Here is a 264,984-nt window from a genome sequence, read left to right as displayed (position 1 = left end):
CAGTCTCAACAGCTGTGCCAGGTTGGGCCTGGGCAGCTCCCCATAGAGGCTGGCGCCCATAGCCAGGGGCAGGGTTACCAGCAGGAAGTGCACCCCTGAGCCCCTCACCGCGGCTCCCAGCCTGCCTGCCTCGGCGGCCCCCACATCCCCGCCTCCCCCATCAAGGCACCTGCTCCCACTGTGCCCCATCCTGTTGGCGGCAGTCCTCCCTCTCCTTTGGGTCACTGGCAGCAGCATCCAGACTCACCATTACTGTCCTCTCCTTCATGGAAAATTAAGCAAACCCTCTTGATTCCACTCCCCGCCAGCTGCCCCAGCCGCCCTCCCATTTCTCTGCTCCACTTTCTGTCCCTAGTTCCTCTCCTCCATTTGCTGTTGAACCTACTCCAGGCAGGCTCTTCCCCCAACACTCGCTCCCTCCACAGTTGGTCATGTTTGCTTCTCTGCGGCCCCTCATTTCCCTCTGAGTGAGAGCCAGCCTCACCCTGCCCTGCACGCCGTCACCCTCCCATCACCTCTCTGCTTCCCCTTGCTCGCTCCCCTATAGCCCATGGGCTTCTGGCTGCTCCTTCCACCCTCAGGGCACATGCCTGCCCTGCCCCTGTGGCTGGGTCTCTCTCCCAGGCATCAGCAGGGCTCCCTCGCTCCCTGTCCCTACGTTGAGAAAGAGAAAAGCAGGCCCTGACCTCCTGGAGCCCAGCGGGGCTTCGGTATTCTCCAGCTGAACCTAAATGACTTCACAGGACATCAGCAACAGACAAACCACCTGGGACCACGATGGATCACGACACAAACAGGGCCACTCCACAGTCATGTCTGAGCACAAATAAAACATGAACATTGTCCAAGCCACAAAAAGGACCAATCATCCCTGCAGTGGGTGTTGACTTGTAGGCCCTAAAACATTCATCCAGGACCTCAGAATGTCACAGTTGAAGTAGGATCTTTGCAAGTGTAATTAAGGTAAGGATCTTCAGATGAGATCGTCCTGCATTAGGATGGGCCCTAATCCAGGAATGACCTAATAGGAGACAGAAAAGGAGGCCGGGAGTGGTGGCTCACGCCTGTAATCCCAGCACTTTCGGAGGCCAAGGTGGGTGGATCACGAGGTCAGGAGTTTGAGACCAGCCTGGCCAACATGGTGAAACCCTGTCTCTACTAAAGATACAAAACAATTAGCCGGGCATGGTGGTGGGCGCCTGTAATCCCAACTACTTGGGACGCTGACGCAAGAGAATTGCTTGAACCCAGGAGGCAGAGGTTGTAGTGAGCCAAGATCACACCACTGCATTCCAGCCTGGGCGACAGGGAAGACTCCATCTCAAAAAAAAAAACAAAACAAAACAAAAAACAAACAAAAACTGGAAAAGGAGAAGACGGGGACACAGAAGGAAAGGCCATGGGAAGATGTGGAGGTTAGAATGATCTGTCTACAAGCCAAGGAGCACGAGGATTGCCTCAGAGCTTTCAGAAGGAACCAACCCTACAACACTTTGATTTCTGGCCTCCAGAACTGTGAGAGGATACATTTATGTTGCTTTAACCTGCCAAGTTTGTAGTCATTTGTTACAGCGGACCCAGAAACGAATACAATCCCCCTGTCCTGGCTCATAGGAGACGCTGTTGCTTCTTACAGATCACAGCTCTAGCTTTGGTCTAGTCTTGCCTCCCTCTAGATAAAATATATTAATGTCCTCAGCCATAGAAATACCCTTGCTTCTGCACAGCATCCAATCCAGAGTGAAGCCCTGCTTTCTTTTTTCTTTCTTTGAGATGGAGTCTCACTGTCACCCAGGCTGAAGTACAGTGGCATGATCTCAGCCCACTGCAACCTCCACCTCTCAGGTTCCAGTAGTTCTCTTGCCTCAGCCTCTAGAGTAGCTGGGATTACAGGCACGCACCCCCATGCCTAGCTACTTTTTGTATTTTTATTAGAGATGGTGTTTTACCATGTTGGTCAGGCTGGTCTTGAACTTCTGACCTCAAGTGATCCACCCTCCTCAACCTCCCAAAGTGCTGGGATTACAGGCGTGAGCCACCATGCCCGGCCCGAAGCCCTGCTTTCTTAAGCACTCAAAAGTCATCTAACCCAAATCCTGTAAATCCTTTCTAACACAGCTTACTGAGTTGCCCCACAGTTTCCCATGGCATGTGCTATCCCTATGATAGCACATAGTCACGAACCCAACTTACTCAGATGCCCCTGTGTTCCTAGGAGTCTGTGGCTGGAGGGCATTGACAACGTCTTGGCCCCAAGGCTAACATCTCAGTGAGGCCAACCCTCCTCACTCCCAACCCCTTATCCCCGACCTCCCACTTGCTCCACTGTTCCCACAGCACCATCCCCTCTACCACACACCACCCTACGGTGGTATCGTTTACTTATTGACTGCATATTGTTTATGGTCTGCCTTTCCCCTCCCCTCACTTGAGTGTAAGCTCCACTAGGGGCAGGGGCTGTTGTCTGTTTTGATTCCCAGTGTATTCAAAATGGCTGGAACAGCCTAGCACATCGCTGGCACGCCATAAAAATTTGTTGAATGAATGAATCAATGTTGGGACAGGAGCAAACCAAGGAAGTGCCTAACCAGCCTGGCCACCAGAAGGCTTCGCTGGAAAAGGGCTGTCAGGGCTGGGATCTGAGGGATAAATAAAGGTTATCCAGGCACAAGAGTGCGGAGGAGAGGCCGGGCGCGGTGGCTCACACCTGTATCCCAGCACTTTGGGAGGCCGAGGTGGGTGGATCACTTGAGGTCAGAAATTCAAGACCACCCTGGCCAACATGGTGAAACCCCGCCTCTACTAAAAATACAAAAAATAAATAAGAAAGAGTGGGAGGAGTATTCCAGCCATGTGCAAAAGGCTGGGGAAGCGAGGAGGTGTTTCAGGATTGAGGAAATGCAAGTGCTTTGATGTGGCCGGAGAGAATGTTCTGGAAAAGGAAGGCAAGCGATGAGGCTGGAATGTTGTCAGAGGCCAGGACACGAAGGACCACGTCATCAGGAGCTCAGACTTCACCTGAGGGCCATGGGGAGTCCTGGAAGTGTTGAAGCAGGAGGTGACATGTCAGCACTGCATTTAGGAAGAGCAGAGGGGCTGGACATCGTGGCTCACACCTGTATCCCAGCACTTTGGGAGGTCGAGGCAGGAGGATCGCTTGAATCCAGGAGTTTGAGACCAGCCTGGGCAACCTGGCAAAACCCATCTCTACCAAAAATACAAAAATTAACCAGTCTAATAACCCAGTCTCTAAATAAATAAATATACAAATAAATAAATATATATGTATTTTTTGTTTTAATAATAATTGTAATTTCCAATATGTTGGGCAAGGAGATCAGAGAGGAAAATCATATTAATTTGATATTTGTGGAAGAATTTGTGCAAATCGTATTTAGTGCCACCACAATGTGAGGATGAAATTTTTTTTTTAAGGAAGAGCAGATGGGAGGGAGGGGACAGTCCCGGGGAGGTGAGGCTGGAGGTGGGAAGACTAGCAGTGAGATGGTCTCAGGGCAAGACAATGTGGCCTGGACCACGCTGGAGAGTCTAGGGAGAAGGAAGAAGACCCAGGGTGCCTCTGGGGACTCTGGCTGGGCATCCAGGGTTTAGAGGTGTCATTCACTGTGGAGGGGAACACAGGAGAGGGGCAGGTTATGGGGAAGGTGCTGAGATTGAGGCCCTTTATGCCGTAGAAATCAGGGCAGATGTGTGCACACCTGGAGCTCAAGGCTGGCCTGGACACAGGCTTGGAAGCGGGACAGGGTGAGGCCACATCCCCCACATCGGGGAGGATGATTCTGAGGACTTCTACTTACAAAACTGTAAGAAGAGGGGCTCAGGTGGCAGGGTTTCAGGGAAGGGCAGAGGGTGGCCCACTCCCCACCTCCCCTCCTCTCTCTGTCCTCTGGGCAGTCTCTAGGTCTCCACTGGCCCCTGCAGCCCCCAGTGGCTGGAATCACTCCCTTGGAGAGAGACCTCTAAGCTCACTGCTCCAGGCTTCCTTAGAAAGCAGGGAGGAGGCCCCCCGCACAGATGGCTGCAGCAGTAGCCTCTCTGGAAGCCAGCACCCACCTGGAGGGGATGACAGCCTGGACCTGGGACTCAGGCCCTAGTTATTCTGGTAAGGCTCAGGACTGGGCCTGAGGCATGTCGCAGTTCACATGGTCCCAGCAGGGCTGCAAGCAAGTCCAGCACAGCCTGGTGGGCTCCTTTCCCCACACATGGCCCCTCAACAACCCCCACCTTGGACCCTGAGCAGAGCGAGAAGCACCTTGCCCAGACAGGAGAGATGAGCCCCTTCACCTAGACCCCACGGGCTTCGCCCCTCACTCCATTCTGCGTCCTACCTGCCTCTCTTCTCAGCCTTCCAGGCTGGGTTTCCATCTTCTCCTCTGAGCAACCTCACCAGCCTCCTAACTGCCCCTCCCTGCCCTGCCAAGCCATCTTCACACCTCGGTAGAGTCTTGCTAAAATGCAGTTCACACCACGTCACTTATTTGAATCAATCAAGAACCCTTCCCCAAAGAGCAGACTCCTTACTGAGGCCTCTGGGGTCCTGCATGCCTGGCTGCTCTCTGCCTCCTACTCGAAATCTCTTTCAGTTCCCCAGTATGCTCTCCTCTGTTCTTCCCTCTCGCTCTGTGTCCCACTCACCCTTGACACCCATGACTTCCTCTGGGCATGCTTCCCTAGTCCTCAAGCTGTGGAAAGAAGATCTGCTTGAGCAATCCTCACACCCTGTGTCCTCCCTGTGTGAGTGCTGGGAGGACACTCACCACTGTTTCCTGGCAACCCCACAATGTGCCCTAAACAGGCAGGCCAGCAGCATGGACAGAGTTGAATTGAAATGCATTAAGAAGCTCCTTCTTCCTTTCCTCTCCAGGTCCTTGGATCCTGCCCCATTAGGTGGGCAGGTATTATTACCCTCTGCTGTGGCTTGAATGTGTCCTCCAAATTTCAGGTGTTGGAAACTTAATCCCCAAATTCTTATGTTGATGGCATTTGGAAGTGGAGACTTCGGGAGGTATTTAGGATTAGATCAGGTCATCAGGGTGGGGCCCCCATGGTCACCCTGGTGGCTTTACGAGAAGAGGAAGAGACACCTGAGTTGACATGCTCTTCCCTCTCACCATGTGATGCCCTCTGCCATGTTATGATGCAGTGAGAAGGTCCTCACAAGCTGCAGCCCCTCAGCCTTGGACTTCCCAGCCTCCAAAACTGTAAGAAATAATTTTTTTTTTTTTTTGGAGACAGAGTTTCACTCTTGTTGCCCAGGCTGGAGTGCAATGGCACAATCTCAGCTCACTACAACCTCTGCCTCCTGGGTTCAAGCGATTTTCCTGCCTCAGCCTTCCGAGTAGCTGGGATTACAGGCATAAGCCATCACACACAGCTAATTTGTGTATTTTTGGTAGCGACGGGGTTTCACCATGTTGGCCAGGCTGGTCTCGAACTCCTGACCTCAGGTGATCCACCCGCCTTGGCCTCTTAAAGTGCTGGGATTACAGGCATGAGCCACCGTGCCTGGCCAGAAATAAATTTATTTTCTTTGTAAATTATCCAGTCAGCAGCATTCTATTACAGTAACAGGAAACAGACTAAGACACCCTCCTCTTCCTCCTAGCTAGAAGGAGCAACCAAAATCCAGAGGCTGTCCCTTCATCTGTGCTACCCACATGGTCTCAACCTTGAACCCAGTGACACAGTGGGGCCACCAAACTGAAGCCAGTCATGTTTCAACAAAATTCTCAAACCCTTAGGGCAAGTAAGAGCAGCAAGGAGATACAAGCAGGGAGTTCATATGGGGAGGGCTCCAGAGGCCCCATGAGAAAGGGAACTTCCCCAGGCCTTCCTGTTCTGAGGAGCACTGTGGGTGTGGGGTTCCACCCTGACTAAACCCTGGTTCAGTATTTTCCTGGCTGGGGGACTTCGGGCACACAGTTTAACCTCTCTAGGTGCAGTTTTTTCCTATATATAAAATGGAAAGAACCAGATAAACCTGCATTTCAGGGTTGCTGTGAACTTAATGAGCCAGCCAGTTACAGCTCCCCTTCCCAGAGTCCCAGGCCTTCCCATTGCCTCTGCATGTGTGAAGATTCAACTCTGGGCCGGGCGTGGTGGCTCATACCTGTAATCTCAGCATTTTCGGAGACTGAGGCAAGCGGATCACCTGAGGTCAGGAGTTCAAGACCAGCCTGACCAACATGGAGAAACCCCGTCTCTACTAGAGATACAAAATTAGCCAGGTGTGGTGGCGCATGCCTGTAATCGCAGCTACTCGGGAGGTTGAGGCAGTAGAATTGCTTGAATCTGGGAGGCAGAGGTGGTGGTGAGCCGAGATAGTACCACTGCACTCCAGCCTGGGCAACAACACTAAAACTCCGTCTCCAAAAAAAAAAAAAGGACTGCAAAACCATGGAACCAATGCTTCCAAATTTGCGGGGAACATTGTTTCAACCGGGAACTCAATACCAGCCAGACCACTGCTGAAGAATAAACAATGCTACACTTTGGGTTTAGGGTTAGAAGCAGTCTTTAAAAAAAAAATGTGGTAAAATACGCATAACATAAAATTTACCATCTTGGCCGGGTGTGGTGGTTCACCCCTGTAATCCCAGCACTTTGGGAGGCCGAGGCAGGCAGATCACCTGAGGTTAGGAATTCAAGACCAGCCTGGCCAACATGGCAAGACCCCGTCTCTACTAGAAATACACAAAGTAGCTGGGCATAGTGGCGGGTACCTGTAATCCCAGCTACTCGGGTGGCTGAGGCAGGAGGATTGCTTGAACACGGGAGGCAGAGGTAGCAGTGAGCCGAGATCGCATCACTGCACTCCAGCCTGGGTGACAGAGCAAGACTGTCTCAAAAAAAAAAAAAATTGCCATCTTAACAGTTAAAAAAAAATTCATGACACAGTCCTCAGGAGACCTTGAGAAATGTGCCCTTAATCTTTTTTTTTGTTTTTTTTTGAAACGGAGTCTCGCTCTGTTGCCCAGACTGGAGTGCAGTGGCGCGATCTCGGCTCACTGCAAGCTCCCCACCCCGGGTTCACGCCGTCCTCCTGCCTCAGCCTCCCGAGTAGCTGGGACTACAGGCGCCCGCCACCATGCCTGGCTAATTTTTTTGTATTTTTAGTAGAGATGGGGTTTCATGTGTTAGCCAGGATGGTCTCGATCTCCTGACCTCGTGATCTGCCCACCTCGGCCTCCCAAAGTGCTGGGATTACAGGCGTGAGCCACCGCGCCTGGCCCTTAATCATTTTTAAGTGTATAATTCAGTCGTGCTAAGTATGTTCACATTGTGCAAACAACCAATCTCTAGGACATTTGCATCTTGCAAAACTGAAACTCTTCACCCATTAAACAACAACTCCCAATTTCCCCGTTCCCCCAGTGGCTGGGGAAAAGCCACCCTTTGACTTTCTTCTTTTTTTTTTTTTGCTGAGACGGAGTTTTGCTCTGTCGCCTGGACTGGAGTGAAGTGGCTTGATCTCAGCCCACTGCGACCTCTGCCTCCCAGGTTCAAGAGATTCTCCTGCCTCAGCCTCCCAAGTAGCTGAGATTACAGGCACCCGCTACCATGCCCAGCTAATTTTTGTATTTTTAGTAGAGACCGAGTTTCACCATGTTGACCAGGCTGGTCTTGAACCCCTGACCTCAGGTGATCCACCCGCCTCAGCCTCCCAAAGTGTTGAGATTACAGGCGTGAGCCACTGCACCAGGCCTCCCTTTGACTTTCTATGAATTTCACGACTCTAGGTTCCTCATCTGAGTGGAATCATACAGTGTTTGTCATTTCGTGGTGGGCCTATTTCACTGAGCATAATGTCCAGAAGTTTCCTCCATATTGTGGCATGTGTCATAATTTTATACCTTTTTAAGGCTGAATAATATTCATTGTATGGGCCGGGCATGGTGGTTCATGCCTGTAATCCCAGCACTTTGGGAGGTTGAGGCTGGAGGATTGTTGGAGCCCAGGAGTTCAAGACCAGTCTGGGCAACATAGCAAAATTCCTTCTCTATAAAAAAAGGTTTAAAAATTACTGGGCATGGGCCGGGCATGGTGGCTCATGCCTGTAATCCCAGCACTTTGGGAGGCCGCAGCGGGTGGATCACGAGGTCAGGAGATCGAGACCATCCTGGCTAACACGGTGAAACCCCATCTCTACTAAAAAATACAAAAAATTAGCCGGGCATGGTGGCAGGCACCTGTAGTCCCAGCTACTCAGGAGGCTGAGGCAGGAGAATGGCATGAACCCAGGAGGCAGAGCTTGCAGTGAGCCGAGATCGCGCCACTGCACTCCAGCCTGGGCGACAGAGTGAGACTCTGTCTCAAAAAACAACAACAACAACAAAAAGAATTAGCTGGGCATGGTGGCATGCACCAGGCTTAGGTGGGAGGATCGCTTAAGCCTGGGAGGTTGAGGCTGCAGTGAGCTGTGATTGCACTACTGCACTCCAGCCTGGGTGACAGTGTTGCTGGATTTATAAGGAATCAGAGAGATCTATGGGGTTCAGGAGGATATTTGTTAATTATTTAGGTGCACCGGCCCAGTCAGATTAACATCCAAAGGACTGAGCCTTGAACAAAGAGTTAAGTTACCTTTTAAGCATTTCGTGGGGCGGGGGGAGATCTGTGCAGGCGGAAGCATACTACAGAAGTGAGAAACAAAGGCAGTTATTTAATCAATTGAGACATGTATTACATCATTTCTTATTTTTCAAGGAAAAACACGTTTTGTAACTTGAGTTTATCTGCCTAGTGACCTTGCAGCTGCACAGCTAGAGAAACAGGGTTGTCACAATGCCTGGGAAAGGGAGAGATAAGACTCACTAGCCACAGAAACACAGGCAGTTAATTTTTAAAGGACTCCAGCTCTTTCTCTTCCTCAGGGGGAACTGGGTTTTCTTACATACAACTGAGTTTCTGCTTACACACTCCTTAATTTCTTTTAATTAAGGGTTCTGCGTTGGTGTGGTGGCTCATGCCTGTAATCCAAGCACTTTGGGAAGCTGAGGCGGGTGGATCACCTGAGGTTGGAAGTTCAAGACCAGCCTGACCAACACAGAGAAACCCCGTCTCTACTAAAAATACAGAATTAGCCAGGCATGGTGGCTCATGCCTGTAATCCCAGCTACTCGGGAGGCTGAGGCAGGAAAATTGCTTGAACCTGGGAGGCGGAGGTTGCGGTGAGCCAAGATCGCACCATTGTACTCCAGCCTGGGCAACAAGAGTGAAACTCCATCTCAAAAAAAAAGAAAACAAAAGAAAAAAGCCAAGAGGGGAGTCGAACTAATTTTCCACCACACAGGAGCATGAGCCAGCCCTCTGAGGCTTTACAAGCAGACACGCCTGCCTCCTTAAAGATATACTGAGCATTGGCCGGGTGCAGTGGCTTACGCCTGTAATCCCAGCAATCCCAGCATTTTGGGAGGCCGAGGCAGGTGGATCACCTGAGGTCAGGAGTTCGAGACCAGCCTTCCCAACATGGCGAAACCCTGTCTCTAGTAAAAATACAAAAAAATTAGCTGGGCGTGGTGGGCACGTCTGTAATCCCAGCTACTGGAGAGGCTGAGGCAGGAGAATCACTTGAACCCAGGAGGCGGAGGTTGCAGTGAGCCAAGATCACACCAGTGCACTCCAGCCTGGGTGAAAAGAGCGAGACTCCATCTCAAAAAAAAAAAAAAAAAAAAGATATGCTGAGCATCTTTTCCCGAAAGTGACCTATTTTACTCCTGTGAAAACCTGCACTGGGGGGAGAACCCCTCCCCCATGATCTCCACAGTTGTCTCAGAGGGGCCATGCAGGGTCCGTTCATGTTGTTTTTGTTAATATGAAAGTCATTCAAGGGCAGAGGGGGCAAAATAGCCAGACCCTGTCTCTAAAAAACATTTAAAAATTAAAAATAAGACAAGGCTCCAGACTGGAAGAAAAAAATTTCTTTTAAGTACTCAAACTGTGTTCTGGAAAATCCAGAAAACAGTTACAAGACAAGACATGCCCTTTTGCCACCGTCGCGCCTGGGAACTGTGAGCATTTCTGCAGGAGACCTGTGGGCTGCTGTGGTGCCGTCTTTGTATTGTGGTCATTGCGGAAGGGCGCCATGAAGCCACTGGGCCAGCGGGTGGATCTCGCTGTCCCAGGGAGGGAGCAACTCGAGGACAACTTCGGGACCCACAGGCCAGGCGTGTATCTGCTCTGGTGGGCAGCCTGGGTGCCTGGAGTATCACTGAGTGGCAAACTGCTTGGCAGCATCACACGGTAGGGACACTGGTAACTTCCAGCCAGCATGCGGAGGGCTTCCAGCCCTTCTGCAGGCTCAGGGATGTGCTGGGCCTCCATCCCTCACCCTCAGAGCACAGGCATTCTCCCTGTCCCTGCCACACTGCCCTTGACCCTGCTGGCTGCTGGGATGTTTCCCACCGCTTTGGGCGAGTGGGCCACGCCGGTGGGTGTTGAAGTGGATGGCAGGACACCTTAACAACCGCTGCCCAGCGCTGTGTCAGTGTTAGGCCCTTACCTTCCTCTACAGTGGGAGGAAACACGGGAGGAGAGGGAGGACCCCACATCCTGCCTTGCAAGTTGCTGAAAAACACCAAGTCACGTGACACATCATATACCGGAGTGTGTGGTGCCACACAGCAGACACAGACCCCATCCTGTCACCCTGCCGCTGTGGCCAGCTGCCTCCTGCACTGTCCAAAGGAGGTCCTGAGCCATCCACCTTCAGAGTCCAAAAGCTGACAGAGATGGGTTGATGAAATGAGGAACTTCTGTTCCCGGTGGCTGGAGGCATCCTCCTCACAGCTGGTGGGGGCGGGGGGACTTCCTTTCTGCCCCTGTCCTACTGTGGGAATCTGAGCTTCTTTCTCTGCCCCATTCAGCTCTTGAGGAGCCAAGGACAGATCCCCAGGCTGGTGCTCCCAACCTAGGGAAGTGAAAAGGGCTTGTGCCGTGACCACCTGCAGGCTCGGTTCAGATTGTAGTTCCTCCATTACACGGGCAACCGCAAGGAAGTCAGGTTCCCATTGAGTGTCTTATTTCCTCAAATAGAAAGCAGAGTGTTGGGAGAAATAAAGAAGATGAGAACTCTTGTCAGACGCACAGGAGGTCTTGGGAAAGAACAATATCATGTAATGATTGTAGATATGGGGTACTGGGCATGTCCCCATGTGCCTGGGTTACACTAACATTTTTACCAACACCTGTCTCCTGCCAGCCTTGGTTGTAAAGAGGGAGGGGAGACTGAGACTCAGAGAGGGTATGGAACTTGCCCAAGGTCACACAGCTAAGAAGTAGTGGAGCCAGGGTTTGAGCCCAGCTTTGTCTATCTCCAAAGCCCATCCTCTACTGAAATTCTAGACATAACTGGGCTGAGCAGAAATCCATCAAACTTCCACAATCTGCTTAAACACCTGGGAAAGAAATGAAGAACCGTCATTTTCTCTGGCCTGCAGGAGGAGCCTAGCAGAGCCGGGTTAAAATCCCAGTGTCTCCACTTGGCATAACCTTAGGCAAGACCCTTCACTTTTGTGAAGCCTGACCCAGGAGGTTGGGGGCTACAGTGAGCTGTGTGTGCAGCACTGCACTCCAGCCTGGGTGACAGAATGAGACCGCCCACCCCTCTCAAAAAAAAAAAAAAAAAACTAGAAAGAAACACAACAAAATATTAGTAGTTAGTGTAAGTATTTTGGGTGGTGGGTAAAGAATGCCCGCTTTTTATTAATCAAATGTTCTTTAGTTAGAATTTATTCATTGTATTTTAAACTTTTGTTATTATCTCTGATTAAAAGTCTTTTGTTACTTTTATAGTGACAAAAAAACTAAATAAGGCATTTTGCACAATACCTATATCATCTTATTCAATCCTCACAATCTGCTGAGATATAATTCTTTCTCCTATTTTACTATTTTTTATTTTTTTAGAGACAGGGTCTCACTCTGTTGCCTAGGATGGGGCTGGAGTGCAGTGGCATGATCATAGCTCACTGCAGTCTCGACCTCCCAGGCTCAAGCCACCCTCCTGCCTCAGTCTCCTGAGTAGCTGAGAGTGCAGGTGCATGCCACCATGCCTGGATATTTTATTTATTTATTTATTTATTTATTTGTTTATTTTTGAGATGGAGTCTTGCTCTGTTACCCAGGCTGGAGTAAAGTGGCGTGATCTCGGCTCACTGCAACCTCTGCCCCCCGGGTTCAAGCGATTCTCCTGCCTCCGCCTCCCGAGTAGCTGGGATTACAGGCACGCACCACTACACCCAGCTAATTTTTTTTTTTTTTTTGAGACAGAGTTTTGCTCTTGTTGCCCAAGCTGGAGTGCAATGATGCAATTTCGGCCCACTGTAAACTCCACATCCCGGGTTCAAGCGATTCTCCTGCCTCAGCCTCCTGAGTAGATAGGATTACAAGCATGTGCCACCACGCCCAGCTACTTTTGTATTTTTAGTACAGCCGGAGTTTCTCCCTGTTGGTCAGGCTGGTCTCGAACTCCTGACCTCAGGTGATCTGTCCAACTTGGCCTCCCAAAGTGCTGGGATTACAGGCATGAGCCATTGTGCCCAGTAATTTTTTTGTATTTTTAATAGAGACAGGGTTTTGCCATATTGGCCAGGCTGGTCTTGAACTCCTGACTTCAGGAGATCTGCCCGCCTCACCCTCCCAAAGTGCTAGGATTATAGGCGTGAGCCACCGCGCCTGGCCTTATTTTATTTTATTCTTTTTTTTAAGAGACAGGGTCTTGCTAGTTTGCCCAGGGTGGTCTAGGACTCCTGGTCTCAAGTGATCCTCCTGCCTCAGTCTCCCAAAGTGCTGGGATTACAGGCCACACCCAGCCTCTTCTCCCTGTTTTTTTGTTTTTGTTTTTGTTTTTTGAGACGGAGTTTTGCTCTTGTTGCCCAAACTGGAGTGCAATGGTACAATCTCGGCTCACTGCAACCTCTGCCTCCCAGGTTCAAGCGATTCTCCTGCCTCAGCCTCCCGAGTAGCTGGGATTAGAGGTGTGTGCCACCACGTCTGGCTAGGGTTTTTTTGTATTTTTAGTAGAAACGGGTTTTCACCATGTTAGTCTGGTCTCAAACTCCTGACCTCAGGTGATCCACCCGCCTCGGCCTCCCAAAGTGCTGGGATTATAGGCGTGAGCCATTGCGCCCGGCCCTCTTCTCCCTGTTTTAGAGAGTAAGAAACTGAGGTTCACACAATCAAAGTGATTTGCCTAACGTCATACAACGAGCAAGAGGAGACCTGGGATTTGAACCTATGTTGGTCTGACTCCTGAGGGACAGGGAAATGGAAAAGGCTTATCCCGAGCCTGTGGGGTCAGGATAAGTGGTTGGTCCGGCTCCTAAGCAGATTTCTCTTTAGCCTTAGGAAGAATTTTTAACTAGAATTGGTGAGGCCCGGCGTGGTGGCTCCCAGGTGGATCACACCTGTGATCCCAGCACTTTGGCAGACCGAGGTGGTAGGATCACTTGAGTCCAGGAGTTCGAGGCCAACGTAGGCAATAATTATCGAAAGAGTATGGGAGTTCTGGAGAGGTAATGAGATCCCCTTCACCAGGAGGTTTCTGCTAGAGGACCATGGAGTGTCCTGGAGGGACATTCGGGAGCCCTGACACTACATCTCCCTCCTCAAACCCAAAGGGCAGAGGCATGTCCCTCCTATGAGACGCAGAACAAGTCGGGCCGCGTCCCCTTTTTCTAACTGAGGGGGCGTCTGGGACTTCCTCATCTTCATCATCGCCCCTTCCCCATAGGGTACTGCAGGGGGCGGGGGGGCGGGGCTTCGGCGGGGCGGGGCTGCAGGGCTCCCGCGGGCTGGCGGGGCGGCTTCGGCGTGCGGGGCGGGGCATCGGCGGGGCGGGGCTGCAGGGCTCCCGGGGACCGCCCGCCCGCCCCTCAGTCTGAGCCCAGAGAGCCGCGGGGACCATGGAGCCGGTGTCGCTGCAGGACTTCGTGCGCGCCTTGGACCCCGCCTCCCTCCCGCGCGTGCTGCGGGTCTGCTCGGGGGTCTACTTCGAGGGTGAGCGGGGGCTGGAACCCCTCCGAGCACTCCCTTGGTGTGGGGCGGGGGCAGAGAACCGGAGAAGACGTTAGCAATCCGGGGAAACTGCCCCCGGGTTCAAATCCCGACGCTGCCACTGGCCAAGCTGTGTGATTTGGGGCCACACTCAACCTCTTTGGACCTCGGCTTTTGCTTTCGTGGAACGGGGACCGCTGACCTGCCCCGCAGGGTAGTGATGAAAAGTCAGTGGGTTGAGGCGCGGGAGGTGGATGCAGCCGGGCCACTCCTAGGTGGCCCCGCGGTGCGCATGGGACAGAGCTCCGACCGCGCCGGGACGCAGCATTAGGCCGCTGGTGGTCGTGGCTGCGTCTTGATTCTGAAGTGCAGGGTCAGTCTTCCCGTCTGTGTCCTCCCACTCCTCCCCCTGGCCCTCCTCTACACTGCCTTCCTTCAGTCCCTGCGTCCACCTTGGCCTTCTGTTTGACCATGGGCAGTACTTGATTTGATCAGCTCTTCAGTTCTCAGCTTAAATGGCGCTTCCTCCCGGAAGCCTTCCTGGCTCTCTGCTCCTTGCACGCCCCCGTACATCAGCCGCCTGCCCGCAGCGGCCTGGTTCACAGGGATGGGCACACAGCAGGCGCACAGTCACTAGTCATTGCCTGAAGGAGCAAGCGGTGAGGGAATAACAGACAGTGGAGGGCAGGGGAGGACAGCACAGTGGATGGGTGGCCAGGGCTGCTCTGTGGGCAGGGAGGACCCGTGGGCCACCGAGTAGGGGAGATGGAGGTGGAGGAGAGAGATGCTGTGTGGGGGTGCGGGTTCCTTCCTTAGAGAGCGAACTGAGGCTTGAGGGCCCTGCCCCATCCTGTTCCCTGGCTGCAGAAAAACGCTCTGTCGCAGCAGCTTCCAGCAGAGTGTTTGGGGTCCCAAGTGGGGTCCTAGACCAAGGAAGTCCCGCATGAAGGGTCCCGCAGGGTGCCACCACCTCGCAGTGGGTCTCTCCAGGTCTGCTTGGGAATCTGGCAGATCTGGGTTCAAATTCTGACTCTACCTCCAGGGGCTTTCTGCAGGCAGGTGCCTGGGATCTGTTTGCTCTTCCCCCAGCCCAGGACCAAGCGTCTCCGTCCTCCCAGCACCCTTTGCCTGCTGGTGTTACAACACCTGTTTCCTCATCCTGCCTGACGCGGGATGGTGGAAATGGTGGAAGTCAGAGTGATGGTGACTAGAGAAGGCCCTGACAGGGTGTGGGTGTGCGGTTGGGGTGAGTGTGGAGGACAGATGGCCATGCCAATAGGGGCAGGCGTCTACAGGGCACTCAGAAGGGGCTGGCTGCGTGGTTGGTTAGGAGCACTGGCTCTGGAGGCAAACACCCTGGGTTCAACCTAGGTTTTTTTTTTTTTTTTTTTTTTTTGAGACAGAGTCTGGCTCTGTTGCCCAGGCTGGAGTGCAGTGGCACGATACAGCTCACTGCAGCCTCGACCTCCTGGGCTCAAGTGATCCTCCCACCTCAGCTTCCTGAGAGGCTGGGACCACAGGCACGCACCAGGACAACGTCCAGCTAATTTTTGTATTTTTTGTAAAGATGGGGTTTTGTCATGTTGCCCAGGCCGGTCTCAAACCCCTGGACTCAAGTGATCTGCCTGCCTCGGCCTCCCAAAGTGTTGGGATTACAGGCATGAGCCACCACACCAGGCCCTGTTTTTTGTTTAATAGAACATAGGTTGCGTGTGATAGCTCATGCTTATAATCTCAACACTTCGGGAGGCTGAGGTGGGAAGATTGCTTGAGCCTAGGAGTTCGAGATCAGCCCTGGCAACATGGTGAGACATCATGTCTACAAAAAATTTTAAAATAAAAAATTGCAGGGTGTGGTGGCTCATGCTTGTAATCCCAGCACTTTGGGAGGCTGAGGCAGGAGGATCACTTGAGCTCAGGGGTTCAAGACCAACCTGGGTAACATACTGAGACCGTGTCTCTACACAAAATAAAAAAATTAGTCAGGTGTGATGGTGCATGCCTGTAGTCTCAGCTACTCAGGAGGCTGAGGTGGGAGGATTGCTTGAGCCTGAGAGGTTGAGGTTGCAGTGAGCTATGATTGCACCACTGCACTCCAGTCTGGGCGACAGTGAGACTCTGTCTCAAAAAAAAGGACGAGGTCTGTGTTGCCCAGGCTGGTCTTGAATTCCTGTCCTCAAGCAGTCCTCCCACTTTAGCCTCCCAAAGTGTTGGGATTACAAGCGTGAGCCACCGCACCCAGCCATAACTTCCAGTTCTGCCTCCTATTACCTGATCATCATGTACAACCTACTCAGCCCCTGAGAGGCTGTTTCTTTTTCTTCTTCTTCTTTTTTTTTTTTTGAGATGGAGTCTCCCTCTGTCACCCAGGCTGGAGTGCAGTAGCCTGATTTCAGCTCACTGCAACCTCCACCTCCTGGGTTCAAGCAATTCTCCTGCCTCAGCCTCCTGAATAGCTGGGATTACAGGCGCCAACCTCCACACTGGGCTAATTTTTGTATTTTTAGTAGAGACGGGGTTTCACCATGTTGGGCAGGCTGATCTCGAACTCCTGATCTCAGGTGATCCCCCTGCCTTGGCCTCCCAAAGTGCTGGGATTACAGGCATGAGCCACCATTCCTGGCCAGCTGTTTCATTATTTAGGAAATTGAAACTGCCTGTCTCCGCAAGAGCAGTCATGGGTCTTAAACACAATGACGCATCAGTAGCCCTTGGCACAGTGCCGGGTATCTGTAGTACCACAGCTGCTGTTCTCACCAGTCTGGAAGGCCCATGCTCTGACATTGTAAACAGACTGTGGTTTATGACTGGTGGGCATTTTCCTGGCAGTACGTGGGGAGGTTTTCATCAGTTTCTCAGGGCTGATGTTGGAGCTGCCCTGTGGGTGGGGCTGGGTTCAGGTGGCCTCAAGGTCCTGCCACGTAGTCTGTTGTCCTCCATTAGCTGGATGGAGAGACTGTGCACTCATGTGTGCGTGAGAGATCTTTATTGAGCACCTTCTGTGTTCTCGACACCACTTACACACTTTATTTAATTTAATTAATTAATTTATTTTTATTTATTATTATTTTTTTGAGACGGAGTCTCACTCTGTCACCCAGGCTGGAGTGAAGTGGCGTGATCTCGGCTCACTGCAAACTCCGCCTCCCGGGTTCACGCCATTCTCCTGCCTCAGCCACCCGAGTAGCTGGAACTACAGGTGCCTGCCACCATGCCTGGCTAATTTTTTTTGTATTTTTAGTAGAGTCGGGGTTTCACTGTGTTAGCCAGGATGGTCTCGATCTCCTGATCTCGTGATCCACCCACCTTGGCCCCCCAAAGTGCTGGGATTACAGGCGTGAGCCACCGCGCCCAACCCTCACTTACACACTTTAAACCAGGAAAGCAGAACTTTGCCCACTGGGCCTCCCTCTGTCAGTGCCCCTCTATTTTCCAGGGTGCTAGGAGGGCTGGGTACCGGCCCTGGCTCCGGGTGATCTCCAGGGAGCCACTGACCCCTCTGTGAGCCTGATTTTGTAGCTGTACACTAAGGGAATCCCAACTCCCTTAGTGTACAGCTACAAAATCAGGCTCAGAGAGGGGGATTCACTGGGTTATTTACTGATTTGTGGACTTACCACATACTCAGAGGCCAAGCCCTGTGCTGGCTGCAGTGATGTTGAGATGGATCAGCCCTGCCTGTGAACTCAGTGGAGGAAGCACGGGGATGTGAAAAAGGCCAGAGAAGTGTGCCACAGTGGGGTGCACCGATGCCAGGAGGGGCAAGGACAGCTGAGGACGACTGAACCTGTGGGCATGAGGCAGGAATGACAGAGCAGGGCATGCCAGGCAGCAGGTACCATGTGCAAAGGCATGGCAGAGCAGAGCTTGTTGGGCACCAGGGCACAGGCTGCCCAGCACTTGGCCCTTGTCCAGTGGGGAAATGGAGTCCTTGTCTCCGCAGGCTCCATCTATGAGATCTCTGGGAATGAGTGCTGCCTCTCCACGGGGGACCTGATCAAGGTCACCCAGGTCCGCCTCCAGAAGGTGGTCTGTGAGAACCCGAAGACCAGCCAGACCATGGAGCTCGCCCCCAACTTCCAGGGTAAGGTGGGCACCTCTGCCTCCCCATGTGCCCTGGCACTCTCCTGGCACACCCGCAGGCTGCTCGTGGGCTTGCCACGTCCAGCAGTCACTCCCTCCCCTCGGGGTTTGCTCCCGAGGCCCTCACATTCACCACAACCCAGCCTCAAGGGTGGGGATGTCCTCAGAGGGTCGGCAATGCCCTGGACTCAGAGAGGTTGCACCCTCTCCCTCTCAGTCTCTGGTCACACCTGCCTCTGTTCCAAGCCCTGTCCAGGTGCCTGTCTCTGAGTTCACTCACACATTCACTCCCCAAACATCTGCAGACACCCATGTGTGCCAGGCTCCGTGTGGGGGGCTGTGGGTATGGGGGTCAGGATGAATCAGGTGCCACCCTCTCCAGTGGGGAGCTTCTGGGATGACAGTGAGAGGAGGGCAACAGTAAAAGGAGTCATAAGCTTTAGAGAGGGGTCTGAGCAACAGTAACCTGCCTCAGGATCTGTGAGGGCTTCTTGGGGGAGGTGGCATCTGAACCAGAAGAAAGATCCCAGCCACAGGGAGTAGCATGTGCACATTTGGTGCTCAGGAAACCCCAAGGAGCTCAATTCTTCTTATTATTTTTTTATTTTTACTTTTTGGAGATGGAGTCTCGCTCTGTCACCCAAGCTGGAGTGCAGTGGCGTGATCTGGACTCACTGCAAGCTCTGCCTCCTGGGTTCCCACCATTCTCCTGCCTTAGCCTCCCGAGTAGCTGGGACTACAGGCGCCCGCCACCACACCCAGCTAATTTTTTTTGTATTTTTAGTAGAGACAAAGTTTCACCGTGTTAACCAGGATGATCTCGATCTCCTGACCTCGTGATCTGCCCGCCTTGGCCTCCCAAAGTGCTGGGATTACAGGCATGAGCCACCGTGCCCGGCCAGAGCTCAATTATTTTAAGAGGCATGTAGTGTGGTGGGCCATGGCCTGGACCCTGAAGCCAGTGGCCTGGAATTGAATCCCAGTGGCCTTAGGCAAGCTAGGCAGGTTCCTCTCTGGGCCTCTCTGGGACCTCCCTGGGCCTCAGTTTCCTCTTCTGTAATGAGGGCGATTAGGCTTGATATGAGGATGAAATGAGCTGATATGTATACAGCACTTAGAAGGGGGCCTGGGACAGGCTGGGTGCAGTGGCTGGTGGCTCGTGCCTGTGATCCCAGCTCTTTGGGAGGCTGAGGCGGGTGGATCACCTGAGGTCAGGAGTTCAAGACCAGCCCGGCCAACATGGTGAAACCCCATCTCTGCTAAAAATACAAAAATTAGCTAGGGGTGGTGGGGGGCACCTGTAATCCCAGCTATTCAGGAGGCTGAGGCATGAGAATCACTTCAACCTGGGAGATGGAGGTTGCAGCCTGGGCAATAGAGAGAGACTCTGTCTCTCAAAAAAAAAAAAAAAAAAAAAAGTGGGGAGGGGGCACCTGGTACAAAGCAGGCACACTCTGAGGACTGGCTGTTATGTGACTGCCTGCCAGATGCGAGAAAGTGTGGCTTCCAGGTTAGGGGCAAGTTGTGTGGGGAGCCGCAGGAGCCACACCACCTGGGGGCTATGTGGTGTGCTGACACTGTTTGTTCTTTATTTCGAAGGCAATGAGGAGCCAATGAGGGTTTTTTGTTTCGTTTTTAGTAGAGACAGGGTCTTGCTATGTTCTCCAGCCTGGTCTCACTCAAACTCTTGGGTTCATGTGATCCTCCTGCCTCGGCCTCCCAAAGTGTTGGCATTACAGGCGTGAGCCACCATGTCCGGCCCCAATGATGGTTTTTAATATGGAAGTGATGTATTTTATATTTCGAGTTTTTTTTCTTTTGAAATAATTTGAAACTTACAGAACTAGAATTTGCTAAAACTCCTGTACATCCTTTATCCAGATTCATTAAATTTTTTTTTTTTTTTGAGACAGTCTTGCTGTGTCACCTAGGCTGGAGTGCAGTGGTACAATCACGGCTCACTGAAACCTGTGCCTCCCTGGCTCAAGTGATCCTCCCACCTCAGCTTCCTGAGTAGCTGGGATTTCAGGTGTGGGCCACCACACTCAGCCAATTTTTTATTTTTATTTTTTTTGAGACAGAGTCTTGCTCTGTTGCCCAGGCTGGATTGCAGTGGCATGATCTCAGTTCACTGCAACCTCCATCTCCTGGGCTCAAGCAATCCTCCTGCCTCAGCCTCCCAAGTAGCTGGGACTACAGGCCTGTGCCACCATGCCCAGCTAATGTTGTTGTTGTTGTTTGTGTTTTTTTGTTTTTGTTTTTGTTTTTGAGACAGAGTCTCGCTCTGTCACCCAGGCTAGAGTGCAGTGGAGCGATCTTGGCCCACTGCAACCTCCACCTTCTGGGTTCAAGCAATTCTCCTGCCTCAGCCTCCCAAGTAGCTGGGATTACAGGCATGCACCACCACATCCGGCTAATTTTTTTGTATTTTTAGAGACGGCGTTTCACCATATTGGCCAGGATGGTCTCGATCTCCTGACCTTGTGATCCACCCGCCTCGGCCTCCCAAAGTGCTGGGATTACAGACATGAGCCACCACGCCTGGCCTGTAATCCCAGCACTTTAGGAGGCCGAGGCGGGTGGATCACAAGGTCAGGAGTTCGAGACCAGCCTGGCTAACATGGTGAAACCTTGTCTCTACTAAAAATGCAAAAAAATGGCCGGGTGTGGTGGCAGGCACCTGTAGTCCCAGCTGCTCAGGAGGCTGAGGCAGGAGAATGGCGTGAACCCGGGAGGTGGAGCTTGCAGTGAGCCAAGATTGCGCCACCGCACTCTAGCCTGGGCAACAGACACATCGTCCCAAAAAAAAAAAAAAAAAAAAGTGTTGGGATTACAGGCGTGAGCCACCATGCCTGGCATTTTTTTTGTATTTTTGGTAGAGACAGAGTTTCACCATATTGCCTAGTGTGGTCTCCAACTCCTGAGCTCAAGCGATCCGCCCGCCTCAGCCTCCCAAGTGCTGGGATTACTGGTGTGAGCCAACGTGTCTGGCCATTTTTTACATTTTTTGTAGAGATGAGGTCTCATTATATTGCCCAAGCTGGTCTGGAACTCCTGGGTTCAAGCAATTCTCCTGCCTCAGCCTCCCATCCCAAAGTGTTGGGATTATAGGCATGAGCCAGTGTGCCCAGCCAAAAACGGCCTCAGGTTTCCTTTTTTCTTTCCCCCGTCAAGTGTTAAACATTTGTTACATGTGTTTCTCTCCCTCTCCATACATACACACACACGAATGTATTACTATATGTGTATATATGGATGTGTTTTTCCTGAACCACTTGAGAGTAAATTGCAGACATGTTCCCTTTTACATCTATATATTACCCCTAAATATTATAGTATCTCCCCAAAACAAGGACATTCATTCACATGGTTCAATGATCAAATTCAGGAAACTTAATTTTGGTACAGTACTACTGCCTAATCCATGGGCTGTATTTGAATTCCAGCAACTATCCTCATAATATGCTTTATAGCAGTTTTTCCCCTCAATCCAGAGTCCAGTCCTAGATCACACATCATATTCAGTTGTCCTGTTTCTTCATTCTCCTTCAGACTGGAACAGTTCCTCTGCCTTTGTCTTGACATTGACATTTTGAAGCATCTGGACCAGTACTTATGTAGAATATCCCTCAGTCCCAGCTTGTGCAGTGTTTCCTCGATTAGCTTCAGGTTGTGGGTTTGGGGCAGGAAAAGCCTGCTTCCCAAAAGCGGTATCACGTCTGGAAGCGAGGTATTTAGGCCAGCTGCTGGCGGAATGGGTGGGGGCTGGAGGGAGGGGGTGCAGGGACAGTCGGGCAGTCACTATTGGCAGCCAGGATGCAGGGGTAAAGTGGGTGGTCTGAGGTGGCTCTGGCCAGCAGCTCCTGGGATGTTCGTTTGGGAGAGAGGGACGGCAGGTTTTGGATGAGTGGGATCGGACCTGTGGAGAGGCATCTGGAGGAAAGGCTAAGATGGCAGTTAGAGGCAGGTAGGGTCAGGAGCTTGGAGAGTGTGGAAGTCTAGTGTGTCTGTCAGGGAATGTGTCCCTCTTCCATTCTCTGTGTCTCTGGTGACAAGTCTCTCTCGGTTCCTACTTCCTGTCTCTCCCTGTCCCTTCATGCACTGCCACTTTCTGCCCTGTGTCCCTCAGCCCTGCAGCCCAGATGTCCAGATGCAAATCTGTCATTGACACCTGTCCCTGGGGGATTCTGGCTGGGTCATCTGCAGGGCCAGACTGGGGTCTGGACCTGGCAAAGGCCTGCCCCACCCTGACACCCCACAGTGACCTGCCTGCTCTCTACTGTCCCCCACAGGCTACTTCACCCCCCTCAACACCCCACAGAGCTATGAAACCCTGGAGGAGCTGGTCTCTGCCACAACTCAGAGCTCCAAGCAGCTGCCCACTTGCTTCATGTCGACCCACAGGATTGTCACAGAGGGCAGGGTGGTGACTGAGGACCAGCTCCTCATGCTTGAGGCTGTGGTGATGCACCTCGGGATCCGCTCTGCCCGCTGTGTCCTGGGCATGGAGGGTCAGCAGGTCATTCTGCACCTGCCCCTATCCCAGAAGGGGCCCTTCTGGACATGGGAGCCTAGTGCCCCTCGAACTCTGCTCCAGGTCCTACAGGATCCAGCCCTGAAAGACCTCGTCCTCACCTGCCCCACCCTGCCCTGGCATTCCCTGATCCTGCGGCCCCAGTATGAGATCCAAGCCATCATGCACAGTGAGTTGCCTGGGCAGATGGATGAGCACTGCTGGGGGAGAGAAAGAGGGTTGCCCCTGGGAGCTGCTCTGATGGAAGACACCCCCACCCCATCCCTGAGGATCAGCTGGAACTTCAGGTTGCTCCCTCTGTATTACACTGAAGTTATTCTTTTTTTTTGAGATGGAGTTTCACTCTTGTTGCCCAAGCTGGAGTGCAATGGTGTGATCTTGGCTCACCCTCCAGATTCAAGCGATTCTCCTGCCTCAGCCTCCCGAGTAGCTGGGATTACAGGCGTGCACCACCATGTCCGGCTAATTTTTTGTATTTTTAGTAGAAACGGAGTGTCACCATGTTAGTGAGGCAGGTCTTGAACTCCTGACCTCAGGTGGTCCACCCGCCTTGGCCTCCCAAGGTGCTGGGATTACAGGCGTGAGCCACCGTTCCTGGCCAGTTATTCTTATTGATGCTCAAATTATCTCGGCTACACCAGGTGCAGTGGCTCACGCATGTAATACCAGCACTTTGGAGGATCACTTGATCTCAGGTGTTCCAGACCAGACTAGGCAACATAGCAAGACCCCCATCTCTACAAAAATTTTTTTTAAAAATCAGCTAGGTTTAGTGCTTGTAGTAGCAGCTACTCTGGAGGCTGAGGCAGGAGGATCGCTTGAGCCCAGGAGTTCAAGGTTGTAGTGAGCTATGATCACACCCTTGCACTCCAGCCTGGGCAACAGGGCGAGACCTCATCTCTCTCTTTTTTTTTTGAAGCAGAGTCTTGCTCTGTCACCCAGGCTGGAGTACAATGGTTGATCTCAGCTCACTGCAACCTCCATCTCCCAGGTTCAAGCGATTCTCTTGCCTCAGCCTCCCTAGTAGTTGGGATTATAGGCGCCCGCCACCATGCCCAGATAATTTTTTTGTATATTTAGTAGAGACGGGGTTTCACCATATTGGCCAGGCTGGTCTGGAACTCCTGACCTCAGGTGATCTGCCCACCTCGGCCTCCCAAAGTGCTGGGATTACAGGCATGAGCCACCGAGCACAGCCTAAAAATAATAATTTTAAAATTTATTTTTCTTTTTTCTTAATACTTGGAGGAAAAAAAATAAAAATAGTAATTTTTTTAAGAAGGTTGGGGCCAGGCACAGTGGCTCACGCCTGTAATCCTAGAACTTTGGGAGGCCGAGGCAGGTGGATCACGAGGTCAGGAGATCAAGACCATCCTGGGTAACATGGTGAAACCCCGTCTCTACTAAAAATACAAAAAAATTAGCCGGGCGTGGTGGCGGGCACCTGTAGTCCCAGCTACTTGGGAGGCTGAGGCAGGAGAATGGTGTGAACCTGGGGGCTAGAGCTTGCAGTGAGCCAAGATCGCACCACTGCACTCCAGCCTGAGCGACAAGAGCGAGACTCCATCTCAAAAAAAAAAAGAAGGTTGAAGGGAAAGCATGTGTGGGAATGTGGCGTAGTGTAAATTGGAAGATTCTGATTGGAAAGAAAAGATGGCAGCGGGGGCCGGGCGTGGTGGCTCATGCCTGTAATCCCAGCACTTTGGGAGGCCAAGGTGGGAGGATCACCTGAGGACAGGAGTTCGAGACCAGCCTGGCCAACATGGTGAAACCCCATCTCTACTAAAACTACAAAAATTAGCTGGGCATGGTGGCGGGCGCCTGTAATCCCAGCTACTCGGGAGGCTGAGGTGGAAGAACTGCTTGAATCTGGGAGGTGGAGGTTGCAGTGAGCCGAGACTGTGCCATTGCATTCCAGCCTGTGCGACAAGGGCACTCCATCTCGAGTGAAACTCCATCTCAAAAAAAAAAAGAAAGAAAAGACAGCAGCGGGAGGGAGGCCAGCCGGCCCAGCCAATGCTCTATGCCTGGGGTGGGGGCCACTCCTGGGGTGGCATGCAGTGCCACTGAGCTGCCCCTCTCCACAGTGCGCAGGACCATTGTCAAGATCCCTTCTACCCTGGAGGTCGACGTGGAGGACGTCACCGCCTCCTCCCGGCACGTCCACTTTATCAAACCGCTGCTGCTGAGCGAGGTCCTGGCCTGGGAAGGCCCTTTCCCCCTGTCCATGGAGATCCTGGAGGTTCCTGAGGGCCGCCCCATCTTCCTCAGCCCGTGGGTGGGCTCCTTGCAAAAAGGCCAGAGGCTTTGCGTCTATGGCCTAGCCTCACCACCCTGGCGGGTCCTGGCCTCAAGCAAGGGCCGCAAGGTGCCCAGGCACTTCCTGGTGTCAGGGGGCTACCAAGGCAAGCTGCGGCGGCGGCCAAGGGAGTTCCCCACGGCCTATGACCTCCTAGGTGCTTTCCAGCCAGGCCGGCCACTCCGGGTGGTGGCCACAAAGGACTGTGAGGGCGAGAGGGAGGAGAATCCCGAGTTCACGTCCCTGGCTGTGGGTGACCGGCTGGAGGTGCTGGGGCCTGGCCAGGCCCATGGGGCCCAGGGCAGTGACGTGGATGTCTTGGTTTGTCAGCGGCTGAGTGACCAGGCTGGGGAGGATGAGGAGGAAGAGTGCAAAGAGGAGGCAGAGAGCCCAGAGCGGGTCCTGCTGCCCTTCCACTTCCCTGGCAGTTTCGTGGAGGAGATGAGTGACAGCCGGCGCTACAGCCTGGCAGATCTGACTGCCCAGTTTTCACTGCCTTGTGAGGTCAAGGTGGTGGCCAAGGACACCAGCCACCCCACTGACCCTCTGACCTCCTTCCTGGGCCTGCGGCTGGAGGAGAAGATCACAGAGCCATTCTTGGTGGTGAGCCTGGACTCTGAGCCTGGGATGTGCTTTGAGATCCCTCCCCGGTGGCTGGACCTGACTGTCGTGGAGGCCAAGGGGCAGCCAGACTTGCCAGAGGGGTCTCTCCCCATAGCCACAGTGGAGGAGCTGACAGACACCTTCTATTATCGTCTTCGGAAGTTACCAGCCTGTGAGATCCAAGCCCCCCCACCCAGGCCCCCTAAAAGTCAGGGCCTCAGCAAGCAGAGGAGACACAGCAGTGAGGGAGGCGTCAAGGTACTAGTATAATCCCAGAGGGCACGGAGGGGTCACCTATTGGGATCACTGCTTCTTTGTCACGTCTGCCTGTCATGTTTCTCTTGCAACTGTGTAAACTTGTAGTTTATAAACTTGCACACTTTGCACCCATTATTCTCATTCCACCTCGCAATTAATCCTGAGGTTGGCATGATTATCAGTATCTTATGATTGAGAAAACGAGGACTTGGAGACCCTAAGACTCGCCCAGGGTCCCTGTTAATAAGTGGGAGGACTGAACTTGGCCATGGACAGTCTAACTCCAAGTTCATGGTGCTTTCCTCTCTCCACTACTGCTGCCTTCACTCCCTAGTTCGAGCCTCATCATTTTGCTCCTAAACTGCTTCAGCAGGCTCTTACAAAAGCTGGCAGAAAGGCCTCCTAACTCCTTTCTTAGTCATCGATGGGCCTCAGCTCCATCTTCTGGAACCTTCTGTGGCTGCCCATCATCATGGGATGATGCAAACCCCTTAACATGGCATCCAGGGTCCTTTATAAGCTGACTTGTCGCACCTCCCCGACCCATCTTCCTCCACTCACTCTGCTGTCCACGCTCCAGCGAGAGAAATGCCCGCAGCTCCCTCCTGGCGCCGGGACTCCTGCTTCAGAGCCCCACACCCAGGCCTTCTGCCAGCAGTGTTCTTCCTCCTTCAGGCTTACAGGCAAGGTGGGACTCGGATTTCTCACTCAGCAGCGGTGGTCCTGCCTCCTCTTCTGTGCTCCCACTGCACGCTCTATGTAGCTCAGGACACGTTGTTTTTAGTGAGTCCTACCTGAGTCTCTGGCTGAAAAGAGTTCTGTCGGGGCAGGGACCTTACCTGCTCCAAGGCCAGAGAGGACCTGCTAAACGGGGCCAAACAGAATCACAGATGAGCGGGAAAGAGCCAGGCATGGGGTCAGAAAGACTAAGTTTACGTTTCGGTTCACTTACTCTGCCTGTGCTGGGTACTCCTCCGAGCGTCCTTTTTCTCACCAGTAGACCCGTGATATCCTCTGCAGCTGCTTTCTGTGACCTGCTTACTCTGTGGCAGGCCCCTGATATGCTTTGTCCCAACCAATTCTCACAGTGCTTCTGAGTTACACACCGGTGTCCTGCTTCACAGTTGAGAAGGTGAGAGGCACAGAGAGGTCAAATAGTTTACCTGAGATCACACAGCCAACAAGTGGCAGGGCCAGAGCTTGCAGTTGGGTCTGACCACACAGCCTGAGTTTCTAACTACCGCGGTCTGCTGAGAACGGGAGGGGATGAGACAGATCAAAAGTCCTTTACTATCCTCAGCTCTTGTTTTGGGATCTTGGGTGACTCGTATTTAATCATGTGTGGTAGGCAGCAGGTGGCAGTGGAAATTACAAGATGACTCCTGAGTGGTCTCAGCCCCAGCAGGGGCTTTTATCTGTGGCGTGAGCGTGGGAAGTCATTTTCTGACAATGGCTGGACTGAAACATCCGAAACACAGGCCTTGTGCCAGTGCTGAAAAGGGTACTTTCCAGAACCGACAGACCTTAGCCCGTGTCTTGGCTCCCGATGGAGGAACTCTGGGCCCGGTCACTGCTGTCGCCCTGGAACCACAACTTTTCCCCTCTGTGCGTTGGAATCTTGGTGCTGATCAGGGAGCTGTGCCACACACTCTGTAAAGCGTGGTGGGGCGCCAAGACCGCTGCCTCTACAGGTCACAGGCGTGGCTCTGGGTCCAAACCTTGGCCCTGCTGTGGATCCCCGTGTGACCTTTGACAAGGCACACTTTCTCTCCTACATAAACTGGGAATTGAAACCACTCAGAGGGTAACTTGAGGATTAAAGAGCAGACGTCATGTAGCATCTGGCACATGGGGGAGCACAGTGGAAGTCCTCTTTCTTCTGGGCCACCTCAGCTCAGGCGTCGTCACGAGGCTTTGTGGCTCCTTTCTTATGGTATCCCCACTTTGCTTTTTTCCCCTTCAGCAAGAGAATTAAAGGACATTGACCAAATTCCTTTGTGGAGAATCCCAGGAACACCCTGTCTCCAACCCCCAACCCCATCCTCATTTTCTACCCTGATCCCTTTCTCCCTTGCCAGAGAATATTTCACATGCATGTAGCGAAAACACCAGGGGTCTTGAGAGGTCATAGCCTGAAAAGGAAGTAGAGAGAGAAGCAGAGGAAGTGACACTTAACGTGAATGACCGTTTTTCATGGACTCTGCTTCCCCATTTCTTGAGACCCTGATGATTTCTGCTTTTTCTCCCAAAGTCTTCTCAAGTCTTAGGATTGCAGCAACACGCTCGGCTGCCCAAACCCAAGGCGAAGACCTTGCCAGAGTTCATCAAGGATGGCTCCAGTATGTACAGCAAGGTTCCTGCCCACAGGAAGGGCCACAGGCCCGCTAAGCCCCAAAGGCAGGATCTAGGTGAGTCCCTGTGGGCGCTGCTCACCCTTGTCCTTGTGTCTCCCCTCCCTACCTTGCTGCTTCCTTTGCCTCTGGTGCCCCTGTCCAGGGACAGACCCTTCTATGGTCCCAGTTTGATGGACAGGCCTCTATGGGGTGGGCTCAGGTAGAAAGGTTCCTACTGTCTTTCTCATGGGCTCTAGGGCTTTGGCAAGAAAAATGAGTTCAGTCCCCAACATACTACCCTCCCTGCAGCATACAGGAAAATGAAAGGATTGCAAAGTGTTGAGAGAACAAATCGTGGTTTCTAGGCTAGCAAAGACCGTAGAGCATCCAGGCCAATTCTTTCCCTGTACAGATGAGGAAACTGCCCTACAGAAGGGAAGGAACTTGCCTAATGCTAAAGATCCTCATTGACTCGGACTCTTTTGCAGATGATGATGAACATGATTATGAAGAAATACTTGAGCAATTTCAGAAAACCATCTAAGTGCTGGAGGAACCACGCTTCCTAACTGCTGCTTCTCAGGGAATCCGATGCCAGCCAACCATTTTAAGCCTCTAAAAGACCTCGGGAAAGTCTCACAGAAACTGAGCTGCAGACAGGGAGTAGCTTTGTGGAAACTGATTTGATGGACACTGCACCAGCTTTCTTCAGGTTCTAGATTCTTGCTACTTAGGGCGGGCTGGTTTGGACCTAACATCTCGCACGTGACTCCCTCAGCCTCAGAGCCTTGGGATGCAGAGCAGCTGGCAGGGTTCCTCTCAATCCTGCAACCCCAGCTGTCCCACCGGTGGATGCAGAGGGGAATCCGAGGCCATCAACCTTGGTGATAGCAGCGCAGTGCCAATGCCTCTCAGTAAAAGGGATTCCATCCTGATCACACTGCATGGGAGATTTTGTTAACGTCTGCCACCCCTACTCTCACCCCCAAGCTCTAAGCCCCCGGGAGGCCTGGACTGTCTTCCTTATCTCTGTAGCACCTAGCCTGATAGATCTGTATATGGTAAACAGGGGTTTAACCACATGTGGTTAACATGGATTAATGTGGGAACTTGGCTTCAAGAACACAACCTTAGGACCTTGGGCCCCAAAAGCTGGTGGTGAAATGGGAGGAGCCAATTTAAGAAGACCCTTATGGAGACCTGAGGCTGCAGAAAACTGGTAGGTTTCATCAGGTGGTTAAAGTCGTCAAAGTTGTAAGTGACTAACCAAGATTATTTCATTTTAAAACCATAGAATAAAAATGACACCTGAGCTTCTCTATGAATGAGAACGGTATCATTTATTAAGTTCTGACTGCGTGCCAGGCACTTACAAACCATATCCAAATCCTCAACTTTCCAGAATGCCTGATTTTAAAGATTAGGGAACAGGCTGCATGGTCAAGTACCTTAGGATGCTGACAAGTTGCAGTTAAGGGTGAGGACCTGGAAAGTATGAGACTGGGTTAGGATCCCAGCTTGCTACCTACCAGCCAGGGCTATGAGCAAGTTATTTTAACCTAAGTTTCAGTTTTTTGACATGTCAAATGAAATTATAGTTACTACCCCAGAAGACTGACTGTTTTAAGGATCAAATGAGATAATCTTTGTAAACCATTTAGTACAGTGCCTAGCACATAGTAAACATTCAACAAACATGTATCATTATTGAGCAAGATCGTGTAGCTGTTCTGTCTCCAAAGCCTATACTCTTTCCACCCCTCCACAATGTTTCCTAGTCACGGAATACATCCCAGTGTTAAAAATATACCATATCCCTAGACTGTGGAGATAGAGTATACTGACTGGTTGGCGGGCCTCCCTGTCTTTAGTGGAGATAACACAAGCCTTTGTCCGTGCAGAGACTAACCCAGTTTTCAGAGGCAGTCAAGGCCTGTTCAGTGAGACAAGACCACAGGCCACATTTCCTCTAAGTAGTGGGACTTTGGTTTATGGACTGATGCAGTCACGGACAGCAAAGACAGGAAACAAAGAGATGATCTCAGACTCCAGCTGAGATGGGAGCCTAAAGAGGGTGAGATGCCCACTTCCTGGTTTCTAGGCATCGCCCCTGGGTATGTCCTTCCTTTGCTTAACATCTCCCTGGGCTGCCTGGACTCGCTGCACTTTTTAGCCTCCAGGCCTCCATACTCCAGCATGGAGTTCTCCAGGTGACTACTGAGTAGCTCCTACAGGCTGCTGGGCCAGTCACCAGGATCTGACATCCCATCCTCATCTGCCCACCAGCTCCCATGCCCTTCTCCAGAGAAGTCAACCTGCGCTGCAAAGGAGGACCCTGAGGAAGAGAGTACCATAGGGAGAAGCAACAGGCAAGAAAGTCAGACAGAAAGTTCCTCCTTGGCACAGAATCCCGAGGGGCTAGGGTGATGCACAAAATGCCAATAGTTTTCATTTCCACATTTGCATTTACTCTTGGCACAAAATTGAGCAAGATGAGTAACAAAGCCACAAAAGCAGGGGTAAAAGAGGGCTACCGGTTCCTATAAAATGGGCTGAGTAGGCCAGGTGCAGTGGCTCACGCCTATAATCCCAGCACTTTGGGAGGCCGAGGCAGGTGGATCATGAGGTCAAGAGATCAAGATCATCCTGGCCAACATGGAGAAACACCATCTCTACTAAAAATACAAAAAAATTAGCTGGGCGTGGTGGCACGTGCCTGTACTCCCAGCTACTCAGGGGGCTGAGGCAGAAGAATCGCTTGAACCCGGGAGGTGGAAGTTGCAGTGAGCCGGGATCGCGCCACTGCACTCCAGCCTGGCGAAAGAGTGAGACTCCGTCTCAAAAAAAAAAAAAAAAAAAGGGCTGAGTAGCCAAATGCTGCAGTGAGAAAAATTTCACAGCAGCGAACACTGGGCTTGAAAGCCACACCTGTGACTGTTTTCTCTTGTTTGTTGAGATGAAGTCTCTCTCTGTGGCCCAGGCTGCAGTGCAGTGGCACCATCTCGGCTCACTGCAACCTCCACCTCCCAGGTTCAAGTGATTCTCAGACTTCCAAGTAGCTGGGACTACAGGTGTGTACCATACCTAGTTAATTTTTGTATTTTAGTAGAGACGGGGTTTCACCATGTTGGCCAGGCTGGTTTCTTTTTTTTTTTTTTTTTGAGATGGAGTTTTGAGCCCAGGCTGGAGTGCAATGGCACGATCTCGGCTCAGTGCAACCTCCGCCTCCCAGGTTCAAGCGATTCTCCTGCCTCATCCTCCCGAGTAGCTGGGATTACAGGCATGAGCCACCATGCCGGGCTGATTTTGTATTTTTAGTAGACATGGGGTTTCTCTATGTTGGTCAGGCTGGTCTTGAACTCCTGACCTCAGGTGATCCTCCCGCCTCAGCCTCCCAAAGTGCTGGGATTACAGGAGCCACCACGCCCGGTCAGCCAGGCTGGTTTCTAACTCCTGACATCAGGTGATCCACCCGCCTTGGCCTTCCAAAGTGCTGAGATTACAGGCGTGAGCCACTGGGTCTGGCCGTTTTGTCAGAACAATGAGGATTAGCAGGGATCCAACTAGAGGTAGATACCAGCCTCAGGGTGCATTTATTTTCTTTACCCCTGGAATAAGCCACGGGGTGGTGGGGTGTTATAATGGGACTAGGGATTCCCCCTAGGCAGTGGTCTCCAAAGTGGGGAGCACACAGCCCTAGGGAAACACAAGATGATCACTGGGAGACAGAAAGTAATTTTTAGCACATCCCTTCACATTTTTTAATTTATTTAGAGATGGCACGTCTTGTTATGTTGCCCAGGCTGGTCTCAAACTCCTGGCCTCAAGTGATCCTCCTACTTTGGCCTCTCAAAGTACTGGGATTATAGGTGTGAGCCACTGTGCCTGGCCGCATATTGATTTTTAATATTCTTTCTCATTTCTACCTTTGAATGATTATATTTAACATACCAATACAGTAATAGACATAAATAATTGCTAAACAAATGACTATAACCTGGAGATGGATGCTCAAAAACTTATCAATGGGTTGGACTTCCCTTCCGCCAACTGCATTTTTAAAAACAAATCTATTAATCCACACCAGATACTAATTCTTAGTGGCCTTCCTCTAGTTAGAAACCCGATAAAGTAGTACTATTCTCCAAGGAGCCTCATTTCCCACCTGTATATGTAAGGATTCTCCCATGAGCAGGCTGGACCCATTGCTAGGCCGTGACACTGGTGGTTTCTAAGAACCTGGGTCACACGGCTATCTCAACAATGGGCCAAGAGAACACTGTACATGTGACCTGTCAGGTGGACCACAAATGCCCAAGATGCAAGTTTGTCCTGCCTGAGCAGAGCAGAAGCTCTACAAAGCCTGGAGTTCCGTTCTGAGAAGTGGCCTGGCTGGCTCATCCCACAGGCCCCAGCAGCGGTCAGCAATCACACAAGCCCCATGAGACTGTGGAAATGGCAAGATGGCAGGGAATCCCGCACCACTGAGCAACTATTCTGTGCTGCTGGGAACGCTGAACCAGCCTGTCCCGTGACGCCAATCTCTTATTGTGCTTTATATTCCTAGTACCTGACCTACGGGTTGATACAGCAGGTATCCAATAAGCACTAAATTAACAAGCAGTTGTTAATTGCTAAGTCATCATCTGATTTTTATCAAAAGAAAAAAAAACCGGTCAGGCTCACGCCTATAATCCCAGCACCTTGGGAGGCCAAGGTGGGCGGATCATGAGGTCAGGAGATCGAGACCATCCTGGCTAACACGGTGAAACCCTGTCTCTACTAAAAATACAAAAATTAGCTGGGTATGGTGGCATGCGCCTATAGTCCCAGCTACTCGGGAGACTGAGGCAGGAGAATCACTTGAACATGGGAGGCGGAGCTTGCAGTGAGCTGAGATTGCACCACTGCACTCCAGCCTGGGCAACACAGCAAGGCTCTGTCTAAAATAAAAATAAAAATAAAAATAAAGAAAAAAGAAAACCACTTCCACCTAGAAGTACTGCTACCGCTTTGCCCATTTGAGGGCACCCAGCTTCATAACTAGAAAGAGAAGTTTACCAACCATAAAAGTATCCCGTCATATATTCCAAATTCAAATACACAATTTTACTTGTTTTTAGTCATTGTTCTTTGAGAAAATAACCAAGAACGGACACACTTGCAAATGAACATGCTGGCTGAGTTTTACACATTTGCATAGTTCCGCAGATGTTAACAACTCTGCATGTATAGAAAACAACCATACATTCATCCACTGTTAGAAACCAAGTAGGTGGAGCCTTCTCTACACAGCTGCTAGATCTCATTTAGAAACAGAGTTAAAGCAGAGAATTCTTTTTTTTTGAGACGGAGTCTCGCTCTGTTGCCCAGGCTAGAATGTAGTTGTGCAATCTCGGCTCACTGCAAGCTCTGCCTCCCGGGTTCACACCATTCTCCTGCCTCAGCCTCCCGAGTAGCTGGGACTACAGGCGCCCGCCACCTTGCCTGGCTAATTTTTTGTATTTTTAGCAGAGATGGAGTTTCACCGAATTAGCCAGGATGATCTCGATCTCCTGACCTTGTGATCTGCCTGCCTCGGCCTCCCAAAGAGCTGGGATTACAGGCGTGAGCCACCGCGCCCGGCCAGAGAATTCTTATTTGGATGTTACGTCTCACTAACTTTATCTCAAAATTGGTTCTTTTATTCAAGATGTAGATTACTTTCAGGAGTTGTCAAAAACATCACTGAACTAGTTTCTTTTTCTGTAAGAAACAGCCAATCAAGTTGGCCAAAAAATGACCATAGGCTTTTGGAAAGTCTCATCTTGAGGCCAAATGGGTAGCTATTTGATTCAGTTACATGATCACACACTGCCAAGGAGTCAACATTAAAGTCCATTCTATAATCCCTTTAAATGGCAATACTAGATTTAGACGCTTTACAGACTATGTTTTTTTCAATCTTCACAACAAACCCAGGGGAAATAACGTTTTCTTTTTGTAAATGAGGAAATGGAGGTTCTCAGAGCTGACATAGCCTGCTCAAGATTCTAACTAAAAAGTGGGAAAGCCAGAATTCAAATCCAAGTTTCACTATGTTACACTGCCTCAGATGATAAAGTAGTCATTACACTGCTCAGAAAGAAAAACGAGAATTTTTACAAGTTACTACAATAGAACTGTTTTATTAAACATATGAATGTATTTATTTTGTACAAAACGCAGTAACACTTCTTCTTTTCCTCTGCCCCTGGAGGCACTACCGCAGAACTTCATGTTCACAGAAACACACGTCATGGCAAGTGTGTCAAAAAGTCATGACAAGCAGGAAAGTGCAATTCTGAAAGTAATGCCACACAACCAAAGTGGGAAATGAAAACAGGCAGAGGCCAGCAGGTTTCTCGGCTAGGGTTCTGCCTACAACACCCTGGTCCTGCTCATCTTTCAGCAGGAAACATTTTAAGAAGAGAAACTCCTGAGCACTATGTAAGTACTCTCCTGGTAGCATCCTTCCAATTCCATCTATCTTGATGTTGTAACAAGCTTATTTGTAACTTCCTCAAGAAATCCCACCCTGGATTGCATCCCTGTCAATTGCCCATCTCCCTCTGAGCTTCAAACAAAACAAAATAAAACAGAAGAGCAGTAAGTTTCAAAAGGAAGTCAGAGGAGACCTTTGATAGATGAAACCTACTTCCTAGAAGCCCCCTGGCCAGACATATGCAGAGCTGGAGACAACAGATTGTGAAACTAGGTCCAGCTGTAAAATATCTCAGGTACCCAGTTAGATCCAGTTATTCTGCATCTGTGGATTTAAAATGGTCATCATCCACAGTAGAATAGATGTGCCCCTCATTGCTCAGAAAATCCACAGCTTGCCTAGAAAGAAAGAAGAAAAAAAAAAGGTCATTTTCAGGCCAATTCAGAAGGAAACTGCCTTTTGGATATGGCCAAATATGCAAACTTCGCTTATCTCCCAACTTTCTACCTTAGCTAAGAATTCACAAGTATTCTGCACATAGAAAGCTCTCACAGGGAGAAATGCCAGTAAAATAGCAAAACAGAGCTTATTCATGGAGACAATGGCTATTAGGGCTGTCTTGGATCCCTCTCCCAAATTGTGCAAAGGAAAGACAACAGGGCCTCACTTAAATACAGTCTAAGCAGGAAAACAAGGATCTAAAGCTGTAGTCACACTTGCACACAAAATCTCCTAGTAGAAACCACTGTCTTTAAAAGTCCCCCTTTTCCAGCCACACACTGAAACCCCGTTGGTCCCTCTCAGGGAAGTAAAGTTGTGGGAAGCAAAGGAAACACTCTGAAACCTTCAAACCCTTCAAGGTCCTCAGGGTTAGTGTCAGTAACGTATTTAATAGCCACAATCTACAGAGCACCTAAGTAACAGCAGTTCTCTACCTCATCAGCACGCAACTCTGAGATAGGAATTACTATCCTAATTTTACAGGACAGGAAATGGAATCAGCCCTGAGCATTTCTTATCTATCTAGGCCTGGCAGGTCAATTGATTTATAGTAACAAATAACTATCACAAGCACCATAAGTCAGTTTGTTTGACTGGTTTACTACACTGGAATCAGGAGGCTGCTTGTCTAAGATGGAATCAGGACAAGGGTGTTGGAAGGACTGATTGTTTAATAAGGTACAGATAGCCTAATACACTCATGTCCACAATGGGGACAGTAACAGCAACAGGACTGTACACCTGACGACCAGGAGCTAAGGACTTCCTTCCTCCAGTCTAAATCCCATAATGAAATCAGGTCAACTTTTTGCTCAGAATTATTATATATCCCTCACATATAATGGTCCTTAGTGTTTGCTGAATGAGTGATGTGATGGGTAGCACCATTTTGGCCCATAGTCTTTTTCCTATTTTTCCATAGCTGAACGATTTCCATTCTGCCAACAGGGTTGCAGTTAAGTTTTTTGTGTGTGTGTGACAGTCTCACTCTGTCATCCAGGATGGAGTGCAGTGGCACAATGATGGCTCACTGCAGCCTTGACTTTCTGGGCTCAAGCGATCCTCCCACCTCAGCCTCCTGGGTAGCTGGGACTACAGACATGCGCCACTGTGCCCGGCTAATTCGTTTTTATTGTTTTTGTAGAGACAAGCGTTTTGCCACGTTGCCCAGGCTGGTCTTGAACTCCTGAGTTCAAGCAATCTGCCCACCTCAGCCTCCCAAAGTGCTAGGACTACAGGCATGAGCTAGTGCCTGGCGAACTTTTTGAGATGGAATCTCGCTCTGTCACCCAGGCTGGAGTGCAGTGGTGTGATGGTGGCTCACTGCATCCATGCCTCCTGGATTCATGCGATTCTCTTGCCTTAGCCTCCGGAGTGGCCAGGATTACAGTTGCGTGCCACCATGCCCGGCTAATTTTTGTATTTTTAGTAGAAACGGGGTTTTCACCATGTTTGCCAGGCTGGTCTCGAACTCCTGACCTCAGGTGATCCACCTGCCTCGGCCTCCCAAAGTGCTGAGATTACAGGCGTGAACCACCATGCCCGGCTGCCAAGTTTTACTTTTTAAACCCACTTCTCACTATCAGGAAACCCTTGTGAGGTGAAATAGGTACAATGCCAGAGCCTGAGCTCATGAAAATCAAATACTTACTTGATTGAGGATACAGACATGTGTTTCAGCTGGTTCTTGAGATCCTGAAAGTTCAACCCTTCAGGTCTTGGACAAGCCTTAATCAAATTCAACACCTGAAGATTCAAATCAGAAAGATTTTAGCAATTATTTTGGATCAGCCTCCCCTTTGCAAACCTGAGTCCCTTTATAGAAAAGAAATGAACCAGGTACTTAAACAGTCGTAGCTCATTAAGGAAGTAACAAAATTTAAGACTATCTGTGTTTTGTATTTCTGAAGCCACTCTGGTGGAGGTTACCTGGTTTTGGGCCACAGTGAGGCCATTTGCTGGCATGAAGCTATTCCCACCAAAGTTCCCTGCTTCGCTCATTCCTGGATTGCTGATAGGTGCTCTCCCTGCTGAGGGCTGAATTAAGAAATAAGTTAGCAATATTAGAAAATCCATCAAGTTAAACAGTCTTTACTACTTAAAATAGCTCGTTAAGCAGCTTACAAAAAACAATTTATAAACAGTTTCCCAGTTTATAACACTGCTTACATTGGAGTGGACAGCTATTATCTAATGAGTATTTCACAGGAAGATAAAGTAACTCCCCGAAGCACATAAATATCAAAAAGAGAAAGATACTCTTGGCTCCTTTTGTTTGTGATGTCAGACGAACCAGAGAAGAGTAGCAGCAAGAAGAAAATTACCCAGAGTCTGCTATTTTGGTATCCATGGAGCCCAATCACTCAAGCATTCACTGAGTGTCAATAGGCATGAAGCACCACAGGCAGAGAAAAGGAGACACAGTCCCTATCGTCCTCTCTTTCTTTCTTTTTTTTAACCACCAAATTCTTAAAATGCTCTGCAATCACTATTTTCATTTCCTTTCTCCCCAGTCACTCCTCAGCCCACCATATTTGGGTTGTCCCCCAGTACACCTCTGAAACTGTTTTCACCAAAGTCACCAAAGACTTTTCAACCAATTATCCAAAAGTCTCTTTCAGTCCTCCTAATACTTGACCTCTCGGAAGCAAACACTGCTGACCACACTCCTCTTGAAATGTGTTCCTCCCTGGGCTTCTTGACACCACATTCTTCTGGTTCTCCATCTGCCTCTCAAACTGAAACTTCTCAGTATCCCTCATTAGCCTCTTCTGTCTGTCTCCCAAAAAGCTGACAGTGTCCCCAGGATTTCATCCCAGACCGCCTCCTAGGCCACAAATCCTCATTGCCAGCCGGACTGCTAACCGGATGCCAACATGGTGAAACCCCGCCTGTATTAAAAATACAAAAATTAGCTGGGTGTGGTGGTGCGTACCTGTAATCCCAGATACTGGGGAGGCTGAGGCAGGAGAATTGCTTGAACCCGAGAGGCGGAGGCTGCAGTGAGCCGAGATCACGCCATTGCACTCCAGCCTGAGTGACAAGAGTGAGACACTGTCTCGAAAAAAAGGGCCAAGCGTGGTGGCTCATGCCTGTAATCCCAGCACTTTGAAAGGAGGCTGAGACGGGCAGATCACGAGGTCAGGAGATCGAGATCATCCTAACACGGTGAAACCCCTTCTCTACTAAAAATACAAAAAATTAGCCGGGTGTGGTGGTAGCCGGGTGTGGTGGTGGGCGCCTGTGGTCCCAGCTACTCGGGAGGCTGAGGCAGGAGAATGGCGTGAACCCGGGAGGCGGAGCTTGCAGTGAGCCGAGATCGCACCACTGCACTCCAGCCTGGGCGAAAGAGCGAGACTCTGTCTCAAAAAAAACAAAAACAAAAACAAAAAACCCAAATAAACAAAATTTTAAAAATTTGAGTAAAGGTAATCCTTACCATGGCCTCCAAAGCCCCATATAATCTGGGCCCTGCCTCCTTGCCTATGACCCTCTCCCTCTCCCCTGTCATTCGCTTCACTCCAGACACTGGCCTTGCTGGTTTCAGAGATGTCATGCTTACTCCACACTCCTGGCTCTTGCACATCCTAGTCCCTCTGGTTTAGAATGTTCCTCATCTAAAATTGTACCATTCTTGTTCCCTCCATCAGCCTCTTCTCCTGTTTTATTTACTTCAGAGCACCTATATAACTACCTAAAATGATACATATATTTTTGTTTATTACTTGTTTCTCCCAAGAATGTAAGTATATAGTGTTCACTGCTATACTCGAATGCCGACTAGAATGATTGGGACTATCAAATCAAAGTAGGCGCAATAAATATTTTTCTTTTTCTTTATTTTTTTTTGAGACAAGGTTGCTCTGTTGCCCAGGCTGCAGTGAGTGGCACGATCACAGCTCAATGCAGCCTTGACCTCCTGGGCTTAAGTGATCTCCCAACCTCAGCCTTCCAAGTAGCCCATCTAATTCTTTAATTTTTTTTGTAAAGACAGGGTCTCCCTATGTTGCCCAGCATGGTGTCTTGAACTGGGCTCAAGTGATGCCCCCACACCAGCCTCCCAAAGTGCTGAGATTTCAGGCCATGAACCACCACACCTTGCCCTGAGGGCTTTCTAATACTACAGTCAACTCTAGTTTTGCATGGTCCTAGATGGACTTGTCAAAGTGAATTCACACAATGGAAAATACTAGGGAGAAATTTCAATATGAACCAAGAAATATAATTTCAGGGAAAAAATAATAATACATAATTTTTCCTACTTAGCCAGTAAGTTGGAAGGAAGACAGCAAAATGCTGTCCTGAAGGGGACTACTCTCTGAGTATGCACTGACAATCCTGGAGCTAAGAGCTATATAAGAGCTAAGAGCCTACAATTACATGTCTACACCTGAGGGTTGTCACAGGCCTCAGCTGTCCAGGCCAGTGGAGTCAGAGGAACTCCTAATTCTGAGAGAAACATGAGTGTTTCACCTGGAATAAAATACAATGACAAAGCTAATGGAGAAAGTGTTCTGAGGACTTAGTGATGTCTTTCTCTGGCTCGGCCTTCAAAATATCAAGGAAATCAAAGCTGGAACACAAAAGTAGCCTGTGTTCTTCCAGGGAAGAGAAAAAGCTAGGAAAGCGAGGCTACTCACCTGGCTGTTGGCTTTGCTTAGTACCATGTGTGCATTGATCACTTCCAGAATATGTGTGGTGAACTCATTCATATCCTCCAGGGGCATGATCTTAAAGGCTACCAGGCTCTTTTTGTTCTATTAAAATGAAGGAAAAAAATGTGAATAAAATATGAACATACATTAATTTCAGGTCAACACTGTGGCTCTTTCCTTGGTTATAATATTAATATTTCACCAATATGAGAAAAATGTTATACACTCTCAGAGGTATTCCAAATATGGTCAAACATGAGGAGAAAAAAAACTAAAACTAATAGCTAAGGGACATTAATAATTTTCCCAAGGTTGCATAACCAAGCAAAATCTAGACTCCTGACTCCAAATCTAGTGTTCTCCTTTCTCCAACTAATGAACGCCACAGACAGCAATTGTAGAAGGAGATTCTGTTCTTTCTTTACCATTCTGTTAATTTCATGTTAAGGTTAAAAAAAAAAAAAAGAAAAGTTATTTCCTTTTGAAGAGAGTAAGAAATAACTTCCCATTAAACAGGGAGACTTAAGTATTTTAACTATCCAAAAGCCATGACATGAATCTAGAAACTGCTTCATGCAAAAACACTTTAACTGTTATTTTACTCTGACTTTACCTGAAAAGATCTCAGGTGGCCTGCCACTTTCACATATGTTTCTGGAGGAACCACAGTGTTTTCACTGCTGGTGTCCTAACATAAAATACAAACATGTCATTAAAGTTTTAGTGATGCTGGTAAAAGCCTCTTTAACATTTCTATATTATGTATAGAAAGAGAAAGTTATGAAGTAGAAGAGTTAAAGGATCCTAAAATGGCATTAAGTAGTTTGCCTTGCCTTTTACAACTTATTTTGTAAAATCAGGAATTACAATAAAAATATCTCTAAAGGTAATTATCAGTTCCAAAGTTCTGTAGCACATCATAAAAAAGCAAACAATTGTGACACTCTCGTTCAAGCTCTTAGGCACACAATTTTCTTTTCTTTTCTTTTTTTTTTGAGAGGGAGTCTCGCTCTGTCGCCCAGGCTGGAGTGCAGTGGCACGATCTTGGCTCGCTGCAACCTCCGCCTCCCAAGGGAGGGTTTGAGTAATTCTCCTGCCTCAACTTCCCCAGTAGCTGGGATTACAGGCGCCCGCCACCACGCCCGGCAGGCACACAATTTTCTGGTGGATATACTTATTGGCAAAGCAATTCTACTTTTAGGAATTTAAGGAAGTAATTAAGAACATGCATTAAGATTTAGATTTATCATAGTATAGAATATTAAAAATTTTAAAACAACCTAAATATCCAACATAAAGTACACATTTCTATATAATAGGATACTCCACACTGTTGCAAATGATAACATAGAATTCTATTTACTGCCTGGAAAAACAAGTCATGATACATGGAAAAAAGCTGATTTCCCATTTGGGACAATACACACTAAACTGTTTATAATGGTTGACTAGGATAATTAAAAACGATTTTAATATTTATCAGTTTCCTAGAATATGCGCACATTATTTATAAGAAAAATACATTAGCTGATTTTTTTTTTTTTTTTTTGAGACGAAGTGTCTTGCTCTGTCACCCAGACTGGAGTGGAGTGGCACGATCTCGGCTCATTGCAACCTCTGCCTCACAAGTTTAAGTGATTCTCCTGCCTCAGCCTCCCAAATAGCTGGGACTATAGGCGCCTGCCACCACACCCGGTTAATTTTTTTGTATTTTTTTTGTATCTTTAGTAGAGACGGGGTTTCCCCATGTTGGCCAGGATGGTCTCCATCTCCTGACCTCATGATCCACCCGTCTCGGCCTCCCAAAGTGCTGGGATTACAGGCTTGAGCCACTGTGTCCGGCCCATTAGCTGATTTTTAAAGTTCTTTTCTGACTACATAAAATGTATTACTTTAAAAAAAATTGAAAATATATCGGGGTATATGGACTCACACCTGTTATCCTAGCACTTTAGGAGGACAAGGCAGGAGGATCCTTCGAGCTCAGGAGTTTGAAACCAGCCTGGGCAACATAGTGAGACCTTGTCTCTAAAAACAAACAAAAAACTAGAAAATATATGCTTAAAAATAAAAACTCTGGCCAGGTGCAGTGACTCATGCCTGTAATCCTAGCATTTTGGGAGGCCAAGGCGAGCAAGTCACTTGAGGTTAGGAATTCGAGACCAGCCTGGCCAACGTGGTGAAACCCTGCCTCTATTAATAATACAAAAAAAAGGGTGGGCACAGTGGCTCACGCCTGTAATCCCAGCACTTTGGGAGGCTGAGGCGGGCGGATCACGAGGTCAGGAGTTCGAGACCAGCCTGGCTAACAGGGAAACCCTGTCTCTACTAAAAATGCAAAGATTAGCCAGGTGTGGTGGTGGGTGCCTGTAGTCCCAGCTACTCGGGAGGCTGAGGCAGGAGAATCACTTGAACCCAGGAGGCAGAGGTTGCAGTGAGAGACTGTGCCACTGCACTCCAGGCTGGGCAACACAGCAGGACTCTATCTCAAAAAAAAAGAAAAAAAAAAAAACCACACAAACAAAACAATTGTATTCCCATATACAACATTTTGAATCCACTTGAGAAAAGATCTCTACCTCAACTCCTTTTATCAAAATATATTCCATGTAGATCATAGGTTTAATGATAATAAAAGAAACCATAGAAATAATATGAACAATTTTTTTCTTTTTTTTTGAGACAGAGTCTTGCTCTGTCGCCCAGGCTGGAGTGCAGTGGTGGGATCTCAGCTCACTGCAAGCTCCACCTTCTGGGTTCACACCATTCTCCTGCCTCAGCCTCCCTAGTAGCTGGGACTACAGGCGCCCGCCACCACGCCCGGCTAATTTTTTGTATTTTTAGTAGAGACAAGGTTTCACCCTGTTAGCCAGGATGGTCTCGATCTCCTGACCTCGTGATCCGCCCGCCTCGGCCTCCCAAAGTGCTGGGATTACTGGCGTGAGCCACGGTGCCCGGCTTTTGTATTTTTAATAGACAGGGTTTTGCCACATTGACCAGGCTAGTCTTACTCCTGACTTCAGGTGATCCACCCGCCTCGGCCTCCCAAAGTGTTGGGATTACAGGCGTCAGCCACCGAACCCAGCTGAGATTTATTTATTTGGTTTTTTGATAAGGTCTCGTTTTATCATCCAGGACGGATTACAATGGTGGGATCTCGGCTCACTGCAGCCTGTGCCTCCCGGGTTCAAGTGATTCTCCTGCCTCAGCCTCCTGAGTAGCTGGGATTACAGGCATGCACCACTGTGCCTGGCTAGTTTTTGCATTTTTAGTAGAGATGGGGTTTTACCTTATTGGCCAGGCTGGTGTCAAACTCCTGGCCTCAAGTGATCCACCTGCCTCAGTCTCCCAAAATGCTGAGATTACACGCATGAGCCACCGCACCTGGCCAACAGCTCTTTTTTAATCTGAAGTATATATTGGGTGGCTGCTTAAGATTTTTTTTTTTTTTTTTTTGAGATAAGGTCTCGCTCTGTCACCCAGGCTGGAGTGCAATGGCACAATCTGGGCTCACTGCTACCTCCACCTTCAGTGGGGCAAGTAATAGCAGATGTGGTGGAAATAGCAGGAGAACTAGAATTAGAAATGGAGCGTAAAGATATAACTGAATTGCTGTAACTTTATGGTAAAACTTGAGTGGATGAGAAGTTGCTTCCTTTTTTTTTGAGACTGAGCCTCACTCTGTTACCCAGGCTGGAGGGCAGTGGCACAATTTTGGCTCACTGCAACCTCCATCTCTCAGGTTCAAGTGATTCTCCTGCCTCACCCTCCTGAGTAGCCAGGATTACAGGCACGTACCACCATGCCCAGCTAAATTATTTATTTTTAGTAGAGACGAGGTTTCACCATGCTGGCCAGGGTGGTCTCAAACTCCTGACCTCAAATGATCTATCTGGCCGCCTGGGCCTCTCAAAGGAGTTGCTTCTCATGGATGAGCAAATAAACTGGTTTCTTGAGATGGAATCTCCTCCTAGTGAAGATGCTGTGAACATTGTTAAAACGACAATAAAGGATTTAGACTACTCCATAAGTTTAGTTGAGAAAGCAGTAGCAGGGTTTGAGATTGAATCCAATTTTGAAAGAAGTTATACTGTAAGTAAAATGCTATCAAACAGCATGATATAATATCGAGAAATCTTATGTGAAAAGGAGACTCAGTTACTCAGGCAAACTTTGTTGTCTTATTTCAAGAAATTGCCACAGCCAGCTCAACCTTCAGCCAACTACCACCCTCCTCAGTCAGCAGCCATCAACAGTGAGGCAAGAATGTCCACTAGCAAAAACATTATGAATTGCTGAGGGTTCGGATAACTGATTATTACAATTTGTTAGCCATAAAGTTTTTTTTTTTCTTCTTTTTTTGAGAGACAGTTTCGCTCCTGTTGCCCAGGCTGGAGTGCAATGGCGCGATCTCAGCTCACTGCAACCTCCACCTCCTGGGTTCAAGCGATTCTCCTGCCTCAGCCTCCCAAGTAGCTGGCATTACAGGTGCCCACAACCACACCCGGCTAATTTTTGTATTTTTAGTAGACAGGGCTTCACCACATTGGCCAGGCTGGTCTTGAACTCCTGACCTCAGGTGACCCTCCCGCCTCGGCCTCCCAAAGTGCTGGGATTATAGACGTGAGCCACCGCGCCCAGCCACCATAAAGTATTTTTTAACTAAAACAAACAAACAAAAAAAAACAAACTTTGGGACTAGTAGAAGCTTCCGAAAGGTAAACTAGAAAAAACTGCACAATTTATTTTTCAAAATTATTTCTTTTTGAGATAGGGTCTTCCCATGCTGCCCAGGCTGGTCTTGAAATTCTGGCCTCAAGTGATCTTCCTGCCTAAGCCTCCTTAAGTGCTAAAGTTACAGGTGTGAGCCACTGTGCCTGGCCTCATTATAAGAGGTCACTATAATCATTTTCAAGTTCTTGCAAACAAAAACACTCTTAGGGGAAGGGGAATCAAAGAGAAAATTTACAAAAACCCCACAAATTGACATTAAACATAGTAAAAAAAAAAAAAACATATATATGGCTAAAACCAAAGAAATACACATAAAAAAATGACAAAATTTTCACTGAAAAGACTATTTTTTTCTGAGATGGAATATTGCTCTGATGCCCAGGCTAGAGGGCAGTGACGCAATCTTGACTCACTGCAACCTCCATCTCCCAGGCTCAAGCAATTCTCCTGCCTCAGCCTCCCAAATAGCTGGGACTACAGGCAAGTGCTACCATGCCCTGCTAATTTTTAAATTTTTTTTATTATTTTTACGTATACTTTTTTTTTTTTGAGACAGTCTTGCTCTGTTACCCAGGCTGGAGTGCACTGGTGTGAAGATCTCCGCTTACTGTAACCTCTGCCTCCTGGGTTCAAGCTCTGCCTCCTGGGTTCAAGCGAGTCTTGTGCCTCAGCCTCCCGAGTAGCTGGGACTACAGGCGTGCACCACCATGCCAGACTAATTTTTTTATTTTTAGTAGAGACGGGGTTATACCATGTTGGCCAGGCTGGTCTCAAACTCCTGACCTCAGGTGATCCACTCATCTTGGCCTCCCCAAAGTCCTGGGATTACAGGCATGAGCCACCGCACCTAGTCAAAAAGACTATTTTTTAAAACAACTATCATACTGGCAAAAATTTAAGACAAAAACCCATTGTTATAAAGGGTATGGAGGATGGGCACAGAGGCCCACACCTGTAATCTCAGCACTTTGGGAGGCTGAGGTGGGAGGATTGCTTAAACCCAGGAGTTTGAGACCAGCCTGGGCAACAGAGTGAGATCCTATTTCTTAAAAAAAAAAAAATGTTAAGGGTATGGAAACTAACTGGGCACTCTCATGCATCACTGAAGCGTAAACTGGTACCTTTAGAGAAGACAGTACAAAAATGCAAAAACTAAGATGTTAAAAAAATGTCAAGTGTGTATTTCCCCCCAGAAAACCTACTTTTAGGAATACATCTTATGATTATTTTATTTTTTTGAGATGGAGTTTTGCTCTTGTTGCCCAGGCTAAATGCAATGGCACGATCTTGGCTCACTGCAGTCTCTGCTTCCCAGCTTCAACTGATTCTCCTGACTCAGCCTCCCGAGTAGCTGGTATTATAGGTGTGTGCCACCACGCCCAGCTAATTTTGTATTTTTAGTAGAGATGGGGTTTCACCATGTTGGCGGTGCTGGTCTTGAACTCCTGATATCAGGTGATCCGCCTGCCTTGGCCTCCCAAAGTGCTGGAATTACAGGCGTGAGCCACGACGCCTGGCCTTACGATTATTTTATAATCATGAAGAAATGTATGCAAAGATACTCACTGGAGCATTGTATATAATAGCAAACGACTGAAAAGAAGTTAAATGTTGTTCCCTGACTGGGTCCACTGTTAAGTAAGGGATGATGTATTCTTATAATGGAATCGGTGGTCATTTAAAATGATAGATGTAAATCTTTACAGATAACATTAAAAATCAGTTCTTGGCTGGGCCATGGTGGCTCAAGCCTGTAATCCCAGCACTTTGGGAGGCTGAGGCAGGATCACCTGAGGTCAAAAGTTTGAGACCAGCCTGGCCAACATGTTGAAACCCCGTCTCTACTAAAAATACAAAAATCAGTTGGGTGTGGTGGTGCACGCCTATAGTCCCAGCTACTCGAGAGGCTGAGGCAGGAGAATCGCTTGAACCCGAGAAGCAGAGGTTGCAGCGAGCCAAGATTGCGCCAATGCACTCCAGCCCGGATAACACGAGTGAGGCTCAGTCTCAAAAAAAAAAAAAAAATCAGCTCCTCACCAGGCACGGTGGCATCAGCCTATAGTTCCAGCTACTTGGGAGGTTAAGGCCAAAGGATCACTTGAGCCCAGGTTTGAGGCCAGCCTAGGCAGCAAGCCAAGACCCTGTCTCTATTAAAAAAAAAAAAAAAAAAAGGCCGATGGCTCATGCCTATAATCCCAGCACTTTGGGAGGCCAAGGCAGGTGGATCACCTGAGGTTGGGAGTTCAAGACCACCCTGACCAACACGGAGAAACCCTGTCTCTAATAAAAATACAAAATTAACCAGGTGTGGTGGCACATGCCTGTAATCCCAGCTACTCTGGAGGCTGAGGCAGGAGAATTGCTTGAACCTGGGAGGCGGAGGTTGCGGTGAGCTGGAGATCGCGCCATTGCACTACAGCCTGGGCAACAAGAGCACAACTCCATCTCAAAAAAAAAAAAAATCAGTTCCACAACATAATTTTGAGTGAAAAGAGCAAATTACTTAGCAGTTGCATAGCATATTATCCCTTCTACAGTAAAAGAGGTATGTGGACACCTGTATGTACATATATGCAGAGACAGATGTCTGAAAGGATATTTTCCAAAATGTGTCGTAATAGTAGTTCTTTGAGAGACATGAGATGTCAGGTGACTTTTTAAATGGTTTATAAGCAAGTATAGTGCATTTTGTATGAACAAGTAGTATTAGGTATCCATAGTATCTACCTCCCTGCTTGATGGCAGGGACTGTGTCTACCTCATTCTTTTTATACCTGGAACCAAGCACAGTCTAGTTCAGAATTGGTACTCCAACAATAACTGCTGAATGAATTATCCTTTATTTTTCTGAGAAGGAAAAAATTTAAAAATTACATAACTACCAAGTTATTTCTCTATAGATAACTTGTGGTTTTTGAAGGAAAACTGTATTTTTTTTTTTTTGAGTCAGTCTTGCTCTGTTGCCCAGAGCAACAGAGCAGTGGGCAATCTGCTGAAGTGCAGTGGCGCAATCTTGGCTCACTGCAACCTCTGTCTCCTAGGTTCAAGCAATTTTTCTGTCTCAGCTTCTGGGTAGCTGGGATTACAGGCACCCGGCTCATTTTTGTATCATTAGTAGAGATGGAGTTTCACCACGTTGGCCAGGCTGGTTTCAAACTTCTGACTTCAGGTGACCCGCCAGCATTGGCCTCCCAAAGTGCTGGGATTACGGGCGTGAGTCACCATGCCCAGCCTAAAACAGTCTTTATTATCCAAATTTTCTGTAATGAATGTATTTCAAAAACAAAATACAAAACACCAAGAGGCCTTCTGCACAATTGAAAAATAAAAGGATAAAAAGTATATACTGTATTTCAGTCTATTTTATCCATGTTTATAAAGACACTTATATATATGCTGCTTTGTAAAAATTGGGTCAAATCCTGCATACCACATTGTAATATGCTTTTCTCAACAATTTATGGCAAACACTTCTTTGTGGCAATACACGCTTTTCTGTATCATTTGTAGTATGTTATAAATGTGTCATGGTTTACTTAATAATCCTTTATTGCTAGTATTTTGAGATTGCTTTATTTTTATTTATTCATTTTGAGACAGAGTCTTGCTCTGTCGCCCAGGCTGGAGTGCAGTGGCATGATCTCGGCTCACTGCAACCTCTGCCTCCCAGGTTCAAGCAATTCTCCTGCCTCAGCCTCCTGAGTAGCTGGGATTATAGGTGCGCACAACCACGCCGGGCTAATTTTTGTATTTTTAGGAGACGGAGTTTCACCTGTTGGTCAGGCTGGATTCGAACTCCTGACCTCAGGTGATCTGCCTGCCTTGGCTTCCTAAAGTGCTGCGATTACAGGCGTGAGCCACTTCACTGGCCTAAATCTTTGTACCTGTCTTTAATTCTTTCCTTGATGTAAACTCCTAAGCTGTGGAGTTCTGCTAGGTCACCATTGTTTGTCTTTTTTTGTTTTGAGGCGCAATCTTGGCTCACTGCAAGCTCCACCTCCCAGCTTCATGCCATTCTCCTGCCTCAGCCTCCCGAGGAGCTGGGACTACAGGCGCCTGCCACCACACCCGGCTAATGTTTTGTATTTTTAGTAGAGACAGGGTTTTACTGTGTTAGCCAGGATGGTCTTGATCTCCTGACCTCGTGATCCGCCCACCTCGGCCTCCCAAAGTGCTGGGATTACAGGCGTGAGCCACTGCGCCCGGCGTTAGGTCACCATTTTTATGATGACCGTGTTAGCCAGGATGGTCTTCAACTCCTGACTTCTAGTGATCCGCCCGCCTTCGCCTCCCAAAGTGCTGGGATTACAGGCGTGAGCCACCATGCCAAGCCAAAAAGGAGCTTTATATTAATTAAAAACTTAAATGTTTGTAATATGTTGCAAATATTTTCCACATTCATTTAAACAATACTTATTCCAGGACCACTATGTGACTAGCACTGCTCTAGGTGCTAAGGCTACAGCGGTGACCAAGATAAAAATCTTTGTTCTAGGCCAGGCGTGAGGGCTCATGCCTGTAATCCGATCACTTTGAGAGGCTGAGGAGGGTGGATCACCTGAGGTCAGGAGTTTGAGACTAGCCTGGCCAACATGGCAAAACCCCATCTCTACTAAAAATACAAAAAATTAGGTGTGGTGGTGGGTGCCTGTAATCCCAGCTACTTGGGAGGCTGAGGCAGGAGAACTGCTTGAACCTGGGGCCCAGAGGCTGCAATGAGCTGAGATTGCGCCATTGCACTCCAGCCTGGGTGACAGCACAAGATTCTGTCTCAAAAAAAAAAAAACCAAACAAACAAACAAAAAAGCAGGGGCCGGGTGTGGTGGCTCAAGCCTGTAATAATCCCAGCACTTTGGGAGGCCAAGGTAGGTGGATCACAAGGTCAGGAGTTCAAGACCAGCCTGACCAAGATGGTGAAACCCCATCTCTAGTAAAAATACAAAAATTAGCCGGGCGTGGTGGCAGGTGCCTGTAATCCCAGCTACTTGGGAGGCTGAGGCACAGGATCACTTGAGCCCGGGATGCGGACGTTGTAGTGAGCCGAGATTCCACCACTGCACTGCCTGGGCGACAGAGTGAGACTCTGTCTCAAAAAAACTTTGTTCTAATGGAACTTAACATTCTACTGTCTCCTGTCATTTGACTTTTAATTCTGTTTTTGGTATATTGGGAAGGTATATAATCAAATCTACTAACCTTTCACTTTAGAGTATCTGTCTTTGATGTCTTTTTGTATTATTTTTATAAGAAAAAACTTTAAAAAGACTAAAAAAGTTCAACATCTCCACAGTTCCAAAGTAACCCCATCATGATTCAAAAACAGCCACTTACATCTGTGTCAACCCACTGGCGAACGTCCATGGGTGCAGCTGTCATGTCATCTATTTTGTAAACAATGTTGGTTGGAGCCTTCTCTGCATGTCTGATGATCCCCACAATAGTGACCTAGGTTAGAAGAAACAAAGAAAAAAAAAAAGGTCTGGTTCTCCCTGAAACCAAGGCTACATTTTTGTATTTTTTAATGAAGTCTTATTTCATTCTTTATTATGAGTAAGTGATTCTTTCACAAATTATTTGACATACCTGTGAAATCTCAACATTCCCAATTCTGAACACTTCATCAACCAAAGTGGCAGAAAGCAGCTGAGATATAGTACAGGGCACAATGTGCTGGGCTCGGGCTCTCTGAAAAGAAAAACATGCAAAATTCAATTCAGTAAGTAATAACTACCACTCATTCAACACCTGCCATGTGCCAAGTACTTTAAATATATTAGAACATTGAATTTCAAAACAAATCTCATTATCCTTGCTTCAGAGAGATGGAAACCAAGGTCATATAGCAAACCAATACCACACTTTTAGAATCCAAACCCAGGTTTGTCTAACTCCAGAGCTCCTGCTGAATAGATACACATGTTGCTCTGAGAATTCACCAAAATGAGTAGGTCAGAGTGGGGGACAGGATAAGGAAGAATGACCTGCTGCTGCCAGAACAGACCTTCAAGAGGAAACCCCAGCTTTAGGGTGTAGACAGGCTGGTGCTGCTGTTCAGGTCACTGACAAAATGAGATGGTATTGGGAAAAGGTTTGAGAAATGACTAATGGAGACAGGACTTTGGAACTGCTTGTAGGTCTTGTGATGAACTGTAAAAGGTAGAAGAATAGCTTCTTGTAGGACAGATTTTTTGACAATCAAATGGAGCTCCTGGGGAAATGGAGTAAGAGCTTGGCCATGTTGGACATCTTTTTAAATTTTTTTTCTTTGAGACAGAGTTTCGCTCCTGTTGTCCAGGCTGGCATGCAATGGCGTGATCTCAGCTCACTGCAACCTCTGTCTCCCGGGCTCAAGCGATTCTCCTGGCTCAGCCTCCTGAGTAGCTGGGACTATATGTGCCAGCATTTTGCATTTTTAGTAGAGATGGGGTTTCACCATGTTGGCCAGGCTGGTCTGGAACTCTTGACCTCAGGTGATCTGCCCACCTCAGCCTCCCAAAGTGCTGGGATTATAGGTGTGAACCACTGCCCTTGGCCAAATTTTGTTTTGAGATGGGGTCTTGTTCTGTCACTCAGGCTGGAGTGCAGTGGCATTACAGCTCACTGCAGCCTCAAACTCATGGGCTCAAGCAATCTTCCTGCTATAGTCTCCTGAGTAGCTGGGACTACAGGCACACCACCACATCCAGTCAATTAAAAAAACATTTTTTTTTTTGTAGAGATGGGGTTTTGCTATGTTGCCCAGGCTGGTCTTAAACTCTTGGTCTCAAGTGATCCTCCCACCTTAGCCTCCCAGTGTTAGGATTACACACATAAACCACTGTGCTGGACTCATGTTGGACGTCTTAGGGGGAAGAGGCAGGATAGGGTAGGCAGAACAGTATCTAGTGAGTACACTCAAATCATATCTTTTTTTTTGAGATGGAGTCTCACTCTGTTGCCTAGGCTGGAGTGTGGTGGCGCGATCTCAGCTCACTACAACCTCAATCTCCTGGGTTCAAGCAATTCTCCTGTCTCAGCCCTGCCGAGTAGCTGGGATTATAGGTGCACGCCACCATGCCCAGCTAATTTTTCTATTTTTTCTAGAGATGGGGTTTTGCCATGTTAGCCAAGCTGGTCTCGAACACCTGACCTCAGGCAATCTGCCCACCTCGGCCTCTCAAAGTGTTGGGATTATAGGCGTGAGCCACCGCGCCAGGCCCAAATCATATCTTAAAGCAGCCAGACAACAGTGTAAACTTATTTTTGCCTACCAGTGGCAAGAGGTAGTCTGGGTAACATGAAGATGAATACGATGGGACAGGATTTACCCTCAACATATTCCTAATCTAGGGGAGGTACAAAGGTAAACAATAAACCTGATCTTGATACACTGTAAAATGAAACATGCCATGTGGGACCTCAGAAAAGCTTACTGGCAAAAGAGGGAGGCTTTAGGCTGAACTCTGAAGCACGAGAATTTCAACAGCGAAAAAGTAGCAGGTAACAGGCTGAGGGCAAGTATGTACTCCCAGTCTCCTAGAGGGAATATGTACAAGGCACAAAAACGAGGAGAGCTCTTCCTGTCAGAAGCCAAGAGGAAGTGGACCAATACCTGTACTACATGGAAGACTTAGAACACAGTAGACTCTTGGCCTTCATGGATTTAGCAGTTGCAACTCTGACCTGAACATCCACGACACTGCCAATATTTCATTTTGCTGAAGCATGATTGTGAATGGTGAGTATTGCCACAACAGGATAAAGTAAGCTCAGTCAACCGCTGGCACATATGCCACAAAAGGCAGCAGCCAAGCTTGAGGGTTAAGATTGTGGCTCTATTCTCAAGAGCAGCTGCTTGGCCAGGCGTGGTGGCTAACGCCTGTAATCCCAAGGCCGAGGCGGGCAGATCATTTGAGGTCAGGAGTTTGAGATCAAGCCTGGCCAACATGGCGAAACCCCATTTCTACTAAAAATTAAAAAAAAAAATTAGCCAGGTGTGGTGGCGCATGCCTGTAATCCCAGCTACTGGGGAGGCTGAGGCAGGAGAATCACTTGAACTCGGGAGGCGGAAGTTGCAGTGAGCCGAGATCATACCATTGCACTCCAGCCTGGGCAACAGAGACTCTCCTCAAAAAGAGAAAAAAAAAAAAAAGAGTGGTCGCTCTTGGTCACATGTATTAACTCATTTGTACCTCAGTTTCCTCATCTGCAAAACTAGGAATGATATTATAAAAATTACATGGTAAAGGACTCAGAATACTACCCAGCACAAAGCACACAATAACAAATTTTAGCTATTATTATATTAGCTATTGTTCCTCATTCTTTACATTTGCAATAGCTTTTAATAACAACGTTGACAGGATCAACTTTTTCAATTTTACTTTATGGTATTTTATAGGTAAAGTTACATGCTATGTTAATATTTATAGTCTTAAAATTTGCAGGGGTCCCAGGATTTACCTCTCACAAACTACTATATTTCTGTTTTTACCTATCACAGCTGAGATTTTCATTGTATCTTCAGCATAAGAAAACTTAAGAACCAGTAAGGTAAAGTGGCAAGAACATGAGGTTTGGAGCCAGAGAGTCCTGTAGACCCATGCTCAAATCCCAGCTCCAAAGTCCTGGACACATGACCACCTTTTCTGAAAACTGGGGATATATACCTCTTAAGTTGTAAATGAGACACATAACATATATGAAGTGCTAATACCAATCTCTGCATGTAATAGATGTTTGACAAATATTATTACCTCTCAGGTAAAAATGTTACATATAGGTAACAGTTGAGATGTTAACAATGCCTTCAAATTCATCTCAAATCAAGTATTTATTTTTTATTGAGCATATATTTTATGTAGGAATTGATCACAAGGAATTCCTAGTCTGCTCCAAAGAGGTTCACAAAGTGTCAATAAAAATATGCTTAATTTTGGAAAAACAAAAACAAAAACACTTTCAAACTAAAAAAATTTTCATAGCTGACTATGAACCACAGACTACTCTGACAGTACTTCAGGAAAGTACCATTATTACAGATTAAAATTGGGTCACTAATTGAAACTTCACATGGTTCAATCATATTGAACAAATATATAATCAACAGGAAACATTTTGGATAGAGTTTTTTATCACCCAGGGATGGTGCGGCACACCTGTAATCCTAGCTACTCGGGAGGCTGAGGTGGGAGGATCCCTTGACCCCTGGAGTTAAGAGTCTGTGGTAAGCTATGACTGCACCACTGCACTCCAGCGGGGGTGAAAGTGAGACGGTCTCAATTTTAAAAGAAAAAAAGAATAGGGCGTTTACCTAACTTTTAACTGTGGAAAATACTAGATTTAAAAACAAAACAAGGCCAGGCGCAGTGGCTCATGCCTGTAATCCCAACACTTTGGGAGGCCAAGAAGAGCAGATCGCCTGACGTCAGGAGTTTGAGACCAGCCTGACCAACGTGGCAAAACCCCGTCTCCACTGAAAATACAAAAATTGGCCAGGAATGGTGGCATGCGCCTGTAGTCACAGCTACTCGGGAGGCTGAGGCAGGAGAATCGCTTGAACCCAGGAGGTGGAGGTTGCAGTGAGCTGAGATTGTTCCACTGCACTCTGGCCTGGGCAACAGAGAGACTGTCTCAAAAAAAAAAATAAAAATAAAAACAAAAAGACTGTCCGGGTGTGGTGGCTCATGCCTGTAATACCAGCACCACGGGAGGCAAGGGTGGGAGGACTGCTTTAGCCCAAGAGTTTGAGACCAGCCTGGGCAACATAGTGACACCCTGTCTCCACAAAAAGAAAAAAAAAATTCAGAGACTGGGATTGAGTCTCCAACTTACAAGCATTATTCTCTGAAAAGCTATCTTAATACCCAGCTTTTAGGAATTCTGAGATAAAAATTATAACAACCAGAATGGAGAAAAATAGTTAAGCTTGGGAAGAAAAGATGAGAACCAATCATCTACCTTGTTTTCTCCTTCACAACCTCAAGAAAATCAGAATAGAGAATTAAAGTCCCTTGAGATCTTCTAGGAAAGAGAAAACTACAACAGGGAGAAGTTGCTGCTCATCAGATGTTGGATTTGTTCAGCATCATGTGTGTACTGTCTGATTCTAGTTCCTTACTAGCTATGTAAGCTTAGGCAATCCCTTAATATACCTGAGTCCCTGTTAGTATGCTGGAATAAACAATAAATTCCTTACAGAATTACATAAAATAATTTATATGAAAGTTATAAAGCGGCCGGGCACGGTGGCTCACACCTGTAATCCCAGCACTTTGGGAGGCCGAGGCGGGCAGATCACGAGGTCAGGAGATCAAGACCATCTTGGCCAACATGGTACAACCCTGTCTCTACTAAAAAAATACAAAAAACTAGCCGGGTGTGGTGGCGGGCGCCTGTAGTCCCAGTTACTCAGGAGGCTGAGGCAGGAGAATGGCGTGAAGCCAGGAGGCAGAGGTTGCAGTGAGCCCAGATTGTGTCACTACACTCCAGCCTGGGCGACAGAGTGAGACTCTGTCTCAAAAAAAAAAGAAAGAAAGTTATAAAGCAATGTCCAAATATACCAGAATATCATTGAGTTTTTTAACTTGCTTACACTGAATCTTAACACATCTGAGTGACTCCTAAAGAGAAATCAAATTAACCTCACATTTATAAAATGAAATTGCAGTTGTTAAATGCAAACTCAGCTGGGAATGGTGGCTCACACCTGTAATCTCAGCACTTTGGGAGGCTGAGGTGGGTGGATTGCTTGAGGCTAGGAGTCTGAGACCAGCCTGGCCAACATGGCCAAACGCCGCCTCTTAAAAAAAAAACACAAAAATAAGCCTGACACCACAGTGAACATAGGTAGTACCAGCTGCTAGAGAGGCTGAGGTGGGAATGTTCACTTGAGGCATGGAGGTCCAAGCTGCAGTGAGCTGTGATCACGCACCACTGCTCTCCAGCCTGGCAGAGACCCTGTCTCAAAAAAAAAGGCAAACTCATTTCAGAGTGACTAATCAACATTTAGACAGCTTTCTATAGATTGTTTTCCTACACATTGCCTTACTCATCAATTCTCAGAACCACCCCGTGACATGAGTACTACCAGTATCATCAGATGAGAAAAACCAAGGGCCACAGCCTTCAAGATGCTTTCCTGAAGTCACAATGCCAGTTAAAAGGCAAGATGGATTCTGGAGCCCCCATGTTCTGGCTCCATAGCCTGTATTCTTTGTATATAATATTAAGTCTCACAATGACATTTTAAGGTATGTTAGCCCCTCTTCACAGGGGCAAAACTGACTCCCAAGCCAGTTAAGAAATGTGTCCAGTGACACCCTACAAGTAAAGCAGCACGGCAATGGCAGAACACACGTCTATGACTTCAAAGACCACATTTCTTTTTTTGAGACAGTCTGCTCTTGCTCTATCACCCAGGCTGGAGTGCAGTGGCACCATCTTGGCTCACTGCAATCTCTGTCTCCAGAGTTCAAGCGATTCCCCTGCTTCAGCCTCCCTAGTAGCTGGGATTACAGGTGCCTGCCACCACGCCTGGCTAATTTTTGTATTTTTAGTAGAGACGAGGTTTCACCATGTTGGCCAGGCTGGTCAGGAACTCCTGATCTCAGGTGATCCACCCGCCTCAGCCTCCCAAAGTGCTGGGATTACAGGCGTGAGCCACCGCGGCCGGCCCAAAAACCACACTCCTGATGTCGCCTCATCCCATTTAATTTAAAAACGACTTTGGGCCGGGCTCCGTGGCTCACGCCTGTAATCCCAACACTTTGGGAGGCTGAGGCGGGTGGATCACCTGAGGTCGGGAGTTGGAGACCAGCCTGACCAACATGGAGAAACCCTGTCTCTACTAAAAACACAAAATTAGCCGGGCGTGGTGGCGCATGCCTGTAACCCCAGCTACTCGGGACGCTGAAGCAGGAGACTCGCTTGAACCCGGGAGGCGGAGGTTGCGGGGAGCCGAGATCGCGCCATTGCACTCCAGCCTGGGCAACAGAGTGAGATTCCATCTAAAAAAAAAAAAAAAAGAATGTAAAAGAGACTATTAATACAAGTTCAGGCCAGGAGCAGTGGCTCACACCTGTTACCCCAGCACTTTGAGAGGCCGAGGTGGGAGGATCGCTTGAGCTCAGGAGTTCGAGACCAGCCTGGGCAACATAGTGAGACTCCATCTCTATTTTAAAAAATAAAAATAAATTTAAAAACCAAGTTGAGGGCGTTCACACAAGACTGACTCATTAGCTACACTGATCAATTTCAAAATAAGGCCAACGACGGGAAAAGCCAGGGAAACAGGAGGTGCAAAATTTGGCAAGATTTCATTTCTGAAACTTACAGCACTTAATTATAAGAGATGCAGATAATAATAGATCATTATCGCATCAGTTCATGTTGAAATCTTCCTTCAAAGCATAAAGTTTCTGTCATAGATGACTCAGGGACTTCAGAACAGGATAAAACAAAACTAAATACTCCTTTCAACCTACTGATTTCTTTTCGGCTTGAGAAGGTGCAGGCGATCCAAAGCCCCCCGGGGACTGCGTGTAGCCGCCGGCTCCCCCGTATGAGGAGCTGCCATAGTTTTCGAATCCACCTGTTTTGAACAACAGGATTAGTGCCTGTGCCACGTCCCACGCCTCCGAGAAACCCGCAGGCTCCCGGAGGCTTCGCCCCTTCAAACACTGCCCGAGTCTCCCTAACCTTCCTCGCCGCCTTCCTGCGACCCCCAAACGCCCCAGCTCCGCTCCCGCCCTTCCTCTCCCGCTACCACACGCCTCTCGGACCCTAGGCTCGCCCTCTTGCTAAAACCTCCTGCGATTCTCTTCCTCCTCCACCCCGCACCCCCATCATTACTGTTCCACATCTTGGTCACGATTCTCCGCAAAGAGGCCGAGAAGGTGCGGGTCTGGGGGAATAGCGGAAAACCACAGAACGCGGCCGCCACTGCGCCGCTCTGGCTACTTTTCTCTGGCGCCACTAACTCCTTCCAGCGAATGGCGGAGCCAGTCAGCTCCCGGGGTGCTCGCTTCAGCCAATCGGTGCTCACGAATGCTACGCTTGTTCCTGTCTTCTCTGCCCATGCTCCAGAAATCGCGTACTGCGCTCCCAGTTGGCTCCAAAAGCCTCCGCGGCCATCTTTACGAAGGGCAAAACCCTCCGCACTAGCGGAAGCAAGGAGCTGGCAGAGCGGTGTCGCAAGAAATCAACCAATCAGAACAATACTACCGCGGCGCAGCGCCGTGTGATCCCACCCTCGTCAAGTGCGCGACTTCTGACGTCACTTCCTTTGTTCGGCGTGCTCAGGTTCGTGCCAAACTATCACCAATCAGACGACGCCTTCATCTAAAGGGCTGTAGTGGAGTTTTGGCCTCGGTGTTTCCCACCCACGGTCGTGCGGGAATTGCGCACCTCAGGGACTCGCACCACTAGCCTCACAGCACCGCGTGGAGTTGCTTATTCTTTTACATAGGAGGTCACATTCTCTTCGTGTAATGCCACCAATGGTGCTGATTCTCCCCAGTGGGGCTGTGAGAAACCTACGCCCTCTTGCCCATGACAGACTTGTGAAAGATCTGAGGGTGGTGCCCCTCGTCCCGCACCTGTCCCCATCCCAGTCTCATCCAGGCTTGGCCTCTCCAGTCATTTCGACCATTTTTCATAATTCTTCATATAACGTGCTGGTCTGTTCCTCCCATAGGGAGTGGAACATTTTGTCAGTTCCTTCCTCAAAATACTCATGCATTGTTAGAATTTTATGTTCATTTATGTATTTAAGAAAAATTAGCAGGTGCTGTGGCTCATGCCTGTAAACCCAGCAAATGGGGTCTGAGGCGGGAGGACCGCTTGAGGCTGGAAGTTTGAGACCAGCCTGGACAACATAGTGAGACCCTCTCTCAAAAAATATTTTTAAAAATTAGTCTGGTGTGGTGGCAAGTGCCTGGGGTCCCAGCTACTGGGGTGGCTAAGGTGGGAGGATCACCTGGGCCTGGGGTGTCCAGGCTGCAGTGAGCTGTGATGCTGCCACTGCACTCCAGCCTAGGTGGCAGAGAGAGACTGCGACTCAAAAAAAAAAAAAAAAAAAAAAATAGAATTGTTTATGCCTTCTTTGTTCCTGGCCCTGTGCTGGCCACTGGGATTCAATGGTTAAGTAAGATAGACATGGCCTTTGGGCTCCAGGACTGTGTGTTTTTTTCTTCTCTCCTTCTTTTTCCTTTTTTTTTTTTTTTTTTTTCCGGAAACTGAGTTTTGCTCTTTTTGCCCAGGCTGGAGTGCAATGGTGCGATCTCACCTCACTGCAACCTCCGCCTCCCGGGTTCAAGCGATTCTCCTGCCTCAGCCTCCGGAGTAGCTGGGATTACAGGCGCGTGCAACCACGCCCGGCTAATTTTTGTATTTTTAGTAGAGATGGGGGTTTCGCCATGCTGGTCAGGCTGGTCTCGAACTCCTGACCTCAAGTGATCCACCCGCCTTGGCCTCCCAAAGTGTTGGGATTACAGGCGTCAGCCACTGCACCCTGCTTTCTTCTTTCTTCTTCCTCCTCCTCTTCACTTTGACATTCAGAGCACTGGGCAGAAATCGCATCGCGTGTTTTAATTAAACAGATTTCCCTGGTCGCCTCCTCTCCACCTCCCTCCTGCCCCGTCCCCTTTCCTCCCACCCATCCCCCTTCCTCCCCCAACTCCTTCCCCCTTCCTTTTTTTTCTTTTTCTCTTCTTTTCTTTTTTTTTTTTTTTTTTGAGACAGAGTTTCGCTCTTGTTGCCCAGGCTGGAGTGCAATTGCCCGATCTCAGCTCACTGCAACCTCTGCCTCCCGGGTTCAAGCGATTCTCCTGCCTCAGCCTCCCAAGTAGCTGAGATTACAGGGATACGCCACCATGCCTGGCTAATTTCTTTTTTTGTATTTTTAGTAGAGACGGGGTTTCTCCACGTTGGTCAGGCTGGTCTTGAACTCCCGACCTTAGGTGATCTGCCATCTCGGCCTCCCAAAGTGCTGGGATTACAGGCGTGAGCCACAGGCCTGGCTGTGTGTGTGTGTGTGTGTGTGTGTAAAACAGGGTTTCACTCTGTCGCCCAGGCTGGAGTGCAATGGCGCGATCTCTGGGATTACAGGCCCAGCTCCCTCCCCCTTCCTTCTTTTTTTCTCCACCTCTCTCCTCCTCCTCCTCTCTCCCCCTTCCTCCTCCTCTTTCCTCCTCCACCCTCCTCCTCCTCTCTCCTCTTCCTCCTTTCTCCTGCCTCAGCCTCGTTCGTAATCCTTCTGGGATTACAAGCCCAACTCACTCCCTCCCTCCCTCCCTTCCTTCCTTCCTTCCTCCTTCCTTCCTCCCTCCCTCCCTCCCTCCTTCCTTCCTCCTTCCCTCCCTCCTTCCTTCCTTCCTTCCTTCCTTCCTTCCTTCCTTCTTCTCCCCCCTCCCCCTCCTTCCTCCTTCCTCCCTCCTCCTCCTCCTGCTTCTTCTTCTTCTTCTCCTCCTTGTCCTCCTTCTCCTTCCTCCTTCCTCTTTAAAAGTAAATCAGATGGTGGCGGGTGCCTGTAGTCCCGGCTACTCGGGAGGCTGAGGCAGGAGAATGGCGTAAACCCGGGAGATGGAGCTTGCAGTGAGCCGAGATTGCGCCACTGCACTCCAGCCTGGGCGACAGAGCGAGACTCCGTCTCAAAAAATAAATAAATAAATCAGAAACAGCCAAGTGCAGTGGCACACCATACAGTCCCAACTGCTTGGGAGGCTGAGGCTGGAGGATTGCTTGAGCCCAGGAGTCCGAGGCTACAGTGCGTGATGATCTTGCCTGTGAATGGCCAGTACACTCCAGCCTGGACAAGGGAGCAAGAGCCTATCTCTTAACAAAATAAAAAAGAGAAAGAAATTAAAATGTCTTAAAATATAACACAATGCCAAATATCAAAATCAGATTTTCGCCCAGGATTTCAAGACCTGGGTGATCTGATAAGTCAAATAGAGGAGTCAGTTCTCAATCAGTGCTAAAGTAATTGGTATGTACTCTGTGTGTGGATGTGGTAGTAAACTCATCTCTTAATTTAGTTTTGTCAAGTTGAAGTCTTCCTGTCACATAAAAGTAATTTCTGGGAGGTCTTCCACTTCCCTCTCCAGGCAGGTTGTACACTTTATTCCCAGACTGGGGGCTGTCAGGGAAATCTAAAGTAAGACTGAGAAGAAGAGAAATCGTCGTCTTTTTTTTTTTTTTTTTTGAGTCAGGGTCTTGCTGTATTGTCCAGGCTAGAGTGTAGTGGCATGATCACAGCTCACCACAACCTTGACTCAACCTCCCTGGTCTCAGGTGAACCTCCCGCCTCAGCCTCTTACATAGCTGGGACTACAGGTGTGCACCACCACACTTGACTAATTTTTGTAGAAACAGGGTTTCGCCATGTTGCCCAGGCTGATCTCGACCCCCTGGGCTCAAGTGATCCGCCCAGCTCAGCCTCCCAAACTGCTAGGATTACAGGTGTGGTCCAGCTGAGATCATCCTTTAAGACCAATCTGGTGACACACCCATTAGGATTGCCACTATTAAACAAAATAGAAAACAACAAATGTTGGTGAGGATGTGGAAAATCGAAACTTTTGTGCACTGTTACTGGGAATGTAAAATGGCACAGCAACTATGGAAAACAGTATGGTGGTTCCTCAAAAAATTACAAATAGAATTACCATATGACCTGGCAATTCGACTTCTGTGTCTATACCCAAAAGAATTGAATGGGAGGACTTGGAAATATTTGAACACCTGCGTGCATAGCTGCATTATTCATGATATCCAAAGGTGGAAGCAGACACATAAAAGGATAAACAAAACAAAATGTGGTATAGATATACAGTGGATTAATATTCAGCCTTAAAAAGGAAGGAAATTCTGAGACATGTTACAATGTGGAGAACCTCAAAAACTGCAAAGTTAAATAAGCCAGTCACAAAAGGACAAATATTATCTGATTCCACTTATATGTGGTACCTTGAGTAGTCTAATTCATATGCACAGAAAGTCAAAGGGATACAAAATTAACCAGGCATGGTGGTGCCCACTTGTAATCTCAGCTACTTGGGAGACCTGAGGTGGGAAGATGGCTTGAGCCCGGGAGGTGGAGAGATTGCGCCACTGCATTCCATCCTGGGTGACAGCCAGACCCTGTCTCAAAACAACAACAACAACAACAGAGTCAAATAGTGGTTGTAGAGGGCAATAGATAATTGGTATTTAATGAGTAAAGAATTTCAGTTTGGGAAGATGGTAAAGTCCCAGAGGTGGATAGTGGTGATGGTTGTACAGCAACGTGAATATATTTATTGCCACTGAACTGTACACTTGAAATGGTTAAAGTCCTAAGTATTAGGTTATATATATTTTACCACAATTAAAAACATTATTGTTTTAAAGAGAGAGGAAAAATTAACCCAATCTGCTCTTTGTTGAGTACGTACCACCTGCCAGGTACATGCGTTATTTGCTCTGCTAAGTGTTTGATATATGTCTCAATGTTTTAGACCTGCCATTTTAACCTCCAATGTCATTTTGCCTCCATTTCATAAATATACATATTTTAATCAGATCTGACCCAATATTGGTGAATTTCCATTTATACTTAATTCTCTGTTCAATATTCTGTACAGTGTAAGTTACCCATTTCCAACTTTTGCCATTTTAATTCTGCAGACATCATTTTTGTGGAGTATTTCCTGGGCAGAGTTTACAATGAAAATTTATTTCATCAATATAAATTAGATCCCGATCAAATTTTACAGATTTTTTACATCTGCCACTGTCATTTTATGGGTGCTCCTTATTTGTATGAAGTATAATTTGATTTGGAGTGATTTTTTCTTTTTTTTGAGACAGGGTCTCACTCTGTCACCCGGACTGGAGTGCAGTGGCACAATCTTAGCTCACTGCAACCTCTGCCTCTCATGCTCAAGTGATTCTCCTGCCTCAGCCTCCTGAGCTGGGAGTACAGGCATGTGCCATCACGCCCAGCTAAGTTTTTTTTTTTGGTATTTTTAGTAGGGATGGGATTTCACCATGTTGGCTAGGCTGGTCTCAAACTCCTGACTTCAAATGATCTACCCGTCTCGGCCTCCCAAAGTGCTGGGATTACAGGCGTGAGCCACCATGCCCGCCCAAATTTTTTTTTTTTTTTTTTTTTTTTTTGAGAGGGAGTCTCCTTCTGTCGAGCCCAGGCTGGAGTGCAGTGGCATAATCTCAGCTCACTGCAACCTCTCTCTCCTGGATGCAAGCAATTATCCTGGCCCAGTCTCCCAAGTAGCTGGGATTACAGGTGGCTGCCACCACGCCCGGCTAATTTTTTGTATTTTTAGTAGACACGGGGTTTCACCACATTGGCTGGTCTCACACCCCCAGCCTCAGGCAATCCACCCACTTTGGCCTCCCAAAGTGCTGGGATTACAGGTGTGACCCACCGCGCCTGGCCTGGGGTGATTTTTTAAAATAGTTTTCAATGTTAAACACATGTGATTTTCCAAAAATTTTTTTGGTCTAAGGTAATTTTACTAGATGGAGTTTTAGCTGTTTTCAGTTTTAAATTACACTGATTATTTCTACCAGTAATACTCATTATGAATGGATAATACTGATAGAATTACTTTCAATATCAGAGAGTGGAGCAGAACATTTCATTCACAACCACATTTGTTCCTCAGTATACACAAGGGATCAGTTCCAGGACCCCCAGTATACCAAAATCTGCCCATACTCAAGTCCCATAGTTGGCCCTGTGGAACCTGCTAATATGCAAAGTCAGCCCTGCTATACTGGGTTTCGTGTTCTGAAAATACTATATTTTCAATCTGCGATTGGTTGAAAAAAATCCGTAAAAGTGGGCTGGGGCTGGGAATGGTGGCTCATGCCTATAATCCCAGCACTTTGGGAGGCTGAGATGGGTGGATCATGAGGTCAGAAGTTCAAGACCAGCCTGGCCAACATGGTGAAACCTCGTCTCTACTAAAAATACAAAAAATTAGCCGGACGTGGTGGTGGACGCCTGTAATCCCAGCTACTCCGGAGGCTGAGGCAGGAGAATTGCTTGAACCCAGGAGGCGGAGGTTGCAGTGAGCAGAGATCCTGTCATTACACTCCAGCCTGGGCAACAGAGCAAGACTGTCTCAAAAAAAAAAAAAGATAATAATAATAATAATAAGTGGGCCAGGCGCGATGGCTCATGCCTGTAATCTCAGCATTTTGGGAGGCCGAGGCTGGCGGATGACTTGGGGTCAGGAGCTTGAAACCAGCCTGGCCAACATGGTGAAACCGTGTCTCTACTAAAAATACAAAAAGATTAGCCGGGCGTGGTAGTGGGCACCTGTAATCCCAGCTACTTTGGAGGCTGAGACAGGAGAATTGCTTGAACCCAGGAGGCAGAGGTTGCAGTGAGCCGAGATTTCGCCACTGTACTCCAGCCTGGGTGACAGAGAGAGACTCCATCTCAAAAACAAACAAACAAACAAAATCCATATAAGTGGACCTGTGCAGTTCAAACCTGTGTTGTTCAAGGGTCAACTTATTGTTCAATGCTAAATTTATTAAACTCTAATAGCTAATAAAACTTGAAATCAAACCTTTGGGTATTTAAACATTGTTTACACATTTAATTAAATATGCTTAAAATTTTAAAGTGCAATTAAAGTTTTAGGATGGCTGATTCTTATAAATACTTCAGATATCTTAAAGAGCAGACAAAACATACAGAAACAATGGTTTACTGGGAAGCTGGTGAGGTTTAAGCTTCAGGGCCCCTCACTTGCACAGCCTCTTCCAAGGGTCTACATTCATACTTACTTTTGTATCTTACTTTGCATTCTTTTTCTTAAAGAAAGCCACCCAAATTATGTAAGCTTCTGGCCCCACAAAATCTAGATCCTCATGTCCCATACTTCTTTGGATCCTTGCTTTATTTATTTTGTTATCCTCCTAAGGCTTCTGTACCATTATTTATTTATTTATTTTGAGACAGAGTATCACTCAGTTACCCAGGCTGGAGGTGCAGTGGCAGAATCTCAGCTCACTGCAGCCTCAACTTCCCAGTCTCAAGCCATCCTCCCACCTCAACCTCCCAAGCAGTTAGGACAACAGGTGTGCACCACCATGCCCAGCTAATTTTTATAATTTTTTTGTAGAGATGGGATTTCACCATGTTGCCCAGGCTGGTCTGGGACTTCTGGGCTCAAGCAATCCGACCACCTTGGCCTCCTAAAGGGCTGGAATTACAGGCGTGAGCCACCACGCCTGGCCAAAAATACTTATTTTTTAAGGTTAGACGTTTGCATTTCTCTTTCCAATTCAACATAGCGTGTTGCTATACTTTATATTTGTCACAATGACAGATGAATTGTGGGTGTTTTCTAAGATCTTGGAGTAAAGATCATTACACTGGAAAAGGCATGGGATCTGGGTGTGCCTCTGGCAAAAAGTGTAGGGTCAAAGGTCCTGCTTTATTTACTTAATCTTCATGATCACCAAATGAGGGAAGCAGTATGTCATCCGCATTTTACAGATAAGGAAACTGCCCCCCAACCTCTTCCACATACAGCCACAAGTAGAAAATAATGTTTGCATGGTACATTGGATTAAACACAAGACACTGGCTGGGGCCAAAGGTACAAGGTGACAATTAGTCCTGGTTTGCCCAGGACTTTCCCAGTTTTTTTTTCTTTTTTTTTTTTTTTGAGACAGAGTCTTGCTCTGTTGCCCAGGCTGGAGTGCAGTGGCGCCATCTTGGCTCACTGTAAGCACCGCCTCCCAGGTTCACGCCATCCTCCTTCCTCAGCCTCCCGAGTAGCTGGGACTATAGGTGCCCGCCACCACGCCTGGCTAATTTTTTGTATTTTTAGTAGAGACAGGGTTTCACCGTGTTAGCCAGGATGGTCTCGATCTCCTGACCTTGTGATCCGCCCACCTCAGCCTCCCAAAGTGCTGGGATTACAGGCGTGAGCCACAGCGCCCAGCCGACTTTCCCAGTTTTTAAGTGAAAGTCCCAAGTCCCATATTCCAGAAACCTCCTCACCACCCAGTCCCAGTTGAACTAAGATGGTTAGTTACCCTGGTCGGGGGTTTCTGGCTGACCTATGGATGAATGTCTTACTGTTCCTGTAACCTTTGGGTGCTGTAATGGTGTGCCTGACCACTCCGGTGAGACTGTCATCAGCCTAAGGTCACAGAGCTAGTAGAGGAAGGAGCTGGAGTTGAACCCAGTTCTGTGTGACTCCTGAGCCCTACTCTTTTTAGAGACGAGGTTTTGCTGTGTTGCCTAGGCTGGTCTTGACACCTGGCCTCAAGTGATCTGCCAGCCTTGGCCTCCCAGAGTGCTAGGATTACAGGTGTGAGCCACTGTGCCCGGCCACTATGTATAATTTTAAAGAGTACTCTAGGAAGAGGTGTACCCAGGAGGACAGATGGTAAGAGAGACACCTACAAAGAAGTGACAGTGCCCAATCTAAATGTCATGCTAAGAACTTAGGATTTTTTTACCATTTGACCCAGCCATCCCATTACTGGGTATATACCCAAAGGATTATAAATCATACTGCTATAAAGACACATGAACATGTATGTTTATTGCGGCACTATTCACAATAGCAAAGACTTGGAACCAACCCAGATGTCCAACAATGATAGACTGGATTAAGAAAATGTGGCATATATACACCATGGAATACTATGCAGCCATAAAAAATGATGAGTTCATGTCCTTTGTAGGGACATGGATGAAGCTGGAAACCATCATTCTCAGCAAACTCGCAAGGACAAAAAACCAAACACGGCATGTTCTCACTCATAGGTGGGAATTGAACAATGAGAACACATGGACACAGGAAGGGGTACATCACACACCGGGGACTGTTGGGGGTGAGGGGAGGGGGGAGGGATAGCATTAGGAGATATACCTAATGCTAAATGATGAGTTAATGGGTGCAGCACACCAACATGGCACACGTATACATATGTAACAAACCTGCACGTTGTGCACATGTACCTTAAAACTTAAAGTATAAAAAAAAAAACTATATGGTCTTAGAGAGTCAAGTTAAATAAATTTGAAAAAACTGCATTCTTAAAGATTCACTATTCATTTTTGCATAAGAGCTATGAGATGTTTATGCAAAATATAGCAATAATTTGTTTAATGCATAATATCTTTGTTCATAATAAACTTTTATTATATAGGCCTAAAAAGTTTATTGTTTCCTAGAAGACTATATTAAGATGTTTCTGCAACAAAGGTCTGTAACAGATTAGTCTTTCTGACTTTTCTTCTACCATAATGTACATTAATTTAATTTTCATGATCCTTAGAAAAATCTATTTTATGCAACTGTTATTTTAAATTATGTGTGGGATATATTTAATAAATGATAAGATTGTGTTCATTTAAAAATTTATACAAAAACAGGTTTTGGAAAATTACCAGTCAAAAATCAATATAGGCAAATGGCACCAGGCAAGAAAGGCAACACATATTTCTTTAGTCATAGGTTTTCCAAATGAAGTTGCTTAACAGAATAATCTATGCAGCTCTCTGGTCATTAGAATGATAAAATCAAAACTATTTGTCAGAGAAATCCCTGAAAGATCTAACTTTCGAAAATGTTAGAAGAGAAAAAGAATCAAGTTTGTAGCATGATAAAAAAAAATTAGCTTAGAACACACAAAATTCACATTCTTAATAGTGAGTTTATAAAATACAAATATATATGTATATAGATGATCTATATTACATCCTTTTTTAAAAGGTATGAGAGATTATTCAGAAATAAACACTTCTAAAGGGTAAAATTTATTTGGAGAAACTATGTAACCTACAACCATATATATCTGTATATATAAAATATAGTTATGCACAAACATTTTATATATATAAATATGTATGTGTATATATGTAAAGTGAGCGCGTAATGTGAATTAACTAATGTCATAAACAAAGTAAAATAAGAAAAAAAAAAAAACTTAGGATTTTTTTTCCCACAGCCATGGGGAGCCACAGGTTTTTGGAGCAGGAGAATTACAAGATCACTTCCAGATTGAGTGAGGCAGAGTGAAGGAGTGTGGAGAGGCCGGGAACTGCCTGAGACTAGAGGTAGGGAGAGCTGTTAGGAAGCTGGATTAACAGACCCAGGTAGCAATGACGCGGACCTGCACCACGGCAGAGGGAGTGGGAAAGAAAGGGGCAGAGCAAGCAGAAGTCATAGGAAGGGGCAAAGCTTTGGGTGTCTTCAAGTCATTAATTTTTTTATTCATCCAGACTTACTCATTCCACCATACATTTATTTGATGAATATATATTCAGTGCCAGGAGCTGTGCTAACCCTCAAGTGACTCTAGTTTTGAATCTGGGTGAAATTCAGAAATGGATGAGGAGAAATAGAGTGGAACCCAGGAACAGAAGCAGGTTTCTTCAATTAATGTTTGGCCAGGCCAAGTTTGTCACTTGTGGACAACTTAAGAATTTCTGAGATTTTTAAGGACCAACCATCACAAAAAGCCCAGATAAGAGAAGACACTAATAGATGGTATAATTTGAGGCCTCCCAGGTTTCATCACTACTTATTTTTTATTTTTATTTTTATTTTTTGAGACAGAGTTTCACTCTTGTTGCCCTGGCTGGAATGCAATGGCACGATCTCGGCTCACTGCAACCTCCGCCTCCTGGACTCAAGCGATTCTCCTGCCTCAGCCCCCCGAGTAGCTGGGATTACAGGCATGCGCCACCATGGCTGGCTACTTTTGTATTTTTAATAGAGACGGAGTTTCTCCATGTTGGTCAGGCTGGTCTCAAACTCCCGACCTCAGGTGATCCACCTGCCTCGGCCTCCCAAAGTGCTGGGATTATAGGCGTGAGTCACTGCGCCTAGCTCACTACTTATTCTTTTGAGCAGTCACTGCTGCTGCAAAGGGGAAAATTTGAGTAATTATTCCGTGATCTTTTCACTTTCTTTTATTTTTTATTTTTTATTTTTTTCGAGGTGGAGTCTCACTCTGTCACCTAGGCTGGAGTGCAGTGGCACAGTCTCGGCTCACTGCAACCTCTGTCTCCCAGGTTCAAGCAATTCTCCTGCCTCAGCCTCCTCAGCACCTAGGATTACAGGCGCCTGCCACCACGCCCGGCTCATTTTTTTGTATTTTTAGTATAGACGGGGTTTTGCCATGTTGGCCAGGCTGATCTCAAACTCCTTGACCTCAGGTGATCCACCCGCCTTGGCCTCCCAAAGTGCTGGGATTACAGGCATGAGCTATGGCACCCAGCCTGATCTTTTCACTTTCCTCCTCCAAAACCTTCAGTGGCTCCCCATGAACTGTATGAAAAAGTTCAAGGTTCTTAGAATGGCACGCAAACTGAGCACCATCACAGTTATAATTTTAATTTGTCTGCATGACTCTGTCAAAGCCTGTTTCTCTCACTAATCTATAATCGAGTTTTGTTCACCATTGTATCACCAGCACTTGTCACAGTTCTTGGCACATAGAGGCTGCTTAATAAATGGATGTTGAACAAATGTTAAATGCATGAGTGAATGAATGCAAAAGAGCAAAGTGTCTTTGCCTGGGCTACAGGTCAGCAGTCAGAGATTCTGTCCTGGTCTTCTGTGGACTTGAACCCCAGGTCAACCACAGTTGCAGCCTGGCTTCCCAGAGGCTCTGAGGCCAGGAATGGGCAAAGGTGATCAGCACCTGAGGGCTTTCCCTTCCTGCAAGGGCTTTGACACCAGGGTGTTTGTTTTATATGATGCAAACTAGAAATAAAATCCTAAGTCCCACCCCGATCGAACAGACCCCTCTTGGCCACGGGGATTCCATAAAAACCTTAAAAACTGAATTCCTGGCCATGATGACACACTTCATTATACCCGCCCCCTTTTGGAGTCAGGCACAACAACTGACCAGCATAAATGTTAAAATAGAGACGGTAAGACTGATGAAACAGACTCTTTGTGGCAATAAGATACCAAATTATAAATAAGATCTAGGGCCATGCCAGTCAAGGGTTAAGTCATGCCAGCAGGCCATCAACCTGCTACATAGCATCTTATCATCATTTAAAACATTCCTTTCTGGTGGGGCGCCGGGGCTCACGCCTGTAATCCCAGCACTTTGAGAGGCCGAGGTGGGCAGATCACCTGAGGTCAAGAGTTCAGGACCAGTCTGGCCAATGTAGTGAAACCCTATTTCTACTAAAAATACAAAAATTAGCCAGGCATGGTGGCAGTTGCCTGTAATCCCAGCTACTCGGGAGGCTGAGACTGGAGAATTGCTTGAACCCAGGAGGAGGAGGTTGCAGTGAGCCAAGATCACACCACGGCTCTTCAGCATGGGTGACACAGCAAGACTCCGTCTCAAAAAAAAAAAAAAGTAAAACGTTCCTTTTTGCTGACTTCAGGTTTTAGACAGAACCTTACTCCTTTAACCAACTGCAAATTAAAGAATCTCTGGGCCGGGCGTGGTGGCTCATGCCTGTAATCCCAGCACTTTGGGAGGCCGAGGTGGGTGGATCACCTGAGGTCTGGAGTTCAAGACCAGCTTGGCTAACATGGTGAAACCTTTTCTCTACTAAGAATACAAAATTAGCCAGGCGTGGCGGCACATGCCTGTAATCCCAGCTACTTGGGAGGCTGAGGCAGGAGAATCACTTGAATCCGGGAGGTGGAGGTTGCAGTGAGCCGAGATCATGCCACTGCACTCCAGCCTGGGCAATAAGAGCGAAACTCTGTCTCAAAAAAAAGAATCTCTGGGTGGGTTGTGGTGGTTTATGCCTGTAATCCCAGCACTTTGGGAGGCCAAGGTGGGCAGATCACTTGAGCCCAGGAGTTTGAGACCAGTCTGAACAACATTAGTTGAGTGTAGTGGTTTGCACCTGTAGTCCCAGCTACTTGAGAGGTTGAGGTGGGAGGATTGCTAGAGCCTAGGAGGTAGAGGTTGCAGGAGGCAGAGGTTGTAGTAGGGCCACTGCACTCCAGCCTGGGCGGCAGAGTGAGACCCTGTCTACAAATAAATAAATAAATAAAACTATAAGCCCCTGTTTTAAGATATCCTGCCTTTTCAGACCAAATCTATGTATACCTTCCGTGTATTGACTTATGTCTTTGCCTGTAACTCCTGCCTCCCTAATGTGTATAAAACCAAACTGTAATTCGACCTCCTGGGACCACGTACTCAAGGATTCTTGGGTTTGTGTTTTCACTGGGTGTGGTCACTCATATTAACTCAGAAAAAACCTCTTTAAAATACTTTACAGAGTTTGGTTTTTCTACTAACGTGCACTACTGAAGTTATAGGACAAAAAGGGATACAACAAAAACATGAAGAGCCCTTGCTTCTTGTCAGCTTCACACAACATGTCTTTTTTTTGAGACAGGATCTCACTCTATCGCCCAGCCTGGAGTGCAGTGGTGATCTTGGCTCATTGCAGCCTCAGCCTCCTGGGCTGAATCTATCCTCCCATCTCAGCCTCCCAAATAGCTGGAACTACAGGTGTGTGCCCACAACTGGCTAATTTTTCATTTTATTTATTTATTTATTTATTTATTTATTTGTAGAAATGGAGCCTCTCATGTTGTTTAGGCTGGTTTTGAATTCCTGGGCTCAGGCTATCCTCCCTCCTTTGCCTCACAAAGGGCCGGGATTACAGGTGCGAGCCACTGTGCCTGGCCAACATGCTTTTCTCTTAAGAGTGGTGGGGATTTCCTGGAAATTACAGTTGCCAAGAGTCAAACAAGTGGTTTGGGCAATTTGAAGAAGAGGGGCTGTTTTGTAGCTAAGAAGGCAAAGTCCGGACCACTCGGATTTCCCTCTTCAGTTACCTCTTTCAGCAAACCCAGCACAGGCGCCTCCAGCTGGTCAGGCCCAGGAAGAAGCACTGCCACTGAGTCAAAGGCTCCTGACAGAGCACTGAGTGGGGGCTTAGCTCCCCACCCCCACCCCTGCTTCCACTCTGAGCCCTGGCTGTGCCTGTCTGGGATGGGGGCATCTTTCCTTTTTTTTTTTTTTTTTAAATATATATATATATATATTTTGGCCGGGTGCGGTGGCTCACGCCTGTAATCCCAGCACTTTGGGAGGCTGAGGCGGGTGGATCACAAGGTCAGGAAATCGAGACCATCCTGGCTAACACAGTGAAACCCTGTCTCTACTAAAAATACAAAAAATTAGCCGGGCGTGTCGCGGGTGCCTGTAGTCCCAGTTATTCGGGAGGCTGAGGCGGAGAATGGTGTGAACCCGGGAGGTGGAGCTTGCAGTGAGCAGAGATCGCACCACTGCACTCCAGCCTGGGCCACAGAGCAAGACTCCATCTCAAAAAAAAAAAAAATTAAAATTAAAAAAAATAAATTTTTTAATTAATTAATTTTTTTTTCGGAGTCTCATTCTGTTGCCAGGCTGCAGTGCAGTGACATGATCTCAGCTCACTGCAACCTCCAACTTCTTGGTTCAAGCAATTCTCCTGACTCAGTCTCCAGAGTAGCTCGGATTACAGCCACCCGCCACCATGCCCAGCTAATTTTTGTAATTTTAGTAGAGATGGGGTTTCACCATGTTGGTCAGAATGGTCTCGATCTCCTGACCTCATGATCCGCCTGCCTCGGCCTCCCAAAGCGCTGGGATTACAGGTGTGAGGTCACCACGCCCAGCCTATTTATTTATTTATTTATTTATTTATTTAATGAGATGGGCTCTTGTTGTGTTGCCTAGGCTGGTCTTGAACTCCTGGGTTCAAGCAATCCTCCCATCTTGGCCTCCCAAAGTGCTGTGATTATAGGTGTGAACCACTGTGCTCGGCTGGAGGCATCTTTTTCTAATTCACACAAAGGCCTAGAGGAGTCCCCTTTTCTACATTCACAAAGATATCTTATTGGTTACTGGTGGTGGTGATGATGGCGTCTTCAGGGGACACTGACCAAAAAGCTGAGGTATTTAAAAGAAGCCCTTGTAGGCCTGGTGTGGTGACTGATGCCTGTAATGCCAGCACTTTGGGAGGGTGAGGTGGGCGGATCCCTTGAGCCTGAAAGTTTGAGACCCACCTGGGTAACCCAGCCAAACCCCCTTTTTGCTAAATATACAAAAATTAGCCGGGTGTGGTGGTGTGCGCTTGTAGTCCCAGATACCTGAGAGGCTGAGGTGAGAGGATTGCTTAAGCCTGGGAGTTCAGGGCTGCAATGAGCCATGATAGTGCCACTGCACTCCAGCCTGGGTGACAGAACAAGACCCTGTCTAAGAAAAAAAAAAAAAGAAAAGAAGCCCTGCTGCAGTCAAAAGCTGAGTAAGACTCCAGCACCCCTCAGATGGGCTTATGAGGAGCTCCTGTGCCCTCCCAGAACTCTCTCCCTTGTTCCAATTTCAGGTGTAACCATTGCCAACTCCCTGCTCAGCCCTGGGAGCACTGGCTGCCCTAGACTCCTTGCCTGCCCTCCTTCCCCACCAGTCCCATAGGTTACCTTCCACGCATACCTCGACATGCCCTAGATTATAAATCAGGCCACAGGCTCAGGGGCAAGAAAAGTCACACGGCTTTATTTTCATTAAATCAATAGCAGTGGGTCTCTGAGCTTTCTTCCCTCGGGACTGGCAGAAGATTCAGTCTCAGTGATTATTTTGATGCCCCTCATTTCCTTGGGGTGACCTAGGCCCTAAACAGAAATGGGGCTTTAGTCTGTAGTTGTTTGTGGACATAATATACTCATCGGCTAAGGCTGCATAGTTCCTAGGGGCTGGAAATTCTGCTGCACCTCTGACCCCAGGGACTTAGCTAGGCCAGGAGCCTTGTGGTTGATTCATTTGGGCAATGCCCATGTTTTCAGCTGAATGTAAGCCCTGTGAAGGCAGAGGCTTTGCATTGTTGCATTGTTCACCACTGTCTTTTTTTTCTTTTCTTTTTCAGACGGAGTTTGCTCTTGTTGCCCAGGCTGGAGTGCAATAGCGTGGTCTCAGCTCACTGCAACCTCCACCTCCCGGGCTCAAGCAAGTCTCCTGCCTCAGCCTCCTGAGTGGCTGGGATTACAGGCATCTGCCACCACACCCAGATAATTTTTGTAATTTTAGTAGAGATGGGGTTTCACCATGTTGGCCAGGCTGGTCTTGAACTCCTGACCTCAGGTGATCTGCCTGCCTCGGCCTCCCAAAGTGCTGGGATTACAGGTGTGAGCCACCGCGCCCAGCCTGTTCACCACTTTCTAGACATCCAATATTTATTGAACCCAAGTAAATGTCCAAGGACTTCCTGTCTGAGAATCTGCTACCTTCCAGGGGCAACCTGAACTCTTAAGATCCAGCAACGTCTGTTTGCTGCCCTGGCTATGCCAGTCTCCCCTCTCTTATGACTGTTCCCTCCCTCCTTTCACTACCCCCTCTAGGAGGTCAGAGGACACACCCTGGAGGTAGCTGTCTCCAAGAAGCTGTGGCTTTCTACTCTGCCACATCCTCCTCCAAGGGAAGGGATCTTTGCTACCTACTTAGAATGCGGTTTAAAAATACAGTTAGAGGCCAGGCGTGGTGGCTCAAGCCTGTAATCCTAGTACTTTGGGAGGCCGAGGCGGGCGGATCATGGGGTCAGGAGTTCGAGACCATCCTGGCCAACATGGTGAAACCCTGTCTCTACTAAAAATACAAAAAAATTAGCCGGGCGTGGTGGTGGGCACCTGTAGTCCCAGCTACTCAGGAGGCTGAGGCAGGAGAATGGCGTGAACCCGGGAGGCGGAGCTTGCAGTGAGCCGAGATGGCGCCACTGCACTCCAGCCTGGGGGACAGAGCCAGACTCCGTCTCAAAAAAAAAAAAAAAAAAAAATACAGTTAGAACAGGAACTACTCAACCAATTACCCAGCCACAGCCTCTTCAGTTCCTCCCTACTACTAGTTACCAGTTCCTAAGCGTAGCCCCTTACAGCTTTTCACCAAGACTTCTGCTATGGTTTAAATGCGTGTTCGCTCTAAAGCTGGTGTTATAATTGGTTACCATTATGGAGGTATTGGGAGGTTGGACCTTTAGAAGGTGATTGGGCCATCAGGGCTCCACTCTCATGAGTGGGAGTAATGCTGTTACAAAAGGGCAAGTTTGGTCTTCTTTTGTCTTGGCCCTTTGCCAAGACATGCCATGCGAGGACTCAGCCTTTCTACTCTCCAGAGGATGCAGCATGCAAGGCATCATCTTGGAAGAAGCGAATGGCCTTACCAGACACCCAGCCTGCTAGTGCCTTGATCTTACACTTTCCAGCCTGCAGAACTGTGAGCCAATACACTTCTGCTCTTTATTAAATACTCAGTCTCAGGTATTCTGTTATAATAGCACAGAATGGACTATGACAACTTCCCTGCCTTAGCCTCCTTGCTTGCTGGTTTCCCCAAAAATCCATCTTCCACAGAGCCAGTGCATCTTTCTAAAATGCAAATTAGGTTGTGTCTCTGCCATAGCTCCCCACAGCTCTCAGCTCAAACAGCTGAGCACAACCTGGCTCCTGCCTGCTTCCCCAGGCTTAGCACCCCAAGCCCAATATCACCCAACTCAGCTCTCTGGGATGATTCAGCTCCTTCTGCCTGGGATACCCTCCTCCCCAACTTTCTCCTTTTCCTGCTAACTCCTACTTGTAAATTAAGGTTAAGCTGGTGGGACAACCATATCTTACGTGCCTTGCCATGCAAAACAACAGGAAAGACCCAAGACCACCTGAGAAGTCTTCAAACCTGAATGTCATCAAACCCTTGGCTGTAACTATCAGTTTACAGGAAATATGGGGGACAGAGGAATATGTTAAATGACACCACCAGAAAGGAATCAGCCAAATCCTCCAGAATGTGGGAAATTCATAGGACAAAGAACAAGGAAAAAATGGGGGGAGGGCAGGAGAGCTACAAATTAAGGGAGACTTAAGAGACACATCTACCAAATGCAATGTGTGGACCTTGTTTGGACCCTGATTTGAAAGAACCCGCTGTAAAAAAAAAAAAGAGACATCAGGGAAATTTGGTGACATCAGGGAAACTGACCACATATCTGCCTGTGGAAGTAAGGAATTACTGTTTTTCTTTTTCTTTTTTTTTTTTTTTTTGAGGTGGAGTCTCGCTCTGTCGCCCAGGCTGGAGTGCAGTGGCACTATCTCGGCTCACTGCAAGCTCCGCCTCCTGGGTTCAAGTGATTCTCCTGCCTCAGCCTCCCAAGTAGCTGGGATTACAGGTGTGAGCCACCACGCCTGGTGGAATTACTATTTTTTTTTCAGATCTGATAATGTGTTAGAAAAAGAGAGTCCTAGCCGGGTGCAGTGGCTTACGCCTGTAATCCCAGCACTTTGGGAGGCCAAGGTGGGCAGATCACCTGAGGTTGGGAGTTTGAGACCAGCCTGACCAATATGGAGAAACCCCATCTCTACTAAAAATACAAAATTAGCCAGGTGTGGTGGTGCATGCCTGTAATACCAGCTACTCGGGAGGCAGAGACAGGATAATCGCTTGAATCTGGGAGGCCGATTTTGCGGTGAGCCAAGATCCTGCCATTGCACTCCAGCCTGGGCAACAAGAGTGAAACTCCATCTCAAAAAAAAAAAAAAAAGAAAGAAAGAAAAAGAGAATCCTTATCTTTTAGAGATAAATACTGTTTATGTTCAAGATGATATGATCACTGGAATTTAACATCATACAGTGGGGGACAGGTATGGTAGCTCACACCTGTCAGCCCAGTGCTTTGAGAGGCTGAGGTGGGAGGATCACTTGAAGCCAGGAGTTTGGGACCAGCCTGAGTAATGTAGTGAGATGCTGTTTCTAAAAAAAAAAAAAAAAAAAAAAAAGCCAGGTGAGGTGGCGAGTGCCTATAGTTCCAGCTATTCCAGAGGTTGAAGCAGGAAGATAGGAAGATAGCTTGAGTCCAGGAGGTCGAGGCTGCAGTGAGCTATTATCTTGCCACTGCACTCTAGCCTGGGTGGCAGAGTGAGACAACCCCCTTCTTTTTTTTTTTTTTTTTTTTTTGAGACAGAGTCTTACTCTATCACCCAGGCTGGAATGCAATGATGCAATCTTGGCTTACTGCAACTTCTACCTCCCAGGCTCAAGGGATCCTCCTGCCTCAGCCTCCCAAGTAGCTGGACTATAGACATGTATTACCATGCCCAGCTAATTTTTTTATTTTTTGTAGAGATGGTGTTTCACTATGTTGCTCAGGATGGCCTCAAACTCCTGGGCTCAAGCGATCCTCCTGCCTTAGCCTACCAAAGTGCTGGGATTACAGACATGAGCCACTGCACCTGGCCTGAGACACTTCTCTAAAAAAATACATAAATAAATAAAAGTTAAAATAATAAAAAAACTTTAAAAGTTGTTTAAATAGGGCCAGGCGCGGTGGCTCACGCCTGTAATCCCAGCACTCTGGGAGGCCGAGACGGGTGGATCACAAGGTCAGGAGATCGAGACCATCCTGGCTAACACAGTGAAACCCCATCTCTACTAAAAATACAAAAAAATAGCCGGGCGTGGTGGCGGGCGCCTGTAGTCCCAGCTACTCGGGAGGCTGAGGCAGGAGAATGGTGTGAATCCGGGAGGCAGAGCTTGCAGTGAGCTGAGATTGTGCCACTGCACTCCAGCCTGGGTGACAGAACGAGACTCCGTCTCAAAAAAAAAAAAAAAGTTGTTTAAATACATAAAATAATCAAATGGGAGTATAGATGAAATAAGAGTGGCCATAAGTTCATAATTGCTGAAGCTGGAGGAAGGTACTTGGGGGTTCATTACACCATTCTCTCTCCTGTTTCTGTTTGACTGTTTCCATAATACAATGTTAAGAAAGGATTAAACGTGTCACCCCCTCCTAGAAGCCCTCTCACATTCCTCAGTCTGAATTAGATCCCTCTTTCCGGGGCTTGCCAATACACCTGATGTGCTGACCGGCAATTCTGTGGTTTGCCCCTCCCTCTCGGGGGCAGGGGCTGCACTGGCAGGAGAGGTGTGGCTTCCACTTAAGGGTCCGGTATGCCTGCCTCCTCGGGCCAGCCCAGATCACACCCTGCTGGGCAAAGGAGGAAGAGCCAGAGGATGCAGACGCCTTGGAGGACTTGGAACACCTGTAACAGGACAGGGAGTTCTGCTCAGGCACGTGGCCACAGAAAACTACTTAGGAAGCCTGTGGTGAGAACAACAACAGCGCCTGGAGAATTCCACGGCTCTGGGGAATTGAGCCCCGAGGATGAGGCTGCTCGCCTGGCTGATTTTCCTGGCTAATTGGGGAGGTGCCAGGGCTGAACCAGGTACAGCACTGGGAATGTCTGCTATGCCTTTGTTTTGTACTGTGAACTCTGGGGCTGCGGGAAGCTGCTCGCAGCCAGCTTGAAGGTGCTTCTAAAGATAGCAAGGCAGGAGCTAGGCAGGGAGGCAGGTGGGGAGAGCTAGTGGGCCTTAGCGAGTGCTGTTTGAGGCTGAAGATTTTAAGTGGAGGCGCCAGCTGGCCAGGGAGGGACACCGACATCGCGAAGAGGTCTGGGTACGTGAGAGCTAGCTAATTAGTAGAGGTAGGAGGTGGCAGGAAAGATTTGTGGACTCATTCAACAAATGAGGTCCTTTCCTGTACCATACGTTATTCTAGGAGCCAGGGATATATCAGAGAAGAAAAGAAAGTCCCCGTCTCAATGAAGAATTCCTTCATCTGGGGAGAAAAAAACAAACCACACGAACAAGTAAAGTACGCAGCATTGGAGGAGATGATAAGTGTTATGGGGAAAATAAAGTAGAACAGGGAAGGCGGGGTGTGGGGAGGGGGTACTTATAAGATGGCCAGAGAAGAGCTGTCAAATCAGGTGACACTCAAGTGGAGCCTTGAGGCAGTGAGTGGGGGAGCCACATGGGTGTCCAGAACATTACAGGAAGAGAGGACAGTGCACGGGGTCTGAGGTGGACACACAGGTGATGTGCATGAGGAACAGCAAGGAAACCCGCGTGGCTGAAGCAGGGTGGGCAGGACAAGTGGGGGTGAGGTTGGCAGATGGTGGGGTGGGGCAGGTGCCAAATCATGGATAGCCTCGAAGACTCTCTTGAGGACTCAGACATTTTTCTTTCCACGTGCCTGTAGATAGGAAGGACGCAGGCTTTTGCTCAGGGTGAAATGGGATGTCATTGGAGGGGTCTAGGCACAGGTGTAATCTATTCTGACTTCTGTATGTTTAAAAGGACTCTTGAGGCCAGACGCAGTGGCTCACATCTGTAATCCCAGCACTTTGGGAGGCTGAGGAGGGTGGATTGCTTGAGTCCAGGAGTTTGAGACCAGCCTGGGCAACATAGCAAAACCCTGACTCTACTAAAAATACCAAAAATTAGCTGGGTGTGGTAGTGGGTGCCTGTAGTGCCAGCTACTTGGGAGACTCAGCTGGGAGAATTACCTGAGCCTGGGAGGTTGAGGCTGCAGTGAGCTGTGATTGTGCCACTGCACCCCAGCCTGGGTGATGGGAATGAGACCATCTCAAAAAAAAAAGAAAATGAAAGAAAAAAATTCTCTTTATAGCCCCTCTGAAGTAGGTGCTAATATCATTATACCCATTTTGCAGATGAGGCAAATGAGTCTCAGAGGGGACATTGCATTTGCTGAAGATCTCCCAGCTGGGAAATGGCAGGACAAAGCCTGTGCCTGGCTGTACTATGCTTCATGTCCTCTTGGGATGGTGGGGTTTAGAGGTACTATTTTTTTCTCTTTTCTCCAAACTTGCTGGAATGTATTCCTTTTAAAGTAAATTTAAAAGGAATTCCGGGCCGGATGCGATGGCTCACGCCTGTAATCCCAGCACTTTGGGAGGCCGAGGCGGGCGGATCACGAGGTCAGGAGATTGAGACCATCCTGGCTAATACGGTGAAACTAAAAATACTCTACTAAAAATACAAAAAATTAGCCAGGCGTGGTGGTGAGCACCTGTCGTCCCAGCTACTTGGGAGGCTGAAGCAGGAGAATGGGGTAAACCTGGGAGATGGAGCTTGCAGTGAGCCGAGATCGCACCACTGCACTCCAGCCTGGGCGACAGAGCGAGGCTCCGTCTCAAAAAACAAACAAACAAACAAACAAACAACAAAAAAAAGGAATTCCGCAGCACCTGTAAGGTTTTTCCAACTCCAGGTGTCTTCCTGAAGCACAGGTGGATTCTGAGACAGGGGATCAGACAGCATCATCCCTGCTTTGCATTAAACTGTGGGATTTCTGCCTCCACTTTCCTTAGCCAGGAGCTTGGGTGGATGCCAACTTGCTGGCTCCTTCTCCTCCCACACATGTCCTGTGTAACATTTCACTCCTTCCTCAGCTTCTAACTGCAGAGAAGCAGACAGGTTCTTCCCCTGTGGGTTAGCTTGGTAGGAAAACACTCCCTGGAAGGCCAGCCCAGGGCTGAGGGAGCAGGACCAGGGCAGGAATAGTAACACCTACCTCTGGAGCTGTTGTGAGCAGAGGGTATTCACTGTAGGTGGTCCGTAAATGTAGGTTTTAACAAATGAACTCCATGGGTTTTGGAGGGCCTCTGTTTACACAGGATGAATTACAATTGTGTTTTGGGGCTAATGCTAGCCTTAATAGCAAAGGACTGAAATAGAGACTGAGATCATTGTGTGGTGTGGGTTATAAGCAATAACAGACAAAAGCCACTGAATCACAGGAGTCAGACTGGGAGGGCCTTCAGGGAACCTCTGTTCAGTACTTTCATCTTATACTTGAGGAAACGGAGGCTGAGGGGCAGTGTGGCCCAGGGAATGAGTCCTAAGGCTGCCTTGCTCACCCCACAGCCAGGTGCTCTGTATAAGAGAACTCTTTCACCTGCACAACTGAGGCAGGAGGTGGGACTGGACTCCAGAGGCAGGGCTTTGACACCAGACCAGATTGAGGACTAGCTAAAATACGGCCTGGGCAAAAGCAGTTTTCAAACACACCCAGCAGTGTGGCATGTCAATTTACCTTTGCAATGGCAACACCCAGGAGTTACTGCCCCTTCTATGGCAGTAACGCAATGATTTAAAAGTTACTACCCCTTCCCTAGAAATTTCTGCATAAATGCCCCTTAATCTCCAGGCAATTAAAAGTGGGTATAAATGTGACTGCAAAACTGCCCTGAGCTGCTACTCTCTGCCTATGGGGTAGCCCTGCTCTGCAGGAGCAGTCATGGAGCTGTACATCACCTGTTCAACAAAGCTGTTTGCTTCAACCTCAAGCTTGCCCTTGAATTTTTTCCTGGGCAAAGCCAAGAACCCTCATGGACTAAGCTCCACTTTGGGGCTCACCTGCTCTGCGTCACAAGCATCCCTCTGCTGGGTGCATTCTAATCCTCATTTTATAGATGAGGAAACTAAGGCTCAGCTCTGAAAATCCCTTGCTTAAGTTGCCACTGCCTGTATGGAAGAGCCAGGATTCAAAATAAGATGTCCCTGATTGCAGGTTTCATGCATGTCCTTGCAGAAATAACTTACTGCCTGAAGCCAGAAAACTTAGGTCCTACCTGTGATCCTGCCTTTGAATACCTGTGTGACCTGCAACCTTTATTTTACTGTTTATAAAATAGGGATGTTAGCAGAGGAGAGATTAAATGTGATGGCCTTAAGTGAGATCATGCCAGGTACATTGTAAAATGTTGTAAAAGTTTAAGGAGGCATACACACAGATGGTCCCTGACTTACGAAGGTTCCACTAAGCTGTATGATGGGGTGAAAGCCTTAGGCATTCATTAGAAACCACACTTTGAGGAGCCATATAACCATTCTGTGTTTCACTTTCAATTCAGTATTTCATACATTGCAAGAGACATTCAACACTTAATTATAAAATAGGTCTGCATCAGATGATTTTGCCCAACTGTAGGCTAATGTAAGTGTTCTGAGCTCCTTTAAGGTAGACTGGGCTAAGCTACGATGCCCTTTGGTAGGTTGGGTGTGTTGAATGCATTTTTGACTTATGATATTTTCAATTTTGGGGGACGTAGCCCCATTGTAAGTCACGGAAAACCTGTATATATCTCCAAGGCCATGCTGGTAGGTGGTGGCAGAATATAGTGCACTGTGATCATTTCCATTCTGACGTGCTCGGCATCCCCGGTCTGCCGCTCACTCGCTCAGTTTCCTCATCTGTAAAATGAGTACATCTTAGGATGCATTTCATAATGTTGTCGTGAGGCTGCATGGATAGAGTGTGTGGCACAGTGTCTGGCATTCAGTAGGTGCTAAATGTATGGCAGATGCCTTCCTGCCCCCCTGTCTCCAACCATAAGGGAACTCACCTTCTAGCCATTTTAAGAACTTAGGTTTTATAAATGACTATGACTATGGGAGTTCTCCCGACCCCTATCACAAATCATACTAAAAAGATCCCATATCATGTATGATTTTAATTTTTTTATCTTATTTTTCTTTTTTGGAGACAGGGTCTCTATCTGTTGCTCAGGCTGGAGTGCAGTGCTGCAATCATAGCTCAAGGTAACCTCAAACTCCTGGACTTAAGGGATCCTCCTGCCTCAGCCTCCCGAGTACGGAGAAATTACATTTCTTTTTAAAAAGTAGCTGGGTGTGGTGGCATATACCTGCATTCCTAGTGTGGCGGCTCATACCTGTAATCCTAGCACTTTGGGAGGCTGAGGCAGGCAGATCACTTGAGCTCAGGAGTTTGAGACCAGCCTGGGCAACATGGCAAACCCCATCTCTACAAAAAAATACAAGAAAATTTGCCAGGCCTGGTGGCACATGCCTGTAGTCCCAGCTGCTTGGGGGACTAAGGTGGGAGAATCAGTTGAGCCCAGGAGGTTGAGGCTGCAGTGAGCCAGGATCACGATGCTGCACTCCAGCCTGGGTTTTTTGTTTGTTTGTTTGTTTTTGTTTGTTTGTTTGTTTGTTTGTTTTTGTAGAGGCACGGTTTTGAACTCCTGGCCTCAAGTGATCCTCCCACTTTGGCCTCCCAAAGCACTGGGATTACCGGTGTGAGCCAATGCATGTGGCCCATGAAATTTTTAATATTGCTTTTGAAATGAATTGTTGATTTTGATGACTTACTTGATATTTGTAATTTTTGTCTTTCCTGCACTTTTAGAGTCAATGCATTTTTTTCCAAGTCTCAGATATTTCTGTGGGCCTTGCAGAGCTATGAGGCCTTGGGCCCTATGTCTGTTGTCCCTAGTGAGCATAAAGGCCTGGTGATCCCCTTTGGTGAAGGAGGAGGCGGGCCAGGACACTTTTTACCTGCCCAGGGACGCACTGTGCCCACCAGTCCTCCTCTTAGAGATGGTCATCTGGGGCAGACAGGCTCTATCTTCATCTTGTTTCCCTTCAGATGTCCTGCCTGCCCTATCCCTGCACTTTACCTGTGGACAGTAGCCAAGGACACGCTGGGGCTGGCTGGGTAGAACGTGGCCACTCCCCACCTTGTCCTGTCTCTCATGGTGAGAGGGGGCCTTGTAGAACCCCCCAGGAACCAAATGTGGAGTAACCACTGCTTCCCATTTATGATGTTCTGTTCATCATCTCACATTTCTCATTTTAATTCTCACGAGGGCCCCAAGGGGTAGGGGGCGCTGTTATCTTGATTTTACAGAGGAGGAAACGGGCCCAGGGGAAGGTTCCGCTGTTCACACAGCTATGGGGTGGTGCAGCAGGACTCCCTCCCAGGTCTGTGGCCTCAGCTACTCACTGTACTCAATACCAAATTTACTTATCTTCTCAGTAATAAATGAATAATAATGATAGCTGAGATTGGTGTACCTTTCTATAAAACTCAAAGTTATAGATGAATACTGTCTTACTGTAAAAGGTCCAAGCAGTGCGAATGTAGAAAGCCTCTTAACTTTAACAGGATCCCCAGTGAAGCACCTGAACAGTAACATTTGAGAAGTTCTGGTCTAAAGGGTAAAGCATTAAAGTACCCAGGCCCCCACACCTCCCCAGTCTCACTCCTGGCCCAAGGGGTAATTGCAGGTAACGGTATGGTGCGTTGGGATTGTCCTCTATGAGCCCCTTCTCCTTCACTATCTTATTTGATGCTCACTGAGAGGCAGGCCAGATGTCAACATCCTCTAGCTCAGTGAGGCCTGGCGGCTTGCCCAAAGCCCCTAGGCAAACACATGGAAGAGCCTGGATTAGAAACCAGATCTCCCACCTCCCCATCCATGGTCCTGACATGCTAATTAGAGCTTAATTATTTTGATGTAGGGCCTGGAAGCTGATGGATCCCATATTCTTGTGGAAAACATGTATTTATTATTACAGCCACCTTCTGGGCGGCAGGGGGTTCCAAGTCAACAGGTATGACAACATTGTGTCTCAGCTTTGGGGTCAGAGAGGTCTGGGTTTGAGCCTTAGTTTGCTTATCTATGCAGTGGGCATAAGAATCCCTATCTCACAGACTGGCTGCCAGGATGAAATAAGACCAGTGTATGAAAGCCCGGGCACCTACACAACACTGTCTGAGTGCCTACAATTCTAACTGGCCTCCTCACAGCCTTGTTCATTCATTGAATGTGCATTTGCACGTCTTCCACGTCCCAGGCACCCTTATAGGCACTGAGGACATAGAGGTAAACAAGACGGGCTTGGTGCTCTCATGGAACTGACATTGTAAACAGGGAAGATGGACAATAAGCAAGCCAACAAGGTAAGTTCACATGTGATAGTGCTCTGAGAAAAAGGAAGCTGGGGAATAAATAGTGACCAGACAGGCAGGAGAGGTGGCACTTGAGATGAGGTGGTCAGGGGAGTCTTCTGAGGAGGTGACCTTGGGGCAGAGGCCTGAATGAGGAGGAGGCAGCCGCATGATGATGTGGGAAGATTGGGCGAGGCCATGGCGTAGTCAGGGAAGAGGCCCTGTGAGGAGAAGCAGCTTGGCTGAGGGTGGTGGGTTGGGCTGAGCTGACAAGGTCGCTGGGATCTGTACCCCCACAATGAGGAGGCTGGACCCCAAGGAGTTGGAGCTGCCCACCTGGACCCCAAGGAGGTGGAGCTGCCCGCCTGGACCTCTGGCTCTCTCCACCATTCTGTCCACTAGCCTGGCCTCTCCTGGAGTCAGCACACACACATGCACACACACAGACACACACACACATAAACACACATGCATGTACACACACCCTTCAGTAGTATGTGCCAGAGAGGCTGGAAAGTGGTTTCAGTCCTACACACTGGCTGGAAAATGACAACTGACACGTGAGATGAGGAGTTTCTGGAGTAGAGAAATGTTCCTGAATACTTTGAGGGCTGACGTCAAAGGGGCCAAACTGCTCAGTGTTTGTAGTTAACTGAGAAAGAGCCAGCTTGAGGCAGGGGAATAGCCTCTTTCTCTGTCTGCAGAGGAAGCGCAAGGACCTTGTGCCCAAGAGAAAGGCAAAGGGCCTCCCCCCACATCCATCCTGGCCAGCCTGGCTCTGGGCTTGGAAGCAGGTGAGAGCCACTCACGGTCTCAGCTTAGGGACTTGGGATGCCCAGCAACTCTGCCCACCAACTAACTGGTATGAGGCAGTTCATTCCTTTACTCTGGCTTGGGGTTTTGTCACTGTATTCTTTTTAATTTTTTTGAGACAGAGTCTTGCTGTGTCGCACAGGCAGGAGTGCAGTGGTGCAATCTCGGCTCACTGCAACCTCCACCTCCTGGGTTCAAGCGATTCTCCTGCCTCAGCTTCCCAAGTAGCTGTAGCTGGGATTAAAAGAGTGTACCACCATGCCTGGCTATTTTTTGTTTTTTGTTGTTGTGGTTTTTTTTTTTTTTTTTGAGACGGAGTCTCGCACTGTCGCCAGGCTGGAGTGCAGTGGCACAATCTCGGCTCACTGCAACCTCCGCCTCCTGGGTTCAAGCAGTTCTTCTGCCTCAGCCTCCTGAGTAGCTGGGACTACAGGCACGTGCCACCACGCCCAGCTAATTTTTGTGTTTTTAGTAGAGATGGGATTTCACCATGTTGGCCAGGATGGTCTTGATTTCTTGACCTCGTGATCCACCTGCCTTGGCCTCCCAAAGTGCTGGGATTACAGGCATGAGCCACCGTGCCTGGCCTTACTTTTTGTATTTTTAGTAGAGATGGGGTTTCACCATATTGGCCAGGCTGATCTCGAACTCCTGACCTCAAGTGATCTGCCCACCTTGGCCTCCCAAATTGCTGGGATTACAGGCGTGAGCCACTGTGCCTGGCTGAATTTTATTTTCTGTAGAGACGAAGTCTTGCTTTGTTGCCCCTGCTAGTCTTGAACTCCTGGCCTCAAGCAATCTTCCTGCCTTAACCTCCCAAAGTGCTGAGATTACAGGTGTGAGCCACTGTGCCACCATGCCTGGCAGGAATATATTAGTGATCACAATATGTGTGGAAAGGTTAAATTTTCCCAATTATAAACAAAGGCTCAGTTTGGATAAAAAATAAAAATGTGGGAATATGCTGTCAACAAAAAGACCCATCTAAAATAGAAAGGCACTGGCTTTTAACCCCTTTCACAATCACATCTTCCTGGGAGGGATTGGAGCCCAGAGATCCCCATCATTTACCATGTGATCTTAGGCATGTTGACCTCCAGACCTTAGTTTCCTTATCTGTAAAGTGGGATAATGTTCCCAGGGCTCTGCGGAGAACACTGTAACAATGCATGTGGGAGGGATAATGATTTGCTTAATCAGCCATTTACACTTTAGTATGAATGTGTTTCACACCCTTTCCTGAGACTGTTTAGATCAGGAGAGGTGGGGAAAAGCTCAAGAGCATCTGGGAGGGAAAGTCAAGGAGTGAGGGTCAGGGGCTAGCCTTTATCTGCAGGCTGTCCACTGAATGTCCTGTGGCCTGGGTGGGGCCCTGGCTATCCAACCCTGAGATCAAAAGAAGTCCAGTCTCCCACGCCCAGACACAGCTTCCTGGGGCAAGTGATGTTGACTTGTGGCTCTAGGTGACACAAGAAATGGGGGAGGAAGTGATTGCAATAGCAGAGGGTGAGGAAATCCTGGGCGTCATTCTTGTTTTATCGAGAAACAGGATGAACAGAGGCCAGATCTGCTCAACCCTCCTTCAGTAAGCACTCATTGAAACAACTTGTGCTGGCCAGGTGCGGTGGCTCACGCCTGTAATGCCAGCACTTTGGGAAGCTGAGGCGGGCGGATCACCTGAGGTCAAGGAGTTTGAGACCAGCCTGGCTAACATGGCGAAACCCCATTTCTACTAAAAATACAAATACAAAAAAAAAAAAAAAAATTAGCTGGGTGTGGTGGCGCATGACTGTAATCCCAGCTGCTTGGGAGGCTGAGGCCAGAGAATCACTTGAACCCAGGAGGCAGAGGTTGCAGTGAGCCGAGATTGCACCATTGCACTCCAGCTTGGGCAACAGAGCGAAACTCTGTCTTAAAAAAAAAAAAAAAAGAAGAAGAAGAAACTACTATGCCAGGCCCTGTGTTGGGTTCGCATGAGAAGTCTACTCCATCTCACCTGTTTCTTTGGATTCCTTTCTCTTTATTACACTGTGAAGTTTTTTTGCCACTTCAGCCTCCTTTGGTCGGAAACCGAGTCTAGGTTTCGGTCAATCACCTCAGCAAGCAGGACCACTCCCAGCTGCTTGAGCCACACCCTGGATCCAGAATCACCAGCAAATATACCTACCAGAGGAGGTCAGCCCGATCTGAAGTGGCGTTCCTTTTTCCCTGGTCTAGTACTCTTATACTCACTTCCACATGTAGTCCCCAGGTTTTTGCTGTTTTTGTTTTGTTTTGTTTTGGAGACAGAGTCTTGCTCTGTCACCCAGGCTGCAGTGCAGTGGCATGATCACGGCTCACTGCAGCCTCCACCTCCTGGGCTCAGGCGATCCTCTCACCTTAGCCTCCTGAGTAGCTGGGACCACAGGTACATGACCCCACACCTGACGAATTTTCTAAATTTTGTGTAGAGATGAGGTCCCCTTATGTAGCCCAGGCTGGTCTTGAACTCCTGGCCTCAAAGAATCCTCTTACCTTGGCCTCCCAAAGTACTGGGATTACAGGCATGAACCACTGCACCCGGGCTTTGCTGGTATTGCTTAGCAAGGTTTTCCAGCTCATTTGGTGTGTAAGCCTTTTCCATCCAGGTCAGACTTTTTTCTTTTTTTTTTTTTTTTTAATTTTGTAAGAAATTCCAGGACAGGTCAGATTTTCATATGTAGTTATATTTCCCTGCAGCATGAGAGGATCTGGCTCTAGTTAATGGGCTTAGAAAAGTGACATAGCCCAGGTCACACAGCTCCTAAGTGGCTCAGAGCCTGAGCACTTAACCCATACCCTCTCCCGCCTTTGCTTTAAAACAAGCCCCCTCATTAGAATGCCTGAGCTCTAATGTTGTGGCTGCCCATCCAATGTGGGGAGGAGGACAGGGCCTTGCCAAAGGTCAGCACTCAGGGATGGAGCTGAGCCTGTTCTGTGCTCTGCTCAATGTGTCCCTGGGCAGAGCCAGGCCTGTGGGCCTTTTCTCTGAACCCGGGGTGCTCAGAGAAGACTTCCATTTGCCTGTGTAATGCCCCTGCCCCAGCCCAGGGCTCCCCTGGACTTCCTTGCTTCCAGGCTGAGAGAGAGACCAGCTTTGAAGGAGGATGTTTTTTCCCCTGCAGGGAAGTTCTGGCACATCGCTGACCAGCACCTTGACCCTGACTACAAGGTATCCAAAGACCCCTTCCAGGTGTGCCCATCAGCTGGATCCCAGCCAGTGCCCGACGCAGGCCCCTGGGGTGACTACCTCTGTGATTCTCCCTGGGCCCTCATCAACTCCTCCATCTATGCCATGAAGGAGATTGAGCCAGAGCCAGACTTCATTCTCTGGACTGGGTGAGTACAGTCGAGGTGGCAGCTACCCTTTGCCAGGCATCTGCTATGTGCTACATACCAGTCTGGCCCTTTGCCCACATTATCTCCCTTAATCCTCACATCAGTCTCACGTGAGGCTGAGGAACCTAAAGCTCAAAGGAGTTTTGTAACTTGCCTGGGGATTCCTGAGTCCAACTGATTCCACAGTCTGTGTCCTCGACCTCCATGTCTCCTGGCTGTGGCAGAACGCAGCTCTCAATCAGGCTTTGGACGTGGTCCTGGCATGCCTGGGCACCTGGAGAGTGTCCAGGTTTTAAGCTATGGGTGGACACTGGAGTCATTTCCCCTGGGGCTTAGGGACTCTAAGTCTGAGAGGTCCAAGTGCAGGGAGGGAAGAAGTTATGAGGGCTGAAGGTGGCCCAGCCTGGGGTCCTAGTGTCCTGGCCGGCTGCTGGCCACCCCTGGGCTGCCCAGTGGTCCTGGATTTTCTCAACAGTCAGAGCTCTGCTCTACAGAGTGACAGCTTGAGGGCCGATCCCACTCAGCCGCAGAGACCCAGTTTCTGCTTCCTGTCCAATGTTGCTGCTCTAATTCCTTCAACTTTCCTGGGAACTTGCCTCCTTATCATTCAAGATTCCCCCATTCCGGCTGGGTATGGTGGCTCATGCTTGTAATTCCAGCACTTTGGGAGGCCGAGGCAGTGGATCACCTGAGGTCAGGAGTTTGAGACCATCCTGGCCAACATGGTGAAACCCCGTCTCTACTAAAAATACAAAAATTAGCCTGGCGTGGTAGTGCACGCCTGTGGTTCCAGCTACTCGGGAGGCTGAGGCAGGAGAATCGCTTGCATTTGGGAGGTAGAGGTTGCAGTGAGCCAAGATCACACCACTACACTCCCAGCCTGAGTGACACAGCAAGACTCTGTCTCAAAAAAAAAAAAGAAAGAAAAAGAAAAAAAGATACCCCCATCTCCTCGCTTGCTCCCTGACTTGGCAGGGCAACAAGTCGTGCTCAGTTATGGGGTAGATGCTAGGGATCTGAGATGATGGACACCCACACTTGGCTCCAAGGAGCTCACGGTCTTGTGGGCAATGCAGACAAACCCATTGACCCTACCCTTACATCCAAGCAAGGAGAGAGAGTCACCTGGGGGGATGTGGGAACTTCACAGGGCACATGATCCCATCTGGCAGGATTAGGGGAAGGACATCCTGCAGGAGGTGGTGGAGCAGGGGAGCTCTCGAGGAAGGCTGGAAGGAATTCTGACTTTGCGCTCCCTCTACCAGCCTCAGTGGACACTTCTATAAGGCAGGGTGAAACCCATGATGCCCCTAGCTGTGATGTGGTTTGTGGGTGTGACCAAGAAGGACCCTCAGATGAACCTGCCAGGCTGGACACATAAGAAGACATGTGACATTGTCTCAGGAGGGGCCTGGACAGCTCTGGCTTCCTTGGGCTCAGGAATCAATCTAAGAAGAGAGTGAGCTTTGGTCCATGACCTTGGGCCTGCTCCCTCGACGGGCCTCGCTGGGGGAGCTTCTGATTTCTCCGAGAAGGACGAGCATGTGTAGCATTCTGACAGATGGGATCCCTCGGGAAATTCATGATCCTTTAACAGATGCACATTTTTTTTTTTTTTTTTTTGAGATGGAGTTTCACTCTTTTTGCCCAGGCTGGAGTGCAATGGCGTGATCTTGGCTCACCACAATCTCCGCCTCCTGGGTTCAAGCGATTCTCCTGCCTCAGCCTCCCGAGTAGCTGGGATTACAGGCATGTGCTACCACGCCCGGCTAATTTTGTATTTTTATTAGAGACAGGGTTTCTCCATGTTGGTGAGAGTGGTCTCAAACTCCCGACCTCAGGTGATCTGCCCGCCTCAGCCTCCCAAAGTGCTGGGATTGCAGGCGTGAGCCACCGCGCCCGGCCACAGTTGCACCTTTTTTTACTGGGAAATCTCTGAGACCTTGAAGAGGTACACAGCATCAGATGAGAAGATCTCTAGGACCCTTTACAATTCTTCAATTATAATGAAATTTGACTTCTAAGAGAGCTGCAGTCCCTTTGAGGATGGCCATTAGAAATTAGGTATGTTTTACTACTCAGGAGGCTGAGGCAGGAGAATTGCTTGAACCTGGGAGACGGAGGTTGCAGTGAGCCGAAATTGCGCCACTGCACTCCAGCCTGGGTGACAGAGCGAGACTCTATCTCAAAAAAAAAAAAAAAAAAAAAAAGAAATTAGGTGTTTTTTTTTTTTTTTTTTTAAGATGGAGTCTTGCTCTGTCGCCCAGGCTGGAGTGCAGTGGTGCGATCTTGGCTCACTGGTGCCCCCTACCACGCCTGGCTAATTTTTGTATTTTTAGTAGAGACAGGGTTTCACCATATTGGCCTGGCCGGTCTCGAACTCCTGACCTTATGATCCGCCTGCCTCGGCCTCCCCAAGTGCTGGGATTACAGGCGTGAGTCACCGCCCCCAGCCTAGGTGTGTTTTTTATCAGACAGAATTAGATTCTCTAACCTAGAAATTAAAAATATGAAATTTTGTCCGTGTGTCTTTGGGTTTCCGGCCTGTCCCCAGGCAGTTTTCAGGGCAAAACAGCCCCTCTTGCTGCCCTAATGTGGGTATCAGAGACACTATAGGATGCAGTGGCTGTGAGCACAGACTCTGGGGCCAGGCTGACTGGGCTCAAATCTTGGCCCCACCACTTTCTAGTGGTGTACACTTAGGCACAATTTTTTCCCCCGTGTCTCTGGTGCTTGATTTAGGATAGGCAAAATTCTTAACTTTTCTGTGTCTTGGTTTCTTTATCTGTCAAACGGGCCTAAACTAATAATAGAATTTACATTGCAGTGTTATAATGGGGAAAAAATTAGTGGCTGTGGCAACAACACACAGAAAGTGCCTGGCAGAAAGTCAGCCGGTGTGAGCTTCTAGCAAAAGTATTAATACTATTATGCTAATTAGTTTCCCTGGGGGAATACCTGGGCAGCAGAGGCCCCAGGATTTTGACTGTCCAGACGTCTCCCCATCCCTACACTCCACCTGCCACCATTCTCCTCCCCTTGCCAAGCATTTCTAAGGTGGACCCAAGAATTTTGATTCATGGCATGAAGGGCACAATGGTCCCAGGGCAGAATCAGTATCTGCCCTGGAAAAGATCTGAACCCTACACTTGAAGCCAGCTTCAAACTCCTTTGAACTCTTCTGGAAAGGAACAGAATTCAGAGATGGCTTCTCAACCCTGAGCTCCCTCGGGGTTTGCAGATGGGACTGGAACTCCAGAGCTTTCCTCTCTAAATAATAATATTCATTACAACCTAGCAGCTACTCTTACTGTACTATATTATGTATATAATTTTCCTCCTTGATGGATACCTAACAAACACTCTGTGAGTAAGAACTGTATTATCCCAACATTACAGATGAGTTAATAGAGGCTCAGAGAGGTTAAACAGCCAATCAAGGGACCCACAGCAGGAAAATGGCAAAGCCTAGTTCTCAGCTCTGTCCCATCTGACTCCACTCTAGCCTGGCCATTCCCCCTCAAGGGGACATCTGAGGCCCAGGTCCATAGGTTTTCCTCTCACTGCAGAGCTGTCCCTTCCTTTTCTTCTGCCGCTTCCTGAGTTGCCTGCCCCAAATTGGCTTGGTGGTGTTTTGTAGTGATGACACGCCTCATGTGCCCGATGAGAAACTGGGAGAGGCAGCTGTACTGGAAATCGTGGAACGCCTGACCAAGCTCATCAGAGAGGTCTTTCCAGGTAAGACTGTGCCATCGGTCCCTCCACAGTGTTCTCGGAACTCTAGGCACTGCCTGGCACAGTGGGACAACAGCAGCAGCGAGTGCCCTGGCTGACCTTCATCCATGGACAGCAATGGCTGTTGGCCAGGTCTTCATGGTGACCATTTCTCACCTTCCTAACAAGCCCGAAGGCAACATGCAAGCCCATGGGCCGGTGGATACACACAGAATCCTATCAAAGGAAATGCCCAGCCTTTCACTGCCTTCTGCTCCTGCCTATCTCCAGACTCATGAGCCCTTCTCCAGGTGTCTAGAGTTGCACACAGGTGTCGTCCCTGGGTGAGTCTCACACACAGCCCTTGTGTCCTGCTCTGGAGTTGGCATCCATCACCCTCAAACTGTCCTGGCTGCCAGGGCCTCTGGGAAATGCTAATTTCCAGCCAAGGTGCTGTTTCTTGTTGCTTCCAAGGACTTCAGAGTCTGGCAGAGCAGGCAGGGACTGGGGGTGAGTGAGGCAGCAGCCCTATGGGACACTATAGGGTGAATAGGGTCTGCGTGCCCCATCTGATGGCCCTTGCAAATGTTTTAAAGCAGTCTGCACCAAAAACAACATCCTGGAGGCTAAATCTGGCTGCCAGGCTGCCAACTGGGCGCCTGAGAAAGCAGCCCATAGCCCCCACCCCCACCTTTTTTGGGTTCCAGTACCTCTGCCCCCTCTAAAGATCTTCGTCATGGGTCCCAGGACACAGATACGGAGTAATAATAAAAATAAATAATGGCACTAGCAGCAGTCACTCTAGATCAAGTGTAGAGGGTCAGGCTGGCTCTAAGAATTTTCAAGCCTTAGCTCCTTCACTGTCACCATAAGCCTTGGGGGAGGTGCTGTGACCTCAATTTTACTGATGAGGGAGGTGAGCCTTAGGGTTAAATAAACTAGTGAAGGTCACATTTACTTAAGAGGCCCAAATCCTGGTGTGAGCACTGCCCTTACTGTCTGTTCCCGCTGCTTCCTTTCCTCAACAAAGTCAATCTAGGCAAAGAGATGCCTGGATGCTTCCAGCTTATCTAACCCAGCCAACCCAAGTCAGGCTGCTTGGTTTCCTTTGTCTTCCAGCAGGGGTCAAACCAGGACATTCCCCTGACCCCAACAGCAGGCACCTTTATTCCCAATGTATAGAAAAGGAACCTGTGGCTCCGAGCTAGTTGGTTCCGAGGGAGGGACTCAAACTCAGATCCAACTGGGAGTACCTCTCCTTTGCTTCACATGGGGCTTCTGGAACACAAGTCAAATAATGAGTAAGAAAATGCTTCACTGACTGTTTTGTTTTTTGAGAGAAGGTCTTGCTGTCACCCAGGCTGGAGTACAGTGGCACGATCAAGGGTCGCTGCTGCCTTCATCTCCCAGGCTCAAGCAATCCTTCCATCTCACTCTCCTAAGTAGTTGGGATTACAGGCACACGCCACCACGCCCTACTAATTATTTTTATTTATTTTTATTTTTTTAAGGCTGAGTCTTGCTCCGTCGCCCAAGCTAAAGTGCAGTGGTGCGATCTTGGCTCACTGCAACCTCCACCCCCATGGGTTCAAGTGATTCTCTTGCCTCAGCCTCCTGAGTAGCTGGACTCTAGGCATCCACCACCATAGCCAGCTAATTTTAGTATTTTTGGTAGAGATGGCATTTCACTATGTTGGCCAGGCTGGTCTCAAAGTCCTGACCTCAAGTGATCCGCACGCCTTGGCCTCCCAAAGTGCTGGGATTACAGGCGTGAGCCACTGCGCCTGGCCTGTTTTCAATTTTTGTAGAGATGGGGTTCTTGCTGTGTTGCCTAGGCTGGTCTTGAACTCCTGGGCTCAAGTAATTCTCTCTCTTAGCCTCCCAAAGTGTAGGGATTACAGGCATGAGCCACCATGCCTGGCCTATTGACTATGATTTAACACACAAATGTAAATTATAAGATTTTGTAGTTTCTACTACACTTGCATGTTTATTGAATTTCCTAATATCCAAGATGCCATTGACTGAAAGATGCATCATTATGTATAACTAAGAAAAAACAGCTACCAATTATAATCTGACACAGCGCTTTCCCATGGCCACACCTCACTTTTAGAGATGGTACTATGAGAACAAATTGGAAGAGATGAAATGAAGGTATTATCTAGCTGAGAATTCTAAAAACAAAAGTCAAGCAGAACACTCCCATCTTATAGATAACTAAACTGAAGTACAGAGAAGTCGAGTAAGTGGCCTAAGAAGAGGAAGGGACTGAAACTCGAGATTCAGGGTTCCACATCATGTGTTCTTCCTGCTGTGTTCAACTTTACCCACCAGTCAGCTGTGAACACTGGTCCTCACCTCATCAGCACAGCCAAGTGGTTGACAACACAGGCACGCAAGGCAAACAAATCCAGGGCCCTGGGCCAGGTGCAGTGATCATATGCCTGTAAACCCAGCACTTTGAGAAGCTAAGGCTGGAGGATCGCTTGAGGTCAGGAGTTTGAGACTGGCCTGGGCAACATAGCAAGACGCTGCTTCTACAAAAAATAAAAAAAAAAATTAGCTGTGTGTGGTGCTGTGTATCTATACTCTTAGCTACTTGGGAGGCTGAGACAGGAGGATCACTTGAGCCCAGGAATTTGAGGTTACAATGAGCTATGATCGTGCCACTGCACTGCAGCCTGGGAGGCAAAGGAAGACCCTGTCATGCAGGGCCCAATTCTAGCTCTGGTATGGTTTAGCTGGGTAATCTCATAAAGACTCAGTCTGCTCCCTGTGAAAAAGGAAAATAATGGTACCTGTCCACAGGGTTGTTATGAGGATTAAATAAGGTAATTCATTCACTCATTTAGTCAATCAACAAATAGTTATTGAGCATCCACTATGGGTGAGACAGCATTCCAGGAGTAGAAGACATGGCAATGAACAAGACACCAGGTCGCACCCTCATGGAGCTTATGTTTGCAAGGAGCTGGGCACACAGAAGCAGTGAAAACACAGGAGTGAGTCCCTCCCTTCTCATAGGGATTTTTTTTTTTTTTTTCTTAAATGGATTCTTAATGGCTGCTGGCATTTACTTTAGAGAGGGGAGGTTTTTCTAGGCAGTTACAGTGATGCGTTTTGACAACCTCCTACTTTGGCAGAGTTCTCAGCATTTCCAGGTCTTGTCGGCTGTACAGGGCAAAGGGTGTGTTAGAGATATTTCCCAACTGGAATGGGAGGCTCCAGCCTCCCTCATTTGTTCCAGGTCACTCCCTGTGATAGACTAAGCTCATATAAGGGCACAGCCCTGTTCTGAGTCCAAGAGTTATTTTTGTTGATTGTCAAATATTTATTGAGCACCGATTAGGTGCCAGACACTGAGCATAAAATAAAAACAGAAATGAGGCTGTTCATGTGGAGGAAATGAGTCTAATGGGTTCCCCTACACCTCCAGGCCTCATTCACAGGCCCCTTCCTCAGGGAGGCCTCCCCAAACCCACTCCTACCCTCTGTTATTACTCCCATAGCACGTGGCCATTCCCTTTCTGTGACATCCCTTACACCTCTACTCAATACCTGTCAACCCTATTGAACTGCAGGACCTCAGGGGCTGGAAGCCTGGTTTCCAGTTCTATGCATTGGCTCATAGTTGGTGCTTAATAAGATACTTGCTGAGTGCATGGATAAGTGAAACTCCTAAGGCCTCCCAGAGTGACGCAGACCCTTTCCCTAACAGTAAGATGATCTGGAATCAACAGGAATTGGGAACACTAAATTACCAAGTGGCTGATGACGATCGGACTCATTTAGACCTAGTTTTCCCCTTCTCATCATCTGCTGCTTTCCTTCTAACTAGGAAACTTTCTGCTGGGAATGGGTTTAGGGACTGTGATGAAAGAACCCACTGCTCTTCCCTCCAAAGTCTAAGCAAAGTTCAGTCAGATGCTATCAAATGTGGGTTTCCTATCTGTGTCTTTTCCTCATCTGTGCTATCGCTCTTCCCCTTGAGCTCTGATGGCCAGTGGCCAACAGAAAATGATTAACTCCCCCGAGTGCTTTTGCATATATATTTTGATATTTCACCCTTTCTTCCTAGATACTAAAGTCTATGCTGCTTTGGGAAATCATGATTTTCACCCCAAAAACCAGTTCCCAGCTGGAAGTAATAACATCTACAATCAGATAGCAGAACTATGGAAACCCTGGCTTAGTAATGAGTCCATCACTCTCTTCAAAAAAGGTACCAACACCACCTGCTCCTATCAAGAGCACTTACTGTATGCCAGGGTCTGATCTTCGTCTTCACAACAACCTCTTGGAATAAGTACTGATTTTATCCCCAATTTACAGATAAGGAAGCCAGGGTCATACAGCTTAGAAAAGGCAGTCTTGGGAGCAGACTCCAGAATTAACTCCAAAGCCCTTCCTCTAAACCCCACGACACTGATGATGCTCCTAAGTTCATATTTATTGAGCCTTTACTGTGTGCGAGGCACTGCCCTCAGCCTGGTCCTAGACACTTCACAACAACCCTTGGAAGGAGTGGTTTCATTTCCAGCAGGTTTGAACCTTGCCACCACTGACACCATGGGCTGGATAACTCTGTCGCAGACAACCGCCACGTGTGTTGCAGAATGTTGCAAACACTCACTAGAGTGATACCCTCAGGAACACCCCCAGTTGTGACAACCAAAAATGTCTCAGACATTGCCCAGTGTTCTCTTGGGCCAGAAGCACCTGGTTGAGAATGACTGGTTCAGAAACACAGCCAGCCCAAGGTGACTTTGACCCTACTCTTCCCTTTCCTCGGTCTCCTGCTGTTGGGACTCCCCAGTGGTTAAAGCCGACCAGAAGCCTGTGGCACAGAAGCCTGTTGATTTAGTCCACATAGATCAGCTCTTGGAAAAGACAGCTGAGCAGTGAAGGGTCGACAGTGGATCTGGATGGGCAAACACACATCACTGTTAGTCTCACTATGCAGATAAGGAAACCGAGGTATAGAGAGGTGAAGTTACTTTCCCAAGTTGCACAGCGAATGAGTTCCAGAGCCAGGAATTGAATCCAGGCCGCCTGGCTCCAGAGCCTCTGATCTTCCAGATTGATGTTCCACCCATGGGAAAGATGGGAGGGGAAGATGCAACGGAAAAAGAAAGTGGGACAGTGAGGTGGAAGGGGCGGAAGCCTGTCTGGCCAGAGGTGGGGGCCTCCTTCATATTGTCCCTGGCTGTGACAGGTGCCTTCTACTGTGAGAAGCTGCCTGGTCCCAGCGGGGCTGGGCGAATTGTGGTCCTCAACACCAATCTGTACTATACCAGCAATGCGCTGACAGCAGACATGGCGGACCCTGGCCAGCAGTTCCAGTGGCTGGAAGATGTGCTGACCAATGCATCCAAAGCTGGGGACATGGTAAGAGGCCCTGCTTCTTTCTTTTCTCATCTGGGGTTATTTCCTGCACAAGTCTCCCGCTTGGCACAAACTCACCCACCCACCCAAAGATGCCCATATCCCAGAGGGTCCTTCATCAGCCCGGCACCAGCAGAGGGCTTCCTCCATCCTCACCACAGCCCTGTGTGCTGGGATCCGGAGCCCACTGCAGATGAGGACCCTGAGGCTCATAAAGAGTGGTGACGGTCCCAAGTCACATAATAAGTGACGAAGCCCAGACTAGAAGACCAGACTCCAAGTCCAGTGCTCTTTCCACTCCCACCACATGCGCAGCTGCAGCCAGTACTGTGTGCCAGATCTCCAGGGGATGCCCTGCCCTTGAGTGTGTCCAGCTAGTCTGCTGGCCTGACAGCTCCTCAAGGACTGGCTCAGTGTCTCATTTGCCCAAGTCCTTGCACTGACCAGCCCATCCCAAGAGGATCTCACAGCTGGTGCCCATGAGCACGCACCATGCCAACATTGGGCACGTTGTTTAGGACATTATGCGGATGATCTCAGGTAGCAGAACTATGGAAACCCCGGCTCAGTAGCGAGTCCATCATTCTCAAAACCCCACCAGCTATGTGCTATTCCAGATGAGAAAACAGCAGCTCAGAGAGGTGATACACAGCTGGTGTCTAAGCTGCAGTCTGACTCCAAAACTCATACATTTAATTCTGTCCCCTGTTCTAACTCTTGCCATGGTGGCCAAGTGCCCAGGTGCTGTCAGCTGAGTGACTCAAGGAATGTAAGAAACGAATGCACATTACCGTGTAGCATATCACACAACCATGCAAGAATGGTTTCGTTGCAGTGTTCAAGCTCTCCAAGAGAAGAGTAGTCTTTGAAGGATTAGGAAAGCTTCATGGAGGAGGCGCTCTTTGAAGTGTGGGGAGGATTTACAGAAGTGAAAAGGAGAAGGGTACTCCAGGTGGCAGGCACAGAGGTGGGAAGGTATGTGGTAGATTCATTGCAGGGCACAGGGAGAAAGCCTGAATCTGCCTGGGACATGGAATCCGGGAGGCCTTCAGGGAGGAGATACATTTGGGCCTGGCTACCTGTCTTTGGGGCAATTTGCAGGTTTTGAGAAGTAGAAATGAGGGTCTGGAGAGGGCATCTGTGAGCCTCTTCTGGGAACCCCTCCCTTGTAGGTGTACATTGTCGGCCACGTGCCCCCAGGGTTCTTTGAGAAGACGCAAAACAAGGCATGGTTCAGGGAGGGCTTCAATGAAAAATACCTGAAGGTGGTCCGGAAGCATCATCGCGTCATAGCAGGGCAGTTCTTCGGGCACCACCACACCGACAGCTTTCGGATGCTCTATGATGATGCAGGTATTCAACCTGGAGGGCAACTGCCAGCTCCCTCCCTCCTTCTCTCCCCAGACCCTCTCAGTCCTGCTGTCTCTCTCCTGACAGGTGTCCCCATAAGCGCCATGTTCATCACACCTGGAGTCACCCCATGGAAAACCACATTACCTGGAGTGGTCAATGGGGCCAACAATCCAGCCATCCGGGTGTTCGAATATGACCGAGCCACACTGAGCCTGAAGGTCAGGAGTCCTGCGGAGGCCAGAGGAGGAGGGTGGGAGGGGCTTAAATGCATCACCACCTTCCCTCACTCTCAGCTTATCCACCTTCCCCTGACCACTGAGCCTCAGGAAGGTTGAGCTCCTTCCACCCTTCTCCAGCTCAGGATCAGAACCCTGGAGGCACCTGCCACCGAGTCAGGGCAGTGCCTCACCAAGTCACCTTTTCCCCTGGATGACTGTCACAGCCTCATACCTGGTCTCCCTGCCTCTGGCCCTGCCCTGCTATGGCCCATCCGCTACACAAGAGAGAAGAAACTAATCTCCTATAGCACCACTTTCATCTTGTCTCCGTCCTGCTCAAAAACCTTCAGTGGCTCCCCAGTGCCTTCAAGATAAAGTTGTGTCTCCTTGACCTAGTACTCAAGGCTTCCCACAGTCTGACTTCAAGCCCATTGTCCACATTTTCCATATACAGACGAGGCTCCAGCCCCTAATTCTTTGGGCAGTCCCTCACCTCGTAGGATGAGCTTGTGGTTGTTGAGATGAAAAATATTATTCCTTTATTTATCCAACAAAATGCATTAAGTCTGTGCCATTGGCCAGGCCCTGTTCTAATCTCAGAAGATATGTAAATTTAAAAACAAAGTCACCTCTCTCCTGGACCTGACATCTTACAGAAGAGGGACAATAAATATGTAGAATTAATTATAGTACTGAGAGAAGGGCTAAGGAGAAAATCACAACAGTGAGGCGACAGGGTGACAGCTATGGGAGGTGTGTACTGTGTTAGACAGGTGGGAAGGGGAAGTGTCCACATAAGGTGCCATTTGAGTTCTGAGTGTATTGAGGGAGGGAGCCCAGTGGGTATCTCGGGGAGGTGGAGGGAACAGCAAGTCAAAGGCCCCGGGGTGGGAATGTGCGTGGTAGGTTAGGGGAAGAGCACGGAGGCCATGTGGCCACAGTAAGAGGCATAAGGGGAGAGTGGGAGGGGAAGTCCGATCTTGCAGGCCTCCATGAGGACTCTGGATTTGGAGGGTTTTGCGCAGAAGAATGAAATCCTGTGACTTATAATTTTATGGAATCATCATGTCTGCTGTGCAGGGAACAGGCTGTAGGGGCAGGTGGGGGAGCAGTGAGGCCGTTTGGAGGGAAGGACAAATCCCAGATGACAGGATAGTAGCTTGCCCAGGGTGGAGGCAGTGAGATGGTGAAAAGTGCCAGGTCCCGGATGAATTCTGGATGCAGGATTTGCTAGAGTGGATATGAGCTGTGAGAAAAAGGGACGAATCCAGGAGGCTTCCAAGGCTCTTGGCCTGTGCAACGGTAGGCTGTGGCTGCCGATTACTGAGATAAGTGGCAGGGTGATCAGGCTTCGGAGGGTCAGTCAGAGGTCTGGTTTTGGACCTGTTCCCTTTGGGAGGGCTAAATGGCATCAAGTGAAAGTGGACAGGGAAGGGGCAAGTTGGAGCTTGAAGAGGTGAGGATAGAGATGTGATCTGGGAGTGGAGAGAGGACATTTAAAGCCAACGACTGCATGAGCTAACCCAGGTCCTTGATTCTAGTAAAGGTAGATTAAGAAGAGGTCTGAGGGTTTTAAAGAGTGGCCTGTTGTCCACATGGGCACTCCAAGGGTCTGAGCAAGGGGAATGGCAGGCTGCACCATCACCCCCTAACAGGCCCTCCATTCTCCTCAGGGAGGGAGTCAGCCCTGAGCTTGAATCCTGGCTCCACCACTCATAAGCTTTTTGATCTTTTGACCTCTGTGCCTCACTTGCTTCATCTGTAAAATGGGAGTAACAGAACCTCGCAGGGTTTGAGGAGGACTACATGAAATAATGGAATGTTCCTGGCACAGAGTGGCCATGCATACAGGCAGCTCCTCTTACCCCGTCTGCAGTGGCCTGAAGCAGGTTCATAAATGTACCTGGAACCCGCTGGACTGATGAACCCTGCAGAGTCTAGCCGTGAACATGCACCTGGGTCCTAGGAGTCTACAGTTCATAATCTCTCTCATGCTTAGTGTTGCTCTTTTTATGTTGCTTTTATCTATTCATTATGTAAATATTTACTGAGCGTCTTCTATGTGTACCCTAGCATGGTGGGACCTGGGGTAAACCTGGGGTCCAATCCTGCTACCACTGAATACCTGTATGAATACCTCTTTAGGCCAAGTGAATTAACCTCTTTAGGCCTCAGTTTCCTCATTTGTGAAAACTAGGTAATAAGCGCAGTTACCTCATTCGATTCAGAGGATGTCTGCCAAGCACAATGGGTGCACAGCTAAGTGCTCAATAACTACTAGTGGTCATGGTCACTGCTCTAAAGAACTTGGGGGCAAATGCAAGGTGCAGGATGGGGATGGAAGCAGACAACTGCTCACAGCCGGTCTACCCCAAACCCTTTTTCCAGGACATGGTGACCTACTTCATGAACCTGAGCCAGGCGAATGCTCAGGGGACGCCGCGCTGGGAGCTCGAGTACCAGCTGACCGAGGCCTATGGGGTGCCGGACGCCAGCGCCCACTCCATGCACACAGTGCTGGACCGCATCGCTGGCGACCAGAGCACACTGCAGCGCTACTACGTCTATAACTCAGTCAGCTACTCTGCTGGGGTCTGCGACGAGGCCTGCAGCATGCAGCACGTGTGTGCCATGCGCCAGGTGGACATTGACGCTTACACCACCTGTCTGTATGCCTCTGGCACCACGCCGGTGCCCCAGCTCCCGCTGCTGCTGATGGCCCTGCTGGGCCTGTGCACGCTCGTGCTGTGACCTGCCAGGCTCACCTTCTTCCTGGTAACGGGTAACCGGGGCAGCGCCCAGGATCATCCAGAGCTGGGCCTTCCACCATTTCCTCCGCGCCTGAGGAGTGAACTGAAATAGGACAACCGAATCAGGAAGCGAAGCCCCAGGAGCTGCAGCCATCCGTGATCGCGCCACTGCACTCCAGCCTGGGCGACAAAGCCAGACTCTCTCCAAAAACAAACCAGAAACAGAAAAGAAATGACGACCCAAGACCCCCCTACAAGCATACTTCCTTTGCGTATTATGTTTTACTCACAAAACAAAGCTCATCATGCGTTTGATTCTGTGTTGTGTTCCTTTTCTTTTCTTTTGAGACGGAGTCTCGCTCTGTCGCCCAGGCCAGAGTGCAGTGGCGCTATCTCGGCTGTCTGCAACCTCTGCCTCCCGGGTTCAAGCGATTCTCCTGCCTCAGCCTCCTAGCTGGGACTGCAGGCGCGCGCCACCACGCCCGACTAATTTGTATTTTTAGTAGAGACGGGGTTTCGCCATGTTTGCCAGGCTGGTCTCGAACTCCTGACCTCAGGTGATCCGCCCGCCTGGGCCTCCCAAAGTGTTGGGATTACAGGCGTGAGTCACCGCGCCCGGCCTCTATTCCCTTCCGTATGGAAATGAGGTTAACTCAACTGCAGGAACCTAACGCCCGCCCTCCCCCGACTCGGATCGCTGGCGTGAACCCAGCGGCCCCGTGCTCTCCGGGTATCCCTGGATCGAGGCGCACGCGTTGTTGCAAAGTCTCGCACTTAGGGATTAGAATGTGCCTTTGCGTTTCGTTTTGTTTTGCAACAATACAGGTGTGAGGGATCGCAGCCCTGGTCCAGGCTCTAGTCTCCCCGCCCTCTCGCTTTCTTGGGCCTCCGGGCGCCTCAAAGGTAAAACTAGGCCATTTGAAGCCTGTGAAGCGAAGGGCAGTCGGTCTTCAGGCCTAGCGGGCTTGGCTGGGCTGGGTCGGCGGACCCCTGGGCTGGCGGCGGGAGCAGAGCATCGAGCGACTTTTAGGTGGGGTTCGGGCGGGGGACCTGGGACAACCGCGGGCCTCGCTCCTCCCCGGACGGGGCGGGACGGGGAAGTCCCGCCCACCAGGCCCAGGCCCCGGGCCGCCCCGAGGGCTGCGCCCACCTCCTTCCTGCCTCGGCAACCCCGGGCCCTGAGGGCAGGCCCCAACCGCGGAGGAGCAGGAGAGGGCGGAGGCTGGCGGGCCATGCCCTGGTCGTCCCGCGGCGCCCTCCTTCGGGACCTGGTCCTGGGCGTGCTGGGCACCGCCGCCTTCCTGCTCGACCTGGGCACCGACCTGTGGGCCGCCGTCCAGTATGCGCTCGGCGGCCGCTACCTGTGGGCGGCGCTGGTGCTGGCGCTGCTGGGCCTGGCCTCCGTGGCGCTGCAGCTCTTCAGCTGGCTCTGGCTGCGCGCTGACCCTGCCGGCCTGCACGGGTCGCAGCCCCCGCGCCGCTGCCTGGCGCTGCTGCATCTCCTGCAGCTGGGTTACCTGTACAGGTGAGTGCTTCGCCCCGGGAGGGGAGGAGTGTCGGAGCCCAGCACCTCCGTCAGCTGGGTCACCTGTACAGGTGACACGCCATATGCCGGGAAGGGGACTGGGAGAGGGAAGTCCTGTGGGCGCCTGGCCTACAGGTGAGCGTGCAGCCCTTTACGGAAAGGGAATCCCGGTAGACTGCCTTCATTCTAGCCCTAGCTTTCCTGGCACAGGCGAAGAAGCTGAGGCCCAGGGAAGAAAGGGAGGCGCATGGGCTTTGAAGTCGGACCTCTCAGGGATCCACTTCTGGCTTTGCCCCCTCTCGCCTCACTTCTACATTTCTCTGAGCCTCAGTTTCCTCCTGCATAGAAAGGAGGTAGTCACCCTGAGACAGGTGTGACGGGCAGGCCTGTTGTGAAGAGTGAGCGAAAGAATGAGAAAGTGCCTCGCACAGTGCCTGGCCTGTAATGGCAGGGGCTGCGGACTCAGTTCAGCATCCCATGTTTCAGCATGGGCAGGGCCTTGGGAAGTCACTGACCTCTCAGTGGGGCTGTTTGGTTGCTGTTCCCATTGGGATGGGGATAGCGCCTGCCCGTTTGGTGAAGATGCAGTGAAATGACATCTGTCCACTGCCCTGGCTCAGAGTGAGCACTCAGCAACCTCAGCTGGCTTCTTGACCTGGGCCTCCCTGGGAGTTTCAGCAGCCCTGACCCCACCACAGCGCTTGCCCCTCACAAAGGCCGCCTCTCACCCTGTCTGCCTGGTTGTATTCTTCCCCCTGAAACTTGGCTCCCACCCCAGACCCAGCAAGAGGGCAGAGATGGCCTCTGACTCATCCATGCCCATGGAGCCAGCCAGGGCTGGGCACAGGCTGGGTCCTGGAAAATGTGTGTGGATTCTGCTCCTTTTTGGACCTGGTGGAGCCTCGTAGAGATGGGAAAACAAACCCAGGGCTCAGAGGCATGCAACAAAGTCAGGGCAGAGGGTGGTGTGGGTTGGGATGGGGTGGCCAGGGCCAGGATCTGCTCTTGAATCCGTTTTTACAAACTCTTGAGATCTGGCCTTGACAAAGCCACACGGAGTCTCCAGGAGTGGAAGAGAGGAGCTTTGAATGTGGCAGTTTTGCCTGAGGGATTATAGAGACATCAGAAAACCCCGGGTGGGCATGAAGGGGTGCAGTTGTTAAGTCCTGGGCAGGCCTCCATGAGCCGTGAATCTGTAACTACCTTATGTATCTTTGTGGCCAATATTTCTGCTGAGCTTGAGTCAGACAGACTGTACTAGCTTTGGCTTTGGAAATGGGTCTCTGTTCCTGCCTGTGAATTGGCCGAGGCAGGGGTCCCTGCTAGGTCACTGGGGACCATAGGCAAAGGCTCCTGCTGAGGGAGAACCCCAGCCTGTCCTGCCTGCCTGCTCCTCAGTGTGTTCTTGTGTCCTTCCAGGGGAAGTGACAGTACATGTCTGGTGAATGAGCTTGTGATGAGTGAACGGGGTTCTCTCCCAATAGGCAACTGAGAGCAAAGTTCTGGGTGGAGGGTCCTTGGTGCATCCTCCACTTACTCTTCATGCCAGTGGGTACCCCAGACCTGTCTGTCCAAACTCTGGACTCTCTTAACTCCGCCCCAATCTCCATCCTTAACCACTCAGGGCCAGCCTCTTAAATGGGATCCCTCCTTCCAATCTAACCCTCCTCCAGCCCCTCCCCTGTGTGGCCGGGGCAAGGCAGAGTCTGATTCCATCTGGCCTGTGCCCAGAAGTGCCCAAGAGGCAAATGTCCTCTTGCCCACAGGACCCCAGGAGATCTTGGGCACACTAAAGTTTGAGAACTACTGCCTCAGGCAACTTTATGGCATGCCTTTCCAATTCAGGTTTGGATCCAAATCCTCATTCCAGTACTTATTAGCTGCTTATAATTTTTTGTTTGTTTTTTAAAAAGAGGCAGGGTCTGGTCAGGCTTGGTGGCTCATGCCTGTAATCCTAGCAGTCTGGGAGGCTGAGGTGGGTGGATCACTTGAGGTCAGGAGTTCGAGACCAGCCTGCTGAACATGGCAAAAGCTCATCTCTACAAAAATTAGCCAGGTGTGGTGGCGCATGCCTGTAATCCCAGCATCCCAGCTACTCCGGAGGCTGAGGCAGGAGAATCGCTTGAACCTGGGAGGTGGAGGTTGCAGTGAGCCGAGTTTGTGCCCTGCACTCTAGCCTGGGCGACAAGTGACAGATGTAGACTCTGTCTCCAAAAAAAAGAAAAAAAAAGAGAGAGAGAGGCAGGGTCTCTGTTGCCTGGGCTGGAGTGCAGTGGCACAATCAATCATGGCTCACGGTGGCCTTGAACTCCTGGGCTCAAGCTGTCCTCCTGCGTCAGCCTCCTGAGTAGCTTGGACTACAGGCTTGTACCACCACGTCCAACTAATTAAAAAAAATTCTTTGTAGAGATGGGGCTTGCTGTGTTGCCCAGGGTGGTCTCAAACTCCTGGCCTCCAGTGATCCTCTTGCCTTGGCCTGTCAAAATGTTGGGATTACAGGTGCAAGCCACTGCACCCAGACCTTATTAGCTTCTTGATCCTGTTTCCCCATCTGTAAAATGGGCTTTTGTGAGAAGTAAACAGGACAAGGTTTGTGATGAGCTTGGGACAGTGCTTAGCCAGCGGGAGTAGAAGGTGTATTGATCCCCATTTTTGTTTTTTTGTTTTTTTTGAGACGGAGTCTTGTTCTGTCGCCAGGCTGGAGTGCAGTGGCACGATCTTGGCTCACTGTAACCTCCGCCTCGCAGATTCAAGAGATTCTCCTGCCTCAGCCTCCTGAGTAGCTGGGACTACAGGCGCGCACCACCACACCCAGCTAATTTTTTGTATTAGTAGAGACGAGGCTTCACCATGTTAGCCAGGATGGTCTCAATCTCCTGAACTCGTGATCAGCCCGCCTCAGCCTCCCAAAGTGCTGGGATTACAGGCATGAGCCACCACACCCGGCCTCGATCCTCATTTTACAGATGAAACAAGTTCAGTGAGGTTAGGACATTGCCGAAGGCCCCATAGCATGGATGTGAGGAGCCAGGTTGGAGCCTGTGTCCACTCATTAGATGGGTGGGAGGCTGAGGAATTCACAGGACACTAACCTGGCCCTCTGGGCATTTGTGTGTGGTGCCTAGGTGCGTGCAGGAGCTGCGGCAGGGGCTGCTGGTGTGGCAGCAGGAGGAGCCCTCTGAGTTTGACTTGGCCTACGCCGACTTCCTCGCCCTGGACATCAGCATGCTGCGGCTCTTCGAGACCTTCTTGGAGACGGCACCACAGCTCACGCTGGTGCTGGCCATCATGCTGCAGAGTGGCCGGGCTGAGTACTACCAGTGTGAGTGAAGGCCTGTGGCTGGCCCCCCTGTCGTGGCTTGGTGGGGGGTCTCTCAAATATTGGAACTGTTTTTAGTCTTTTATAAAGGCTGCTTAGAAAACAGGAGAACAGGCTTTAGTCAGGCAGATCTGGCTTGAAACCTAAAGTCACTCTACAGCTGTTTGAGTTTGGACAAATGCCTTGACCTCTCTGAGTATGTTTGTTCTCATCTGAAATATGGGCTTAAATCCTCCTGCCTCATAAGGTTGATGAAAGGATTAAATGAGGTGATGCAAAGAAAGCCCATTTCCTGGTACATAAGTTCCTGGTACAGAGTCTCACTCTGTCATCGCCCGTAGTGGAGTACAGCAGCCTGATCATGGCTCACTGTAGCCTCGACCTCCCAGGCTCAAGTGATCCTCCTGTCTCAGCCTCCTGAGTAGCTGGGACTACAAGTGTGTATCACCATGCTGGCTAATTTTTCTTTCTTTCTTTTTTTTTTTGTAGAGACGAGGTCCCACTTTGTTACCCAGGCTGGTCTTGAACTCCTGAGCTCAAGTAACCTCCTACCTCAGCCTCCTAAGGTGCTGGGATTACAGGTGTCGCCCACTGTGCCTGGCCCACAAGTCTTAATTGTAATTTTTATAATTTTGAAGATAATGAAGTGTGTAAGGTGCCTGATACAGCATAGGTAACTTTTTAGTTAAACAATTTCATACGTTGGGAGGCCAAGGTGCACAGGTCGCTTGAGGCCAGAGTTGGAGACCATCCTGGGTAACATAGTGAGACCTCATCTCTTCAAAATTTTAAAAGAGAAACAAGAAACAATATATTGAATGCCTTCATCCAGTCAGGTTTTCATTGTGCATCTCTTCTGTGCCTGTTACTGTGCTGGGGACACAGCAGTGAACAAGATGAACCCAGCCCCTGCCCTGCCAGGATGATAGACTAAAACAAGTAGCTACGGTTGAGTGACTGGAAAAGGGAGAGGCAGGGAGCAGAGGCTCACAGGGCCCCCTAAGCATGGGTGAAGTTTATAGTGAGGAGCTTTGGGAGGGTTTTTGCCCATGAAAGGAAAGTGACTTGCCCATTTGCACAGACCCGGACAGTGGCCAAGCTAAAGAGGGCCCCCACTCACATCCGATTCAGGGTCCAAGCCTTCCCCTTTGCCTTCCTCCACCACTGCCATAAATGCCACAGCCTCTCAAGAAACCAGTCCTCACTCTACCGTCACTCGCTGTGTGACCTGGAGAGCCTTCCTGTGGAAGATGGAGGTTGGACTCGATCTCCAAGGGCCCTTTCGTCTTGCTAGTCTGAGTCTATATATTGATTGAAAAAACAATAATAGCGGCTGTCACAATCGAGTGCCAGCTATTAGCCAGGCCCTGTGGGAAGCACTTACAGTCATCATTGCTCATGTTCACAGCAGCCCTGTAGGTTTGTGCTATATTGATCTTCATTTTTAAAGAGGTGCAGAAAGGTGAGTGACTTGCCCTGGGTTACTGGGCACTCACTGGGCACACGTTTTTGTCTGTTGAGGGTTGGGGGTGTCTAGAACCAGGGCCAAGTGCAGACAGTCTGCACTGCGAGTGTGGCAGGGGGTAAGGGGGCGAGACAGATTTTCCCTACTTTTTATTTAGCAAACATCTCTTTCGCTGCTGTTATGTGCCAGGTACTGGGCTGCTGGGGGATCCCAAGTGAGCAGAGTCTGTTTTCTACCCTCGAGGAGCTCAGAGATAAGGAAATAGATAATTACTGTGTGATGAGACTCCAGACAGAGGTGGGTGGCATGTTACAGGGATACCTGACACAGCTGAGTGGGTGGCATGGGGTCAGGGTGGGTGACTCCAGGGGCTCTTCAAGCTGGGGCCTGCGGGGTAATGGAGGAGTAGGCCGGGGAAGTGGGGCCTGTGCTTCTGGCGACCTAACATCCTGGGCAGAGCTTTGTCAAGGTCACGGAAGGTGGCATGCTGGGCAAACTGGAAGAACATCGGCCCTGCTGAGACCTGGGCAAGGCTAATGAGCACAGATCTGTTTCCAGGCTAGGAGTGGGTTCTGGGCGCCTAATAGGTTCCCAGTAAACATCTGTCGAATGACTGCGGTGGACGGGGACAGGGGAGGAAGCAGTCGGGAGACGTGCCGGTGCCACTTCCATCCCTCCCTGGAGGCCCTTGTGCTTCTGCTCCAGGATTGGCAACCAGGAGGTGGGATAGGACCCCTGTTGTAAACTTCTGGATCTTGGAAAATCAAGATTAGGGGTCAGTCCGATGGCCTCTGGTCTTGGAGGGGAGGGGAGGGGAGTGGGGAGACCTGTCCACACAGCAGGGACATCTCTCCTGGCCCTGAGGGCAGCTTTAGCCAGAGCCTGTTGCCACCCCATGGGATTTTCTACTCCCTTTTTGAGACTAAGAAAGAGGGAACTGAGACTCTTGATTTTTAGACACAAGGAAGGCTTGTGTTCTTCCCAGAAAGAAAGGGTTATGGGGCCCTGGAAGATGCCCAGGATGCAGCCAAGGCCCAGGGGTGCTGAGTGCTGGGTGGGCCACAAGTCACATCCTCTCATCTTTGACAAATACCACCCGGATAGCACCTACGCAGCAAAGCGCTGTGGTGAGGGGCAGGCTCTATATTAGGAGTCATAGCTTTGTTTTTGGTTGTGGGAACTCACTGGGTCTTCTCTAGCTGCAGATTTGCCTTCAACAAACGAGGGATTCTAATACCTACCCCAGGGTTGCTGGGAGGGCCCCCACGGTACCTGCGACCCCTGGGGAGTGCCAAGCAGGCTGGCCCCAGGACTCACTGTTCCCTCCTACTCTTTGCAGGGGTTGGCATCTGCACATCCTTCCTGGGCATCTCATGGGCACTGCTCGACTACCACCGGGCCTTGCGCACCTGCCTCCCCTCCAAGCCGCTCCTGGGCCTGGGCTCCTCCGTGATCTACTTCCTGTGGAACCTGCTGCTGCTGTGGCCCCGAGTCCTGGCTGTGGCCCTGTTCTCAGCCCTCTTCCCCAGCTATGTGGCCCTGCACTTCCTGGGCCTGTGGCTGGTACTGCTGCTCTGGGTCTGGCTTCAGGGCACAGACTTCATGCCGGACCCCAGCTCTGAGTGGCTGTACCGGGTGACGGTGGCCACCATCCTCTATTTCTCCTGGTTCAACGTGGCTGAGGGCCGCACCCGAGGCCGGGCCATCATCCACTTTGCCTTCCTCCTGAGTGACAGCATTCTCCTGGTGGCCACCTGGGTGACTCATAGCTCCTGGCTGCCCAGCGGGATTCCACTGCAGCTGTGGCTGCCTGTGGGATGTGGCTGCTTCTTTCTGGGCCTGGCTCTGCGGCTTGTGTACTACCACTGGCTGCACCCTAGCTGCTGCTGGAAGCCCGACCCTGACCAGGTAGACGGGGCCCGGAGTCTGCTTTCTCCAGAGGGGTATCAGCTGCCTCAGAACAGGCGCATGACCCATTTAGCACAGAACTTTTTCCCCAAGGCTAAGGATGAGGCTGCTTTGCCAGTGAAGGGATAGGTGAACGGCGTCCTTTGAAGCAGGATCAGACCCAGCCAGCAGAGATGGAGAGTGACTCTGCTGGCAGAAGGCAGGCGAGGATAAGCTAACGATGCTGCTGTGGTCTCTATGCACTCAGCAAGAGCGGGACGCCTGTGCTGGGCCGGGCACCAGGGATGGTGCTGAGTGGGGCAGAGGCCTCCTTTCAAGGAGTTCACAGTGAACAAGATGAGAAGGGCTGGGCCCTGGAGGGTCAAGAGCCCCAATTATGTACAAGACACTTTGGGAGGAAAGAAGACTACCTTTTCCCCCTGCCATTGGTATAGCTGGTGCCCCAAAACTTCCACCGCCCTCCCTGGCCACCTCTAAAATGACTGGTATAGGTGCTGCCCCACCCCTTAGCTCCCCTATCCTGGGCTAGGAGGCCACAGGGGCTGTCCTCTAGAATTCTTCCTTCCCTCCCCCACACCATTCATTCAATTCATGAAACAAATCTTTGCCAAGAGCAGTTTATGTGCCAGGAACATCATTCTGTCCTTGCAACCTGGAACAAGACCAGCTACCACCCTAGCTTCATCCGCTACTTGCACCAACCAGTCCCGGGTTAGATCCCAAATGCTAGAAGCCAGGGATGCCCAACTCTGGGCGGCCCCAGTCAGAACCTCTGGGATCTCAGTGAAGCTGGCCTGGCCTCTGCTCCTGCTCTCAAGGGGCTGCTTTTCAACCAAGAGCCTTGTGAGCCTGGTCTGAGCCTTGCACAGCCACTGAGTATTTTTTTTGCCTTAGCCAGTGTACCTCCTACCTCAGTCTATGTGAGAGGAAGAGAATGTGTGTCCCTGTGGGTCTCTGCAAGTGACAGACGTGTTGTTTTCAACAGTATTATTAGGTTATGAATAAAGCCTCATGAAATCCTCCAACCTAGTCTGTGTCATCAAACGAAATCCCCTATGGAGTTCAGAGCCTGAACTGGAAGAGATCAGGGACATAAAATCTACCTCTCAAAATCAGTCAAGGTCCACGAACAGAGAGAGGGCTGGCTTAGGTGGGGTTTCTCAACCTCGTGTTTGAAGTTTCAGGAGCTGGTGAGCCAGCGTGGGGTAGACAGCTCAGCTGGAGATCAGAATCCAGATCTGGGCTGACTTAGTGCATCCTCTTCAACACCAGCTCTGCTGCTGGGCCCAGCAGGAGTGGCCACAGACACATTTAGGGCCAAGAAGTGAATATAGTTGCCTGGTGAAGAAAGGTCTTTTTGCTGGGAGCTCTGAGAGGTTAAGTGATGAGGTGCCTCAGAGGATGTGGATGTGGTGGGTGATGGTGCTGGGGAAGTGGAACCTTTTGCTGTTCTAGGAGGTTCATGGTTTGGAGAAACGGGACAGAAAAGTCAGTTGAGATAGAGAAGAAAATGTTCTAGTCACCGCTGTGATGGGATCCAGGATAGTCTCAGCTCTGTTACTATTCTGGTGGAGACACAAAAACCAGGATAAGTAAAACATTTAGTATATCAGATAGTGTTAAGTGCTAAAAGAAAAAGGGAAAGGGATAGGGAGAGAGAGTAAGTATTTGTGTGTTGGGGGTGGGAATTACAACTTTGTATAGAATGGCTGGGGAAGGCCTTCCTGCAAAACCGGTAAGCTGGTTAGCAGTGACTTGGGTGTGGCCTATAAATGTCATGAGAAGGAGCGAACCTGGAGTCACTGGTAGCTTGAACCACTGTGGTGGAAGGAATGATGCAAACAGAATTCCACCGGATGAATAAGCACTTGTAACCACTCTGTTGGCCTGGAACTAAAGATGACCCAGAGATGAAGGGTGGGGGCAGGGAGAGGATCTGAGAAGATGATGCTGGTGACTTTTACATACAAGCAATGGTTAGAGGCAGAAAGGATCCTGCAGATCATCCTGTCAAGTGATTTTCAGGCTTTTGAATATCATGTACCTATAAAATGGCCAACATGGTTGCAACTTAATTTTAACAAAAAAGGGCATTAAAAACTACCACCATTTGGCTGGGCATGGTGGCCCACGCCTGTAATCCCAGTACTTTGGGAGGCCGAGGCAGGTGGATCACCTGAGGTCGGGAGATCGCGACCAGCCTGACCAACATGGAGAAACCCCATCTCTACTAAAAATACAAAATTAGCCAGGCGTGGTGGCACATGCCTGTAATCCCAGCTACTCGGGAGGCTGAGGCAGGAGAATTGCTTGAACCCGGGAGGCGGAGGTTGCAGTGAGCCAAGATCGTGCCATTGCACTCCAGCCTGGGCAACAAAAGCAAAACTCCGCCTCAAACAAAACAAAACAAAACAAAAAACTACCACCATTTATTTTCATCATCTCATAAAAGGATGTACCAATCTTAGAACAAAGACCATTCTTCTAATTGAATACATGTAAACATACACACACACCTGAAATTGCAGGAAGAGATGGAGATGTTTATCTACTCTGTGCTTGAAATCAATGCCTCTAATATTTGTACTTATAACTGAGTAGGGACATAGCAGCTAACGCGTTTGCTTCAACTAATGTGCACCTAATGAGGAAAACATTTAATAACTAGAATAGGCAACTTCCTCTTTTCTGGGGAATTTTTGGAAAAATACATCTTATAGTCTGACATGTATAGTGCTTGGAAGCTAGAACCCAATTCTGATTTCCTTCATTGGACTAAAAGGCAGAAAGGCTTCGTGACTGTTTTCCAGACCAGAGGGATACAGCCAGACCCAAATCAGAGAAATGAAATGAGAAAAAGTAGTTGATGTGACAGGAAATCAGGGCAAATCAAATGAGGTTTGGTATCAGTTTGTCAGTTTTATCGCTTTTGTGGTTTAAGTGCAGCGCAGCAAGGTACTGATTTCTCTCCTTAATAAATTTCAGCATATTTGGAAGTGAATGAAATCTTTTCTCACTCCAGTTCTAAACTTTAAAAGCAATATATTTTAGAAACAATACATTCTCCCATACAAATTATTTTAAAATATTTTCCCATGTATATTTATACCAAATGGTTTGTTTTTACTTTTTTGGTGAAATGACCCAGTTACTGAAAGGGTGACATCTTTCTAATGAACTCTTAGAATTTTTATGAAGCCATAATTAGGACCCCACACAGCTGGGCAACTGTGCTGATCCTATTCAGAAAAGACACAGGAGCAAACTATAGAAAATAAAAACTTTATTTTTTTCAAGTTTATAAGATAGTTCCCATTACATATAACATTACGGTCACGGATTCTACAGCCACAAATGCCCGCAGTCACATAAATATATCCAATCCAATCAATGCCTTTTCCTGCTAACAGAGGCATCTGAAGTTCAGAGGGAGAGTCGCATTTTGAGTAGAAGTCGTCCTTAATGGGAGGGCTCCTGTCAGTGCATTAGGAACTAGCCAAGGAGCCTTGCTTGCCAGAGCTGTCTGACTCAGAGGAGAGGAAGGGACAGATGGCCTGCTGACTGGGGCTGAGGCAGAACTAGATTTTCTCTCTTGTGGTTTAAGATATTTTAGAATCTCGGAATTCAGATCCTATAGTGTGAATATCTAGGGAGTTCTAACTTCTGGATGAAAAAGGAAACCAATTTAGTGGTAAGAAATAGAAGCCTGCTTAAGAGGGACCCTAACTGCCTCCTTGAGGAGTAAGGAGTCAGAGGAAGACCCTAAGCTCACCACTCCTTGGCCCAGACCATTGCTCTACCCCATACTCCTCTCCCCCGTGGTTCAGTGACACTGACAACCATTCAAGGTAGTAAACATCTAGAAGCTCCACATGCTGCAGCTAGAGTTTGCCAGTCAGATTCTATTTGGAACTTTAAAGCTGAGTTTGTGTAAACTGCGAACAAGCTGTGGCATCAGTCTCTTGGGACAACTCACTAGCTTTACAGAAGACAGGAACACCGCAAATCAAACAAAAGCCCAGATGGGCATCTAAATCTGGAGCAGGTGTCCATTCTTCTGGACACTACCAGCTGCCCCAGGGGCACTGGACAGGGTGATGCTAAGGCACAGTCAGTTTTACATTCGAAAGTCAAGCCACCTCCTCAACCCAAGACACACCTCACTCCAGATCTACTACTAGAGAGAATCCTCACCGTGACATTACAGACCCATCTTGTAGAACCCACAGTGCCTGGCCAGGCACGGTGGCTCATGCCTGTAATCCCAGCACTTTGGGAGGCCGAGGTGAGCAGATCACCTGAGGTCAGGAGTTTGAGAACAGCCTGGTCAACATGGTGAAACCCCGTCTCTACTAAAAATACAATAATTAGCCAGGCGTGGTGGTGGGCGCCTGTAATCTCAGCTAATCAGGAGGCTGAGGTAGGAGAATCGCTTGAACCTGGGAGGCGGAGGTTGCAGTGAGCCGAGATCATGCCACTGTACTCCAGCCTGGGTGACAGAGCGAGACTCCATCTCAACAAAAAAAAAAAAAAAAAAAGGAGAACCCACCATGCCCAGCTAGGGAAGGACTCATCATTTGGCTAATTTCATGAGGACTCTAATGAAGAGGGCCTCCCCCTTGATGAATGGACCCACAGTGTCCTTTGGTCCTCAGCTTCTAACAGCTCTTAATCCTACCCACTTATTTTCCTTTCCAGATTTTTGTGTTGGGGTGGAGAAAAAGGCAGGGTAATTACAGAGAGCACTGTGTTCCCTGGACAATTCATTTTGGCAAACAGCCAAGAAGCTCCTGTTTTCTCTCTTGCATTTAAATGAGGGTGGCAACAACCAGGAATGAGCAAAGACTGCTCTGCTCAGCCTCCTTACCTCTCTTGGCCAAGTTCAAGTTCCTTTTGGAAAGAGCTAAGCTAGGAAGTCAGAGTAAGAGGAAAAAGGCCATTGATAAAAGTGAGTTCAAGTTATATTCTAAAATAAAGAGCTCCCAAAAGGGTGGAGAGGGAAGTATCTGTGTGTGTGTGCTTGCGTGCATGGTGGGGGTACCACTCTGCAGCCTCACAAACCTGAAGCGCAGCACAACAGCCGTGGCCTTTGTCCAGGACAAAAACCCAACAGCTATACTGCATAGGGGGAGGGTTTGAGGCCTCAGAGTAAAACCTAGAGCTTCCTAAGATCAACCATCAAACAAGGCAGAGCAGCATCTAGGCAACTATGCTGAATACAGACCAAGGGAAGGCCTACCTCACACTACATCTCCCTCCTCCCAACCCCACAGGAAACAAGGCCAAAGAGGCAGCTAAGTAAAGGAGCACTGACTTCAGCTACTCAGCAAAAACTTACTCCTTAAAATCATGAGTCATGAGCACTTTTCAATGAGTTCTGAAGGAATGTGTATACCAGCCTCTCTCTCTTGCTATCTGGGTGGCCTGGCGTTGGAAGGAGTCTTGCCTCTTTGTGCTGCAACATCTCTGGAAATGGGTATGCAGAATCTCTGGCGACAAGCAATTATAGCTGGGGTTGGTCAACAATGCCTCCTTCTGCGGACCAATCCTGCATCTCAGTCTGAGGTGCTTGTATCATCTCTCTCTGTGCAGCCTGGGAGAGGCTGAACTTCCTCAGCTCTAGGGAATTTTATCCTGCCTGAGTAGATGCCCAAATTGCTCTTGGAGGGATGGGGCATCCAACAATCATGGCTGGGCTGGAAGGCTGTGACTAGTGCTTGGGCACCCACCAATCTGCCCAGAGGTCAAGAGATGCTCCTGCATTTGGCCCAGGATTAAGTTTTGGGCCATGAAGTAGGGAATGATGCAGTACTCTCATTTAAATCAGGAAAGTCTGGCTGGGTGCAGTGGCTCATGCCTACAATCCCAACACTTTGAGAGGCCGAGGTGGGAGGATCGCTTGAGGCCAGGTGTTCAAGACCAGCCTTGGCAACAATGTGAAAACCTGTCTGTATCTCCCTTCCCCCCACAATCAGCAAAGTCCTTCTGGTTTCCTACTTTAGAATGGGATTTGAGAAGCAGGGTTTTCCATGGGAAAATTTAAATACAGCAATCTGCTCTTCAGTTTCAGGCAGAGATCTGGGTAAATACATACCTGGGACATCCTTCATATGGCTTAGGGCTTCCACAAAGGAAGTCAAATACATTGGCAGTTTTGGCCAAAATGTAGTTATAAGCATGTTTTTAGATTTGATTTGAATTCCTGGGTCTAATACCCAGGGACTGGCCAGAGCTGCCTGGAGGTGGACATGAGGTGCAGAGGGCAGGAAAGGGGTAAGAACCTAGCATTATGATGACTAAGAAGGAAGAAGCTGCAGGGGCGAGCATCTGATGGGAAATGGGTGCTTCTCTGCAGGGGGAATAGGTAGAACCTTTCGGTCTCAAGAGCCAAGAAGCTGAAATTCATAAGACACTTTAGTTCCTTCTCTCCAGTTTGGAAGCTAAGCCTCCTGTGATACAGTCTGAATGACACTCAAGCTGAAGGAGTTTTTAGGGTTGTGCCATTTGACTAAAGGGAAAAGGGACTGGAAAGAAGACTAAGGCTTCTAGATGGGAAATGCCAAAGTTTAAAGTTACTCAGTGTCCAGTGCCCCACAGTTCACCAGCTAGGAGATAGAAGAACAGGAAAGGAATCATCCTAGAGAGCAGACCACTGGAGCAGCTATAGAGGTGCTACTGCCACAGGGAGGTATTTTAGATATTTCAATTACTATTTTCAAGACTTTAAACACCCCTTTCTTGCTAGAAAAAGAAAGTGGGGGAAACCTGCGTCAAAGATCAGACCCTTACCTATAAAAATAACATACACATTCGCTGGAAATAAGTGAGATTCTAAGCTAAGGAGACTCTAAGACTGCAAGAGATGTTATCATAAAAGTCTGCTGCATTTATCTGATCACCACAAGTTATCGGTAATTCTCAATCTGGTCATGGACTAAGAGTGCAACTCTGCCCCAGGAATTTCCTTTTCTTTTTCATTTTTTGAAAACAAAAAAACAAAAACAAAACACAGAAAAATTAAAAGCACTGTAGCTGCAGTGAGTCCATTGTTCTCTCTATCCAACTGTCCCTGCTTCTGTATGGAGATGAACACGGGGCTACAGCTCACTCTTAGCAAAAATTGCAGCTGTTGGTTCTGATTGTGTTCTCGCCAGCATTCCATGGATAAAGACAGAGAGAGAGAGAGAGAGGCAGAGAGGGAGGGAGAGAGGAAGGGAGGGAGGGAGGGAGGGAGAGAGGGAGAGAGAGAAAGAGAGAGAGACAGAGACAGAGACACAGAGAGAGACAGACAGAGAAAGTTCTCAGTTGGTTCCAGTCTCCAGCTCCCTTCAGGAGTGAAAAGGAGCTCAAGGGGAAGGCTCCTCATTCCAGTTCTTAGAGAAAATCAAGCTCTAAAGCCTGGTGAAGGGATACTAGGTCTCCATGGTTTGTGATCCTCCAGAAAGGCATGTTGTGCTGGAAGAGAGTGGGAATAGCTGGTTAATCCAACTTCTTCTGAGAGCTTATATAAATATTTGCCCATACTCTTTCCTCAACACACCTCTCCCCAAGGTACATGGTAACCCTATCTATCCCTGCCTCATAGGGCTGTTATAATGATCAAATAATCATATGCATAAGGACCTTGTACATTGCACACTTTATAAATGTGAGAAATTTTAAATAGGTTTCAGTGGTACTTTGTGCTTTTGAGAGATTACCTGTTCTAGCTATTATTTTGAAGACAGGGTCTTGCTGTGTCACCCAGGCTGGAGTGCAGTGGTGTGATTATAGCTTACTGTGGCCTTGAACCCCTGGTCTCAGGTAATCCTCTTACTCCAGCATCCTGAGTAGCTGGAACTACAGGCATTCCAGTTACCATATAGGGTCTTAAGGATCAAATAAAATGGCCCAGGTGAAAAATTAGTATTTGATATAAGATTATACTGTCTCATGGATGGTCAATTTCTTGTAAGTTTCAGAACTGCAACACCTAAATCTTATCTATGTCCAAGATGGAGAATGTACAGATCTGGGAAATAATAATCCCATTATATTATGTAGTGAAAATCATGTCCAGAATACTGTGTGCTGTTCTGGAGGCCATATTTTACTTTTTATTTTATTTTGAGACAGGCTCTCATTCTGTCACCCAGGCTGGAGTGTAGTGGTATGAACATGGCTCACTGCAGCCTTGACCTCCTGAGCTCAAGTGATCCTCCCACCTCAGCCTCCCAAGTAGCTGGGACTAAAGGCATGTGACACTATGCCTGGCTAATTCTTTATTTTTTGTAGAGATGAAGCCTCACTATATTGTCCAGGTTGGTCTTGAACTCCTGGGCTCAAGCAATCCTCCCACCTTGGCCTCCCAAAGTGCTAGGGATTACAGGCATGAGCCACTGTGCCTGGAGGCCATATTTTTTTTTTTTTTTTTTTTTTGAGACAGAGTCTCACTCTGTCACCCAGGCTGGAGTGCAGTGGCACGATCTCAGCTCACTGCAAGCTCCGCCTCCCGGGTTCACGCCATTCTCCTGCCTCAGCCTCCCGAGTAGCTGGGACTACAGGTGCCCGCCACCACGCCCGGCTAATTTTTTATATTTTTAGTAGAGATGGGGTTTCACCGTGTTAGCCAGGATGGTCTTGATCTCCTGACCTCATGATCGCCCGTCTCGGCCTCCCAAAGTGCTGGGATTACAGGCGTGAGCCACCGTGCCCGGCCGATATTTTTAAATTAAATTAAATTAATTTTTTATATTTTTTGAGACAGAGTCTCACTCTTTTGCCCAGGCTGGGGTGCAGTGGTGCTATCTCAGTTCACTGCAACCTCCACTCCCAGGTTTAAGTGATTCTCATGTGGAGGCCATATTTTAAAGGAGGGCTTTGATAAATCCAAGTGTTGGAAACCATGTTCTATGAAGCTGAGGAGATTAACTTTCCTATCATCTAGTTGAAACTGGTTCCAAGTTACTCAGAATATTGAGGTCCTAGAACACAGTTATTTTGGCATATACCCTAGTTGTTTTTCAAGCCAGCTGCTCACACATAATATTTAAAAGGCTATTAACATACAGAAGAGGAAACCGACTTGTTATGTTCAAGAATGCCAGACTAGAGGCCAGGTGCAGTGGCTCATGCCTGCAATCCCAGCACTTTGGGAGGCTGAGGTGGGTGGATCACCTGAAGTCAGGAGTTTGAGACCAGCCTGGCCAAAATGGCAAAACCCTGTCTCTACTAAAAATACAAAAATTAGCTGGGAGTGGTGGTGTGCACCTGTAGTCCCAGCTACTTGGGAGGCTGAGGTACGAGAATCGCTTGAACCCAGGAGGCGGAGGCTGCAGTGAGCCAAGATCATGCCACTGCACTCCAGCCTGGGCGATGGAGTGAGACTCCATCTCAAAAACAAAACAAAACAAAAAAAAGAATGCCAGACTAGTATGTGAAGGTAGAGAAATTTTTGCTCAGTGGAAGGGGGAACACCCTAACAGCTTGGTTGACCCCACAGTGGAATAGGCTACTGGGAACCAGTGTCCTCATCCTTGGGCATATTCAAGCAAGGACTAGAGAGACTTCTGTCAGAAAGGCTGCAGAAAATATCCTTCAGAGTATAGGTTGAACTGGATAAAGTGCTAAGGCATTTTCCAATGGGTATATACTTTGTTTGTTTTTTTTGAGACAGGGTCTTGTTCTGTTGCCCAGGCTGGAGTGCAGTGGCACAATCTCGGCTCACTGCAACCTCCGCCTTCAGGGTTCAAGCAATTCTTGTGCCTCAGCCTCCCGAGTAGCTGGGATTACAGGAGTGCACATCATGCCCGGCTAATTTTTATATTTTTAGTAGAAACGGGATTTCACCATGTTGGCCAGGCTAGTCTCGAACTCCTGACCTCAGGTGATTTGCCTGCCTCGGCCTCCCCAAGTGCTAGGATTATAGACATGAGCCACCGTGCCCAGCCTCAATCGATGTATTCTGTTGTAGATGATTAAAGACATTAGCTCAGAGTTACCAACTCTGCTGGTGAGTTGTTCTCTCCCCCATACCCTTCTTCAGACCAGGAAACATTGATGCCTACACCCACTAGTGTCTTTCCCAAAGAGGGCAACAAGAAGCACTTTAGAATCAAAGCTTCATAACATATGTGAAAAAATAAGGATCCCTGAATTGCTACATAAAGTGGCAAATGAAAACATGAGATAATAATGCCAACTGATTACCAATCTCATAGTTTATTATAGTTGCTAAGGTTTCTACTTAACTGGATGAAGAGTATCAGGGCAGTTGGTTCTAGCTGGCAACCAATGCCTCCATGTCTAAGAAATAGAGTTGCTGGAAGAAAATACATTGGGATAGGGAGGGAAAGAACTTCTACAGATCCATTTAGCAGATGAGGATACTCAAAGAGGATAATTGTTCAAATTCACATAACTGAGACACAGATGGGATTTTAAGTTCTATAGCCAAGACTCTTTCATCTATTGTTTCCTATATTAAGAAGGGGTGACCTGGGCCAGGCGTGGTGGCTCAAACCTGTAATCCCAGCACTTTGGGAGGCCGAGGCAGGCGGATCACAAGGTCAGGAGTTTGAGACCAGCCTGGCCAATACGGGAAACCCCGTCTCTACTAAAAATACAAAAATTAGTTGGGCATGGTGGCGGGTGCCTGTAGTCCCAGCCACTTGGGAGGCTGAGGAAGGAAAATTGCTTGAACCCAGGAGGCGGAGGTTGCAGTGAGCCGAGACTGTGCCACTGCATTCCAGCCTGGGAGACAGAGTGAGACTCCATCTCAAAAACAGAAAAAAAAAAAGAAAAAAGAAAAAAAGAAGGGGTGACCTGAAGTTGGGACCTGTATAGTGGTGGGGTTAACATCAGAACAATCTTTCCAGGGCTCAAAGGCAGGAAAGACTTTCTCTACAGAAACAGCTATTGGTTGTACTGTCTGAGAACTTGAAGCATGGAAAAGAAAGAATGATTCGCCTTTTTGCAGTCAAGTCTGATGCTTGAGAAGGCACTGTCTTTGAAGATGGAAGATGGGGCACATCTCAGGTTTAATGATGGGATCCCTGTAGAAGGGCTTAAAGATTTTAAGATTCTTGAGTGACAGGGAGGAAGAGGAAGGGATGGATCTAAAAACTTAAGAGGAAAAACTCCATCTGGAGAAAAAAAAGACCCTCTTTTTCTTTAAAGAAAAATGGGAGAGGAAGAAAGAGAAAATACTATAAATGCATAATAGATTGCTAAGATTTTGTAGTTTTTCCCATTTTTCTCATTACTCGATGTACAACCACATAGACTATTTTTCTTTACCATGGTTACCTGTTTGGCTGCAATTTCTTCATCTCGTCCATCTCCAATCACTACATATGTGACTTTCTTTCCAAACCTTGACACAATTCTCTCAAAGCAGCTCTCCTTACCTGATGAGAAAAAGAAATTTCCTGTTAGAATACTCTTCTCTTCTTTTCAAAACCAAAGAAGAGGGCTGCTGCTAGGTTCACCTGCCTGTGCTTAGGTGGACTAAGTGACAGCCCATGTAGTTTGCTTGCTGGGGAGTAGGGATGGGAGCTAGAGATCCAGTAGACCCTCTGCCCAAAGAATGTGAAGTTGTGCCATTAAAATAACTTGGCCGGGCATGGTGGCTCAAGCCTGTAATCCCAGCACTTTGGGAGACCGAGGCGGGCGGATCACCTGAGGTCGGGAATTTGAGACCAGCCTGACCAACAAGGAGAAACCCTGTCTCTACTAAAAAACAAAATTAGCTGGGCATGGCGGCGCGTGCCTGTAATCCCAGCTACTGGGGAGGCTGAGGCAGGAGAATCACTTGAACCCAGGAGGTGGAGGTTGTAGCGAGCCGAGATCATGCCATCGCACTCCAGCCTGGGCAACAAGAGCGAACTCTGTCTCAAAACAAACAAACAAACAAAAAACCCAAAAACTTATTTTAACCTTCACGTTGAGGGTGAAGTCCCTAAGATCTTAGTGTGAGGGAATTTCTATAAATGGGAGAGATTAATAGGTTTAGTGACTTGCCCCTAGATCACAAACAAGCAAGTAGCTAGAACTTGGGGCCCCTGACTCCAAATCTAGGCTCTGGTCATTGTGTCATAAAGAATGAATGATTTTTGGGGTGAAATGTTTTAGGGTAGAAAAGAGAAGTGAAAACACAAGGCCCTGATTTCTTGTTAGAAACAATAACAAACAAAAAGCCATTTCCCTCCAATTCTTCATTTCCCAGAAACAGTCCTGGGTATAGGCCTTACGTCTTTCAGTGAGAGAATAGCCCCAGAATAGAACTGAGAACAGTGACCAATAAATATGGCAGCAACATTTGTCATATCTGGAACCTCCTTACTTACTATACACCTTGTAGTTGTAACCAAGATACTGCATCACTGAAATTGACCTTGGGAAATGGGTGATTTAAATCCATTTCTCAGAACTGCAGACAGTTTTGAGAAACATGGCAGTGTATCAAAACTCAAATCCCATCTGCAACCAACACCTAAAACATACACAGATCATACTGCTGTGGGAAAGATACTTTATTTGTATAAATAAAAAGAAGTTATATCCCTTGCTCTTTTTATCTCCCTGCTTCTGCCACCTTCTTCAGTTAAACAAGGTCCTAACTTTGGCTTTCTTCTTCATCCTGCTCTATTAACCTTCTTGTTCTTTCCCCTTGCCCAATAGAGTGACTTAGCACCAGGGTTCCTGTGTAAATAAGATAAAGCTGCCTCTTCCTCAAGACACTTGACTGCCATCTGCTGGAAAATCACTGTAATATATAAATATACAAATCTAAGATAACTGTAACATAATTGGCCAGAACTTATACTTCCATACTCAGAAGTCCTACTTGGCACAGAAGTTATGCAGATATGTAACTGCAAATCTTTGACATCCTTAACCCAGTGGCACTTCAAAACAGACGGACTAGTCAACTGGACCAGACACTAGATCACTCTGGGCTCAGCTGGCCACTTACAATACAAGGCTTGGCTTAGGTGCACTTGGGTCTCTTTTAGTGCTAATATTTTACAATAGAATTGTCATGCCTTACATTCATATGAGGGATTCAATCAATGTTTGCTGAGTAAATTCATATTAATCTCACAAATGATTCAGTGGAGGACTGTAGTCCAGGTCTTATGCCTCAATTCAGTTCAAACATTAAACCATTCAACTAATAATAAATTCTTATGTTCAAGGTGTTGAAGAGTTCTTTAATTCCATTTCACCCATTACAGCTTTACAAACTAAGCCAACCTCCACCAGATGCACAGTCTACTATGATCTGTCTGCAGCAAAAAACTTTTTTAAGTGAGTCAGTTTGACTTTCTTGTAAGACTCAACCAAGGCAGTAACTCATATTTTGAGGATAAGAACACAGACATTTTCACTGTCCTGGCATGTAATGATCAAGGATGAAATATACTCTGTAATGTCTCCTTTAAAAGGATTAAGAGGCCAAGAGAGTTATTAACAGCTCAAAGTAAAGAAGCAGCTCCATGAAAACAGGACTCACTCCAATACAGTTGGTAAAATACTTCCATTTCTGGATATGAGCTTTCCTGTTCAGGAGGATGAGGCCAATGATTAATCAGTTTACCATATGTCAAGCAATTGAAGCTGGTGAACTGTAAGATCAGCCAAATCTTTGGAGAATATTAGTCCCTGGGTTTTCTCTATTAAAATATTTCTAGCCAGGAGCAGTGGCTCATGTCTGCAATCCCAGCACTTTGGGAGGCCTAAGGCAGGAGGATTACTTGAGCACAAGAGTTTGAGATTAGCTTGGGCAACACAGTGGGACCTTTTCCCTACAAAAAAATAAAAAATTAGCTGGGTATGGTGGTGGAACACGCCTGAAGTCCTGGCTACTCAGGAGGCTGATGTGGGTGGATCGCTTGAGCGTGGGAAGGTTAAGGTTGCAATGGGCTATGATCGTGCCACTGCACTCCAGCCTAGGTACCAGAGTGAGACCCTGTCTCAAGAAAACCCCCCAAAACAAAAAAAAACTTCTGACATTTTCAGAAATTATTTTGAGAATTCTCTTTAATGTCCCCAAATCACAGAATGGCCATTAAGAGAACCATATTTTGCTATCATTTCAGAGGAAGTGAAAAAGTATTTCTTCTCCTTGCTCCCATTTCACAGTTCTGTGAAGAAAAGCCTCAAGCCTCCTACTGTGGTTACCATAGCACCAGATCCCACTGCAGCTTTGCAAATTAGCTCTGGATGAACTGAGACTGAGGAAAAATACCAAATAAGCACACTTACTGACAGAGGGAATGAGATCATTTCCATTAGCCTGATGAGCCCGCGGGTGCCAGGTCTCAGTATAATAAGCACTACAGAAAATCTATCTTTCAGATGTGGGAGGCTCAGTGAGTGCTCTGTGTTCCTATGATATACATAAAGCAACCGGCAGCAGGAACAATATCTGAAGGGAGCGCTTTCATATATGTTCCCTTCCACCCAATCCCTTGTAAATGAAATAATTCAACCATACAAAAAAGCATGGAGAATTACCAGCCTTGACAACAAAGTGAGACCCCATTTCTACAAAAAATAGGAAAAGTTAGGCATGGCGGTGTGCATCTATAGTCCCAAGCTACTCGAAAAGCTGAGGTGGGAGGGTTGCTTGAGCCAGGGAGGTCGAGGCTGTAGTGAGTTGTGATCACTGAACTCTAGCCTGGTGAGATCCTGTCTCAAAAAAAAAAAAAAAAAAGAAAGAAATGCCTACCACCAACGAAGCTTTGTAAAATCTTAACACTTCATAGTTGCTGTATTTATTTACTTATTTATGAGACAAAGTCTTGCTATGCCATCCAGGCTGAAGTACAGTGGCACAATCATAGCTCACTGCAGCCTCAAACTTGTGGGCTGAAGTGCTCCTCCCACCTTAGCCTCCAGAGTACCTAGGATTGTAGGTACAAGCCATCACACCTGGCTAATTTTTTTTTTTTTTTGAGACAGAGTCTTTCTCTGTTGCCCAGACTGGAGTGCAGTGGTGTGATCTTGGCTCACTGCAACCTCCGCCTCCCAGGCGCAAGCAATTCTCGTGCCTCAGCCTCCCAAGTAGCCAGGACTACAGGTGCCCGCCACCATGCCCAGCTAATTTTAGTAGAGACTGGGTTTCACCGTGATGCCCAGGGTGGTCTTGAACTCCTGAGCTCAGGCAATCCACCTGCCTCGGCCTCCCAAAATGCTAGGATTACAGGCATGAGCCACGGCTCCTGGCCACACCTGGCTAATTAAAAAAAATTTTTTTTGTAGAGATGGGGTCTGACTATGTTGTCCAGGCTGATCTCAAACTCCTGGTCTCAAGTGATTCTCCCACCTCAGCCACCCAAAGCCCTGGGATTACAGGCGTGAGCCACTCCACCTGACCCTTACAGTTGCTCTAGATTTAAAAAAAAAAAAAAAATCAAGACATTACAGAACAAAACTTTTCAAGTACTCCTAAAACGTAAATATTTTAAATCTTTATATAGATATTACATACTGTATATTTATCTGTCTGCAATGTTTTTTGTTCATCAGTTTTTCTTTTTTTTTGAGACAGAGTCTTGCTCTGTTGTCCAGGCTGGAGTGCAGTGGTGCAATCTTGGCTCACTATAATCTCCGCCTCCTGGGTTCAAGCTATTCTCAGGCCCCCGAGGAGCTGGGATTACAGGCGCACACCACCATGCCCAGCTAATTTTTGTATTTTTTGCAGAGATGGGGTTTCACCATGTTGGCCAGGCAGGTGATCCACCCACCTTGGCCTCCCAAAGTGCTGGGATTACAGGCGTGAGCCACCGTGCTTGGCCTATTGTTTTTAATATTAATCCTTATGAGTATATGTAATTTTACTTAATCCACTTTTAACTGCAATATAGCATTCTGTTGTTTGAATATATCTATCAATTTTCTGTTCATGGACAGGTTTACAGACCAATTATTTTCTATGATAAGCAAGTGTGCATCAAAAAATCCTTGTACATGTCTCCTTGTACATGTAAGAATTACTCAAAGGTAGAGGTTAGCAAACTTTTTCTGTAAAGAGTCAGAGAGTATATAGTATATATTTTAGGCTTTGCAGGCCCTATGGTCCCTGTTGCAACTATTCAGCTCTGCTACTGTAGTGTGAAAGCAGCTATATAAATAAGTGGGCATGGTTTCAATAAAAACTTACACAAACAGCCAGAGGGTAGGATTTAGCCCATGGACTGTAATTTGCAGACCCCTGCTCTAAAGTATATATATATCTTAAAAGTGGAATTGCATGATCATAGGGTTATGTACACCTCAAACTTCATCAGACATTAACGTTCTCCAAAGCAGGTTATATCCATTTTCAATCCCACTTGCAGAGGCAGAGTTCCCATTACATTGTTAGATTTAAGTTTTTGTCTATCTGATGGTTGGAAAATGTACCACATTTAAATTCGCATTTTCTTGATTTGCAGTTCCTTAATTTGTGAGGTTAAGGACTTATTCATATATTTACTGACAGTTTTGTTTTCCTCTTTGGCAAACTGGTTGTTTCGAGGTTTTTGCCTATTTTTCTATATTCAAAATTGTCTCTTGCTTACTGATTTGCAGGAATTCTTTATAGATTCTGCATTCTTTTTCTTTTGAGATGGAGTTTCGCTCATTGCCCAGGCTGGAGAGCAATGGCGCAATCTTGGCTTACTGCAATCTCTGCCTCCCCCATTCAAGCGATTCTCCTGCCTCAGTCTCCCCAGTAGCTAGGATTACAGGCGTGTGCCACCACGCCCAGCTAATTTTGTATTTTTAGTAGAGACAGGGTTTCACCATGTTGGTCAGGCTGCTCTCAAACTCCTGACCTCAGGTGATCCACCCACCTTGGCCTCCCAAAGTGCTGGGATTACAGGCATGAGCCATTGAGCCTGGCAGTTCTTCATAGATTCTGTATTCTAACTGCCAATTAAATGTGTTGTAAATACCTTATCCCAAAATGTGGGCTTGTCTTGTTACCTTTTTTCAAGAGACAAGGTCTCCTTCTGTTGCCCAGGCTAAAGTGCAGTGCAGTGGCACAGTCACAGCTCACTGCAGCCTCCTTGAACTCTTGGGCTCAAGTGATCCTCCCGCCTTAGCCTCTTGAGTAGCTGGGATTACAGGCACTCACCACCACACCCGGCTAATTTTTTTTTTTATTTTTGTAGAGATGGGGCCTCACTATGTTACCCAGGATGGTCTTGAACTCCTGGCCTCAAGTGATGCTTTAGCCTCCCAAAGTGCTGGAATTAAAGGCATGTGCCCAGCTTGTCACTTTGTTATATTTAACTGTATGTAAAATTAAAAGTTCCATGCAATCAATGATTTTTTTTTTTTTGCTTTTTATACTATCTTTTGATTCTTAAAAGAGGCCCATCCTCACCTTAAGATCATACAGATACTCTTCTATATTTTCTCCTAAAAATTAAAAAACTTACCTTTCGCGGTAAGTTTTTAATCTACCTGTAATTTATTTTTGCATATAACATAAAGAAGGAAAACAATTCTGCCTTTTTTCCTATATCGATAATCCAGTTATCTTAGCACCACTGATCGAAGGTAAGTTCCATGAGGACAGAGGACTTTTGTCACTGCTGTATTCCTAGTGCCTTGGCGTTGCCTAGCACACAATAAGCACCGTTATTATTTTTCCTCATCTAGTGGATCATTTCCATCTGCATATAAAATAGATATAATTTCTCTTATGAATCTTATAAATCCTCTGAAGTCCATATACCTCTAGAGCCACTACTTCATTTTTCTGTTCCTCTCCAAACAAACCTCCTCTAAAGAGTTGTATAGTTCCCTTCTCCAACTCTCCTTCCATTCTCTCTCATTTACTAATAAGTTAGTAAAAATATTAGAACAGGTCTAATAAAAATATTGTTAGACCAGTTCTATAAAATTTCAATTCTCTCTTAAACTACTTCCAATTAGGGTTTAATCCCGATCACTCCCCTATTCAAACTGCATGTCAAAGCTATTAATGATCTTCATGTATCTAAAAACAATCTTCAATTCGATTCTCAAGTCTTTTTTTGAGACAGGGTCTCACTGTGTTGCCCAGACTGGAGTACAGTGGCATAATCACGGCTCACTGCAGTTTCGACCACCTGGGCTCAAGCGATTGTCCCACCTCAGCCTCCCAAGTAGCCGGGACTACAGACATGCACCACCACTCCCAGCTAATTAAAAAACAAAAAAACAAAAACAAAAACAACTATGTAGCCCAGGCTGGTCTTGAACTCCCGGGCTCAAGCAATCCTTCTGCCTCAGCCTCTCAAAGTGCTGGGATTACAGGTGTGAACCACTGTACCTGGCCCTTGGGTCTCATTTGACCCATCAACAACATTAGAAGGAGTTGATCACTCTTCCTTCATTCTTTCAAGACACCATTCTTCTCATTCTCCTCCTGCCTCACAGGTCAATCTTCCTGACACCTTTTGCTGGTTCTTCCTCATGATCCAAACATTAGAGGACCCCAGGGCGTAGCTCTTAGACCTCTATTCTTCTCTATCTCTACTCACTTCTTTTTTTGTTGTTGAGGTGGAGTCTCGCTCTGTCACCCAGGCTGGAGTGCAGTGGCGCCATCTCGGCTTACCGCAACCTCCACCTCCCAGGTTCAAGCGATGCTCCTGCCTCAGCCTCCCGAGTAACTGTGATTACAGGCGCCTGCCACCAAGCCCAGCTAGTTTTTGTATTTTTAGTAGAGAGGGGGTTTCATCATGTTGACTAGGCTGGTCTTGAACTCCTGGCCACAAGTAATCAGCCCGTCTTGGCCTCCCAAAGTGCTGAGATTACAGGTGTGAGCCACTACACTTGGCCTGTACTCACTTCTAAGATCTCATTTTACTTGAGAAAACTGAGGCTCAGGAAAGAAGATAATCTGCCTAAGGTGAGAGCTAGTAAGTAGGGAGGCCAGGACTTAAATCCTTGTCCTTGATGTTTATTTTCTTTTTCCTTTAAAAAAAAAAGCTGGTAAAATATGCATAACATGAAATTCACTAATCTTTAAAACAAAAAATTTTGGCGAGGTGCGGTGGCTCACGCCTGTAATCCCAGCACTTTGGGAAGCTGAGGCAGATGGATCACCTGAGGTCAGGAGTTCAAGACCAACCTGACCAACATGGTGAAACCCCGTCTCTACTAAAAATATAAAATTAGCTGGGCATGGTGGTGCATGCCTGTAATCCCAGCTACTTGGGACGCTGAGGCAAGAGAATCGCTTGAACCTGGGAGGCAGGAGTTGCGGTAAGCCAAGATCGCACCATTGCACTCCAGCCTGAGCAACAAGAGCGAAACTCCAACTCAAAAAAAAAGTAGCATAAAATTTACTCTCTTAACTTTTTTTTTTTTTTTTTTGAGGCAGAGTCTCACTCTGTTGCCCAGGCTGGAGTGCAGTAGCGCGATCTCGGCTCACTGCAACTCCACCTCCCAGGCTCAAGCAATTCTCCTGCCTCGGCCTCCCAAGTAGGTGGGATTACAGGCTCATGCCACCATGCCCGACTAATTTTGTATTTTTAGTAGAGACAGAGTTTCACCATTGTGGCCAGGCTGGTCTTGAACTCCTGACCTCAAGTGATCCGCCTGCCTTGGCCTCCCAAAGTGCTGGGATTACAGGCATGAGCCACTGTGCCTGGCTTCTCTTAACAATTATTATTATTATTATTTCGAGATGGAGTCTCACTCTGTCACCCAGGCTGGAGTGCAGTGGCGCAATCTCGGCTCACTGCAACCTCCGCCTCTCAGGTTCAAGGGATTCTCCTGCCTCAGCCTCCTGAGTAGCTAGGACTGCAGGAGAGTGCCACCACGCCCAGCTAATTTTTTGTATTTTTAGTAGAGATGGGGTTTCACCGTGTGAGCCAGGATAGTCTCGATCTCCTGACCTTGTGATCCACCCACCTGAGCCTCCCAAAGTGCTGGGATTACAGGTGTGAGCCACTGTACCCGGCCTCTTAACAATTTTTAAGTGTAAAGTTCTGTCATGTTAACTATTATTTAACAGATGTCTGGAACCTTTTCATTTTGCATGACTGCAACTCTATATCCGTTGAACAACTCCCATTTCCCTTCCCCTCCAGCCTCTGGCAATTATCATTCTACTTTCAGTTCTATGCATGTGATTACTTTAGAAGCCTCATATAAATGGAATCATAAAGTATTTCTCTTTTTGTGATTGTCTTATTTTCACTTTCATTTAGCATGTCTTCAAAGTTCATCCATGATGTAGCCTGTGACAGAATTTCCTTCCTTTTTAAGGCCAAATAATATTTCACTGTACGTGTATACCACATTTTGTTCATCCATTCATCCACATTTGACATTTGAGCTGCTTCTAAGCTCGAAACTATTGTCAATAATGCTGCTATAAACATGAGTGTGCAGGTATCTCTTTGAGACCCTGCTTTTGGATATTTGGATATATTTCAAGAATCTGAGACCCAATTCTCTCAGATATTTACGCAGAAGATTACCCAGGCTGAACTCAAACTCCTGGGCTCAAGTGATCCTCCTGACTCAGCCTCCCAAATACCTGGGACTACAGGTAGGCACCACCGTGTCTATCAACAGTTGCATCATTTTACAATCTTACCAACAGTGCACAAAGGTTCCAATTTCTCCACATCCTTGTCAATACCTTTTATTTATTTATTTAGAGACGGAGTCTCGCTCTGTCACCCAGGCTGGAGTGCAGTGGCGCGATCTCGGCTTACTGCAAGCTCCGCCTCCCAGGTTCACGCCATTCTCCTGCCTCAGCCTCCCAAGTAGCTGGGACTACAGGCGCCTGCCATCACACCCAGCTAATTTTTTGGTCAATACCTGTTATTTTATTTAAGACATAGGGTCTCATTCTGTCACCTAGGTTATAGCACAGTGGCAAGATCACATAGCTCACTGCAGCATTGAACTTCTGGCTCAAGTGACCCTCCCACCTTAACCTTCCAAGTAGTTAGGACTACAGCTGCGTGCCACCACACCCAGCTAATTAAAAAAACTTTTTTGTAGAGACAGAGGTCTGCCATGTGGCTCAGGCTGGTGTTGAACTCCTGGCCTCAAGTGATCCTCCCGTCTCAGCCTCCCAAAGTGGTGGTAATACAGGTATGATTCATCTTGTCTGGCCACCATTTTTAGGTATACAGTTTAGAAGCTTGATTTTTAACCTAGTGCTTTTTCTATTATACTACATACTCTCTGTGAAAAAGAGAAACTTGAAATGAGGCAAAACTAGATTTCTAAGCCAGATATTATGTTCTTTCAAATATTATCAAAGAGCATGCTTATGTAACTTACTAGCTGTGAGAACCTGAGCAAGCTATATAACTACTAAGCCTCAATTGCATTACTGAAAATATTAGAAGACTGTTGTGAGGACTGTAGGTATTACAGATAAAGTGTCTAACAGAGGGGCTAGAAAATAATAGGTGCATCATGAGTAGAAAGTTTTATTGCAAGGCCAGTGACAAGAAACAGCATAGAAACCATACCAATTTTGGTAGCACTATAGATGTTCTCAATAGGAAATATTTCTCCTAGTCCATATAGGAGAACCTTGGCCAGGGCTGGAACCAGCTGGGTGGTAGTGATCAGAACATTCACACAATTCTTTCTATAAGGGAGTAAAAGGGAAAAGAAAAGGTGAAACTAAACCAACCTGGGAGCAAGAATTCGTATGTGCCAACTCTTTAGAATTTAATTATTAAAAATTAACTTTAAAGGACCTGGTATTATACTGTTCAGAGCCAATGTTCAGCTACTACTCATTATTTCATGTTCATTTACTTTCTATATTAAAGGGCAGATTCTACTCATTTTTGTATCTTAGTGGACACACAGCAACAACTTAGTTCTTGCCTTCTTTCCCCTCTGACCATTCTAGTCACAAGTACTTGATAAATACCACCAACCCATGTCACTGATAGCATATTTTAGAAAACAAACAAACAACAAAAAGCTCTGAGCTGTACTCTTTCATCTGAATGCAAGTCAGTCCATAAATGAGATATGATTTGTGTTCGCTTTGCTCTTCACACAATAGCAACATAGATTCTAGAATACACATTAATTTTATATGTCCTTTACCTTCACCAGATATCCACTCCTTGGTGTCAGCTTTACTGTTTACTACGTTGTGGATCTGGAATTACTGCTTTGCGGGAGGGAGTAATAGGGTATTGGTGCAGACACAGACTGGTGCATTTATTTCCCAGTCTAAGCTTCATGTTGAAATCTCCTTAATCTGCTTAATGTACCCTTTTTCTTTTGAATCTTGCCTTCTTTAGTGGGTTTGCATACATTTCTTGGAGCTTCCTGTACCTAGGACATTGTAATACATCTCCTCCATGTATTATTTGACGTCACCAGGTCCAACTTATGGACAAGAGATTATGGGTTACTGAGTTTTAATTTCGTGAGCAAAAAGTAAGGAGAAAGAAAAAGGATTTCATATATAAATATTCTCTTAAAACTAGAAGGTGTGCTGTTAACATAAAATGACCTTGCTTCTCACCTAACACAAATACTTCCCTACATCATTTAAACTCCTCTCTACCCCTATCCCAAACCCTATTTTAGAGAATGGCTTATCCTGAACTGGAGTAGAAGAATATGTCGCTGAGAGGATGAGACCTAAAAGAACCATTTCCATACCTGGACTGGATGAGAAGTAAGGACTTTAATGCAGTTCCTAACCAGGAATCTGTTAAAACTTCAATTTCTGCTCTTAATCTCTGCAGTGCTTCCTTCCTCTGGGGACTGAGGAGACCTTTAGGAATAAAAGCAGACACATTTATCATTTGACAACATATATTTGCTGACAGTGAGAAAGCAACTTCTAAATTCAATTTAAAAAGTGTGAGTCACTGAAATATTCTACTGAGTATGTGTGTATATATATATATATATATATATACATACATATACGTATTTTTTTCCCATGAACACATGTGCTTTATTGAATTCCATTGTAGACAGGTGAATATAAACTGCTGTATATAGGGGTGGGGTCAAAAGGGCAGGACCAACAGCCCCAGGGTGCAGGGTCAGCAGTGGAGTACATGGGCTCTACTACTGGCCTTGGAGATCCTTTATCTTCTGAGAAATTGCTTGGAAGATTATCACTGAGCTAGTGGTGAAAAGCATGATGAGTGCAATGACCACACGGATGTCGAGGAACAGGGTACAGATGTTCAAGCACTTGGTGGTGGAGGCACAGGCCTGCGCCCCGGTCACGTCACCCACCATCTTCCTGTCCCTAGACTTCATGCAGTACACTAATGCTATGAAGCCCAGGAAGCACTAGTTTATGAAGAGCATTTTGAACAGGGTTTGGGCATGGAGGTCTCACTGCAGATGTGGATCACAGAGGACATCAAGGGAGCAGAGCTATGGGGTGCCCCTAGCATGGCAACCTCATGTTTCTCCTTGAACATCTCCTAATTTGTCGGGAGGCCAGTGTTGGCGTGAGTGAACAAGGATTTGGAAGTGTGGTTCTTGGTGTCAAGATAAGACCAGTTGTCTTTTTTTTTTTTTTTTTGAGATGGAGTCTTGCTCTGTCGCCCAGGCTGTAGTGTAGTGGTGCAATCTCAGCTTACTGCAACCTCCGCCTCCCAGGTTCAAGCAATTCTCTGCTTCAGCCTCCTGAGTAGCTGGGATTATAGGCAGCTGCCACCACACCCAGCTAATTTTTGTATTTTTAGTAGAGACGGGGTTTCATCATATTGGCCAGGCTGGTCTCGAACTCCTGATCTCATGATCCACCCACCTCGGCCTCCCAAACTGCTGGGATTACAGGTGTGAGCCACCGTGCCTGGCATTTTTTTTTTTTTTAATTTCTCTTCTTGGAGAAACCTTAGAGTAGTGCTACCCAGAATGCCATTTTTACTTTCTTTATCACAGTGTTTTGGGGATGTTCAGGCAAAGATAAATTTTTAGAAAAGTCTTGTTATAGGGACACAATAACAACAATAAAATCAGCTGACAGAAATAATTAAGATTCTGATGCAAGCTCCTTCTTTCATCACCAACCAATAGCATATCTTTTGCAGACTGGTTGACCACACTTTGAATTGCACTGCTTAGAACATGACATCAAGAACCAAAGTGCAAAAAATTAGTGTTACAGCTAGAAGAGTCCTTAGCATTTCTAATCTCTCTGTAAAGAAACCAAACCCAATGAAAAAAAGGGCCCTAAGATTACACAGTAAGTTTGCAGCTTTTGGTCTTAAGAAGTCTTTCTACTACTCCACAGAACTTCCATGGTGACTACTTGTCCACTTGCTTCAGAACATGTTGACATGAAATTCCAGGTTGAATGACTAATTCTCCATACTGTACTTCTGAAACAACTCCAACTGATAAGACACTAAAACACTACCCAAGACTAGATATCTAAGCACAAGAGAGCTCGTATGATGGGAGCCTGCTCTCAGACACTTCAGTTAAAATATTCAAGCAGTAAATCTGGATCTGAATTTTCTATAGTGAAGGTTAAAAAAAAATCCTGTATTCTATTAGTAATACTCCATAAAAGCAGATGGCATTTTTGTGAGGAGGAGAACTGGAGTATAATTTGTTTTCAGATTGATGGTTCCACAATGTAAGCCTAGAATTAGATGACTCTTAACATTTTGGATAAAACAAAACGACAACAAAACCAGTACCTATATATGATATACTCAACTAATACATGATGTGGCGCTTTCATCAATTCATATTGTACAAAACATACAGCTGGCCATTAATTTTAATCTATTCTCCAAAGTAGGCTCAGAGGATTCTCACACAGGGTTACATCGCTTTGTTCAGGAAACCAGGTCCAGGCATTGGGCAGGGAAAAGATAAAGAGACTCAGGCTGTATACGAAAACTAACAAAAGAAAGGCTAATGTTTGTGAGAAAGAAAATGCAAAAAGACTTGGAGTTACCAAAATAAAAAATACTGGCTTTGAATCATGAGAAGAAATAAGCAACAAAAAGGGGAATCTGAAAAAAGTAAATTAGATTCCTGAAGTCTGGAAGCCCATGATTTTTATCTGGTATTAGAGAGCTGTAACTGAAATGAACCAAATTGATCTGTAAAGTCTTGTTCCTACTTTCTGCGCCATATTGTAAGGCAGCATAGTATAGTACAAGGGCTCTTGACCTTAAGTAAAATACCTCTAGGCCAGCAGTCCTCAACCTTTTCAGCACCAGGGACCAGTTTCATAGAGGACAATTTTTCCATGGACCTGGGTGGGGGGCGGGAGGTTTCGAGATGAAATTGTTCCACCTCAGATCATCAGGCATTAGTTAGATTTTCATAAGGAACATGCAACTAGATCCCTTGCATGTGCAGTTCACAATAGGGTTTGTACTCCTATGAGAATCTAATGCCACCACTGATCTGACAGGAAGTGGAGCTCAGGCAGTAATACTCACTTGCCGGCCTGCTCACTTCCTGCTATGTGGCTGTGCTGCCTGGTTGCTAACAGGCCGCTGACTGGTATCAGTCTGAGGCCTGGGAACTGGGGACCCCTGCTCTAGGCAGGCTATGTAATCCCTGAATCTTCGAGCAACATTTTGTATGTATTTGTATCTTTGATGGTGATGGTTTACAGTTTTAAATATTTTCTCAAAAGGGTACCTCACTATAAAAGGAGCTGCATGAAAGTGCACTGGACCAAAAAGTTAGGGAATGTGAATTTCAAACATGGTATGGTTACAAATTTGCAATGTGACCATGAATAAGCTGCCCCCACTACCCCTATGATGGACATCACTTTTCTCAACTGTAAAATGAGGAATTCAGATTAGACTTCTGTCTCTTTTAATTCAAACAATCTATGATTAATTAATTCTAAATAATAGAATTTTAGGCTTAGTGGCATCTGGCATTTGAAATATTTCTGGTCAGAAAGAATTTCCAAGATTCTTCAAATCACAACACATTGATACTGCCAACCTACAATCCTGGACCTAGATTTCTGTCCACGAAAAGTTACTAGCTAGTTCTACTTAACTTGTCCTGATAGTTATATAAACCAGCCAAAAAAAAAAAATGTGGCACCCTATTAACTAGCGTTGACAGTAGTTGTGATACATGTCATCAAACATAATCTACAGAACATGTTTCCTTTAAAAAGGCATTTGTCCAAAGACAACAAGAGAACTTTCCAAAATTATGCTTAGAGAAGCCCGTTAGAAATATAGAGCTTCCTCCCAAAAGGTTTCAACCAAACCTCTATTTTTTTAAATACAGAGTTTAACATATAACTGTGGCATAATTTATAAGCAGTTGTCATGGGGAATCTAAGGAATCCCTGGAAAGAAAAGGAGGAAACCAGGAAGAAACAGAGAATCAGACTGGTTATATGCCACACTTACCACCCACGTTGCTTTTATGCTTATCATAGATTTCTCTCACTTTCCGGTAGCGGAAAGCTAGTTTCCTCATCCAGTCCACACCTCCCTGAACTCCCACAGATGAACCATGGCTGCCACTACCTCCTGAGCCACTGAAACCATCTGTTGAGAAACTGTAGTTGCTGCAAGGAGAGAAGATAATAAAAATTAAAATTTATACAGCATAAAGTTTTTGTTTGAGTGCTATTTGGTTGGGTTCTTGGTATCTGATAAATAAGGCCAATGGCTTTAAGGATCTTCTTCCTTAATCTCTGTATGTCAGAGTCTATCTTTCATTAGTTCTCTATCTCACACTTATTACTTCTATCAAAGGAAGGACTGAAATGAGAGAGGGAATGAAAGGTAGAAACAATTCAAGCACCAGCATTCCTTAGAGGTTGACTTGGGATAAGGCATCTTTTTCACTAATGACAGAAAATAACCACACAGTGAAAAAAGCAGAATATAAAATTTTGTGAGTACACTTACACACACAGTGATTGCAACTATGTAAAAAGGAGAAACATGGAAAAATAATGAAAGGAAATAGGCTAAAATGCTAACAATGGTAAGATAATGGCAGATATTTCCTTAAGTGATCTGCTGGCTGGTTTATGTTCATAGGTCACTGTGGTAGCTTCAAAATATATCTACAAATTCTTTGATATTCCTCTCTTCTAATTCTGCTCCCCTTGGGTATGGACTATACTTAAAATATAAATAGAAAGTGATAAAACTGATAGTGTTAGGCTTCAGAGACTAGGCTTCTTCTGCTCTCTCTTGGAGCACTTGCTCTGGAAGAAGCCAGCTGTCACGTGAGAACATTCAAGCAGCCCCATGGAGAGGTATGTGTAATGAGGAACTAAAGCCTTCTGTCATCAGCCACATGTCAGAGATTGGAAGCACATTCTCCAGCTCCAGTTAAGCTTTCAGATGATTAGAGCTCTAGCCAACATCTTGATTTCAACCCCAGAAACTCTAATTGAGAACTACCTCTGGGGCTGAATGCAGTGGCTTATGCCTATAATCCCAGCACTTTGGGAGGCCGAGGCGGGTGGATCTCCTGAGGTCAGGAGTTCCAGACCAGCCTGGCCAACATGGTGAAACCCTGTCTTTACAAAAAATACAAAAATTAGCTGGGTATGGTGGCGCATGCCTGTAGTCCCAGCTACTCGGGAGACTGAGGAAGGAGAATCGCTTGAGATTGGAAGGCAGAGGTTGCAATGAGCCAAGATCATGCCACTGCACTTCAGCTTGTGGGGGGAAAAGAACTACCCCTGGCCAGGTGCAGTGGCTGGTGCCTGTAATTCCAACTATTTGGGAGGCTGAAATGGGAGGATTGCTTGAGGCCAGGAGTTTGAGACCAGCCTGGGCAACATAGTAAGATCCCATCTCTAAGAAAAAAATTTTTTAATTAGTCAGGTATGGTGGTGTGTACCTGTTATCCTAGCTACTTACGAGGCTGAAGTGAGAGGACCACTTGAGCCCAGGAGGCTATTGGGAACTATGATTGCACCATTGCACCTTAGCCTGGGCAACAGAGCAGGCCCCGTCTCTTTGGGAAAAAAAAAAAAGGAACCACTTCTGTACACTTAAAAAATGATAAAGATGGTAAATTCTATATGTATATGTATATTTTACCTTGACAAAATAAAATTTGTAACAGTAAAAAAATAAATTAACAATAGATTTTCTAGATTTAAAATCCTTTAAGTAGGCTGGGTGTGGTGGCTCATGCCTATAATCCCAGCACTTTGGGAGGCCAATGAGGGGGGATCACTTGGGTCCAGGAGTTCGAGACCAGCCTGGGCAACACAGGGAGACCCCCATCTCTAAAAAAAAAAAAATGGAAATATTAGCTGGGTATGGTGGCATGCGCCTGTGGGCCCAGCTACTCAGAAGGCTGGGGTGGGAGGATCATTTAAGCCTGGGAGGTTGAAGCTACAGCAAGCCATATATGATCACAACACTGCACTCCAGCCTGGGTGCCAGAGCGAGACCCTATCTTAAAAGGGAAAAAAAAAAAAAAAAAAGACAATGAGTACAAGCCGGGTGTAGTTGCTCACACCTGTAATCCCAGCACTTTGAGGGGCTGAGGTGGGTAGATTGCTTAAGCTCAGGAGTTCGAGACAAGTGTGGGCAACATGGCACTCTTGCCTCTACTAAAAATACAAAAAATTAGCCAGGAGTGGTGGCATGCGCCTATGGTCCCAGCTATTTTGGGGGCTGGGGTGGGAGGATTGCTTGAGGGAGGCCAGGGACAGGGGTTACAATGAGCCGAGATGGTGCCATTGCACTCCAGCCAAAAATAAAAAATAAAAATGAACAAAGAAATTGAGTAAATATTAATAAAATGAATAAATTAAAATAAAATAAAAATATTAAGTATTTCTTAAAAAGAAAAACTAGCTAGGTCACTTTTAAGTTCCTCACCTACAGAAGCTGTGAGAGGATAAATGTTTCATTATTTGTTTGTTTTTTAAGACGGAGTCTCACTCTGTCACCCAGGTTGGAGTGCAGGGGCGTGATCTCGGCTCACTACAACTTCTGCCTCCCGGTTTCAAGCAATTCTCCTGCCTCAGCCTCCCAAGTAGCTGGGACTACAGGCGCATGCCACCACACCTGGCTAATTTTTGTATTTTTAGTAGAGATGGGGTTTCGCCATGTTAGCCAGGCTAGTCTCGAACTCCTGACCTCAAGTGATTAGCCCGCACTGGCCTCCTGAAGTGCTGGGATTACAGGCATAAGCCACTGCATCTGGCCATTTAACTGTTTTAAGGTACTAAACTTTGGAGTAATTTGTTGCATAGCAACAGATAATACAATTATACAAACTAGGAAGGATTAATATTTCATAAGTAAAGATCTAAAAATGACTGAACAACTTGGTTCAATCAAAAGTTAAAATAGATCCCAATATGCTAAGAGTGAGAGTCTGTGCTTAAGAAAATATAGCTGCTAAGACATGATAAGTAATTACTGGTTAGCCACACGTATAGGAGGAAAAAAAACAACTGGGGTTCAGAGCAGAATATAAACTCTTCAGACCAGACTTTTCCCTGAAAAGAACAGTAAAGTGTCATAAGAATTGTGCCCTCCATGACCATGTGACACCACAACATGTACAACTGGATGCTGTACCTGAAAGTGAAACCTTCCAATATTCTCAGCTCTACCTGACTAGGTCCTTATTAAGGTGGTATGTCCAGTTCTACTCCGTATTTGAGAACTGGTGGATAGAACACTGAATTTTGGGGTAGTTACTGGGAAGAACATTTTACTTATAAAAAGGGATAAACATTCAAACAAACTAATATGAAAAGATGTGACAGGTTTTTTTCTTATAAGTCTTTAAGCTAGATAAATTTTTGGATCTTTCTTAGCTAAGGCTACTGGGCCAGAACAAAGAGGAATGAGGAGCCTGAGCAAGCATTTTGCCACTGAGATCTCCTTGGTTTAACTTTCACTATAATAAAATGTGGAAGACTACCTTACAGAGATGGGATCTCCCTGTGTTGTCCAGGCTGGTCTTGAACTCCAAGACTCAAGTGATCCTCCTGCCTCGCGCTTCTAAGATGCTGCAATTACAGGTGTGAGCCACTGTGCCTGGCTTGCTACCCATTCTTTAATGTTCTGCTTTAATGCTACTCCACTGAGAAACCTCTCCAGTGTTGGCACTACCCACTCCCTATCCCCAACAGAATTCTTTCTTCTCGTGCTCCACAGCATTTTCTATTGTCACCTTCTCACACTGTACAACATGGTTAACTATGTTTGTTTCTATGTCCTCTAACAGGTTGTGAGCTCTTTCAGAGATATATTCTATTTATCTTTGTTTTCCTCCAAACCTAGACAGACAGATCTTGCACATAACAGGTGTACTGGTGTTCAAGAATCATTACGTTTATCACCTCAAGTCTTGGCCATTGTCATCAGAAGCCACATCTTCCACATGTACCTGGTCACACTCCTGTTAAAAGACAAAACATACTACTTCAGTCCAGGGAGTAGAAGTGATATTACCATCATGACATACTATAAAAAGACCATATACAGTGGCAGGATAATGAAATGCCTTATGGAATCTCTTTTGTGTGGGTGATCACTCTCACACCCCTTGCTGTCCAATTCCTCTTAAGACCTGATTCACATCCCAGTCTTCATGAGTTCTGTAACTATCCCATCCCTTATTTCTACTCCTATCTCAATATTTCATTTCTCCAACAGCTCATGGGAATAAGCACAAGCTCCCTTACACTTCAAATGTTCTTATGTCCTACACCAGACTGTAAGTCCTATTACAATGCAGGTCTCTTGGGGCAGGAGCCACATCTCACATCTCCTTTGCATCTCTCTGATCTAGTCCAGTATCCTTACGTAGGTTGTGCCCAATAAATTTTTATAGACAAAACAGATGCTGGTAGAGTGTGGTATCAAAACCGAGAATGACTGAAATTTCTAACTTCAAAGTCAGGAGTTAGAAGAGGTCATCTAAGTCAATCTCCTCATGTTTTAAAAGTGAGGTGAAATGATTTTCTCAAAGTCATACAATTAGTGAGTGGCAGAAAGAGACTAGAAATAACCCAGGTTTTCTGCTTCTTTTTTTCCCCCGCTTCTAATCCAAGGTTCTTTCCACCAAGCCCATGCTACTACTGACATAAAATGCCGCCCACTACCTAACTGATGGATGTACTCCTCTGATACCACTTAGGGTACCTGCATCAGAATCCTCTGGGGAAGTTTTTTAAAAATGCATATTCTTGGGTCCATCCCAGACCTACTTGAATCAGAATTTCTGAGAGTGAAGTCCTAGAATCTCCACTTTTAAGAAGCTCCCCAGGTGATTCTTATGCCCCCTAAAGTTGAGAAGCACTGACCTGGGGGGCAGGAACACATTCAGGTCAAATTCTTCACAGAACTTTCAGTTCCTGAGTGAGGACTATGTCTAGAAAATCATTACAAATACAATTGGCAATAATTATTGGCATGTAGTAGGTTTTCAATAAATGTTTGCTGAATAAAAACTATGATGTCCTAATTTATCAACATATGAAGTTGAGGGAAGATTAAAGCATTATGGAGTTTAGACAAAAGTACTGGAGCTCGGGGCACTATTAATTTATTGAAGAATTGTCTGTTGAGTAGAACAGACGTTTATTTTAAAAGAGATGGGATTACTTTGTGTTGGCTGGGTGCAGTGCTCACACCGGTAATCCCAGTACTTTGGGAGGCCAAGGTGGGAGGATCACTTGAGCTCAGGAGTTTGAGACCAGCCTGGTCAATACAGTGAAACCCCATCTCTATTACTTAAAAAAAAAAAAAAAAGATTAAAAAAATGATTACTTTGTGTTTATAAAATACTATCTTTTTATTTTTTATTTTAAAGACAGAGTCTCTCTCTGCTGCCCAGGCTGGAGTGCAGTAGTGCAATCTTTGCTCACTGCAACCTTCCCCTTCTGGGTTCAACAATTCTCCTGCCTCAGCCTCCTGAGTAGCTGGGATTACAGGTGTGCGCCACCATGCCCGGCTAATTTTTGTATTTTTGGTAGAGACGGGGTTTCACCATGGTGCTCAGGCTGGTCTCGAACTCCTGACCTCAAGTGATCTGCCCGCCTCGGCCTCCCAAAGTTTTGGGATTACAGGCATGAGCCACCACGCCCAGCCTATAAAATCCTATATTACTTTACTTTAAAATTTTCACTATTTTTAAAACTAGGTAAAACATGTACTACACAGCTCAAAATTCAAAGGACATGAAGTGAAAAGTGTGCTCCCTCCCACCTTTGTGTCCTGGCAACTCATCCCTCTCCATAGATGGTAATCAGTGTTGGTAGTTTCCTGTGTAGGATGACTGCATAACTGAGGCCCAGAATGGGAACATAACTTTCCCTATGTGAGATTCACATTCTGGTCTTCTGACTCCCTGTCCTGTGCTCCTTCTGCTACACCATGTTCACCTTAAAGGTGAACTCAAATGTCAAAGCCAAAAAATTTCACCATGAAGCTCTTAGTGTTTCCTGGTTTTTCTGGCACCTAACTATAAAATTATTCTGAATATCAAGGTTAACCTACATATGAACAACAAATATGTATAAAATATGATGGGTTAGAGTAACCATTTATAGATTTGACAAATCAGGAGACTATCCTTTAAGAATGTAAAATGGAAGAAAAGTCAAAATATAATTGAGAGTACAAATAATCAAACTCACTTTATATATATTATTTAATATAGATTATTAAGTTAGAATATTGGTTTATATGTCAGTGTTTTGCCTGATGGGTTGGCCTTTCCCCTAGTGCTAGATCACCTCCAAATAAACTAACAAAAATAAAATTTTTGAGCCAATAAAATTGAATGTCAGAACCAAAACTGTGGTGACCCAACCACAAGTACTATTTCTCTAAGACTATGTATGTATGCCTTAGTGGCCAGCTGGCCTCTCCATATCCACCCTATCTAAACACATATCTTCTAAATATAATAAGCAAAAGCTCTAAATAGTTATTGAATAAAGTGTCTCACTGAAGCACAGAAACAATTTAAAATGCTTACCTCTAAGTCATTGAAAAATAGATGAGTATCAGCCACTTCAAAAATCATTTCTTCCATTGTTAAACCTGAGCCAATCACTACTGTTGGGTCCTAGAAGACAATAAGAAAAAATCAGCTTGACTTGGTAGTCACAGTCCTGGTTCTAATCTTCAAATTTCAAAATTATTTTAGGTCAAAGCCAAAACACACGAGCTCCCAACTGTGCTTCAAACTATCATTGATGCAATTTCATTCACAGTTATGAGAATCCAGGATTGTAAAATAGAGAAGATATGGACAGTTAAAAATTTCAGGACTTTAGTTTCTAGAAATTAGTAGTTTCATAAAGATAAATGAGGACAGAAAATATGATTTTTTTTTTCTTTTTTTTTGAGACGGAGTCTCACTCTGTCGCCCAGGCTGGAGTGCAGTGGTGCAATCTCGGCTCACTGCAAGTTCTGCCTCCCAGGTTCATGCCATTCTCCTGCCTCAGCCTCCCGAGTAGCTGGGACTACAGGCATCCGCCACCACGCCTGGCTAATTTTTTGTATTTTTAGTAGAGACGGGGTTTCACTATGTTAGCCAGGATGGTCTTGATCTCCTAACCTTGTGATCCACCCCCGTCGGCCTCCCAAAGTGCTGGGATTACAGGTGTGAGCCACCGCACCTGGCCAGAAAATATGTTTTTAAAAAGATACAATGCTGACCAGGCAAGGTAGCTAGCTCACACCTGTCATCTCAGCACTTTGGGAGGCTGAGGCGGGAAGATTGCTTAAGGCTAGGAATTCTAGACTAGCTGGGGCAACAAAGCAAGACCCCCGTCTCCACAAAAAATAAAATTTGGCCGGGTACAGTGGCTCACGCCTGTAATCCTAGCACTTTGGGAGTCCAAGGCAGGTGGACTGCTCGAGCCCAGGAGTTTGAGACTAGCCTGGGCAACATGGTGAAACCATGTCTCTACAAAAGTAAACACAGAAATAGCTGGGCATGGTGGTGCACACCTGCAGTCCCAGGTACTTGGAAGGCTGAGGTGGGAGAATCACTTGAACCCAGGAAACAGAGGTTGCAGTAAGCTGAGACTGCACCACTGCACTCCAGCCTGCGTGACAGAGTGAGACTCTGTCACAAAGTGTGTACGTGTGTTTGTGTATTTATACACATATCTATATCACTGTATATATTTATATAAGATATATACATTATATATACACAGTAATATATAATTTATATAAACTATATCACTATGTAAATATATTCACATATTATATGAATATACTTATTACATTATTTTAATATATATTTTATATAATAATATATATGATACAAGATATATACATTGTATTTTCACATTCAGGTCTTCTGACTCCCAGTCCTGTGCTCTTCCCATTATATCTTCTTCAGCTCAAAGGTGAACTTAAATGTCAAAGCCAAAAATTTCACCATGAAGCTTAGTGTTTGTTTATAATGTAAAAAAATGTTTTTCATGAAATAATATTATGTGTATATGTAAATATATAAAATTTTTTTTTGCCAGGCGCAGTGGCTCACGCCTGTAATCCCAGCACTTTGGGAGGCCAAGGCAGGTGGATCATGAGGTCAGGGGATCAAGACCATCCTGGCTAACATGGTGAATCCCCATCTCTACTAAAAATTAGCTGGGCGTGGTGACGGGCACCTGTAGTCCCAGCCACTCAGGGGACTGAGGCAGGAGAATGGCGTGAACCTGGGAGGTGGAGCTTGCAGTGAGCAGAGATCGCACCATGGCACCCCAGCCTGGGTGACAGAGCGAGACTCTGTCTCAAAAAAAAAAAAAAAAAAAAAGAGTCTCACTCTGTCACCCAGGCTGGAGTGCTGCGGTGCGATCTCGGCTCACTGCAACCTCCACCTCCCAGGTTCAAGTGATCCTCCTGCCTCAGCCTCCCTAGTAGCTGGGATTACAGGCATGTGCCACCATGCCTGGCTAATTTTTGAATTTTTATTTTATTTTATTTATTTTTTTGGGACGGAATTTCGCTCTTGTTGCCCAGGCTGGAGTGCAATGGTGCGATCTCAGCTCACCGCAACCTCCGCCTACCAGGTTCAAGTGATTCTCCTACCTCATCCTCCCTAGTAGCTGGAATTATAGGCATGTGCCACCACGCCCAGCTAATTTTGTATTTTTAGTAGAGACGGGGTTTCTCCATGTTGGTCAGGCTGGTCTCGAACTCCTGACCTCAGCTGATCTGCCCTCCTCGGCCTCCCAAAGTGCTGGGATTACAGGTGTGAGCCACCGCACCCGGCAATTTTTGTATTTTTAGTAGAGATGGGGTTTCACCCTGTTGGCCAGGCTGGTCTCGAATTCCTGGCCTCAGGTGATCCACCCGCCTTGGCCTCCCAAAGTGCTGGGATTACAGGCGTGAGCCACCACGCCTGGCCAATATATAAAATTTTTATACACATTTTGGGATTACAGATGAGAGCCACCATGCCTGGTCTTATTTTATAAATATATATATAATTTTTTTTAATTTTATATATTTTTATAATCAGTTTAGTTATATAGCTTATGTCAGCATGCCAGACTAGACACTAAAAGCCTGTAGAAAATAGTAACAGAGGCTGGGTATAGAAGCTCATGCCTATAATCACAGCACTTTGGGAGACTGAGGCAGGAGAATCACTTGAGCCTCAGATTTCAAGACGAGACTGGGCAACATGGTGAGATCCCATCTCTACAAAAATAAAACAAAATTAGCCGGGTATGGTGGCATGTGCCTGTAGTCCCAGATACCTGGAGGACTGAGGCAGGAGGATTGCTTTAGCTCAAGAGATCGAAGCTGCAGTGAGCTGTGTTTGCGCCACTGTACTCCAGCCTGCATGACAGAGCGAGATATTATCTCAGGAGAAAAAAAAAAAAAAACCTCCTGGCCAAGCACAGTGGCTCACACCTGTAATCCCAGCACTTTGGAAGACCGAGGCAGGCGGATCACTTGAGGCTGGAGTTCGAGTCCAGCCTTGCCAACATGGTAAAACCCTGTCTCTACTAAAAGTACAAAAATTAGGGCTGGGCGCAGTGGCTCACGCTTGTAATCCCAGCACTTTGGGAGGCCGAGGTGGGCGGATCACGAGGTCAGGAGATCAAGACCATCCTGGCTAACACGGTGAAACCCTGTCTCTACTAAAAATACAAAAAAAAAAAAAAAAAAAATTAGCTGGGCGTGGTGGCAGGCACCTGTAGTCCTAGCTACTGGGGAGGCTGAGGCAGGAGAATGGCGTGGACCCAGGAGGCATAGCTTGCAGTGAGCCGAGATCACGCCATTGCACTCCAGCCCAGGTGACACAGCGAGACTCCGTCTCAAAAAACAACAACAACAACAACAACAACAAAATTAGCCAGGCATGGTAACGGGCACCTGTAATCCTAGCTACTTGGGATGCTGAGGGAGGAGAATCATTTGAACCCGAGAGGCAGAGGTTGCAGTGAGCAGAGATCATGCTACTGTACTCCAGCCTGGGTGACAAGAGCAAGACTCTCTCTCAAAACAAAAAACAAAAAACAAACAAACAAAAAAACCCACACCTCCTAACAAAAACATTAGTAACAATATGAAATAACTGGAAGTAACAGGACAGGTAAAGGAGGCAAATATTTTTATTTTTAGAGATGGGGTCTCGCTAAGTTGCCCAAGCTGGATTCGAACCCCTAGGCTCAAGCAATCTTCCCACCTCAGCTTCCTGAGTAGTTGAGACTACAGGTGCACGCCACTGCACCTGGCTGGGGTGCAGATATTTGTATAAAATTTATTCATATAAACTGAAAAACATGAGCTTGGAGGTAATTTAGAATAGAAATACACAGCCTAATGGTCTCAAAACAGCCCATCCTTCTGTTAAAACTGATATGTACACTGAAGATATAACAAGTTTTGCTTGGTGTAGTTTAAAAAGGGATGTAATCTATTTTAGAAAGATATTTTATCTATATATTTTACTTATATATATCTGGCATATATTTGGCTAAATAAAATGCTCAATTTGGGCTGTTAAAAGTGTGTTAAGGAATAAGACATCAGCCTCTGGAATTTATTAATATAATCTTGAGACTCTGCTCTATTTTGAGCCTCATTTCTATACTTTAATCTTTACAAAATGCCATTCTCCTACAACTTCAGCTTTCAGCATTGGTTCTAGTAGTTTCTAACTTTACCACTTTACCATCAATTCTGCCTGACCATGTAGCCTGCCTAATACAAGCCATTTGCAAGCCATTTGTTGAAGTTTTACATGGAAAGTGAAAAGCCAGCCAACAGGGGTAGCAGAGAAATAATTTGTTATGTGTCAGAAGAGGGACTGACTATATAGTCAGAAGAGGGACAGTTACAACAAAGAAGACTCAAATTACCTTTCCATATTTCTGGGCATAGGATCCAGTAAGAAGTGAGTGGAAGATGATGATGGTTTCATCCAAGTCCCACAGAAATACTCGCTGAGGAAAGAAAATATAAAAAATGAGTATATTTTCCAATTACAATGGAATGAAACCAGAAATCAATAACAGAAAGAGAACTGGGAAATTCACAAATATGTAGGAATTAAACAATACAATCCTAAACAACCAATGCGTCAAAGAAGAAATCATAAGTGAAATCAGAATATACCTTGAGGTGAATGAAAACAGAAATAAAACATTAAATTTGTGGAATACAGTGAAAGCAGTGCTAAGAGGAAAAATTATAGCTTATTTTATATATATGTATTACATTTTACATATATATATGTATTTTATACATACATTAAAAAAGACAAATGATCCCAAATCTATGACCTAATTGCATATCTTAAGAAACTAGAAAAACAGCAAAATAAACATAAAGCTAGCAGTAGGAAGGAAATAACAATGGCTAGAGCAGAGATAAATAAAAGAGAGACTACAAAAACAACAGAGAAAAATCAATGAAACAAAAAGTCGGTTCTTTGAAAATATCTATAAAATTCACAACCTTTGGCTAAATTGACTAAGGGAAAAAAAAGAAGATTCAAATGACTAAAATCAGAAATGAAAGTGGGGACATCACTACCAGTTTTATAGAAATAAGGATTACAAGAGAATACTATGCACAGTTGTATACCAAGAGATTGGATAACCCAGGTGAAATGGTCAACTTCCTAGAAATACATAGCATAAAGTACCAAAACTGTCTCAAGAAGGAATACAAAATCCGGTAAGAGCTATAACTAGAGTAAGGAGATTGAATGCATAATTAAAAACATCCCAACAAAGAAAAGCCCAAGACAAGATGGTTTTAATGGTGAGTTCTTCCAAACATTTACAGAATTAACACGAATCCTCCTTAAACTCTTACAAAAAATGGAAGAGGAGGGAATACTTCCTGACTAATGCAATGAGGCATTATCCTGATACCAAAGTCAGACTAAGGCACTGTAAGAAAACTACAGACCAACATCTCTTGTGAAAATCAATATAAAAATACTCAACAGGCCAGGCACAGTGGCTCACACCTGTAAACCTAGCACTGTGAGAGCCTGAAGCAGGCAGATCGCTTGAGCCCAGGAGTTTGAGACCAGCCTGGACAACATGGCAAAACACCGTCTCTACAAAAAAACACAAAAATTACCCAGTTCCGGTGGTGCATGCCGGTAGTCCCAGCTACTTGGGAGGCTGAGGCGGGAGGATCACTTGGGCGTGGGAAGTCAAGGATGCAGTGTGCAGGGACCACACCACTGCACTCCAGTCTGGGCAACGAAGTGAGAACCTGTCTCAAAAAAAACCCAAAAAACAAAAAAACCCCAAAAAACCACACATCTATAAAACTAAACAAAATAGAGGTAAACCAAATTCAGCAGCATATTAAAAGAATTAAACATCATGGCCGGGCATGGTGGCTCATGCCTATAATTCCAGCACTTTGTGAGGCCAAGGCAGGAGGATCACCTGAGGTCAGGAGTTCGAGACCAGCCTGGCCAACCTGGTGAAACCTCGTCTCTACTAAAAATACAAAAATTAGCTGGGTGTGGTGGTGCACACTTGTAGTCCCAGCTACTTGGGAGGCTGAGGCAGGAGAATCACTTGAACCCAGGAGGCAGAGGTTGCAGTGAGCTGAGATTGTGCCACTGCACTCCAGTGTGGGCAACAGAGAGAGGTTCTGTCTCAAAAAAAGAAAAAAGAATTAAACATCATAACCAAGTGACATTAGTTCCCAGAACATAAGGATGTAAGGATGGTTCATTCAACATTAAAAAATTAATTAGGAGTGCAAAAGGCTTATTGGAAAAAAAAATTATGCAAAGTAATGCATCACATTAATAGAACAGAGGGGGGAAAAGCTACATGATAATCTCAACTGATGCAGAAAATGCATTTGACAACATTCGACACCCTTTCTATTCCTAGTTTATTATTTTTTCAATAAATGAGGGATAGAAGGGAATGTTATCAATATGATAAAGGCCATATATAAAAAATCCATAACTAGCCGGGCGCGGTGGCTCACGCCTGCAATCCCAGCACTTTGAGAGACTGAAGCAGGTGGATCACAAGGTCAGGAGATCGAGACCATCCTCGCTAACATGGTGAAACCCCATCTCTACTAAAAATACAAAAAATTAACCAGGTGTGGTGGCACGTGCCTGTAATCCCAGCTACTCAGGAGTCCGAGGCAGGAGAATCGCTTGAACCTGGGAGGCGGAGGTTGCAGTGAGCTGAGATCATGCCACTGCACTCCAGACTGGGTGACAGAGCATGACTCCATCTCCAAAAAATAAATAAAAATAAAAATAAATCCATAACTAGTATCACACCTAGTGGTGAAAGACTGAAAGTTTTACTCCTGAGACAAGGATGTCTGTTTTTGCCACTTCTATTCAACATAGTACTGGAAGTTCTAGCCAGAGAGATTTGGCAAGAAAGGGGAAAAAGACATCCAATTTGGAAAGGAAGAAGCAAAATTATCTGTTTGCAGATGACATAATCTTTTTTTTTTTTTTTTTTTTTGAGAAAGAGTGTCGCTCTGTCACCCAGGCTGAAGTGTAGTGGTGCAATCTGGGCTCACTGCAACCTCCACCTCCTAGGTTCAAGCGATTCTCCTGCCTCAGCCTCCCAAGTAGCTGGGATTACAGGTGTGCACCACCAGGTCCGGCTAATTTTTTTTTATTTTTGTACTTTCAGTACAGACAGGGTTTTGCCACATTGACCAGGCTGGTCTCAAATTCCTGACCTCAGGTGATCCGCCCACAAAGTGCTGGGATTACAGGCGTGAGCCACTGTCCCTGGCCGATGTGATCTTATATGTAGAAAACCTTAAATAACCCAGAGAAAATTGTTAAAGCTAATAAATAAATTCAGATATCAGCTGTATTTCTTTCTTTCTTTCTTTCTTTTTGTTTTTCCGAGACAGTCTTGCTCTGTCACCCAGGCTGGAGTGCAGTGGTACGATCTCGGCTCACCAACCTCCGCCTCCCAGGTTGAAGCAGTTCTCTTGCCTTAGCCTCCCGAGTAGCTGGGGTTACAGGCGCCTGCCACCATGCCCATCTAATTTTTGTATTTTTAGTAGAGACGGGGTTTCACCATGTTGGTCAGGCCGGTCTTGAACTCCTGACCTTGTGATCTGCCCACCTCAGCCTCCCAAAGTGCTGAGATTACAGACTGAGCCACTGCGCCCGGCCAATCAGCTGTATTTCTATATACTTGCAATGAATAATTTGAAAAGGAAATTTAAAAACCTTTTGTGATAGCATCAAAAAGAAAATACTTAGGAATAAATTTAACCAAGTAGGCATAGCTAAATAAATGGAAAGACATCCATGTTCATGGATTAGAAGACTTAATATTGTAAAGAAGACAATACTACCCAAACCAACCTACAAATTCAACGCAATCCCTATCAAAATCCAATAGTAGTTTTTTTAAAAAATAGAAAATTGCATTCTAAAATTCTTATGAATCTCAAGGAACCCCAAATAGCCAAAACTGTCTTGAAATAGAACAAAGTTGAAGGATTCACACTTCCTGATTTCAAAACTTACAGTAACCAAAACAGTGTGGTACTAGCATAAGGACAGACATAGAGACGAATGAAATAAACCGAGAGTCTAGAAATAAAGCCTTACAAATATGATCAATTTTTCTTTTTCTTTTTTTAGTTTAGTTTTTTACCTTCTTTTAGTATTTAACCTACAGCCAACATCATAAGTTAATTTTTAATAGGATGCCAAAACCATTCAATAAGGAACGTCTTTTCAACAAATAGTGCTGGGAAAACTGGATATCCATATGCAAAATAATAAAGTTAGACCATTATCTTACACCATATACAAAACTAACTCAAAATGGAGAACAGCCTAAATTTAAGAGCTAAACGATGAAAATCTCAGAAAAAATACATAAAAATCTTCATAACCAGGTATTAAGTATTACACCAAGAAAACAAAACAAAACAAAACAAAACAAAAAGAAACAACAAGTATTAGACCAAAAGCACAGCAATAATAGAAATCAGACTTCCTAAACATTAAAAATTTTTGTGCTTCAAAGCACAAAAATTGAGAGAGTGAAAAGACGACCTAAAGAATGGGAGAAAATATTTGAAGATTATATATCTGATTAATATAAGGGATTAATAATCTAGAATATTCTAGAATATTAATATAGAATATACAAAGAACTCCTACAACTCAACAATGAAAAACCAAACAACCCAGTTTAAAAGTGGGCAAAGGTTCTCATGCTTGTAATCCCAGCACTTTGGGAGGCTGAGGTGGGTGGATCACCTGAGGTCAGCAGTTCAAGACCAGCCTGGCCAACATGGTGAAACCCCATCTCTACTAAAAATACAAAAATTAACCAGGCGTGGTGGCATGTGCCTGTAATCCCAGCTACTCAGGAGGCTGAGGCACAAGAATTGCTTGAACCTGGGAGGCAGAGGTTGCAATGAGCCGAGATTGTGCCACTGCACTAGGGAAATGCAAATCAAAGCCACAATAAGATACCACTTCACATCCATTAGAATAGCTATTATCAAAAAAATGGGAAATAACAAGTGTTGGCGAGGATGTGAACAAACTGGAACCTTTATGTATCGCTGGTAAGAGTATAAAACCGTGCAGCCACAATGGAAAATAGTTTGGTGGTTTCTCAAAAAGTGGAGCACAGAATTACAATAGCATCCAGCAATTCCACTCCTACATATATACCAAAAAGAATTGATAAGATGAACTCAGATAGATAATTGTACACCAATGGTCAAAGCAGCATTACTCACAATAGCACAAAGGTGACAAACCCCAAGTGTCCATCAACAGATGAATGGATAAACAAAATGTGGTATATACATATAATAAAATATTCAGACATAAAAAGGAATGAAATTCTGGTATGTGCTACAACATGGATGAACCTTAAAAACATTATGGTAGGCAGGGCATGGTGGCTCACGTCTGTAATCCCAGCACTATGGGAGGCCGAGGCAGGCGGATCACGAGGTCAGGAGTTTAAGAACAGACTGACCAACATGTTGAAACCCTGTCTCTACTAAAAATACAAAAATTAGCCAGGCATGGTGGTGTGCACCTATAATCCCAGCTACTCTGGAGGCTGAGGCAGGAGAATCACTTGAACCCGGGAGGCAGAGGTCACGGTAAGCCGAGATCGTGCCACTGCACTCCAGCCTGAGACTCCATCTCAAAACAACAACAACAACAACAACAACAACAAAAACCATTATGGTAAATAAGTCTGGCACAAAAGGATACATTTTCTGTGATTCCACTTATATGAGACATCTAGAATAAGAAGTCAAAGACAGAAAGTAGAATAGAGGTTACCAGAGGTTAGAAGAAGGGGAGAATGGGGAGTTACTGCTTAATGGGTACAGAGTTTTCATTTGGAATCATGAAAAAGTTCTAGAAATATACAGTGGTGATGGTTAGACAATATTGAGAATGTATAATGACACTAAATTGTACACTTAAAAATGGCTAAAATGGTAAATTTTATGTGTATTTTAGACAATTAAAAAATGAGTTCTCAGTTTTTCCTAAGAAATATATCAGAAATTTACTTTTTCTTTCTTCTTCGCTCCAAACCTCTGAAAAAAAGAGAAAGGCTTCAAATACAGGCTCAGTTCACCTATGTCTTAAGAGCACTTATCAATGGATTCATAGTTAAATATGTATTTTCCCCTCATTACATAATAGCACTATAGAAAAACGGAAAACAGAAAACAAAAAGATAATACAAAAACTCCACTAATTTTAGCACTCTGCATGACCTTTATGTCTTTAATGATGAAGTCAAATGTATGCCCATAATAAACTCATATAGTACTTACACTACAGAATAAATCAGCACCAGTCTCATTAATAAGTTACCAGATCTGTTTGCGCCTTACAGAAACTTGGCTAAAAGCACTCTAGTCCTTTCCTTTTAAATTTCTTTTCTTTTTGAGACAGAGTCTCACTCTGTTGCCCTGGCTGGAGTGCAGTGGCCCGATCATAGCTCACTGCAGCCTCAACCTGCCAGGCTCAAGTGATCCTCCCATCTCAGCCTCCCAAGTAGGTGGGACTACAGGTGTGCAGCTAATTCTTGTATATATATATTTTTAGAGATGGGGGGTCTCACTATGTTGCCTAGGCTGGTCTCAAGTGATCCTCCCGCCTCGGCCTCCCAAAGTGCTGGGATTACAGATGTGAGCCACCGCACCTGACCCTTTTAAAATTTTAAATAGAGAACAGTATGACTTTACTTGTAACTCCCTCTGCTTTCTGAATATGATGAATTGTTTCTGTTCTCTTCTGGAATATACAGAATAATTTGTTCTTTTTACATTTTTCTTTTTACGTGGCCAATTTCGTTTATTTTGCTCAGGAATTAAAGGGCACATAACATAGTCCACATTATCTCTGTGAGCTTCAAAAATATGTTTGATAAACTTAAGAAGTGAGAAAGAACAAAGTAGGCAACTAAATCAGTTTCTTCTCATACTTCTAATTCACTGTCTTGGGAAGAAGTGGCATCAGCTTTCCTCTTGCCCCGGTTCTTGCTAGTCATGTTTTTCCTGGACTGATCATCAGTATCTTTACTTGGTGTAGTCTGGGACAAAGATGGGCTTGTAGAAGGGTCTCCTGGAAAGAAAAAGTGAAACATATGTTGTCAGGAGTCACAGGCTATAAGAATCAGGGCAGGAAGAGGGTTAGTGGACTCTCTGCCCTTGTGAGTCATAATGCAGGGATAAAGGTTGGAAAGCTAAACCTTATGTAAGCAATTATGAAGTGTACATCTAGGCATTGAGCATCAGCACTGGCTAACATCAGAAAAGTTATAACCAGACTTTATATGCTTACCCCATGATGGAAGAAAATATCAATGAAGTTGTTTTGCCAAGAAAAAGCTGAACCTGAATCTTCATGGTCAAACTTGTAGATCAGAGTTTCTCAACCGGGCACAACTGACATTTTGGATCAGATAATTATTTGTTGTGGGGGGATGTCTTGTGCATTATAGGATGTTTGGTTAAGCAGTATCCTTAGCATCTACCCACTAGATGCCAGAAGCACCGCCCCACCTAGTGTAACAACCAAAAATGTTTCCATACATTGCCAACAGTTGAAAACAACTGTTCATTCACCAATTTACAATAAAATACAGAAGGCAGCAGGACATGTTAAACCACCTTATGAGGATATAACTGTCAAAAGTCAGACTGGGAAACAGTATGGGATCAACACTCCAGTTTCTTCAACAAACAAACTACAAGGGGGAGAAAAAGAGACGGGAGGATTTATAGGTTAAAATAGAGATGAAACACAAAATACCCATAACTACCAATCACAATTTATGGACCTTATATTTGGATCCTAATTTTCCCTCCTCAAATTTTCTATTTCTTTATTATTTCTATTTACTAATGCGATAAAAACTGTATATGCTTTATGTTGTTTTGAAATATGTATACACTGTGGAATGGGTTGGATCCTACTTTAAACAAAAGGGAAACAAAACTCATAACATTTATGAGAAAGCTGGAAATACAAATACATTTTGGTACTTGATAACACAAAATTAAGACATTATTAATATTGAACTTTTAAAGATGGGATAATGCCATTGTGGTTATGTTAATGAGTACCGTACTTATCTTTTAGAGAACAATGCCTGGAATCTGGGGAGGGAGCTAGATGATGTATAGCTGAAACAAAATTGTCTATAAGTTGATAACTGTTGAAGATGAATGATGGATATGTAAGCGTTCATCACACTAGCCTTGCAACTTTTCTCTATGTTTGAAATTCTCCAATATTCAAAAGTTAAAATTGTTATAACAAAGATACTTAGAAAAATGACTTTAAAACCTTAGTTTTTAATCAACACTTGTAATTATTTCAAATTTATGTAAGTTTGAAGTGGCGACCATTTGTATGTCCACTTATTAGACCGGTAGGGTGAACTGCACAGAAAACTGTTCACTTGTTATATAGTACTGTTTCTAAACATGCATCAGTGCCAATGATAAACAGTGCTTTCCTCGAACCACATGATGTGAAAGCCAACTACCAAATTTTCATTAAATATAAATAAAAAGTGTGTATATATATGTTTATTAAATGTGTGTCTAATCTTTTATGTCAAAGGTTTTTAAGTTGGACACTGTAATTCATTGATACACTTCAGAGCTGTGAGCATCCTGAAATTGTAGGTTAAATTGTATATATTTCTCTGAGGGAAAAGGACCATGCTTTCCTCAGAATCTTAAAGGGATCCTGGACATAGAAAGAACTATGGCTCTGAGGCCTTAGCAGCAGTTCAAAACCTGCGCAAGACTAAAACTGGAGTCCTCCAACTTTTACAAAATATTATAACATGCTGAAGCTCCCTGTGACAAGTGGGTTAAAGCTACAGGGAGGGTAGAGTACGAGTCAGAAAGAGTCTTTTAGTTCTTGATACTTTTCTGTTCCGTTGTCAGCATCAGGTATACATTCAGCCTACCAATGACTCACAGCCTGCTTCCAATACTCCTCACCTCAGAGGGAAAGCCAAAAGCACGGTAACAATGACTTAAGACAGAACAAAATCATCCTTACCGTTGCCTAAAAACAACTGTTGGATGAAGTGACCTTAAGCCAAAGTTTTCAGAGCTGCGGTGCTTACCAGAGGAAAGTCTCTGTGCTGCAGGTGCAGGCGCCATGACACTAGGCTTCTCCGACTGGTATGTGGTTGCTGCTAATGTGGTGCTCTCTGCATCACTGTTAGTCTGACCTGTGACTCCAAAGCTGGAGCTGGGGTAGCAGGCCTGGTACTGATTCTGACCAAGAATAGTATAGGTGGGATAATCCTGCAGGCCAAAGGAAATAAGAAAACAAGACTCTTATAGCATACATTAATCTCAACACAAGAGGCTTTCTTCTCCCTCTTTCTTATTCATAATTATTTTTCTAAAACATTAATTTGACTTCTCATTTACCTAACTAAAAGTCTCCAATCTAAATCAATGATTTTCAAAATGCATTCTGTGGAAACCTAAGTCAAGAGATGTCCCAGGAGCAGTCTTGGAATGAGGAGAATGCTGAGAGGGAAGGGTCTTCTGTACTCTCATAAACATACACATGGTGTCCCTTTTTGTACTCTAACAGCCTCTTCCCCCAGTTTTATGTACCGAATTTCTGCACAGAATTTGAGGGAAAGATTCTACTCTAAGAGGTTTACAAACTGTTGCACTAGATAATAGCACTTCTAAGGACAACAAAACAAAACTTAAACTTAAGCAAACAAAAAAAGCACATATCCTACATTAAAATGTCTTAATTTAAAAACTGATTATCAGCTGGGTGCAGTGGCTCATGCCTGTAATCTCAGCACTTTGGAAGGCCGAGATGGGTGGATCACTTGAGGTCAGGAGTTCAAGACCAGCCTGACCAACATGGTGAAACCCTGTTTCTACTAAAAATACAAAAATTAGCCTGGCGTGGTGGCACATGCCTGAAATCCCAGCTACTTGGGAGGCTAAGGCACAAGAATCGCTTGAACCTGGAAAGCGGAGGTTGCAGTGAGCCGAGATTGAATCACTGCACTCCAGCCTGGGTGACAAAGCAAGACCCTGTCTCAAAACAAAACAAACAAAAAACAACCTGATTAACTACCTAAAACAATCAAGTTTTCTTTAAAAATAGTTTCCTGGCCGGGAACAGTGGCTTACGCCTGTAATCCCAGCACTTTGGGAGGACGAGGTGGGAGGATCGCATGAGCTCAGGAGTTTGAGACCAGCCTAGCCAAAATAGTGAGACCTTCTCTCTACTAAAAATACAAACAAACAAACAAACAAAAATCCAGGCATGGTGATGCACGCCTGTGGTCTCAGCTATTCGGGAGGCTGAGATGGGAGGATAACTTGAGCCCAGGGGGCAAAGGTTGCAATGAACCAAGACTGCACCACTGCACTCCAGCCTAGGTGACACACTGTCTCAAAAAAAAAAAAAAAAAGGCCAGGCACGGGAGCTGACGCCTATAATTCCAGCACTTTGGGAGGCTGAGGCAGGCAGATCACATGAGGTCAGGAGTTTGAGACCAGCCTGACCAACATGGCAAAATCCAGCCCCTACTAAAAATACAAAAATTAGCCAGGTATGGTGGCATGCACCTGTAGTCCCAGCTACGAGGGAAGATGAGGCAGGAGAATCGCTTGAATCTGGGAGACAGAGGTTGCAGTGAGCTGAGATCATACCACTGCATTCCAGACTGGGCAACAGAGCAAGACTCTGTCTCAAAAAAAAAAAAAAGTTTTCTTAAAATATTGGGATAAAACTTTTGGTTTCATAGGCACATATATGCCAAAACTTACTAAACTGTACAATTTAAATCTGTGTAGTTTACTGTATGTCAATTACTCCCTAATAAAGCTGTAAAAAAACTAGGCATGACAGTTCAAATACGCAGCTAAAAAAATTCCATTGACACTGATATTGATGGCAAGTAGGAAAAAGCTAACTGATCAGATACATTATTTCTAATTAGTCATTGGGTATCTCTACCATAAACCAAATATAATTATATGTATGTGTGTATTTGTGCATGGGCAGAAGAAGGAAATATTAAAGAAAAGAATAAGTCACACTAGCAGAACTCAAGGGAGTTAAAAATCTAGCAGGAGAGAAGACAGACAACAAAATGGCAATAAAATATATGTCAAATGACTGAAATACAGAACAGACAACTATCACTGTAAAGTATGATGGTGAAGAAGCTTTCTGAGATTAATAGGCAGAGAAAGTAAGAACATGAATAGGCTCTGAGGAGATTTTATTCAGGGACCACAGATGCTGAGTCTGGTTGAAACAAAGGACCTCTGTAGGCCTGAATGATTGGTAAAGCAATAAGACTTGGATTCTTTAGGCAATAGTATATAGCCTGTGGGCTAGGGAATAGGGAATGGGGACTCTCAAATTCAAACCAACGAATAAAAACATGAAAAGAAGGAGAATGGCGTGAACCCGGGAGGCGGAGCTTGCAGTGAGCAGAGATTGCGCCACTGCACTCTGGCCTGGGTGACAGAGTGAGACTCTGTCTCAAAAAACAAACAAACAAAAAACATGAAAATATTCTGAGCAGGTCAGTAACACGACAAAAAGTGGGATTTAGAAAAAATTAATGAGATAGTATTTTAGAGAATGAACAGGCACAAGGGGGAAAAACTGGAAATAAAATGAGCAATTAACTATGGTAATTCAGGATTAAAAGGGAAAATACCAAAACATGGGAGACGATAGCAAAAAGCAAAAGAAATTCTTCTCAAAGATTTTGAGAAATGACCAGATTGGGTAAGGTTGTGAGAAAAATAATGGAAGATATCTGGTCTGGTTTTAGGCCTATGTTTATTAAGAAAAATGTACTATCACTAATAAGAATTAAGAAGTCAGGGAAAAGTGGTTTTACTTCTGGAAGACAAAGAGACATAAAAAGGGCTGGAATAAAAGTCTGATTTTGGATATGTTGAACTTAGGGAAACAGCAAGACATTAAAGAAAAAAATGTCAATCAGTTGGAAGCTGTAATTATCATGAGGGAGGATTAGAATCTTTGGTGACAGTAAATGGACATTATGTGGTTAAACACCCCTGTGGATGAAGTAATTAACATGTGGAAAAACCAAATAGAGACTGTCCACGTTCAAAGACAGGGTCAAAAAGAAGAGCTATGAGAGGGAAAGAGTCCTTAGAAAAATACCAGGTACACAGGTGGGAACTCAATAAATATTTGTGGACTAAAAGAATAAACAAGGCTGGGCGCGGTGGCTCACGCCTGTAATCCCAGCACTTTGGGAGGCCAAGGCGGGTGCGGTTCACTCTAAGTCAGGAGTTTGAGACCAGCCTGGCCAACATGTGAAACCTCATCTCTACTAAAAACACAAAAATTAGCTGGGCATGGTGGCACACGACTATAGTTCCAGCTACTCAGGAGGCTGAGGCAGGATAATCACTTGAACCTGAGAGGCAGAGGTTGCAGTGAGCCAAGATCGCACCACTGTACTCCAGCCTGGGCGACAGAGTGAGTGAGACTCCATCTTAAAAAAAAAAAAAAAAAAGAAAAACCAGTATAATAACCAGAATAGTAATGTTAACTGTAGCCAGGAAAAGATCCAAGGAGACAGTGGTGATGATAATTGCTGTAGAGAAAACAAATCAAAACAAAAATAAAAAACTCTAGAACACTGAAGGTGATCTCCTAAGCATAGTTAACATAACAGTGATCAAGAATAGACCACAAAAAATTCATAAAGAATGAGTTGTTCATTCCATAAATATTTATCAAGTGCCTTTGATGTAAGTGGCAGGCATTTTTCTATACTCTGGGAATATGTAAATGAACAAAATAGAAAAATAAATCCCTACCTTCATGCAGCTTACATTCTAGTAGGGGCAGAGTAGGAAGTGAAGACAAATACAGTAAAGAAACAGACATAACCATATTCTAGAGAGACCCAGCAGAGGAACAACAAAAACTAGACAGTAGCCTAAGATGCCATTCAGGGTCCGAGTTCTGAAGGTATCCAGAAAAAAGTCTCCACAGCCCATACTATTCCTGGTTGTTTCTTAGATAGGCAAATTGACCATGGAAAGAAGAAAGAGCAAGCTGGATGAACTCTATCAAACAGGATGAACAAAGGTAGCATCATACCTGGTTTGAGATGCTGGCTACTGCTGCTGCTGGAATATTGGCAATTGTAGAAGAAGTAGATATCAGGCTGGCATTTGTGCTTGAAGCTAGAGGATTGATGGGGTTAAAAGATATTAAAGATATTATGTAAAAGGTTAGAAGAAACTAAAAATAGATGTGTTTTAAGTGAACAGATTTATAAGGAGATAAACAACATTGGCAAAGGAAACAAACACTCGTTTTGCTTTTTTGTGTGGGATAGCTACATTTACACTTGGCTAAAAACAAAACATTTGAAACATCTTTCTGTTTCAACTTGAGTCTTCAATTCTTCTTACTAAAGGCCTAAAAGGATATATATTCAATTCACAGCTCATACTAATAATATCAATGAAATCACAGCTAAATCCAATTCCTCCAGCCCATCTTCTCCAGAGGCTGAAAAATGACTCACCTGCAATGTGACCTACTGTAAAGCAGTAGAACTCTGGTAAATCTTACACTGTGGTATTGTTTACTGTCACTTGCCCCAAGTTACGCCTTTCCTAATACGACATAATTACATGAGAAATAGAGCTGGTCCTCCAAATTCCAAAGCATTTAGAATTGCTTCTTGAGTTCTACTCAAATAATAGATTACTAATGTGGATCAATAAACACAATGACATAGCATTTAGAGACTTTAACAATGAGCCTGGAAAAACTCAGAAAATATTAAATATTACTCTGGTCAGATAAAAATGTACCTTATATGCTACTTGGGCTGTCTTAAGTAATTTGAGGCCAGGTGTGGTGGCTCATGCCTGTATCCCAGCACTTTCGGAGGCCGAGGCAGGCAGATCATTTGAGGCCAGGAGTTTGAGACCAGCCTTGCCAACGTGGTGAAGCCCCATCTCTACTAAAAATATAAAAATTAACTGGGTATGGTGGGCACGGGCCTGTAATCCCAGTTACTCAGGAGGCTGAGACATGAGAATCGCTTGAACTCAGGAAGTGGAGGTTGCAATGAGCCAAAATCGCACGACTGCACTACAGCCTGGGTGACAGAGCAAGACTCTGTCTCAAAAAAAAGAAAAGAAAAAAGAAAAAAAAGAAAGAAAATGCTGATTTCCATTCACATAAAACAATAAAAATAAAATAAAGACAAGTAATTTGGGTTAAGTTTTATACTTCTTCTGTCATAGGTTCATTCTACTAGGGTTTTAATCAAAATCTCAATGACTAGCACTAACCAGTGACTTTTCTCAGGTGAACAATGTAACTGATATTATCAGTACTGTTCTCAAACTCCTTGTCCTCATTTATCATAAACACACTTAGACATGGTTCCTACTGCAGATGCACACACCATATGGGTTCACCATCAGGTAGACCTGACTAACTGACTACCTGCCCCATTAACAAAGTCCCCCAGAGAGAAAATTAGTAAGAAAACTTCCATTGAGAACAGGGCAGGAGAACAAATGCAATAGAAACTTAAGTGCTCTGGTCAAAATTAGATAATTTTCATCCCTTTCCCTAAGGGTACTCGGCTTAGAAGACAATCCAGAAGACAGTAAGTTCAGTTACAGCTATTGCTGCAACCCCAGCTTTAAGATGAAGAACCTAGGACAAAGAAGAATTAAAGTAACTTGTCCACAGCAGCAAAAATAATGGAAGATAACCAAAATGACAACTTGGATCTCCCAATTCTTCATCCAGTGCTTCTTCCTCAGGGTCAGCAGCTAAGCTAGGGTTCAAATTCCCTAACTATGGCCAGGTGCATGGTGGCTCACACCTGTAACCCCAGCACTTTGGGAGCCTGAAGTGGGTGGATCACCTGAGGTCAAGAGTTTGAGACCAGCCTAGCCAACATGATGAAACCCCATCTCTACTAAAAATACAAAAATTAGCCAGGTGTGATGGTGCACACCTGTAATCCCAGCTATGCAGGAGGCTGAGGCAGGAGAATCACTTAAACTCGGGAGGCAGAGGTTGCAGTGAGCTGAGATCGCGCCACTGCACTCCAGCCTGGGCGACAGAGTGACTCAGTCTCAAAAAATAAATTAAAAAAAATAAAACAACAAAAACAAAATTCCTAACTATCCAGAGTAACTTTATTTTCCATAGCACGTTTTGCTTCAGGGGAACTAAAGGACTCTTAAGGGCTTACTTTCCTAAACATAACAACTAAATGAAATAGGTTTTATAGCTTTACAGAAGGTATTTTCTTTCAACCAATATTCACCTTCTTTCCTACTGTGGCTTAAGCCATCCTTTTTCCTAAGAGGAAGCATCAAAACATGACAATATACAGGGTAACTGACTCTGTAAATGGTTTTAACCATTCTTGTAGGAAAAGAATTTTGAATAGTTTCCAGATTTTGTTATCAGTACATTATCCTAGGCAGGCCTGCAATAAAACTGAACACAGGTGATTTAAGGTGGGAAATAAAATAAAGAATTGATTTAATCATTTATCTTCCCCAGCAAGTCCATTTTTAGTTCAGTTTTCTTCTGGCCCTGGTCCTGGCATACAATCCTCTTTTTCACCTATTGATCTTTAATTCTGTCCTACCTTCTCCATATCCTTTTTTCCTTTTTTTTGAGATGAGTATCACTCTTGTTGCCCAGGCTAGAGTGCAATGGTAGTCTCGGCTCACTGCAACCTCCGCCTCCCGGGTTCAAGAATCCTCCTGCCTCAGTTTCCCAAGTAGCTGAGATTACAGACATGCACCACCAAGCCCGGCTAATGCTGTATTTTTTTAGTAGAGATGGGTTTCACCATGTTCGTCAGGGTGGTCTTGAACACCTGACCTCAGGTGATCCACCCGCCTCAGCCTCCCAAAGTGCTGGGATTACAGGCATGAGCCACCACGCCCGGCTACTTCTCCATAACTTAATAATGGTGGGAGGTACAACTCAGTCATATCTGATCTCTATGGGGGAAAATGTACTCAGATTGACAAGGTGGTTTTACAAATCTAACAATTTTCAAACCACTTAATGAATTGTACTGGAGGTAAAATGGTAGACCTTAAAAACAACTAGCCATAAACTCTTATTATATCCCTGCTAGAAAGTTTAATGGCTTGATTAGCTAGTTGATAACTCTGAGTTTTTAACAAGTACTGTATTAAAATCACAAATTTCTCTGAGCAATAGTTGGCTTTTATTATAGGGGATCTTGGTCTGCTGACCCAGAAAGTTCACAGGGCTTAATAACACTTTTTTCTCCAACTAAGCCAAATTATTTCTAACATGTGCCACTCATTCATTCAGCAAACCCATTAAGTATATCAGGGTCAATTATGTGCCTAGAAACCATTTCAGCCACTGAAGGATAAAATAGTAAGACAAAGTCCTGGCCCTCAAGGAGTTTAAATTCTAGTGAGGGAAGTTAGTCAATAATTAAGTATTTTTTTTAGGCTCTTATAACCACCATAGAACCCAAAGCAAACTAGCCTAAAAATGTATACAACCACTGTCTGCCCTACCCCACATACAGCTATGACTAAAAAGCCAGGCACTTTTAAAAAAATACAGATCATCGTGTGTGTGTGTGTGTGTGTGTGTGTGTGTGTGTGTGTGTGTGTGTGTGTGTGTGTGTGAATAAAAATAATATTCAATTGCAGGTTTAAAAACAAAAGCAGCAACAATGGACTATGCAACAAAAACTACAAATTTAGAGAATCAAATAAAACTCAAGTGGTGGCTCCTATTATTATGTATCTAAAGGCTGCTAGCTCTCCAAATGCTAATGGCATGGTCAACTGTTTTTGGACAGCCTTCACTCCTGTTTTGACAATGGAGCTGCAAAAACCTGAAAGACAACACTTTTGAGAACCAGGCCCCACTAGATGTCCGCTTAAAATAGACAATATACAGATAAAGCTTTGAACAGAAGACCACGGTTACAGAATGGTAAGTGGCACAGCTGCACCAAGTGATAGTGCTACAAAGTTAAAAGGTTAATTCAAGCATTAATGGCACATAAAAGTTTGTGCAAGATTTAGTTTTTACCCACCTCTCTAATTTCAGATCATGTCACTTCACCTCCTTTGCTCACACTGTCTTTCTTTAAGTTACTCAAAACCAGACAAGCTCTTTATCATTTGAGGACTTTTGCAATATTGTTCTCTCTGCCTAGACTGTTCTCTCCAACCCCCTTGCCTTCCCAGCATGATGGCTCCTCAGCATGACTCACTTCCTCAAAGAGGGTCTTTTTGACCTATTAAAACCAAGACCTTTTCTGTTTTCTTAATCCCAGTGATCAATTTTTTTTTCAGAGCACTGTTCAAAATCTGTTATGTATTTACTCACTTGTTTTCTCCCCCGCACCCCACTAGTCTGTAAGCTCCAAAAAGGCAGAATCCTGCTCTTATAATCTCCAGCATCTAGCAAAGCACCTGACATACAGCAGGTGATGGTCAATAAATATTTGTGGGATTCATATACATCAATCTTGTGTGCACTAAGTGTGAAGGGCAAAATCATTCTTCTTTTTTTTTTTTAGATGCACTCTCACTCTGTCACCCCGGCTGGAGTGCAGTGGTATGATCTCGGCTCACTGCAACCTCTGCCTCCCGGGTTCAGGCGATTCTCGTGCCTCAGCCTCCCCGAGGAGCTGGGATTACAGGTGCCTGACACTACTCCCAACTAATTTTTGTATTTTTAGTAGAAACGGGGTTTCACCATGTTGGTCAGGCTGGTCTCAAACTCCTGACCTCAAGTGATCCGCCCACCTCAGCCTCTCAAAGTGCTGGGATTACAGGCATGAGCCACCGCGCCCAGCCTAAAATCATTATTTTCTGCTAAAGGCTGACAGGTGGGTTCCTAAAACTTACTCTCATTATGTGACTAATATAACTGATAATTCCTGATCCAGTAGAAGCTGTACATATTTTGGTTAAAACTGATTGCCTAAGTGGGTCATTCGTTCACTTAATCCTTTATCAAATATTTATTGAGTGCCTACTATGTGCAAGCACTGCTCCACACAAGGAGCTTAGTAAATCAAAATAATAAAAATCTCCTAATAAAAGATTATTATTTTTTGAGACGGAGTCTCGCTCTGTCGCCCAGGCTGGAGTGCAGTGGCGCGATCTCGACTCACTGTAAGCTCCGCCTCCTGGGTTCACACCATTCTCCTGCCTCAGCCTCCCAAGTAGCTGGGACTACAAGCACCCGTCACCACACCCAGATAATTTTTTGTATTTTTAGTAGAGACAGGATTTCACCGTGTTAGCCAGGATGGTCTCGATCTCCTGACCTCATGATCTGCCTGCATCCACCTCCCAAAGTGCTGGGATTACAGATGTGAGCCACCGCGCCCGGCCTAAAAGATTCTCATTGCTGGAGTGGAGATTTTCAGATCAATAAGGGACAGGGTTTAGAATGATCTATGTAATAATGGATCAGAGCTCAAGAAATCAGTAAGAATTCATGTTTAACTCAACACAGATACAGATTACGACATACAGAAATATTTATAGATATGTGTATTTACATAGGTTAGTATACCCACATATATTTGTTTGCTCTGTCAGCTGAGAAAGCCTAAAATAAATGTCACCTGACACCTCAGTAGCAATTAGCACCCCTCAAGCTCAGATCTTTTTTTTGAGACAGGGTCTCACTCTGTCACCCAGGCTGGAGTTCAGTGGTGCGATCACAGCTCACTGAGGCCTCGACCTCCTAAGGCTCAGGCGATCCTCCCACCTCAGCCTCCCCAAGTAGCTGGGACTACAGGCACGCACCACTGCACTTGGCTAATTTTTATATTTTTTGTAGAGATGGGGTTTTGCCATGTTGCCCAGGCTGGAAGCCCAAATCTTGGTTTTGAATACCATTCTTTCCAATAAAAGGAACCAGGATTCCTTAAAAAAAAAATGGTTGATAATAGGACTTGAATAGGTAATATACAAGATGAGCCTGGAGCATCTTGTAGTGCCAGGAAGTAAGGAAGTGCTGGGTGGGGGGGAAAAAAAAACCAAAAACTAAAAAAATGGGAGTATGTCAAAAGGCATAGGAGCCAACTGAAAGAGCTCCCAGTGGCCAAACTGGAACAAAATAAAGTAGTATTGGATTATAACCCAAAGTATAAATTAAATATCTAGGAGTCCACAAAAAAATGACTGAATAAATTAACAAACTGGGGAGAAGAGACAAATCTGGGCAGAAGAATTCCAAATACATTATGTAGATATTCTACCCTAAAGAAGGGGCAGCATGATTCCTTAACTGTGGGCTGTACATAGTGAATTCTATCTAAAGAATACAGTACAGAAAGGGAGGAAAGAGTAACTTTATGGAGAAAACTGACAAACACTACTTCAATTAGGTAATCAAGGTCAGCATCAACAGTCATAAATAATGATGATAGTATGGCACCTTGCCTTTGTGACCTTCCTCCTTAAAATCCATAACCCCAGCGTAATAATGAGAAAAACATCAGATAAATTCTCTAAGAGTGGGGCATCTTAAAATATACCTGGACCAGTACTCCTCAAAACTGTCAAGGTCATTAAAAGCAAGGAAAAGCCTGAGAAACTACAAAGTCTAGAAGAGCCTAAGGAGACATAACTAAATGTAATTTGGTATCCTGGATGGAATCCCGGAACAGAACAAGGACATCATATAAAAACACAGGAAATCTGAATAAACAACGGACTTAGTTAATAATAACATACTAATACTGGTTCATTAATTGTAACAAGTGTAATATACTAACGTAAGATGTTAATAATGGGAAACTGTGCAGGAGGAGGGATATATGGGAACTCTCTGTACTGTCTGCTCAACTTTTCTGTAAATCTAAAATTATTAATAAAAAATAAAGTCTAGGCCAGGCGCGGTGGCTCACACATGTAATCTCAGCAGTTTGGGAAGCCGAGGCAGGCGGATCACTTGAGGTGAGGAGTTTGAGACCAGCCTGGCCAACATGGTGAAACCCCATCTCTACTAAACATACAAAAATTAGTCAGGCATGGTGGCATGTGCCTGTAATCCCAGCTACTCAGGAGGCTGAGGCAGAAGATGCGCTTAAACTCGGGAGGTGGAGGTTGTATTAAGCTGAGATCACGCCACTGCACTCCAGCCTGGGTGACAGAGCAAGACTCCGTCTCAAAAAACAACAAACAAGCAAACAAACAAAAAAACCTATTAATAAAAAATTTTTTAAAAATCTCCTGGTCAGAGATAGATTATTGTGTGTTACCAATGATACTAGAGTACAAAGACACTCATTAAAAGATTGAATTAGGCTGGGCGCAGTGGCTCATGCCTGTAATCCCAGCACTTTGGGAGGCCGAAGCAGGTGGATCACTTGAGGTCAGGAATTCGAGACCAGACTGGCCGACATGATGAAACCCTGTCTCTACTAAAAATACAAAAATTAGCTGGGCGTGGTGGTGGGTGCCTATAATCCCAGCTACATGGGAGGCTGAGGCACAAGAATCCCTTGAACCCAGGAGGCAAAGGTTGTAGTGAGCCGAGAGCACGCCACTGCACTCCAGCCTGGGCGACAGAGCAAGACTCAGTCTCAAAATATATATATAGTTAAAATTAATTTTGAAATTTCTGAAATTAATTTTGCCACTTGAATATTATTTAACAATTAAAACATCTCAGCTGAAGAAAATGACCAAAGATAGGGCCACATAGTCACAAGATACTCTAGGAAAAGGATGATACTACAGAAGTCAGATCTACTCATTCAAAACATTTTTATGAGCAAACAAAGGCAGTCTCTTCTCATTATGGTACCACTGAAGTACAAACTAAAGAAAAGGTTCTGCTTAGAGTTAATCAAGCCAGAAGCAGATTAGGTTTTTTAGATAATTTCCCTAACTCCCCCAGGGAGGATGGGCTGCTGTCGACTGCAGAATGCTTGGGGTGTTTTGAACACTTAAAAAAACTGGGTAGTTATGCAGGGGGAAAGAAACAGACCTGGATAGCTAACATTCACTACCCATGCTAAAAGGAAAGGGAAAAGTAGGAGCGAGGAGAGTAATATTGATAGTTGTGAACTTAAGTAATTTAATACCAATAATACCCACGTTTCATTTTAGCCCATTGTTTTTCTAACAATTTTTTCATCAGAATAAATGGCAAAAATTGATAACTTAATGGTTAACTTCTGCCTTAATTTCTACCCTGTGCTAATGAACAATAAAATGGGCCAATAGATTAACCACAAAAAGGGAGGAGAAGTGAATTTAGATATTTGTTAGCATAGGTTCTCAATTATGGGAGAGTTGATATTGATACTATGACCTCAATACTGAAAAGCATAAATATTGTACTCATGCTCTGGAGTCAGAATGCCCAGCTAATGTCCTGCCTTAATTATTTGCTAATACTGTGACTATGGATAAGCTACTTAGCTTTTCTGTGCTTCAGGCTCTCCCTCTGTAAAATGAGGTTTGGGTTGTTGTGAGGATTACGTGTGCAACATCTATCCACTGCTTAGAAAAATGTCAAGAGCACAGTAAGCACTTCATAAATACCTGCAATTGTCATTAATAGCAAAATGAAGGAAACCGGGTTAGCCAATCCAAAGGAAAAAATGTTCTAACAGATAACAAATAAGAATGGTGGTTAGTGAAGTTTAAGGGATATTTTCATGACTCTTCCATTTTTTAAAATTTCTATTTATTTTTTTGAGACAGAGTCTCACTCTTGTTGCTCAGGCTGGAGTACAATGGCGCAATCTCGGCTCACTGCAACCTCCGCCTCACAGGTTCAAGCGATTCTCATACCTCGGCCTCCCGAGTAGCTGGGATACAGGCATGCGCCACCACACCCGGCTACTTTTGTATTTTTAGTAGAGACGGAGTTTCTCCATGTTGGTCAGGCTGGTCTCCAACTCCCGACCTCAGGTGATCCGCCTGCCTCAGCCTCCCAAAGTGCTAGGATTACAGGCGTGAGCCACCACGCCCAGCCTCATGACTCTTTTAAAGCAATGGGTCCTAACAGACCCCAAAGAGGTGATTCCTCTTGTTTTACAAGGGAGAAATAAGCATAGCTATCACATTCCTCAAATTCTAGACATAACTACAGAGGAATGGTGGTTTTACATTTTGGTAGAGCATTAAGAGAACCCTTGGTCTTCTTTCACAACCTAGGTGTAAGTTATCAGATATACCTGTTTAGAAGAGACTTGGCAACTAGACTTACCTGTGGTTGAACCCAAAAGGCCTATCAACATAGAGAAATACTAGGCCAGGTGTGGTGGCTCACATCTATAATTTTAACACTTTGGGAAGCTGGGGTGGGAGGATTGCTGGAGCCCAGGAGTTCAAGACCAGCCTGGGCAATATAGTGAGATCCCACCTCTAAGAAAATATTGAATACATTAGCTGGGTGTGGTGGTGTGCACCTGCAGTCCCAGCTACTGGAGAGGCTGAGGTGAGAGGATCACTTTAGCCCGGAAGGTGAAGGCTGCAGTGAGCCATGATTGCGCCACTGCATTCCAGCTGGGCAACAGAGTGAGACTCTGTCACAAAACAAAACAAAAAACCATAGAGAAATACTCTATAAAAATGAAAGGGAGTGGTGGAGAAGACAGGCAAAGCCATTCTTTCAAGTTTCTCCCTCCTGGTTTGTTCCCATCTTAGAAAGAAAGAAGGGGGAGAGGACAAGGGGAGAAAAAAAAAAAAAAGAAGAGGAAACAAGTGAAGAAAAGAGGAGACTTGGTAAACCACAGGAGGTAAAGGTAGCTCAGAGTAAGGTCTCAGAACATAGAGACCAGTTCTGTTTCCACTAGACCAAGGAGAAGTAGTTTTCAAACATTTCTGAAAACAGTTAAAACTGAAAATCAAAATCTAATTAACCTATATTAAAATGTTTTTTTCATCACCAAAGTTTATACATTAAGAGTACTTCAGATAGGTTTTTGAGGTCCCATACTAATCCCTCTACTATCTATTTTATAAGAAATAAAATTTAAAAGCTGGGAAATATCAGGAGAAAAGAGGCAGATGAGAAGCCAGGTACAAGGATACTAGTCCCAGTCTGAAGCAATGACAAATTGCCTGCCCTGGATTTGGAAGAATAGGCAATTAACTCCATAGTGCCTTTTGAGTTTTTTGTTTTCTTTCCTAATAGTCCTGTCATAATTCTAACTCTGTTAGAGGAAGAACTTGGAAGGTAAAGATGTTTAGAGCTTAAGCTTTAATACTATGCTTTTTATCCTGAAAGAGAAATAAGAATGAACTTCTTGAGCAAGAGAAATGCTCTCATCAAGTAGTAAATGGGGTATAAGTGTAACAAAAGACACAGCAGAAAAGCAGCACACACCTCACATACTGCTATGACAATTCATACAAGTCAGCAAAATTCCAACCCATGGAGTCTTCTGCTCATTTATAGGACAAAATGCCACTGAAAATAGACTAGAACAAAATCAAGGCGTTCTCTGGACACCAACATGCAAAAGGGAAGGCTTCAATTCTATTAAGCAGCTCACATTCAAAGGCTAAACTACTTATAAACCACACTCCTAAGCTGTGGTTTGCCTAACACAAAAAGCATGCACAAATCCAAGTATCACCCCCTTTCTACTTTAGAAGACAGAGCTCCTGTATTATCCAATTTGTTTGTTTGGAGATACAGGTAGATTAAAAACAAGAAACAATAATAATAATCTTAAAACACACACACAACCATGCCTATTTACCTTGAATGGGATAAGAATAATGTGCTGGGCTTGGCTGGCTTGTGGTTAACCCTGTAGTGCAGGTAAGAACACTGTGTTGACTTGGAGATGGAGTCTGAATTAAACCACTTTCAGGTTTCATACCTGGCCACAATGCACCTGAATCAGATAAATTGGACCAATTACAAACAATACACTGGGACTGAGGAGCATGGTTATGCTTTCAAATATCAGCCAGTAGGTTTAAAATCTAAATCTTAAAACAAAAATAAATTTGCTTGTAAGAGAAAATTAGTGAATCTCCCACTTGTAATATATCACAAGCAAATAACACTTTCAAAGAATTAGGGGATGAGGCCAAAGAAACAAAAAGCTTGCCACAAATCCCAATATGTATATAAATTCATTTCAATGATTGGGGGAAATTGACCAGGATTCAGAAAAAAAGAGTTATTGACACCCAACTGGAGTATCTGTTATAAAGAGTGCCTGATGTTCATGTACAGTGATAAATAATTTATCCAAACTGTCAAGGTAGGAGACATTCCATATAAGTTTAAAATTCACTTACCCATTAAACAAGGACCAAATTTTTCTAAAATATATTAAATACTTCTCTGCCTTCTTAAGCTGGTTATTTTGTTACTTTTGTTTCTTCCGATTAGGAAAGACATACCTGCTTATTTTTATAAATTAAAAACATTACAGAAATACATAATTTAGAAAAAAAATACAGTCATATATAATCCCATCATCCAGACTTAACCACTATTAACAGTTTGCAGAAGAGTCACCCAGATGATTTCTTCTTCTTCTTTTTTTTTTTTTTTTAAATAAGATAGGGTTTTGCTTTGTTGCCCAGGCTGGTCTTGAACTCCAGGCCTCAAGCGATACTTTTGCCCCAGCCTCCTTTAGTGCTGGGATTACAGGCATGAGCCACTACACTCAGTCCAGATTTCTTCGATGTATTCACTAATCTTCTTTTTAACAAAAATGGGATTGTGATTTTTTGTTGTTGTTGTTGTTGTTAAGAGACAGGGTCTTCCTCTGTCACCTAGGCTCAAATAATCCTCATGCCTCAGCTACAGGAGTAGCTGAGACTATGGGTGTGTGCCACCATACTTGACTAATTTTTTGTAGAGGTGGGGTCTTGCTATGTCGCCCAGGCCAGTCTTGAACTCCTGGCCTCAAGCAATCCTCCACCTTGGCTTTTTAAAGTGTTGGGATTACAGGCATGAGCCACTGCCAGCCAAGGACTGTGTTATACATAGTGTACATAATTTGCTTTTCCACATAATACCTCTAAGATTCATCTTTCCAAGTCAGAACATATAAATCTATCTCATACTGACAAACATCATAGCTGTTCATTTTTATTTTCTTTTTATCATAATGCTCCTGAGTAACAATCTTTCTAAAATATATTTATATCCTTTCCTGCCTTCTGAGCAGGGAGGAAATAGCACACATACCTTTAGATTTTCTCAGTTACTGTTTCAAAAATAAAAACTGTGCTGTGCTATATATATTACAGAGATACCGCAGAGGCTACTGTGATGTGTAAAGACAATTGTTTAGTACTAAATGTAACTTAATTATAGTTCTGATTTTTAGGTTCTAATTTCACTGTTTTTCCTCTGTGGTCTGTCACTTCTTGACTTCCTTAGCAGTATCTGCCTTTTAATTTGCAATAAACTAGGCAACCATAAACAAAGCTTTGCATCTGCATGAGAGTCCAAGGATATTCTTTATGAGTGAAACACTCTTAAGTGCATGGTTTTGGTGATAATTTTGGCTACACAAAAGCCTACTTTTAAAAAAAAAATCTTTTTTTTTTTTTTTTTTTTTTGAGATGGAGTTTCGCTCTTGTTGCCCAGGCTAGAGTGCAGTAGCACGATGATCTCAGCTCATTGCAATCTCCTCCTCCCGGGTTTAAGCGACTCTCCTGCCTCAGCCTCCCTAGTAGCTGGGATTACAGGTATGTACCACCATGCCTGGCTAATTTTGTATTTTTAGTAAAGATGGGGTTTCACCATGCTGGTCAGGCTGGTCTCGAACTCCTGACCTCAGGAGTTCCACCCACCTCAGCCTCCCAAAGTGTTGGGATTACAGGCACAAGCCACCATGCCAGGCCCCAAAAATCTTAATGCCTGGTTGTTCACTGTGTTCTGAATAGCTATGGTTACTGGGTTAGTGTAGTTGAAGCTGATAATTAGGTCTAAGAAGGTTCATCAACCAAACACATTCCATGTATGATATCCATACTAAGGTTAGCCATGACTTCAAACTCAACATTAACTCATCTCATTTATTTGCTCCTACTCTGATAAACTAGGAGTGATTGAATTTATAGCCAATGAACACATATATGCAATTAAAAATATAATACTTTGAGAATGAGAACCTCTGCTTCACCAGGGCACTGAGATACTTCAGTGCAACTCAGATTTGTCCAATTTGTTGATAAGTACATTTAGGAATAGTAAAGAGAAATATGAAAGTCTTAAAAAGACCAACAGTGGGATATGATAATCACTTCTTAATTTTTTTGAGACAAGGTCTTGCTCTGTTGCCCAGGCTGGAGGGCAGTGGTGCAATCATAGCTCACTGCAGCCTCAACCTCCTGGGATCAAGGGATCCTCCTGCCTCAAACCCCCAAATAGCTGGGACCACAGGCACACTACGCCTGGCTACTTTTTGTATTTTTGCAGAGACAAAGTTTTGTCATATTGCCTAGGCTGGTTTCAAACTCCTAGCCTTAAATGATCCTCCTGCCTTGACCTCCCAAAGTGCTGGGATTATAGGTATGGGTCACCGTGCCTGGCTTTGCCCCAAACTCTTAATGCATAAAAAGAAAATGTAATATTCTTTTCTCATCTATTAATCACATGAAATAACTTATTTTAAGAGACTGAGGAATACTGACATCGCTAGCATGAATTAGAAGCGTTTGCCCCATCATAATTCATGATCATTTAAATGTCTTGTCCAGATTAGCCATAATTAAGATTCTTGCCATGTCTGATTTTCAACAGTAAAAATATTTGAGAATGTCATTTTTAAAACATTTATGATGTAAAATGTGAGTATCAGTGCTATGATTCCTGCTGATTGTATATCACACTTTTTGGTAAACAAATTGCTATTTCAGTGTCACAATAACTTTCAGATTTATTGTCATCACTGTGATTTCTTTTTCCAAATAGGTTTCGACCCTAAGGTGGTAGATTTATAAACATGTTTATTTTTACACTATATGAAAACAATACCTTATTAATAACAATAGTATCAACTGAGAATGTTTTGATAGTCTCCCTCTTATAAGATCAAAAATTAGAACACAAATGTCCAAAATAAGTAGGAGATAGCTAGCTAGTTTTGAATATCTTTGGCCAGAAACACAAAGTAGATGTCTAATATATAATTATTTTATGAGGAATAAAAAACAATACAGACAGTACCTCCAGCATCACTGTAGACCTGGCTCTTCAGACATGCAAATCATCTTCCTCTAAAAGCACCCCTCCCAGAATTCCAGATAATAGGCAGCATGATCCAATGGTTTGACTCCACAGCACTATTGCTCATAGTAAACAAGGAAACCAAACCCTAATTACAGGACTCCCAGTCCACTGCTCTATGCCAACAACTACCAAGTTTCTCAAGTACTTTTAAGCATCAAGAGCCTGCTGCAGAGAAACTGTCAAGCTAACAATGGGTAAGTAAGTCTGTCTCTGAGTGCTTTCCTGATGCCCCCAGAATGGGGTCTTATCACAAACTCTAGCCAAGTTTCTCAGCACAAGTACTTCACTATTGATTAGTCACTATCCAAACTAATCTCATCAGTTCAATTTATAGTAACGCGTATAGTGCTCTTTAGAGATTAGTCTGGTGAGGAACTGAAGCACACACCAATGCTAGAAAAAGCACATGAAAGGATATTTTGGCTTGTTGATTCAGCAGCTCATTTGGATAAGCTATTATAAATAGTAAGTAATTTAATGTAAGTACTTTTCCTGATTATAAACAAAGTATATGTATATATTTTTTAAAACGTCTGTAGGAAAAACAGCCACTTTTTTTGCTTCCAATTATTCTTTATGCACATTTTTTTTTTCTTTTTAGAGGCAAGGTCTCACTACATTGTCCACGCCGGAGTGCAGTGGCTATTCACAGGCATGATCCCACTACTGATCAGCAATGGGGTTTTAACCTGCTGTTTCTAACCTGGGCCAGTTCACCCTTCCTTAGGCAACCTGGCGGTCCCCCACCCCCAGGAGGTCACCACATTGATGCTGAACTTAGTGAAGATACCCAATCAGCATAGCGCACTACAGCCCAGGACTCCTGGGCTCAAGCGATCCTCCTGCCTCAGTCTCCCAAGTAGCTGGAACTACAGGCATGCACTACCGCACCTGGCTATACACATATTTTTAAAAATACTAAATTGGTATTACAACATTGTGTTTTTGCTATTACATATTGCTTTTTTCAATTAATAATACACTGTTTTCTCAAGACCCTAAATATTTTTTAAGAAGATGTTTTATAATGGCTATGCAGCAGCCATATACAATTTAACACATACCTTAATATTCAAGTTTTAGGTTTTCAGTTTTTTCATATTATAAATAATGCTTCAATGAGTATGTTGGTCAGCACATTTTTGTGGGTATCTCTAATTAGTTCCATAGGATACATTCCCAGAAGTGAAATTACTGAGGGAAATGAAATGAACATCCTTAAGGCTCTTAATGCATATCACCCACTCCTCCAACTCACATTAAAGTTCTTTTAAAAGAAATCAGAACAGTGGCACCTAAAGGCATATTTTATAACTCCCACTAACATTAAACAAGTACCCTTTTCCTTACACATACTCCTTCAGATTCCTAGAAGTTAAACTTCTAATCCCCTTTCTGCCATCCCACCCCATTTGTATACAGCTCTGGGAAGAATATGATCAGTATTTCTTTACTTTAAAAGATTACTCATCATATAGCCTTCTTAGATTTCTTCTAGTCTTTTCTCCTTTCTTCAAGAGGAGGAAGCTTTTTAATTTCAAACTCAACTCTGAGACCATCTTTTTGATATAGACCTAAAGTTATGAGCACTTCTAGAATGAAACAATCCTGGGTTCAATTATAATCCCAGGCTTTTACTAATTGTATGAACTTTGGGCACATGATTTAACTCTGCTTCTCCCCTATAAAAAGGGATAAAGCTAGCTTACCTCTTAGGGCTGTTCTGAGGATTACATGAGACAATACTATACAGTGTGAAATACTTACTCTTAGTACACAGCTTATTATAGTAAATAATAGAGACAAGGTAATATTATTATAATGAATTTTTCTGAAGCCCTATTTGCATCTGAAATAAAACGAATTAGCTAATCTGAAAACAGGCAGCACTAAGATGACACAATGTATCAAAATCTTGATTTCGAAAGAAAGAAATCAAGTGTTTTCTCCTACTTAATTTAACACATTACCAAAAAAAGCCACATGATAAAACACAAGAAAACATCTTTTCAAAATACAGTCACTTTTAAAAGTTTTACAAACCTCTCTTATAATTTCTCTGGTAAATTCTGAGAATATGCCATCTCTATCATTCACATTACCCCAACCAAAATCTCTCTCCAGTAAGTCTCATACATTACTTAAAGTCAAATTTAAGCTAATGATTATCTCTTTCTGAATTACTGATAGAAGAAATTGGGAAACACAAGTCTTCCTTGCCCTCAAATATTAAACAAAACCAGATTATTAAAGGAGCCTATTATTAACAATATTACCAGCATACAATATAAACATGTATCCTTCAAGGTTTTAATAGAGATCTATTTACTTTACAGAATTTTTTTCTTTTTTAATGTATTATTATTATTATTATTATTTTTTTTTTTTGAGACAGTCTTGCTCTGTCGCCCAGGCTGGAGTGCAGTGGCACCATCTCGGCTCACGGCAACTTCTGTCTCCCAGGTTCGAGTGATTCTCATGCCTCAGCCTCCTGAGTAGCTGGGATTACAGGTGCCCACCACCATGCCCGGCTAATTTTTTTTTGTATTTTTAATAGAAACAGGGTTTCACCATGTTGGCTAGGCTGGTCTCGAACTCCCGGCCTCAAGAGATCTGCCCAAACGGGGCCGGGCGTGGTGGCTCATGCCTGTAATCCCAGCATTTTGGCAGGCCAAGCTGGGCAGATCACTTGAGGCCAGGAGTTCGAGACCAGCTGGCCAAAATGGTGAAACCCTGTCTCTGCTAAAATACAAAAATTAGGCAGGCTTGGTGGTGCACACAGCGAGACTCTGTCTCAAAATAATAATAATAATAGTTTAAGGGAAATATAGTGATCATTTAAAAAATTAATTATATCTAGGATCCATACGCACACAGAATTATCTGAGGTATTCCATAAATCATGCTCAGAGATGTAATAGGAGTTGTATTTAATACTGAACAGCAAGAATGATCAACTGTTGTAAAGGGCTAATAATAATAATTCAAATCAAAACAGAAGATTTAAAAAACTGTAATTTAAAAATTATAATTGCTAGCCTATTATTAGTCAACTGTTGAAAAATCAGCTTTAAATAACCAAAAAGAAATAAACACAAACATATTCACAGAGGGGTCTTTCAAAAGGTCCATTCAGTGTTGGCTGGTTAATCATATCATAAATATAAGATCTGAGTACCCTGGCTGGTACTAACAGGCATGGAAACATGGATATACAAATGGGGAAACAAGAAAATTTGCTTCCCATTTCATATGAAGTTATCAACCCCACTATTATTAAACATAATTCCCAATTCTTATTTCTAGCAGTTACCAGGAGCCAAAGAATTCTAACAAGCCTAAAAGTAAGAAAGCTGCCAGTATCATGAAAGAGTAGCCAAACAGGTCAGGAGAAACAGGAATGCAGAAACTAGATGCAGGTACATTAATACATCCAGAATCTGTGTGGTCATCTGTCTGGAAAATTTTTCTAATTCGTAGCTTGATTAAATAAAGTCTATAGAAATATAATTTTGTTACATATTACATATTTTTAAATAATATAGTATTCTTTTAATTTTCTGGCACCCATTTCAGGAAAGCAGGGAAGGAGCAATGAAGCACACTGCATTTACACACATAGAAAAATAAGCACAGATATTAAGTGCCCAAAGAACCTTAAAGTGACTTCTGATAAATCATTTTAATTTATAGTTCATGTCCAAGACACCTAAAACCAATGAAAATAACTCCCTAGGCACATAAGGTTATAAGAAAATTGGGGATTTCCGGTATTCTAAAATGACTTTTTGGTTCAGCAGAACAATATCTAATCAGTTTTGGGTGGGGTTAGGGGAGAAAGGAGAGGGAGAAGTTGGCAAAAAAAACCCCACAGAGCAAACTATGATACATATTCAGACTACCTGGTGTTAGCAAGAAATTGGCCACCTCGAAATATATTTATTATGCTTTCCTAATGATAGTACCATACTACATTGTATATAAAGTAAGTCAAATCAATAGCAAATCCTCAAAGAATTTACCAAACACTTAAAGATTCCAAGCTTCAGGGTCAAGACTTAGTACATACAAAATAGCTAAATGAGTACTGAAAAACTATGATTTTTTTATTACATGCATCAAACATACTGTTGCAAAGTTGCATACCCAACCACATATGTAACTAAGTGCTTTGTAAAGAATGATGCATGGCTGATCAAAGTTTCTGGGGAATAAAATCAACATTCTTAGAAATTGTTTACAATAGAGTGCCTTACCAAAAGGAGGTAGTCCATACGTTTGGGTTGCCTGAGGGTAGACCGCATAGGGTTGAGTCTGCTGTAGTGTCTGGTATTGAGTCTGTCCAGGGTAAGCAGTTTCCGAAACAGGAACTGAGAGAATATGTGCATAAGGTCTGGAAAATTTCATGAAAACAAAAACTTTTGTGTGATTTACTTTAGTAACGAAAAATAGGTAAAATAGCTACCACCACTAACAGCAAAGAATCTGCAACAAGGAGACTAATCTTCCACATAAAATGGCTCTTTTCAAAAATTTTTTATTTTTGAGACAGAGTCTTGCTCTGTCACCCAGGCTGGAGTGCAGTGGCATGATCTCAACTCATTGCAGCCTCTGCCTCCCCGGTTCAAGCAATTCTTCTGCCTCAGCCTCCCAAATACCTGGGATTACAGGCACCCACCACCATGCCTGGCTAATTTTTGTATTTTTAGTAGAGACGGTGTTTCACCATGTTGGCCAGGCTGGCCTCGAACTCCCGACCTCAAGTGATCCACCCACCTTGGCCTCCCAAACTGCTGGGATTACAGGCGTGAGCCACTGCGCCCAGCCTAAAATGGCTCTTATGATCAGAAAGTAGAAGTCTTTCCTCCTTTCCACATTCTCCTATCATCAACCCAAGGAACAATTTTATGAAAAATTTAATAGTTCCAAACATCCCTCCAAGTTCCAATTATCCTACAAACATTTCTAGTGTGCTACATGCATGGCCCTATGTGAGACACAAGGATGGATTAAACTTATTCACGCTCTTATGCCTACATCTAGAATAAAATCCTAATATAATAGAAAACTAAGAGAACAAGATTGGCAATTGGCTCTCATTCTCCACCCTGCCCCTTGAACCAAACTAAAGTTCTGAGAGGGAAAGTGAGACTGGAAAAGCGGGTGAGGCTGGTGGAGAAAAGGCAAGCAAACACATCAAAAAACGGAAGTAGAGATGGGTTCCAATATCCTCAAATCAAGTCTACAAAACAGAACCCAGGTAAGTAACAAAATCTGGGAAGTTCCAGACAGGACTCAATCTCCTCAATGATACTTAAGTCAGGGCATACTGCCACTAGTTGGTGCCACCATATCAGGGATAGCTAGAGATTTCAGCAGTGAAACTCCTGGGACTTTACACTAGCTAGCAGATATAATCGTTTCATCCATGATATTGCACTGAATTTTTAGATACCAATTATCTCATTTGGTGAGTTACACTGTATATATAAGTAAAAAAGAAAATGCTATTTGTACCATATAAGCATAATAAAATATAGCAGGGGGTGTTTTAAAGGGGAAATTTTTTTTTTCACCTTTGGGGGAAGAGGAAAATGAAGAAAGGCCATAAAGAAGTGATATACTAGCTGAGCAGATAAGAGGCACAGAACTGGGAGAGAAAGGGTGTTCTAGGACAAGAAAAAAGTCCTGCCAGGGTATAGAGTAAGGAAAGCAAGGGCTTCGGCCTGCAAAGAGCACAGATAACTGAGGGAAGTATATTAAGAGAAGTAGCGAGAGAAAGGAAGCAAAGACCTTGAATGCCAGGCTAAAAGGCAAATCTGAAACTGAGAGCCACTGAAATTATTGAGCAAAGAGTGACAAGATCAGAGCTGTTCTTTAATAAAGATTATTTTGACACTGCTTTGTAAAATGGTTTAGAAAGGGAGGAGAAACTGGAAATGGAGATCCAGTTAAAAAACAGTTCAGATAAGTAATAAAGAGGTCTGAATTAAGATAGAATAATTAAGATAGCTAATAAGGAATTCTGAATGTAGCAGGTATGCAAATACTTTCTGAATGAATAAATGAATTTGGAATCTGCAACATATTAACATCTCAGTAGATTCTAAAAAACTGAATTTAAAAATAACTATTCTTCTTAGCCAGATCTGAGTCCAGGAAATAGCTCAGGTTAGAGTTGTTACTCAAGTCACATGGGAATGATTTAAATCTTAGTGACCTTAAATGGATTAATCTCCAGATATGGTAAAGACCATAATGTCCTTTTTCATGCAGAGTCTTTGTAGCCCAAAGCTCAAATGTGTTTTCACATTTAGTATCTAATTTCTTCATAATAATCTCAGAGAATAGGTTCAGTCATTTCACAGAAGAAAGTCACATGAAAATGATTAGCCCAAGGACACCATTAGTGTTAATACCAGATTAAAAATTAGAAGAACTCATTGGGTTGACTTTTTAATTAGTTTATTTTTTAACTAATGAAAATTCAAAAGGTAAAAACAGATATAACCAGGGAAAAGAAAGACAGTTTCCTTTTAATAACAGCCCCATAAAGTATCTCTTGCTTTTGTTACCAATTTCTTTATGTATCCAGCAGCTGTAAGCACATAAGCACATATCCTGGCTTAATAAATGCACTTGTATGTGTCTTTGTATGCATAGGTCCACTCTTTATTACGCACAATAGGTAGCTTGGTATACACACTGTTCTGCACCTACCCACTTTGGAGATGAAAAACCTGGCTGATATTAATGCTGATCTTACCCCATGAAGGCCCAAAACATAACCTCTTAGTGACTTTAACCCACCAAACCTGTCTAACTTCAAGCCCGGTTCTACTCTGAGGACATTCCTCAATCAAGAAACTGAACACAGGCTGGGCGTGGTGGCTCACGACTGTAATCCCAGCACTTTTCGAGGTAGGCAGATCACCTGAGGTCAGCCGTTTGAAAACAGCCTGGTCAACATGGTGAAATCCCATCTCTACTAAAAAATACAAAAATTAGCTGGGCGTGGTGGCATGCCTGTAGTCCCAGCTATTCGGGAGGCTGAGGCAGGAGAATCACTTGAACCCGGGAGGTGGAGGTTGCAGTGAGCCAAGATCGTGCCACTGCACTCCAGCCTGGGCAACAAACAGAGTGAGATTCTATCTTAAAAAAAAAAAAAAAACAAAAAAACGAACACAGATTGGACTGAGAAATTCAGTCTTGTTTTTATTAATCTGTATGCTATATGTCAAGGTACAGGACAGAGAAAATGATCAGAGGTCAATCAATGATATGGTTGATCACTAACACTATTTTGCATGTTCAGTGCCTACTCATTTTAGATTAAGCTTTTGTGTAAAATGATCCATTGCAGACAACCATCTACTTTTTAAAAGGATACTACATAGACTATATTTAGAGGGAATTAAAAATTGGAATGACGATAGAATAAGAGAGGTAAAAATAATTTAAATATCTATTATTTTAGAGGAAAAATAATATTAAATTTTGCAATGAATCTACAGAAAAAGCATATGCATTTTGGAAATAATTATTCAACTTACTTTGCAGAATACATTTGTGAGGTATAATCATTGGATGAGCGAGGGATGTAATCGGTGCATGTCATAACTGAAAGAAAGATAATATCACCAGGTTAAAAAGTTAGAACATTTCGAAAATGGAATGGGAAAACTGCACATCTCACTGTACAGTCTTTCAAACTAATTAACAGAATACAGCTTGGACACCAGATAGAAAGACTATGTGGTAGAAAATATCTCACTTTTTTGTTTATACATGTGTTTATAGACTTCCAGAGGCAGTTAAAAAAAGAAGGGTGGAAAAGGTATGGAAAAGAGCTGAAGGTTGGTAAGGATCTCTATCTTTACCCATTACTGATCTAAAATAATAGATGAAGCAACCTTCTAAGCTTTCGGCTATGCTGATAGGCAAACTTAAAAAGCAAGCTTTATGTCTGGAAAACCACATTATTCTACTTCAGCTTATTTGTTCTTTGAGTGCTTACTATATTGAGTAAAAGCCTTAAGAATGACTTGCAGGAAAACAGATTTGGGGGAGGCACCCAATCTTATTTTAAAACCACTGCTACTGCTATGCATAATCAACGGCAGAATAGATGCAAGTATGCTTCTATACTATTATTTTTTCTGTTTTGTAGTGAAGGCTTTAAGTTTGGCAAATCACAGACAGACGTGAGGAACTGATGTGATGCTCTGATGAACTCTCAAAGACTTTTCCAGCTATTGTCCTCTTGACCCCCATGACTTCATCTGGAATAGCTGCTATGAAGGCTTGACTCTCATGATTACTACTTCTGGTATGAACGCTGTAAATATCTGATTAAAAGTGAACCAATTAACTTTATGTCTAATTAGGTTCCCTGGAAGAGTACCTGATCCAAAAAGAGAACCTTTATCAAAAGTAGATGAGGGGCCAACTCAAATGCTCAAGAGTAAGACAAATCAACACCTGTGAGTTTATTACAGAAGAGCTTGTCCAGTGCTATTGTTTGAGGTATTTAAAAATAATTATTGGAGATCACATTCACCTCTAATCATTTTGACAAAAATGAAGATGTCAATTAGATCTAAAGTTTTGACAATCCATTGCAAACAATGTAAGGTAAGTTTATTTGAATTCTACATAATGGTTCTCAGTTGACACATATATTAAAAAACCCAAACCCTTATCTTCCTCCAATTTAATTTAATTCTGGAAGGAATCAACAACATCCTAGGAGACTGAGGCCAATTTTCACTTCTCTAGAGAATGAATGAGACTTGATCTTCGCAGTACTTGGGAACCACAAAATGATTATAAAGAGTCAAGATATAATATCCATTATACTATAGAAGAATCAAGTAAGTAATATGCTGGCTTGGACTAGAATAGCAACAGTGGGGATGAGGCAAAGACTTTGAAATATATTCTGAAGGTAAAACTAACAGGACATTCTGATGGATTTGATGTAGAGAATGAGGAAAACAACTAGACGGAGAGTGATACCACTTCCTAAGATGGGCAAGTTTGGGAGAAGAGTGTATGTCACGGGGGCTAAAGGAATCAAAAGTTCTTTTTTGAAGATCTTAGGTATGATTTTCCTTCCAGTAAAGATGTCAAACAGGCAGTCTGATACACAAATGAAATCAGGGGAGAAGTCAGACTGGAAATATCAATATGGAATTCATTAACCATGTACAAGATATTTAAAGTAATGTAATGGATCGGAGAATCCCAAAAGAGGAAAGATGGTAGCCTAGAATTAAGCCCTGAGGCCCACCAAAGAAGGGCCATCAAAGGAGAAAGGTGGGAGGAAAAGTAGTGAGAGGGAGAATGTGAGGAGAAACGTATTCTAGAATTTGCAACATGAAAATAACTAATGGCCTTGACGACAGCAGTTTCACTGGAAGATTGAGGATAGAAGCTAAATTTGAGAGGCTGGAGAAGTGAATGGGAGGTGAAAAAGCAAGTGAGGGCAACTCTTGCAGAAGTTCTGATATGTCACAGAACAAAGAGAAGGTCCATAACTAGTAAGAGATGTGGAGCCAAGGGCGGAGGGGCGGGGGGGGGGGGGTCGGGGGAGCAGTGTTTATGTTTTAAAATGGTAAGATGTTTCTTTACTGACAGGAAGGATAAAAAGGGAAGACCGTGATGACACACAAGTGGTGGCAAGAAAACTATAGTACCAAAGTCCTTGGGGAAGGTAAAAACAGCATATGAAACACAAATAATAGGCTCTATATCTGACAAGAGCAAGTATGCTGCTTACATCCTGACAAGAAGGAAATGGCTGGGTGTGGTGGCTCATGCCTGTAATCCCAGCACTTTGGGAGGCTGAGGCCGGCAGATCACTTGAGGTCAGGAGTTCGAGACCAGCCTGGCCAACATGGTGAAACCCCATCTCTACTAAAAATACAAAAATTAGCCAGGTGTGATGGTGCGTGCCTGTAATTCCAGCTATTCGGAAGGCTGAGTCAGGAGAATGGCTTGAACCTGGGAGGCAGAGGTTGCAGTGAGCGGAGATCTTGCCATTGCATTCCAGCCTGGGTGACAAGAGCGAAACTCCACCTCTAAAAAATACAAACAAACAACAACAACAAAAAACAAAAAATAGCTGGGCGTGGTGGCATGCGCCTGTAATCCCAGCTACTCGGGAGGCTGAGGCAGGAGAATCACTTGAACCCGGGAGGCGGAGGTTGTAGTGAGTCGAGATTGTGCCACTGCACTCCAACCTGGGCAACAAAGCAAGACTCCATCTCAAAAAACATAAAAAAAAATAAAGAACAGAATGAATAGGATGACAGTCTAAAGTAAAAATAGAAAGGTAGGGGAAGGTATAGATGTAGACTTCAAATGAACCAAAGTTTTTATTTATTTTATTTTATTTTATTTTATTTTTTGTAGTGAGGAGGTCTCACTTTGTTGCCCAGGCTGATCTCAAACTCCTGGCCTCAGGTGATCCTCCTGCCTCAGACTCCCAAAGTGTTGGGATTACAGACAAGATCCACCATGCCCAGTTGAACCAAAGTATTTGAAGGAAAAAAGGAAATTATTTGGAAGGAGCAAGAATATTCAACTTACTTCCTGACCCTGAAGTATGTAAAGTATAAGATTTTAGGGAACAGGTCTTTTTCTTGGGGATGAGTGGGAAATTCAAGAAATTAGAGGAGACACTTTACCAATTAGAGTGGTTTTCCACAATATGGACAGTTTCCCAATGGACCAGAATCACCTAGCTAACTTGTCAAAAATGCAGATTCCCTATCCACATCAGATCTACTGAATGATAATCTTTGGAGGTGAAACTAGAATTCTACATTACAAACAAGTATTCTAGATGATTCTTATGTAGGCTAAAGGTCTGAGAACCACCAGAATAGAATCACCTTTGAGGAAACACTATATAGAACTCAAGACACACCTTTGAAAAAAAAGTTACACCTTTTTAAAAAATATACATGGGAAGTATATATGGTTAAGCATAGTTGTCTCTGATTTTCTGTAAGACACTATTACCTTTAAAACATCCAATCTCAAAACAAAAATAAAATCACGGCGTGCGACTCCTTGGGTGAGTGGACTCCATGTGATCTTTTCTCAGCTGGTCTGTCAATAAAGCTTACAGGAGGGCTCAAGGATAAACACACACAAAAACAAGGATGGGAGAGCCTTCTGGATATTTTGGGACAAACAAGGCAATTACGAAAAACCAACTCTATAAGAAAAGCATTACTAGTTATAGGAATATCTGTTCAATCATGCACAGAATATGGTACTTACTTTCCTCTGACATGGGAAGGTTTGAAGCAAGGCTTGATGTTTCAGGCTTCTGATCACTGACATCTGGATTGCTTACTTGACTGGGAGAACCAAAATGAATACATTAGCCCCTGATTGATTTGCTGCATTGCTAAAAGTGATGAGTTCAAACCCATTTCCTCCTAGGCTATATAAGTAAGAGGCAAAGTAAATCTTCATGATATCCTTATTGTTGATTTTTAACAACTACTTGAAGAGAGTTCGGGCCAGGGCTAGTACCCTCAGCATTCTACCGCTCTTTCTTTTTTTTTTGAGATGGAGTCTCACTCTGTCACCCAGGCTCGAGTGCAGTGGCACGATCTCGGCTCACTGCAACCTCTGCCTCCTGGGTTCAAGCAATTCTCCTGCCTCAGCCTCCTGAGTAGCTGGGATTACAGGTGAATGCCACCATGCCCAGCTAATTTTTGTATTTTTAGTAGAGACGGGGTTTCACCATGTTGGTCAGGCTGGTCTTGAACTCCTGACCTTGTGATCCGCCCGCCTCAGCCTCCCAAAGTGCTGGGATTACAGGTGTGAGCCACCACGCCCAGCCTACTGTTCTTTCTTATATCTCTAGATCCCTTTAGTTTTTATATAATTCAGAAATTCCAGCTAAGTCACTGGCAAGTCAGATTTTTCTTTAACACCATATGGTAAAACATTGCTCTGCCACTTTTTATTATATGTTTATGGGGTACAATGTGATGTTTTGATATATAAAACACCTTTTGCTTTTTTGTGAAAAAAAAAAACGTGAAAACACTTAAGTTCTATGCTTTTAGCAATTCTGAAATATACAATGCTATATTATTTATTACAGTCACCATTCTGTGCAACAGTGCTCTGTTACCTTGCTCCCAAAGTACCACAGGAAGGTAGGGAGACGTTTGATTTCAGACAGTGGTTCTTGATCAGCTACAAACCATAATCATATGAGAAGTGTTTTCAAATTACACGTTTGGGCCAGGTGCGGTGGCTTACACCTGTAATCCCAGCACTTTGGGAAGCTGAGGCGGGCGGATCACTTGAGATCAGGAGTTTGAGACCAGCCTGACCAACATGGTAAAACCCCGTCTCTACTAAAAATACAAAAATTAGCCAGGCGTTGTGGTGCACGCCTGTAGTCCCAGCTACTCGGGAGGCTGAGGCCTGAGAATTACCTGAACTCAGGAGGCAGAAGTTGCAGTGATTGGAGATGGCACTACTGCACTCCTGCCTAGGCGACACAGTGAGACTCTGTCTCAAAAACAAAACAAACAAACAAACAAACAAAAATTATACATTTGTTTCCAAGCGGGGGTTCTAAACCCTTAAGATTCATTCTACTATATTTCTCTTATCTCCCAGTTAAATAAAACACAAACACCTCATTTTCTATTTGTTATTATAGCCAGGACTAAGCAACATCATTTTTTTTAACTTATAAGGAAAATTAAGAGAAACTGAGAATGATAAGTCACATAAACTGGGAGGACAAGTCATTATGTTAGATAGTTTAATGCTGGGGAGATTCCACAGAAATTCTGGAATGAAGATTGTTCTAACTTTCATTCTTCAAAATGTTCTCTCTTTTCCATCTCCTCTACTTTTCATTCTTCAGTTATTATGTCCCATTATAGCACAGTGGTTAGGAGTGTTGATTCTAGAGTCAGAGGCTGCTCAAGTTCATATTCTACTCTGCCAATAACTAGCCCTATGACCTTGGACAAGTCACTGAACTTATCTGTTCCCCGCTTTCTACATCCGTCAACGAGAATAAAAATGAAACCTACCTCATAGGGCTGTTAGGAGGACTAATAAGTTTATGTTTAGAGCAAAGCTAGAACACAGTAAGCACACTTTAACTGTAACTGTTATTATATCACAACTTCTTCAAAGCCCAGGCATCATTCCTACATTCATGCACCCTAGAAAGAAGCTTGCTTTGTTCTTCTACACTCTAGGGAGAGGTGGAAGACACTGTACCAGAGGTTCTATATATCTGGAAAGATAATGCTGACTAATCAAAGGTAAGAGTAGTTTCTACACAGCAAAATTGTAAAAAGAAATGTTGCTTATATAAAAAATATATAGCACAAAATTTATAAAGTTCTCGTATCATTTCTGAAACTGACTTCTAATATTCAAGTATAATAAGGATTTTTTAAAAATGGTATATATTTTTTGTTTTGTTGGTTTTTGTTTTGTTTTTTTGAGTCAGGGTCTCACTCGGTCACCCAGGCTGGAGTGCAGTGGCTCGATCATGGCTCCTGCAGCTTTGACCTCCCAGGCTCAAGTGATCTTCCTACCTCATCCTCCGAAGTAGCTGGGACTACAGGCATGTGCCACAACACCCAGCTAATTTTTGTAATTTTTGTAGAGATAGGGTTTCATCATGTTGCCCAAGCTGGTCTCAAACTCCTGGTCTCAAGCAATCCGTCCACCTCAGCATCCAAAGTGCTGGAATTACAGGTGTGAGCCACAGTGTCCAGCTTTAATGGTATATTTTGAATGTTCAAATAATTTTTCCTCATTTGTAATTAATTTTAAAGCTAAATCCCCAAGTAAGGTTCATTTTTATCTTGTTACTCAAATGTTTATATTTTTGTAATAGAACTTAATGTACTAAGATGTGATTATGGAAATTGAAGGGTAAGGGCAAGAAATTATATGGAATAGTTGTGTCAGTTTCCCAAACTGGGTGATTTGTTATAATTACCTGAATAGTTAATAAAAATAGACTTCTGGACCCCATCTCACACCTACTTACATAGAATTACCAGGGGAAGGGCATAAAACTGAACCAGAATTTTTCTGACATCAATAACTAGTTTGACTTCTACATGTACCTGGTTAAGTATGAGGTTCACTGTTATACCCACTGTTGAAGACTATTTGTAGATCCTATATTTTAGAAGTTGGTGATATTTCTATGATCCAGTATCCACTGGACCAGTTTCTAAAACCCAATGGTCCTAGAATATTATGTTATAGCAACATCCCCTACACACTCAACTGAGCATCTAGAGAATAAATAGAAACAACAGCACCAAGACAGTGAATTAACTCTAGCACTTGTTAAATATTTAAATTATTATCCTTAGAGAAATGACATACTGCCTCAAAATATAATTATTTTCAAAGTTATATAAACATAAATTTTGCTTAACAATGAATACACCATGAAAAAAAAACTGCTCTAAAATAAAATGACCAAAAAAACCCAACAACATCCAAGTCCATAAAGTGGCACAACAAATACCTCCTTCTCATTCAACAGAACTATTAACAACACAAACAACAGATGAATGGATAAAGAAAATGCGGAACAGACATACAATGGAGTATTATTGAGCCTTAAAAAGAGGAAATTCTGACACATGCTACAAATGGATAGACCTTAAAGACATCATGATGAATCACAAAAGGACAAATACTGTATGACTCCATTTCTGTGAGGTACTTAGAGCAGTCACAATCATGCAGACAGAAAGTAGAATGGTGGTTGCCAGGAGGTGGAGATGGGGGAATGGAGAATATTGTTTAGTGAACATGGAATTTCAGTTTGGAAAGATGAATAAAGTTCTAGAGATGAATGGTAGTGATGGTTGCAAGACAAAGTGATTGTACTTAGTGCCACTAAACTGTACACTTAAAATGGTAAATTGTATATTGTGTGTATTTTATCATAGTAAAAAAATTGCTGAAGGTAAAAGAAGAGATAATTGCAGGAAAAGATGAAGGTGATGGGTTCTTTCAAACAACTGGAGAGGTTAGCCTTCGATAAGAGCAAGGGAATTTCAGAGGAAAGATAAACAATATCCAAGAGAAGCAGATTAAGTAGGTTGATTTGGTGAGAGAAGGGAGATGTTCCTAATCTCTCTTTGAACTAGGGAGCAAGATCCACAGCTGAGTGAATGGAAATAGCAGGAAAGGGAGGGAAAAGGGAGAAGGTAGGGGGCAAGGAGGGAGGGAATAAAGGAATTAAGATGATTTTAGAGGCTGGGAAATCAGACATACCAGGAAGGGGGATTAAGTGCCTGTTTTAGATCTTATCGTGAATAGAAACTAGGAACAGTTAGCACAATTTTGTGTTTTTCTCTCACGATGTACAAGTGATTGGGAATAAGTACAGAATAGGTGGATAGTTGGGTTTAATCAGGGTTGTGGTTTTGCTAGGCAAGTATGACAGAAAAAAGTGAGGAAGTTAAGAATGTTTGTAAGGGACTAATTACAGTAGATCTTATAGTTAAGTTTATTTTTCTTTCTTTTTTTTTTTTTTAAATGAGACAGCATCTTGCTCTGCCACCAACCCAGGACGGAGTTCAGTGGCGCAATCTTGGCTTACCACAACTTCTGGCCCCTGGGCTCAAGCAATCCTCCTGCCTCAGCCCCGAGTAGCTGGGACTAAAGGTGTGCACCACCATTCCTGGATAATTGTTTTTGTGTTTTTTATAGAGACGGCATCTTGCTATGTCGCCCAGGCTGGTCTCAAACTACTGAACTCAAGCGATCTGCCCACCTGGACCTCCAAAAGTGGAGCCACCACACCTGGCCAGTTAAGTTCCTTTTTTTTTTTTGAGACAGAGTCTTTGTCGCCCAGGCTGGAGTGCAGTGGCACATTCTTGGCTCACTGTAACCTCCACCTCGTGGGTTCAAGCCATTCTCCTGCCTCAGTCTCCCAAGTAGCTGGGATTATAGGCTCAAGTCACCACGCCGAGCTAATTTTTGTGTTTTTAGTAGAAACAAGGTTCCGCCATGTTGGTCTCTTATAAGGAAGAAACTAAAGTTCTTTTTAAGGGGTGATGGTGAAAATATGACAGATGATTTAATTGATAGTTTAAGACATCATATGGCTAGCATGGCAGTTCTAGAATAAATGAGCCGGGATGATAGTGTGTGGAGGTAAAAGTGTAGGATTCTTGAAATTAATGTGGTAGAGGTGATGCAGTTACTGGCTCATATGGTTGGTGCACAAACAACAGAAGGTAAGAACTGTGGAAAACTGAAAACCATGGTATGAAGAAGCCAAACTGTGAGGTGCAAACAAGCTGCCTCTTTTCTCTTCTTTTTTTTTTTTTTTTTTGAGACGGAGTCTCGCTCTGTCGCCCAGGCTGGAGTGCAGTGGCGCGATCTCAGCTCACCGCAAGCTCCACCTCCCGGGTTCACACCATTCTCCTGCCTCAGCCTCCTGAGTAGCTGGGACCACAGGCGCCCGCCAACACGCCCGGTTAATAATTTTGTATTTTTAGTAGAGACGGGGTTTCACCGTGTTAGCCAGGATGGTCTCGATCTCCTGACCTCGTGATCTGCCCGCCTCGGCCTCCCAAAGTGCTGGGATTACAGGCGTGAGCGACCGTGCCAGGCGCAAGCTTCCTCTTTTCTATAAGAGGAGTGGGGTTAATGACTAAGTCATTTCATAACCATTTGGTAATTAACACCAAATCTCTTGGATTTTATTTATTTCGCTTATGCTTCCTATTCTGTATATTGTACGTCTGACTGAAGAATATGGTGCTTTTCATCTTTACCATTAAGTCTCCTCTATGTAGCACAGTGCCTGATATACAACATGAGTTTGGTACATATTGTTGAATAAATAATGAATGCATAAGAACAAATCAGTGCACAAGTTTCAGGAAAAAACTATTTGGAAAGGAAATTTTAATCTTAAACCAAATAATTTCAAAATGTAACAGCTGATGGTAAGAACCAAAAAGAGGGCAAAGCATGCCCATACGCTAATCAGCATGTGAAAAAAAAAAAAAAACTTATGAGTAATTCATTAAAAAGAAAGCAAACTTTACATACCTTATAGTTTGCTCTCCTGATTCCTGCATCTTGGCTTTTTTCACCTGCAAAAATAAATATACAAAGGTATCAATGTACTTGATCTGTTTTTTAAATCATTTAGCTACTCAAACAACAGGCTATTAACTATTACAGGATAACTGTTTAATTTTGTTTAGTTTATATTTAATTAACCCTTGTTATATTTTAGAGCTAGAAATGAAGTTTGTTTTTTAAATGGAGCTCTTCTTTTTAATGAAAAAAGTGTTCTTCTGATTAAAAAAAAACTGTTTACCAGAATTTTTACTCAAGGTAGACAGAATGTTTACTAGGATAAAGTATCCAAGCTTTGATACAAACTAGTTGGTTTTATACTGTAACAGGCAAATTATATTTAAACAAACAGTAAAGATGGGAATCTAAGTATCATCTACTCATTTATTTAACAAAAATGGCTTTATACTTAAGTTAGTTTAGTGTCAAAAATTAATATGAATTCTTATCAGGTTACCAGTAATTTAGAAAATATTGTTAACCCTGTATTTTTTCTTTTCATATTTCACATTTTCTATTTCCTTCTGGGGAGAAGGCACTTCCATTGAAACAGTGTAAGAATCCACAAATGAAAGATAATGGCTAATACTAATGGATTTTTCTGTTTTCATATTACAGAGAATCTGATTTTAGAACTCTCTGGTTAGAACTGGTTGTAGTAGAAACATGTCTAATATGCTTAGCCATTCAAATTATGAATATTTAAAAGTATTTCAAGCTAATAGAAGAAGGCAGAAACTCTCCTAGATAATTTGAAGCAAGCGTATCAGGTGGAATCATAGATATTTAATATTACATTGACTATTTCAGACAAGGTAAATAATACAGGCAAGCCCCATAAAATTTGTCGTGGCCATATACTCCTCATGAGAATACACAACCATGACCAGACATTCTTGGTTCCTTGCTTATGGCATGTCAAAATGTGTTCCATTCAATGTTCTCTTAATTTTCATAGGTACCAAAAAAGAGAAAATAAAGAAACAAAGGCAATTTAAAAAAAATTTCTAAATTTAAAACAAAAATTACATTAAAGCATTTGAAGCAAAAACAAAAAACAAAACCTTGAGGTGGGCAAATCCTGATTAAGCATGACATTAAATCCAAAAGCCATAAAGGAGAAAATAGATATGATTACACAAAAATTTTAAACTTCTATATGATAAAAGACACCATAAAACAACCAGGAGGTTGAGGGATTCCAGGATAGTATGCAGACTGTGACAAAAAAATCTAACTGTATTACCAATGTATACGACTATCTCACTGAAAGAGGTGAGGGAAATATGATCTGACCTAGATAATATAGGAAAACAGTGTTTTGCCTGGAAACTATAAGGCTAAAGACAAGAAAAATTCAACTATCTAGTTTATCTGCCTGCCATAATTTCACAAATGACAAAATATAGCCTTTTTTTATAAAATGTTCCGCCCTTCCTACCTAAAGATGATAGTAGTTACATATGGTCAGATAATAATATATTCTTCCAATAGTGGAGATGAATTTATGCTTAGCTCATCCAAAGACTCTTTGCTATCAAAGAAATGTAATTATGAGCTGGTTGGCTGAGTAACCAAAACAGTCTATACTCTTCAAACAGTAATTTAAACAAAGAAAATTAGAGCACTGAGGAGTCTAACTTATCATAGTCTTCATTTTATTAGAGGTATAGAGCAACAAATTTAGCTAATCAACTCCAAAAGAAAAAAGGATTAAAAAAAAAGGTCCTGGAGCAACATTTTTAAATTTACTTTTTATTTATTATTATTATTATTTTTTTTTTTTTTTTTTTTGAGACAGGGTCTTGTTCTGTCACCCAGGCTGGAGTGTCATGGCGTAATCTTGGCTCACTGAAACCTCTGTCTCCCGGGTTCAAGCAGTTCTTGTGCCTCAGCCTCTCGAGTAGCAGGGACCACAGGTGCACACCACCATGCCCAGCTAATTTTGCTATTTTTTCTATTTTTAGGAGACACTGGGTTTCACCACGTTGGCCAGGATGGTTTCGAACTCCTGGCCTCAAGTGATCCGCCCACCTTGGTCTCCCAAAGTGCTGGGATTACAGGCGTGAGCCACTGCGCCTGGCCAAAAATTTATTTACTTTCAAGGAAGAACTATGCTTCTTTATGCTCCTTCATTTTTAATTTATTACCGTGCCAACCCAGTGCAGAGTACATATTCATAAATAGAAAGGGAGAAAATGTATCTAAAGTCATATCTACCAAGCAGAAAAGTCTGGGGAAGGAAAAGGTGTTACAATGTTTTTTTTGTTTTGTTTTGTTTTTAACCTCATATGGCCCATTGTTTGTCTTGATTTGAGCAATTATGCCCCCCTCTAAGGCAGGGATAGGAAGCATGTACTAACTAGGCAGTAGAGGCAGGTAAATTAACTAAAGAAGTCAGACAGATTTTACTCAATTATAGAAGTATCAGTTCAAACAATACAAGCTAGAAACTGACAGAAAATGATTCCTGGTTGTTAAGAGAAATAGCAAAGATTGAGCAACAATTTTCTGGAGAGTTTACAGAGTAACATAGTACTTGCAATAATGAATACTGAAAACTACACAGCAAAGTAAGCAAAGATTCAAGTAGCAACCAGTCCTATAGAGAACAATTTTCATTAACAAAACCAGTATAGATTATACAAGCAGCTGGTATCCAAGGAATTGGGGCCATACCAGGACAGTAGTAGGACAGTAATATAAGCTGCCAGGAAGTAAGAAAGCAATAAAGCTGAAAAAGTTCCGTTAGGGTTAAAAGTGAAAAAATCAGAATCTCTTTTTGCATGACATAATTTTGTATACAGAAATCCTAACGAATCCATTAAGAAACCACTAGAACTGATAAACAAGTTCAGCAAGGCAGCAAAATACAAGACAAACATACAAAAATCAATTATATTTCTATATACTTGCAGTGAACAATTCAAAAATGAAAAAAAAAATCCATTCACAATAGCATCAAAAGGAATAGAATACTTAGGAATATGGCCAGGTCCAGTGGCTCACGCTTCTAATCCCAGCACTTTGGGAGGCCAAGGCAGGTGGATCACCTGAGGTCAGGAGTCCGAGACCAGGCTGGCCAACATGGTGAAACCCCATCTCTACTAAAATACAAAAATTAGCTGTGTGTGGTGGTGCACGCCTATAATCTCAGCTACTCAGGAGGCTGAGGCAGGAGAATCGCCTGAACCTGGGAGGTGGAGGTTGCAGTGAGCTGAGATTGCACCACTGCACTCCAGCCTGGGTGACAAGGCAAGACTGTCTAAAACAAACAAACAAAAAAACTTAGGAATAAACCTAACAGAAGAAGAAGTACAATACACGTTAAAAGAAATTTAAGAAGAGCTAAATATGCAAAGACACCCCACATCCAGGGAAAGAAGAATTCATCTTGTAAAGATGGTAATACTCCCCAAATTGGTCTACAGTCAATCCAATCAAAATCCCAGCTGGCTGCATTGAAGAAATTCACAAATTGATCTTAAATTTCATATGGAAATGAAAGTGACCCAGAATAGCTAAAACAATCTTGAAAAAAAAAAAAGAACAAAGTTAGGGGACTCACATTTTTCCATTTCTTTTTTATTTTTATTTTTTAAGACAGAGGCTCACTCTGTCACCCAGGCTGGAGTGCAGTGGTGCGATCTCGGCTCACTGCAACCTCTACCTCCTGGGTTCAAGCATTTCTCACGCCTTGGCCTCCCGAGTAGCTGGGACTACAGGTGCGTGCCACCATGCCTGGCTAATTTTTTTGTATGTTTAACGGAGATGGGGTTTCACCATGTTGGCCAGGCTGGTCTCAGATCTCAGGTGATCTGCCCACCTCGGCCTCCCAAATTGCTGGGATTACAGGCATGAGCCACTGCACCTGGCCCCATTTTTCAATTTCAAAACTTACTATAAAGCTAGAGTAATCAAGACCGTGTGGTACTGGCATAAGGATGGATATATGGATCACTGGAACAGAATTGAGATTCCTGAAATAGACCTCTACATTTGTTGGGTCAACTGATTTTCAAGAAGGGTACCACATTTACAGTCAAATTATTTTCAGCAAAAGTGCCATGATGATTCAACGAAGGAAGAATAGTCTTTTCAACAAATAAAGCTGAACTCGTACCTCAAGCCATATGCAAAAATTAACTGAAAATGGATCAAAGCACTAAATGTACAAGCTAAAGCTATAAAATTCTTAGGAGAATATGTATGCTCTCATCACTTGTAAAAATATAGGCCGGAGGCAGTGGCTCACACCTGTAATCCCAACACTTTGGGAGGCTGAGGCAGGTGGATCACGAGGTCAGGAGTTCAAGACCAGCCTGGCCAAGATGGTGAAACCCCATCTCTACTAAAAATACAAAAATTAGCCAGGTGTGGTGGCGGGCGCCTGTAATCCCAGCTACTTGGGAGGCTGAGGCAGGGAACTGCCTGAACCCGGGAGGTGGAGGTTGCAGTGAGCCGAGATAGTGACACTGCACTCCAGCCTGGGCAACAGAGTGAGGATTGCTTAAGGTCAGGAGTCTGAGACCAGCTGGGCAACAGAGTAAGACCCCATCTCGACAAAAAATTTAAAAAACAATTGGGTGTGGTGGATCACACCTGTAATCCTAGATACTCAGGAGGGTGAGATGGGAGGATTGTTTGAGCCCAGGAGTTCAAGGATGCAGTGAGCCACGATTGTGCCACTGTACTCCAGTCTGGGTGACAAAATGAGACCCCGTCTCAAAAAAAAAAAAAAACAGAAAAAGAAAAAAGGAAGATGTCTTAAAATTTATTCTGGTAATGGTTACAAAACCATTTTAGAATAGACTAAAAACTACTGCACTGTATACGCTAAAAGGGTGAATTGTAGGATATGTAAATTACATGTCAATAAAGCTGGTATCTTAAAAAATGACATAATCCTATGGGCATATAATGGCTAATGATAACACAAAAAGAAAGAAGCACTGACAAATTCATAAATCAGCATTCTATTTTTGCTTCTGCTACAATGTATAATCACACTTTAAATATAACACAGCAAGGAAACAAAAAACCCAGTATACAAATTCAGAATATCCAGGCTCAAGGCTAAGTTCTGAGAGTTAATTCACTGCGTGTCTTTTCTGTATCTGTTTCTTCACCTGTAAAAAAAAAGATACAACTACCTACTTCACAGGGCTCATGTTTCAACAGCAGGAAACAGCAGCATTAACAGTACAAGGATGCTGGCTGAATAAACTTAAGGATGTGCACTGTTAACATAATATGTAAAGATGAAATTTAAACAGGAAAAGAGTGAACTGCTTATGAAAAACAAAGCGCTATGTAATTGTTAAATTTTAGTGTTATTACCATAGACAGCAAGAACAAAGTTGAATCCCAGAAATTTCAAGACAGGCTTAAGAAATAGGACTCTCTAGTTAAGAAAATTGTATTAAGCATCTCAAATGTCATTCTGAAATTACTCTGTGATGACTTACAAGTAATGGCTATGAAGGTTTAAACAAGAGGCAAAAGCATGCTAGTGCTAGGTAAATTGTAATCTTGGCAATAATAAATATAATGGTAGGGTAAAAGTCGTCATGGAGACTATAAAAAGGATGTTTATGTCAAGATTTATCCAACACTGTCCAACAAACAGAAGGACACTGTTCTGTTTACTAAAAAGTCATATTCCATATGCTAGAGGGGTAAAGGGTTTGATCATAACCTAGATGAAATTTCACACAAAAAACAATTTAATGCCATTTTCATTGACTGTGCTTACTAATAGCTATCTAATTATTAATTTGACTTCAACAACTTAACATAAGGAAAGCAGGACCTAGAGAGGGAGGTAAGCATTCCAAATTATTAGAGAGGTAAATATTTATGGCAGAGACAACTTCCTGTTCTACCACTGCATGTTAGGTGTGACTTCTGATGGAGGCAAAAAAATCTTTTTGTCTTCTCTATCAAGAAGAGTAATCTACAAAATGTAAACAATAGCATACCTAAATTTTTCAAAAGAGTTTATTCCCATATTTATAAGCAAGCACCTCAATTATTTTAAATAAGTTCTAACCCTCCAGATTCATAGAAGCTTTATCCCATAGACCTGTAACTTAACAAACATGATTGCTAAACCAGTGTTTATCATCTCTGAAAAATCAGAGAATAAGAGAGGTGCTTGAAACAGAATATAAAGAAATGAGGACAAGGTGGGGGAGCTGCTTGAGCCCAGGAGTTCGAGACCAGCCTGGGTAACAGGGCAAAACCCCGTGTCTACTGAAAATACAAAAAAATTAGTTGGGTGTGCTGGTAGTCTCAGCTACTTGGGAGGCTGAGGTGGGAGGATTGCTTCAGCCTGGGAGGCGGAGGCTGCAGTAAGCCAAGATGGCACCACTGCACTACAGCCTGGGCGACAGGGTGAAACCCTGTCTCAAACAAAACAAAAAGAAATGTTTCACTACTTGGTTTGTTTGTTTGTTTGTTTTAATTTAAAGGTGATGGTAGAGAGGAATTAGATGCTGGAAACCATAAACTAGTGCTAACTTAATGCTGATTGATGACAGTGTTCTAAAACAGATTATTGAACAGACCTTTGTAGACACCTAGAAAGGATATGACAATCACCTGGAGCTATTATATATTTTCTCTAAGAACACTCAACACCTTTATTGATAGCTTAAAAGATTTAGGCTATAAATAGGTAAAGTATATGACGGAAAGCTGGAAAGAATAAGATTTTTAATTAAGGTATCAAAGGGTGATGATGTTACTTCTTCAGGGACTCTCAGTGTGTAAACTGTAGTGTGAGGTATTTCTTATTCTCAATCCACTGCTGTTCTTTATACTCTATTCTCCAAGTAGAGGCTGTACAATAATCAGTCAAAAGGATCCCCTCATCTGTGGATAAGATTCTTGCATTTTTGGAAGGTGATTTATAGTAATATAACAAAGTTATTTACAACTCAGTTGAAGATTGATAAGCAATAAAGGGAAAGTGAAAGAATCTGAAGTTAAAATTTATTGCATTGTGAGTTATCTAAAGAAAATCTTTTTTTTTTTTTTTTTTTGAGAAGAGTCTCACCCACTCTGTTGTCCAGGCTGGAGTGCACTGGCACAATCTCGGCTCACTGCAACCTCCACCTCCTGGGTTCAAGTGATTCTCCTGCCTCAGCTTCCCAAGTAGCTGGGATTACAGGCAAGTGCCACCACACCTGGCTAATTTTTGTATTTTTAGTAGAGATGGGGTCTCCGCATGTTGGCCAGGCTGGTCTCAAACTCCTGGCCTCAAGTGATCCACCCACCTCCACCACCCAAAGTGCTGGGATTACAGGCATGAGCCACTACGTCCAGCCGATCTGAACAAAATCTTGAGGTAGAGCTAGCAATTAGTGGAGAAATAAGAGAAGGGATAATTCAATAAGGAAGAGTCAAGAAGAGACAATGGGATTAAAATAACTTCAATAATAACGACCATCAGTAACATCTCTAGGATTAAAAATATTGGCTTTATCATCAACTTGGGATGGGACCATTCTTTCCACTCATATTTTAGATCTCCACTACAGCCTATGAAAAGCTTTTTTTACCTCAAAATGTGTCATTACTCTTCCTGTTCTATTTTAAACATTAATAAGTATTGTGTTTTCTTAGATTCTGTATTTGTCTGTTTGACATCCATTAATTACAGAGCCAAACTCAAGGCCAAAGTTGTTTTTTATCTCCCCTGAGATCCAGTGCCCATACTCTGAACCACCTCCTTTATCTAACTCTCACACACTAAGCCCCTATTTCTCCTGCCCTAAATCATAAATCAACCCAGGACAAAGTACCACCAGAAAACCAGGGATAGTCCATAGGCCACAAAGCCTGAAGAATTATTCAAACTAGTCAACCCTAAGCTGTTTACCCTGCCTACCTTGCTTTTCCTGTGGAAACCTCATTAAGTCTGTGGCCCATGCCTTCCTCCCACTCTTTTTTGCCTCCTGACCAACAGTGGTACTTCCCCCGTGTGGCATGCTATGCCTCTTGTTTCAAGGGGAACTATGAGTAAACACTCAACTTTTCTTTCAGTGGCACTGATCTCTCCATGTCGTCATTCAATCACCTTTTTATATTAAGATCTGGGCATAAATCAATAAGAAAATAATGCCCTGTGACAACCATTTATAGTCAGCAGAAATTTTGGTTTTAAAGTGCTTCAATTTCTTACCTTTCTCTGAAGTAATAATCAGGTTTTGCACATCATGTTACAGAAGTTCAAGAGAATGACAAGGAAATGAAGCAGGGCAGAAGAGATAGATGACTTGTTAGCAGGTCAGCCTCACAATTCTCATTACCTTAAATAGGTAAGGAGTAACTAACAATACCCATATTTCAACAGTATGTCAACACTTACATAAGTCTTTTAAAAATATGACTAGACCTTTGTCTTACCACATTAAAAACTCAATGGCATAATTTTTCCTGGTACATATAGTATCTATAATTCAGCTATTTGTTCCAATAGTGTAAATCCTAAACACACTGCTCAAGATAATTTTTAACCCTACCATTTCCCTGATAATTAAAGTCCCACCAGGGATAGGGATCACATTTCAAATGTTTCAAAAGGTCTTTTTACCAGTTGCTAATGTCTTCCTAGTTTTATACTTAGCTCAACTGAGAGGGCTAGAAGAATAATGACAAAGTAATCATCAATATGCATTTCTCAATATAAAGAAAAATATTTAAAATATATTAAAGGACTTTATCATTTAAATGGGAGCTAGTATACCTAAAGAATACAACTAGAACACGAAAAACATATCCTATTATTTGCTTTCAAAATTCAAATTTTTCTAGGTTAGATTTTCATAAAGTAAACATGTACCATGCTGTATCCTCTCTTAATATGAAATGTAAGAGGCCCACTCAGGATAGCAAATTGAATCGGTATTTACCAAACTTCAGAGAAAGAAACTGAAGACAAAAGGAAAAGACCCTCTAGCATAAAAGTTATCTTAAAAGAATGACACTATTGCTTTTGTTTTTTAAATATTAAGGGCCAAAAACCAAAAAGAAGATAAACCCATATCACCTGGGGACATTTAAAATTATTTTATTATGTTCAATATTTAAAAGAAATTAAGAATTCAATATAGTCTCTAGGGTTTTATCTGTTTTTAAGAATTAGCTAGTGGTCAAATTATAACTTCCTCACTACTACTACTTTTTAAAAAATTAACTCTCTTAAGGAAATTTAGGTAAAAACAAAACTAAATTTTCTGGTAGAAATGGTGATATACTGTCAGATCAGTAAAGAGACGTCCTCTTTTATTTTCTAAAAACTGTAACACTAGCCACTTATTTTTTTAAATGACATTTCTAAATGCAATATTCATTTTGTAATGCTAAATTTTCCTTAGACTCCTTAGAATTAAGTTAGAAAAATATAACATTGTTTTCTTGAAAGGAAACAAGGAATCTTTTCCTTATTTTTATTTCTAATTTGGAATCTATAACTGAATAATAATTAAAATCTCTTAAGATTAGCTCTTCTACAATCAACTTTAAACTGTTAAAGGAAATACTTACTGGTTGCTCTGGTAAATCTTGCTCTTCTTCCATGAGGACCAATATTTCTTTATTATACTTATGTGACTGGATTGCAAGTCTCTCTCAGCAGTTTTCACAATCTGTTTTTAAAAAGGAGGATTCAAAGCTTTATACACTCTTAAAGTATTATCATTGAGGCCATCAGAGAATGATTTTTTAGTATCTTGCTACCCCAAGCTTTCTACGTGAGTTCCAATCACAAAATCTCAAACCTGCACGTGGCTTTTCAAAAATGACATGCTACACCAAATCAAGAGAGGTGTACACAATGACTTTTATAATACCTTGCAAAAGCCAACATGTGGAACCACTTCTGCTGGTTACTATGGTGCCTAATGCATTGAACATTTTACAATGACAGCCACGTGCAGATAATAAAATAATTTTTTAAGGATTAGAGTTACATTAAAAATGATAGGGACTGGCCTAGCAAGTCAGCAAGTTATGATAACATCTAATCTGCTTTAATGTGGAACATTTACATAACTGTTAACACAGACACACAGAATCACTTTAAATAGGACAAACTGGAATATCAACTAAATGCATTCACAACCAACTATCTGTCTATATGTCATCAATTTCAAGGAAAACTCAATTCTTCTGCATCTCAATAATAAAAATAAATAAGTAGAGTGAAACCTTGACTTTTAGAACTAAAGAAAATAATCATCCAAAGATAGGACCTAATTTAATTCTGAAATAATGAACTTCTACTAACTGTACTGCCCAATTATTTAAGCAAAATCTTTACGTTCTCAGACCCTGCTCTTTCTGTCCTGATTTTCAAACAAAAAAGGAAAAATGGGATTCTAAGTCCACCTTACCATGTCCTACTGACAGGAGACAAAGAGACAAAAATTAGAAAACTGCATACATTATAAAAATGAAATACTCCATTTCTATCTAACAAAAGTGAAACCAGCACTTCTCCCAAAAGATGTGATTGCTTGTATATTTAATTAAAGTCACAGCTGTTTTTAGCTTTTCTACCAACCACTGTACCTAACTCACATACAAAGCTAAAGTATATAATCTTATCACACAAGTACTGAAAATAGACAAATAACAAGAAAACCAAAAACTTGTTATGCCAGTATACCACCACTCTACTTCTGTTACTCTGTCGTGTTGCAATACAACACAACTTTATTTTAGAGCCACACTCCAGAATGTGAAAAGGAGAGAAAACACACATAAGGTTACAATTAGATGCAAAGTTGTCCAACTCTAACACAGCTTTATTCCCTACCCCAATTTAGAATATCAAAAGAAAAAAGAAGTTTAAAGGTCAGAAGCACTTGATGCTCAATGCTCTCACTGTAGCTCATACACAGAGCCTCAAAAGCTAAGTTCTCCTACTACATGACACAGGTAACTAGTGATACAGAATTACAGAGCGCAATAAGTAAAGCTCATAGGAGCTATCTTCCCTGCACTTGTTTTGCTCAGCTTAGAACAACACAGTCAATGTGACCTAAAACTGATTCACAGCTATGAAAGATCAAACATTTTTTGTTTTACTAGTTTATGTCTTAGTTTCAAATTGAAGTATCTTTTCTTTAAGGGACAATCCTTTTCATTTTATACTGTCTAAATGTACATTATGTACATATATTATTTCATCCCATTAGAAACAACAAAATAGGACCACATCATTAGAGAAATGGAATACCTTCAATACCTCATTTGTTGGATTTTTTTTTTTTTTTTTTTTTTTTTTGAGATAGGGTTTCGCTGTGTCACCCAGGCTGGAGTGCAGTGGCGCAATCTCGGCTAACTGCAACCTCCGTCTCCCGGGTTCAAGCAATTTTTCTGCCTCAGGCTCCCAAGTAGCTGGGACTACAGGGGCGCCACCATGCCTGGCTAATTTTTGTATTTTTAGTAGAGATGGGTTTTTGCCATGTTGGCCAGCCTGGTCTTGAACTCCTGACCTCAGGTGATCTGCCTGCCTCAGGCTCCCAAAGTGCTGGGATTACAGGCATACACCTGGCCAAGTTGTTGATTTTTTGTGTGACCAGTTCTCATCCATAGAAAACTTACAACATTACATGTTTTCCCTAATTGAAGGCCATGACTATAAAACTACAATCTCTAGTATATTTTCAGCAAGGGAGATAAAAGGGATATCCACTCCACCATGGGGGAAGAGTTATAAATTTCATCTCTGATAGGAGGAAGGTAAGAATAATTGTTAAAAATATTTATGTGTATACACACTCAATAATGTGGTTTAATTTTGTTTTTAAACACAAAAACTAATTCGTTTTAAAAATCTGAATTACATTAAAGGAGAACATAATACTACTTACAGGTCAAAAGGGGTCATGGGTTTTAAAAAGTAAGAAAACGCTCTATCAAGTTGAATAATGAAGAATCATTTTAAAAGAAAAAACACAGAAACATTAGTATAAATGGTGGGGATATAAATTATCAATAAATGTTAAAATATTGAATTTTGCTTTTTAGAAATATGGTAATATTAAATTGATTTTATAATAGAAAAAGAAGAATCTACTATTTCTTGACATAAATTCTGTAAGCTGCAAGAAAACCTTCTTTAAGGGAAACATTTAAAGACATTCCTTTCTACATCTATTCTGTGAAAATAAGCACCCTTTGTTGTTTCCATCTTTAAAATTCCCTGTCTTCTCGGCTTTTCAATCTAGGAGAATAAAAAGTACACAAATAATTTCTACATTTAGAAGAAAAGAACTGGCCAGGCATGGTGGCTCATGCCTGTAATCCCAGCACTTTGGGAGGCCGAGGTAGGCGGATCACAAGGTCAGGAGATCAAGACCATCTTGGCCAAGATGGTGAAACCCTGTCTCTACTAAAAATACAAAAATTAGCTGGGCGTGGTGGCGCAAGCCTGTAGTCCCAGCTCCTTGGGAGGCTGAGGCAAGAGAATCGCGTGAACCTGGGAGGCGGAGGTTTCAGTGAGCTGAGATCGCACCACTGCACTCCAGCTTGGTGACAGAGTGAGACTCTGTCTCAAAAAAGAAAAGAAAATAAAAGTTTAAAAACCAGGCTTGCTATCTCAAAATAACTGGTCAATGACCACGAATAATTTTGAACATTTTAAAACAAAAAGCTGCCTACAAGGAAAGAATGGATTACAAAATCCCCCGGGATTCTACTGGCAACATACAATGTGTGGGAAGTTTGCAAACATACATTCTGGTACATTCTGTATAAAATGCACTAATGACCACAAATTATGTAATTCTACCAAAACATTCATCTAAATACTAGTTTCCATCAATACAGTATTCTCCTGCCTTCCAATAATTTGTACCCTGAAAGACCTGAAATATCAGAACATACTAAATATAAGAATGCAAGTATTCATCACAGTCCCAGCATTTATCAATGTTCTAAAACTTTTATTAAGACTTCATACCATTTTCCACAAGTGGTGCATGCTATACAATCAAAAGTCATACTTAACTAGCAAGAGATGAAAGTACAGTATAACTAAGACACAATATTGCAAAACTTGGTAATAAAAGAAGTACAGAATTACTGTAAAAATCTTAGTATTAGTTTCCTTGTATTAGTTCTAGAATTTAACGTGTTTTTTTTTTTTTTTGTCTTTTGTTTTTTGAGATGGAGTCTCGCTCTGTCGCCCAGGCTGGAGTGCAGTGGCGCGATCTCAGCTCACTGCAAGCTCCGCCTCCCAGGTTCACGCCATTCTCCTGCCTCAGCCTCCTGAATAGTTGGGACTACAGGCGCCCGCCACCACGCCCGGCTAATTTTTTGTATTTTTAGTAGAGACGGGGTTTCACCGTGTTAGCCAGGATGATCTCGATCTCCTGACCTCGTGATCCGCCCACCTCAGCCTCCCAAAGTGCTGGGATTACAGGTGTGAGCCACTGCCCCCGGTCAACGGTTTTTTTGTTTTTTTTTTTTTTTACCATTAATGTAACCTGACATTATTTTACATTCAGTGAGAGTCATCTTTTAAAATATCAAGTAATACAACAGTTGTAACACAGAAGTGAAAAGTGGATTTTTAATGTAATTAAAATAAATATAATTAAAATTTAGTCAAACAGCTGATGAAATTACAAGACATGCCCCGAGTTAATCTTTTAAGTACCTTTAGAACATTTGGAAAGTAATGTCTTTTCACAATTTTCTAATTTCAATTCTTACTACTGGTTTCTAAATACACTTGTTTTATCACCTTTTTTGGAAATAGAGCTTGTCAGTATTCATTTGCCTTCATGGACAGAATTCTGAGAAAATTTTAAATTGAGAATAGAAATAGTATTTCCTAAGACTTTTCACTTCTCTACCTGTGAATGCTGACAGTGAAAAAATAGAAACTTTGGTTTGATTCAAGAGCCACACAATTTTGAATATTATTGAGATTTTGCATGCTTAAAAATAAAAGCAGGATCTTTCTGTAATATGGCAGCCATAAATTTTATTTTTACTCTTTAGAAGTTAGAAGGGAAATAATTAGTAACAAATATTTTATTTCAAAATTCAAATTAGATTCCTACCTCATAGTTTCTGTTTTGTCCCAAGTTCAACATACTATGTACCCTGTAAATGTAAATGGCCATAAGCAAGAAATTAGGTTGCTTCAATGTGTTATTAAAGCTCTTAGGCTTAGGAAGAGAAATTAAATATATGTAGGGGTGTGTGTGTGTGTGTGTGTGTGTGTGTGTGTGTTCTGTTTGTTTAAAAGCACAGAATAGGCTGGTTGCAGTGGCTCACACCTGTAATCCCAGCACTTTAGAAGGCCAAAGCAGGCGGATCACTTGAGGTCAGGAGTTTGAAACTAGCCTGGCCAACATGGTCAAACTCTGTCTCTCTTAAAAATACAAAAAATTAATCTGGCGTGGTGGCACGCGCCTGTAATTCCTGCTACTCAGGAGGCTGAGGGAGGAAAACTGCTTAAACTCAGAAGGCGGAGGCTGCAGTGAGCCGAAATTGCACCACTGCACTCCAGGCTGGGCGACAGGAAACTGAGTAACACTCCATCTCAAAAAAAAAAAAAAAAGCACAGAATAAAGGTCAAATTGTTTTCCATGAAAACAAGGCATATATCACTCTTAATTACAACTTCAAAAGAAGTGTCTAAGTAAGGCAAAAAGTCTGATTTATAGGTCCTAGAAAGAGAATTTGCATGCAGCTAAGTATGTACAGAGATATTCAGGAGTTAACTGGATATCTATGACACAGTCCCACATAGAAAAAAGGTAGTCCATAGATTTGCTCACTGACTACATTGTATTTTAAGTTTATTTACTACACTTTCCAAAGTGCCTTATATATATATATTTTTTTTTATTTTTAATTTTTTTTTTGGGGGGGAAATAACTAAAACCTTTTTTTTTTTTTTGGAGACAGCATCTTGCTCTGTCACCCAGGCTGGAGCACAGTGGCGTAATCTCGGCTCACTGCAACTTCCACCTCCCCAGTTTAAGCAATTCTCATGCCTCAGCCTCCCAAGGAGCTGGGATTACAGGTGTGCGCCACCACACCTGGCTAATCTTTGTAGCGATGGGGTTTTGCCATGTTGGCCAGGATGGTCCCAGACTCCTGGCCTCAAGTGATCCACCAGCCTCGGCCTCTCAAAGTGCTGGGATTACAGGTGTGAGCCACCACATCCGGCCTAAAACCTTTATTAGATATGATTTTCCAATAATAATAATGTGCAAATTTGAATTATGAATTCAAAGAGCAGTGAAGTCTGAAATTTTAAAAGGTACAATAGGTATTAGGGAACAAAAGGTAACGGAAGATGAGAACGTTTAATACTATTCATTATCTCCTCTGTACACGATGTTGCATATACACAACTATTTCATTTTTATCTTATTGATTTAATAATAGTGAAATCACCTTAAGCAACCTACGGTATATAGTTGGTGTCCAACTTTCGGGGGGAAGGTAGAAACATACATGATTAACAGTTTTCACCCACACATTTTAGACAATTTTTTTCTTTTGGCCAAGATTTTAGTAGCAAATTCATAAATATAAGAAGTACTTTCACTCATTCAGTGTTAAAATAGAAAGCCAAATAGTGTCAACAGTAGTGGCTTAATTATTGGTATACAAGAAAAACAAAACACCAATAGGTTTTCTTAATTATGCACTTTAAATATTAATATGTGCATTTATTTTTACAGTTATACATTTTTCATGTTTTAGACAATAGCTTTTAATAGTTTCAAATCCATTGAGACGTTGCTTTCAATTTCAAATAATGTGTGCATACACGTATATAAAAAACAACCCAGTGTATGACTCATGTGACAGATGTTTAAGATTAACAAATGCTTATTTTTCAACATGCAGTTAGGTAGAGAGGGAAGCAAGCCATCCTCTCTCTCTCTCTCTCTATATATATATAAATATATAGAGCCTGCGAGACAGCGAGACTCTGTCTCAAAAAAAAAAAAAAAAGAAGTGAACAAAGGTTTACTCCAATACCTACAAATTTCTTAATGAAAATTAGACAAAATTAATAATGAATATTTTGGGAGAAAGGAGAACAACAGAGGCCATTTAAGGAAAACCTGTCTACACCATTCTTTAAAACCAATAATAGTGGGAAAGATAAGAGAACTATCATTTACTGAGCATATATAATACACAAAGTTTTTATTTTTTATTTTATTTTATTTTTTTAAGACATGAGGGTCTTATTATGTTGCCCACGCTGGTCTCAAACTCCTGGGCTCAAGCAATCCTCCCACCTCAGCCTCCCGAGTAGCTGGGACTACAGGTATGTGCCACTGCATCCAGCTCCAAGTAATTTTTATATTCACTATCTCATCAAATTTTGTCTCCACAACTAAGACGCAGGTGGTATTATCATCCTCATGCTACAAACAAGGAAACTGGGATTCAGAGATTTAAACAATTTGTCCAAGAGTAACAGCAATAATGTTGCAGGTTGAAGTGAAAATACCTTAAATAAAGAGACTAGACGATAGTGATGATGACTGCAGATCATTGTAAATGTACTTAATTCCACTGAATTGTATACAGTAGTCTCCCCTTCCAAGGGGGGGATACACTGCAAGACTCCCAGTTGACCCCTGAACCCACAGATGGTACCCATATAGACTGTCTTTTTTCCTATACATATATACCTATGATAAATTTTAACTCAGCAGTTTTCACACACTGTGTGGCCAAAACCTGGAGTTTGAGGTGTGACAGAAAAACTAGCATGAATTTCTTTTCCTTCTTCAAAAGTTCATGGACAGAAGATTAGTTCTTACCACAGATTTTTTTTCTTTCTTTTTGAGATGGAGTCTCTCCCTGTCACCAGGCTGGAGTGCAGTGGTGAGATCTCAGCTCACTGCAACCTCCGCCTCCTGGGTTCAAGCGATTCCCCTGCCTCAGCCTCCTGAGTAGCTGGGACTACAGATGCGTGCCACCACGCCCAGCTAATTTTTGTATTTTTAGTAGAGACGGGGTTTCAGCATGTTGACCAGGATAGTCTGGATCATGATCCGCCCGCCTCGGCCTCCCAAAGTGCTGGGATTACAGGTGTGAGCCACAACGCCCAGCCCTACCGTAGATCTTAACAATCTCAGCATATGATTTTTTTTCTTTCCTTATTTAGTGGAGAACTTTTACCTTTTCACTTAATGCACTTCTCTTTGGTGTATCTGTATTGCCAGCAACACTACTCTTGCTCTTCAGGGCCATTAAGTAAAATAAGAGTTACTCAGGCTGGGTGCAGTGGCTCATGCCTGTAATCCCAGCACTCTGGGAGGCCGAGGCGGGCGGATCATGAGGTCAGGAGTTCAAGACCAGCCTGGCAAACATGGTGAAACCCCATCTCTACTAAAAATACAAAAATTAGCTGGGCATGGTGGCGCATGCCTGTAATCCCAGATACTCAAGAGGCTGAGGCAGGAGAACTGCTTGAACCAGGACCCGGGAGGCGGAGGTTGCAGTGAGCTGAGATCACGCCATTGCACTCCAGCCTGGGCAAGAGTGAAACTCTGTCTCAAAAAAAAAAAAAAAAAAAAAAAGAGTTACTCGAACACACAAGTACTGCAGATACCTCAACAAATGATCTGATAACCAAGACGGCTCCTAAGTGAGTAACAGGCGGGAAGTGTCTACAACATGAATATGTTGGATAAAGGGATGATTCATGACCCAGGCAGGAAAGAGCAAAATGGAGAGAGACTTCATCACACTACTCAGATCAGTGCACAATTTTAAACTGATGAATTATTTGCCTGTGAAATTTTCCATTTAATATTTTCAGACCAAGGTTGATAGAAGGTAACTAAAACTGCCAAAAGCAAAACTACAGATGGGGGGGGTACTACCTTACTTAAAAATGGTTAAAACAGTTAATTTTATCTTACGTATATTTTACAATAAAAAATACAAAAAAAACCCTAAGAGATTAGAAATGCCAAAAAAAGATCAAATCTATAAAGTATTTAAAATATGAAATAAATGGAGAAAAAATCAGTATTTAGAAAACATTGTCAGAAAAACTGAATACCAACATGCAAAAAATATCCACATCAACATATGCTGTAAGTAATTATAAATATATTAAAAAACTAAACATTCAAAAAACTTTGGAGAAAACAGAACAGTAAGCTTATCTCACTATGGAAAAGAGAGATGAATTTATGGTCAATTCAAAGAAAGCATAAACAAGAATTTGACAAATCCAATTATGTAAAATAAACTTTCATGCAATGAAAAAAACAAATCTAAGATTAAAATATTATAAATTCAGGCAATATCTGCAAGAATTATGATAAATAAAACTTAATGTTTATAATATAAACCAAACCAATTCGACATTTCCCGATCATCTATTATTAGGGAGCAAACAATGACTAACTCATAAACCTGTCAAAGGATAAAAACAAGCAGTTTAAACCACAGAGATTCAATTGGCACTTGAGAAAAAAGACTGTCTCACTACTAATTGAAGAAATATAAATTGCAATATTCTTAAGATACGACTTCATACATATTAAGCTACCAAAAAAAATCTAAACAATGAAACCAAGTGTTATCTGGGTTATGAGAAGATAAAGACATATTCAGTCAGGCACAGCTGTAAAATCACATGTGTCTTCAGACTGTTCCTGGATAAAGTATAAAAGAGGTCATAAGATTGGCCACAGCCTAATCTGAATAATTTTTCTTAGGTGCTCACCCAAGAATTACATACAGGGGGGAAAGAAGCAAACTCTACTTTTAAAAATAGTATAAGTTTGTTGTCTACAGAAACGAAAAATGAGAAACAAACAACATGTGAACAATAAGTTTAACTACACCATAACTGTAAACTATTTCAATACAAGCTTATTTAAAAGGTGAATACATGTTTTTATGTTAGTTTAATAATAGCTTACATATAATTTGATAAGAATCAAGAGCAGATACAAAGCTTACATTTAAAAGTATAGTAAAATGTTTAAATACATATTTTTAAATGCTTATATAAAAAATGTTCAAGACATTAAGCTAAAATTAGACACAAATTCTTCATTCTTGCCCCCAACTTTTTCCATTGGAAAAAAAATTTCAGTTTTGAGGGAAAAGCAATTCAAATCACAGTGATCCTGCCTTACCTAAAAAATCTTACCCTGTTTGTGACAACAGTATAGGCAGAAAGATTCATTTGATTTTCTGGCTGTGTCATCTCTTTCCTAAGAAGTTATTTAGACACTGTACACAAACTCAGGGTTGGTTCATTTTACAGCTCTAAGCAAAAGCAACGAACTTCCAATAGTTAAAGAATTTGCTATTGGAAGAGACTTCACATTTGGTTACACTCTATTGGACAGACACGATTCTCTCTTGGAAATGCAAGAAAATATATAACAAAAGATGCTACAAAGGATAAAGAGTATCACAGATCATTAAATGTAATCCTTATTTTAAAGTTGAGGAAATTAAACAAAAGAGAAGGCACTGCCTCATGAACCTGTAAGCAGCAGAAACAGTGGTGGAATCCAAAACTCTGAACTCCCTTGTCTGAAGTTTTTTGTCCTCTTTATGTGGAATTGAGCATAAAACCCTACCTTTTAAAATTACATTCCTTTATGCCTGTAATCCCAGCACTTTGGGAGGCTGAGGCAGGTGGATCACCTGAGGTCAGGAGTTCGAGACCAGCCTGGCCTACATGGTGAAACTCCGTCTCTACTAAAAATAAAAAAAATTAGCGTGGTGGTAGGCACCTGTAATCCCAGCTACTTGGGAGGCTGAGGCAGGAGAATCGCTTGAACCCAGGAGGTGGAGATTGCAGTGAGCCAAGATCGCACCACCGCACTCCAGCCTGGGCAACAAGAGTTAAGACTCCCATCTCAAAAAAAAAAAAAAAAATTACATTCCTAATATTATTACCTTAGGCTACTTATTCCTTTTCTTTCATTACATCTCTATCCTATGTTACATTACTTTGATCTTATGATATAACATCATGTTCTTAACGTTTTTAAATATTTTAAATTTAAACTCAAAATTTCTTTTTCAATGTATGGATTGGCACTTTAAGGACCTCCTAAAAATCCAAAAATAACATTCCTTTTTTTTTTTCTTTAGAGGAATAAAGAGCTTAGTTGAACAAAGAGCTACTTCTGAATCTGGCAGCCCTCAGAATCAGAAAAGATTCAGACTCAGAGAGCTCCCTGACATTCTTTTTATGCTACGTATTAACTCCCTGTACAGGCTAGCAAAAAAACCCACAAAAACAAATTGATTTCTCTTTATAACCGTAAGTCCTTAATTTACAATGTACAGACTTTGATTTACTGGGTTTTTTTGTTTGTTTGTTTTTTGATTTTTTGAGACAGGGTGGAGTACAGTGTCACAATCTCACCTAGGCTGGAGTACAGTGGCACAATCCTGGGTTACTGCAACCTCCGCCTCCTGGCTTCAAGCGATTCTCATGCCTCAGCCTCTGAAGTAGCTGGGACTACAGGTGTCCACCACCATGCCCAGCTAATTTTTATATTTTTAGTAGAAACAGGGTTTCACCATGTTGGCCAGGCTGGTCTAGAACTCCTGGTCTCAAGTGATCCGCCCGCCTTGGCCTCCCAAAGTGGGATTACAGGCTTAAGCCACAGTGCCCAGCCTGATTTACTGTTAATTAAACAGGTAATTTTATTTATTTATTTATTTATTTATTTATTTTTGAAACAGAGCAGTGACACAATCTCAGCTCACTGCAACCTCCACCTCCTGGGTTCAAGCAATTCTCCTGCCTCAGCCTCCCAAGTAGCTGGGACTACAGGCACATGCCACCACACTCGGCTAATTTTTCGTATTTTAGTAGAGACAGTCTCACCATGTTGCCCAGGCTGGCCTCAAACTCCTGAGCTCAAGTGATCTACCCACCTCGGCCTCCCAAACTGCTGGGATTACAGTCATGAGCCAGCATGGCCGGCCAAAACAAGTAATTTTAACTGGGGCTGGGGGTCAAAGTGGGAAGGGGCGGCTGAGGTAGGAGGATCCCTTGAGCCCAGGAGTAATCTGGTAATCTGGTATGTTGACCAGCCTGGACAACACAGCAAGAGACCCAATCTATTTAAAAAAAAAAAAAAAGAGAGAAGAAGAAAAAAAAAGAGGGTGGGAGGGAAAGGAGAGAGGGAGGGAAGAGGAGAAGGAAGGAAGGGAAAGAGGGGGTAGAAGAGGAAGAGAGGAGGGGGGAAATCCCCTTTCCCAAACACACAGATATACACACAGTTATCATGAAATAGATTTCTAGCCAAAGATGGGTCCATAGCCTAATACCCAGATCCTGTGAATGTTCACTTATTTGGAAAAACAGTCTTTGCATATGTAATTAAGGATTTTGAGATGAGATTATACATAGGCCCTAAACACCATCACAAATATCCTTATAAGAGAAAAGCAGACATTTAACACACATACAGAGAAGACGGCAATGTGAAAATGGAAGAAGAGACTGGAGGGTTACGGTCAAGGAATGTCAGCAGCCACCAGAAGCTGGGAGAGGCAAGGGATGATTGCCCCTAAAGCCTCTGGAGCAAGTTCAGTCCTGCCAACACCTGATTTCAGACTTCTGGCCTCCAGAAGTGAAAGAATAAATTTCTGTTGTTTTAAGCCTCAAAGTCTGTTTGGGGTAATTTGTTATGGCAGCCACAGGAAACTAATACAAATAGCAAAGTTTATGTTTTTTGTTTGCTTGGTTTTGCTATTACCTCTCTGTTTGGGCTTGTTGACCATCTCCTGACCACTGAATGAAACAGACAAACTGAAAACGAAAGTGGGAAATGAAGAAATCTAAGTAAGGGGCCGGGTGCGGTGGCTCACACCTGTAATCCCAGCACTTTGGGAGGCCAAAGCAGGTGATCACCTGAGGTCAGGAAATCGAGACCAGCCTGGCCAACATGGTGAAACCCCCCGTCTCTACTAAAAATACAAAAATTAGCCAGGCGTGGTGGTGGGCACCTGTAATTCCAGCTACTCCGGAGGCTGAGGCAGAAGAATCACTTGAACCCAGGAGGCAGAGGTTGCAGCAAGCCGAGATCATGCCACTGCACTCTAGCCTGGGCTACAGAGTGAGACTCCGTCTCAAAAAAAAGAGAAAGAAATGTAAATAAGATAAGAGAACACAACTGTACATACAGCTGAAAAAAAATGCTTCCAGACATTAAAAATAATAAACATAAAACACTTAAAAACTTTCCAAATAATTGTCAAGTTTGCCTCTCTAATGAAAGTGTTACATAATTCCAAAGTTAGCATTCTCCTGCTGTCACTCTGGGATAAACTTTAAATTTATATAGTGGAAGAAATACCCAGGTAACAATAACACTGACAGTCCCAGGTACTTCATGGATCTTGAGAAATCTTACAAGATCTTTCCAACGCCTTAACAAACTCAACACTAGTATTTGCAAGACAGCACTTAAAGTCTGCATACATTCACTATACTGTTTTTTGTTTGTTTTGAGATGGAGTCTCCCTCTATCACCCAGGCTGGAGTGCAATGGCGCACTCTTAGCTCACTGCAACCTCAGCCTCCCAGGTTCAAGCAATTCTCCTACTTCAGCCTCAGGAGTAGCCAGGATTACAGGTGCCTACCACCACACCCAGATAATTTTTGTATTTTTTAGTAGAGATGGGGTTTCACCATGTTGGCCAGGCTGGTCTCGAATTCCTGACCTCAAGTGATCTGCTTGCCTCAGCCTCCCAAAGTGTTGGGATTACAGGCGTGAGCCACTACGCCTGGCCTCACTATACTGTTTGATGTGTTCTGCTTAGGGAAAAAAATTACTCCTAGAGTTAAACCTGAAATATATAAAAGTCCTCCTTTCCAATTTATCTTAAATAACAATCTTAGGTAAACTATGCCTCAAGACTGAAGCTCATATTTTTCTGTTTTGATTGAAGTTCCTATTTTGCATTTCTCTCATGTAATAGTTATACAGTAATATGCTCCTCCATAAATCATTTACTAAATATTTAATTTTTAACTTTGTAACACTGTGCTTAGCACTATATCAAGAACGTTGATAAACACATCATAAGATGGTACTAAATGATCAGAAATTTTTTTCATTGGAAAAACGTGACTTTTCTAACTCAACAATTACTTTTTTGCATGTATTTTTCTTGGGGATTTCTTTTTTGTGTGTCTTGAATAGAGCCCTGAAATTCTTTCTAAACATATTCATAGAATATTTCAAGCTGGAAGAAAAACGCTGAAATAGAATCCAGGATAAAATATGCCAGGTATTAAAGACATATTCTGAAAGAAATCATAATTACTTTTGGCTGCTGCATCAAAAGTTCATGTCAGTGTTGAATATGCCATTTAACTACCCTTTACAAAAATGTACAGATCAAACAGAATGAAACTATAAAAGCTCAGCTAATTTAACCAAGTAAAGTTGTTAATTCCAACTTCAAGCAACAAAGTAAATAAGGGTAAAATTTAGGAACTTAATCATTTCTTAATAAAGACTCTTAATTGAAACAATTTTCCCAGGGGCTCTCTGTACTAGTCTCTGCTTAGCCTAAATGAAAGGATCTAATCTACAGAGACCAATAGTCCCAAACTTTAGGAATCTCCTCTGAATGCAACTCAAAATGATGACACACAAATTGAATTCATTCCCCCCCAAAAAATTGTGTGACATATAAAGCATTTTGGGACAGATAGGAACTGAAAAAATAGTCTTGCAAAAAACAGAACCAAAACTAGTAGCAGTATCTTATAAACCAGTAACATGTTAGTTACAGCCAGAAATAAAAATTAAACTATATAAATGCAAAGTGGTATCCTGAATTGGATCCTTGAGTAGAAAAAAGATATTAGTAGAAAAAGTAGTAAAATCTGAATGAAGTCTGGAATCTAGTAAACAGTAATGAGCTGCATTCAGAGGAGATTCCAAAAGTTTGGGACTGTTGGCCTCTGTAGATTTAGATCCTTTCGTTTAGGCTAAGCAGAGACTAGTACAGAGAGCCCTGGGGGAAGGGTGGGAATATATATGTATATATGATACCAGCACACACTTACTAGAATGTCTAAAATAAAAATAAAAAAACTGGCCAAATGCTGGCAAGGATGTGGAAAAACAACAACTCTACAACTAGAACAATGTACAATTAGAAATTGCACACTGCTGGTGGGAATGCAAAATGGTACAGTTCAGCCAGTCATGGAAAACAGTTTGGCAGTTCCTTATAAAGGTAAACATACACTTACTATACAATCCTTCAATCCCATTCCAAGGTATCTACCTAAGTGAAAAGAATACTTATGTTCACATAAAAACCTGTATATAAATGTGTACAGTAGCTTGTTCATATATATGCCAAAGACTGGAAACAACTCAAATGCCCTTCAAACTGGCACATGAATAAACAAACTGCAGTATACCCATACAATGGAATACTGTACAGTAAATCACATAACGATCTGGATGAAACTCAAATGCATTATGCTAAGTGGACAAAGCCAGACTCAAAAGCCTACATATTGTATAATTCCATTTATATCACATAACTACAAGGACAGAAAACAGATTAGTGGTTGCCAGTGTTGGGGATGGGAAAAAAGGTTGACTATAAAGAGGCACAAGGGATCCTTTTTGGGATTGATGAAACTATTCTCTCTCTCTCTCTCTCTCTCTCTCTCTCTCTATATATATATATATATATATATTTTTTTTTTTTTTAGACAGAGTTTCACTCTGTTGCCCAGGCTGGAGTGCAGTGGCGTGATCTTGGCTCACTGCAAGCTCCACCTCCCAGGTTCATGCAATTCTCCTGCCTCAGCCTCCCAAGTAGCTGGGACTACAGGCACGCACTACCACACCCAGCTAATTTTTTTTTTTTTTTTTTTGAGATGATGTCTTCCTCTGTCACCCAGGCAGGAGTGCAGTGGCGTGATCTTGGCTCACTGCAACCACCACCTCCTGGATTCAAGCAATCTTCCCACCTCAGCCTCCCGAGCAGCTGGGATTACAGGCATGTGCCACCATGCCTGGCTAATTTTTTTGTATTTTTAGTAGAGACAGCATTTCACCGTGTTGCCCAGGCTGGTCTTGAACTCCTGACCTCAAGTAATCCAACTGTCTCGCCCCCACAAAGTGCTGGGATTACAGGTGTGAGCCATTGCACCCAGCCTAATTTTTGTATTTTTAGTAGAAATGGGGTTTTACCATGTTGGCCAGGCTGGGCTTGAACTCCTGACCTCAGGTGATCCACCCGCCTTGGCCTCCCAGAGTGCTAGGATTACAGATGTGAGCCACCACACCTGGCCCTCTGTATCTCGATGTGGTTTTACAAAATTGTATGCATCTGTAAAACTTACAGAACTGTATGTTTAAAAGAATTAAATGTATGTAAATTATACCTCAAAAGTTATAATAGGATCTACTTAGATTTTTAGACAAAATCACATATGAAGCTGCATAAAATTCTATGACTGTAATACAAACAAATGAAATTACAAACACAGACCACAGTTTTTTTATGAGTACAGAGATCTGAAATGTTGGCTAACAAAATTATAAACATAGTTGGAACATTAAACAGTTTATTTATTAGTAACGAGATCTGAAACACTGGCAGATAAAACTATAAAAACAGTTGGATCAACAGTTTATTTATGAGTACAGAGATTGAAATGTAGGCTCTATTACCTGTTACCATCATAACAGAAGAATTTTTCCATTACATAGATGACTTAAGGTCAAATTGTATAAATTCTTATTTTTATTCTAAATGTGACTACCTTCAGATACCCTTTCCTTATTTAAATTGAAATGGTGGAAGAATTCTACCCTATCTTAAACACTAGAGGTAGAACTATACAACATACAATTATTCAGAAGCAATTATACCTAAAATAGAAGTTAGTACTCATTTAAAAGAGATCTTAGACTTTCAATCTCCATAACTGTGAGAAAATACATGTTATTTTAGCCACCCAATCTATGGTATTCTGTTAGGGCAAACCAAGTGGACTAATATAATATAGTTCACAAAACCTTACTTTAGTTATTTAGACATGGTTTTCTTTAGTTCTTTGAACTTTCTTTTTTTTTTTTTTTTTTAAAGAAATGAGGTCTTGCTCTGTCACCCAGGCTGGAGTGCAGTGGCAATTGTCCCTCCTCAGTAAGTGCAAGCCACCATACCAGGCCCTTTGAACATATTTTAAATGGCTGATTTAAAGTCTTTGCCTAATACTAAAGTCTAACATTTGGGCTTCCTCAGGGTACATTTTCTAATTTACTGCTTTCTCTCCTATGTGTGGACCATACTTACATGGTTTTTTGCATGCTTTGTAATAACAGTCTCTTGAAAACTAAACATTTTAAATAAGGTAATGTGACAACTCGAAAAATCAGATTCTTCCCCTACCAGGTATTTGTTGTTATTACTGTTATTACTGTTTATTGTTGTTTCTTTTAGTGACTTTCCTGAACTAATTATCTAAAATATTAATTTTCTATCATATGTGGTCACTAAAGTCTCTGCTGTTCATTTGTGATCAGCTAATGACTGGGCACAGACTTCCTTAAATGCTTAAAACCAGTATAAGTCTCAGTGTGTATTGACAGCCTAACTACATGTGTTAGGGCATACCTTTCACATTCAGCCAAGCAGTTTACAACCCTTCCTTAGCCTTTACTTCTTGCTTGCACAAAGCCTAGAGATTAATCAGAACTGACAGCTTAGGACCTTCTTAGTTCTTTCCTAAGCATGCAGCACACAACCCTACACATGCACATAGCCTTCTAGATTCCCAGAAATATACCAGAGCTTCTTAAATTTCCTTATGAACATCTCATTTCCCAGCTTTTCCTTTTAAGCTTCTTGGTTAGCCTATTATTCGATCTAACTATTCACTGTCACTCAAGATGGTGAGCACTCAAGTTGTTCAACAACTGCCTTTAACTGTTTGCAATAAAAACTGCAGGGGGAAAGGTTGTTTGTACTAAGTGAGCTTCAAGTCAGGTCAAATACAGATGGTCTTGTGAATGAGGTTTTTCAAGGAACTACTAGCTAGGTAAAATAATGACAACTCTGGGAATGGAGTTTTGAAGAACTCTAAACTCGATCTATCCCTTCCAGTGGCTGGTTTTCACCATGATTGGAGGCTGTTGGTTTTCAAGGCTACTGAGGAGCTAGAGGGAAAAGCACAAATTAAAATGCCACAAAGTTTGCTGTTTTTGCCAAGATTCAGCCATTTCTCTTGAATAAATGCTCACAGATTGCTGTAATTGATAAATATTCCAGGTACCCTTCAGTTCTTCATATTTGTTTACCTGGAGTCTGCTACATTTCTGAAACTTCTACATATACTTTTCGCTGTGATTTCTTCTCCTATTTTTTCCAACAATTTGGTCTCACTGTTTCCTATCTTTCAGAAATCCATTAAAGTCTCATCAGCTGAAAGCCACCTTTCTTGATTTAATACCTTTTAAAAAATATCTAACATACTTACTAACATATCCACTCAGAATCCTTTGTATTCAGAGCCCTGCTAAAGTAGACACAAATATCCAGCAGACCTACACTCAGCTAACCTCTCTTAAGGCTCCCTTTAGTGTGATCCTAAGAGAGTCTTTCAGCTCTCATAACTTAGGCAACAGCACAAATCACATTTCTGTAACCAGAAAAACTGCAACCACCTACACCTCCCTGATGGGACTTTCTGTAGACAGATAAAAACCATCACCATACTGGTCAATACCTTCCATAAATAAATAGTGCAGCCAACTGACTGCAGTAAATTTGGTGAATTCTTCTGGCTACTTTGTTCTGGAGGCATGACTAACATATCATAGTATTATCAGCTGTAGGACTATTTATAGTAACTTTACACTTAACAAAACACTGTCAGAACTTACTGAGAAAGTTGCTTTTTAAAATATATGCATATATTTAGGCTCTACCAAATTCTTAATAGAAAAAAATACTGGTTTACCAGAAATAGAATCTCGGCCAGGCGTGGTGGCTCACACCTGTAATCCCAGCACTTTGGTAGGCCGAGGTGGGTGGATTACTTGAGGTCAGGAGTTCAAGACCAGCCTGGCCCACATGGTAAAACTCTGTCTCTACTAAAAATACAAAAATTAGCCGTGTGTGGTGGCACATGCCTGTAGTCCCAGGTGGAGGTTGCAGTGAGCTGAGATCGCACCACTGCACTCCAGCCTGGGTGACACAACAAGACTCTGCCTAAAAAAAAAAAAAAGAAAGAAAGAAAAGAAAAAAAAAATGTCTCTCTAAGAAGAATTGCTTTTATAATTTATTTTTTTTTTTTTGAGACAGAGTTTCGCTCTCGTTGCCCAGGCTGGAGTGCGATGGCGTGATCTCGGCTCACCTCAACCTCCGCCTCCAGGGTTTAAGTGATTATCCTGCCTCAGCCTCCTGAGTAGCTGGCATTACAGGCATGCGCCACCACGCCTGGCTAATTTTGTATATTTTTAGTAGAGACGGGGTTCTCCATGTTGGTCAGGCTGGTCTCGAACTTCTGACCTCAGGTGATCCACCCGCCTCAGCCTCCCAAAGTGCTGGGATTACAGGTGCAAGCCACCGCGCCCGGTCTGTTTTTATAATTTCTAATATTACTTCTTAACAAAAATCATCCTTTGAAATTGTTTACAAAACAATCTTTTTTTTTTTTTTGAGACAGTCTTATTCTGTCACCCAGGCTGGAGTACAGTGGCGCAATCTCGGCTCACTGCAACCTCCGCCTCCTGGATTCAAGCGATTCTCCTGCCTCAGCCTCCCGAGTAGCTGGGATTACAGGTGTGCACGACCATACCCAGCTAAGTTTTTTGTATTTTCAGTAGAGACGGGGTTTCACCAGGTTGGCCAGGCTGGTCTCGAACTCCTGACCTCAGGTGATCCGCCTGCCTCAGCTTCCCAAAGTGCTGGGATTATAGGCATGAGCCACCGTGCTTCCCCAACAAGTTCCTAATGAAACAGGAAGATGTGTTCCACAGGAAAAATTTCAAAACCATAGTAAAAAGTATTAAGAAGGAGGAGGTTAACCTGAATTAGCTATGTCAAAGTGAGCTTAATAACAGGACAATGGTTCTACTATATTTCTTCCAACACTCCTTGGATCTCTCTCCAATTTTAGTAACTTGTCAGCATAAGAATTTCTCTGTTTGTAGTGGGTGTTAACAAGTGACATGAAAAAAAAACAAGAAATCAAAAAGAATAAGAATATGATAAAAGAAATTTTTTAAAAAATTTGTTTGAAGATCCAGACTCAAAGACTCTAAAACTGTATCTTCATCCTTCTTTAATCTGTGCAGTTAAAATTTCTAAGAATCACAACATGAATATTCTATAAATGTGCTGCTTCCAGTTATACAAAGTTGTACCCTATGTCATCAATTCTCTAACATTCTATATACCTATATATCTCATCTATACATCAGTCCTATATATCAGCTTATCAGTGTTTGGATAACACTGACTATACACTATACTAACGGAACTAAGTCTTTTGAAATCTATGTCTTTAGCTGTCAGAAGAACTGTAAAATCTAGGCTCAGTTTTTTTATTAATGTTTTATTTCTCCAAATTTATTTACCCCTTCAAAACTCCATCAGACAGGATAATATAAGTGTTTGTTAAAGAAAAATAAAATAAATAAATATCTTACACCAAAGATAAAAAGGAAAGAAATCTGGTCTTGAGTGAAAGTCAATTCACTAACTAGCTCCGCTTAGTTTTCCCAAATAGCAAACCATTAAAACTATTAAGATTACGGCCCAAATAACAAGTGGTTCCTAAGAGAGATTTAAAAAGTTGGGCCTGTAGCCTTGATAACCTTTAGCTTTAAATCCAACACGCTACACAAGAACTTTCCCTACAGGTCCTCAAGACAAGATATTTTCAAGCTCCTGAGCAATATAACATTAAATGTCAATCATGCCCTGTTACTCAGCAAATATACAGAACTCATCATAGTCACAAACACTCTCAGGAGCTCCAACTGTGAGTTGATACTATTAATAGCAAACATTTATGGAATGCTTCTTATGGGTCAGGTACCGTTCTAAGTACTTTTAATACATTAACTATTTTTTTCTTCTTCTTTTTTTTGAGACAGTCTCGCTCTGTTACCCAGGCTGAAGCGCAGTGACATGATCTCAGCTCACTGCAACCTCCACCTCCCAGGTTTAGCAATTTTTATGCCTCAGCCTCCTGAGTAGCTGGGATTATAGGCATGCACCACCATGCCCAGGTAATACATTAATTATTTTAATCTTTCAATAAGTCTATAAAATAGAAGCTATTTGTTATGATCACCATTTTACAGATGAGAAAACTAAGGCACAGAGAGTAACTTCCCCAATGCTATACACATAGTAAGTCACCAACCTGGTATTCGAGCCCAGGCAGGCTAGCTTCAAAGCCTGAGTTCTCAAACCACAGCTATGTGTCTCATAATGGAACAATGCAGACAGGACTGGTGATATTTAAAAGCTGACTGAGCTTAAAATGTATGATATGCCATACTATAGTCATCAACAGCCAGAATTCTTAAGCCAAGTAATGAGAACATACGAGAAGATGGCAAGTCTTCTTCTTTATCCTTTACCATTCTCATTTTTTTCCCCAGGCCTCCCAAGCATGAGTATGAGTTAACACAAGTGAAGTGCTTTAAATAGTGCCTGGCACATAGTAAGTGCTCACTAAGTGTTAAGAGCAGGTAGTGGTATAAAAATAGTAGAGTATGTCTGCTGACCCTGTTTCACTCTACCAGCTAGGATAGGCAAGGAACTGTTGATATTTCTACGCCCTTTCCCCCTTTGTGATTACAGGAAATGAATTGGGACAATACATAAATGTAATCCACTGTCGCAAACCCTAATGACTCTTCAATCATGTTATTTCACCTGACCATATACACATGAGCAAACTGCTTCATTCCTCAGTCCTCTTTTTTTGGTTTACAAAGACTGGACTTGGGCCAGAAGAGAGCAGAATAAAGCAGCTTTGTAACCTTTTGACTAGTTGCCAAGAACAGAAGCAAGGTTTGTGAAAACCAACTGAAAGGACCTAAACTTTTGACTGTTAGATGGAAACTAGCAAAGGATTCTAATGATAGAAGCTCAGCATACAACCGAGCATTTTCAACCTCACAATTCCAAAATAAGTTTTTAAAATAATGTGCCTAGAAATGGTAAAGAACAGAGATGACAGTAATGGTAATCAGGGCAACAGGACCTCCCTCTCTCAATGATTGTTCTGCAGCTATTTAGGTTAAGTTTTACAGAATCCATCCACGTACATTGCAGAGAAAAAAACTAGCAAACCTAAACATTTTCTTTTTTTTTGGTAGAGACAGGGTCTCGCTATGTTGCCCAGGCTAGTCTTGAACTCCTGGGCTTAAGTGATCCTCCTACTTCAGCCTCCCAAAGTGCTGGGATTACAGGCATGAGCCACTACACCTGGCCCCAAACCTAAACATTTTCCATTACAAAAAGACAATATTAGGGGAAAAATCTAGCACTCACTAAAATTTTGCAAACTGCAGGTACATTGCATTAACTACGGAAACTAAAGAAAAAATTCAATTTCACCTAAAAGCTAATCATTCTAATGTATTCCCATAGTAACGGCACTGATATCAACTTAGTGAATGGAAACCAGCAGTTTGTTTTAAATTAAAAACAATAAAACAAAATAGAGGCCAGGCACAGTGGCTCACACCTATAATTCCAGCACTTTGGGAGGCTGAGGCAGGAGGATCACTTGAGCCCAGGAGTTCAAGACCAGCCTGGGCAATACAGTGAAACCCCATCTATAAAACACAAAACAAACAAACAAAAAAAATTAGTGAGGCATGGTGGCACACACCTGTAGTCTCAGCTGCTTGGGAGGCTGAGGCGGGAGGATCACCTGAGCCCAGGAGGTCGAGGCTGCAGTGAGCCGTGATAGCGTCACTACGCTTCAGCCCAGGTGATACAGGGTGAGATCCTGTCTCAAAAAACAAACAAACGAACACAATAGAATAGAAAATATTAATATTACAATGCATCACCAGTAGTAAAGATACTGTTTCAAGAAACTTCTGTTTCGATTTCAAATACTAATATGTACATATATGTGTCTGAGTACTGGATAGCAATGTAAAATGTATTTTATAGTGGGTCATGATCAGAAAAGTTTGAAAGCCACTTTACCAGAAAAAAAAAAAAAAAAAATGGCCAGTCAAAAAGGGAAGAAAATAACCACTTCATACTACAGAGGAAACAACATTCAGAGTTTGATGGTTCTCTTTTTTGTTTGTTTGTTTTGAGACGGAGTTTCGCTCTTGTTGCCCAGGCTGGAGTGCAATAGCGTGGTCTCGGCTCACTGCAACCTCCGCCTCCTGGGTTCAAGCGATTCTCCTGCCTCAGCCTCCCAAGTAGCTGGGATTATAGGCGCCTGCCACCATGCCTGGCTAATTTTGTATTTTTTTTTTTGGTAGAGACCGGGTTTCACCATGTTGGCTAGGCTGGTCTTGAACTCCTGCCTCTCAGGTGATCCTCCCGCCTCGGCCTCCCAAAGTGCTGGGATTACAGGCATGAGCCACCGCGCCTGGCCAATGGTTCTCTAAATTGTAGTTTTATATAAGCAAGCCTCTGAAAGAGAACAAAAAAGATAAAGGAAACCACTGAGTTACTTCCAAAAATTTTTTTTTGCACAGAATGTGAGGTACCTACAGTAAATAAATATATACTAACAAAAAATACATAGAAATGAAAGCAAAAATTTTCAGTTTATCTACCTATTAAATGCCCCACTAAATATGAGAGATGGCCTATTCTCTTTGCGAAGCTCTAGTTCTCACTCTCAAGAATATTATTGATTAGTGTTGCCTAACTACTGCTTCCTAACCTATAGCAGAAGAACACCTGGTGAAAAGCAAAAGCAGATTTCAAAAATTATTCTTTAAATTATCACAGATGTTTCCTAAATTTGACATTTTTAAATTTAAAAGAGAAAAATTCAGTGATGTAATAAAACACTGATTTTTATAAGATATTTAGGTACTATTTTTTATCCTATAATGTTCTCTAAAGTCTGAAATATTCCCCCAAAATTCATACATGTATATATTGGATTATTCTTTTGGTAAAGAGAGTGAGATTATCACATTCATTTCATCAATCTACTAGGAAAAAATTAACATCATTGTGCTAAATTAAATGTTCCTCTTATTTTGAAAAGGGGGAGGGGCACAACAGGTGAAGCTGACCTAAATCGTTTTCAGTCACTATGGAAACTAAAGAAAAAATTCAATTTCACCTAAAAGCTAATCATTCTAATGTATTCCCGTAGTAATGGTGCTGATAGCAACTACCTACCAATTTTCCTAAATTCAGTAATTGCTACAATATTAAATTTCAGGTGAAAGAAAACTATTGAAATGTTTAAATACACTGATTATCAGACCCATATTGCTTTGAATGTGGAAGCAATTAAATTAAATTAAATTGCAGAAGCAATTTAAAAGGGAATTGCTTTGAATCAAAAATTAAATGTTTAACTAAAAGTAAAGAACATTCTAAATATCAACAAGTATTATCATCATAGCAAAGCCTACTCTGTTCAGCTCCATAACAATACTTTTCCCACCAAGTGGAAAAAGGACAAAAGCTACTATAAAAAAACAGTATACTTAATGTCTCGATTAATAAGAGTTAACATGAGAATTAAAATTAGTATTCCTAATCAAATGTCACTTCTTACCAGAAATATTTATACTTTTTCTGTAAACCAGATTCTACGATTCTCGACTGTTTTCAAAATATTCAGAAAAATAATATCATTATCTGAGTACAAGACTCCTGCATTAAGGTGCACCTCAACTTATATAAAATAATCTCCTTCCCCCAGATATTTGATTAAATTTTTTTATTTGGGCTTAATAAAGGCACAAAAGAATCATTTTAATATGATCAATAATATTCTAAATGACTATTATTTGCATCTTCTCATTTAGAAAGTAATTTGTTTGTTAAAGTTCCCCTCATCTTTTCTAAAGTAAAAATAAAATCACTAATTTAAATATACTACTCTAAACATGATAGCCCTAAAGAGATGAATGTACTCTAAACATGATAGTCCTGAAGAGATGAATGTCCTTAATTTCACATAAATTTCCAAATTTGGAAATGAGACCAGTGGCAAATAAGATGTTTCAGTTTTAGTCTTCTGTTTTATATTTCAAAGTTGTTAAATTCATATGGGAATGGTAAGATTTAAGTATTTTAAGACTATTACATAAATTTGTTTAATACTCTGAAGGTAAAAGAAAAAAATTAACTTCGAGGGGCCATTTTATAAAAAATAGTGACTTATCTCCAAGTAACTCCAAAGTAATTAACTTCCATAAGATAATTTTTCTAACGGGGGAGGAATTTGATCCCGTATTGCTTTCTTAATATATGGTTTTGCCATCTGAGAAACATCGGTAGTAAAAGGTTTGCAATTTGCCTTAAGCCAGCATTAGTAAAAAGGCCAAGTAAAACCCTCCTTAAGGTTCCTAACCAAAAGCAGTATTCTTTTGTGTTTCAGACAAACTAGATTTTTAACCTCAACCTATAAAGAAAGAAATCACTAAAGTAGCAGACCCTTGTACAAATAAGATTAACTCAGGAGCCAAAAAGACTAAGTTCAAATCCAGCTCTTTGATAACTAGTTGTGTTACTTTGGGCAAGTTACATAACTTCTGTACCTCAGTTTCCTTATATGTAAAATGGAGATAGTAAGAAGAGTACCCTTGGCTGGGCACGGTGGCTCATGCCTGTAATCTCAGCACTTTGGGAGGCTGAGGCAGGCAGATCACGAGGTCAGGAGTTCAAGACCAGCCTGACCAACATGGTGAAACCCCGTCTCTACTAAAAATACAAAAATTAGCCGGGCGTGGTGGTACACGCCTGTAATCCCAGCTACTCAGGAGGCTGAGGCAGGAGAATCACTTGAGCCCGGGAGGCAGAGGTTGCAGTGACCAGAGATTGTGCCACTGCACTCTAGCCTGGGCGACAGGGCAAGACTCCGTCTCAAAAAAAAAAAGAATAGTACCCTTATTTCATAGGGTTGTAAAGATTAAAGAGTTAATACATGTAAACTACTTAGAATAGTCCCTGGTACATAGTAAGTGCTGTGTAAAGTTCACTTTTATTTTTACTGTTTCACCACTACAGAGTTTCATGGTTCAGTTGTGAAAGTTTCCCAAGTGAAAATTATTTGATTGTATCTATAACGAAAGAACATGATTTTATGTTAATTAAGTTTATTTAATTCTAATTATGTTGTCTTACGTTTAATTCAGAAATGTACAAATAAGATCAAATTCAGAATTTAAGTGTACATATCAGCCTGGTACAATATTACCTAGCCACATAAATAGCCTAAATATGTATTACTGTAACTGTACACAGTAGGTGCCTAAACAATATTTGCTGAAATAAATGTATTACAAAGAGTATTGCTAATTATTTTCTAGGGAAGAAAATGAAAACCATCTAACTGCTACAAACATTAACCAAGCTAATAAGTTAAAGTGCATCCAACACAATCTGTAGTAAGATCTTCACGATATTAAGCACTGACTGCCTTGGGCTGATCTGTTAACTTATTTACAGTAAGTTGGCACTATTTAAACTACACATTCCTTTTCTGATTCAAAATACTATTGCATACTTAAATGGGAAAACAGCAAAGACAAATTTTAGGAAGCCCATATTTTAAATGGCTGTTTTTAAATATACTATAAATAACAGAGAAAATGCCTAAATTACTTCTACATTTAATAATTAGCTACCCTGGAACTTAGGTTGATGGAACTAAATAAAAATATCAAGGATGATATGTTCCATTATTTGCTATGTTATCTGACAGTAAAAGATAACAGTATCAACAGGGTAGTTTAGAGCTTAAGCCATACACTTTGTAAAAGAATATGCACTTGTATTTTCAAGTTAATTAGAAAACAGAAAGTCCACCTATTTTCCACCTTACTATCAATATGACAATTCAACCTTTTGGTATAAACCAATTAGATGAACATCTGGGAAGCACTGACTATTCCGAAATATATATATATATACATATATATATATATATATATATTTTTTTTTTTTTTTTTTGAGATGAGTCTCGCTCTGTCGCCTAGGGTGGAGTGCAGTAGCACGATCTCAGCTCACTGCAACCTCCGCCTCCCTGGTTCAAGCAATTCTCCTGCCTCAGTCTCCCGAGTAGCTGGGACTACAGGCATACGCTGCCACGCCCAGCTAATTTTTTGTATTTTAGTAGAGATAGGGTTTCACCGTGTTGCCCAGGCTGTTCTCCAACTCCTGAACTCAGGCAATCTGCCTGCCTTGGCCTCCCAAAGTGCTGACTATTCCTAATATTTTAAAATACACATTTCTATTTTGAACTATTCTTCCTCCATTTAAATCATACATGAGCTAAAGTATCCTGTTGTTACATGCAGAACAGAAATATCTTTTGGACAAACCGCTACCTAAAAAGAAGTTCCATGAGCCTTTTATTTATAATCAAAACAAAATAAATGAAGTCATGAAACAGCTTAGGCACAGCACAGAAACCATAACGCTACAAGGTACAAGTGACAAGGACTTGTTGGAGGTATACTTTGTTTCTTAAATTTTCAAAACTACATCAGCCGCCTGTGGGTGGTGGCTCACACCTTTAATCCCAGCACTTTGAGAGCCCAAGGCAGGCAGATTGCTTGAGTCCAGGAGTTTGAGATCAGCCTGGGCAACATGGTGAAACTCTGCCTCTCCAAAAAAATTTCAAAATTAGCCAGGTATGGTGGCATGAACCTGTAGTCCCAGCTATTCTGGAGGCTGTGGGAGGATGGCTTCAGCCCAGGAGGTCAGGGCTGCAGTGAGCCGAGATCGTGCCACTGCACTACAGCCTGGCCAACAGAGCAAGGTTTTGTTTTGTTTTGTTTTGTTTTTTGTCTCAAAAAAACAAACAAACAAAAAACTACATCTCCGTAAACACAGGATTCAAGGACCAAAAAACAAACAAACAAAACAAGTAAGACAAAGTACATTAGCAAATAAAATGACAAAAAAGAACCAAAAATAATCAAACCAAACCAAAATAAGAAAACTTGGTAAGCCTAAAACTAATATGCAGAAACATATTTTAAATTGAGCCCTTAGGGGTACCAACTAAAGTAGAAATTTTTATAGAAAATCAACAGTAATTTTTTTTCCTGAGCTTTAAAAACAAACACACATTAAGCTGTCTCTGGGTTTGTTTGTTTGTTTGTTTGTTTTGGTTTGGCAGCTAGGTGGAGGGTCAGGCTTGAAGATCAGCAGCATGAACACAACTGCTCCAATGACAACACAGGATGCTCATTTCATTTAATGGCTTCAATGCAGAATATACAGGCCAAAGTCATTTTAGAAGAACAAAAGACTCCTAAAACTTTTCAACTTCTACTTCTGCACAAAACAGTTTCTTTCTCTAGTCCCTCTTTGAAGGCAAAATGACTTCGGCTTTGGATTTTAAAATCCGTGTCACAGATTTCTTATCCTAATAGTCTCATTCATATATGACATATACTGAAATGACCCACTAAATACTATATTGTGCTTTCCAGCCTACAGCTTTAATGGAATTAACACTCGCTACTCTGAGAGCATGTATAGGACTTCTTGACTTAAAAAAAAAATGACCTTGGAAATTAACTGTTTAAGTTGTAATTTCTTTTTTTTTTTTTTTAAGAGAGTCTCACTCTGTTGCCCTGTGGAGCGCAGTGATGTCATCACAGCTCACTGTAACCTCAAAATCTTGGGCTCAAGCAATCCTCCAACCTCAAGCTCCTGAGTAGTTGGGACTACAGGCGCACACCACTACACCAAGCTAATTTTGTCTATGTTGCCCAGGTTGGTCTCGAACTCCTGGCCAATCCTCTGGCCTTGGCCTTCCAAAGTGCTGGGGATCATAGGTGTGAACCACCATGCCAGACCTAAACCCTAATTTCTTTATGTTTTGTAAATAAGAGTGCCACTTCTTACTAGTGACAATGGTATATAATCTTTATAACTAGATTTTATTATTTTCTATTGTTTTGAAGACAGAGTGATTTCCCATCATTTTTGGGGTTTAATGTTCTTATCTTAATCTGCATTAATTAAGCTGGCATTCCCATGGCTTAAATGAAGCCCACAAACCTGAAGGTAAGGAAGCAGCTGGAGTAAGCCATACACATTGGGGTTTGTTTTGAAGGATGGAAAATAGGCCAGGTTGGACAGAAGCTACAGCTAGGTAGTGGGGAGGAGGTACACATAAGAAACTTTCAAAGAGGCTTCACTTAGCAGTTAGATAAGTCCTGAAAGCCAATCAGAAGGGTCCTTCTCTGTGGCTTCTAGGACTAACATGGCCAAGCTCCAAAGTCCTTTGCTAAAAACAGCTGAAGAGAGCCCAATTTTGGAATAAGCCAAGGACTATACACTCTTATATGTATATGTATCCTATAATGAAGATTTTTCTATAGCTAATTAGCCAAAAGATAAGCAGGTGCTCAAAGCTGTATTTAAGTTCATACTGAAGTACTACATTTTAAAGCACAATTTATAGATTACAGAAACTGATGACACAAAAACCGCTGCAATCGAGTGCTAGATACACACTATAAACATCGGGAAAAAATAAAGATTACCCAAGCCTATACTCTAGATCACAAAATTTGGGAAAGGGAGCACTAACCATTATTAAATGCAATTCCTTCATGTTATAAATGACTTTAAACCTCTAGGGAAATTTAAGAAAGGTGCCCTAAATCTCAAAATGAGAAAATGATAGTTTTACTACAAAGGTGGAAATGGTAAGGAAAAAAAAATACAAAAGTTAGAAGAATATTCTAAGTAATGTACTTCTAAGTAATGTAATTCTAAGTAAAGTCTGGCTAATGAAGGAAGAGGAAGACAAATAGAAAACTTAATACAGTAAAAATGAAAAAATGCATATGTGCATACTAAGTTCAAAGAAGATTACTTTGAAATTACTATAGTGAACTCTTCAGCAGACCACTTTTCGGAAACAACACAATAAATTCATAAATCTGGGGCTAATGATCTCTCCACAAATTCTGTCCTCTATCATCACAAGTGTCCTGTAAGAAACGTCCATGCCGAAAACAAGAGCTGAACGTCCCAAAACATTGGCATTTTTGCCTCAGCTGTGCACATCCATTCTCATGGGAACACAAAACTGACAGAACGTCCTCATGACTTGTCAATTAACAAGATCGCGCCAGCCCAACTGCTAGCAGTACCGTGTGCCTGCCACCTGTTAGCTGCTCTTGAGAGAGCCCCAAAACTGAGGTAAAGCGAAGAACTAGGAACGCCTTTGTTGTACCCTAACTATGGAAGCTACCAGAGTTCAGTCTAACCCGGCGCCTTAAGGCAAAACTTCCCCCAGGCTGGGGAAGTCTTCCCATTTCGGCGCTTTGGCAAAGCTCTCCTCTAGCTAAGGACAGGCAGAAGAAACCCAGGAGAAGCACTGTCACCTACTGGTCCCAGGAGGAAGGATCAAAGCTGAAGAAAGTTGGGGGACAAGGAACTAGGACCCTAGGGAGAGGCTCAGTTTCTCGTGGTGAAGAGTGAGCACAATGAGAAGCTGGGCCGTCTCGCTGGGTGAAAGAACGCTGAGATCCCAGATCAGGGATAGGGGAAAAGAGGTTCTAAAAGAAGGGAGGAGGAGAAAAAAGGAGAGGCAGTGGCTGAGAGAAGCGCTGAGGCGTAAGGCAAGAAACCGAGGTTGGAAAAGGACTGATGAGGCTGAGGAAAAACAGCGAGGCGACAGAAGCACGGAAGCGCGAGAAGGCTAAGCTGAGGTGAGTAAGGCGAGGCCAGCGTGAAGGAAAGGGCTGAGGTGAGTGAAGCACTGCAGGGACAAGGGACAGACGAAGAGACTCCCACCCACAAGGACCGAGGCAGAACTCTAGACCCATCCCCCTTCACGCTGTGCTCGCCCGGCTGCGCTCAGACCCTGTTGGCAGCGGAGACTCACCCAAAGGCTGTAAAAGCCCCACAACAGGACATGGAGACCAGTCCAGACCCACAGTAGAACCAATCGAGCGGAGGAAACCGCGGCGTTAGCGTGACCCGGATGCGCATCGCTAGGAACCGGAAGTAAGCGGCCAGAGTCACCTCACAATCCACACCTCGTTCCACTAGAAACCTCTGGGCGCATGTGTTGAGTCTGACCGGGCGGGGAAGCGCTTAGGCTCCGCCCACTCCGCCGGCCCGGCGAGCCACGCCCATGGCCACGCCCCTCTCAGTGCCTCGGAGACAGGCAGCTTCTGGGTGAGCGCTAGGCAGTCCTGACCGTACAGCCTTCACTTTTAAGGCGGTCTTTAAAAATGCGCGTAATCCCCACCTGGCTAAAAGGAACGTAAGAAGTGTTGGGTGCATTTGGTAGATTTAGAAAAACTGGGAAGGAGAATGAGTGGGAAGTTTTGGAAGACATTTGGGAGGCTAGCCCAAGGTGATCTTTTTTTTTTTTTTTTTTTTTTGAGACGGAGTTTCGCTCTTGTTGCCCAGGCTGGAGTGCAATGGCGCGATCTCGGCTCACTGCAACCTCCGCCTCCCGGGTTCAAGCGACCCTCCTGCCTCAGCCTTTCGAGTAGCTGGGATTACAGGCATGTGCCACCACGCCCGGCTAATTTTGTAGTTTTAGTAGAGACTGGGTTTTTCCATGTTGGTCAGGCTGGTCTTGAACTCCCGACCTCAGGTGATCCGCCCGCCTGGGCCTCCCAAAGTGCTGAGATTACAGGCGTGAGCCACCGTGCCCATCCCTTTTTTTTTTCTTTTGACACAGAGCCTCGCTCTGTCGCCCAGGCTGGAGTGCAGTGGCGCGATCTCGGCTCACTGCAACCCCCGCCTCCTGGGTTCAAGTGATCCTCCCACCTCAGCCTCCCGAGTAGCTAAGACTACCGGCGCGCGCCACCACGCCCGGCTAATTTTTGTATTTTTCGGTAGAGACGGGGTTTCGCCATGTTGCCCAGGCTGGTCTCCAACTCTGGAGCTCGGTTGATCCCTTGGCCTCCCAAAGTGCTGGGATTACAGGCGTGAGCCATCACACCTGGCCCCAAGGTGATCTTTTTATCCCCAAATTTAGTTTATTCTTAATATTATATTAAGCTTACAATTCACTTGGTGCACACTGTTTTCGGAAGCAAAATTCTTAAATGTTTCGTTAATTTTAAATTACAACCCAAGTATGGGCTAGAAGCAAGGTTGAATTCAGGCTTTGTGGAGACTTGACGTTTATTCAATTGGGGGGCCCTCTTTAAAATAATCAAGGCCAGGCACAGTGGCTCATGCCTGAAATCCTAGCACTTTGGGACGCCGAGGTCGACGGGTTGCTTGAGCCCCGGAGTTGGAGATCACCTGGGCAACAAAATTAGACCCTGTCTCTACAAAACAAACAAAGCAAAACAACAACAAAAAAACCCCAGAAAAATTAGCCAGGTGTGGTGGCACGCACCTAACTGAGCCCAGGAGGTAGAGGCTGTGGTGAGTTATGATTATGCCACTGCACTCCAGCCTGGGCAACAGAGCGAGACTGTCTAAAAAAAAAAAAAAAAAATCCAAAATTACAAATACAATATTAGATATAAAAGTGAACCTTTTATAATGAGAAAAATTACAAACATTTTTATTAGCTCACAAATACCACGAATAACAAAATCCAGAAAAAAAACTATTTTTCTACATTTTTTGACTGTATATTTGATCACCTCTTCCGATGACAACAATGTACTAAGCAACATCATTTACTAAGATCCTTAACTCCTCTCTCACATCCCACATGTACTCCATCAGCAAGTTCTGCAAGATCTGCCTTCAAAATCTGTCCACAACCTGACCATTTACTGCCTCCGTTGATATAAACCAGTCAGTCAGTGACTGTGAGTGCCCTATTTATACTCTTGCCTTCCCACAATCTTTTTTTTTTTTTTCAGACAGTCTCCCTCTGTCACTCAGGCTAGAATGTAGTGGCCTGATCTTGGCTCACCGCAACCTCTGCCTCCTGGGTTCTCCTGCCTCAGCCTCCTGAATAGCTGGGATTACAGGCGCCCGCCAGCACGCCCAGCTAATTGTTATATTTTTAGTAGAGACAGGGTTTTGCCATGTTGGCCAGGCTGGTCTTGAACTCCTGGCCTCAAGTGATCCACCCACCTCAGCCTCCCAAAGTGCTGGGATTACAGGTGTGAGCCTCCACGCCCGGCCCCCACAATCTGTTAATATAGTAGCAATGGGCTCCTGTTAAAACCCTAATTAGATCATGTCCTTCCTCCAATGCATTCCTATTTCAGAGTAAAAACCAAAATCCTTACATTGGCCTACAGGACCCTCAAGATTTGACACCTCCAGTACAGCTCTGCTCTAACCTCAACTCCTACTCCTTCTGTCATCCTTCCCCTTAAAGCACACTGGCCTCTGCCATTCCTCAAAACTACAGGTAGGCTCAGGGCCTTTGTGCTTTTTAATCCATCTGCCTGGAGTGCTCTTCCCCCAGATACCTGCATCATTCATCCGCTCACCTCATTTACATCTTTATTCACATGTCACTTTCTCAATGAGATCTTCCCTGACGCTACATTAAAAATTGGAACACTACCATCCTCTTTGTACTTTCCCATCCAACAAGTTGCTTGTAAATTTGGCTTAGTGTCTCTCTCCCCCTGCCAGAATGTAAGCTCCATCAGTCCATGGATGTTTGTCCGATTTGTTCACGGATGTTTTTCAGCACCAGAATGGAGCCTGGCACACTGTAGGCACTCAGTAAATGTTTGTTGAATGAAGGGCTAAATTGCTCATTTACTTTGGTTTTCCTGATCTGAAACCCTGCAAACTGAGTCACCACCTCCACCAGAGGGAGCCCATGAGTAATCAATGCAATAGCTCCAGAAAAGTTATGCCTAAAGCATTTACATACATATACACTCTGTTTAAGGACAGGAATATGTTCTGAGAAATCCCTCATTAGGTAGTTTCATCATTGTGCGAACATCGTAAAATGGACTTATACACACCTAAGCTATATGGTATAACCTATTGCTCCTAGGCTATAAATCTGTACAGCATATGACTGTACTGAATACTGTAGGCAATTGTAACACAATGGCAAGTATTTGTGTATTTAAACATATAAAAACATAGAAAAGGTACAGTAAAAATATTAAATAATCTTATGGGACCACCATCATATATGCATTCTATCATTTACCAAAATATCATTATGTGACAGCTATGGTTCTAAAACAGAGCTACAAGAAAGCATGCAAATTCCTCCCCAGAGCAGAAGCTGTACCTTGCTGGTGCTCCAGTGTCTTTACAGTCATTTAAGAATAAAATCCAGGCTGGGCGTGGTGGCTCACGCCTATAATCCCAGCACTTTGGGAGGCCGAGGCAGGTGGATCATGATGTCAAGAGATCGAGACCATCCTGGCCGACATGGTGAAACCCTGTCTCTACTAAAAATACAAAAATTAGCTGGGCATGGTGGCACGTGCCTGTAATCCCAGCTTCTCGAGAGGCTGAGGCAAGAGAATTGCTTTAACCAGGACCTGGGAGACGGAGGTTGCAGTGAGCTGAGATCGTGCCACTGCACTCCAGCCTGAGCTACAGAGTGAGACTCTGTCTCCAAAATAATAATAATAATAATAATAATAATAATAATATCCAAAGGCCGGGCACGGTGGCTCCCATCTGTAATCCTAGCACTTTGGGAGGCTGAGGCAGGCAGATCACCTGAGGTCAGGAGTTCATTATCAGCCTGGCCAATATGGTGAAACCTCATCTCTACAAAACATACAAAAATTAGCCAGGTGTGGTGGCAGGCACCTGTAGTCCCAGCTAGTTAGCAGGCTGAGGCATGAGAATCACAGGAGGCAGAGCTTGCATTAAGCCGAGATGGCACCACTACACTCCAGCCTGGGTGACAGAGTGAGAGACTCTGTCTCGAAAAATAAACAAATATATAAAAATAAAATAAAATAATAAAAATAAGAACTCTAATTTATATATTTCCATTTTGAAAAGACATGATGAATATATGATCAGTGTTTTATAATAGCTATTAATTTAAACCCTCCTGATTGACATATATGAAGTACAATGGTCTGGATTTTATTTCTGTTGATGTTCTATATTGTACTTGAGGCAATTTCTTATGATATACATGATCGTTGAGCTTCTAAAAGCAATCAGTAGTTGGTAGGATTGTAAAATGGTGCAACCTTATGGAAAGCCATATGGTGGTTCCTGAAAAAAATTGAAAATAGAACTAACGTATGATCCAGGAATCCCCTTCTGGGTATATATCCCTAAGAATTGAAAGCAGGATCTCCAAGAGATATTTGCACACCCATGTTCACGACAGCACTATTCACAATAGCTAAGAGATGGAAGCAACCCAAATGTTCATTGATGGATGAATGTATAAACAAATTTGGTATACATACAATGGAATACTATGCAACCTTAAAAAGGCAGGAAATTCTGTCTGGGTGCAGTGGCTCATGCCTGTAATCCCAGCACTTTGGGATGCTGAGGCGGGTGGATCACGAGGTCAAGAGATCGAGACCATCCTGGCCAACATGGTGAAACCTTGTTTCTATTAAAAATACAAAAATTAGCTGGGCATGGTGGCATGTGCCTGTAGTCCCAGCTACTCAGGAGGCTGAGGTAGGAGAATCGATTGAACCCAGGAGGCGGAGGTTGCAGTGAGCTGAGATCACACCATTGCACTCCAGCCTGGTGACAGAGCAAGACTCCACCAAAAAAAAAAAAAAGAGCATGTACACATGCTACAACATGAATAAATCTTGAGGACATTATGCTAAATGAAATAAGCCACTCACAAAAGGAAAAATACCGTATGATTCCACTGATATGAGTTATATAAATTAGTCAAATTCATAGATATGGAAAGTAGAATGGTGGATATAAAGGGTTGGGGAGAAAGGACAAAAGGGAGTTTCTTTAATGAGTATAGAGTTTCAGTTCTCCAAGATGAAAAGGTTGAGATCTGTTTCATAGAAAGCAAATATACTTAACACTACTAAACTGTATAATTAAAAATGGTTAAGTTGGTAAATTTTATGATATGTGTTTTTACCACAAATAAATAGATTAATAATGTTTAAAATCTGTAGGAATCTAGTCATCACTGTAATAAAGACATGGGTCACTTTTGCCTACTTGACCCTGCATGGAGATTACTAAAGTCTTTTTCACAGTTTTGTTCAAACTTTCACCAGCAAAACGCCTTTGGAATAGAATAAATTCAAATTTGTAAGATATTTAGTAACCATTGCTACCTTCAGAGCAAAGCATTTCCAGTTTCCTGAGTATAGTATCTTTACCCACAGGCATCTTTTCCATATCATCATTACTACTGTTGATATTTTTCCAGCAAATCAATATCATTTAGCAACATCCAAGATCTCTTGCTTGCTTTATAGAGAATGTGTCTTGAACAAAACTTGAGTGTTTTAGGAACACCTTACAGGAATGCATGCTATAAAACCGTAACCATGTGCCAGGTGCAGTGGCTCATGCCTATAATCCCAACACTTTGGGAGGCCAAAGCGGGTGGATCACTGGAGACTGGGAGTTTGAGACCAGCCTGGGCAACATAGTGAGATCCCCTGTCTCTACTAAAAATACAAAAATTAGCTGGGCATGGTGGCATGCGCCTGTAATCCCAGCTACTCAGGAGGCTGAAACACAAGAATCGCTTGAACCCAGGAGGCGGAGGTTGCAGTGAGCCGAGAATGCACCACTGTACTCCAGCCTGGGTGATGGAGCCAGACTCTGTCCAAACAAACAAACAAAAAACCTGTAACCATGGATTAAAACTATAACTGTGGAAATCGACATGAGACGTAAATAGGACATTTTCTCCATCCTTACCACAGTCAGCTTTGTATTCACCAAGACCACACTAAGCATGCACTCTGGTGATCTGTAAATACATAACGAACTATCCCAAAACTCAGTGGCTTAAAACAACAACCACTATATTATATCTCACACTTTTTGAGTCAGGAATTTGGGCAGGGCTCAGCTGGGTGATTTCTCTGTTCCATACTGTATCAACCAGTCAGTTGATGGCATTCTAGCTTGCAGCCAGGTTAGTCTGGAGGGTCCAATACATATGCCTGACACTGAAAGGCTGGGTTCAGCTCGCCCCAATGCATGTAGTCTCAGAGCCTTTCCACGTGGTCTATTAGGGTAGCTGAACTTTTCACATGGCAGCTCACGGATCCATAAAGACAGGTTGTGGAAGCTGCCATTCTTTTAAGTCCAGCCTGGAAAGAGGCACAGCATCACTTCCATTTTAGTCTATTGGTCAAAGCAGTCATAGAAATCTCCTAGATTCAAGGGAGGCGACATAGACTCCACTTTGTAATATGAAGAATGTCAAATAATTTGCAGCCAAGTTTAATTCACTACAGTGTAGTAATTTGCAGCCAAGTTTAATTCACTACAGTGTAGTTTATTTACACTCTGTATCTGACTTTTTTTTTTACCTCCCCAAAACTATTGTTCGAGTAACTGTTATCTGTCTGATGTTCATGATAAGAGCTCCTGCGGAAAAGTTCATCTTGATTTGTATCTACCTGTTTACTCAGCAACTACTTTGTAAAATTCCAGACTCTGAGGACATGGTAAAAAAACAAATCAGCTGCGTGTAGTGGCTCACACCTGTACACAACACTTTGGGAGGCTGAGGCAGAGGGATTGCTTGAGGCCAGGAATTCATGATCAGCCTGATCAACATACTGACACCCTGTCTCCACAAAAAAGAAGAAAAATAAAAAAAGCCAGGCATGGTGGCACATGCCTGTAGTCTCAGCTACTCAGGAAGCTGAGGTGGAAGAATTGCTTGACCCCAGGAGTTCAAGTCTGCAGTGACCTATGATTGCGTCACTACAGTCCAGCCTGGGTGACAGAGTGAGACCGTGTCTCAAAAATGAAACAAAACAAAAACACCATAAATCAGGCTAAACTCCCTGCCCTCATGGAGCTCACATTCTAATCAACCCGTAGACAGAAATGTGTGTTGAATGTGTTCAACTGGGACTTAACACTCTTTCCTACTTCATTCTAGTGAACCTTCCCATACTGCAGAGGTGGAAGTTTATAAATGGCATTTCACAGGCTCCCATCCACGTAGGATTCTGGGTGAGAACTAGATATGGTCCATTAGATGTACTTAGGTAAGATTTGTAAGGTAGAAATGAGGAAGAAGCCATTTTCCTGCACTTGGCTGTTTCTGTTGGCCAATATGATCATTGCTGGAGACATGGGGTTTTTCTGAGGCAGAATATCAGTTTGTTTTGTTTTGTTTTGTTTTGAGAAGGAGTTTCACTCTTGTGTCCCAGGCTGGAGTGTAATGACACGATCTCAGCTCACTGCAACCTCCACCTCCCAGGTTTAAGTGATTCTCCTGCCTCAGCCTCTCAAGTAACTGGGATTACAGGCACCTGCCACCACACCCGGCTAATTTTTATATTTTTAGTAGAGATGGGGTTTCACCATGTTGGCCAGGCTGGTCTCAAACTCCTGACCTCAAATGATCCACCCACCTCAGCCTCCCAAAGTGCTGGGATTCCAGGTGTGAGCCACCAAACCCAGCCCAGAATTTCAGTTTCTAGTCTCTCTGAGTCTTGAAAGGTAGTAGCAGCAATAGGCCGGGTGCAGTGTCTCACAACTGGAATCCCAGCACTTTGGGTGGATCTCTTGAGGCCAGGAGTTCAACACCAGCCTGGGCAACATGGCAAAACCCTGTCTCTGCTAAAAATACAAAAATTAGCCAGCCGTGGTGGCAAGCGCCTGTAATCCTAATTACCCGGATGGCTGAGGCACAAGAATCACTTGAACCTGGGAGGTGGAGGTTGCAGTGAGCCAAGAGAGCGCCACGGCACTCCGGCCTGGATAACAGAGTGAGACTCTGTCTTCAAAAAAAAAAAAAAAAAGAAAAAAATGAATGAATGAAAGTTACTAGCAGCAATGATGGCTTGCAAAAACAGTACTTACCCAGTCTTCTTCTTCTTCTCCTTCTCCTTCTCCTTCTTCTTCTTCTTCTTTCTTTTTTTTTTTTGACAGTCCCACTCTGTTTCCCAGGCTGGAGTGCAGTGGTGCAATCTCGGTTCACTGCAACCTCCACCTCCCAGGTTCAAGCGATTCTCCTGCCTCAGCCTCCTGAGTACCTGGGACTACAGGCATGCACCACCATGCCCTGCTAATTTTTGTATTTTTAGTAGAGATGGGGTTTCACCATCTTGGCCAGGCTGGTCTTGAACTCCTGACCTCATGTGATCCGCCCGCCTCGGCCTCCCAAAGTGCTAGGTGGCGCCCAGCCTACTATATATTATTTAGACTAGTAGTTCTCAAAGTATGGTCTGGGGACCTCCTGGAGACCTCCAAGACACTAACAGGGAGTAAGTGAAATCAAAACTACTTTAAAAATGACACTAACTCATTATTTGCCTTTTTCACTCTCATTCTTTCAAAAGTGTGGTGGAATTTTCCAGGGGCTATGTGCTGATTCATTGCTAATGGCTAATGGAATGTGTGCTGGTATATTCTTGCATTTTCAAAATTCCTCAATTTTAATCTCTAAAGGAGAAAATATAAATAGCTGTAATCATATAAACAAAAGCTCTTTGGGGTCACCAGTAATTTTTTTTTTTTTTTTTTTTTTTTTTTGAGACGGAGTCTCCTTCTGTTGCCCAGGCTGGAGTGCAATGGTGCGATCTCAGCTCACTGCAGCCTCTGCCTCCTGGGTTCAAGCAATTCTCATGCCTCAGCCTCCTGAGTAGCTGGGATTACAGGCACATGCCACCGCATCCAGCTAATTTTTTGTTTATTGCTTTTTGGTTTTTTTTAGTAGAGATGGGGTTTCACCGTATTGGCCAGGCTGGTCTCGAACTCATGACCTCAGGTGATCCACCCACCTCGGCCTCCCAAAGTGCTGGGATTACAGGCGTGAGCCACCACATCCAGCCATCAGGGTCACAAGTAATTTTTAACAGCATTAAGGGATCCTGATATCAAAACATTTGAGAACTGCTGACCTAAGTCATTGTGTATATTCATTCTTGTACTATTTGCAGTGGCTCCACTTTGGCCATTTCTGGATGCCTGATTCCCACACACGGCTATACCCATGCCATGTTCAACACCCTCCTACCAGGATGCCTTTCTATTTTGATTAAAACACTTGAGACAGTATCTTCTTGCACATGACCAGTAACAGCTGTTTTGGCACAGCCTTGGGACTCCGCATAACTGTGAACTGTCCTCATGGCCAACACAAGACCCACAGACCAGCCCTTTGCCCTGCTGGTGCTGGATTATCTTTTCTGGCTGACTCATCTGCGATACCTGGTTTCTGCCCCTGCCTTTGCCCTGTTGAGCACTAGACTGACCCACTCTTGCCTCCTGTTCCTACTCTTGGTTCCCCTCCTGTTCAGGTGGCCGCTGCTGTGCGGAGCAGTTGTCAGCTGCCCATAACTAAGCTGAGTTAGTTGAGTTAGCAGGGGCCTGTATCACTGTCCAATTCCAGAGAGTGAGCTGTGTCAAACTTAGGTTGCCTGGAAGTTTCCTGCCAACCAGATGATGGATTCATATTTGCTTTTAATCATGGCTATACTGGCCGGGTGCCATGGCTAATGCCTGTAATCCCAGCACTTTGGGAGGCCAAGGTGGGTGGATCACTTGAGGTCAGGAGTTTGAGACCAGCCTGGCCAACATGGTGAAACCCTGTCTGTACTAAAATTACAAAACCTAGCCAGGCATTGTGGCACACGCCTGTAGTCCCAGCTACTCTACTCGGGAGGCTGAGGCAAAAGAATCAATTGAACCCAGGAGGCGGAGGTTGCAGTGAGCAGGATCGTGCCACTGCACTCCAGCCTGGGCAACAGAGCGAGACTCCATCTCAAAAAAAAAAAAATTATGGTTATACCTTCCCCCAAGAATGCCATTATCTGTGTATTTGTACTCTATAATTAGATTTAAAGTTAAAACATAAACTGTTGGCCAACCATGGTGGTTCACACCTGTTATCCCAGCACTTTGGGAGGCCGAGGTGGGTGAATCACCTGAGGTCAGGAGTTCAAGACCCACCTGGCCAACATGGTGAAACCCCATCTCTACTAAAAATACAAAAACCAACCAGCCATGGTGGCGCATGCCTGTAATCTCAGCTACTCAGGAGGCTGAGGCGGGTGAATTGCTTAAACCCAGGAAGCAGAGGTTGCAGTGAGCCAAGATCACACCATTGCCCTCCAACCTGGGCAACACAGCAAGGCTCTGTCTCAAAAAAAACAAAAAACAAGAACAACAACAACAACAACAACAAACTGTTAATAATAGATGTTTCTTGTAGATAGAAGGGACCATGTCATATATTCTGTCAACTTCGCTTTTTTTTTTCTTTCTTTCTTTTTCTTCCCCCATAGTAAGAATGTATAGACTTTCAAGGGCTCTGGAAACAGATTGTGTTTGAATCCTGACTCTCCCACTTATAGTTGTGCGCACTTGGACAGGTCGAGTATTGCTCAGTGCCTCAGTTTTCAGTATTTCTTTCTTTCTTTCTTTTTTTTTTTTTTTTGAGACTGAGTTTCACTCTTGTTGCCCAGGCTGGAGTGCAATGGCATGATCTTGGCTCACCGCAACCTCCGCCTCCCGGGTTCAAGCAATTCTTCTGTCTCAGCCTCCCGAGTAGCTGGGATTACAGGCATGTGGCACCACACCCAGCTAATTTTGTATTTTTAGAAGGGACGGGGTTTCCCATGTTGGTCAGGCTGGTCTCGGACTCCCAACCTCAGGTTATCTGCCCGCCTCAGCCTCCCAAAGTGCTGGGATTATAGGCATGAGCCACAGTGCCCGGCCAGTGCCTCAGTTTTCACACATGTAAAATGGAGATTTAAAACAGCACTGGCTGTGTGCAGTGGCTCATGCCTGTAATCCCAGCACTTTGGGAGGCCAAGGCAAGTGGATTACATAAGGTGTGTTAGCTAAACCAGCCTGGCCAACACAGTGAAACCCCGTCTCTACTAAAAATACAAAAATTAGCTGGGCGTGGTGGTACATGCCTGTAATCCCACCTGCTCGGGAGGCTGAGGCAGAAGAATCTCTTGAACCCAGGAGGCAGAGGTTGCAGTGAACTGAGATCACTCCACTGCACTCCAGCCTGGGCGACAGAGCAAAACTCTGCTCAAAAATAAATAAATAAAAATAAAATTTCAAATAAAATTTAAATGCACCAAAAAAAGAAAAGCCTTTATCTCATAGAGTTAAATAACAAATACATGTAAAGTGTTTATAATTATGACAGATACATACATATGTAAGTGATTAAAAATCAGAAAACAATGGACTTATAAAAGCTATGCTATGGGCTGGACATGGTGGCTCATGTCTGTAATCCCAACTCTTTGGGAGGCCGAGATGGGTGGATCTCTTGAGGCCAGGAGTTCAAGACCAGCCTGGCCAACATGGTGAAATCCTGTCTCTACTAAAAATACGAAAATTAGCTGGGCTTGGTGGCAGGTGCCTGTAATCCTAGACTGAGGCAGGAGAATTGCTTGAACCTAGAAGGCAGAGGTTGCAGTGAGCTGAGATCGTTCCATTGCCCTCCAGCCTGGGCGACAAGAGCGAAACTCCATCTCAACAATAACTACAACAAAAAATCTATACTATGAAGCTTTCATGAGTATAGAGATGTAGAAAAAAATTATAATAAACCTCAAAGTCCTGATCTTTATCAAGAAACTTGACATGCTATTCACCTAAGTGCTTTAGAGAATGCCAAGCACTAAATTATCCAGCCTGCTTTGTTTAGAAAGACAAGGCCGAGGGTAAGGCCGGGCACGGTGGCTCATGCCTGTAATCCCAGCACTTTGCGAGGCCGAGGCAGGCAGATCACGAGGTCAGGAGATCGAGACCATCCTGGCTAACACGGTGAAACCCCGTCTCTACTAAAAATACAAAAAATTAGCCGGGTGTGGTGGCAGGCGCCTGTAGTCCCAGCTACTCGGGAGGCCGAGGCAGGAGAGTGGCATGAACCTAGGAGGTGGAGCTTGCAGTGAGCCGAGGTCGCGCCACTGGACTCCAGTCTGGGCAACAGAGCAAGACTCCTTCTCAAAAAAAAATAAAAAGACAAGGCCGAGGGTTAGTGAATTTCTACATAAGAGTTACCATAAAATTTAAGATACATCTAAAAGAATTCTGAACTATGTCATCATAAAAATAGACTAAGTCTTTTAATTAAAAAGACAAAGAGCTTTTCTATACTATTGAAATGCTTGTTTTAATAATCCCAGCGAGTATTTACTTGTAATCCTGAGGCTATTAATTTTTATTATAGGAAACTACATTTTTAAAAGAATGTTTGGTATAGGAAATGGTGGTTATTCATTCAAAGCTATAAACTATGTTTGTTTTGGAAGGTTAATTTTACTCCAACTTGGTGATAAATTAACCCACTCACTATGAGCTCACTAATCTAAATCTAATTAACTTGGCCAGCATAAAAGTCTAGACAGATTTTCTTAAATTTGGGAATACATCTAAATGCATTCCTTCATGTTAAAAAAAAAAGTTTAAAAAGTTATAAGAAAATAAATATAAGACTCAAATAAATTAACTTTAAAGAGCAATGCAGGCCGGGTGCAGTGGCTCACACCTGTAATCCCAGCACTTCGGGAGGCCAAGGCAGGTGGATCACTTGAGGTCAGGCATTCAAGACTAGCCTGGCCAACACGGTGAAACCCCGTCTCTACTAAAATACAAAAATTAGCTGGGCGTGGTGGCGCATGCCTGTAGTCCCAGCTACTTGGGAGGCTGAGGCAGGAGAATGGCTTGAACCTGGGAGGTGGAGGTTGCAGTGAGCCAAGATCACACCATTGAGCTCCAGCCTGGGCAGCAGATTGAGACTCTGTCTCAAAAAAAAAAAAAAAAAGCAATGCGGAGAATGAAAGTCTGATACATGCTACAACACGGCTGAAACTTGAAAACATTCATTATGCTAAATGAAATAAGCCAAATACAAAGGGACATATATGATTCCACTTACACGAGGTACCTAAAATAGGCAAATTCATAGATACAGATGGTAGAATAAAGGTTCCCAGAAGCTAGAGGTAGGGAGTAATGGAGGGTTATTGTTTAGTGGTACAGAGTTTTAGTTCGTGATGATAAAAAAAAGTTCCAGAAATTGGCAGGGCGTGGTGGCTCACATCTGTAATCCCAACATTTTGGGAGGCCGAGGCAGACAGATCACGAAGTCAAGAGACTGAGACCATCCTAGCCAATATGATGAAACCCTGTTTCTACTAAAAACACAAAAATTAGCTGTGTAGTGGCGCGTGCCTGTAGTCCCAGCTACTCAGGAGGCTGAGGCAGGAGAATCGCTTGAACCCGGGAGGTGGAGGTTGCAGTGAGCCGAGATCACACCACTGCACTCCAGCCTGGCGACAGAGCAAGACTCCATCTCAAAAAAAAAAAAAAAAGTTCCAGAAATTGATAGTGGTGATGGTTGTACAACATTGTAAATGTACTTAATGCCACTGATTTGTACACTTTAAAATAGTTAAAACTGTAATCTTATGCATATTTTACCGCAATAAAAAATACTATACCAAAAAAATGTAAAAATTTTTTACATGACAGCTAGCCTAAACTCTTCAAAATGTCAATATCATGAAAAATCCACAAATGGAGGGGATTTAGACTAAAAGAGAGTAAAGAGACCCAATAACAAATTGCAATGAGTGAGCTTTGATACAATCTCGATTTGGGAAAAAGTCTACAAAATACATTCTTAGGCCGGGTATGATGGTTCACGCCTGTAATCCCAGCACTTTGGGAGGCTGAGGCGGGTGGATAACGAGGTCAGGAGTTCGAGACCAGCCTGACCAACATGGTGAAACCCTATCTCTACTAAAAATACAAAAATTAGCCAGGCGTGGTGGCGCATGCCTGTAATCCCAGCTACTCAGGCAGCTGAGGCAGGAGAATCGCTTAAACCCAGGAGGCAGAAGTTGCAGTGAGCCAAGATTGCGCCACTGCACTCTAGCCTGGGCGACAGAGCGAGACTCTGTCTCAAAAAAAAAATTCTTTTATCAATTGAGGAAATTTGAAAATGAACTAGCAATTAGAAGATATTATGAGGCAGGGTATGGTGGCTCACCCCTCTAATCCCAGTATTTTTGGAGGCCAAGGCTGGAGGATTGCTTGAGCCTAGGAGTTCGAGACCAGCCTGGGCAACATAGTGAAACCCTGTCTCTACAAATAATACAAAAGAAAAAAATTAGCTAGACATGGTGGCACCTGTGGTCCCAGCTACTCAGGAGGCTGAGGCAGGAGGACCACCTGAACCTAGGAGGTTGAGGCTGCAGTGAGTCGTGATTGCACCACTGCACTTCCAGCCTGGGCGACAGAGTGAGACCCTGTTTCAAAACAAAACAAACAAACAAACAAAACTTCCTGCTACCTAGATCCCTGGAGCTACCCTGTGTGCTTTTTCTGAGGCTTGACATTCAGCTTTCCTTCGGTAAGCTATCCCATATCTTTCCAATAAAATATTTTTGTTGTTGTTGTTATTAAGACCAGAATTGGTCACTGATGTTTTCAATCAATGAACCATGGCTGATCCAATGTCTTATCTATAAAAGACATAGAAAATCGGCATAGTGAAAATTCCTAGCATAAAAAAATCTATTGCTTTTATGTAACAGTTTAATATTCTCCAGGCAAGAGACAAATTACAACTTTGTGAAATGGGCTGTGAACTACAAAACTAATAAAAATCATTCAGAGGTGAAAAGAATGAAAGGTGAGAGAGGCATTACATGTACTCTGCCTCTGGAATACAATTCCACTTCCCTACCAAAGAAGGCAATGGGAGGAGAAGGAAGCGGAAAGTAGAAAAAGCTTCTCCGGCTCCCCTGAATAGGAATCTGGCAATAATCTGGCTGCTATTTGCTAGTATGCAGCATCCGAGGCACTGTGTTAGTCCTTCATATGCAGCGCCTCACTGACTTCTCCCAAGGGCACAATTATTATCTATCATTTGGCTATATATATTCTGATTCTCTCCACTTTACAGAAAACTGGGGCTCAAGGTTGTTAAATCTTAAGTCGAAGTCCCAGAGGTGGGAAGGGCAGGATCCAAACACAAGTGTGTGACTCCAGCGCTGGGGTAGGAGCACCTTGTAGGTGAAGGAGCCCAGCGAGCTGCAGCTTCCTAGTCCAGCCTCACGTCACCATCCCTGAGACCTAAGCTCCTCCCACTCAGATTCCTGAGCCAATCCGGAGAGAGGCCAATGGATATTGATAGACTCTGCATCTCTCCACCCTCTCTGAACCCAAGAGCTTTGTTTGCAAACTTGGTACAAAGCACTCAACTGCTAGCTTCCGAGGTTCCCATGAGTCACCTCTGCTGCCTGCAAGATCTGGGTCTGGATGAGCCCTAGCCACCCCTATGCCCCACCCTCCCAAGTTATGGCACTTTGTAAGCCCTGCTTCTCTATGTTTGTGTCATTTACCAGGGCTAGATTTCTCCCACTCCCATTCTCCGAGACTTAGTAAAGCCTAGTGGTTACATTTAGTAGCGTTACACAACAACCCTACTAAAAAGGCATGGTTATCATTTGTATTTTTAGGTTGAGGAGCCTGAAGATGAAGACTCTTACACACAGAAGCACAGACTTTGGTCTGCTTCACCACTGCTTCTGTGTATAAGATTTAGTTGGGGTTGCTGTGAGGATAAAATGCACTAACCTATATAACGTGTGTGTGTGTGTGCATGTGTGTGTGTGTGTGTGTGTATTACAGTGCCTGGCACCTCGTAAGCACTCAGTAAACAATAGTTGCTATTCTCATTACTTTCATTGTTCATTGTTATCCCCACACTATAGTCTGTCCAGCCTAACTTTCATCCCCATCTTCTGGTTTGGGGCCTAGATCTCCTGCCTTTTCTTGTCAATAAATATTTTTTTTCTCTCTAGAAGTGAATCCCAACTCTGGGAGGACTCCCAGGTCACTGATGAGTCTTCTTCTATTATACAGATCTCCCAGAATCAGGAGTTTGGCCTGCCTGACTTTTTCATTTATTAAACTTATTTCCAAGTGGATTTTTGTTGTGATGCTCACCAATTTTCATTTAGGACTTGAATGTAGGTAGTAGCCCCTGGGAGAATCAATAAAGGATGGGGGTACATGGGCTGGGGTTAGAGGCTGGACTCTTAAGTTAGCTGGGCCTGACCTGGCCCTTGCTGGCTGTGCTTCAGTTTCCTCAGCTACAAAATGGGGAGTTTTGGTCAGGTGCGGTGGCTCACGCCTGTAATCCCAACACTTTGGGAGGCCAAGGCAGGCACATCACTTGAGGTCAGGAATTCGAGACCAGCCTGACCAACATGGTGAAGCCTTCCATCTCTACAAAAAATAATAAAAAAAAAATTAGCCAGGCATGGTGGCTCATACCTGTAATCCCAGCTATTCGGGAGGCTGAGGCAAGAGAATCAATTGAACCCGGGAGGCAGAGATTGCAGTGAGCCGAGATCATGCCAGTGCACTCCAGCCTGGGCAACAGACCAAGACTCTGTCTCAAAAATAAATAAATAAAATAAAATAAAATGAGGAGTCTCTCTCTTTCAGGGATGTAGCAAGGATTCCATGATACAGTGTCTGGAAAGCCCATGTGCCTGGCACAGTGTAGGTATGAATGATGTCAGTTTCCTTCCCTCTTGGGCCCATCAGCAGCTTGAAATACTGCCAAAAGCATCTTAAAAGAGAGGTCCCATCTCTAAGGAAGTGGAAGGGTACCCTCTCTCCTGTTGCTCCCTCTCCTGTTGCCCCTTCTACTTTCTCCCCAGCCACTGCCTCCTTTCATCAGATGAAACTTTGTCATTCCGAAGTTGGGGGGTGGGAGGTAGGGAAACAATGGGCAGAGAGGCTGTTCTGAGGGCCCCACGTGGCCCTCCCTGCTCGAATGCCATTTGGTCAGGAACCAGGCTTGCCATTTACAAAAACACATCCGTTCTGGAAACTACCACTTAAGGAAAAACTTTTTTGAGTCTTCAAAAACAGCAGTAAAAGGCAGGGCATGGTGGCTCACGCCCGTAATCCTAGCACTTTGGGAGGCCAAGGTGGGCGGATCACCTGAGGTCAGGAGTTAGAGACCATCCTGACCAACATGGAGAAACCCTATCTCTACTAAAACTACAAAATTAGCCTGGCGTGGTGGTGCATGCCAGTAATCCCACCTATTCGGGAAGACTGAAGCAGGAGAATTGCTTGAACCCGGGAGGCAGAGGTTGCAGTGAGCTGAGATTGCGCCATTGCACTCCAGCCTGGGCAACAAGAGCAAAACTCCGTCTCAATAAAATAAATAAATAAAATAAAACAAAAACAGCAGTAAAGATGACTAAAGAGGTAGAGAACAGGGCCTGTAGGGAAAACTCTAGAACCTGGATTGTTTAGGTTAAGGAAGTAAAGGCTGAAGGGCTAGGATGAGCTGCTGAGAAACAGTATTTGAGGAGGCAGAGCCAAATAGGACTGTTAAGTATATGCTATAGATTGAGAGGGGTGAGAGGAAGGGCGTTAAAAGGGTCTTGGCAAGTCCATTGATGCAGGGGCCTAAATTAGGTGGCTCTCCTTAAGAAAAAGAATGCAGAATTATAAATACAACATTACTAGGACCCTTCTTGGGCTTTAAAAGGAGTTTGTGCAGGTGAGGGGCCCTGGGGCTTAAACTCTGCTAACTTCACAGTGAATTTACCTCTAGCCAAGGGTGCAACAAGTGATCTGGTAACACAGGTTAGGGAAATGGTCTCAGAGCTTGATTGTTCTGGAAACTTCTTCTCTTCCCCTAACTAATGCCTTCTTAGCTTGCAAAATGCAATGCAAGCCTGCCCTCCGCTCAGAACTCCTATCAGACGTGGCCCTTCCCCACCATGGCGGTTTCATGCTTCTCCTTCATGCCTGCACCTATCACACACTCATTTGTACCACTCTGCTTGTGTATTAGTCATCTACTGCCATGTAACAAATTCTCCAAAATGTAGGGGCTTAAGACTATACCAATTCATTCTCTCAGTTTTAATGGATCAGGCATCCAGGCATGGCTTGGCTAAGTCCTTGGTCAGCGAAGGCTCAATGGAAAAGATCTGCTTCCTAGCTCACATGATTGTTGGCAGAATTCAGTTCCTCACAGGCTGTTGGACTGAGGCCTCAGTTCCTCAAGAGCTGCTGGCGGGAGGCCTCCCTGGGTTCCCTGCTACATAGGCCTCTCCATCAAGTAAGTGTGGCAGCTGGCTTCATCAGACCAAGCAAATGAGAGGGCAAGGAAAAGAGAGAGAGAGCTACCAAGATGGAAGTCACAGTTCTTTGTAACCTAATCACAGAAGTGACATCCTATCACTTTTGTCATATTCCATTCATCAGAAGCAATTCACTAGGTCCAGCCCATATTCATGGGTAGGGAATTACACAAGGGCATGAATATCAGGAGGCAGGGATCACTGGAAACCTTGTCGAAAGCCGCCACCACAACTGTCACTCCTTCTCATTAACTGTTGCCCTGCCTGCCTCTGCCATTCCATTATGAGCTCCTTGAAGACGAGGACCACATTTTACTCTGTGCTTCTTGTGCTTGTTAAGTGAATGGATGATGAATAAATGAGTGATTAGTTACTCAAAGTAGCAGAAACAGAACCAAAAGCAAGTGCATCATTTTACTTAAAAGAGATTGCTATTTATTGTCTTCTGACCCAGACATTTCACTTCTGGAAAGTTAAGAAAATAATCAAGAATGTAATCATAAGAGTATACTAAGAAACTTAGTTAAGGCCGGGAGCAGTGGCTCACTGTAATCCCAGCACTTTGGGAGGCCGAAACAGGTGGATCACTTGAGGTCAGGAGTTCGAGACCAGCCTGGTCAACATGGCAAAACCCCATCTCTACTAAAAATGCAAAAAAAATTAGCTGGGCATGATGGCACATCCCTATAATCCCAGCTACATGGGAGGCTGAGGCACGAGAATAGCTTGAACCCGGGAGAAGGAGGTTGCAGTGAGCCGAGACGGCACTCCAGCCTGGGCAACAGAGTGAGACTGTGTCTCAAAAAAAAAAAAAGAAGAGGCTTAGTTAAAAGGTAGTCCGTTATAGCATTGTTTACAATAGCAAACTGCCCTCTCAAACACAAAAATAAAAACAGCTAAACTGTAAACTAACTGAATGTCCAATGATAAAGGATTGATTAGCTGCTAAGCTATACACATACAGTGGATATTCTGCAGTCATCAAAATGAAAAATGCCCTGTCTTGCTCTGTCGCCCAGGCTGGAGTGCAATGGCGTGATCTCAGCTCACTGCAATCTCCGCCTCCCAGGTTAAAGCAATTCTCCTGCCTCAGCCTCCCGAGTAGCTGGAATTACAGGCGCACACCACCATGCCCGGCTAATTTTTATATTTTTAGTAGAGACGGGGTTTCACCATATTGGCCAGGCTGGTCTCTTGGCCAGGCTAGTCTTGAACTCCTGACCTTGTGATCTGCCTGCCTCGGCCTCCCAAGCTGCTGGGATTACAGGCGTGAGCCACCACACCTGGCCAGCACTTCTTTTTTAAGTTACAAAGCAGCGTATGCATTTCATCTTTATACAAAGTGAATATACATGTTAAAATATCTGGGGCAGATACTACTTAGTCCAGGGCCTGATAGCTAGGCTGGTTCTCTCCTTTTGAATGGGAGACCTCTGCTGCAGACAAGCTCCAGCAGATCCTCAGTCAGGCCAAGAAGCATCTGAGCTTGATCCCTTCTTTGTATTTATTGGATTTAGAGGTATTAGAAAAGCATTGTATGTCTTAAGTCTGGCATTGTTCAATCCGGATGTTAGTTAGGACAGAAAGAATTACCCAGAGGCCTGGTGTGGTGGCTCATGTCTATAATCCCAGCTTTTTGAGAGGCCAAGGTGAGCAGATCACTTGAGGCCAGGAGTTCGAGACCAGCCTGGCCAACATGGTGAAACGCTGTCTCTACTAAAAATACAACAAATTAGCTGGATGTGGTGGCATGTGCCTGTAATCCCAGCTACTCGGGAGGCTGAGGCAAGAGAATTGATTGAACTTTGGAGGCAGAGGTTGCAGTGAGCTTAGATCGTGACACTGTGCTCCAGCCTGGGCGACGAAGTGAGACTCAGTCTCAAAAAAAAAAAAAAAAAAAAGGAAAGAAAGAATAACCCAGAGCCCTGTAACAAACTGGGTCCCAACAATCCATCCAAGTTTTACTCAGTGAATGTGGATTATAGCAAACTGAAGAAAGAAGGTCCAGATTTGTAAATGAAGTGTTTCACTATTAAAGCTGCTTTCCAGTGAAGGTCTTTCTGAAGCCATCTGCACAATTTTCCATTTAATCAGGAAATATTTGTCCTCTAAATACATGAAATCATGTTGATGTAATGTGTTGGAGATTACCCTGATTAATAAATAACTGAAACTTGAAAAATAAATCTGGAAGGATTAGATCAGTTTTGAACGGCCATGAAGTTCAGATAAGCCAATTTTAAGTTTCATTAAACAAATAGGTGTCACGGTTTTTTGTCTTATTCACATGACGAGATGTCTGGAGTCAGGCAGGTTCTGGCCCTAGTTCTTTCTAGCTCAGTATCACCACAGTTCTTTTGGTTTTCCCCTCTTGCTTGCCACCCCAGGTCATATGATGGCTGCCCCAGCTCCAGGCATCTCACCCACATTCAAAGCAGGAAGAACTGGTATGGGAAAGCTCCAGTCATGGCTGACTCTTTACTAGGAAAACAAAAGCTTTCCTAGAAGTCCCCCGCCAGACTTCCTTAACTCTCCCATTGGCTGAGTCATATGGAGATTCCCAGACACAGGGGAGGCTGAAGACACTAGAAACAGAATTTCATGATTGATAATAGAAAATTATGATTTGTGCTCCAAGGCTGGGCACTCAAACAAGCTTGGAATTCTGTTAATGAAGAAGGGGAAGGGATCAAGTAACTGTTACCCCCTTTAGACAGGACACAGTGCGTCCTACTTTGTCACAGCCACCTCACTCCTTTTAGATTGCTTTACTCAGTTAATCACCTGCCTAGCCCCTGTGAAGGCATTTGAACTTTCAACACTTGGATACAAGGCTCAGAGTTAGAAAGTGTGAAAAGATTGCTAACTGTCTCCATTATCCATTACTTCCCCCTTTCTTCTAGTAATAAAATAACTTTCACCCCAAGATATAGCAGGGTATATGGCTGCCCAGATCCAGATCATAGTTCATGGTCACCGCTGCCATGGTAGCTAGCTGGGTGTGACCATGTAACTAAGTACTCATCACTGGAAAATGTATAGATTCATGTGATCATCACTTCTACATCATTTCCTAAAGTGAAATTGTTAGCCATTTACTTCCTCTTTCCCCCACTTACCACAGGCTTGTATATAGATGCTTCAATGATGTCCTTGGAGACGGCAGGGCAACAAGATAGAAGGAACCTGTATCCCCAAATGACTACCTGAAGCAGAGCCCCTTACTCACCTCTGGACTCATCCTGAATCACCCATACGCTTAAAGGGATAAAACAACAACAAAAGACAAAATAAGAACAACAAACAAAACCTGTAAAACAAGAGATTCAAAATAAATTTGCTCTAGCTGGGGCATGGTGGCTCATGCCTGTAATCCCAATACTTTGGGAAGTGGAGGCAGGAGGATCACATGAGCCCAAATGTTCAAGACCAGCCTGGGCAAGATAGTGAGACCCTAAAGTGACTGGGCATGGTGGCCCATGCCGATAATCCCAGCTACTTGGGAGGCTGAGGTGGGAGAATCACTTGAGCCCAGGAGGTTGAGGCTGCTCTGAGACATGGTCCAGGCATGGTGGTGAGCACTTGTAATCCTAGCTACTCAGGAGGCTGAGGCAGGAGGATTCCTTACACCCAGGAGTTTGAGGTTACAGTGAGCTATGATCATACCATGGTACTCCAGCATGGAAGACAGAATGAGATCCTGTCTCAGTAATAAATAAGTAAATAAATAAATTTATTCTGTATTTTTGAGCCTCTTTACTAAAGCAGCTTATTCTGTTCCTTAACTCATATAGGAAAGAAAAAAACAAACTTCATTATGCCATTGGTGTGTTGTTAATAGTTAAAAAAAAAAAAAAAGAAGAAGAAGAAGATTGGGAGCTAAGATGAAAAAAACAGAGAAGTCAAATAAATGGAGGAATAAAAGATGTTCTTATAAAGACTTGCATTACTGGGGAGGCAACTGAATAAACAGGCAGGACAGTGAAAGAGCCTAATCAGATGCCCACTGAGCTCTGCTTTGGAGTTAATATGGTTTGGCATTGAAGCAAAATACAAAGACCAGAGTGAAGTCAAGCCATTGCAGTCTACATATGGCAGGAAGGCCCATGGTTCAAGAAGGGTCTGTGTAGATATGAATTAGATGGGAGGACCATTAGTCAGGGTCCTTAGGTTGCAAGCAACAGAAAGCAACTCTGAGTTGCTCAAACAAAACAAAGAATTTACTAGAAAGACATTGGGAAGACCAAAGAATCTAAGGAAGATCTCAACAGCCAAGGCCAAGAAAAGGATAAGGTGCAGGTAAGCTCTGGGAATCCCACTTACAGAAACTTGTGGTTTCCCTAGTATGCAGCAGAATCACCTGGAGGGGTTTTTAAAACACAGATTGCTGGGGCCTACCCCTAGAGTTTCTAATCCAGTAGGTGTGGGTTGGGGCCCGGGAATCTGTATTTCTAACAGGTTCCCAGACGCTGTTGCTGCAGGTCAAGGGACCCCCTTATGAGAAGCACTGCTTTAGGGGAAACACATCAAATGACTCAGCTCCCACTTCCTTCCATCCCTGAGTGTCTCCACAGTTCCAAAGTCCTGAGAAAGTCCAGTTGACCCAGGATTGAGTCACTCTTGTGGTCAGAGAGGTGGCGTTCTGTGATTGGCAACCATGTGAGTATCACTTGGTGTGGGGATGGGGGAAGTTCCTCCAAGGAAGGAACACTGGACACAAAACTAGAAGATGTCCTCAAAATGGTAGTTGGGCAAGCTAAATGCACAACTCTCTCCATCTGGAGCAAGATCTTCAGCAGCAACTTCTCCTCTCAGGGCAGAAGTTCCAGAATAGAGAACTGGAGGCGGGTGGGGTGGTAGGGAGAGGGAGAAGGTGGACTTCTACAGACCATTATCTCTATTCTAACCTCATTTCGTTTCCTGTCAAGAGAAGACACTCCTGCCCCCTAGAGACCAGTGATCAATTCCACAGCAGCTTTGGTGGCTATGAAAGCCCTGAGGAGTCAGTAGACCTTGCGCTGAGACCCATTTTGACCAGTTAGGCCACAGCCCAAGACAACATTTTACCGTGCACGTTGTAGCTTTTTTCAGCTGCAGAGAAATTAACAGAGATAGTTCCTGAAAAGCCTAAGCATCTCATTTTTGCATCATACTGTATATGCTCCTGTAGGGGAGAAGAAACTTCCATCTACCCTCTTAGGTTCTATGGCTGGCCTAAGTTTTTTTTTTTGTTTTCTTTTTTTTGAGACACAGTCTCACTCTGTCGCCCAGGCTGGAGTGCAAAGGCACGATCTCGGCTCACCACAACCTCCGCCTCCCGGGTTCAAGTGATTCTCCTGCCTCAGCCTGCCGAGTAGCTGGAATTACAGGTGTGCGCCATCATGCCTGGCTAATTTTTGTATTTTTAGTAGAGACGGGATTTCACCATGTTGGCCAGGCTGGTCTCAAACTCCTAACCCCAAGTGATCCACCTGCCTTGGCCTCCCAAAGTGCTGGGATTACAGGTGTGAGCCACCACGCCCAGCCTGGCCTAAGTATTAATATTAAACAGACATAAGACAGAATAACATGAGAAAAGCATAAAAAGTTTTTAAATATTTTATCTATACACAGGAGTCGTCAGAAGGAAAGTGAAAACCCAAAGAATTAATTAAGCCCAAATGCTTATATACCTTTTTACATAAAGAATAATAAATCGGTGGGTGATGTGAACTGGAGTCTGAGCTGGCTATAAGGAGAACAACAACAACAAAAGAATGACAGGCCGGGCTTGGTGGCTCACACCTGTAATCCCAGCACTTTGGGAGGCCAAAGCTGGTGGATCACCTGAGGTCAAGAGTTCAAGACCAGCCTGGCCAACATGAGGAAATCCCGTCTCTACTAAAAATACAAAAATTAGCTGGGCGTGGTGGCGGGTGCCTGTAGTCTCAGCTCCTCGGGAGGCTGAGGCAGGAAAATTGCTTGAACCTGGGAGGCAGAGGTTGCAGTGAGCCAAGACTGTGCCACTGCACTCCAGCCTGGGCAACAGAGAGAGACTCTGTCTAAAAAAAAAAAAAGAATGACAAATTGTGGGGATGTGACAAGACAAAGAGGCTTGAGCTAAAGGCAGTTAGTTGTGGGACAATGACTAGGAAATACATGGGGTTATTTTAGTAGGTTCATTTGTACAGGCCCACTGCACCATCAACCCTCAGTCTCCGGTGATGGGAAGGTGCTTCTCTTCCTGGTACAGAGAGGGCATCTTTATCATGGGAAATTTTATGATCTGCATTTAGGTAAAAAGATGGAGTTCAGAGGGTTCTTCCTGCACCGGCTGTTTCTCAAGTGGCTTCAGCTCAAAATAATATGCCAGAGTGGCATATTTTGGGGTGGCATGTCCTGAACCCCTTCACTAACAATGAATTTTCTTCTTCAGAAAAACTTGGTAGTGGTCAGGCACAATGGCTCATGGTTGTAATCCCGGCACTTTGGTAGGCCGAGGCAGGCGGATCACCTGAGGTCAGGTGTTCAAGACCAGCCTGGCCAGCATGGTGAAACCCCATCTCTACTAAATAAAAATACAAAAATTAGCTGGGTGTGGTGGCACATGCCTGTTATCCCAGCTAGTTAGGAGGCCAAAGCAGGAGAATTGCTTGAACCTGGGAGGCAGACGTTGCAGTGAGTCAAGATGGTGCCACTGCACTCTAGCCTGGGCGACAGAGCAAGACTTTGTCTCAGAAAAAAAAAAAAAAAAGAGAGAAAAGAAAAACTTGGTAGAGGGAAAAAAAAATCTGTTAACCTAATTAAACAAGCCTACAGTTGTGTAAGCTGGATTGTCAGCTATCAGATGCTCTTATAATGTGGCTCACCTGAGCTTACAAATGAATATCATGATTTCAAGGAGTGTGTTGAACCATTATGTTAATATTTACACAGCAATTAATGTAATACACCATATTAATTGAATAAAGAACAAAACCCACCCCTCCAATAGATGCCTAAAAACATTCGACAAAATCTAACAGTTTAAAAGCATTCAACAAACTAGGGAGAGAAGGGGACTTTCTCAACCAGATAAAGGATATCTACAAAAACCCCCAGCTAACATCATACTTCCTTGTGAAAGACTGGACGCTTTCCCCGAAGATCCCTTGTTAAGATTAATGGTAGCATGCGGTGGTGGGGGGGGAACAGGAAGTGACTGCTAGTGGGTATGGGGTTTCTTTTTGAGGTGGTGAAATTAGTGGTGATTGTTGCACAACTTTGTCAATGAATACACTAAAAATCAGTAAGGGTATGGTGGCTCACACCTGTAATCCTAGCACTTTGGTAGGCTGAGGCAGGAGGCTCACTGGAGCCCAGGAGTTCAAGACCAGCCTGGGCAACATAATGAGACTTCATCTCTACTGAAAAAAAAAAAAGAAAAATTAACTGGGCATAGTGGTGCACATCTGTAGTCCTGGCTACTCAGGAGGCTGAAGCGGGAGGATCTCTGGAGCCCAGGAGGTCGAGGCTTCAGTGAGCCATGATTGCACCACTGCACTCCAGCCTGATCAACAGAGTGAGACCCTGTCTCAAAAAAACAAAACAACAACAACAAAAAAAGCCACTGAAGTGTACACTTTAAAAGATACCTGAATTAAATCTCAAAACTGCTTTTTTTTTTAGTAGGGGACAGGGTCTCACTCTATTGCTCATACTGGAGTGCAGTGGCTCGATCTTGGCTCACTGCAACCTCCACCTGCGCAAGGATGACACAAACATTCATAAAGCATTCCGTATTTAATTTTTTAAAAAAAATCAAAATCACTTAGTAAGGAAATATTCACATAAGAAGTCCTAAATTAGATGGGATCCAGAGTTAATTAATTCAGCAGCTGGCTGGTGTCATCAAGGACCCAAGTTCTTTTTTTTTTTGAGACAGACTCTCGCTCTGTCACCCAGGATGGAGTGCAGTGGCTTGATCTCGTCTCACTGCAACCTCCATCTCCCAGGTTCAAGCGATTCTCCTGCCTCAGCCTCCCAAGTAGCTGAGATTACAGGTCCACACCACCATGGCCAGCTAATTTTTGTATTTTTAGTAGAGATGGGGTTTCACCATGTTGGCCAGGCTGGTTTTGAGCTCCTGATCTCAGGTGATCTGCCTTCCTCAGCCTCCTAAACTGCTGGGATTACAGATGTGAGCCACTGTGCCCGGCCCAAGGGCCCAAGTTCTGTGCTCTTGCCACTCTGCTATCCTCAACTTGCTGGCTTATCTTCAGGCTGCCTTAGATCTAGCCACCCTGTCTGCTTTTTTTTTAAGAGATATGGGTCTCGTTATGTTGCCCAAGCTGGTCTCAAACTCCTGGCCTTAAGCGATCCTCCCATGTTGGCCCTTAGAGTAGCTAGGGTTACAGGCGGGAGCCACTATGCTAGGCCTGTTTACATATTAAAGTGAACCCATGTATTGGTCAGGATTCTTTTGGTTGCAAATGTCAGAAATCTAACCCAGACTAGCTGAAAAAAGTAGTCCAAAGGGACTTCAGACATGTCTGGATCAAGGAGAGCATCAGAACTCTCTTTCTTTCCATCTTTCGGGGATTATTTGATTTTGTTTGGCTTCATTCTCAAACAGGTAGCAAGATGGCTGCTGGTAGTGCCAAGCCATCACTGCTGTGTATCTTTTTTTTTTTTTTTTTTTTTTGAGACGGAGTCTTGCTCTTTTGCCCAGGCTGGAGTGCACAGGCATGATCTCGGCTCACTGCAACGTCCGCCTCCTGTGTTCAAGCAATTCTTGTGCCTCAGCCTTATGAGTAGCTGGGATTACAGGTGCCCGCCACCATGCTCGGCTAGTTTTTGTGTTTTTAGTAGAGACAGGGTTTCACCATGTTGCCCAGGCTGGTCTCGAACTCCAGGGCTCAAGCGATCCACCCACTTCGGCTTTCCAAAGTGCTGAGATTACAGGCGTGAGCCACCGCCCGGTCCACTGCTGCGCATCTTATAATGAGACAGAAAGAAAAAAAGATGGTGAGCGGGAAGGAAAAGAGAGAGAGACCGTCTTTCCTCTAATGTCCATATAATAAATATGAAGGAACTTATTAACTCACAGGCCTATCCCTGGACCAATCACCGGGGCCAAAAGAATACAGACCTTGGATTGGCCAGTCCTGGGTCTTCCGCCAAGACCCAAACCACAGGGACTGAGCTGGACTGGGGAGAGGAGGAACAATTTCCCATAGGAAGACAGGTCAAGCAATGAAAATGTGCCTGCCACACCCTAGAAGGCTGTAGAACATGAGGACATGAGCCATGTAGGACGTGAGGATGATGCCAGGGTTCCAGTGCAAGCTGAGATTTAAGGGTACCTTCCAAGAAACCAGGAGGAAAGAGCGCAAGGAACTGGAGTTTTTGGAGGGCTTAGTATGTGTGGACCCAAGAGCCCAGAGCTACTTGGAAGTGGCAGAAGCTGGGCTTAAACAATGTGTTTTTTAATTCCAAAGTCCATGCCGTGAGCACTGGAAGGACTAATCAAAGACAGTGGGGCTGAGACAGAGAGCAGCTTTATTCTTGTAATAGTGAGAGATGTCCGGGAGGCACTGTGGAGGGGGCACTTATCCCAGCCTGGGAACAGAAATCAGAGAAGACTTTCTGATCCCACTACTGGGTATCTACCCAGAGGAAAGGAAGTCATTATACGAAAAAGATACTTGCACACGCATGTTTATAGCAGCACAATTTGCAATTGCGAAAATATGGAACTAGCCTAAATGCCCATCAATCGATGAGTGGATAAAGAAAATGTGGTATATAGGCCGGGCGCAATGGCTCACGCCTGTAATCCCATCACTTTGGGAGGCTGAGGCGGGTGGATCACCTGAGGTCGGGGGTTCGAGACCAGCCTGACCAACATGGAGAAACCCTGTCTGTACTAAAAATACAAAATTAGCCAGGCGTGATGGTGCATGCCTGTAATCCCAGCTACTCGGAAGGCTGAGGCAGGAGAATTGCTTGAACCTGGGAGGCAGAGGTTGCGGTGAGCCGAGATTGCGCCATTGCACTCCAGCCTGGGCAACAAGAGGGAAACTCTGTCTCAAAAAAAGAAAAAAAAAAGAGAGAAAGAAAAAAGAAAGAAAAGAAAAAAAATGTGGTATATATATATAATCCTAGCACTTTGGGAGGTTGAGGCAGGAGGATCACTCGAGCCCAGGAGCTGAAGACCAGCATAGGAAACGTGGTGAGACCCTGTCTCTACAAAAAAATATTTTTTTACATTAGCTGGGTGTAGTGGCTTGTGCCTGGTGGTTGCAGCTATGGGGGAGGCTGGGGCAGGAGGATCACTTGAGCCTGGGAGGTCAAGGCTGCAGTGAGCCGTGTTCATGCCATTGCACTCCAGTCAGGGTGACAGAGTGAGATTCTGCCTCGAAAAAAAAAAAAAAAAAATTGGAGTCAATCTTCTCGAACCTTGTTGGTGATTTATCAACTAAGTGTATGTAATATTTTAAATTCTTCATTGTCATTTCAACAGTGTTCACAGTATCTTCACCAGGAGTAGATTCTATCTTAAGAAACCACTTTCTGGCCAGGTGTGGTGACTCATGCCTGTAATCTTAGCATTTGGGGAGGCTGAGGGGGGCAGATCACTTGAGGTCAGGAGTTCAAGACCAGCCTGGCCAACATGGTGAAATCCCATCTGTACTGAAAATACAAAGAAATTAGCTTGGTGTGGTGGTGCACATCTGTAGTCCCAGCTACTCAGGATGCTGTGGTAGGAGAATCTTGAACCTGGGAGGCAGAGGAAGAAACCACTTTCTTTGCTCATCCATAAGAAAAATTCCTCAACTGTTCAAGTTTTACCATGGATTTCAGCAATTCAGTTGCATCTCAGGCTCTACTTCTAGTTCTAGTTCTCTTGCTATTTGTACCACATCTGCAGTTACTTCCTCCATTGAAGTCTTGAATCCCTCAAAATTATCCATCAATTGACACATAAAATTAACAACAAAAATCATCCATGAGGGTTGAATTCAACGTCTTCCAAAACTACTGTTTACGTTGATGTTTTGACCTCCTCCCATGAATGACAAATGTTCTTAATGGCATCTAGAATGGTGAATCCTTTCCAGAAGTTTTCAAATTTCCTTTTTTCCCAGATCAGGCCAGGTGCGGTGGCTCATGCCTGTAATCCCAGCACTGTGGGAGGCTGAGGCCGGCAGATCACCTGTGGTCAGGAGTTCAAGACCAGCCTGGCCAATACAGGGAACCCCCATCTCTACTAAAAATACAAAAATTAGCCGGGCATGGTGCCACACGCCTGTAATCCCAGCTACTTCTGAGGCTGAGGCAAGAGAATTGCTTGAACCCAAGAGGTGGAGGTTGCAGTGAGCTGAGATTGTAACACTGCATTCCAGCCTGGGCAACAGAGCAAGACTCTGACTCAAAACAAAACAAAAACCCCAAAAAACAAATCCATCAGAGGAATCAGTATCTATGGCAGCTATAGCCTTATGAAATGTATTTCTTAGGTAATAAGACTTGAAAGTCAAGGCTGGGTGCGGTGACTCATGCCTGTAATTCCAGCATCCCAGCACTCCGGGAGGCCAAGGTGGGTGGATGGCTTAAGCTCAGGAGTTCAAGACCAGCCTGGGCAACAAAGTGAAACACACCGCTCCCCGCCGACCCCCCACGCCACCGCCGTCTCTACAAAAAAAAAAAAAAAATTAGCCGCTAATTTTTTTATTAGCAGGCTTAAAGGTTTTCTAAATATTGTGTGTGGCACTAGAAACTTCATGCTGTATCAAGTCAGTGTCAGTATTAAGCTACTGGACTCTATAATGAAATATTATAGATAGATATTTACTGAAAACCAATATAAAAATCTGGCCCAGAAAGACCAGAACAGAAATATGCAATTTTCTTGATTTAAGATGGTCAAAAGTGTGTGGGTTTTTTGGGTTTTTTTTTAAAGCTCTACACATGGCTTAAGACAGGTATGTGTAAGAAGCCTTTTTGTGTGTGCTGACTTTATCATGACAACTCTAGCTGATTCTTTATGAAGGATTACGGATACTCATCTTCAGCAGTGCACATGAGAAATAAACTCTGAAAAAGGCAATTTCTTGGGTTTAGGCAGGACCGTATTCTGGGAATTACGTCAGAGGAACGGATAATAATTCTAGGATTATAGTCAAGAAGGACTTGAAGACTTCAGGAGATGCTTCAGCTTCTTCCAGATTTTGAATGCTGAATAAGCCACTGAAGTGTGATATCTATATTATCCTTTTCTTTGCAAGAAATTGAGGCTGGGCGCAGTGGCTCACACCTGTAATCCCAGCAGTTTGGGAGGCCGAGGCGGGTGGATCACGAGGTCAAGAGATCAAGACCATCCTGGCCAACATGGTGAAACCCCGTCTCTACTAAAAATACAAAAATTAGCTGGGCGTGGTGGCGGGTGCCCCTAGTCACAACTACTCGGGAGGCTGAGGCAAGACAATCGCTTGAACCCGGGAAGCAGAGGTTGCAGTGAGCAGAGATCGTGCCGTTGCACTCCAGCTTGGTGACAGAGCGAGACTCCATCTCAAAACAAACAAACAACAACAACAACAAAAGAAATTGAATAGCGGCAAACTTCTCTATCCTCAATAGCACACAGGCTCATTTTTTCAATTAGCTGTTTCTCATCCAAGGCATTAGGAAGATCTCCCTTGTTTCCAAGCACTTAGCACTGGAATTCCTCGCAACTGTGGTTTCTCTAGAAGATTAGGTAGCTCATTTCGGGAAGCTTCTATCTTTTCACGATCTGCAGCGTCTATCATGTAAACAATAGCATTGACTTCTCTGCAATACCGCTCCCACATGCTTCGAAATCGGGCTTGTCCTCCTATGTCCTAGATCTTTATTGTGACGTTACCTTGTTACTTTCCTCATGTTGAAGCCCACTGTGGGTATCATATCTTCACTGAATTGACCTGACGCGATGACATTGACAAAGGTGGTCTTGCCCGAGTACTGCAGCCCCACGAGCATCAGCTCCATCTCCTCCTTCCAGTAGAGCGAACGGAACCAGTCCAGCAGGCGGGAGATGAGTGCCAGCATGATGGCGGCCGGCAGCGAGGACGGACGGGAGGACGGAGAGTGGAGGCGACGACGACTTCCACACGAGCAGGCCTCCGCCCAGACCCCCCAATGGCTCATTCGGGTCCCAGAGCAACATGGGCGGACCCCAGGGGGCGGCAGCTGCCTGGGTTTTTTTTTGTTTTTTTTGAGACGGAGTCGCGCTCAGTCGCCCAGGCTGGAGTACAGTGGCGCAATCTCGGCTCACTGCAAGCTCCGCCTCCCGAGTTCCCGCCATTCTCCTGCCTCAGCCTCCCAAGTAACTGGGACTACAGGCGCCCGCCACCACGCCGGGCTAATTTTTTGTATTTTTAGTAGAGACGGGGGTTTCACCGTGTTAGCCAGGATGGTTTGGATCTCCTGACCTCGTGATCCGCCCGCCTCGGCCTTCCAAAGTGCTGGGATTACAGGCGTGAGCCACCGCTCCCGGCCTCGATTTGTTAAAAAAATAAAATCTACAGGCTGAGCACGATGGCTCATGCCTGTAATCCCAGCACTTTGGGAGGCTGAGGCAGGAGGATTGCTTCAGGCCAGGAGTTCAAGAAAAGTCTAGGCAACAAAGCGAGACTCTTGTCTCTACAAAAAATAAAAAAAATTAGCCAGGCGTAGTGGCATGCGCCTGTAGTCCCACCTACTGGGGAGGCTGAGCTGGGAGAATCACTTGAGCCCAGGAGGTGAAGGCTGCAGTGAGTGAGCTGTGTTTGCACCACTGCACTCCTGCCTGGGTGACAGAGGGAGACCCTATGTTAAACAAACAAACTCTACAAAGCGCAATAAAGTAAAACTCAATAAAACAAAGTATGCCTGTATACAGAAGGATGTGTGTCGGTTATATGCAAATGTTGCACTATTTTACATAAGATATTTCAGCATCCACATATTTTGGAATCATGGAGGCGCTAGAATCAATCCCTGGTGGATATCGAGGGATGACTGTGTATTCATTCAAGCAACAAAAAGCCTCATGGCTGGAGTAAGAGTCAGGGACAGTAGTGATTGGGCAAGAGCCAAATAACCATGGGGCTTGGTAAGGAATTTGGATGTTATTTTAGGCATAATAGGAAACTGGAAACTACTGAAAGGTTTTTTTGTTTTGTTTCATTTTGTTTTGAGACAAGGTCTCACTCTGTCACCCAGGCTGGAATGCAGTAGCACAATCACAGCTCACTGCAGTCTTCACATCTTGGGCTCAAGTGATCCTCCCATCTCAGCCTCCCGAATAGCTGGGATTACAAGCATGCACCATCACACCCGGCTAATTTTTTCATTTTTAGTAGAGATGGGGTTTCTCCATGTTGGTCAGGCTGGTCTCAAACTCCTGGCCTCAAGTGACCTGCCCGCCTCGGCCTCCCAAAGTGCTGAGATTACAGGCGTGATCCACCACGCCCCACCATGGAAACTACGGAAAGGCTTTGTACAGAGAAACAACACGATATTTTTCATTTTTTTTAATTTTTTTATTTTTTGGAGACAGGTTCTGGCTCTTCCACCCAAGCTAGAGTGCTGTGGTGTGATCAAGGCTCACTGCAACCTCATTCTCCTGGGCTCAAGTGATCCTTCCACCTCAGCCTCCCAAGTAGCTGGGACCAGAGGCATGTGCCACTGTGGCCCACCAATTTTTTCTTTTTTATGGAGATGGGGTCTCACTGCGTTGCCCAGGCTTACAATCTATGATTTTTTCAAGACAGGGTCTCACTCTGGGCTGGAGTGTAGTCCCATGATCAAAGCTCACTGCAGCCAGGCGCGGTGGCTCACGCCTCTAATCCCAGCACTTTGGGAGGCCGAGGCAGGCAGATCATAAGGTCAGGAGATCCAGACCATCCTGGCTAACACGGTGAAACCCCGTCTTTACTAAAAATACAAAAAATTAGCCGGGCGTGGTGGCAGGCACCTGTAGTCCCAGCTACTCGGGAGGCTGAGGCAGGAGACTGGCGTGAATCCGGGAGGCAGAGCTTGTAGTGAGCCGAGCTCACACCACTGCACTCCAGCCTGGGCGACAGAGTGAGACTCTGTCTCAAAAAAAAAAAAAACAACTCACAGCAACCTGGAACTCCTTGGCGCAAGCAATCCTCTTGCCTCAGCCTCTGGAGCAGCTGTGGTAACAGGCACAAGTCACTGTGCCTGGCTCAACAACACAATCTTATTACATTATTAAAAGATCACTCTAGCCGCTGTGCTAAGAATGGATTGTGTAGGAGGTAAGGGGAGAAGTGGAGAGAATGTTGCAATAGTCCAGGCGAGAGAGAATGATGGCTACAACCAGAGCAGCAGTGGAGGGGGTGGTGAGGAGGAGCAGGAGTCTGGATTTATTTGGAAGGTTCCATTTCCTGGTTTTAGTTCC

At 44.2% G+C, this 264,984-nt stretch overlaps 5 protein-coding genes and 1 pseudogene across 14 annotated transcripts; 3 read left to right on the top strand and 3 right to left on the bottom strand.

Moving 5' to 3' along the window:
- Positions 1–13,844: 13,844 nt before the first annotated feature.
- On the top strand, positions 13,845–29,447 carry THEMIS2 (thymocyte selection associated family member 2). Of its 4 annotated transcripts, XM_003828078.5 has the most exons (6): positions 13,845–14,019; positions 17,960–18,100; positions 22,392–22,802; positions 24,721–25,793; positions 28,045–28,201; positions 28,615–29,447. In XM_003828078.5, exons 1-6 carry the CDS (start codon positions 13,926–13,928, stop codon positions 28,668–28,670), a joined length of 1,932 nt encoding a protein of 643 aa, XP_003828126.1. In that variant the 5' UTR covers positions 13,845–13,925; the 3' UTR covers positions 28,671–29,447. The 4 variants fall into 4 exon arrangements, with proteins under 4 accessions (XP_003828126.1, XP_057155497.2, XP_008951647.1 ...); XM_008953399.4 differs by lacking the exon at positions 22,392–22,802 and having other exon boundaries at positions 13,847–14,019; XM_057299514.2 differs by lacking the exons at positions 24,721–25,793; positions 28,615–29,447 and having other exon boundaries at positions 28,045–28,199.
- A 4,826-nt stretch (positions 29,448–34,273) lies between these two features.
- On the bottom strand, positions 34,274–57,571 carry RPA2 (replication protein A2). Its single transcript, XM_003828079.8, is given in 10 exon segments — positions 34,274–34,987; positions 36,742–36,836; positions 37,020–37,127; positions 39,731–39,847; positions 40,359–40,433; positions 49,811–49,924; positions 50,063–50,164; positions 56,944–57,050; positions 57,311–57,471; positions 57,473–57,571. Coding segments are annotated over 10 exon segments (1,029 nt in total). The 5' UTR covers positions 57,538–57,571; the 3' UTR covers positions 34,274–34,902.
- Positions 57,572–75,001: 17,430 nt separating this feature from the next.
- Positions 75,002–101,931, top strand: SMPDL3B (sphingomyelin phosphodiesterase acid like 3B). 2 transcript variants are annotated; one of them, XM_003828081.6, is made up of 8 exons: positions 75,006–77,688; positions 87,980–88,193; positions 91,834–91,931; positions 95,989–96,132; positions 97,126–97,298; positions 98,468–98,648; positions 98,733–98,866; positions 101,255–101,931. In XM_003828081.6, the coding sequence occupies exons 1-8, from the start codon at positions 77,628–77,630 to the stop codon at positions 101,615–101,617; spliced, it is 1,368 nt and encodes a 455-aa protein (XP_003828129.1). In that variant the 5' UTR covers positions 75,006–77,627; the 3' UTR covers positions 101,618–101,931. The 2 variants fall into 2 exon arrangements, with proteins under 2 accessions (XP_008951650.1, XP_003828129.1); XM_008953402.4 differs by lacking the exon at positions 95,989–96,132 and having other exon boundaries at positions 75,002–77,688.
- A 127-nt stretch (positions 101,932–102,058) lies between these two features.
- XKR8 (XK related 8) lies at positions 102,059–110,855 on the top strand. 2 transcript variants are annotated; one of them, XM_034959422.3, is made up of 5 exons: positions 102,059–103,141; positions 106,267–106,463; positions 108,115–108,222; positions 108,484–108,646; positions 109,265–110,855. In XM_034959422.3, exons 1-5 carry the CDS (start codon positions 102,958–102,960, stop codon positions 109,960–109,962), a joined length of 1,350 nt encoding a protein of 449 aa, XP_034815313.1. In that variant the 5' UTR covers positions 102,059–102,957; the 3' UTR covers positions 109,963–110,855. The 2 variants fall into 2 exon arrangements, with proteins under 2 accessions (XP_034815313.1, XP_034815316.1); XM_034959425.3 differs by lacking the exons at positions 108,115–108,222; positions 108,484–108,646 and having other exon boundaries at positions 102,093–103,141.
- A 2,244-nt stretch (positions 110,856–113,099) lies between these two features.
- EYA3 (EYA transcriptional coactivator and phosphatase 3) lies at positions 113,100–232,315 on the bottom strand. 5 transcript variants are annotated; one of them, XM_003828080.6, is made up of 18 exons: positions 231,239–232,315; positions 200,707–200,807; positions 191,122–191,165; positions 185,314–185,393; positions 181,575–181,641; positions 178,278–178,414; positions 170,519–170,656; positions 159,880–159,965; positions 155,861–156,044; positions 153,698–153,837; positions 147,101–147,184; positions 142,741–142,830; positions 140,096–140,154; positions 136,167–136,327; positions 132,454–132,568; positions 131,292–131,413; positions 121,120–121,220; positions 113,100–117,288 (listed from the first exon to the last, which is right to left on the bottom strand). In XM_003828080.6, exons 2-18 carry the CDS (start codon positions 200,737–200,739, stop codon positions 117,208–117,210), a joined length of 1,722 nt encoding a protein of 573 aa, XP_003828128.1. In that variant the 5' UTR covers positions 200,740–200,807; positions 231,239–232,315; the 3' UTR covers positions 113,100–117,207. The 5 variants fall into 5 exon arrangements, with proteins under 5 accessions (XP_003828128.1, XP_063449698.1, XP_024785002.1 ...); XM_063593628.1 differs by lacking the exon at positions 231,239–232,315 and adding an exon at positions 223,055–223,175; XM_024929234.4 differs by lacking the exon at positions 200,707–200,807 and having other exon boundaries at positions 231,239–232,313.
- Positions 232,316–260,703: 28,388 nt separating this feature from the next.
- Positions 260,704–262,807, bottom strand: LOC100984633 (ADP-ribosylation factor-like protein 8B; annotated as a pseudogene).
- Positions 262,808–264,984: the final 2,177 nt, after the last annotated feature.

This window comes from Pan paniscus, chromosome 1 (assembly GCF_029289425.2).
Source record: "Pan paniscus chromosome 1, NHGRI_mPanPan1-v2.0_pri, whole genome shotgun sequence".
In the NCBI taxonomy this organism is placed as follows: domain Eukaryota; kingdom Metazoa; phylum Chordata; class Mammalia; order Primates; family Hominidae; genus Pan; species Pan paniscus.
This window is presented reverse-complemented; position numbering and strand designations above follow the sequence as displayed.

What these genes read in the sequence shown, in the direction of transcription:
- THEMIS2 (XM_003828078.5), top strand. Translation starts at nt 13,926, where the DNA reads ATGGAGCCGGTGTCGCTGCAGGACTTCGTGCGCGCCTTGGACCCCGCC. An exon ending in GATCCAAGCCATCATGCACA is followed by an intron (nt 22,803 to 24,720) that starts GTGAGTTGCCTG and finishes CCCTCTCCACAG; the next exon opens with TGCGCAGGACCATTGTCAAG. An exon ending in GCAGTGAGGGAGGCGTCAAG is followed by an intron (nt 25,794 to 28,044) that starts GTACTAGTATAA and finishes TTTCTCCCAAAG; the next exon opens with TCTTCTCAAGTCTTAGGATT.
- SMPDL3B (XM_003828081.6), top strand. Translation starts at nt 77,628, where the DNA reads ATGAGGCTGCTCGCCTGGCTGATTTTCCTGGCTAATTGGGGAGGTGCC. An exon ending in AGGTGCCAGGGCTGAACCAG is followed by an intron (nt 77,689 to 87,979) that starts GTACAGCACTGG and finishes TTTCCCCTGCAG; the next exon opens with GGAAGTTCTGGCACATCGCT. An exon ending in CATCACTCTCTTCAAAAAAG is followed by an intron (nt 96,133 to 97,125) that starts GTACCAACACCA and finishes TGGCTGTGACAG; the next exon opens with GTGCCTTCTACTGTGAGAAG.
- XKR8 (XM_034959422.3), top strand. Translation starts at nt 102,958, where the DNA reads ATGCGCTCGGCGGCCGCTACCTGTGGGCGGCGCTGGTGCTGGCGCTGC. An exon ending in CAGCTGGGTTACCTGTACAG is followed by an intron (nt 103,142 to 106,266) that starts GTGAGTGCTTCG and finishes TGTGGTGCCTAG; the next exon opens with GTGCGTGCAGGAGCTGCGGC. An exon ending in CCGGGCTGAGTACTACCAGT is followed by an intron (nt 106,464 to 108,114) that starts GTGAGTGAAGGC and finishes GTTATGTGCCAG; the next exon opens with GTACTGGGCTGCTGGGGGAT.
- EYA3 (XM_003828080.6), bottom strand. Translation starts at nt 200,739, where the DNA reads ATGGAAGAAGAGCAAGATTTACCAGAGCAACCA. An exon ending in CCCAAGACAGTGAATTAGAA is followed by an intron (nt 147,185 to 153,697) that starts GTATGAGAAGAA and finishes TTCTTTCCTCAG; the next exon opens with CGAGTATTTCTGTGGGACTT. An exon ending in TATTTTTCAATGACTTAGAG is followed by an intron (nt 140,155 to 142,740) that starts GTAAGCATTTTA and finishes GTCTTTTAACAG; the next exon opens with GAGTGTGACCAGGTACATGT.